The following is a 276259-nucleotide window of genomic DNA, read 5'->3' as shown; positions in this document are numbered from 1 at the left end:
AGACTTCAGTTGTTCTGAAACTATTTCTAGCCATAGTCACCATCATCTACAGAATATATGACCCTATCAAAAATACCTTTTAATTAATCTAAATTCCAAGATCAACTTCTCCCCAAGAGGCCTGTGCCTATTAATAACAAATCATACCATTTCCTGTGGATGAGACATGCTTTCCTTTAACAAACAGATGTCAAAGGAAGGTGTATTGTGTATTTACTTCTTATAATATTAACTGATCAGTTACTTCCTAATGAAGCAATCTCTGTGAGTGGATTTGTAGGGAGTGAGTATAGACAAATATAGATATGCAGCAAATAGGTGGGATGGGGGAGGCCAGTGCAGCCTGGGGATGACTGAATTCACAAGGACCTGGCAGACATGTGGAAGATGCTCTAAGAAAGAATAAGAGAAAACTAAGCAGTTTTCAGTGTGTAAAAGATAAATCTCTACTTCCAAAACTCCCTGGGATCACTTCTGAGTCTTTGGATGTCATTTTTAAATATGTTCTTTAATTCTTTAACAATAGTGTGAAATTAGCTAGCTCTTGGTTATATTTATATTAACCTGAAAAGCCCAGCCAACCCAAAGCCACCTTTGCCAAACTTCACATTGTACTTTTGATATAAGTATGCATAGATTCATGGGAATGCTTATTGACCTTCAGAGCTAGAACATAGAGTTGTAAAAGTACTGTACATAGGAAGTTGAAACCTTTGTTACCTTTGTTATCCTAATTGAGAAGCTGATTTGTTACATTTTCTTTCTTTTAAAAAAAATTTTTTTTAATTTTTTTTTTGTTTGTTTTTGAGACAGAGACAGAGCATGAGCAAGGAAGGGGCAGAGAGAGAGGGACACACAGAATGTGAAGCAGGCTCCAGGCTCTGAGCTGTCAGCACAGAGCCCAATGCGGGGCTCAAACTCAGGAACTGTGAGATCATGACCTGAGCGGAAGTCGGACGCTTAACTGACTAAGCCACCCAGGCATCCCATGTTACATTTTCTTTCAGTTGCTGTTCCTGGCAGTGAATATGACCTTATAAGAGACCACAGTCTGCTATGGGACTATTCCCCAACCTCCCATCCAAATGCATTCTCTTTGGGGCTGTCAAGCACTCTGGTGCATGCATGCACATGCACGTGCTCTGTCTCTGTGTCTCTCTCTCCCTCTCTTTCTCTGTAGGCTGCCCTCATAAAGTGAGTTGCTGCTATGTTGATGTGCTTTAGTTTAGTTCCTCTGGTGTTGACATTTTTATTTCGAGAAGAAACATAATTCATAATAGCAGCAACAGTTTGGAAAAAAAATTAGCTATTAAAATAGTTCTTAAGTGAAATTCCCTTTCAGGTGACTGCAGGGACAAGATTTATTGAACTGTGTCATTTTTAATGTGATATTACATGTTGTTGCTTTTTTTAAGTTTTAGGTTTTCTTTTCTCATTCAATAATCTTTCCTATTTTTCTTATTTATTTAACATCTTTTAATGACATAGACAAGTGATGGTAGTTTTCCTTCTTAAAGTAAATGTGTTAAGCCCTTTCTGACTAAATTAGCTTCACTTTAGTTATTATGATATGAAATTCTCAAATAGAGTACTTTTTCTGTTTTTAGTGGCTTTTTTGTTGCCTTTGATCTCCAAAGACTTTGAAGAAAGTTTGTAACTATGAGGGTTTCATGCAGTAACTTTGACTTGATATTTCCTTTTTAGTCAACCTGTCTACTACAACAGACCTTTCCAGACTAGGTTCCTTTGGTCTACACTAGCCTCTCTCTACTTTGAACTCTTAACACTGGAATTGAAGTCTATGATTTAAGATTTATTCATATTATGGCTTAAATTTCCTTGAATTTTTCTCGTGTGTGCAATATTCTTCATCTCTAATAAGACCATGATATAATTGTGAATAGATATTAATTTCTACTTAGATAACATTTTAAATTCTTAAATGACACATAATAGGAGCTCAATGTATATTGGTTAATGCTTTAGGCAACAGTGAGGGACATTCCTTCCTGTCATTTTCAGGTCTTTATTGGTCTGAAGAAATATTTTCTATTTCATTTCCCCCCAATTATTTTAAGTCAATTTAGCTTTTCATTCATTAAAATATAATTCTATTTTAAATTTTTTTTTCAACGTTTATTTATTTTTGGGACAGAGAGAGACAGAGCATGAACGGGGGAGGGGCAGAGAGAGAGGGAGACACAGAATCGGAAACAGGCTCCAGGCTCCGAGCCATCAGCCCAGAGCCTGACGTGGGGCTCGAACTCACGGACCGCGAGATCGTGACCTGGCTGAAGTCGGACGCTTAACCGACTGCGCCACCCAGGCGCCCCTATATAATTCTATTTTAATGATTACTGACTGGATCAAGCATTTAGATGATAACCTAAATTTTTTTTTTTTTTTTTTTTTTTTTTTTTACTTCTCAGTTTTGGAAGACAGTTTTGGAATGTAGTTTCATTCTGCTTCCAAACCTACTAAACCATGCTTTGAAATATTTCAAAACAAAATATATATTATGGAGATTATTCTTCTATTCATTTTATACTTGGAATCACCCCACTGAGTTTGGTAGAAATTAGTGTTGAGGGGTGTAGATAAGATGTAACTTCCCAAACTGATAAACCATGTACTAAACTTTGTTCTGACTTTTGTTTCTATTTTTTTCTCCCCTTTAGCCCCAAAGAATAAGAAAGTAAAAGATTCCACACCTTTACCAGTGAATAGGTTAAAGATCATTATCAGTGGAGCAGAAATGCCTACAGCTATAACTTTTTAATTAAGTTTTTATTTTAATTTCAGAATACTTAACATACAGTGTTATATTACTTTCAAGTGTACAATGTAGTAATTCAATACTTCCATTTACACCTACTCATCATGACAATTGCCCTCTTTAATCTCCATCACCTACTTGACCCATCCTTTCCCTCTCCTCTGGAAACCATCAGTTTGTCCTATATATAAGAGTCTGTTTCTTGGTTTGTCTCTTTTTTTTCCCTTTTGCTCATTTTTTTGTTTCTTAAATTCCACATATTAGTGAAATCATATGGTTTTCTCTTTCTCTGACTTATTAAGCTTAGCATTATACTCTCTAGTTCTATCCATGTTGTTGCAAATGGCAAGATTTCATTTTTTTATGGCTGAATAATGTGTATCTTCTTTATCCATTCATCTATTGATGGACTCTTGGGTTGGTTCCATAATTTGGCTATTGTAGATAAAGCTGCTATAAACATAGGGGTGTATGTATCCCTTTGAATTAGTCTTTTGTATTTGGAGGGGAAAGTATTTGCAAATGATACATCTGATAAAGGGTTATTATCCAAAATATTATAAAGAATGTATACAACTCAACACCCAAAAAAACAAATAATCCAATTAAAAAATGATCAGGGGTGCCTGGGTGGCTCAGTCAGTTAAGATCTGACTCTTGGTTGAGCTCAGATCATGATCTCATGGTTTTGTGTGTTTGAGCCCTACATCAGGCTCTGCACTGGCAGCATGGAACCTGCTTAGGATTCTCTCACTCCCTCTCTCTCTGCCCCTCCCCCATTCATGCTGATTCTGCCTCTCTCAAAATAAATAAACTTAAAAAAATTGTTTTAATGAGCAGAAGAAATGAACAGGTATTTATCCAAAGAAGACATACAGATGGCCAAACAGACACATGAAAAGATACTCAACATTACTTATCATTAGGGAAATACAAATAAAAACTACAATGGGATATAAAAAAAATCACAAGAAACAGCAAGTGTTGGCAAGGATGTGGAGAAAAGGAAACTTGTGCACTGTTGGTGGGAATACAAACTGTGCAGCCACTGTAGAAAACAGTTTGGAGTTAACTCAAAAACTTAAACATAGAACTATCATTTATTTTGATTGAAAAAAAGAATAATCAGAAATTGTGCCCCAGAACAATCATATTTATCTTCAGAAATATGAAAATTAATTTCAATTTTTTCACAAATCCACATTTTAAGGCATAATATGGATAACAAATTATAATTACATTATATTTGTAGCTTAATAACATTGTGGGTGCTACCTGCAATGGAAGGTTAAATTCACTACTTCAGTTTCATGTGAACAAAACAAAGAGGAACCCACAATTTACCAGCCTCTTTGTTGGCTGAAAACCCCGTCTATCTGTTGGGAGCTCTACCAAATCAATAACATTCTGTGGTTAACCTACATATCAGTGCCTGGTTTCAATGCCTATGTTTATATCCTCTATGAATCCTCTATGACCTTGGGTGAGTCACATGCTCTCCTAAATCTCAGATTATCTATTTGCAAAATGATATGGTGGAACTGATTTGTTTGTTAACATATTTTTCATTGCTGACTCCTCTGAGAAGTTAATGAAAGTAATGGAAAACACATTTATACACAGACACCAAATTATACACAGACTGTTGAGATCTTAAGCTCCCTTAAAGCTTGTCCATGGACCACAGAAAAAGAACCATGGGTCAAATGATCTTTAGAGGTCTATGTAAATCTAATGTGACTGGCTATACTTTTATTTTAAATTAGCTTAAACAGAATATTGAAAGAAAAAAAACAAGAAAATAAGTGTATAATATAAGCAACACAAATCTGGGTATTAACTATGAATTTAGATTGTGGTGTTTGGAATGTGGTGATAATGAATTCGATATGCAGAAACAAAATATATCAGCACTGACACTGCATTTTAACAGTAAAGTTTTAAATAAAAAATTTCTGTTTATTACAAGATGGATTAATTTATACATCCTCTAGAGGTACATTTTCTTATCATTTCATTATCATTTCATTGCGTACAGAGGGGTGCCTGTGTGGCTCAGTCAGTTAAGCATCCAGCTTCAGCTCAGATCATGGTCTTATCTCTTCTGGGTTCAAGCCCTGCATCAGTTTCTGTACTGACAGCTCAGAGCCTGGAACCTGCTTCAAATTCTGTGTCTCCCTCTCTCTCTGCCCCTTCCTCACTTGCATTCTGTCTCCTTCTCTTTCTCAAAAATAAATATTAAAAACCAATTTTTAATTTCATATAGAGAAATATACTGATTCAAAGAACAGATGAAAACATAATGACTTCCAAATTAACATAGAAGACACTATTAATTTGACATACATATTTTGAAGATTTTTAAATGACTAATCTTTACATTTAGCATTCATACTGTTAAAATATTCAGTAGAAATTATTTCACAATTAAGATTGATTTAATCAATAAAATAAACTTCCATATTTATGTTTAAAAAGTTTATCCTTGGGGTGCCTGGATGGCTCAGTAAGTGTCCAACTCTTGATTTCAGCTCAGGTCATGATCCCAGGATTGTGGGATGGAGCCCCATGTCAGGACTCTGTGCTATGAGCATGGAGCCTGCTTGGGATTCTCTCTCTCTCTCTGCTCCTCCCCCACTCACATTCTCTCTAAATAAATAAATAAATAAACTTTTTAAAAAAAGAAAAGTTTATCCTTGAAGTACGATTGGAAGCTGTTTGCTTAATATTTTGAGCAGTTAAAACATATGGTGCCTGGGTGGCTCAGTCAGTTAAGCATTTAACTCTTGATTTCAGCCTAGGTTGTGATCTCAAGGTTCGTGAGTTCAAGCACCTCATCAGTCTCCATGCTGATGGTGTGGAGCCTGCTAGTGATTTTCTCCCTCTCCCTCTTTCTCTGCCCCTCAGCACTCTGTCTTGCTCTCTCAAAATAAATTAACTTAAAAAAATGGGATTATCTGAATATAGCTAAGAATTAAAATGCAAATTAGTATTTTGAATTGTAATGTCATATTCAATCTTAAGAAAGTACAATGGAAAAGATGACTTTTTTTAGAACCAAGGTTTTATTAAAAGGAATGGATAAAGAGGAGATGGAAAGAAAGAAAAAAGAAAAATTGTTTTTGAATATCAAACAAAAACTGCTTTTTATTTTTTTTTTTTTTTTTTTTTTTTTCTCTTTTCATTGTTTTTTTTTTTTATGAAGTTTATTGACAAATTGGTTTCCATACAACACCCAGTGCTCATCCCAAAAGGTGCCCTCCTCAATACCCATCACCCACCCGCCCCTCCCTCCCACCCCCCATCAACCCTCAGTTTGTTCTCAGTTTTTAACAGTCTCTTATGCTTTGGCTCTCTCCCACTCTAACGTCTTTTTTTTTTTTCTCCCTTCCCCTCCCCCATGGGTTCCTGTTGAGTTTCTCAGGATCCACATAAGAGTGAAACCATATGGTATCTGTCTTTCTCTGTATGGCTTATTTCACTTAGCATCACACTCTCCAGTTCCATCCACGTTGCTACAAAAGGCCATATTTCATTTTTTCTCATTGCCACGTAGTATTCCATTGTGTATATAAACCACAATTTCTTTATCCATTCATCAGTTGATGGACATTTAGGCTCTTTCCATAATTTGGCTATTGTTGAGAGTGCTGCTATGAACATTGGGGTACAAGTGCCCCTATGCATCAGTACTCCTGTATCCCTTGGGTAGATTCCTAGCAGTGCTATTGCTGGGTCATAGGGTAGGTCTATTTTTAATTTTCTGAGGAACCTCCACACTGTTTTCCAGAGCGGCTGCACCAATTTGCATTCCCACCAACAGTGCAAGAGGGTTCCCGTTTCTCCACATCCTCTCCAGCATCTATAGTCTCCTGATTTGTTCATTTTGGCCACTCTGACTGGCGTGAGGTGATACCTGAGTGTGGTTTTGATTTGTATTTCCCTGATAAGGAGCGACGCTGAACATCTTTTCATGTGCCTGTTGGCCATCTGGATGTCTTCTTTAGAGAAGTGTCTATTCATGTTTTCTGCCCATTTCTTCACTGGGTTATTTGTTTTTCGGGTGTGGAGTTTGGTGAGCTCTTGATAGATTTTGGATACTAGCCCTTTGTCCGATATGTCATTTGCAAATATCTTTTCCCATTCCGTTGGTTGTCTTTTAGTTTTGTTGGTTGTTTCCTTTGCTGTGCAGAAGCTTTTTATCTTCATAAGGTCCCAGTAATTCACTTTTGCTTTTAATTCCCTTGCCTTTGGGGATGTGTCGAGTAAGAGATTGCTACGGCTGAGGTCAGAGAGGTCTTTTCCTGCTTTCTCCTCTAAGGTTCTGATGGTTTCCTGTCTCACATTTAGGTCCTTTATCCATTTTGAGTTTATTTTTGTAAATGGTGTGAGAAAGTGGTCTAGTTTCAACCTTCTGCATGTTGCTGTCCAGTTCTCCCAGCACCATTTGTTAAAGAGGCTGTCTTTTTTCCATTGGATGTTCTTTCCTGCTTTGTCAAAGATGAGTTGGCCATATGTTTGTGGGTCTAGTTCTGGGGTTTCTATTCTATTCCATTGGTCTGTGTGTCTGTTTTTGTGCCAATACCATGCTGTCTTGATGATGACAGCTTTGTAGTCAATCGATGCAGAAAAGGCCTTTGATAAAATCCAGCACCCTTTCTTAATAAAAACCCTTGAGAAAGTCGGGATAGAAGGAACATACTTAAAGATCATAAAAGCCATTTATGAAAAGCCCACAGCTAACATCATCCTCAACGGGGAAAAACTGAGAGCTTTTTCCCTGAGATCAGGAACACGACAGGGATGCCCACTCTCACCGTTGTTATTTAACATAGTGCTGGAAGTTCTAGCATCAGCAATCAGACAACAAAAGGAAATCAAAGGCATCAAAATTGGCAAAGATGAAGTCAAGCTTTCACTTTTTGCAGATGACATGATATTATACATGGAAAATCCGATAGACTCCACCAAAAGTCTGCTAGAACTGATACATGAATTCAGCAAAGTTGCAGGATACAAAATCAATGTACAGAAATCAGTTGCATTCTTATACACTAACAATGAAGCAACAGAAAGACAAATAAAGAAACTGATCCCATTCACAATTGCACCAAAAAGCATAAAATACCTAGGAATAAATCTAACCAAAGATGTAAAGGATCTGTATGCTGAAAACTATAGAAAGCTTATGAAGGCAATTGAAGAAGATTTAAAGAAATGGAAAGACATTCCCTGCTCATGGATTGGAAAAATAAATATTGTCAAAATGTCAATACTACCCAAAGCTATCTACACATTCAATGCAATCCCAATCAAAATTGCACCAGCATTCTTCTCGAAACTAGAACAAGCAATCCTAAAATTCATATGGAACCACAAAAGGCCCCGAATAGCCAAAGGAATTTTGAAGAAGAAGACCAAAGCAGGAGGCATCACAATCCCAGACTTCAGCCTCTAAAAACTGCTTTTTAAAAGAAAGTTAAACTTTACTGAAAATAGAGTACAGAAAAAAATAGTTTTCATGCAGGAAATATACACTGGATTTTGAAAGTATCACTTTCAAAATCACACAAGCCAAAGTATCACTATTTTAAGATTCATTTGTGTTATATAAAAAATCTATCCAAATTTATACTTAAATGCATAAAATCAAGGTTAAGTCATTTTGTAAAATTTTTGTAAGTACCCAAAATTACTTTAGATTGTTAATAGACACATAAGAAATAAAGAAGCCAAGTGTTTCTTGCATTTTTCAAAAATTAAATGGAAACAAGTTAAACAAAAATAACTATTAAGAATTTATAGAATAAATTAAATAAAAATCTATTAAAATATTGAACCACTCTTGTCCATATTTCCAAAATTTTTGAGATACATATATATCATGTGACCTCATCTTTCAGGTAGGGAAACTCACACCAGCTCAGAAGAAGTGTCAGAGTCATTTAGAACGGAATTTTTTTCCTTCAAGTTTCCAGTCTCTTTCCTCTATATTTTAGCCTGAAAGGATAAATTTTGTTGTCTTTTGTAAAAGGTACTTACGTACATTTTTTTCTAGATTGTGTGCATGAGTTGCACTCATGCATGTGTGCAGAGTTAAGAGTAAACATTTCCTATCCCAGAATAACTTGAGTGTAAGTCCTACTTAAGTAGAGATAACTTGGGACAGCAATAAGTTGAAAGCTCCACATGATGTATGTAATTTAACTCTATGCAAAAAGGTTTCTAAAAATACGAAAATGACGTGATGTATAAATAGCCTCTGAATATGAGTTCAGTATTTTCTTAGTTATTGGAAGAATTATGTTTTGAGGCTTCATAGCAAAAGTGAAATAAATCACCAGGCAAGAATCTAGTGAATTCAACACAGTTTAGATAGCCAAATCAGATGATTTTTAAACAGTAACCTCTTCCTTCTTCCTTGATCACCTCTAGGTAGGCCAGTTTCTTCATTGCAAATATAAGCACTCTATTTACTAAGCTCCTTGTAGAGATTTTTGTAAGTATACATGAACTTTATAAAATGTTTTTATTTTCATAACATTTGCTTTAAAAATGAAGTCCTCTTAAATAATAATGAACATGATTCTCTATTTCAAGGAGGAAAGTGGGGTGCTTCAGTGGCTCAGTTGGTTAAGTGTCTGGCTTTTGATTTCAGTTCAAGTCATGATCTCATGGTTCGTGGAATTGAGCCCCACGTTGGGCTTATAGCATAGGATTCTCTCTCTCCCTTGCTCTTTGCCCCTCTCCTGTTCACGTGTTCTCTCTCTCTCAAAATAAACTTAAAAAAAGTAAAAGGATGAAACTAATAATTCTTGCGAATGTGCAAATAACCATTTGTTGGCATAACTTTTTCCAAAAAGCAGCTCCTCGATGACCATCTCCCATCACAGTGCGTGGGTCTACATAGCAACCTCTCAAGCTGCACAAGAGAATGAGCAGGCTTAACGTCCACAGAGGACCATTACTTAGAATTATATTTGTATAGTGTTTTATAATGTGCAAAGGAATTTTATAGGCATTGTCTCATTTAAACATGAAACCTTTTGCTGAAATATTCTCTGCTTGATAGGTGAAGACACTGAGGTTCAGAGAGTTGAAGATAGATTACTAAGATCACAAAGCATTATTTTAGAGAAGTGAAAGATTTATTCTTTAAAACTGAGTGTAGTAATGCTGTTTGTTTTACTACATGTATTTAGGTGCTATTAACAACCATCTTAAATTGATGTTGAGGCCATCTCTGTTTAAATGATTTGCAGGTATTATGTTTTGGTTCACTACCTGTATATTCTTACTTGCATACCTTAACCTTTTATCAAGCAGGTTATCACTTTTTTATTTTTTAGAAATTCTTAGTGATAATTATCTTTTGGTAAATCAACACTGCAAACACTTCCAACAAAATCAGAAATTCGATTAAGTTAAATATAAATACTCTCTGGCTAAATTGATATAGATATTGCATTATAGTTTTCCCCTCTCTTTGAATTTTGTTCCATAATTTATTGATTTTTACCTTAGTTATTCTATATTTTCTCTAGTTTTGTGGGAATTTACATATATGTTTCTTACTATCCATAATTTCAACTATCCATAATTTCAACAACTAAATTGTCGTTTAGGAACTTGAAAAACTTTATAATAATTTTTTGTTTGTATATCATAAAAAATTTTACAATAAAATCTAACCATTTATTGACATTGATCGAAGTTCTTAAAAAATGTTCTTTTCTGTGGCAAATTGTTCATGACTCTGTAATGTTTCAGTAAGAACATTGCATCTTTGAATCATTGTGATCATCAGGAAAGGTGTAAGATTTGTGAAGATCTAAATAAATCTGACAAGTAAAAACATTTCCTCTGTTCTGTGTATCATCGAGGCTGGTTTGATTCAATTTTTTTTGAGAGACAGCAGGGGAGGGGCAGAGAGAGGTAGAGAGAGAGAATCCCAAGCAGGCTCTGTGCCCATCAGCACAGGTCCTGATGTGGGGCTCAATCTCACAAATGATGAGATCGTGACCTGAGCCAAAATCAACAGTTGGACGCTTAACCAGCTGAGCCACCTAGGTGTCCCAGATTTTAATCTTATTTAAAGGAAACGTTTTATTGTGCAGTTCTGCTAAAAGTGTCTTAATAAATTAAGAATTTCAAAATTTAAATATGAATTGTATGAATAATTCAATTTACACTGATTTTTTTCTTTTTTTCCAGCATATTGCCCCCTTTGTTTTTTCTTTTTAACAGAAATACTTAGTGTCTATATCTGTCTTACCTTTAATAAGGTTTAGATGTTATTTATCTTAACCTCTGGCACACAAGAATTAAAACGTGAAGATAATGGAAGCTTTGAAAGACAATGTATCATTTTAATCAAAACTCTTTAGTAACTATAATGGAAATATTGAGAATATGAATTTATCCCCAACATTCCAACCATTAAAAAATGTTCCTTGCCAAGTCATTTGGAGCTACCTTGAAGTCATATGTCAAATCAGAGAATCTTTGACTTTCAAAGATTCATCATACTTTAACTCCCTAATTTTGAGTAGAACATTAAGGTATATTTTCTTTAAGATGGTATATATTTCAAAAAGCACTGTATTATGGTAACTTTTATAGACCTAGGAACTATCAGTTAACCTTTTATTCAAAAGTGATATCTCTGTGAATGAAGAGACCAATTCAACTACACAGATAATGGCAATTAATTACTTGCATGAAAGTATTCTGTCTCAAAATATGTATATATTTCCAGTAATTAAATGAGATTAAACTCTTAATCATAAATTTAATAGGGGAGGAATTTTCTTTTGATCTTTGATTAATTCCTTATCAGAGGTTGTGATGCTGGGAAATTAGTGCTATTTATATTTTGGTTTCCCCAGAGAATTGACTGTTTTTGTTTTTTTTTTCCCCAGAAGCTTTCTATAGTTGTATTATGAATTCCAGTCCCTGGTACTTCTGGGGAACATGGAGAACCCTAAATTCACCCCATCCCATAGATACAACTAGATAACACTCACATTAGTGCAAATAACCTAGAAAATGACTTGAAGACTGAGAAACAAACTCCATAACTAAATGTAGAGAAGAGGCCACATGGAAAAGGGGAAGAAAGGTAGAGAAGTGGTGGGGAGCTAAACCCTGTGGGTCTGGCCATTGGAGGAAATAAGTATGGGTGTGGAGACGGGAGCCTGGACTGGGAAAATGAATCCCCATAGCATTGGGCTTTGAAAATCAGAGGGGATGGATTTTGTGAGTTCTTAGAATCAGTGGGACTTAAAGCCTGGAACTTTACAAATCAGTGGCACTTAAAGCCTGGAACTCTGGGACACCCTGGAGGGTGAGAGCTGAACCCCTGCCCTTAAAGACACAGAACAACAAACAGCCCTCAGAAATACACCTTAGAAGCAGCTGTTTGAAAAATGCCTGGGGCACATGAGAGGTAAATTTACTTAGAGCTCACTGAGAGACTTCTCCAGGAAAAAAGGAGCTGGAAGGCGCCATTTCTTTCCCTGGCCCCAGCATAATCACTCAGCCATCTGGTAAGGCCAGCATAGCCCCAGCATTCGCTACATAACTCGGTTAGATTGCACCCTTCCCCTTCCAGCTGGGCTTGCCTGAGTACTGGTACCGAGTCCTCTTTCCCAGAAGACATGTGCAAACCTTGCCAACACTGCATCTTCTGACCTTCTCCAGATGAAGTGCACCTTATTAGAACTGCACTCCCAGTCACCTGTGTGCTTTGCAGAGTGGCCCTGGGATGCCTGGTCTCTGCAAGAGCTGTGTATCCCTATTGGCAGAGAAATGCTGCATACACTTTGTGGCACTGTGTGCATGCCTGTGCATGTTTTGCAGAGTTGCCCAGGCCAGCCAGGTCTGAGTGGCTGCTGTGCATCCCCTGTGGAAGAGGACCAGCACAACTTTGTTAAAAGTGCATGCTGAACCCACTAATTTCAAGAGCAAGAGACAAAGCTGACTTTCCTAACACACAAACAGACACAGAAAGTTAAGCAAAATGAGACAGAGGAATATGTCCCAAATGGAAAACAGGCCAAAATCACAGCAAAAGAGCTAAGGAAAACAGAGATAATATGTCTGAAAGGGAATTTAAAGTAATGATCATAAAGATACTCACTGGACTTAAGAAAAAAGTGGAGGACTTCGGTGACACCCTTAACACAGACATAAAAAAGAACTAATCATAGATGAAGAACATAATAGTTCAAATTAAAAATATATTAGATGGTGACACAAGAACAGACACTCAGATCAGTGGAACAGAATAGATAACCCAGAAATGGACCCACAAATGTATGACCAGCTAATCTTTGACAAAGCAGAAAAGAATATCCAATGGAATAAAGACAGTCTCTTCAGCAAGTGGTGCTGGGAAAACTGGACAGCGACATGCAGAAGAATGAACCTGGACCACTTTCTTATACCATACACAAAAATAAACTGAAAAATGGATGAAAGACCTAAACGTAAGACAGGAAGCCATCAAAATCCTTGAGGAGAAAGCAGGCAAAAACCTCTTTGATCTTGGCTGCAGCAACTTCTTAACACGTTTCCGGAGGCAAGGGAAACAAAAGCAAAAATGAACTGCTAGGACCCCATCAAAATAAAAAGCTTCTGCACAGCGAAGGAAACAATCAACAAAACTAAAAGGCAACCAACAGAATGGAAGAAGATATTTGCAAACGACATATCAGATAAAGCTCAATCCCCCCCCAAAATAATAATCCAGTGAAGAAATGGGCAAAAGACATGAATAGACACTTCTCCAAAGAAGATATCCAGATGGCCAACTGACACATGAAAAACTGCTCCACATCACTCATCATCAGGGAAATACAAATCAAAACCACAATGAGATACCACCTTGCACCTGTCAGAATGGCTAACAATAATTCAGGCAACAACAGATGTTGGTGAGGATGTGGAGAAAGAGGATCTCTTTTTCACTGCTGGTGGGAATGCAAGCTGGTGCAGCCACTCTGGAAAACAGTATGGAGGTTCTTCAAAAAACTAAAAATAGAACTACCCTACAACCCAGCAATTGCACTACTAAGCATTTATCCAACGGATACAGGTGTGCTGTTTTTTTAAAATTTTTTTAACGTTTATTTATTTTTGAGACAGAGAGAGACAGAGCATGAACAGGGGAGGGGCAGAGAGAGAGGGACACACAGAATCTGAAACAGGCTCCAGGCTTTGAGCGGTCAGCACAGAGCCCGACGCGGGGCTCAAACTCACGGACTGAGCCGAAGTCGGACGCTTAACCGACCGAGCCACCCAGGCGCCCTGCACAGGTGTGCTGTTTTGAAGGGACACATGCACCCCCATGTTTATAGCAGCACTATCAACAATAGCCAAAGTCTGGAAAGAGCCCAAATGTCCATCGACAGATGAATGGATAAAGAAGATGTGGTGTGTATATATACAATGGAGTATTACTCGGCAATCAAAAAGAATGAAATCTTGCCATTTGCAACTATGTAGATGGAACTGGAGGATATTATGCTAAGTGAAATTAGTCAGTCAGAAAAAGATAAAAATCATATGACTTCTCTCATATGAGGACTTTAAGAGACAAAATGATGAACATAAGGGAAGGGAAACAAAAATAATATAAAAACAGGGAGTGGTACAAAACAGAAGAGACTCATAAATATGGGGAACAAACTGAGGGTTACTAGAGGGGTTGTGGGAGGAGGGATGGGCTAAATGGGTAAGGGGCACTAAGGAATCTACTCCTGAAATCATTGTTGCACTATATGCTAAGTAATTTGGATGTAAATTTTAAAAAATAAAAAATAAGACAAGTTAATAAAAAATATATTAGATGGAATATGTAGCTGGCTATGTGAATCAGTGGAATTAGTGACCTGGAAGACAAAGAAATGGAAAGTAAACTGAGCAAGCGAGAGAAAAAAAGAATTATGCAAAACAAGAATAGATGCAGGAAACTTAGTGACTCCATCAAGCATAACATTCACATTATAGGGATCCTAGAAGGAGAAAAGAGGGAAGGGGGGGGCAGAAAATATATGCGAAAAATAGTTGCTGAAAATTTTCATAATCTGGCGAAGGAAACATATACAGATCCAGGAGGCACAGAGATTCCCCAACAGAATCAACCCAAGGAGGTCCACACCAAGACACATAGTAATTAAAATTTTAAAAGTAGTGATAAAGGAAATGTTTTAAAGGCAGCGATACAAAAATAGACTGTTACATACAAAGCAAACTCCCTAAGGCTAGCAGAAGATTTTTCAGCATAAACTTTACAGGCCAGAAAGGACTGGCATAATATATTCAAAGTGCTGAAAGGGAAACCTCTGCAGCCAAGAATATTCTCTCCAGCAAGGTTATCATTCAGAATAAAAGAAGAGATAAAGAGTTCCTCAGACAAAAACCAAAAGAGTTCATGACCACTAAATCTGCCCTATGAGAAATGTTAAAGGGGACTCTTTGAGTGGAAAGGAAAGACCATAACTGGGAATATGGAAAGTAGGAAACACAAAAGCAGTAAAAATAAGTATATGTGTAAAAATCAGTCAAGGTATTCATAAAACAAGTCTCACCACATACCTAATTGTAGGGGGCGAGGAGTACAGAATGGGTTCAAACTTTAGCGACCCTCAGCTTCATATAGACTGCATTTACAGAAGATGTTATATACAAACCTAAAGGTAACCACAATTCCATAAATAGTAATAGATACACAAAGAATAAAGATAAAAGAATCCAAGTATAATACTAAAAAAAAGCCAGCAAGTCATGAAAGAGAGCAAGAGAAAGACCAGAAAAAAAAACTACAAAAACTATCACAAACCAAGTAACAATATAAAAATAAATATCTATCAATAATTACTTTGAATGTAAATGGACTAAATGCTCCAGTCAAAAGACATAAGGTGTCACAATGGATTTAAAAAAACAAGAGCCATCTATATGCTGTCTACACAAGACTCATTTCAGACCTAAAGAAACCACAGATTGAAAGTGAGGGGATGGAGAAACAAGTATCATGAAAGTGGATGTCAAAAGAAAGCCAGGGTAGCAATACCTATATTGGACAAAATAGACTTTAAAACAATGACTGTCACAAGAGATGAAGAAAGGCATTATACACTGATAAAGGGGACAGTCCATCAACAAAATATAACAATTGTAAATATTTATGTGCCCCAAATGGAAGCACTCAAATACATAAAACATTTAATAATGAACATAAAGGAACTAATTGATAGTAATACAACAAGTCAGGAACATTAACACCCAGTTACATCAATGGATAGATCATCCAAACAGAAAATAAACAAGCAAACAGTGGCTTTGGATGACACACTGGGCCAGATAGATTTAACAGATATATTAAGAACATACCAACCTAAGAGAGTAGAATACACATTCTTTTAAGTGCACATAGAACATTCTCCAGAATAGATCACATTTCAGGTCACAAACAAGTCTCAACAAATTCAAAAAGATTGAAGTTGTACCATGCATCTTTTCTGACCACAGTGCTATGAAAGTAGAAATCACCAAAAGGAAAAATCTGTAAAGAGCACAAATACATGACACTAAACAATGAATGGGTCATCCACGAAATCAAAGAAATTAAAAATTACATGGAGACAAATACAGGAAAGCACAATGATCTAAAATCTTTGGGATGGAGCAAAAGTGAGTCTAAGAAATTTATAGTAATATAGGCCTACTTCAAGAAGCAAAAAAAAAAAAAAATTCAAATAAACAACCAAGGTTACACCTAAAGGATCTAAAAAAAGAACAAACAAAACCCAAAGCCAGTAGAAGGAGGGAACTAATAAAGATTAGACCAGAAATAAGTTTTATATATATATATATATATATATATATATATATATATATATGATATATATATATATCATATATATAATAAAAAAATATATATATATATAAGAGAACAGCTCAATGGAACAGAGTTGGTTCTTTGAAAACATCAACAAAATTGATAAACCTACAACCAGACTCAACAAGAGAGAGAGGGGGAGACAGAGAGAACCAGAAAAACAAAACCAAAAATTAAAGAAGGCAAAGAAATAATTTTAATAATTGTAATTATTACAGAAATATGAATAATTATAAGAGAATATTACGAGAAATTATATTCCGACAAATTGGACTATCTAGAAGAAAAGGATAAATTCCTAGAAATATGTAACTTACCAAAACTGAACCAAGAAGAAATAGAAAATTTGAACAGACCAGTTACTAGCAAATGAAATTGAATCAGTAATCAAAAAACTCCCAACAAACAAAAGTCCAGGACCAGCTGACTTCCCAGGAAAATTCTACCAAACAACCAAACATTTAGAGAGGACTTAGCACCATTCTTCCCAAATTTTCCAAAAAATACAAGAGGAAAACTTCCAAATTAATTCTATGAGGACAGCATTACCCTGATATCAAAGACAGATTAAAGATACAAAAAAGAAAAAGAAAGAAAGAAAGAAAGAAAGAAAGAAAGAAAGAAAGAAAGAAGAAAGAAAGACCAGCCAATATCTCTGATGAACATAGAGGTAATAATCGTCAACAGAATGTTACCAAACTGAATCCAACAATACATTAAAAAAATCATTCGCCATGATCAAGTGGGATTTATTCCCTGGGTACAAGGGTGGTTCAATACTTGCAAATCAATCAATATAATATATCACATCAATAAGAGAAAGGATATGGTCATTTTAATAGATGCAGAAAAAGCATTTGACAAAGTACAATATCTATTCATGATAAAAACTCTCAAAAAGTAGGGTTAGAGGGAACATACATCAGCATAATAATAGCCATTTATGAAAAATCCCCAGTGAACATCATCTTTAATGGGGAAAAACTGAGAAGCTAGGAACAAGACAATGATGTCCATTCTCACCACTTTTATTCAACATAGTACTGGAAGTACTAGCCACAGCAATCCAACAATAAAAATAAATAAAAGGCATCCAAATTGATAATGAAGACATAAAAATTTTACTATTTGTAGATGACATGACACTATACATAGAATATTCTAATAATTCCACCAAAAAAACTACTAGAACTGATAAAGGAATTCAGTAAAGTCACAGAATACAAAATCAATGTAAAGAAGTCTGTGGCATTTCTATACGCAAATAATGAGGCAGCAGAAAAATTAAGAAAATAATCCCATTTATAATTTCACCAAAAAATAATAAGATACCAAGGAATAAACTTAACCAAAGAGGTGAAAGACCTGTACTCCGAAAACTAAAAACACTGATGAAAGAAATTTAAGACACAAAGAAATGGAAAGACACTCCATGGTTATGGATTGGAAGAACAAATATTATTAAAATGTCTATAATACCCAATCTACACATTTAATGCAGTCCCTATCAAAATACCAACAGCATTTTTCACAGAATGAGAATAATCCTAAAATTTGTACGGAGCCACCAAAGACTCAAATAGCCAAAGCAGTCTTGAAAAAGAACAAAGCTGGAGGCATCACAATTCCAGACTTCAAGTTATATTACAAAGTTGTAGCAATAAAAGCAAAATGGTAGTGGCACAAAAATAGACACATAGATCAGTGGAACAGAACAGAAAATCCTGAAGTAAATCCACAATTATATGGTAAATTAATCTTCAACAAAGGAGTAAAGATTTTCCAATGGGAAAAAGACACTCTATTCAGCAAAAGACATTGGGGAAACTGGACAGCAACATGCAAAAGAAAGAAACTAGACCAGGTTTATACCATACACAAAAATAAATTCAAAATGGATTAAAGGCCTAAATGTGAGAGCTGAAACCATAAAAATCCTAGAATAGAGCACAGGCAGTAATTTCTCTGAGACTAACTGTAACAACATCTTTCTAGATATGTCTCCTGAGGCATGGAAACAAAAGCAAAAATAAACTATTGGGATTACCTGAAAATAAAAAGCTTCTGCAGTGCAAAGGAAACAACCAACAAAATTAAAAGACTTCCAATGAAATGGGAGAAGATATTTGCAAATGACATATCTGATAAAGAGTTGGTATCTAAAATATATATAGAATTTATACAATTAAACACCCAAAACCAAATAATCCAATTAAAAAAATGGAGAAGACATGAACAGACATTTCTCCAAATAAGACATATAGATGGCCAACATATACATGAGAAGATGTTCAAAATCACTCATCAAAGGAATGCACAATAAAACTACAATGAATTAGGGTTTTGTTTGTTTTTGGAGGGGGTGGTAAATATCTAGTAAGGTAATTGTTGGATCATATGGTAGTTCTATTTTTAACTTTTTGCGGACCCTCCAAACTGTTTTCCAGAGTGGCTGCACCAGTTTGCATTTCCACCAACAGTGTAGAAGGGTTTTCTCTTTCTCCACATCCTCACCAACACCTGTTGTTTCTTGTATTGTTGATTTTTGCCATTCTGAAAGGTGTGAGGTTTTTATTGCAGCATTATCTAGAATAGCCAAACTATGGAAACAGACCAAGTGTCCATTGATGAATGGATAAAGAAGAGGTAGTATAGATATACAATAGAATATTAGCCATGAAAAACATGAAATCTTGCCATTTGCAGTGACATGGGTGGAGCTACAGAGTATTATGCTAAGTTAAAGCAGTCAGTCAGAAAAAGACAAAAACATGATTTCACTCATATGTGGAATTTAAGAAAAAAAAAGCAAAAGAGCATGGGGGAAAAAAGAGAGGCAAACCAAGAAACATTCTTATCTATAAAGAACAAACTGACAGTTATAAGAAGGAAGGTGGTGGGGGGTGGGAGGGTTAAATAGGGGACGGGGATTAAGGAGTACACTTGTAATGAACACCAAGTGTTGTTAGAAAGTGTGGAAGTATTATGGTGGTGTACACCTGAAACTAATATTACACTGTCAACTAACTGGAATTTAAATAAAAAAATTAAAAGAAAACTTCAATGAGATATCACCCTCACTCCTGTCAGAATGGTTAAAATAAAAAACACAACAAAGCACGTGTTGGCAAGGATGTGGAGAAAAAGGAACCCTCGTGCACTGGGTAGAGCCCACCATGGTTTCTATACCATTAAAGAATACATTTATCATGATGAGCGGTGAGTGACATATAGAATTGTTGAATCACTATATTGTACACCTAAAATTAATATAACACTGTATTTTAACCATACTAGAATTAAAATAAAAAAGTTTTTAATTAAAAAATAAAAAATTCCAAAGATATTCATCTTGATGAGGTTTAAACAGGCAGCACATTTATTAAGTTTCTTCATATATCAAGTAAAACCATTACAAAAGACTTAACGCATATGCCAGGAAAAATAATTTAATTTGTAAAAATATGACAGAAGCTTTTTTCATTTTGCAAGAAATAGATTTTCAAATTTAATGAAGTACTCTGAACCTCTATTTACACCTCTGTAAAATGGACCTCATATTTAGCTTGCAAGGATTACAGTAAGAGTTAGAGATAATATAGGTAAAACTCCCTATTACAAGGCCCGGTGCATAGTAGCTACTCAAATAAGTGACAGCTAAAAAAAAAAATGGTAGTACTTAGTGAATGCATATTGATTACTCATCTATAATAATTGAAGTAGATCACTTGTAAGACAAAATTTGACTTCATCTGATTAGGTAAAATTAACATCCTACCATTTAAATAAAATGTTGCTTTTTAAAAGCAAGTAGAGTGATCTGTATACTCTTTAGTTGTTATAGTAACTCTGACACCAGGGAATAAAGTGTCCCATTGACACCCATGGTCATTTACCATGTTTTCTCTTTATTCATTAAATAGCTAAATGTAAAATTAGAAAAATACCAACTATCAAAATCAGATATCTATAAAAACCAGTGTATTTTTATACACAAATATGAAGTTTTTCATTTAAAACTTTCATTTAAGTTAACTTTCATTTAAATTAGCATTTAACTTTCATTTAAATGTTTTTCATTTTCATTTATAAATCTGAATGTGGAGACATGTTTAATTTAAAAACTGAAAACATAGTGTTAAACAATAATAAATGAATAATATTTTTAATGTTGAAGGAATATTTTCATGGCCAAATAATCCAATAAAACTTCCTGGTTTCTACATTCTATTTCAAATGTGGCTGGTTAAATAAAAAGAAGTATGTTTAAGTTTCAAATTATATCTAGCCTCTTATCACCTGGAACTTAAAAGCAAGAAATCTATTCAACTTTTATTTTTGTGTTTCCAAAGGCCTATCACAATTACTTATACTCTCTAGACACTTAGTTTATTAAATAAGTATATTTGCATATTTCCAATATTATATTAAATTATATTTCTAGTAGTGAAACCAATGCATGATACTAGTTTAAAGTACTTTGTTAGTAACAATCAGATTATATTCCCTTTCAGTTTAATGTTAAGTGTATCAAATTTCATGTGAAAATTCTTAATATTTGTATAATAAGTATCAAACTTTTTACTTTACCAATGTGAGTAGCCAAAATAGTGCATTATCAATTTTACTAGATACCAGCTGAATGTATATTTTGCCATCATGAACTAGTTGGATTCAATTTAATTATCTGAGAATCACTCTTTGCTTCATTAAAATATACACACAGTCATGGGTATTGTCTACATATGCCAAACCATCCATATTAATATCTCACCTTATTCCATGTACACTGTTGAACAAACTGAAATGATTATAAATTTAAAGTGACTGGTAAAGAAGAATGTACTGAAGATTCTTATGCACCTTGTATATAACTTTATATAATTGTATTGAGGTTTTTGGCGCTCTAATTCATCAATAAAGAGATATATAGACACGAGTTATTCTTTATTATCACAGAGAATAGTTAGAATAATAAAAATTAGTTGTAGTTATTTTTAAGAAAACATATTTAAAGATGATTCATTTCAAACTGTCAGCCAATTTAATGTAAGACACTTGTCAAATATCCGTTTTTTCATGTGAATCACAAAATATTTCCTTCAAAATCCACCTGTAGTTAAAATAGAGAGATTAGACTGAAAATAAATATGTGATGATGGTTTTAGGTGTCCACTATCACCTAATTTTTATGCCTTTGCATTTGTCATCCAATCGTTGCTTGGGAACCAGTGCCAGACATACATAGATGGAGAGAGAGTCTCACTTTCTCAGCAAAAGCCTCGGGTGAACTTCCAATGTTAATTTGAAATATTGGCTTCCCCACTCAGAAATGAGGAGCTAAATGTGTGAAACTGGATACAAGAAGTATACAGGAGTTAAATATCCTTAAAAGTATAAGTCTGGTGTATGTGCTTAGTCCCCTACTATTCACTCAAAATAAGGTAGTAACAATGGAACAAAAAGGGGTGTGAGTCATGAGAGAGGGAAATGATGATTCCCTGCATCTCTTGCCAAATATTACACTAGTTTTACTAACAAGGAACAGAGTGGATAACTGAATATTTCATCAATTTCAACATAACAAAATATAAAAAATTCATGTGCAAAGAAGTCTGCTAAATATTTCAGGTGGGTTCTAAGGCATTAGATTGAAAATAAGTGTGTGATGTTTTTATGAGTCTACCATCATGTAATTTTTACGGCTATGCATTTGTCACCAGCCAGTGCCAGAACTGTTAGGCATATCCAGATGGAGAGTCTCACCCTCTTGACAGAAAATCTCATATGATTTTCCAAAGTACCTCTAAAGTTTATATTTATTGAAATATATTAATCTTTGCTTTTTTTTTTCTTTTTGGCATCTGACCTATTTCCTGGCCATTTGGAAGCAGCCATGTTGCTCCAAGAATTAGGATTATTACAGCAGATGCTTAAAGAAAGTCAATGTTGAGCTTCTGATTTCCACAATTATTCTTTGAAAGACAGAGCAAGTCTGGAGAATTGGGTTTCAACCCCCACTAAAGAAAGAGGTTTTCTAAATCTCAAAAGTATCCTTAAGAGGTAGACTCAAACAGGGAGTTACTAGAAATAAGTGAAGAGAACTCAAATGAAGACTCACAGGAAGCCTCTGACAAATAGGAAGAGGAAGTGAGAGGTTTCTGTGATTCAGAAGGAAGAGGTGGGTCAGGGAGGTCAGATGACAATGTCTTACTTTTGAAGAAGGTGGGATGGGCAACAGAACATCCAGACAGGTAAAAGTCCAAGAAAATTGTGAATTTTGTGTATGGGTGTAAAGTCTACAAGCATCTCAGAGAAGCCTGGATTCAGCATGGTGCCAGCTGGGTGGGAGCTGAGCAGGTAGTAGTGAGCTATGACTTTCCTGAAGGGGCAAGGCAACTGCATACAGAGGCCAGATGGGGAAGGCAGCTGGGCCTAAGGATATGTGGAACTAGCAAATGGAAGGTATCAAGTCAGATAAGTCACAGCATCCTGCAGTACTGGGAAGAGAGAGCAGATCAATCTATGAACCATAGACGTGATAGAAGTGGGCTCTATAACCAGGAATGGCAAGGGAGTAGTGAGGCCAGTGAGTACCATGAGAAAAAACAGAAAAACTGAAAAAACCCTTCCCATAACCACTGTTTGCATAAACAAGCTTCTTCTTCTTTCTAGCTGGTTAGTGGAAGTAAAAAGAAAGAACAGCCCTTGATGGAAACCGAATGAGGTAATCCCTATAAGGCTCTTTGAAACTAAGAGATGGATATATTTTCTTAACTGCCAAGTTTGCTCCACATTGTATGTACTCACCAGCCTTCCTTCCTTTACTCCCCACACTTGGTGAAGAAATCATGAATAAATTTTCATAAAGAAGACATCAGACCCCTTACAGAGAATTAAGCATTTTTTGCAGGTGCCTTTTTATAATTATACTGAATAATGACATCTGAAGAAGGATCCATACAAGTGATGTGTTTTTCATTTTAACAGAGCTTAGTTTCCCTTCCCTATTTGCTGAGTCTTGAACTGTTTTAATCTTACCTTTGTGCACAGACCAGGTGATCTTGAAGTTCAATAGACATGCGAAGGTAAGAATATTGGTAGAGGGATGGAGATGTTTGGATAGATAGAATTCTAGAAATTGGTAAGTTAAAGTTCTTAATTTTCATTGTCTTTCTTGATGACAAATTTGAGATTTCAACACAGCAGAATAAATAGACATCTGAACTTGTGTTTGACAATTTATATGGTGTGTTTCACCTACTTTCCCAAAGCTGCCAATGCTTCTAAGTTATGTTTCTTTAAAACCTCTGGAAAATTAGGGAAGAGGTCATGATCATTTCCAACTTTTCATGTTTATGACCACCATTTTTCACCAAAATATTGCAACTTCCTCAAAAATGTTCTCTCTGCCTCCAGGCTAATTATCTATCTCCAATTCTATTCTCCATATTGCAGTAAGAGTGAGTTTTCTTATATGCCAATCTGAATTATGCTGCTCTCCTGCTTACATCAGAATCAAGACTACACAACTGAATACCAAGTACAAGACCACTGATCATCTGGACCTTGTTTTCTTCTTCAGCCTCATCGTCAGCCCCACCTTATACTCTCTCTCATCATCAGGTCTCTGCATATACTGTTATGTCCTATTTGGAATACTTTTCTTTTCCTGCCTGTGGCATCTTCTGACTGCATGCTCAGCTAATTCCTAAGCCACTTTTAGACCAGGGCTTATATCTTCTATCCCAAATGCCTTTGCCCATTCTTAAATCAAACTAGGTGCCCCTCATAGATGCTCCAATAGCTCCCTGTACCTCCTCCATCATTGCACTTACCACGCAGTAACTATCTATTTACCTGGACTCCATCCAACTGTGAGTTCAAAGAAGGTAGGAACTGTGTTTGATGTATTCATTGGTTACCTCCACAGTCTGGCAGAGTTGCACAAACATAGTAAATGCTTCATAACTAGTTATTAAAGAATAAAATGATGCCTAAGGCAAGATTCTTCAACACTGCAAACAAAATCCATTTTTCCCCTTGTGTTTAAGGGCTTTTCTTCTATTAACATAAATAACTTAAAGTTGGATGCTTTATGTTGATATAAACTATTAACAGGAAATTTGTAGTTTCAGAGTTGAAAGGAATAATTTGGTCCTAGCCTTTTCCATTTCTTTGTCTCTTTCTTCCTTCATTTTCACCCTATCCCGACTCCCCACTGCTTTCTTTTTAAGCATTAAGACACCCAACTAATTGAGAGCCAAGCAGTGTTAGAAATCAGTATTTTTTTTTCTACACCTCATTAAAAAATGAAGAACTTAAAAAGCAAGCTTATGGGCATATTTATGTTTTATATACTTGGGATAGCGAGTGATAATTTCCCTAACATTTAGCATTGTTATCCTGTGACATAATCGCCTATGGGATTGTGCCATTAGCATAATGGCTTGCTCAATAAGGAAAAATATTTAAGATATTATTTGGAGGAGTTCTCCATTGCGCTTTTGTAAGACATATTTACTACTTTCAAAGTAAGAAATTTTATATTTTTCTTCTGTTTCTTCCAAATAACAAAAAAGCCTGCCATGTGAAAATCTCTTTCTAGTTATATCAAATATAGGGCTTACCATTTTAAGTAAATCTGAATAGTATCTTTACCCTATGGAGAATATACCTCTTGTGTCTTCATGTTGTAGAGCTGCATATTCTATTTTGGCAAGAATATAGTATGTTTGTAATAAATTTCCATAAACCATTTTGGTCTTGCTCATGAATTTCGAAGCCCTCAGAAGGAGATTTACTTTTGTATAATATATTATGACCTGATATCTTCAGTTCTTAACCTATTTTAGGAAAACTATGATAGATATATCCATTGACTATTTGGCCATTATAAAATTTTTTTTTTTTTATTTACCAAGTTAAAACTGCATCAAATCAGTGTGGACATAATTGTCATGCTGCTCAGCAGCTCAAATTGAGGTCTTTGAATAATAAAACATGAAGAAAACAAAGCAACTATTTCTTAATTGGAATATAGTTTGCTAGAGACGTACTTCAAAAATTTTTTTTCAACGTTTTTTGTTTATTTTTGGGACAGAGAGAGACAGAGCATGAACGGGGGAGGGGCAGAGAGAGAGGGAGACACAGAATCGGAAACAGCTCCAGGCTCTGAGCCATCAGCCCAGAGCCTGACGCAGGGCTAGAACTCACGGACCGCGAGATCGTGACCTGGCTGAAGTCGGACACTTAACCGACTGCGCCACCCAGGCGCCCCTAGAGATGTACTTTAAAATACAAGCTTTTCTAGGAGGTGGACAGTAAAAGGTATCTTTAGTGGCAAAAATTTTAAAACCACTGCTTTCTATAAATTATAACAACAACAAAAAACCCTTCACAGTTAAGTAAATATCATAGAAAAAGAGATGTTAAGTTTTATATGCAACTGACTAAGGAAAAACATTTTTAAGTGGGCTTCATTTAGAGTAATTTCTGTTTGTTAAATTGGATGAGTCAGATTTGATGTAATAAGAGAAATTTCAGAAGATTATAAAACAGGCCTTGACAACTATTTACAATACCATTTAAATATTTTGCTCATATATATCTAAATATTGACCATGATGCTGATGTAACATTGCAAAATACCATGCATCTTCTTTAAAGCAATTATGGGTATGTTTTTTCCTCCCTTAAACAGTAAAATGGAATGGGGTATGCTTTCTTAGTGACTTAATTCAGATATCTCTGAAAGTGCTTTGTCAGATAAAGCTTTCAACTAGCTTAAAAGTAATGCTTTCCCTATTTCTCCGTGAGTGGAAAAAGAGCAAACAAAAGCATGTTTCACGGTAAGGTCAGCATGACATAAAAGCAACAAAAGCCAGTAAATTCAACATGAGCTTGACATTCTGGGACTAATCCAGCAGTTCTGCAACAGTCTTCCAACTACACAGCTGCATAAAGCTGTGGACAAGCCTGGGCGCAGCCTCCAGGCATTTGCCCAGAGCTCAGCCTTGAAATGTGATCAACTTCAAGGAGAACAGATTTGTATTTTTCTTTGGCTACAGGATATTTAGATAAAGTATACGTCATTGCTATTATGAACTGCTTTTTTACGTACCACCAAAACTCCCAAATTCTTAAATTTTCTCCAATGACAGGGAGGATAAAATTTTAAGGCCGCATTGTTTCAGGCCTAACTCTGGAAGTACAGATTCTATTATCCCCAGGTACATGATGGTCTGTAGGGATGTTTTCCTGAGCTTAAATAGGGATGTGATCCAACTTAAATGCAATTACCTAAGGCCCAGTTCATATTATGAATTCATGTTATGGATGTAGACCTATCCAGGTTAGATTTCTATAATACAGGGTGAATCATTTATTTTACTGCTTTTTATTCAACTTTTGGATTTGAGAAAGAGCAGGGAGTGTGGAATACTGGTACGTTAAATAGACGGCAGATTCTAGGTAGAGACAGAAACTGTCCTTTTCACCAAAACTTGACTAAGGAAAATACAGTGAAACTACAGAGGCTGGGTGATATTTTTTTTTTTTCACTAAAATCATTACATGGCTTAGTCTAGTGAGAATAAGCAAGTTAGAACTTGGCAAACTCTTACTAGATTATCTGGTTATGTATTTCCTATAAAATTTAAGAGTTGTAGAAATTCCCCACATCTAATGGCTATTTAAAAGGCATACTTTCGAAAAAAGAAAGTTATGCCCTTCCTTGGGTTGTCTGCTTGTCCATTTTACTTTATCAGTGGAGACATGGTTGTTGAATGCTCTAATACAAAAATGAATTATCTTTTAATTTGAGAAAAAATTTCAAGTTTTAAGTACTTATCCTCAATGTCATGTAGATTGTAAAGATATTTAAAAGGATATATATTCTTCCTAAAATCTGGTGTTTTAAAGACTACATGTAGATTATAGAAATTGCTTAGATATTCAGAACAAAACCTTTAGAAATCTAATAGCCATCTCACCCAAAGGAATGCAAGATATCGGACCAAGGCAGACAAGATCTCTTCGGGCAATTTGTATCTAACCTTCTTAAGGATAGTAATGTTATTTTTGGGGTTGATAATTTCACTATGATTTCTAGACCCCTTCTTCCCTTCTGTGAAATTATTACAATAAAAATTATCTGAGCATATAGTATATCACATAGATATTTGGAGGGTCTGTATTCTAGTCAAGATCTCAATATTTTAGAGATAACTTTAAAAATGACAAAATCAGTACCATTATTCTTAATATTATAATGAAAGGGTGATAGGTTCTTTAAATTTCTAATAATATAGGCCTCAAACTCAAAAGACTTTTTCTTTTTGGGCAAAGAAACTGAATACTTCTAGCTCTAATTTCAAATCAAATCCATCAAATATTTGTGTGTACATGGAGATAGCAATGAAGCAACTGCATTTTCTAGATTCCTTGTTTTCACCATAGAATATGCCAGATGAATTTGATAAAATTCATTGTGTGATAAAATTATAAAATTGTGTGTATAACACAATTATATTGTGTTTAACAAAAACACAATAATAGCAATTACTATTTCTCAACACCTGTATACTTTTTGTTTTCATTTCTATTAATTGCAAAACAACTTGTCAAAGTCAGGTTTAATGAGAGAGGTTAAATGACTTGCTCAATCTCATTCATTTAGTAAAAATGACAGAGAAGGGGCATAGGCCTGGGTCAGTTCTTCCACAGTATCCATCATGAAATATATCACTGTAATGGATAATTTAGAAGTTACAGGTTGATATGCCATGAAAGCCACTGTTTTAGCAGAAAACAACATATTTGCATATAATTTGTGTAACATTTTAATGTTAAATGTAAAAAATTAGAGCACTGCCTAATTAAAAAGTGCAATGTTTTTAATAAAAACAAAAAATTAGCCACATAACAACTGATACTGGAGGTATAATTGATCCAAATTCAAATGGCTTCTCAAACCTTTTTAAGGGAACTATTTTTAACTCAATAATCTATTTCAGCAATCTTAAAGTATTTTCTGATATATGACCTGTCTTATTATGATTAATTTCATTTTAGAGTGAGTAGAAAGAACATGACCTGCAAAACGAAGATAAAGGTTATGATGACTGCATAGGAATGGAAGTAAAGGAAGATTTAGAAACTAGATATCTTCCATTTGGTGATGTTATGTTCTTTTTCAAAAACTTTATTTTTTAAAGTTTAGCCTGAAATTTTAAATCCAGTATTTTGACATCTACACTGTGAATCAGTATCAACATCAAGAACATCAAACATTATTAGGAGGTTGCAAAACAACAATAACCACAACAGCAAAATCCAACCCTTTTGGCCACCACATTTTCACCCCATAGTTGAATGAAATTTTAAAAATTTAAATTATATTAGAAATTAAATATGTGTAGGTAGAAAAGGATTTGTGTCATCCAAATACTGTTTTAAAGTAACAAGAATCAGATAAAATGATCACATCATCAACTGTTCTCTGAGTCTTACTTGAATGTGAAAGGCTAATGACATTTCTTTTTTTTTTTTTTTGGGTACGTCTACATTTTCTTATTTATCAATGTAATACATTCTGAGAGGTACTATTCCCAGTGGCAGATTGCCTTTATTGTGTTGGGGAAAATTTTTAAATGTATTTATTGGGATGACATTTGTGGAGGGAAAACATATTGAAACCTTTTCAACAAATGTACATTCAGATTTAATGCAAATGAATTACTGACACAAATTAAGGGGTTATTTGAAATTTATTTTAGGTTTTATTTTTTTAATTTTATTTTTTGAGAGAGAGAGAGAGAGAGAGGTGGAGGGGCAGAAGGAGAGAGAGAATCTTAAGCAGACTCCACACCTGATGCAGCATGGCCTAAGCTGAAATCAAGAGTCTGATGCTTAACTGAGCCACACAGGTGCTCCTGATATGTATTTTAAAGTTAATATCTTTAGCTGCATTATTTGTCTCAGTGAAGTTATACATAAATAATGCTTTGCACTTATCACATCCAAACTGTATTTTCATTTGTGTACTCAACAAATATTTGAGTGCCTACTATTTACCAGACACTGTGATTTATACCTACTGCTAGGCTTTAACTTTGTTGAGTTATAGTCTTCCTTCAGCTGTAAATTCCCATAATGCTTTTTAGCACATTTTCTTCTGTTAATAACAAGTACTCAATATTTGTTGAGTGAAATCAGAAATGAGAAAAAATTGTATATTGAGTTAGGGCTATATATTGAGTTTGCATTTGTGTAATCTTTCTTAGGAAAGGAAATAATACTCCACTCGTTCAGTTTTGAAATTTAAAACAGGGAGCATGAAGTGTTCATTTTTTTCCCCAAAGTGCAACTTTTTATTTCTGAATTATACAATTACAGCTGTTTTTCACCATATATTCTATATATCCTTAGTTTTCAGGTAAGGAGTAAAATATTTTACTATTAAAATTATATAAGAAATTAAAAAGTCTCTAACAACTTTCCATTTAAAAATAATCTCTTAGAAGCGAATTACGATGTACACTGTCAGAGGCTCGACTTTCAAGTTCATAATTATGGAAATCATTGAAAAGAACTGGTCCTTGGAATTTACTTCAATTATTTCATTGATAAGAACATATCAACCACCTTTATCTCAGGTAATAACTCCATTACTTTTCAGAAGCCAGTCTATTTCATGAAAAAATCTAATATCTCTTCTTACTCATGCCTAAACAAGATATCTATTTAGTCAATTTTTCAGACCAAGAAAAACAAGACTTCCATAGTTCACTCTAAATCTCAAAAATCCCAAACAATTACATCAGATAAATGAGGTCCAAAATTGAGACTTTTCAGGGAGTACTAACAGCCATTTTGCCTCAAAGGTGCCTCTGCTTTTAGAACTAAATTATGCAAACTTCCATAAAACTCTTTGTCACTGGATATTTGTGAGAGTCAGTCAGTGTTTTTAATAAATATAAAACATACTTATATTCTCCTAAGGTATAATCAGTATGAGGAGAGATCTCACAAAGTAGGAAGAAGTGGAAAATTTTTAGAGATGATGAGAAATGCTGAAATGTAGATAAGGAGTATGGGAAGAGAAAGCCATAAAATCATGAATATGGACATATAATGATGTAACAAAAGAATGATACAGATCATGGTGATACCAAAAATGAAAACCTGCCATGCAACTCCCAGTCAAGAGACACTATTGCCCTATCTCAAACTGGCTCCCAGTCTTGTACTACAGTCAGAATTATAGAACACACTACTATAAATCAGATGTGCACAAAATACCTGGTAAACCTTAGGAGGAAGCAAACCACTACCTGGAAGATGCAGGGAAGAACATTACAAAATAATGCTTCGCTGACTCTTGAAAATTGAGATATGAATGTGACTAGTATCAAAGGGGGAAAATTCAGGCAGAAAAATTGATGGTAAAAAGATTTGTATGGCTGGAACATAAGATAAATATAAGATAGTAGAGGACGAAGACAGTAAAGTTATAGAAATTGATGTTTGAACATCATTTCAGAATAACTACTGTGTCACTGAATTAATAAGAGTAAAGCAATTAAAATAAAATCACTGAGGATGGAGCCCAGGCAAAGGTATTTTTAAAAAGCTCACTTTGAGACTGTAACATGAAGCTATAGTTGATAATCACTGTAATGGGTGACCGGAAGTCAATGAACATTTTAAAGTGAGGAAATGGCAAGATTAGATCCTTTTTAGGAAGTTAACTTTGGACTGAAGATAGCAAGAGTATGAGTTTGTGTGTATAAAGATTTTGAAAAACTGAATAGCTATAGTCTATGGTTATACATATGTATTCACAGAAAAAGACATGTAGTTAGACTTACCAAGGAAGAGACTGTTTTTATATTAATGCTAACACTATTTGGAATACTTGGTTTAAACTCTTACTGAATGTTATAACCAAATATTATAAAATTTGTATATTATTGACTATATTTGTCACATAGATGTAATGAACCCAAGCCAAGAGCCTTGGTTGGAGTTTATTTTAATCCCTACTTCAAATGTCTTATGTGAATTCACTATTTATAGACATGCCATAGCTAATTCTTTTTATAAATAGAGAATTAGCTGGTAAAAAACAGTTTTGAAAACACTGTCATGCCAATTTTTTTTCAGATGAAACCACTTTACCTCGTTTGGGGGATCACATTAGTATTCATTAAGAGATGTTATTGTCCCTTGGTAAACTGCAAAAATTTATCAGTTAAAGAGAATGGGTAGCCCAAAATGTATTAAGAAATCAGAGAGGTCAGTAAATGTTTTCTATATTGTTTTCAAAGTTACTTTTTCTTATTAACAACCATTAATTTGCATATGGTGATACATCTTATTTGTAAGATAATGTCCAATTTTTAAAATTTTAGAAAAATAATTTGGCCTACTAGTTACTCTGAGCTGTTAAAATACACACACATACACACACACACACACACACACATATACATATATATGTATATATATATACACACATATATATATAATAGAGATAAAAGAAACAGAAAATAAAGCAATGATTATTTTTATTGAATTTTATCAGTGGTATTAACTTAGTTCTTCCTGTTATTTTTTATATATTTATCTGTATTTACATATACAGATATATACATAGATCTTTAAAAAATAAATGGCTCTCCAGTGACTCATCTCATAAAAATACTCTTGTCCATATTCTAATGCAATATTTTTTAAGTTCATATAACAGTGTGAATTGTGTGTTTTCTAGTTATTATAATTGGTTGTATTATTTTAATCCAGTATCTAGTATTTCTTGAAATACCTATCTTAGAATTGGATCAGAGGCACTCAAAAATTTTCAACCTGTGATTTATCATTATGACTTTCTGAATGAAGAAAGAGAATATTTATTTTTTTCCTCTTCCTTTCCTCCCTCCCCTTCTTTTCTTTTTTGATTAAGAAGTGAATAAGAAGCTTTGACCAAAAGGAACATTTTGCAGGAAATATATTATACCAGTGGTAAGGGTGAGGAAATTGAAAATCAGTAAGGTTAAGTGACTTTCTACCTGCTCCAGATGGTAAGGAGTAGCATTAGGCCACAGACTCTTCAGACTTCCTATTTTGATTCACAAGCCTCATTAAAGGACAAGTCCCAAAAAAGGTTAGTAAAAAACTACAAAACCGCTAATACTGTTGTCATAATGATATGGCTTTCCTTTTCCTTAATAACTTCCTTAGAGTCTGTGTTTCCAATCTGGGAAACAGTCAGAGTCTATATATATGAGCTGTTTTTCCTAATATCAAACCCTCAATCTACTTCAGGGATTTTAAACTCTTTTTCTCTATACTTTTTGCACTAAAAACCCTTTAGAAAACCTGATAAAGGTTATAAATTTCCTCCTCACAAAAATGTATATATATGTTCATGTAGGCAAAATTTTGCATACCATTATTTAAAGGCTCATTTTTGTAAATATAATCAAGGAGACAAAAGGAGCTACCTAGAAGGAACATATACAATAACTTTTTATTTTTATGTGTAAGATTTTTGTCCTTTAAAGTAGAAGATTTGTTAGATGCAAAAGTTAAAAATCTTCACCTAAATGGTATGAAATACTATGAATATGATTAAGTTTATGTTAGCAATCACTTTTAGTACTTTTTCAATCTTGTAAACTCTTAAAGAATATATGGCTACACAAAACACTTTAAAAATTCTAGTTATGCTTTATAAAGAAAAACAATTAAAAGTTCACAATTCTCTCTGAAATTTACACAATATGATACGTTATAAATGTAAGGCTTTGAGAAGAACATTGTAAAAATCAAGACCTCACAATCCAGACTAAAAGAAAAATAGACATACCACAAAATTTAATTTTTAAAGATAAAAATGGAATTCACTTTTTATGAAAGAGCAGAGGTTTCACCATCCCTGCCAAGATCTTGGGTAACTGTGCAGCAATCACTTCAGACATCATTTCTGGAAATTCAACACTCAGTGCTCGGGACTGGATAAATGTATTCAAGCAGTACAGATGAAGCTGTTTGACAAGCTGTTGGTTTCACAAATGGATAAAAAACATGTAAAAAATAATACATTCATATTGGTTGGTTTCACAAATGGATAAAAAACATGTAGAAGAAAAATACATTCATATATTAATCAAACATGGCAACTTATTTTTCTAACAATATAAATACCTATCAAGATGTTTTCTTGATAAAATAACTCCCTTCACTCTCTACAGTAATATGAAAATATTACATACAGTGAAACATTCTGATAGTACAGAAAGATTTAAAGAAATGAAAGTCATTCATAATCCCACAGGATAAGTGATATGAACATTTTGGTGTCTTTCAAATTCTTTTTTCTCTTTATACATGTATACAAACATAGCCAGGTATATACACAATATACACAATGCATATATATTTCCAAAAATGCAATTATTTAATAAAGTCTATTTGTTAATGGACTGGATTTTTCACATAACAATATATTGACTCTGCCTCTGTCAATACAAGTAACCCAGCATAATTTATTTTAATCTAATTTAACTTTTGGCAAAGTAATTAATGTAAGTAATTTTAAAAGTCAGATAGAACCCAGCAGCAACAACAAAATCCAGCAGTTTCCTTATAGAATTCTTCCCATCCTTATTCTAGTTCCCAAGATGCAACCATTTTTAACTTCTTTAGCCCATGTCTCTAAATACTTATCTCTGTATTTCTAACAAATTTTGTTTTTAAAATGTGATGTTATTGATTTTCTATTATGGAAAATGAGACTTAGCTCCCTTATATGAGACACCCCTCCCAACTATGCACACTTTCTTTTCTCCTCATTCTCTGTATAGTTGTATCTCAGTTTTTGACCAAATCAATATCTAGCAATTATATTATAAATATTTGTATTGTTTCCTGCTGGATTAAATTTCCTTTATTATAGGACTTATTTTTATTTTGCTAGAGTTAATAACCTTGTGTTTCTGTTTTGCTTTGTTTCCTGTATATTTATCACAAAGCCACAGTCAAATTCTCTGACACAATTTGTAAAAACTCACCTCAGTATGTTCACACCTACTGGTAATCCCTCAGTTCCATCTTTTTTTCCCCAATACTAGTATTCCGAAACCCTGTGCATTACTGCTTCAAGCTAGGCTAATGATTGCTATGCTAAAATATCCCTTTGCATCTCTCCTGTATTTGATTTTCTACTTCACTGGCTTACCCCAGTGTTTGTTGTTAAAACATCCTGTAGATGTCCTTGAGAAAGGTTATATTTGAGATAAGTTCTCTGAGACCTTGCATGTCTGAAAATACCTTTATGATGCCATCATATTTGTTTGATGGCTGGCCTGGGTATAAAATTCTTTGAATATTTTCCTTTCCTTCAAAATTCCGAAGGCATTGTTTTCTGGGTTCTAATATTGCATTGAGAAGTACAACATCATTCTGAATCCTGATAATTTTTATGTGATTTGTTTCTTTTCTCATTGGTATATTTTAGGATATTCTCTTTATTTCTGGTATTCTAAAATTCTACATTAATGTGCCTTTGTTCAATTGTGCTGTGCTTTGTACACTGGGGCTTTACAGTCAGAAAATTAAGGTCTAGCAACTTTTATTCTATGATTTTTTATAAAATTTTCTCTGCTTGATTTTATTTATTCTTTTATAAATTCCTTTTAATTAAGAATGAACTCCCTGCAATTAATCCCCTAAATTTTCTCTCTCTTCTAATTTTTCATCTTTATCTTTTTTGTTATTTCTATTGAGTTTTCCTGATGTATATATGTCAGCCCTTCTATTAAAATTTAAATTTCTGCTCTTCTATATTAAATTATCCAAAAGTATTTTCTTGCTAAATGTTCCTTTTCAACTATTTTTTATTCTTGTTTCATGGATGCAATATCATACATTTCTAAATATCTTAATTCTTTTTGAATATCTTTTGTGTTCTCTGCTCTGGTGCCTTTTCCTTCATTACTTTCTCTCTGTTTATTTGCTTTCTGCCTTTCATTACAGAGGCTTTACCCATATAGCTAACAATCCTTAGCTATCTGTCCATATTCAGGAATAAGGTTTCAAATTTGACCTGATGAGTAGATTGTCAAATTGTCCACTAGCACTGTTATTAACTTATAATTCCATCCAAAATGATATAAGAGTCTTATTTTCCACACCTATACTTTTGCTTGTCTTGTATATTTAAATTTTCTAACATAAGGCAAAATTATTTTAGAATATGCTCGGGAAGGTGTATAATTCCTATAAATCATTAAATTACTCTCAAATTATACAAATACTAGTAAAAGGATATTTGGATGATCTATAGTGAAAATGAAAAAAAAGCACAACATAAATTCTGAGCAGTGTGATGTAAATACTGTTTTAAGATATAAGAACAAATATGACCTTGAAGAAACCATATAAAGTAAAATGTAGATTTAATATTTACAATATTACAGAAATTCAGAAAACAATCATTTATTTCCTAGGAGACAAAATACTTACATCATGCAAGTTATCAAGAAGTTTTGTAAGTTGGTAGAAACGCTGTGAGCTAGAGACAACTCCTTTTTGCCTCAGACCAATTGCCTTGATGAGCTCTCTAATGTAGCTTGATCTCATCTCTTCAAACTGGTTTTGACTTCTTAGCCCTTCCAAAGGAACTGTAAGAAGATAATTCCAAGTAATAGTTATGCTTAAAAAGATGAATTCTTTGGATAAACAACTTAAAATATGAACACCTTAAATAGGAGTGTTATTGATAGTTTTAGGACATATAAACATAATTGTCTTGAAGAATATGATAAAAAAAACTAAATAAATTAAAGGAAATTTTTAGCTTACTTATTTTAGAGCTGTATCAATGCTTATGCACTTAACTTAGCATTTGCTCATTCCACATCCTTGTCAGGAATGGTTTGATTTAGTTTACAATTACATGTATTCTGGGTCTTTTTTAAAGAAGAGGTATTGTAACAAATACTTGGATCACTCTGTAAAGTTTAAGTCTTATAAATCTGAAGCATTTCTCATTGAGATTATTCATGGATAATTTATTTTTTTTTGTAATTTTAACATTGCTTTATTAAATTTCCTAACTCCTTCCTGCTGATAGGAGAAAGCTATTGATACCACAATACTTCTCTTTGTGATACTCTATTTTTATTTATTTCTTTTAATTTCTATTTTTAATTCAAGTAGTTTTAGTAGATTGTCTTTTTCTTTTCCTTTTTTTTTCTTGGTATACAACAATACTATATTAAAAATATCCTCATTTCCCCCTTCCCAATAGTTGTAGCTCTTGTTTCTGCTTCATGATTCAGTGCATCGTTAGGACATCCAGAACAATATTAAAAAATGGTAACTATGGCAAATATTCCTATTTTGGTGCTTATTTTATTGGGAATGCCTCTTATTCCCATGGTGATGTTAACTGGTAATTCAGACATTTACCTCTGTAATCTTTAATTCTGATCACCAAATTTTAGGCACAGCTTCCTATTCTTATTGCTAGTTCCTCTACATTGTCAATTTACCAACAGCTTTTTTTCCTTAATATTTTAGTTCCTTCTGTTATCACTTATTTGAGATGCCCTGGTTGATATCTTCAGGAAATTATCATCAGAACTCCCAATTTTCTTGTTTTCTTTTTCTTTGGTTGTATTTATCTTACAAACAAATCTTCAAATTTAAGTGAAACAGCTGCCTTTTCTTGCAACTATATCTAGATTGCTGAAAGAAAAACCACATAATCTCTTAGATTACTATAACTCTATGTTAACTGGAATTTAACTAAACACTTAAAAAATAATTTTTCTTCTGATTCTTGAAGTACTATTTTCCTGTTGGGCACTCAAGAATGGAAACTAGTAACCCAGAGCCTTCACTCTATCCATCTAAGTATTTAGAACTGGCACTTGAACCAATTATTCTCTTTAAGAGAAAATCAGGCCTAATCCCAGCTAGCCTCACATACTTTTAGTATCAACCCCTAACAAGTTCTGGGGATATGATAATCTAATCGTTACGCTCTCATCCTATGCTTCTGAGATAGTCTCAATTTTTTTCTCCTCCCCTACTCATTTTCCTACATTTCAGATCTATGTTGAACCAGCTCTCATAAATATTTCTCTTTGCTTTGAGCTCCTTACCTTAATTCATTGTTTCCTTAATTTATTACATCCAGTAATATATGATTGGAGAATTTTCTCTCAGATTCTTGTTGATTCCACAAGTGACTTTTAGGATTTCTTGCAAATATCATAGTGGCAAAATGGGAGAGGGTGAGTCATGGGCAGTTAGCCAGGTGCTATTTTAGATAAGAACACTTTTTTAAAAAAAAGCAAGGATCTTTATTTTTGATTTAGCTAACTTAAAAATACCATAATCATTGGAAAACATTTAGAAAGTACAGAAAATACATATAAAATTACAATTCACCAGATCCTACAATCCGCTATTTTAGGATATTTCCTAACATTATATTGAGAACATTTACTTACATCTCTTAGAATTCTTTAAAAATGAATGTTTTAATTCTCACATATAATTTGACCTCACAAAATTGTAGGAGTACAATTTATTTAATTGTCTTATCATTTGATATTTGAGATATTTTACCAAATGATGTTTACGATAAATTTAATTTTTTTTATTTTTTAAAAGGATATATCCTTAGACATGGAATTATTACAGTAAAAGATATTAACTTTCTTAACACTCATAATATACATTGCTAAACTTCTTAGTATTTAACTGTGACTAGTTTTGAGTATCTTAATTTTAGGTAATCTTTGCTTTTTACATATAAAAATAAAATCTCATTTTCATTTCTTAAATTATTAGTAGGCTGAACAATATTCTTATGCATATTAGTAATTTTTAAAAACTTTTCTATTTTGTACTCATTTATCTATAGGGGCTTAAAATATATTTCAAATGTTTTTTGAAGTTTGTTGCTTAATTTTTAAATATTTTATATATTAGCACAGTTTTGCAACCTTATTAGGGCAAAGAATAGTGCCCAGGCAACCCAACATTTCTCATGCTCAAGAAGCAAATGTGTTTAACTCTTTCAGCTATTCTAACTTTTCCTTCCACAGATTTAAATAGCATCATTGTAGTGTTGACTCCCTTTTTCTTTTTTTTCCACAGAGTATAATTTTTATTGAGATATTATGCACATGCCATAAAATTCACCTTTCCAAAGAATACGGTTCAGTGGTTTTAGTATATTCACAGAGTTGTGCAACCATCACCATTATTTGGTTCCAGAACATTTATTATTACTTTTTAAATTTAAATCCAACTTAGTTAACATATAGTGTAATGATGATTTCAAAAACAGAATTTATTGATTCATCACTTTATATAACACCCAGTGCTCATCCCAACAAGTGTCCTCCTGAATGCCCCTTGCCATTTAGCCTATCCCCCTACCCCAAACCCCACCAGCAACCCTGTTTGTTTTCTGTATTTAAGAGTCTTTTATAATTTGCCTCCCTCGCTGTTTTTATATTATTTTTCCTTTCCTTCCTTTATGTTCATCTGTTTTATGTATTAAATTCCACATATTAGTGAAGTCATGTGATATTTGTCTTTCTCTGACTGACTTATTTCACTTATAATACACTCTAGTTCCATTCACATTGTTACAAATGGCAAGATTTCATTCTTTGTGAATGCCAAGTAATATTCCATTATATGTATATGTGTGTACACACACACACACACACACACCCACACACACACACAAGTACTACATCTTCTTTATCCATTGATGAGTCAATGAACATTTGGGTTCTTTCTATACTTTGGCTATTGTCCATAGAGCTGCTATAAACATTGGGGTGCATGCGCCCTTCAAAACAGCATTCCTGTATCCTTTGGATAAATACCTAGTAGTGCAATTGTTAGGTCATATTGTAGTTCTATTTTTAATTTTTCTGAGGAACCTACATACTGTTTTCCAGAGCAGCTGCACCAATTTGCATTCCCACCAGTAGTGTAAGCAGTGTAAGTCCTTTCTCCATATCTTTGCCAACACCTGTTGCTGCCTGAGTTGTTCATTTTAGCCATTCTGACAGGTGTGAGGTGCTATCTCATTGTGGTTTTGATTTGTATTTCCCTGATGATGATGATGTTGAGAATCTTTTCATGTGTCTGTTAGCCATTTTAATGTCTTCTTTGGAAAAGTGTCTATTCATGCCTTTTTCCCATTCTCTGGATTATTTTTTGGGGGGTGATGAGTTTGATACGTTCCTTTTAGATTTTGGATACTAACCCTTTATCTGATATGTCATTTGCAAATATATTCTCCCATTCTTTTGGTTGCCTTTTAGTTCTGTTGGTTGTTTCCTTTGCTGTGCAGAAGCTTTTTATCTTGATGAGGTCCTAACAGTTCATTTTTGCTTTTGTTTTCCTTGCTTCCAGAGACATGTCAAGTAAGAACTTGCTGTGGCTGAGGTCAAAGAGCTTGCTGCCTGTTTCCTCCTCTTAGAATTTGATAGCTTCCTGTGTTACATTTAGGTCTTTCATCCATTTTGAGTATTTTTGTGAATGGTGTAAGAAAGTGGTCTATGTTCATTCTTCTGCATGTTGCTGTACAATTTTCCCAACACAATTTGCTGAAGAGACTGTCTTTTTTCCATTTGATATTCTTTCCTGCTTTGTCACAGATTAGTTGGCCATATGTTTGTGGGTCCATTTCTGGGTTCTTTATTCTGTTCCATTGATCCATCTGTCTGGTTTTGTGCCAGTACCATATTGTCTTGATGATTACAGCTTTGTAATACATCTTGAAGTCCAGAATTGTGACAACTCCAGCTTTGTTTTTCTTTTTCTTGATTGCTTTAGCTATTTGGGGTCTTTTCTGGTTCCATACAAATTTTAGCATTGTTTTTCTAACTCTGTGAAGAATGCTGGTGTTATTTTCATGGGGATTGAATTGAATATGTAGATTGCTTTGTGTAGTATCGAGATTTTAACATTTGTTCTTCCAATTCATGAGCATGGAATGTTTTTCCATTTTTTTGTGTCTTCTTCAATTTCTTTCATAAGCTCTCTATAGTTTTCAGCATATAGATTTTTCACCTCTTTGGTTAGGTTTGTTCTTATGTATTTTATGGTTTTTGATGCAATTGTAAATGGGATCGATTTCTTGATTTCTTTTTCTGTTGCTTCAATATTGGTGTATAGGAATGAAACCAATTTCTGTTCATTGATTTTATATCCTGTGTCTTTGCTGAATTCATGGATCAGTTCTAGCCATTTTTTGGGGGGAGTCTTTTGAGTTTTCCACATAGAATACCATGTCATCTGCAAAAAGTGAAAGTTTGACTTCCTCCTTGCTGATTTGCATACATTTTATTTGTCTGATAGTTGAGGCTAGGACTTCCAACCCTATATTGACTAACAACGGTGAGAGTGGACATCCTTGTCATGTTCCTGACCTTAAGGAGAAAGCTTAAGGTTTTCCCCATTGAGGATGATAATAGCAGTGGTTCTTTCATATATGACTTTTATATCTTGAGGTATGATCCTTCTATCCCTACCTTCTTGAGGGTTTTTATCAAGAAAGGATGCTATATTTTGTAAAATGCTTTTTCTGCATCTATTGAGAGGATCGTGTGGTTCTTGTCCTTTCTTTTATTAATGTGATGTGTCACATTGATTGATTTGCAGATATTGAACCAGCCCTGCATCCAGGTATAAAACTCACTTGGTTGTGGTGAATAATTCTTTTAATATATTGTTGGATCTGGTTGTTGAGTATCTTGTTGAGAATCTCTGCATCCATGTTCATCAGGGAAACTGGTCTGTAGTTCTTCTTTTCAGTAGGGTCTCTGTCTGGTTTTGGAATCAAGGTAATGCTGGCCTTGTAGAATAGTTTGGAAGTTTTCCTTCCCTTTCTATTTTTTGGAATAGTTTCAAAAGAATAGGTGTGAACTCTTCTTTAAATGGTAGAATTCTCCTGGAAAGCCATCTAGCCATGGACTCTTGTTTTTTGGGAGATTTTTGATTATGGATTCAATTTCTTCTGTTCAAATTTTGTGTTTTTTCTTTTTTTAGTTTTAGAAGTGTATATGTTTCCAGGAATTTGTCCATTTCTTCCAGATTGCCCGTTTTACTGGCATATAATTGCTCATAACATTCTCTTATTATTGTATTTCTGCAGTGTTGGTTGTGATCTCTCCTCTTTTATTCATGATTTTATTTATTTGGATCCTTTCCTTTTTCTTTTTGATCAATCTGGCTGGTGGTTTATCAATTATGTAATTCTTTCAAAGAACCAACTCCTGATTTCATTGAACTGTTCTACTTGTTTTTTTTTTTAATTTGGTATCATTGATTTCTGCTCTAATCTTTATTATTTCTCATCATCTGCTGGTTGTGGGCTTTCTTTGCTATTGTTTTTCCAGCTCTTAGGGTGTAAGGTTAGGTTGTATATGTGAGACATTTCCTCCTTATTTAGGAAGGCCTGGATTGCTATATATTTTCCTCTTATGAGCACCTTTGCTGCATCTCAGAGGTTTTGGGCTGTCATGTTTTCATTTTCACTGGCTTCCATGTACTTTTTAATTTCTCTTTAATTTCTTGGTTAACCCATTCATTGTTTAGTAGGATGTTCTTTAATCTCCAAATATTCATGGTCTTTCCCAACTTTTTCGTGTGGTTGCTTTCAAGTTTCCTAGCATTGTGGTCTGAAACTATGCAATGTAAGATCTTGATCTTGTGTACATGTTGAGGGCTGATTTGTGTCCCAGTATGTGATCTATTCTGGAGAATGCCCCATGTGCACTTGAGAAGAATGTGTATTCTGCTGCTTTAGGATGAAATGTTCTGAATATATTTGTTAAGTCCATCTGGTCCAGTTTGTCATTCAAAACCATTGTTTGCTTCCTGATTTTCTACTCAGATGATCTGTCCATTGCTATAAGTGGGGTGTTGAAGTCTCCTGCTATTATGGTATTATCAAAGGTTTCTTTATGTTTGTAATTAACTGACATACATGTTTGCGTTCTTCCAGGTTGGGGCATAAATATTTAAAATTGTTAGCTCTTTTTGGTGGATAGACCCCTTAATTTTGATATAATGCCCTTCTTCATTTCACTACAGTTTTTATTTTAAAATCTAGTTTGTCTGATATAAGTATGGCTATACCAGCTTTCTTTTGGTGACCATTAGCATGATAGATGGCTCTCCACTCCCTTACTTTTTTTTAATCGGTAGGTGTCTTTAGGTCTAAAATTGGTCTCTTGTCAGCAGCATATAGATGGTTCTTGTTTTCTTATCCATTCTGATACCTTATGTCTTTTGATTGGTGCATTTAATTCATTGACATTTAGAGTGAGTACTGAAATATATGAATTTAGTGCCATTGTGTCATCTACAGAGTTGGAGTTTCTAGTGATTTTCTCTTGTCCTTTCTAGTTTTTGTTGCTTTTAGTATTTTTTGTTTTGTTTCATCTTTTATCCACTCAAAGAGTTCCCCTTAAAATTCTTGCAGGACTGGTTTAGTAGTCATGAACTCCTTTAGGTTTTGTTTGGGAAACTCTATGTCTCCTTCAATTTTGAATGACAGCCTTGCTAGATAAAGAATTTTTGGTTGCCTAATTTTCCAATTCAGCACGTTGACTATATTCTGCACTCCTTTCTGGACTGCCAGGTTTTTGTGGATAGGTCTGTCGCAAACCTCATCTATCTTTCCTTATAGGTTAAGGACTTTTTTCCCTTGCTGCTTTCATAATTCAGTCCTTGACTGTGTATTTAATGAATTTGACTATGATATGTTGTAGTGATGGTCAGTTTTTTTTAAATCTAATGTGAGTTCCCTATGCTTCTTGGATTTTGATGTCTGTGTCTTTTCCCAGATTAGGAAAGCTTTCTGCTATAATTTGCTCACATAAACCTTCTGACCCTTTTTCTCTATCTTCATCTTTGGGGACTACTGTAATTTGGATGTTATTCCTTCTTAATAAATCACTGAGTTCTCTAAGTCTTGTGTTGTGTTCTTTTGCTTTAGTTTCCCTCTTTTTTCTGCTTCATTATTCTCCATATTCTGTCTTCTATATTGCTAATTCACTGCTCTGCTTTGTCCATCCTTGCTGCTGTGGCATCCATTTGAGACTGCATCTAGGTTGTAGCATTTTTAAAATTTTTTTAATGTTAATTTATTATTGAGAGACAGAGAGAGACAGAGCATGAACAGGGGAGGGGCAGAGGGAGAGGAAGACACAGAATCTGAAGCAGATTCCAGGCTCTGAGCTGTCAGCACAGAGCCTGATGCGGGGCTCCAACTTGAAAACTGCGAGATCATGACCTGAGCCAAAGTTGGACGCTTAACCAACTGAGGCACCCAGGCGCCCCTACGTGTTAGCATTTTTAACTTCTCCTGACTATATTTTACTTCTTTGATCTATGCAGAAAGGGATTCTATGCTTTTTCAACTGCGGCTAGCTTCTTATTATTGTGGTTCTAAACTCTAGTTCAGAAATCTTGCTTCTATCTGTGTTTATTATTCTATCCTGGCTGTCATTTCTTACTGTTCTTTCTTTTCTGGTGAATTCCTTTGTTTTGTCATCTTGGAGGAATAACAAAATTAATAAAAAAATAAAAATTAAAAAACAAAAAAATCAAATAAAAGAAGCTAAATCCTAGGTGTGTTTTCATCTGCTTGTTGAAAGAAGCTTGATAGAATAGAGAAAAAAGGGAAATAATGGAAAGAAAAGGAAAAAAGAAAAAATATACTAAAATATTTTAAAATTAAAAAAGAATAGAATAAAGTAGAATACAATGAAATAAAGTGAAATAGAATAAAAAATTAACAATGAAAAACAAATTTAAAATTTTTAAACGAAAATAAAAATAAGTTTTCCTCTTTCTGTGTCCAAGAAAAAAAAAGAAAGAAAAAAAAGCCCAAATTAAACAAAGATAGACTATGAAGCACTCTATATGGTCTGTACACTAAGCAGGCAGAGAGACTTGTGTTGGTCTTCTAGGTGATGTGCTTGAAGGGCTCTGCTGGGCAGGGCTTGGTGTAATGGTTTCATTCTCCACTAGGTGGCGCTGTTTAGTTTACTGGGGTCGATCTGGGTAGTGCTCACGTGCATGTACGTGTATGTGTGTGTGCAGGAGAGGTGGAAATGGCTTCACCCAGCTTCCTAGTCTCTGGCATAGGAACTTTACACTCTCACTGACCCACAATGAAGCACCCCTCCTTTTTCTCAGACTTCCATCCACACCCCACCTCCAGCCTGTGTCCAAGCCATCAGCCTGCCAGGTGGCACCTCCCTCCATAGTTTTATCTGAGATGGACAGTGTTTCAAGGCCCCTCACTTCAGAGAACCCTGTGGCTTGGACCCACACCTAGTCTCTGGGGGAGGGTCTTGCTGAGCAGTGGCCAGGTGCCAGCTTGCCCTAGAAAACATTTGTGCAATTGGGCAGTGGCAGAGGTTCAGAGGCTATGGCAAATCATAACACACAGTTGGTGCCAGGTTTCACCGCTTGGCATCTTTGTCCCAATACCATCAAACGTGGCTGCTCTCTGGGGTCTTCTGGGATCTTTGCTTGTGGGTAAGCCGTATGGCCTCTACCAAATTCTCTCCAATCAGGGGAACTGCTGATTGTCCCTTATGGCACAAGGACCCCTCAGACCCTGCTGCCTGCTCCTGGGGATTTGCCCTCTTTCCTCACCAGAGCACCACCAGGTACTGAGCTCTGGAATTTCCGACTCTGTGCTCCACTGTCTATAGAATCCTAAAGGTATTGAAACCCTCAACTTTCTCCCTATCAGGGGTTTTGGGGAACAGATTTCTTGTCCAGTCCCTTGTGTTTTCACTCTTTCCCTCCAGCTACTTTTGGGGGAGTGCATTTTCTGCACTCCCCTGGTGTGCCACATTCCCCCACCACCACCCTTCTCTGTCTTCTGTCCACAAAAACAGCTCCCTGCCCTCCACAGCTTTTCTCTCCCCCAGTTTACCTCTCTGCAGAGTACCTGCTGAGTTCTGTGGCTCAAGTTATGCAGACTGTTGGGTTAATCCTCAGATCAATGTCCTAGGTATGCAAAATGGTTTGGTGCTGATCTAGCTGCATTTCAAGGATTAAACAAGCTGAGAACTTGCATTCTGCTCCACCATCTTGCCCTGTAGAGTTGATTCTTGATTTTTTATTTTTAACTTTTGATTTTCCACTACAGAAAATGAGGCTGTAACTCTATTTCCATCTTTCAGATCTACCATCATCTCCACATCATTAGCGCATACACACGCGCGCGCACACACACACACACACAACATCCTATTTCTCATCTTCCTAATATCATTTTCGTAATATTAGTCATATAAATATTCAGTATTTATTAGTCATGTAAAATCCTACCACAGTTGAGTCACATAGTATACGTTATGATTTCTAGTAGAACTTTTTGTTTTAGTGACAGTAAATAATCATCTTAATGGGTGTGTGAAGTGGCATCTCACTGTGGTTTTGATTTGTATTTCCCTAATGATGTTGTTCCTTAATTTCTATCTGTATACCTTCACAGGAGAAATGTCTAAGCCTTTGCCCATTAAAATTTTTTAATTGTTAAATTGTAATTTTTTACATATTCTGGATGTTAATACTTTTTCTTTATCAGATACATGATTTCCAATTTTTTTCTCCCATAAAGTGGGTTGCCTTTTTATTCTGTTGATTGTGACCTTTGATGCACCAAAGTTTTAAATTTGATGAAGTCCATTTATCTGTTTTTTCTTTTAATTCCGGTGTTTTGGGTGGCAAATCCAAGAAATCATTGCCAAAGTCAACATCATGAAGCTTTTCCTCTATTTTATTTTTTTTAAGGTTCATTTATTTTTGAGAGAGCGAGAGAGAGCGACCATGAGTGCGGGAGGGGCAGAGAGACAGGAGACAGAGACTCCCAGGCAAGAATTCCTGATGTGGTGCTCAAACTCATGAACCTCAAAATCATGCCCTGAGCCAAAGTCAAGAGTCAGACGTTTAACTGACTGGGCTACCCAGGCACTCCTATGTTTTCTTTTAATAGTTTCATAGTTTTATCTCTTAGATTTGTGTCTTGATATATTTTAAGTTAATAAGAGTCCAGCTTCTTTTATTTTTAAATGAAGTTTTCCAAATACCTTTTGTTGAAAAGACAATTTCCTTTATGATTTCTCCTCCTATGTATTTTCCCGTTCACTCTTTCTAGTCCTCCAACTAAGTGGGTATTGGGCCTCCTTGATTCTGATTTTCTATATTTTTTTGGGTTTTGCTCTACTTTTGAGAGGTTTTCTAACTTTGTCTACCAATGCCTGTACTGTAAATTCTGTTTCCAAATACTTGTTTCTTGGGTGCAATATGTTCTATTATCTTTCTAAAAAGGGATGATTTTTTAATTTTTTTTGAGGTTTTCATCTTCCTACATCACCTCTGTTTTCTCCAAATTTGTTTTTTGTCTGTTTTGTCTTTGTCTTTGATGTCAAGGCCTCCCTCAGATGCCTTGGTTATTTATATTCAAGAGTGCAAAACTAAAAGGCTGATTCATAGTTCTGTTTCAGTGGGTAGCACTTATTGACTGTTAGCTTTAGTTTGGGGCAATATGGCTGAGCAATTTCAAAGAGAAACACCTGCTATTAACAGATTCTGCAGAGAAGAGTCTTTCATTCTCCTGTCTAGAGGATATAAACCTGGAAGACAATGTTCTGAGAGATGGTGGGTAAGAGTATGCAGGAGGACAGTGTCTCAACATTTGGTGTATAATTAATCTGTTGTCATTATAAGACCCCTCACCCTCAACAGTGCCTACAGTTTCATCAGTTCATTTGCCCTCTGTTATATCCTCTTCAGGAGGATAACCTAAGGTCTCTGCCTGAGTTGGAGAGGGAAAATTTTGTGGTTAAATGATTTTTGGACCCAGATTTTAAAAAGAGCTTTGTGTTTTCAACTCTACCTTCACTCTCATCTCAAAAAATCATTGTTGTCACCAACTGAGAACCATGCCAAAGATTTAATATTTCAAATTAAACCTCTTGGTTTTTCTTACTTCTGGCCTAGAATCCAACTTTCTCAGGTATGCTAAATTAGTTCTGTTTGCTGGCTTGTAGAATGTCATAGCTATTGAGCTTCTCATTCTCTTTTACTTTTAGTTCTTAAAAAATCGCTTTGGTAATATTTTAGTGTAGTTTTAGAGTGAACAGTGGTGTGTTCAACTTGCCATACTTCCTTGGGAGATTTTATTTTAATTTTTAGTGGCACATTGGAGGTTTAAATATTTATGTGTCAAATCATTGAACTTTTCTTTTGTCAACTCTCCAAATAAATTGCATTTATTTTTAAAAAGGTATTCCTTATTTGAAATCTCAAAATCATTTGTATTCCTTACAGTGTGTTTTTAACTTTTAAAGTGTGAACATGTAACTCAATTATCTGGTATTTATTTTAGGATATAACTTGAGCTAAATATCCAAACTGAGTTTTCCTCAAACATAAAACTGATTTTTCCTAACAATATTTATTTGCTCCATACTCATTGATTTGTGATGTTTCCACTACAGTATATTAAGTTCTAATATATACAAGTCTGACTTTACTAACAATTCAGTATATCTATTCTCCCATGCTGTGTTAATTAGTGTAGATTTCTAACTCTCGTCTCCACTTCAAAATTTTGGTAATACTTATGTACTTATTTTTTAAGATTTAAATATGACTTCCCGGATTCTGGGAAGATGGCGGCGTAGGAGGACGCTGGGCTCACCGCGCGTCCTGCTGATCACTTAGATTCCACCTACACCTGCCTAAATAACCCAGAAAACCGCCAGAGGATTAGCAGAACAGAGTCACCAGACCCAAGTGCAGACGAGAGGCCCACGGAAGAGGGTAGGAAGGGCGGCAAGGCAGTGCGCGCTCCACGGACTGGCGGGAGGGAGCAGGGGCGGAGGGGCGGCTCGCCAGCCAAGCAGAGCCCCCGAGTCCGGCTTGCAAAAGCGGAGGGGCCTGACGGACTGTGTTCCAACAGCAAGCGCGACTTAGCGTCTGGGAGGTCATAAGTTAACAGCTCTGCTCGGAAAGCGGGAAGGCTGGAGGACAAAGGGAGGGTGAGCTGCGGAGCCCCCGGACGACAGAGCTCAGTTTGGCGGGGAACAAAGGCGCTCGCCAGCGCCATCTCCCCCGCCCATCCCCCAGCCAAAATCCCAAAGGGAACCGGTTCCGGCCAGGGAAATTGCTCGCTCCGCGCGAACACCCAACTCTGTGCTTCTGCGGAGCCAAACCTCCGGCAGCGATCTGACTCCCTCCGGCTGCCACAGGGCCCCTCCTGAAGTGGATCACCTAAGGAGAAGCGAGCTAAGCCTGCCCCCCCTGCCGCCGTGCACCTTGCCTTCCCACCCCAGCTAATACGCCAGATCCCCAGCATCACAAGCCTGGCAGTGTGCAAGTAGCCCAGACGGGCCACGCCACCCCACAGTGAATCCCGCCCCTAGGAGAGGGGAAGAGAAGGCACACACCAGTCTGACTGTGGCCCCAGCGGTGGGCTGGGGGCAGACATCAGGTCGGACTGCGGCCCCGCCCACCAACTCTAGTTATACACCACAGCACACGGGAAGTGCCCTGCAGGCCCTCACCACACCAGGGACTATCCAAAATGACCAAGCGGAAGAATTCCCCTCAGAAGAATCTCCAGGAAATAACAACAGCTAATGAGCTGATCAAAAAGGATTTAAATAATATAACAGAAAGTGAATTTAGAATAATAGTCATAAAATTAATCGCTGGGCTGGAAAACAGCATACAGGACAGCAGAGAATCTCTTGCTACAGACATCAGGGGACTAAGGAACAGTCACGAGGAGCTGAAAAACGCTTTAAAGGAAATGGAAAACAAAATGCAAACCACCACGGCTCGGATGGAAGAGGCAGAGGAGAGAATAGGTGAACTAGAAGATAAAGTTATGGAAAAAGAGGAAGCTGAGAAAAAGAGAGATAAAAAAATCCAGGAGTATGAGGGGAAAATTAGAGAACTAAGTGATACACTAAAAAGAAATAATATACGCATAATTGGTATCCCAGAGGAGGAAGAGAGAGGAAAAGGTGCTGAAGGGGTACTTGAAGAAATAATAGCTGAGAACTTCCCTGAACTGGGGAAGGAAAAAGGCATTGAAATCCAAGAGGCACAGAGAACTCCCTTCAGACGTAACTTGAATCGATCTTCTGCACGACATATCATAGTGAAACTGGCAAAATACAAGGATAAAGAGAAAATTCTGAAAGCAGCAAGGGGTAAACGTGCCCTCACATATAAAGGGAGACCTATAAGACTCGTGACTGATCTCTCTTTTGAAACTTGGCAGGCCAGAAAGAATTGGCACGAGATTTTCAGGGTGCTAGACAGCAAAAATATGCAGCCGAGAATCCTTTATCCAGCAAGTCTGTCATTTAGAATAGAAGGAGAGATAAAGGTCTTCCCAAACAAACAAAAACTGAAGGAATCTGTCACCACTAAACCAGCCCTACAAGAGATCCTAAGGGGGACCCTGTGAGACAAAGTACCAGAGACATCACTACAAGCATAAAACATACAGACATCACAATGACTCTAAACCCGTATCTTTCTATAATAACACTGAATGTAAATGGATTAAATGCGCCAACCAAAAGACATAGGGTATCAGAATGGATAAAAAAACAAGACCCATCTATTTGCTGTCTACAAGAGACTCATTTTAGACCTGAGGACACCTTTAGATTCAGAGTGAGGGGATGGAGAACTATTTATCATGCTACTGGAAGCCAGAAGAAAGCTGGAGTAGCCATACTTATATCAGACAAACTAGACTTTAAATTAAAGGCTGTAACAAGAGATGAAGAAGGACATTATATAATAGTTACAGGGTCTATCCATCAGGAAGAGCTAACAATTATAAATGTCTATGCGCCGAATACCGGAGCCCCCAAATATATAAAACAATTACTCATAAACAGAAGCAACCTTATTGATAAGAATGTGGTAATTGCTGGGGACGTTAACACCCCACTTACAGAAATGGATAGATCATCTAGACACACGGTCAATAAAGAAACAAGGGCCCTGAATGAGACACTGGATCAGATGGGCTTGACAGATCTATTTAGAACTCTGCATCCCAAAGCAACAGAATATACTTTCTTCTCGAGTGCACATGGAACATTCTCCAAGATAGATCATATACTGGGTCACAAAACAGCCCTTCATAAGTTTACAAGAATTGAAATTATACCATGCATACTTTCAGACCACAATGCTATGAAGCTTGAAATCAACCACAGGAAAAAGTCTGGAAAACCTCCAAAAGCATGGAGGTTAAAGAACACCCTACTAACGAATGAGTGGGTCAACCAGGCAATTAGAGAAGAAATCAAAAAATATATGGAAACAAACGAAAATGAAAATACAACAATCCAAACGCTTTGGGACGCAGCGAAGGCAGTCCTGAGAGGAAAATACATTGCAATCCAGGCCTATCTCAAGAAACAAGAAAAATCCCAAATACAAAATCTAACAGCACACCTAAAGGAAATAGAAGCAGAACAGCAAAGGCAGCCTAAACCCAGCAGAAGAAGAGAAATAATAAAGATCAGAGCAGAAATAAACAATATAGAATCTAAAAAAACTGTAGAGCAGATCAACGAAACCAAGAGTTGGTTTTTTGAAAAAATAAACAAAATTGACAAACCTCTAGCCAGGCTTCTCAAAAAGAAAAGGGAGATGACCCAAATAGATAAAATCATGAATGAAAATGGAATTATTACAACCAATCCCTCAGAGATACAAACAATTATCAGGGAATACTATGAAAAATTATATGCCAACAAATTGGACAACCTGGAAGAAATGGACAAATTCCTGAACACCCACACTCTTCCAAAACTCAATCAGGAGGAAATAGAAAGCTTGAACAGACCCATAACCAGCGAAGAAATTGAATCGGTTATCAAAAATCTCCCAACAAATAAGAGTCCAGGACCAGATGGCTTCCCAGGGGAGTTCTACCAGACGTTTAAAGCAGAGATAATACCTATCCTTCTCAAGCTATTCCAAGAAATAGAAAGGGAAGGAAAACTTCCAGACTCATTCTATGAAGCCAGTATTACTTTGATTCCTAAACCAGACAGAGACCCAGTAAAAAAAGAGAACTACAGGCCAATATCCCTGATGAATATGGATGCAAAAATTCTCAATAAGATACTAGCAAATCGAATTCAACAGCATATAAAAAGAATTATTCACCATGATCAAGTGGGATTCATTCCTGGGATGCAGGGCTGGTTCAACATTCGCAAATCAATCAACGTGATACATCACATTAACAAAAAAAAAGAGAAGAACCATATGATCCTGTCAATCGATGCAGAAAAGGCCTTTGACAAAATCCAGCACCCTTTCTTAATAAAAACCCTTGAGAAAGTCGGGATAGAAGGAACATACTTAAAGATCATAAAAGCCATTTATGAAAAGCCCACAGCTAACATCATCCTCAACGGGGAAAAACTGAGAGCTTTTTCCCTGAGATCAGGAACACGACAGGGATGCCCACTCTCACCGCTGTTGTTTAACATAGTGCTGGAAGTTCTAGCATCAGCAATCAGACAACAAAAGGAAATCAAAGGCATCAAAATTGGCAAAGATGAAGTCAAGCTTTCGCTTTTTGCAGATGACATGATATTATACATGGAAAATCCGATAGACTCCACCAAAAGTCTGCTAGAACTGATACATGAATTCAGCAAAGTTGCAGGATACAAAATCAATGTACAGAAATCAGTTGCATTCTTATACACTAACAATGAAGCAACAGAAAGACAAATAAAGAAACTGATCCCATTCACAATTGCACCAAGAAGCATAAAATACCTAGGAATAAATCTAACCAAAGATGTAAAGGATCTGTATGCTGAAAACTATAGAAAGCTTATGAAGGTAATTGAAGAAGATTTAAAGAAATGGAAAGACATTCCCTGCTCATGGATTGGAAGAATAAATATTGTCAAAATGTCAATACTACCCAAAGCTATCTACACATTCAATGCAATCCCAATCAAAATTGCACCAGCATTCTTCTCGAAATTAGAACAAGCAATCCTAAAATTCATATGGAACCACAAAAGGCCCCGAATAGCCAAAGGAATTTTGAAGAAGAAGACCAAAGCAGGAGGCATCACAATCCCAGACTTTAGCCTCTACTACAAAGCTGTCATCATCAAGACAGCATGGTATTGGCACAAAAACAGACACACAGACCAATGGAATAGAATAGAAACCCCAGAACTAGACCCACAAACGTATGGCCAACTCATCTTTGACAAAGCAGGAAAGAACATCCAATGGAAAAAAGACAGCCTCTTTAACAAATGGTGCTGGGAGAACTGGACAGCAACATGCAGAAGGTTGAAACTAGACCACTTTCTCACACCATTTACAAAAATAAACTCAAAATGGATAAAGGACCTAAATGTGAGACAGGAAACCATCAGAACCTTAGAGGAGAAAGCAGGAAAAGACCTCTCTGACCTCAGCCGTAGCAATCTCTTACTCGACACATCCCCAAAGGCAAGGGAATTAAAAGCAAAAGTGAATTACTGGGACCTTATGAAGATAAAAAGCTTCTGCACAGCAAAGGAAACAACCAACAAAACTAAAAGGCAACCAACGGAATGGGAAAAGATATTTGCAAATGACATATCGGACAAAGGGCTAGTATCTAAAATCTATAAAGAGCTCACCAAACTCCACACCCGAAAAACAAATAACGCAGTGAAGAAATGGGCAGAAAACATGAATAGACACTTCTCTAAAGAAGACATCCAGATGGCCAACAGGCACATGAAAAGATGTTCAGCGTCGCTCCTTATCAGGGAAATACAAATCAAAACCACACTCAGGTATCACCTCACGCCAGTCAGAGTGGCCAAAATGAACAAATCAGGAGACTATAGATGCTGGAGAGGATGTGGAGAAACGGGAACCCTCTTGCACTGTTGGTGGGAATGCAAATTGGTGCAGCCGCTCTGGAAAGCAGTGTGGAGGTTCCTCAGAAAATTAAAAATAGACCTACCCTATGACCCAGCAATAGCACTGCTAGGAATTTACCCAAGGGATACAGGAGTACTGATGCATAGGGGCACTTGTACCCCAATGTTCATAGCAGCACTCTCAACAATAGCCAAATGATGGAAAGAGCCTAAATGTCCATCAACTGATGAATGGATAAAGAAATTGTGGTTTATATACACAATGGAATACTACGTGGCAATGAGAAAAAATGAAATATGGCCTTTTGTAGCAACGTGGATGGAACTGGAGAGTGTGATGCTAAGTGAAATAAGCCATACAGAGAAAGACAGATACCATATGGTTTCACTCTTATGTGGATCCTGAGAAACTTAACAGGAACCCATGGGGGAGGGGAAGGAAAAAAAAAAAAAAAAAAAAGGACGTTAGAGTGGGAGAGAGCCAAAGCATAAGAGACTGTTAAAAACTGAGAACAAACTGAGGGTTGATGGGGGGTAGGAGGGAGGGGCGGGTGGGTGATGGGTATTGAGGAGGGCACCTTTTGGGATGAGCACTGGGTGTTGTATGGAAACCAATTTGTCAATAAACTTCATATAAAAAAATAAATAAATAAATAAATAAATAAATAAATGACTTCCCAAAAGCTTTGCCAAGTCTCTCCTCAAAAATCCCATTACGATTTTTATTAGAATTTGTAGAAATCATAAGTACTATTCAGTAAATATTGCTGTTTTTCCCTTTTGTTGAAGCTGCAAGTGGCCAAGAATCTTGCTTTCTATGGTGTGTGAATGGAAGTTATAGGTATGTCACTTCCTTTCCTCACCACTTCCTTCCTTACCAATGCTCTAGCGATTGGAGAAATGCATGTCAAGATATAACTCCCATGTACCTGGGCACCTGAGGGACAACAATGAGCAGAGCCTCCCTGTTGATCTGCATTGGACATATAGTGGGAAAAATATATACTTAACCTTTTTTTTTTGTTGTTAAGCTACTGAGATTTTAGGGCTGTTTGGACCTCCAGCACAATGTAGCCTATCTATAATATGGAATTATGTTAATGATATCAACTAATTTGGGAAATCTAGGATTATCTATAACATAACTGCTATAGGATTCATTACTGTCAAGAAAGGGGTTAAATACTGTAATATTAAGTTTATTTCAGTTGACTCTCTTGGCTAGTTCCATATCAATACTTTAGTCCCCTTTATGATATTTTATCAAATTAGACTTGAAGGCCTCTGCTCAAAATAGTGTTTTCAAGGTAGGGGGATAGGGCTATGGATCCTTAGATCCTGTATTTGTCCTTGTGTTTTCATAGATTTTCATGAGGAAAATTTTCTTTTTAAGGCATTAGTGCTTTTTGTGCCTTTTCTCCTGATGTATACCCCCACCCCTCTACTATTTGAGATTTGTGCTATTAGAAAGAAGTACTTGAAAAGATGCTACTGAGAAAGACCCTTGGCTCACCTTCTACCTAAGGTCTTAGCTCTCAGTGGTTCTCTTTCAAATCACTATGAGTGACAGAAGGATCAGTTCAGAAATTCAAAGGCTGAGCCTACCTGTGCATGTTCCAAGGACACAGAAAAAGGTGGAAAGTGAAAGCAGTTTTTAAAAATTTTCTCACCCAGATCTTTAGGAATCCACTGAGGCAGAGGTATGTGTGTTCTTTCTGTATGAGAGAGTGAGATGGATATTTGCCTGTCCTTCTGGTGACCAATCTATGTTTCATGTTTCTTTGGGGTGTATAGCTAAAGTGCCTTTTCTAGCCTCTCCTACAGTTAATATGGGTCATGGAATGTGGGTAAAAGTGACATATAACACTTTCAGGCCTCACTTCCATATCTTTTACCACTAGGTGCTTACCTTCTATTCAGATCAAATGGAGGACTCCAAGCTGCTATGTAAGAGTGGAGTCCCTAGACGGAAGGAATGTGGGTTTTCTTGCTAACCCACTGGACTGTGAATATGAGTGACAAATAAACTATTGTGTTATGCCACTGATCTTTGTAGATATATAACAGCCTATTCTGATATTAAAAGAATAGTTCCAAACAAAATTGTGTATTTTATAGAGTAAGTCCTTTATGGAGTGGGAGTGGAAGGAAGATTGTTTGTGTTTATGTAATATTATCTAGTTCATAAACCTAATTAGGTGAATATGAAAATGTCATTTAATCATGTTTTATCTGAAAAAATATATATAATTGGCTGAATTGGTGGACTATTTTACTCTCATGTAAAACCTGACAAGTGTGAAGTAAGTTTATTAATGTCTATGACAGTATATTAGGTGGTTCTCCTTTGCAGTCACAATCTAAGATTCATACCTCATGTATAAGGATATGATCATATTGTTATTTGAGACTTTCCCGTTGAATTAAAAATTAAGAAAGTAAATATTTTATAAAAATTGCTTGTAGTCACTCACTTGTATTAAGAAGTAGCAATACTTTCATACACAGGAACTCTTCTTGGCTAACTTGAAGCTTGACAAACTCCTGTGGAATCTGCCACATGGTGAGGCATAGTGAATAGAATGATGATTCCTTCATCCTCTGTCTTATATCACACACAACACACACAAGAGAAAGCAAGAAGGAAAAAACATACACATGGTGTCTTAGCCAGTTTGTGTGATTTACCAGAGAAAATGGCATTTGGTAATTTATATATTATTAAAACTGTCTTTTTGTAAACACACTCAATATTTTGAAGTTTAAGCAAAATAAACAAATAAAGTAAATCATTCACAATGCTGAATTTTTTGAAGTTAAGAAATTTTAAAGTTAGAAAATCATATTAAATACACATGTTGCTTCTCACTTTTATTATTACATTTTAAAAACCTAAGGAGTTGAGAATGTGGAGCTGAGGAAATCATTTATTTATGATTTTTTTTCTGTTAAAAATATATAAAATTTTATATGTAATCCAATGGGAGAATGGATTCAGTTCACAGAAATTGAAGAGTATAGAATAGTTCAGTGTATTCAGTTGAGAGTATTCAGTGTAGAACAGTTATACTGTGAACTATTCTAGGGGAAATGTATGGTGAACTATTCTAGGGGAAATGTATGGTGATCAAGAAAAGAGAACATTACAAAGGATTAAACAATTGACAAGGCCAAACACTAATTCTGAAGGTTGGGGACATTTTTTAAAGGTATTTTCTCAACCATGTGTTCTGCAATATCTACATTAGTCACATGCAGCTAACACAAATAGTGAAAAGAAAACTAGATTTTGACTCAGAAGAACTAACATTAATCCTGCCACTCAGATTCTTTGGCAGGATATGCAATTCCTCTGAGCTTATTTCCTGAACTGTAAAATGTAGGATGCTGATTCCTACCTATTTCAAGGGATTATAGGGCAAAATGGAATTAAAATATATGAAAATTATTCATTACCTATAAAGACTTATACAAGTAACTTATATGCTATAAAATTCTGAGTCAGCATTCATCATTAGAATGGTATAAGTATTTCCACGAAAAGATTCTTACTCAGTTTAAGGTTATACATAGAAAATTAATTATAGTAATTTAAATACAGCCAAGAAAATTGAAATATTTATCTTTTAATTTCTAAAATAAATTATTAGCGATTTTTCCTCTAGAAGGAGAGATAATGTCTTTATTTTTTGAAGGTAAGTCAATACTTTCAAGCAAAATTATTTCTAATTTACATAATTATCTTCATCAGTACAAAGGTATAAAATTTTAATTTGATAAACTAAAAATTTCATTTTATCTTTAAGTATGTTTCTTGACACATTGAAACAAAAGGGGAAATCTCCAAATATCAAATTACTAATATAATGATAACAATTTTATTAATTTTCTTATATCAAGCTATATCCTGAGATAATTCTGATAAAGTTTTCAGGAAAATTCTTTTATTTAGGATACCAATAGTATAATCATCTATTGAAATGTAATTTCTAAGATTATCCTACATATACACTGTAATAATAAGAACAAAAATCAAGTTACTACTTACTCATTTAGTATTAGATCAGGTGCAAAATATAGCATCTGCCCACTGACATGTTTATAAGATCTCCATCCTAGTCCAAACACCATTAAGCTCATCCAAGAATACTGGATGAGAGTTATCTGGTCATCAATATGTAAGTTTCTAAAACCTACAAAACAAATTAAAAAATAAAATGATCCCCCAAATCACTTGTGTTAAAATGCTGAAAATACATAGAAATTTGAAAATAGATGTAAGTAGGGTAATATGTTGTTTTTAATTTTAATATATTTTATGCTACAAATGAGGAAATATTAATAAATAATACCTGAGAAATTAAAAAGGAATAACATTGGAAGTCATTAAAAATGGTCACTATGTTTTAGCATTTCTGGGAATTCACTGATTGATGGTCATCCATCATTGACACATACAATATTCATTTATTGAGAATCACTTGTCTGTTAGGCACTGTGTTAAAATGGCGGGGTTAGGAAAATGGAAGACCCAACCCTTACCCTTAAAAGAAACTCATAAGTTGACAGGAGAGACAAACACATACTTATGTGCACCAGGAATTGGGAAGCAGGTCAGGAAAAACTCCCAAAGAGATCATGCTCAAGCAGAGTATAATCAGTTTGTTAAAGAATCTTGAGTCTTTGGACTTTAAAAAAAAAAACTGGTTTTATTTTGTAAAACCACTGCTTTCAATCGTGCTTTATTTTTATTTAACATCCTTTAATTATGTCTTAGGTAGATTCCATAGTTTATGGTCACTTTTGTTTTTTGGAACTTAACCCAGTCTCACTTTAAACTATCATGTGGTTTAAAAGGCTTAGGGAGAGAAAAAGAGAGAGTGCATCCTTCTCTGGTGTTGGTGGCAGAGGGAAGACAGCAGGGAGAGGGCAAATGCATTGACTTAAGTGGTCAAAACCTTCTTTTCATCTCTTTTCAATTCTTTTTGCCTGCTTTGCAGAAGATCACCAGCCCAGCGCTGATGAACTTAAAGGAGGGAGAGGCAAAGAGGTAAATTTGGAGATGGAGGCTGTGGTCAGATATATCTATTAAGGAGCTACAATAGCCTTATTTGTGTTGTGGAGGCATCCTTGGTAGCCATGTGGAAGACATATTCAAGGGAATAAGTCTGGAGTTACAGAAAAAAGTTGGGAGCTATTGCCAAAGGCCAGATGAGAGATGATAAAAGTCTGAGATAAGCCAACAGGTAGGAATACAGAGCAGGGAGTACATCAGGGAAATATTTAAAGGGTAAAATCCAAGAGATTTGGCAACTGATTGTATATAGGTAGGAGAAAGAAGGAGCCTAGTAGATATTTCAGTATTTTTACAGGAATGGTGGAGGAAAACAGCATTACTGAGACAAAATAGAGAAGAAATAGGCTAGGGACAAAATCGTAAGTTTTGATATGTTGGAGCGACTTTTGAAATGTCTAGATAGCAGTTAAACAAATGAATTAGAAATATAGAGGGGCTTTGGGTGGCTCAGTCAGTTGACCATCTGACTTCAGCTCAGGTCATGATCTTGAGGTTTGTGAGTTTGAGCAAGGCGACAGGCTCTGTACTGACAGCTTGGAGCATGGAGCCTATTTCAGATTCTGTGTCTCCCTCTGTCTCCGCTCCTCTCTCACTTGTGCTCTGTCTCTCTCAAAAAAAACCATTAAAACATTAAAAAAACAAACATTAAAATATTAAAAAAATTAAAAAACATTAATAATAAACAAATTTTAAAAATAAATATGGATAGATGAACTATAAGTATGAACTTGGAAATTCTTTGTTTTTGAGTATGCTGAAACAATGAGAGTAGATGAAATCTTTTATTAAAGGTACATAAAAATCAAGTGTTTTGGTGGGAACATCAACTATTTTCCACAAAGCTACTTTAATAACATCTGTTCTGCCTAAGAATTTGTTGAAATCTACTTACAAATGACCTATTTCAAAAGTAAAACCCAAACAAAACTTGATTCCTTACAGGATAAAACAAATGTATTTCCTGATTCTGTGAATCATCTCAAGGTAGGTAGAAAAGAAGGTTATCTTTTCTCCATACACTCCTGATAGTCCCATCTTCCTGTGAATAGAAGACTGCTATTCCCTTCTTTAAAATCTTAGCCTCACACAACCAAAAACAACTCTCATGCAAATTCATAATTAGGAATGCCACAGTAGACATCTGCCTCTTTTTTCGGGGATGGTGGTGAGGGGTGTCAACTCTTTAGTATCTAACTTTCTGTCTTCCCTCCCTCTGTCTTCCTTTCTTCCTCTAGGTGGATAGAGTTTCCCATTGGTTGTATTTTGGTGAGAGCAAGTGTCCCCAGTGAAACTGGCTAAGGACTCTACTTCCCTGAGCTTGTGATCTGCATTTGACCCACTGAACACGTACTACCTAGACTTTGAATAAAAAAAAAAAAAAGTAAAACAAAGACAAATGTATGGTTAGGCTCTATTCTGGATGGCAGTGGTTGGATGGCAGTGGTACCCAGTGAGGGCAGAATCCAGTGGGGGCATTTGTGATGTTTGTTTTTTTTGTTTCTGCAGGGACAGCTTGGTTTCTGCCTATTTTCCAAACTTATTCCAGTTTCTATTCACTGAATTTCTGGGGTCCTTCTAGGAAATTATTTTTTCTTTGTGTTCTGTTTCTGATAGCCAGAAGTGTTTGCTAAAATTAACAGAGTTGGCTTTTTTTTGCTTACATCCTGATTTATTCAGGTGCAGAAAAACTCCCTAAACAACTAACCAAGAAAAATGTGGCATGCAATTTTCATAATTCTTTATTTTCATATGACATACATGTATCTTCAAGTTCATGTCTATATATTATTTCTCTTTCAAAACATTTAATACAATAGACCTATAGAAACTAAAGAAATGCATAGAAAGAGTGCTTATAAATAATATTTTATAGGCTTTATGAAAATGGGTAATTCTTTTATGAACTTAAAATCATTTCATAAGAGATTAATAAGTTTTCCTAAATTTTTTGCAAAGCAAAACTCTTTAAAGGGACACATATGTAGATCTTCCTATTGCTGGTCTATCTCCTTAAATTAGGAGTTCTGGAGAGAAGGCTCAAGTTCCAGTTTTGGCTCTACCACTTACTGAATGCCAGCTTGTTTAAGTCAGTTAATATTACTATATCTATATTTCTTCATAAGTAAAATCAAAATGATAAAGAAAGTTAGTTCACAGAGTGGCTATGACACTCAAATGGGATAATTATGCATATTTTGGAGCACTAGTAAGATGCTTATTATTATTCTACCAATGGATCCTGTAATAGAATTGCTGATGAAGAAATGGCTTTAAGAAGGCCACCGATCAGTCTGATGGGATATCTCTAATATTAAAACAATAAGATCCAGAAGGCATTTTATATATTAGTAAATATATAAAAATAACTGTATATGTATGTATTCATACTTATTTATTAACATACATAAATTTGCTAATATATTTGTGATATATTACATATTAAGAGATATTTTATTATATATTATAAATTTAATATCTATAAATATATACTTATATATTTTATTTATATATTATGGAACCTATGTGATAACATTAAAGGGTAAATATTATTAATAGCAACAAAATTCAAAGCAAAAGCAAGTGTTCTATCTGGAATATACATTTTCCAGAACACATATTTCATATATGTATTTATTTTTCCAGACTATATATTTTATATATATGTTATTATATATATATATATATATATATATATATATATATATATAACAAATTACATATTTATATATGAAAAATGACAGTCTCATAGAAATTAGGTTCAATTAGTCACATGTATTAAAACATTAACAAATTTTTCACTATCATCTTCAGGAACATATTTTTATTCTTTATTCCTTTCTTAGTTCCATAACTTTTTTAAAAAAGTGTTTAATACTACTTAAATATTTGAGTTACTATGCTACTCTAGGCCTTAGAGATGTTAACCTCTAATTTGAAAATTTTTACATCATAACAGTTAAATAATTTGTTCTTTTTAAAAAACAGATTCCACTTATATTTACAGGTTTATGTCTACTTTATCCTGCCCTTTATTTTGTAGAAGTTGCTTACTTTTCTTTTTGCATTCTGGGATTACTAAGAAGTAAAAATAAATTACTAAGAAGTAAAAATAAAGGAAGATTTTTAGTAGATTTTAATATATAAGGCAAATCTTGCTGAAATAACTTAAAACTTTTGAAATTACCAATATTTATAGCAGAAAGTGTATTATTTCCATTTAACAGGATGAAAAAGAACTCAGAAAACAGCTTTTTAAAATAGCCACCTTTTAGAGGGCTTACCTGTGATAAATGTACACTGTTAAATTGACTTGAACATGCTTGGTACAGAAGTATAACTCCCCCCCCCATTAACTGTAATATCATTCATTACTTTATACTGAAACAAAGAAGGGAACACTGAGATCAAATTCCCATTGATGATAATGATCAGGTAAAGTCAGTACATTTGCAGTGATGATCAAAATAAGAAACTACACATAGAGAAGTGATGGATGATTCTTAATTGTGTTTAACAAGTAGTAAAGTGACTTTCCTTTTAAGTGACTTGACCTGATAGTTTCTGACAAAAGCCCTGTTACAAGCTGTTCAATCTTTAATGATTAAAAAAAAAAAAACCTATGTGGTAACACATGGCATGTATGATCTTCTAAATTCTCCTGTGTTACTTCCAGGGTTTTGATAAAATATATAGATTGTGCTCCTGTAAAAGCTGTCTTGCATTGAAACATTTTATCCACAACAAAGGCAGAGCATTAAATGCCTCAGCACATTCTGACACAAAGTATGAATGAACTTTGAGGAGCATAGAAAAGCTACAGCACTGTAAGTATAATCACCAACAGATATATGATTGTTTTTAATGAATAAGGACTTGATGGCTAATGATTTAAAGTAGCATAGTTCCTTTCATATCAATTCTGTAATTCAAATTTCTATAAATACCCTTTAAGCACCCCTTTGGGATGAAGCTTTATGGTTGCAATTAGGCATAGAGACTAGAAAGACTAATACTTGCAGTCTGGAGACAGAAAAAAAATGAGAACATAATTATAATTCAGAGTGATAGTAGTATGGTTGATAAAAGCAAGAATGATGTGGTAGAGCAAAGTGGCCTTTGGCTCAGTCTGGGAAGGCTCAGGGAACACTTCAAGTGGCAGATGATTAGAATCCTGAGGGCTAGTTAGAGACCAGCACGGGGGAAATGTGGGAAAAGGGAAGAATCTTCAGGTAGAGAAACGATATGTAAGAAGGCAGGATATTAAACAAAGAGCATTGTGGGAACTTTAGAGTTGCTTGAAGAGGAAGAATGAGAGATAACATTGTAAATTCAGGAGCCAAATCACAAAAGATTCTTGAATGTTAAGGCTAATAAGTTTGGACTTTGTTATGGAAAGGAAAAGGAATGATATAATTAATTATAATTGTTTTTAGAAAGATGATTCTGATGGCAGAAAAGGATTGTTTGGGGGCAGGGTGAAACTGGTAATCGGGTTAGTCAAAGAGCTACAACTGAAATCTAGGAAAAAAGGACAAGGACCTAAACTGAATCATGACAGTAGCAGTGGATGTAGCATGTATAATGAATCCTATGTTTAATAAATAGAGTTGACAAAATTTGATAACTAATTGGATAGGAGGTGAAGGAGAAAAGTGAGCTCAGGATACCCAAGATTCTGTCTGAGGCACCATTTCAAGATACAGGTTTTAGGTTTATGGAGTAGAAGGTCATATTGACTTGGAAATGCATCCATGTGGAAATACATAAATAGTTGAAATAGGTGGTCCAATAGTTCATTACAGGGTCTGGGTTTATAGTATGTATTTGGGAGTCATCAGAATATAGTGTTAGTTGAAGACAAGGCTATGAATGCGCTCATCCAGTCTGTGCAGAATGAGAAACTACTGGAGTAGAAGATGGAACTCAGGAAATGCCAAGTTTATGGTGTGAATGGAAGAACAAATCCACAAAGGAAACAAAATTTGTAAAAAACATATCCACCTCAAGGGAAATGATAAATGCCAAAGTACGAGTATCAGCCAGAAATGGTTATTTCATTAGTGTCTCCAGAGGCATGCAAAACATGGTAATGGCTGAAAGTACTCATTAGATTTGATAAAAAAAATTTTATTGACATCAACAATATTAATTTCAGTGGAATAGGATGTTAGAAAAATCATTTTTTGAAAGGCTTTATAACAGTATTCTCAAAACTTGACTTTACTCATAGGCTAATCTCATTTCTTTCCCACCACTTGTGGGGGTGGGGAGTAAGTTGATTTATTTATTTTAATTGAGATGAAAGAAAAAATCCTTTGTCACATATGCAATGGCTGTCCCTGACTCAAAGATATTTTGGCATGCTTCAAGGCAGAAAACAAGGCAAAGACTGTTGCAGTCTTCTGATACTGTTAATTGCAAGTAGTCTGGCCAACTGAGATTAAGGAGCAAGATATGTTTTCAAAAATGCAATATTTAAAAATGTTAAAGCATTAACCCTAATAGATTTTTTCACAAAATAAACAGAAAAATCAGGACAAAATTTCTAAAAAGCCAATATTTTCCCCAAACCCCTCTGTCACATAAAGTCTGCTACAATGTATTGATATATAGGATAAAGAATATTTCAAGGTGAACCTGAATTGGGAAGGAGGACTTATTAATTTAATTTCCAAAGCCTACCCTGACTTTCAAGACCCTCCTTGATCAAATCATAACTATGACTCTAAATTTCCTTCTACTGCTCTCTCCAACGTAAATTTATTGTCAGTGGCTTCTTAATACTTGGGTGATGAGCCCCCCAGGAGGCCAATACTGTAGTAGTGTTTGAAAACCATATATATAATTGTATTTTCTCAATTAGCAGGTATTAAATGTTATCATTACTATGCTGTGGGGGAAGGTATGATAACATTTTTTTGTGTTATGAATAGAAAAGATTGAGAATAATTCACCAAACATACCTCATGCTTTCCTTATTTTACATCATAAGCCACACTATTCCAAAGTCTCACTTCTTCAAGGTACAATGTAACTGACACCTTGACTCTGAAGCCTTTCTCTAGTCCCTGAAGATAAAAATGTCTTCTGTCTCTCTTTTCTTTAATACCACTCTAGTTGTTTGTGTATCTTATTTATTCCACTGGATTGAAAATTCCTTAACAGAAGGAATATGTATTATTCATTAAAAAAATTAACTATAACTAACATACAGTGTTGTATTAGTTTCAGGTGTACAACATAATGATTCAACATTTCTATAAATTACACAGTGCTCATCACTGTAATTACACAGTGCTCATCACTACACTGTTGCAGGTGTAGTCACCACCTGCAACCAAACAATGTTTTACATTATTAATGACTTTACTCTCTACAGTATACTTTTCATTTCCATGACTTATTTCATAACTACAAGTTTGTATCTTTTAGACTCTTGTATCTATTTCATACATCCCCCTCCCCCCCCTCCTCTCTGGCAACCACCAATTTGTTCTCTGTATTTAAGTCTTTTTTTTGGTGTCTTTATTTCTTCCTTTTTTAAAATTCCACATATAAGTGAAATCATATGTTATGTCTTTCTCTGGCTTAATACCTTTTAGGTACACTGGATGAATGGGCTCATCCAGTCTGTGTAGGATGAAAAACTACTGGAGTAGAAGATGGAACTCAGGAAATGCCAAATTTACGGTGTGAATGGAAGAACAAATCCAAAAAGGAAACAAAATGTGTAAATTGAGAGAAACATGTCCACCTGAAGGTTTTGTTTCAAATGGTATGATCTCGGAGATTCTGGGAAGATGGCGGCGTAGGAGGACGCTGGGCTCACCGCGGGTCCTGCTGCTCACTTAGATTCCACCTACACCTGCCTAAATAACCCAGAAAACCGCCAGAGGATTAGCAGAACAGAGTCACCAGACCCAAGTGCAGACGAGAGGCCCACGGAAGAGGGTAGGAAGGGCGGCAAGGCGGTGCGCGCTCCACGGACTGGCGGGAGGGAGCAGGGGCGGAGGGGCGGCTCGCCAGCCAAGCAGAGCCCCCGAGTCCGGCTTGCAAAAGCGGAGGGGCCTGACGGACTGTGTTCCAACAGCAAGCGCGACTTAGCGTCTGGGAGGTCATAAGTTAACAGCTCTGCTCGGAAAGCGGGAAGGCTGGAGGACAAAGGGAGGGTGAGCTGCGGAGCCCCCGGACGACAGAGCTCAGTTTGGCGGGGAACAAAGGCGCTCGCCAGCGCCATCTCCCCCGCCCATCCCCCAGCCAAAATCCCAAAGGGAACCAGCTCCGGCCAGGGAAATTGCTCGCTCCGCGCGAACACCCAACTCTGTGCTTCTGCGGAGCCAAACCTCTGGCAGCGGATCTGACTCCCTCCGGCTGCCACAGGGCCCCTCCTGAAGTGGATCACCTAAGGAGAAGCGAGCTAAGCCTGCCCCCCCTGCCGCCGTGCACCTTGCCTTCCCACCCCAGCTAATACGCCAGATCCCCAGCATCACAAGCCTGGCAGTGTGCAAGTAGCCCAGACGGGCCACGCCACCCCACAGTGAATCCCGCCCTTAGGAGAGGGGAAGAGAAGGCACACACCAGTCTGACTGTGGCCCCAGCGGTGGGCTGTGGGCAGACATCAGGTCGGACTGCGGCCCCGCCCACCAACTCTAGTTATACACCACAGCACACGGGAAGTGCCCTGCAGGCCCTCACCACACCAGGGACTATCCAAAATGACCAAGCGGAAGAATTCCCCTCAGAAGAATCTCCAGGAAATAACAACAGCTAATGAGCTGATCAAAAAGGATTTAAATAATATAACAGAAAGTGAATTTAGAATAATAGTCATAAAATTAATCGCTGGGCTGGAAAACAGCATACAGGACAGCAGAGAATCTCTTGCTACAGAGATCAAGGGACTAAGGAACAGTCACGAGGAGCTGAAAAACGCTTTAAAGGAAATGCAAAACAAAATGCAAACCACCACGGCTCGGATGGAAGAGGCAGAGGAGAGAATAGGTGAACTAGAAGATAAAGTTATGGAAAAAGAGGAAGCTGAGAAAAAGAGAGATAAAAAAATCCAGGAGTATGAGGGGAAAATTAGAGAACTAAGTGATACACTAAAAAGAAATAATATACACATAATTGGTATCCCAGAGGAGGAAGAGAGAGGGAAAGGTGCTGAAGGGGTACTTGAAGAAATTATAGCTGAGAACTTCCCTGAACTGGGGAAGGAAAAAGGCATTGAAATCCAAGAGGCACAGAGAACTCCCTTCAGACGTAACTTGAATCGATCTTCTGCACGACATATCATAGTGAAACTGGCAAAATACAAGGATAAAGAGAAAATTCTGAAAGCAGCAAGGGGTAAACGTGCCCTCACATATAAAGGGAGACCTATAAGACTCGTGACTGATCTCTCTTTTGAAACTTGGCAGGCCAGAAAGAATTGGCACGAGATTTTCAGGGTGCTAGACAGCAAAAATATGCAGCCGAGAATCCTTTATCCAGCAAGTCTGTCATTTAGAATAGAAGGAGAGATAAAGGTCTTCCCAAACAAACAAAAACTGAAGGAATCTGTCACCACTAAACCAGCCCTACAAGAGATCCTAAGGGGGACCCTGTGAGACAAAGTACCAGAGACATCACTACAAGCATAAAACATACAGACATCACAATGACTCTAAACCCGTATCTTTCTATAATAACACTGAATGTAAATGGATTAAATGCGCCAACCAAAAGACATAGGGTATCAGAATGGATAAAAAAACAAGACCCATCTATTTGCTGTCTACAAGAGACTCATTTTAGACCTGAGGACACCTTTAGATTCAGAGTGAGGGGATGGAGAACTATTTACCATGCTACTGGAAGCCAGAAGAAAGCTGGAGTAGCCATACTTATATCAGACAAACTAGACTTTAAATTAAAGGCTGTAACAAGAGATGAAGAAGGACATTATATAATAGTTACAGGGTCTATCCATCAGGAAGAGCTAACAATTATAAATGTCTATGCGCCGAATACCGGAGCCCCCAAATATATAAAACAATTACTCATAAACAGAAGCAACCTTATTGATAAGAATGTGGTAATTGCTGGGGACTTTAACACCCCACTTACAGAAATGGATAGATCATCTAGACACACGGTCAATAAAGAAACAAGGGCCCTGAATGAGACACTGGATCAGATGGACTTGACAGATCTATTTAGAACTCTGCATCCCAAAGCAACAGAATATACTTTCTTCTCGAGTGCACATGGAACATTCTCCAAGATAGATCATATACTGGGTCACAAAACAGCCCTTCATAAGTTTACAAGAATTGAAATTATACCATGCATACTTTCAGACCACAATGCTATGAAGCTTGAAATCAACCACAGGAAAAAGTCTGGAAAACCTCCAAAAGCATGGAAGTTAAAGAACACCCTACTAACGAATGAGTGGGTCAACCAGGCAATTAGAGAAGAAATCAAAAAATATATGGAAACAAACGAAAATGAAAATACAACAATCCAAACGCTTTGGGACGCAGCGAAGGCAGTCCTGAGAGGAAAATACATTGCAATCCAGGCCTATCTCAAGAAACAAGAAAAATCCCAAATACAAAATCTAACAGCACACCTAAAGGAAATAGAAGCAGAACAGCAAAGGCAGCCTAAACCCAGCAGAAGAAGAGAAATAATAAAGATCAGAGCAGAAATAAACAATATAGAATCTAAAAAAACTGTAGAGCAGATCAACGAAACCAAGAGTTGGTTTTTTGAAAAAATAAACAAAATTGACAAACCTCTAGCCAGGCTTCTCAAAAAGAAAAGGGAGATGACCCAAATAGATAAAATCATGAATGAAAATGGAATTATTACAACCAATCCCTCAGAGATACAAACAATTATCAGGGAATACTATGAAAAATTATATGCCAACAAATTGGACAACCTGGAAGAAATGGACAAATTCCTGAACACCCACACTCTTCCAAAACTCAATCAGGAGGAAATAGAAAGCTTGAACAGACCCATAACCAGCGAAGAAATTGAATCGGTTATCAAAAATCTCCCAACAAATAAGAGTCCAGGACCAGATGGCTTCCCAGGGGAGTTCTACCAGACGTTTAAAGCAGAGATAATACCTATCCTTCTCAAGCTATTCCAAGAAATAGAAAGGGAAGGAAAACTTCCAGACTCATTCTATGAAGCCAGCATTACTTTGATTCCTACACCAGACAGAGACCCAGTAAAAAAAGAGAACTACAGGCCAATATCCCTGATGAATATGGATGCAAAAATTGTCAATAAGATACTAGCAAATCGAATTCAACAGCATATAAAAAGAATTATTCACCATGATCAAGTGGGATTCATTCCTGGGATGCAGGGCTGGTTCAACATTCGCAAATCAATCAACGTGATACATCACATTAACAAAAAAAAAGAGAAGAACCATATGATCCTGTCAATCGATGCAGAAAAGGCCTTTGACAAAATCCAGCACCCTTTCTTAATAAAAACCCTTGAGAAAGTCGGGATAGAAGGAACATACTTAAAGATCATAAAAGCCATTTATGAAAAGCCCACAGCTAACATCATCCTCAACGGGGAAAAACTGAGAGCTTTTTCCCTGAGATCAGGAACACGACAGGGATGCCCACTCTCACCGCTGTTGTTTAACATAGTGCTGGAAGTTCTAGCATCAGCAATCAGACAACAAAAGGAAATCAAAGGCATCAAAATTGGCAAAGATGAAGTCAAGCTTTCGCTTTTTGCAGATGACATGATATTATACATGGAAAATCCGATAGACTCCACCAAAAGTCTGCTAGAACTGATACATGAATTCAGCAAAGTTGCAGGATACAAAATCAATGTACAGAAATCAGTTGCATTCTTATACACTAACAATGAAGCAACAGAAAGACAAATAAAGAAACTGATCCCATTCACAATTGCACCAAGAAGCATAAAATACCTAGGAATAAATCTAACCAAAGATGTAAAGGATCTGTATGCTGAAAACTATAGAAAGCTTATGAAGGTAATTGAAGAAGATTTAAAGAAATGGAAAGACATTCCCTGCTCATGGATTGGAAGAATAAATATTGTCAAAATGTCAATACTACCCAAAGCTATCTACACATTCAATGCAATCCCAATCAAAATTGCACCAGCATTCTTCTCGAAATTAGAACAAGCAATCCTAAAATTCATATGGAACCACAAAAGGCCCCGAATAGCCAAAGGAATTTTGAAGAAGAAGACCAAAGCAGGAGGCATCACAATCCCAGACTTTAGCCTCTACTACAAAGCTGTCATCATCAAGACAGCATGGTATTGGCACAAAAACAGACACACAGACCAATGGAATAGAATAGAAACCCCAGAACTAGACCCACAAACGTATGGCCAACTCATCTTTGACAAAGCAGGAAAGAACATCCAATGGAAAAAAGACAGCCTCTTTAACAAATGGTGCTGGGAGAACTGGACAGCAACATGCAGAAGGTTGAAACTAGACCACTTTCTCACACCATTTACAAAAATAAACTCAAAATGGATAAAGGACCTAAATGTGAGACAGGAAACCATCAGAACCTTAGAGGAGAAAGCAGGAAAAGACCTCTCTGACCTCAGCCGTAGCAATCTCTTACTCACCACATCCCCAAAGGCAAGGGAATTAAAAGCAAAAGTGAATTACTGGGACCTTATGAAGATAAAAAGCTTCTGCACAGCAAAGGAAACAACCAACAAAACTAAAAGGCAACCAACGGAATGGGAAAAGATATTTGCAAATGACATATCGGACAAAGGGCTAGTATCTAAAATCTATAAAGAGCTCACCAAACTCCACACCCGAAAAACAAATAACCCAGTGAAGAAATGGGCAGAAAACATGAATAGACACTTCTCTAAAGAAGACATCCAGATGGCCAACAGGCACATGAAAAGATGTTCAGCGTCGCTCCTTATCAGGAAAACACAAATCAAAACCACACTCAGGTATCACCTCACGCCAGTCAGAGTGGCCAAAATGAACAAATCAGGAGACTATAGATGCTGGAGAGGATGTGGAGAAACGGGAACCCTCTTGCACTGTTGGTGGGAATGCAAATTGGTGCAGCCGCTCTGGAAAGCAGTGTGGAGGTTCCTCAGAAAATTAAAAATAGACCTACCCTATGACCCAGCAATAGCACTGCTAGGAATTTACCCAAGGGATACAGGAGTGCTGATGCATAGGGGCACTTGTACCCCAATGTTCATAGCAGCACTCTCAACAATAGCCAAATTATGGAAAGAGCCTAAGTGTCCATCAACTGATGAATGGATAAAGAAATTGTGGTTTAGGGGCGCCTGGGTGGCGCAGTCGGTTAAGCGGCCGACTTCAGCCAGGTCACGATCTCGCGGTCCGTGAGTTCGAGCCCCGCGTCAGGCTCTGGGCTGATGGCTCAGAGCCTGGAGCCTGTTTCCGATTCTGTGTCTCCCTCTCTCTCTGCCCCTCCCCCGTTCATGCTCTGTCTCTCTCTGTCCCAAAAATAAATAAAAAACATTGAAAAAAAAAATTTTAAAAAATAAAAATTAAAAAAAAAAAAGAAATTGTGGTTTATATACACAATGGAATACTACGTGGCAATGAGAAAAAATGAAATATGGCCTTTTGTAGCAACGTGGATGGAACTGGAGAGTGTGATGCTAAGTGAAATAAGCCATACAGAGAAAGACAGATACCATATGGTTTCACTCTTATGTGGATCCTGAGAAACTTAACAGGAACCCATGGGGGAGGGGAAGGAAAAAAAAAAAAAAAAAGGACGTTAGAGTGGGAGAGAGCCAAAGCATAAGAGACTGTTGAAAACTGAGAACAAACTGAGGGTTGATGGGGGGTGGGAGGGAGGGGAGGGTGGGTGATGGGTATTGAGGAGGGCACCTTTTGGGATGAGCACTGGGTGTTGTATGGAAACCAATTTGTCAATAAACTTCATATATAAAAAAAAAATCAAATGGTATGATCTCACTTTTTAAATCACTGGTAATATTCCATTATATATTTATACCACATCTTCTTTATCCATTCATTTATTAATAAGCACTTGGGTTGCTTCCATATCTTTTCCATGAATAATGCTTCAGTAAACACTGGGGTGCATGTATCTTTTCAATTAGTGTTTTCATTTTAAGTTTTATTTTAACTCCAGTAGTGTTCAGCTGTACCATACAGTGATTCAACAATTCCATATGTTACTCAGTGCTCGTCATGAGAAATGTACTCTTTAGTCCCCATCACCTGTTTCACCCATTCCCCTGCCCACCTCCCTGCTGGTAACCATCAGTTTGTTCTCTATAGTGAAAAGTCTGCTTCTTGGTTTGTGTCTTTTTCCCCCCTTTTCTTATTTGTTTTGTTTCTTAACTTCCACATATGAGTGAAATCATATGGTAATTTGTCTTTCTCTGACTGACTTATTTCACTTAGCATAATACTCTCTAGCTCCATCTGTGTTGTTGCAAATAGCAAGATTTCATTCTTTTTTATGGCTGAATAGTATTTCTGTGTGTGTGTGTGTGTGTGAGAGAGAGAGAGAGAGAGAGAGAGAGAGAGAGAGAGAGAACCGTATCTTCTTTATCCATTCATCTATTAATGGACACTTGGACTACTTCTATAATTTGGCTATTATAAATAGTGCTGCAATAAACATATATCCTTTTGACTTGATGTCTTGTATTTTTTGGATAAATGTCCAGAATTTCGATGACTGGATCATATGATATTTCCAACTTTTTGAGGAACTTCCATAAATTGGTGTAATTGCACAAATTTACATGCCCACCAACAGTGCACAAGGGTTCCTTTTCCTCTGTATCTTTGCGAATATTTGTTATTATCTTTTTCATTCTGGCCATTCTGACAGGTGCGAGGTGATATCTCATTGTGGTTTTGATTTACATTTCCTCAAAGATGAGTGATGTTGAGCATCTTTTCATGTGTCTATTGGCTATCTATATGTCTTCTTTGGAGAAATGCCTGTTCATGTCTTCTGTCCATTTTTAAATTAGGCTTTTTTTTTTGGTGTTGAGTTGCATAAGTTCTTTATACACTTTGGACACTAAAACTTTATTAGATATGCCATTTGCAAATATCTTCTCCCATTCAGCAGACTTTGTTTTGTTGGTTGTTTCCTTTGCACTGCAGAAGCTTTTTATTTTGAGGTAGTCTCAATAGTTTATTTTTGCTTTTGTTTCCCATGCCTCAGGAGACATATCTAGGAAGATGTTACAGCTCCTCTCAGAGAAAGTACTGCCTGTGCTCTCTTCTAGGATTTTTATGGTTTCAGGTCTACATTTAGGTCTTTCCTCCATTTTGAATTTATTTTTGTGTATAGTATGAAAACTGATCTAGTTTCTTTCTTTTGCGTGTTGCTATCCAGTTTTCCCAATCCATTTGTTGAAAAGAGTGTCTTTTTCCCATTGGATATTCTTTCCCCTTTGTTGAAGATTAATTGGCCATATAGTTGTGGGTTTACTTCTGGGTTTTCTATTCTGTTCCTTTGATCTATATGTCTGATTCCATGGCAGTACCATACTGTTTAGATTGCTGTAGCAATCAAGTGCTGTGGAAAATGCTGTTGGTATTTTAATAGGGATTGAATTAAATCTGTATATTGCTTTGTGTACTTTGGACATTTTAACAATATCAGTTCTTCCAATCCTTGATCATGGAATATCTTTCCATTTGTTTGTGTTGTCTTCAATTTCCCTCACTGATATTTTATAGTTTTCAGAGTACAGGTCTTTCATATTACTTGGTTAAGTTTACTCAGATATTTTATTGTTTTTGATGCAGTTGTAAATGGTTATGTTTTCTTAATTTCTCTTTCTGCTATTTCATTATAAGTGTATAGAAATACAACTGATTTCCCTTGTATGTAACTGTTTTGTCTTGTGGCTTTAAAATTTTTGCTTTCTCATTACCTTTTGCCATTTTAATTATTATCTATCTTGGTGTGGACCTCCATGTGTTCATCTTCTTAGGGGCTCTCTGTGCTTCCTGGACTTGAATGCTATTTCCTTGTCCGGGAAGGGAAGTTTTCAGCTTTTAATTCTTCAAATAAGTTTCTTTCCTCTTTTCTCTATTTTCTCCTTCTGTACCCCCTATAACATGAATGTTATTATACTTAATGATGTTACTGAGTTCCCTTAACCATGCTTTAATTTTTATGATTCAGTTTTTCTTTTTTAAGTTCATCTTGTTTGCTTTCCATTACTCTGTCATCCAGATGCTGATTTGTTCAGCATTCTCTAATCTGCTGTTAGTTCTCCTGTATACTTTTATTTCAGTAATTGTATTATTCATCTCTGACTGGTTATTTGTTTATTTTATAATTCTTTGTTGAAGGTCTCATTGAGATCCACCACTATTTTTTCAAGTCCAGTGAATATCTTTATGACCATTACTTTGAATTATTTATCAGGCATATTATTTCTATTTCATTTAGATCTTTTACTATGATTTTGTCCAGTTCTTTCATTTGGGACATAGTCCTCTGCCCCATTTTGCCTAACTCTGTTTGTTTATAGGTATTAGGATGGACAGCTATGTCTCCTGGTATTAAAAGTAGTGGTCTTGTGAAGAAGAGGTTTTGTGGTGCCTGGTAGTCAATGTCCCCTGTTCACCAAAACCATGTGCTCCCGGGGTGTCTCCTGGATATTGGCTGTGTGAGCACTGCTGTTGTGGCTAATCCACTAGCTGACTGAACTTTCAGTCCAGTTAGCTGCAATGACTGGATTTACCTGCTGTGGTTTCACAGGACAGGGTTTGGTCCCTGTGCTTTTGTAAGGCATATCTGAGATAACCATGGGTTTCTTGACAGTTGGTGTTGGCAGTCAGGCTAGCTGTCAGTACTCTGTTTTCTGCAACTATGTACACACCAATTGGCAGAGTACTCTCCTTATGTGGCCCCCTGAGTAGCTTTTGTTGGTAGTTGGGGCTGGCAGTCAGATCAAATTTTCCATCTAGGATGGCTGTCACAGCAACAGGCACAGTAAACAGGGGGCTCTCTTTGAGTGGCCAGCTAAAATGCTCAGGTACTGGAAGTGCCCATGTGCTGGTGTTGAGGGTTATTCCCTGCTATCCCCAGGGTAGGAGTGACTTAGGAGTGGCATTGGTCCCTGCTGGGCTGTTTGCACAGTATATAAGGGCAGGAGCTCCTTTTGAGGAATGCCTGCTGAAGTGGAAGAGATGAAGTGGGTCTGCATGGAAACGTGACTTGGGGTGCATGGTGCTGGCAAGATAGCAGGTGTTCCTGCTGATATCCACAAGTGTCCAGCTAGGTTGGGGGAGGGGAAGAGAAATGATGTCTGCCAACACTTCTGTTCCTGAGGAAATTTCCTATTGATGCATGTCCCTCCAGCCCATGTTCTAAGATTAGTCAATAACTCTCCATGTATATTCCAGGCACTATTCAAACTGCGCTATATGTTGTGTTGAGTCAGTAGGGTTACTTATTATGCTAGCTCTTTAAGTAGAGGAGGTCTCAGTTTCCTATGGTCCTTTGGTCTCCCTGAAGCTAAGTCCACTGATTTTCAATGTACCCAGAGTTAGGCCCTCCAGATTTTCAAAGCTTGCCAAGTTAAGCTCCGTTGGTTTTCAAAGTCAGATGTTAGGAGGACTTGTCTTCCCAGTGCACATCCCCAGTGCTGCAGGTGCCTGGTGTAGGGTCTGGTCCTGTTGCTTCACCATGCTACGGTGTCCCTTCCATTTGTGGTTAGTCTTACGGGGCTTTGGTTCCCAACCATGTCCCTGCCCCTTTTCTTCTTTTCAATGTGGTCTCCTCTCCATGATTAATTGTGGAAGGTTTGTTCTGCCAATATTCACATCATTTTCAGAGTTAGTTTCACAGATACAGCTGTTATTTCGGCGTGTCTCTGGGATGAGGTGAGCTCAAGATTCTCCTATTCTTCTATCCTCCTGACCTCTGTCTTGTTCATTTTTCTAAAATTTGCAAATATTGTGTTGCTTCAAATTCCAAATAAGAAAATATTACCTACTGATGTTACGGCTAAATGTCAATGTAAAATCATTCACATAACTGATACAATATGTCAGATGTAATATATCTTAAAAGATATTTTAAATGTGTTATCATGAAGCTAAAGCATCTTGCAAGTCTCCATTACACAGGAGCAATGATATCTCTGAAATATGAGAGAGATGTTGGATAGGATGCAATTACCTTAATGGGTCCAAGATAATAGAAGAGCACAAATAAAGAAAAAATGAGGAAGTCCTGACCAGGCAACAAGCATTCTCTCAGGGACCTGTAGATATACACCATGGAGCCCTTAGACATACTGTTACTTTAGTTGTTGTTGTTGTTGTTGTTGTTTTACATTTGATCTTAATCTGACTTCCAAAATACTCTTTCCTATTGTGAAAGAATCACCTGATCTGCCAACATGTTTTACTAGCAGCATCATTCTTGCACTGTAAATAAGTAAACTGACATCCTGACTTATTAACAGGCCTCATTTAACCAAGTACCATGTGAGTGAATGGATAAAATAAGTTTCTCTCATGAAAAATTGATCACCAAATGCTAGGATATGTTGCATCCAAATGTGTTCACACTATGAGCTCAGACTTTCGGCTTTTCTTTCTAACACTACTGTTTAATTGTTACATCATGCATACAGCATGCTATAGACACTTACTGAGTGAATCAAGTGAATAAAAACTATTCTGGCTAAAAGTCAACTGAAAGGTTTTGAGTAGCTAATGATACCAGATTACTTTATATACATGAGTCCTTTCAAAAAGATCAATATATATGGTTCACTGACCATTTTCATCATTCATACACTATGTAGACCAAGCAAATATAGTTTAAAAGAGCACAATCATTTGCTAATCGAAATTATCAAAAGAGATTATCAAATAAGCTTCCCTTATTGTTACAGGTAATAGAAACAGTACCTGTAATACTGGTAGATGCCATCATTCTTTTTTACTTACATACAAATTACATTTTGGAATTATTAAAAAAGTTGCCACTAAATTCAGTGTAAAAATTTTCTCTCACTGTTTTTGGAAATGTGAGGATGAAATAGCTTCACAGAGAAGTGTTTCAACTTAAAATGTACACTAGCTTTTACCCAAAGTGAATTAATTATATTTTAAGCTATAACTGGTTATTTTCTAAATTTGCCAACTGATAGTAGAATGTTTTTAAATAGTAAAGAACCTCCAAAATGCAAAAAATATAAACTGTATCAATCAAAATCAAAGAAATCGCTTTTCCAAATAACATAAAAACTAAGAAAAGTTAAACACATATTACTCATATTTTTAAACAGAAGTTCAATGCTATTGCAATAATTTAATAGAGATCTATCAAATTTGATAACCACTTTACAGCAAGTTTTAAAAATTCAGAAGTTTTCTAACAGAAAAAAATTACCTGTCCAAGACTTTCAGTAACAATGGAGCTAATAAGAACCTGGTTATTTGGAATTTTCTATAAAATTACTTTATCTCCATTAGAATAGTGAATTTTATTAATTTTTATCAAAGTGTATTTTTTAAAAGATTCAACAAACAGGAACCTATTTTTCTTTCTGTTTCACATAACCTTGAATTTTCAGTAACAAGTATTTCAAACATTTCAGGTAAAATAATAACAAATATATTAAGGCAAATTGAGAAAAAAATTCTTTAAAAAAGGCTGTTGAATTTACTTGTAGACCAAAAGCATATGTTCAATTCTTGATTAGATACTGGTAAAATAAACTGGTCTAAAAAAGCATAAGGATATTTTTGGTGTGAAGAGATTGTAATTTAAAAAACTGCTTTATTTTTACTTATGGGATTAATGCTTCCACAAGTAATGGCTACCCATGTGTTCTCCTGGCTCTGCAGTCTCAGATTTAGCCAAGTGAAAAATGCATCCTTGTAATTCTTTCAACCTCTAGGCTCCTATGGAGCTGTGCTAAGGAAGCAAACTAGTTATTAAATAAAGTGACTTAAATCCCTTCATGATGGTACAATCCAAATTCTGTTATCTGCTTTGTCTGAGTATAAATTAGAGAAAATAGTGACTGGAAGAAATTCATTTCTCTATGTCCAAATTATTTACATATGTTTATCAATTATGTTTCTTAATTAACTTTAAGCACCCCACTGTACTCTGAATACTATTTTGACATATTATATGAATAGAAACATCCAGTTTTATTTTCAACCATTTGAAGTTTGTTAAATTTGGTTAAATTAGCACTTAGAATGGAAGACACACTTTTACACACAATTTGTTTTTCTCTGAACTACTATAACATCTGTGCTTTAACATACAAACTTATGCTCTTCCTTAATTGTTTCAATCACGTAATTCTTGAATCATCAAGACTCAAAGTATTATCTACGACTATTGTATTTCCATAGCACACAGTAGGGTCCTACACAAGCAACATATTATTTAGGATCCTAGATAAGTATTTCACACTGCTGAAATGCATACTATAACATGCTGTTTAGACAATACTTAATTTACTGAACAGGCCTTAACAGTTTTCCTAGTACAACAAATATGGTAAAATTTCCATTTCATGCTATTATATACAAATTATTATTACCTGGCAATGATTTAGACCACTTGACTACTGAAAGAAGTTGTCTCTCGCCTAGATGATTAAGACTTGTCAGCAAAGAACTGGAGGTATCAGGTTTGGTGTTGTCATGTCCTGCATAGATCACATCTGGTTCAATGCTCATTAGCAGGTTAATCAATGGGGGGATCAACTGTATGTCTTGATTTGGTGAAAAAGCGATTCTCTGGCTTAGGGCTTGGCTTTCATTTGGAATGCCCACAGGCTGTGGGAGAGCAACGGCATCCAATGCTCTCATAACTCTGACTTTATTGAACTTTTTAAACTTTCGACCTACACAAAAGAAAAAAAGATCGTATAAATACATATCATCCAAATCTTTCAGCAGACTGTTATTTTTCTTAACAGAAATTAGAATTATAATTCTATAATTAGAATTATAGTTTAGGAGGTTTTAGCATCAATCTAATAAGATGAAATTGAATAAATAAAATGTTAGGTCTCAGATTTGGATTAAAGAATTAATTACACCAGGGGCACCTGGGTGGCTCAGTCAAGCATCCGACCCCTCGTTTTGGATCAGGTCATGATCTCATGGTTTGTGGATTTGAGCCCTGTGTTGGGTGTGTGTTGGCGGCATGAGGCCTGCTTGGGACTTTCTCTTCCTCTCTCTCTGCCCCTACTCCACTTGCATGCTCTCTTTCTCACACACCCTCAAAATAAATAAACTTAAAAAAAATAATTACACCACCATTTGGCAGGTTGGTGTGGTGTGAAATATTTACACCAGTATCCAATGGAGGATTATGAAGTTTTGCAGCAACATGAAAAGACAAATGGCTTTTAGTAAAGACTAAGCTCATTATTGGTAAATATTTTGACAGGATTGCCTTCCAAAAGCTAATGCTACAGCCTACATTACTTAAAACATAATTTTCAGTAAATACCGAATCTTGTTTTGGGTTTCATTCCTTTAGGAATGTGTTGAGAGTAATATAAGATGATGGATGGGTTAGGAGGATCCTGGACTCACTTTGTCCTCCAGACATACCAAGATAACAGCTATATTTATTCAACTAACTCTGAAAATGATCTGAAGACTGGCAGAACAGAACTTCCACAGTTGTTCATGGAGAGGAGGGCACACTGAAAAGTGTAGGAGGGGGGCGCCTGGGTGGCTCAGTCGGTTAAGCGTCCGACTTCGGCTCAGGTCATGATCTCCTGGTCTGTGAGTTCAAGCCCCGCATCGGGATCTGTGCTGACAGCTCAGAGCCTGGAGCCTGCTTCAGATTCTGTGTTTCCCTCTCTCTCTGACCCTCCCCCATTCATGCTCTGTCTCTCTCTATATCAAAAATAAACATTAAAAAAAAAATTAAAAAAATAAAAAGAAAAGTGTAGGAGGAGTGGAAACACAGCTGGGAACTAAATATTTTGTGGTATTGACACAAATGGGAGGGACATCACAAGCATGGAAAAGCAAGAGGATCTGACCCCACACTAGGCACCACCTGCATTGGGCACCTGTGCCAGGAAGATGAGTCCATATAACATTGGGCTTTCAATATCAGCATGGTTTAACATGAAGAGCTTTAAAAATCAGTGGGCTTAAAGCCCATCCTTGTGGGAACTAGTGCAAATATTCTCCATCTACCTTGCTAAAACTGTGTACTCAACTGCTGAGTTTCCCTGTAGAGACTCACTCCACCTAACCCCACCTGCCTCAGTAGGCATCCATCAATCCATGTGGCTCTGGGAAGCAGAAGGAAGATAACTTCATATACCAGCATGTCCACAGTCCTAGCAGCCCAGCCTCTTGGCTACCTGCACAGGAAACAAGCCTTACCCCTTATATACCTGAAACTGTGTCAGAGTGGCTAATTGTAGACATTTGGTCTGACTGCTGGCCCCATCCACTAATAAGCCCATTATGACCTCAGACAAGACCATCAAAGATCGAAGACCGAACCCTGTCCAGTGTGCCCACAGCAGGTCATTGCAGCTGGTTGGGCTGAAAGTAACTGCAAATCATCCACAACAGTAGGGTATACACAGCTCTTACAGGGGCATCCCTGGAGCACTTGGTTTTGGTGACCAGGATGGTTTATACTATAGGGTACCACAGGACCTCTTCTTCACAAGGCCATTACTTAATACCAGAAAACATACATGACCTACCTAATACACATAAACAAACACAGAGAGGCAAAATTACGAGATAGAGAAATATCTTCCAAATGAAGGAACAAGACAAAAGCACAGCAAAACATCTAAATGAAATGAAAATAACCAATATGTCTGATAAATAATTCAATTATTGGCCACAAACATACTCACTGGACTTGAGAAGAGTGTAGATGATTTGTTAGATCTTCAACAAAGAGATGGAAAATACAAAAAGAAACAGTCATAAATAAAGAATTCATAACTGAAATAAAAAATACACTAGAGGGGGCACCTGGGTGGCGCAGTCGGTTAAGCGTCCGACTTCAGCCAGGTCACGATCTTGCGGTCCGTGAGTTCGAGCCCCGCGTCGGGCTCTGGGCTGATGGCTCGGAGCCTGGAGACTGTTTCCGATTCTGTGTCTCCCTCTCTCTCTGCCCCTCCCCCGTTCATGCTCTGTCTCTCTCTGTCCCAAAAATAAATAAAAACGTTGAAAAAAAAAATACACTAGAGGAAATCAACAACAGATTGGAGGATGCAGAATAACACATCAGAGATCTGGAAGACAGTGTAATGGAAAGCAACCAGGCTTAACAAGAAAGGGAAAAAGGAATAAAAAATGAGAAGAGGTTAAGGAAACTCAGTGGCATTATCAAGAGTGATAATATTTGCATTATAATAATCACTAAAGGAAATGAGAAAATAAAAAGGGCAGAAAAGTTACTTCAATAAATAATAGCTGAAAATCACCTTAATCTGAGCAAAAAAATACATCCAAGTCCAGGAAAACAGAGATCCCCTAACAAGATGAACCTAAAGAAGTCCACACCAAGATAGGTAATTATAATGGTAAAAAAGTAATGGTAAAGCAAAATTTTAAAAGCAGAAACAGAAAACAGTTACATGTGAGGGAAACTCCATAAGGCTGTAAGTTGATTTTCAAATAGAAACTTTGCAAGACAGAAGGGAATGACGTGATGTATTCAAAGTAGTGAAAAAAAAAGACCTACTATCAAGAATATTCTACTGGTAGATTATAATTCAGAATTGAAGGAGAGATAAAGTGTTTCACAGACAAACATAAGTCAAAGGAGTTCATCACACAAAACTAACCTTATAAGAAATGCTGAAGGAAATTTTTTGAGTGGAAAGAAAAGGTCAGAGCTATAAGAAAATTATGAAAGAAAAAATTCACAGGTATAAGCAAACATACAGTAAAGGTTATTAATCACTTATAAAACCAATATGAAGACTAAAATACAAAAGTAGTAAAATAACATATCTATAATAATCAGTCAAGGGATACACAAAAATATGTAATATATGGCATCATATACATAAAACATGGATGAGGAAGTATAATTTAGTGCTTGTAGAATGTGTTCAAATTTAAGTGACCATCAACTTAATATAGACTGCTCTAATGTTATATCTGAAACCAATGGTAACCTTACAAATTAAAAAAAAAAAACTATCACAGATATACACAAAAAAGAAAGAAATCCAAGCATTACACTAAAGACAGACATCAAATCATAAGATAAGAAGAAAGGAACAGAAAAGAAATGTAAAAAAAACCTGAAAACAATGAACAAAATGGCAAAAATTACATACCTATCAATAAGTATAAATGGACTAAATGCTCCAATCAAAATACACAGGGTGAATGAATGGATAAAAAAAAACAACACCCAACTCTATTCTGCCTAGAAGAGACTCACATCAGACCTAAAGACACATACCAACTAAACATAAAAGGGAAAAACATGTATCATGCAAAAGGAGTCGGAAAAAAAAGGGAAGCAATATTTATATCAGACAAAATAGACTTCAAAAGAAAAAGAAGGACACTACATTTCAATAAAGGAATCCATTCAGTGAGAAGATACAAAAACTGTAAATATCTATTCACCCAACATAGAAGCACCTAAATATATAAAGCAAATATTAGCAGACTCGAAGAGATTAACAGCAATACAATAACATTAGGGGACATAGTATCCCATTTACATCAATGGATAGATCATTCAGGCATAAAATTAACACAGAAATAGTGATTCTGAATGACACACAGCCCAGATGGACCTAATAGATATACACAGAACAGTCCACCCAAACACAGCAGAATACACATACTTTTCACATACACATGGAATATTCTCCAGAAGAGATCACGTGTTAGACCACAAAACAATTCTCAATAAATTTGAAAAGACTGAAATATCAAGTGTCTTTTATGACCACAATAATGTAGAACTAGAAATCAGTAACAAGATAAAACTGGAAAGAACACAAACACATGGAGGCTAAACAATTTATAGGGCAACCAAAAAAATCACAGAGGAAATAAAAACAATACATGGAGAGAAATGAAAATGAAAACAGAATGACCCAAAATCTTTGGGATGCATGTAAAGCAGTTCTAAGAGGAAAGTTTATAGCAATACAGGCTTACCTCAAGAAACAAGAAAAATTACAAGTAAACAACACAACCTTACAATTGAAGGAACTAGAAAAAGAAGAACAAACAGATCCCTATGCTAGTAGAAGGAAAGAAATAATAAAGATTGTAGCAGAATAAAAAAAATCAGACTAAAAAACAAAACAAACAAGAGTAAAGATCAATGAAACTAAGAGCTTATTTTTAGAAAAGTAAACAAAATTTATAAAACTTTATCCAGAATCATCAAGGAAAAAGAGAGAGGATTTAAATAAATAGAAGCAGAAATAAAAGAGGAGAAGTAACAATTGACACCAAGGAAATACAACAGAGTATAAGACTGCTACAAAAAATTATATGCTAACAAATTGTACAACCTAGTAGAAATCGATAAATATCTGGAAACATAAACAATCTCCCAAACTGAATCAGGAAGAAAAGGAAAGTAGAACAGACATTACTAGCAATGAAACTGAATAAGTGATCTAAAAAGCTCCTAACAAACAAAAGTCCAGGACCAGATGGCCAATGAATTCTATGAAACATTTAAAGAAAATTGAATACCCATTATTTTCAAATTATTCCAAAAAATTAAAGAGGGAGAAAAACTTACAAATTCATTCAATGAGGCCAGCATTAACCTGATACTAAAACCAAAAGAGGTACTACAAGGAAAGAAAACTAAGGGCTATGAACATAGATGCAAAAATTCTTAACAAAATATTAGCAAGCAGAATTCAAGGATACATTAAAAATTATTCACCACAATCAAGTGAGATTTATTCCAGGGATACAAGGGTGGTTCAATATTCACAAATCAATCAAAATGATAACTTCAAATAACCAAGGATAAAAACTATATAATGACCTCAGTGGGTACAGGAAAAGCATCTGACAAAATATACAGCATATATTCATGTTAAAAACTTTCAAAAAAGTGGATTTAGAAGGAATGTACTTCAATATAATAAAGGTCATATATGAAAAACCCACAGCTAACATCATACCCATGAAAAACACAGAACATTTCCTCTATGATCAGGATCAAGACGAGGATGTCCTGTCTCATCAGTGTTATTCAACATAGTACTGGAAATCCTAGCAACAGCAATCAGACAAGAAAAAGAAGCAAAAGGCATCTAAATGGGTAAGGAAGAAGTAAGACTGTCACAAATTTAGATGACATGATACTATTTATAGGAAACCCTCAGGATTCCACTAAAAACTATTAGAAGTAATAAATTAATTCAGTAAAGTTTTAGAATTCATAATTAACATACAGGAATCTATTACATTTTTATATACTGGTAATGAAGTAGCAGGAAGAGAAATGTAGAAAACAATTCCATTTACAATCATATCAAAAAGAATAAAATACCTAGGAAAAAATTTAATGAAACAGATGAAAGACCTGAACTCTGAAATTATACAGCATTGTTCAAAGAAAATGATGACAAAAACAAATAGAAACATAATGCTTATGGATTTGAATAATTAATATTGTTAAAATGTCCAAACAACCTAAAACAACTTACAGATTTGATGCAATCTCTACCAAAATAGCAATAGTATTTTTCACAGAACTAGAACAAATAATCTTATAATTTGTATGGAAACACAAAATGCCCTGAATAGTCAAAGAAATGTTGACGAAGAACAAAGCTAGAGATATATCAATTCCAGATTTCAGGATATACTACAAAGCTAGCCTAATGAAAATATTATGGTACTGGCACATAAATAAACTACACTCATCAATGAAACACAGTAGAGTACAGAAATAAAGCCCCACCTATAGTCAATTAATCTACCATATAGGAGGTAAAAATATACAATGGGGAAAATACAGTCTCTTCAATAAACAGTGCTGGGAAAACTGGACAGCTACATGCAAAGGAACTGGACCACTTATACCATATACAAAAATAAACTCAAAATGGATTAAAGACCTAAATGTGAGACATGAAACCACAAAATTGCTATCAGAAAATATAGATAGTAATCTTATTTAATAAATACAATTTATTGTTTTTCGTTCTAATTCCAAAGTAATATGTGGCTTTCACAGACATTTTAGAGAATCCCAAAGAATTTTTAAAGTAAAATTTTATTTCTTTATTATTATTTTTAAAAATTTAAATCCAAGTTACTTAACATAGTGTAATAATGGTTTCAGGAGTAGAATTTAGTGATTCATCACTTTATATGTATCACCCAGTGCTCATCCCAGCAAGTGCCTTCTTTAATGTCCATCACCCATTTAGCCCATCCCCCCACTTCAAGCCCCTCCAGCATCCCTCAGTTTGTTCTTTGTATTTAGGAGTCTTTTATGATTTGTCTCCCTCTGTTTTTATATTATTTTTCCTTTCCTACACCAATGTTCCTCTGTTTTATTTCTTGAATTCCACATATGAGTGAAATCATGATGTCTTTCTCTGACTTATTTCCCTTAACATAATACATTCTAGTTCCATCCATGCAGTTACAAATGGCAAGATGTCATTCCTTTTGATCACGAAGTAATATTCCATTGTATATATTTTCCACATCTTCTTGATCCATTCAATAGTCAATGGACATTTGGGCTCTTTCCATAATTTGGCTATTGTTGATAGTGCTGCTGTAAACATTGGGGTGCACATTCCCCTTTCAATCAGCACTTTTGCATCCTTTGTATAAATACCTAGTAGTGCACATGGTGGGTCATATGGTAGCTGTATTTTCAGTTTTTTGATGAACCTCCATACTGTTTCCCAGAGTGGCTGCACCAGTTTGCATTCCAAAATCAGTGTAAGAGGGTTCCCCCTTCACATCCTTGCCAACACCTGTTGTTTCTTGTGTTGTTAATTTTAGCCATTCTGACAAGTTTGAGGTGGTATCTCATCATGGTTTTGATTTGTATTGCCCTGCTGATGAGTGATGTTGACTATCTTTTCATGTGTCTATTAGCCATATGGATGTCTTCTTTGGAAAAATGTCTATGTTCATGTCTTCTGCCCATTACTTCACTGGATTATTTGTTTTTTGGGTGTTGAGTTTGATAAGTTCTTCATAGATTTTGGATACTAACCCTTTACCAGATATGTCATTTGCAAATATCTTCTCCCATTACATAGGCTGCCTTTTAGTTTTACTGATTGTTTCCTTTGCTGTGCAGAAGATTTTTATCTTGATGTGGTCCCAATAGTTCATTTTTGCTTTTGTTTCCCTTGCCTCCAGAGCCATGTCTAGTAAGAAGTTGCTGCGGCCGAGATCAAAGAGGTTGCTGCCTCTTTCCTCCTCCAGGATTTTGATTGTTTCCTGTCTTACAGTTTGGTCTTTCAGCCATTTTGAATTTATTTTTATGTATGGTGTAAGAAAGTGGTCCAGTTTCATTCTTCTGCATGTCACCCTCCAGTTTTCTCAACACCATTTGCCTCAAGAAACTGTCTTTTTTCCACTGTATATTCTTTCCTGCTTCATGAATATTAGTTGATCATACATTTGTGGGTCCAGTTGTGGGTTCTCTATTTTGTTCCATTGATCTATGTGTCTGGTTTTGTGCCACTACCATACAGTTTTGATGATTACAGCTTTGTAATACAGTTTGAAGTCTGGAATTGTGATGCCTCCAGCTTTGCTTTTTTTTTTTTTTCAACATTACTTTGGCTATACAGGGTCCTCTGTTGTTCCACACACATTTTAGGATTGTTTGTTCTAGCTCTGTGAAGAATGCTGGTGTTATTTTGATAGGGATTGCATTGAATGTGTAGATTGCTTTGGGTAGTATTGACATTTTAACAATATTTGTTCTTCCCAACCATAAGCATGGAATGTTTTTCCATTTATTTGTGTCTTCTTAAATTTCTTTCATAAGCTTTCTATAGTGTTCCATGTACAGATCTTTTACCTCTTTGGTTAGGTTTATTCCTAGGTATCTTATGGATTTTGGTGAAATTGTAAATGGGATCAATGAATTGATTTCTTTTGGCTGCCTCATTACTGGTGCCTAGAAATGCAACCTACTTCTGTACTTTGATTTTATATCCTGCACCTTTGCTGAATTCATGAATCAGTTCTAGCAGTTTGTGTGTGTGTGTGGTGTGTAGAGTCTTTTGGGTTTTCCACACAAAGTATCACATGTTGTCTGTGAAGAGTGAATGTTTGACTTATTCCCTGCCTATTTGTATGCCTTTTATTTCTTTTTGTTGTCTTATTGCTAAGGCTAGGACTTCCAAGTACTATGTTGAACAATACTGTTGAGAGTGGACATCCCTCTCGTGTCCCTGACCTTAGGGGAAAAGCTCTCAGTTTTCTCCCACTGAGGTTGATTAGCTGTGGGCCTTTCATATATGGCCTTTATGATGCTGAGGTATGTTCCTTCTATCCCTACTTTTTGAGGGTTTTTATCAAGAAAGAATTCTGTGTTTTTAGACAGTAATCACTTGGTCATCAGCCTTAGCATCATATTTAGATATATCCCCTAAAGCAATGGAAAAAAATGAAATTAAACTATTGGGACTACATTAAAATAAAAAAGCTTTTGCACAGTGAAGGAAACTCAACAAACCAAAAAGGCAACCTACTGAGTGGTAGAAGATATTAGAAAATGATATAATCTAGTAAAGGGTTAATATCTAAAAAAAAAAAAGACCATATACAACTCAGCAAAAGAAATAAAAAATCTGATTTAAAAATGGGCAGAGAATCTGAACAGGGAGTTTTTTCAAAGATATACAAATGGCCAACAGAATCATGAAAAGGTGCTCAACATCACTAATCATCAGGGAAAAGCAAATCAAAACCACAAGAAAATGTAATATTACACCTTACACCAGAATAGCTAGAATAAAAAAGACAAGAAGTAAGTGTTAGTGAGGATGTGGAGAAAAGGAAACCCTCATGCATTGTTGGTAGAAATGTAAACTGGTGCAACCATTATGGAAAACAGTATGGAGGGTACTCAAACAATTAGAAACACCATATGATCCAGTAATTCCACTATTGGATATTTACCCAAAGGAAATGAAAACACTAATTTGGAAAGATATATGCACCCCTATGTATATTGAAGCATTATTAATGATAGCCAAGATATGGAAACAAACCAAGTATCCAGTGATAAATGAATGGATAAAGAAGATGTGTGACACACCACACACACACACACACACACACACACACACACACACACAATGGAACAGTACTCAGCCATAAGAAATAATGAGATTTTGCTATTTATGACAACATGGATGGACCTAAAGGATTTGTGCTAAGTGAAAGACTTGTATGATTTCACTTATATGTGAAATCTAACAACAAAAAATAATGAATAAACAAACAAAAAGCAGAAAAAGACCCATAAAAATACACAAATGAGGGGCGCCTGGGTGGCGCAGTCGGTTAAGCATCCGACTTCAGCCAGGTCATGATCTCGCGGTCCGTGAGTTCGAGCCCCGCGTCCGGCTCTGGGCTGATGGCTCAGAGCCTGGAGCCTGTTTCCGATTCTGTGTCTCCCTCTCTCTCTGCCCCTCCCCCGTTCATGCTCTGTCTCTCTCTGTTCCAAAAAAAATAAATAAACGTTGAAAAAAAAAATTTAAAAAAAAATACACAAATGAAATTGATGGTTGCCAGAGGGAAGGTGGATGGGGGGATGGGAAAATGGAAGGAGGAGAGTGGGAAACACAGGGTTGTACTTTTGGAATGAATATTTCACCAGGATAAAAGTTATAGCATATTTATCGTAATCAGTAGTATTGTAACAACACTGTTTGGTGATAGATGTAGCTACACTTGTGAACATAGTATAACGTAATGTGGAATCACTATGTTGTACACCTGAAACTAATGTAACATTGTGTGTCCACTATACTTCAATTAAAAAAAAAAGAATGCAAGAGGTGGGTTGGGGCATGGGCTACATAGGTAGGTATAAACGTTATAAGATAATTAAGTCACACACATTAAAAGTACAGCATAGGGTATTTCGTAAATAATATTGTAATAACTTTCTATGGTGAGAGATGGTGACTACACTTATTGTTATGAGAAGTAAGTAGTGTATAGAATTGTTGAATCACTATGATGCACACCTGAAACTAATATAACATACACAGCTATACTTCAAAAACAAAAATGAAAAAAAATCTATAGAACTTCATATAATTGTACCTCTAGCTTTTCGTTGAGAAAATAATGGCAAAAAGTAGTCAGAATTAAATAACAACATAGAATGCCTTTGTATTAATTACAAAACTATTTATGTACTTTGAAAAATAATAGCATCTGCAGGTTTGGGTAAGCTAAATAGACAATAGTGGTATAGGTACAGTAACGACCTTCCACTGTACTATTTTCCCAACTACTGTGTCTATCTTTAGGAGATGATATGTATGGGAGCTTTCATTGTTTTCCTGGAGGGAGAGAAAACCTGGGATCAGATACTAGGGAGTAGACATGGGAACATAAGAAAAGACAGAAAGAATGACTTAATAGGATCTCTTACTCACCCTGATGAATTTTATTCTGAGGGATGGAATGTGCAAAAGTTTCACAGCTGCACAGTATGTAATAGCCTTCAAAGTGGATACAAATGTCTATCAAAATGAGAATAGGTTAATGATAGTCATAGGATGTAATAATATAGTTCAGTAAAAATGAATAAACCAGAATAATACATATCAGAATAAAGAACTTCACTAATGTTAGGCAAATAATTCAAGTTACAGAAATATATATGCCATATGATATTATTTCTATAAAGTGGGGGAGAAAACCTTCAAAACTAAGGAATATAATGTTGATGGAAATATATATTCAGAAAACTTATAAAATGATACAAGGGAATGATAAACTCAATATTCAAGATAGAGGTTTCCTGGGAAAATGATAGCTTACATGTAGCCTAATAGTAAAAATTCTGAACTGTTTTACAAAAAATTGTAGGGAGTTGAGAGGGCAGAGAAAAAGGTTCTGAACTTATTTAGTATGCATTATTTAAAAAGGTTGGTAAAATGTTATAGGCATACTTATTAATTTTGATACAATTAAAGGGGAATATAGATTTAATTATGACTCATCAGAAGGAGCATGTAAGCACTAGCAAAATGGAAAAACACATTGAAATTAACAAAGGATGACTGAGGATTGAATGGGGAAAAGAAAATGAAGGAAAAATTGACCAACCCAGAAAATTAAGAAAAGGAATATTTAACAAATATACTTAAGTAAACACATAAAATGTATTGGAAGAAATAAAAGCTTATATACTGATTATCCTAACAAATGTCAGTGTCAAAGAAAGGCTGGGTTAAAAAATATCTATTTGTAGTTTACAAGAAAAATAATAAAAACAGGAAAATAAGTTGAAAATTAAAAGATGAAAAGAAGTGAACAAGGCAAATACAATATGTGAAAAGCAGAGGAAGCAATATTAGTAACACATAAAAACAGAATTAAAGTCCAAAGACATTAAAATGAGACAAAGTGAGGATATTAAGGATAAATTGTAGCCTCCTCAAAGAAAACATAAGCATAAGCCTCTATAAAGCAAACACAGCAACCAAACACTGAAAACAGGAAAATCCTTAAAAAAAATACCCAGAGTAGGAATATTCCTATATTTCTTTCATATTTTACACGTCAAATACACAATTAATAATACAGATAGAGAACTTAAAACTGATACAGTACAAGAAATCTTTAATAAATTCTGAAAAAATAAACATTATATCCTTTCATAACATTATTTTATTGAAAATCAAAGTTAACTTGGCACTTGACACATTTTTCTAGTTAAGTAGTCTTTGACCAAAGAGGAAATTTATGTAAAAAAAATTGTTATTACTCTGGACATTAACAACAAAAGACATTTCAAATCAAAGCTCATGAGATATACTTAAATGCAAAAACATATATAGAAAGAATTATATGGTTTTGTTGTGGAAAATGAATGAAAAAATGAGTTAAGCATTCAATTAAGACATTAGTCAAAAAAAAGAAAGTCAAACAATAAAGAAAAGGAGGAAAAATGTATCATATAATGTTTGGTAAAGGAACTTTAAAGACACTAGAAGAATTCCAAGACTTAGAAAATATTAAATGAAACACTCTTAAATAAATTTGATAATTTAGAAAATGGAGAGTTTTACAGAATACAATTTTTTTAAATTTTAATGTTTATTTTTGAGAGAGAGACACACACACACACAGTATCCAAAGCAGGCTCCAGGCTCTGAGCCATCAGCACAGAGCCGGATGCAGGGCTCAAACCCACAAACCAGGAGATCATGACCTGGGACAAAGTGGAATACTCAACCGACTGAGCCACCCAGGTGCCCCTAGTATATAAATTATTAAAATTGACTCTGATAATGTCACACCCTAAGTCTTATCTTCTCTATGGCAGACATTTCTCTTATACTATCTTTTTTTAATTTTTTAAAAATGTTTATTTTTGAGACAATGCGAGAGACAGAGTGCAAGCAGTGGAGGGGCAGACAGAGGGAGACACAGAATCCGAAGCAGGCTCCAGGCTATGAGCTGTCAGCCCAGAGCCTGACACGGGGCTCGAACTCACAAACTGCAAGATCATGACCTGAGCCAAAGTCGACCGCCTAACTGAGCCACTCAGGTGCCCCTATACTATCTTTTTAAAAAATTTTTTAATGTTTATTTATTTTTGAGAGAAAGAGAGACAGAGAGAGAGAGAGAGACAGAGTGTGAACAGGGGAGGAACAGAGAGAGAGGGAGACACAGAACCAAAAGCAGGCCCCAGGTTCCGAGCTGTCGGCACAGAGTCCAACAAGGGGTTTGAACTCACAAACCGGGAGATCATGACCTGAGTGGAAGTCAGATGCTCAACTGACTGGGCCACCCAGGCGCCCCTCTCTTATACTATCTTAAAGAAAAAAGTCAAAACCTTCCCTATACATTTTATAAAGCAAACTTATCCTTAAAAGCATCATCCCAGAAATAAAGATTAAGCTGTCATGATTTTATAGGTAAAATTTTAAAATGAGCTAAAAACTTGAATTCTGCAGAATTAAAAATAGAACACTATACCTTACTCTATTAGAGCTTGTTCTGAGAAGAAAAGGATGGTTCGATCCTGGAAAATCTACCACCAAAATTCATTATATCAGATCAAAGGAGAAAATCACATAATTTTTATCAACAAATGACAAGAGGCTTTGAAAGGCAGAATTGTGGCTCTTTAGAGATGGCAGGAATAAGAGACAATTAAAATTGCAGATAGAATTAAGATTGCTAACCAGCTGACATTAAGAAGAGCAGCTTGGAACACCCAGGTGGACTCAGGACCGTGTGATACTCAAGTTTCTTAAATGGGGGAAAGGGAGACAGCAGAGTCAAAAGAGATGATGTCTTGACAAAAACTAAACTATTGTTCGCTTTAAAGATGAACTGGCACCACAAGTCAAAGAATTGTGCAGCCCTAGAAGCTGAAACATGCAAGGATAGAGATTTTTGACTGGAGTCTACGAATGAAATGCAGTACTGCTAATGCCTTGATTTTAGCCTAGTAAAACCCATTTCAGACTTCTGACCACCAGAAATTTAAGATAATAAATGTGTGTTGTTTTAAATCATTAAATTGTGGTAATTTGTTACAGCAGTAGGAAACTAATGCAAAAGCTTTTTGTTAAGATCCAAGAGCCACTACTAAACTACACAAATAAAAACCTCAAAGTAAAGTACAGGTAGAAAGATATAAACACTATTTACCAAAACCCAACAGCGAAAATATTAATAACTAGTTTATTTGAAGATAATATTATAGCTAGAAAACTCAAGGGATTACAATATAATTCTATAAAAATATTAAGATAATTTAGTTATATGACCAGAAAGAAGATACGTCTATAAAAATCTCTAGATATATCACTTTTAATAATTAGAAGGTAGTAGATTAATCACTTATAAAGCCAGTAATGAGGTTAATACACAAAAGTAGCAAAATAAATTTTATCTACAAAATCAGTCAAGGGAATGACCAAAGAAAAAGATGTAAAATATGATATCATTCATACACATAAAACATTGAGAGGGGAATAAAAATTCAGTCCTTTTAGAATGTGTTTGACTTGAGACCATCAACTTAATATAGACTACTACATACCCAAGATGTTAGATCTGAAACCAGTGCTAACCACAAATCAAAAATCTATAGTAGATACACAAAAAATAAAGAGCAAGGAATCCAAGCATAATGCTAAAGAAAGCCATCAAACCACAGGGGGAAAGAGCATGAGAAGGAAGGAACAGAGAAAAACTACAAAACAATGAGAAAATGATTAACAAAATGGCAAAAAGTATATACTTATCACTAATTACTTTAAGTGTAAATGGACTAAATGCTCCAATCAAAAGACAGGGTGACTGAATTGGGAAAAAAAAAACGAAAAAAAAAAAGACCCATCTATATGCTGCCTAAAAGAAACTCATTTCAGAATTAAAGATATATGCAGATTGAAAGTGAAAGGATAGAAAAATATATACTATGAAAATGGAAGCCGAAAAAAGCTGGGGTAATAATATTTCTTTCAGACAAAATAAACTCTGCAAGGACTGTAGCAAGAGACAAAGAAGGGCACTACATAATGACAAGCAGAAAAACCCAACAAGGGGATACAAGAATTACAAATATTTATGTACCCAGTGTAGAAGCACCTAAATATATAAAGCCAATATTAACAACATAAAGAGAGAAATTAATAGTAATACAACAGTAGGGGTTAACACCCCATTACATTAATGAACAGATCATCCAGACAGAAAATCAACAAGGAAACAGTGGCTTTAAATGACACATTATACCAGATGAATCTAATAGATATATACAAAACATTCTATCCTCAAATAGCAGAATACATATTCTTTTCAAGTGCACAAAACAAGTCTCAATAAATTCAAGAAGGTAGAAATTATACCGTGCATCTTTTCTGAGCACAATGTTATGAAACTAAAAATCAATTATGAGAAAAAATCTGGAAAGAACACAAATATATGGAGGTTAAGCAAATGTTACTAAACAATAAATGGATCAACCAAGAAATCAGAAGAAATGAAAACATACCTTCAGACAAATGAAAATGAAAACACAACATCTCAAGTCTTTCAGAAGATGCAAAAGCAGTTCTTAGAGAAAAGTTAGAGCGATACCTGACAACTTCCAGAGAAAAAGGAAAAATGTCAAATAAACAACCTAACCTTACACCTTAATGGGATAAAAAAAAGAACAAAGCCAGATATAGTAGAAGGAAGGAAATAATAAAGATGAGAGCAAAAATAAATGAGACTGCAACTTAAAAAACAATGGGAAAGATCACTGAAACCAGGAGGTGGTTCTCTGAAAAATGAGCAATTCTGAGACCAGAATTACCCTGATAGCAAAACCAGACAAAGACTCCAAAACTGTAGGCTAATATCTCTGATGAACATAGATGCAAATATCCTCAACAAAGTATTAGCAAACCAAATTCAACAATACTAAAAAAAATTATTTACCACGATCAAGCAGGATTTATTCCAGAGACCAAAGGTGGTTCAATATTTGCAAATCAGTGTTATACATCACATTAATAAGAGAAAGGTTAAAAATCATATGATTATCTCAAAAGATGCAGAAAATCATTTAACAAAATACAACAATTACTCACGTTAAAACCTCTCAACAAACTGGGTTTAGAAGGAACAGGACTCACCATATTAAAAACCATATATGAAAACCCCACAGTTAAAATCATACTCAATGGTGAAAAACTGATTTTCTTGTAAGATTAAGATTAGGAAATAAAGCAAGGATTCTACACTCACCACTTTTATTCAACACAGTACTGAAAGTCCTAACTGCAGCAATTGGACAAGAAAAAGAAATAAAAGGCATCCAAAATGGAGAAGAAGTAAAACAGTTATTATCGCATTGACATGATACTATGCACAGATATTACACTCGATCTTAATGAAAATGCTATGAAGCAATGAAACTATATACAGAAACCTGAAAGACTCCACCAAAACTATTAATTGATAAATGAATTCAGTAAAGTTGAAGGCTACAAAGTTAATATACAGAAATATATCACATTTTTATAAACTAATAACAAAGTAGCAGAAGGAGAAATTAAGAGAACAATACCATTTATAACTACACCAAAAAGAATAAAACACCTAGGAATAAATTTAAACAAGGAGGTAAAAGACATATCCTCTGAAACTATAAAACACTGATAAAAGAAAACAAATGGAAATGTATACCACATTTATGGCTTGGGAGAATTAGTATCATTAAAATGTCCATGTTATCCAAAGAAATCTAGATTCAGTGCAATCCCTACCAAAATACCAACAAAATTTTTCACACAAATAATACAGATTATTGTAAAATTTGTATGAAACAACAAAAGACCTTGAACAGACAAAGCAAACTTGAGGAAGAAAAACAAGCTGGAGATACCATGCCCTGGAATTTCAAACTTTATTACAAAGCTATAGCAATCAAAACAGTATGGTACTGGCACAAAAACAGATATATAGATCAATGTAACAGGATAGAGAGCTCAGAAATAAACCCATACTTATATGGCCAATTAATCTAAAACAAAGAAGGCAATAATATACAATAGGGGAAAAGACAGTCTTTTCAATAAATGGTGTTGACAAAACTAGACAGCTACATGCAAAGAATAAAACTGGACCACTTTATTACATCATATACAAAGATTAAAGGCCTAAATGTGAGACCTGAAACATTAAAACTCCTAGAAGAAAGCACACACAATAATCTCTTTGACATCAGCCATAGAAACATTTTCTAGATATGTCTCATGAGGCATGGGAAACAAAAGCAAAATTAAATTAGGACTACAGCAAAATAAAGTTTTTTCATGGTAAAGGAAACCATCAACAAAACAAAAAGGCAAACTACTGAATTGAAGAAGATATCTGTAAATGATCTATCTGACAAGGGCTTAATATCCAAGATATATAAAGAACTTATGCAACCTAACACAAAACAATTTTGATTAAAAATAGGCAGAGTACCTGAATACACATTTTTTTTCAAAGAAGACACAGACATGTACAACAGACACATGAAAAGATGCTCATCACCAGTCACCAGGGAAACATAAATCAAAGTCACAAGATATCACTTCACACCATTCAAAATGGCTAGAATCAGAAGAATGATAAATAAAAAGTCTTGGCAAGAAAGTGGAGAAATGGGAATCCTTGTGTACTGTTGGTGGGAATGTAAATTGGTGCAACTGCTGTGGAAAACAACATGAATGTTCCTTAAAACATTAAAAATAGATATACCATATGATCCAGTAATTCAACTACTGGGTTTTTACTCAAAGAAAAGAAACACTAATTTGAAAATATATAAGCACCCCTACATTAATAGCATTATTTACTATAGCCAAAATATGGAAACAATACAAGTGTCCATTGATAGATGAATGGATAAAGGTGATGTGATATACACAGACATAGACACACAGGAATATTACCTAGCCATAAAATAACATAAGATCTTGCCATTTGTAATAACATAGATGGACCATTAATATTATGCTAAGTTAAATAAGTCAGACAGAGAAAGACAAATACCATATGATTTCATTTACATGGGAATCTAAAAACAGACTCTTATATATAGAGAACTTTCCAGAGGGAAGGTGGATAAGGGGGTGTGTGAAATAGATAAAGGGAATTAAGAGGTACAAACTTCTAGTTATAAAATAAATAAGTCATGGAGATGAAAAAGATAACATAGGGAATATAATCAATAATATTTTAATACTGTATGGTGACAGATGGTAGCTACACTTATTGTGGTGAGCACTGAGTAATGTATAGAACTGAGGAATAAATATGTTATACACCCAAAACTAATATAATACTTTATGTTAATTAAGCTTAAAAAGATTAAAATTAAAATATAATAACTAAATTTAGGTGCCAGAAAAGAAAAAATCATTATGTTTACCAGTTCTAAAAATTATTGTTTTAAAAATGGAAAAATAATATTCTATCACAACAGAAGTTAAACTTCAGCTGTTGACATTATTACATTTATGTCCCCAACCACTGTTTCCCTGTCTTCCATATCAAACCAAATAGCTAAGATATCAAGTCTTCTGGCTCAAATTATAAAGGTTTAATCAAAACAAGAGAAAGCCAAGGGGAAATCACTAAGTAATTAATTGATACTAAGTCAATTACCAGGCAAATATAGAATTACATAGACTTAACTGTGTAGTAACAGACATATCATATGAAATTTAATAAAAATTAATTTTAGAAATGATAAAAAGAAAATGTAAAAATCAAGAATCAGATGAATACAAATTGGAGGAAGAATTACTGTAGGAAAGGGACTTAAGCAAAACTTTCACTATATTTCAAAAATAAAATGGCATCTAAGTTCCAAGAATCCAAAGAAGAGAAATAAAAGATGAAATAAATTACAAAACAGTAAGTTAAAATGGGAGACGGAAGAGAAAAAAATGAAGAAATAAGGCCATTATTGATGAAAAAAACCTTATTAGGAGAATAAAGGAGGAGACCTGCCAGGGTAAAACAAAAAGTAACCAGAGACATGACATTCAGACCCTGAGATTTTAAGAAAAATCACCAAATAAAGTATAAAATAACTAAAATGAAACTGAGTAGAGAAAGGATTGCAGGTGTGGAAGACAAAGAAAAGAGCTCAGGTACCAATTATTGAGGACTATGAAAAAAAGGAAAGAAAATATGAAACAAAAAGTCTCTGGGGCACTTGGGTGGCTCAGTTGCTTGAGCATCCGACTCTTGATTTCAGCTCAGGTGATGATCTCCAAGACTGTGGGATAGAGTGCTGCATCGGGCTCTGTGCTGAGCATGAAGCCTGCTTGGGATTCTCTCTCCCTCTGTCCCTCACCCCTGCTCATGCAGTCTCTCTTCCTCCCCCCCCCCCACCTCTCTCTCTGAAAAAAAATTTTGGAAGTAATACAGAATACTTTGCTAATATATAAGAAGACTTGAAATTTCAAATCAAAAAGGGCTTATTCTGTTTCAGGAAAAAATAATAGATTAAGATAGAGCTAAATATTGATGAAATTACTGAAATTAAAGGATTAAGAAACAGAGGGAGAAGACACAGGTCATCAACAAAGGAAAAATATAAGAATCTCATTTTCTTTCAATTATATTACATGCCTAAAAACAATGGCAATGTATATATATTTAAGTGAGAAGGGGCCCATTCCATACATTTTCCATGTTTTAATAGAATTTTAGTAAAGATTTGGTTGGCCAAGGGAAGTAGTACACGCAGTAACATCCCACTCACTTCCTTTTCCATCTCACTCCTCCTACTTCCCTCAGTCCCATCCTAAGCAACACAGATTCTCTTTTGCCTTTGGTAGATCAAATTGATGAATATCTTTTGTAACTTCAACATGTTCCTGGAGTCACAGGCTCTATCCCAAACAGTTTTAAAAGCATTTCTAAAAATCAAAACAAGTAGGACATTTTCTACAAAGCTAAAAAAAAAAATTAACTGAGAAATATTTGCAATCATTTAGAAAAATTTCCTACCACATAAAAATATATACATTTTCTTTCAAGATTATGTTTCCATGGGAAAAACATTGTTTGAAAACATAAATAGGTATGACAATATTCAATAACTTTACACTAATTAAATACCCTCTACTATCTATGATTCGGTAAATTAATGCAATTCCAAGATTTTTTAATGGTTCCTACAGATAAATAATTAAAAACTTTTAGAAGATACAATAAATATTCTGCATTAAAGTTAAATATTATTTTAACAATGACAATATTTGCACAAATGACTCCATGATATGAAAGATATTTTAAGCTACTATTTACTAAACTTTTTTATAGGCCAGACGCCATGCTATATGCTTTAGATGTATCATTTCATTTGCCCTCATAATAACTCTCATTATGTAATCTTTTTTTTTTCTAAGTTTTATTTATTTTGAGAGAAAGAGTGTGTGCACGTGCATGGGGGAGGAGCAGAGAGAGAAGGAGACAGAGTCCCAAACGGACTCTGTTAGCATGGAGGAGCCCAATGTGGGCTTGAACTCAGAAACTGTGAGATCATGATCTGAGCCAAAGTCAAGAGTCTGATGTTTAACTGACTGAGCCACCCAAGCACCCACCTCATTATGTGATCTTAATGGGAAAGAAAGCAGAGATGTGTAAAGGTTGCAGTGCGTCCTGCAGCTATTGGTGGGGAAGTTTAAGTCAAACCCTACTTGTGCTGACTGTACATCTTCATACTTGTATAATGCTATACCATCGCCTACAGAGGTGTTTTAAAAATTCTTTTTTACAAACAGAAGACCATGGCAGAAAGGAAGGGGAAAAAAATAGATGCAAACAGAAAGGGAGGGAGGCAAACCCTAAGAGACTCTTAAATACAGAGAACAAACTGAGGGTTGATGGGGGTTGGGAGACAGGGGAAAGTAGGTGATGGGCATTGAGGAGGGCACTTGTTGGGATGAGCACTGGATGTTGTATGTAAGCCAATTTGACAATAAATTATATTCATAAAAAATTCTTTTTTAACCTATTGACAAATTTTAAAATTTTAAAGCAGAATTAATATATTTGATTGAAACTGGCATAAAATTCTATATAAACTCTTCTGGAAATGTAGAAAATTAGGTAGCTTATAAATCCCTTCTCCAGAACACCTAATATGATGGATAAAATATAACTAACATACTTTTAAATGCATAGTTAAACTCACAAAGTCAGCAAAGTATCAAGGAGTCCAAAATGAAGACTATTTCTATCCACTGACAAAGGGGACATGAGAAGACAGCATGTCTGTTTCATCCTTATTAGTTCAGTATAAAACATCTCTCCTTTGATCACTCTTAATCAAAGGCCTTCTTCAGCCAGATCGGCAGCTTGAAATTATTCTACCTGCATGGTATAGGAATCCTAGAGCATTAATGAAATCCTTAAAGTGCCTGGAAGAATAAAACAAGAATTCTTTGGACAGAAACTCCCTCAATTAAGGCCACACAGAATTAAAGAATGAATGAAAGAAAGAAAGAAAGAAAGAAAGAAAGAAAGAAAGAAAGAAAGAAAGAAAATAAAATTAAGCTGTGCCAGACATGAATTTATAATCCAAAATTACAAAAGGCACAATGAGTAAGAAGTAACAGAGATAATAAGCAGGGTGCTGGAACTGGAACTGGCTCATAATGGCCTATGAAAACTTATTAAATATTCAGGAATACTGAGAGCCAGTTTTTAAAACTCTGGTAGCCTGAAATTTGCTATAAAGGAGTATTTATACTACAATCATGGGGGAATTCTGTAAATAATAACGGCTTTTTTTTTAAACCATCATGCTACAGTGGCATAATTAGATTCGGAGTTATGGGACTTTGGAATTAGTAAATACAAATATTTGTGGCAAATTTGTTTACAACCTATTAAAGTTATATGAAAAAAGAATGGAAACACAAAAAAGTAAAAGCTTTTTTATTTTAGTAAAAATAAGACAAATTTATAAAAGAAACAAGTATAATGTTTAAAAAAATACCACCACTAAAGTTAAGAGATGGTAAACTTGAAGATATAACTGACTAAATTTACAGAATATAGCATAGATAACAATATGAGAAATATTATATAGGGTAAGGATATTTGGAAGAGAGAATGTGCTAATATATGTCTAGTAAGTGTTCTAGAGGTAGAAAAAGGCAATGTGGAGGGAAGCAATATTTGAAGAATACTGGGATGGTATTGATCCTCCTAGTATGTACAAAAGACACAAATTTAGAAATCATGATTTACAAGTAGAACAAATGAAGCTAACTTATTACTGGTTGTTACAGTGAATTTGTAGAAAAAGTATAAAAAACATTTTACATAAATATAGATAAAATATTGCCTCAAAGAAACAGCTGTTAGATAAATGGGAGAATTCTCAGAAAAAATGATACTCCCAGAAGGTAGTAGATGAGCATCTTTACAGCGTGGAGAAAAACAAAGTCAACCTAAAATTTTTAAATCACCAAAATCATCTTTTGAAAGTGAAGGGTAAAGAAAGATATTTTAAATGGATAAATGAAATTATCATTAATAATTTCCCACATAAAGAACTTACAAAAATTTTATCTCAAAAACAAGTAAACTGAATGAAGGACTGAGTTGGAAAAAAAACCAAATAGGTAAACATACACATAAATCTTTCAGACTGAATAAAGTAATATAGATTACTAATTATGGACTAAGTTCTGAAGTGAATGTTTACTTTGCCATGGCCTCTCTATTTGTTTTTATTTCTGGCCAAAAAATGTTATATTTTTTATTTTGTGGATGACACAAGGTGTTCATGTGATAATGCTGGGCACGTTGCATAGAGGCAGAATATTATATTGGATATTAAAATGTAAATTTTATGGAAGCTGGAAAGCTTTCTGGGAATTGGATGAGAAAATAGAGGGTAAAGATCAGCAGACAGGGAATAGTGCAAATCCGTTGATATTATGAGGGTCATAATAAGCTTTGCTCTTGTTTAGTTGGATTTATAGGCAATTATCCCAATAGTAGCTGTGAGAAATCATGTCTAGATCTGTGTTTTACTTCAAATTATCAAAAGGATGATGTTGCTGGGATCAGTACATTGGGACTATGCTCTAACAACCTCTTTTGGCACAGATTTAGCTTGCTTTTCTACTTCCCAGATTAAAACAACATGCCTGCATTTATACTTAAAAAAATACAAATGCTAGATAACAGGAAATATAAAATTAAAATGAATATTTTCAAAAAGAACCCCAAACTATATTAGAATTGTTTTAAATAGTAAATGTCTCAATTATCCAAATAAAGTTAGACTACAAATGGAGGAGAATCTTTATATCCCTCAATCCTAACTTTTTAAGGGGGTCTAAAAATAGTAAATACTGCTAGATGCTCTTGAACAGTTTTAGCTGGCAGCCATAAAAGCAGTCCCTAATTGAAAACAAACAAACAAACAAACAAAAAACCAAACCACCAAAAAACACCCCCAAAACAAACAAAAAACACAAAGAAATGAGAATGAATATTCTAAGGAATATCCTTATCCCGTATGTGTGAAAGGGGGTTTAGGGTGAACAATCAGGAAGTGGCCAGAAGACACTATTTGGCTGTAGGTTTCATTCAATTTAGTGAACTGAGGAAATAGTGTGAGAAGTATTATCTTGGTATGGGGGTTGCTCATTCAAAGACCAGGGTTTGGGTAGAAAAGGAAATGCTCATAAGAGGAAGATAGTCCAAAGAGGTAGCTGGCAGGCATCACCCAAAGCAATTCCTGCATCAAAGAGAAGACAGATGCTTTCAGTTTTTATAGTAATTGAAGGCACAGACTAAGTTTCTATACTTCCAAAGAAGGTACTGTTCAGAAATTCTTAAAAAAAAAAAAAAAAAAAAAGAGGCTTTCTAGCCAGAAAGTATAGGAGGAGAAAAAAACAACAACACTTTACTACACAACCCATATTCTGTAGCCCAGAAAGTTATTCTCTTTGCCAAGAGACATGGGGGGTGAATATAAGGGCAGAAGGGGGTAGGAAAGAAACTAGCTTTCTAGCATAACCCTTTAAAATCTGAAGAAAAGGCTTTCTACCAAAATAAGTAAATAAATAAATAACAACCCTATAAAAATAGTCTCCAGCTTTAAAAACATTTCAGCTAACATTAACTATGTATTTAATCATTCCTTTATGTAGAAAGTTACTTATATTTGTAAGAGCTAATTACCTTTATAATAATTCATCATTTTTACCACAAATGCAAAACACAGAGCTGTATTCATTTTAGAATTTTTTTGTGAGTCATTACACAAAAATGTTTTCCAAAGGAAAGAAGTTGGAAGCAGAACACCTAAATTAGAAGATATATTACCATAGTTCAGCATGTAACTATCTTTCCTACTCAGTACTGTATAGCAATAACAAAATGCAAGAGTTTATTGTGACCTGGTGAAGGCAAGGAAAGTGGTTTATTAAAAATAAGACTTATATGCAACTAAGAGACCCAATAACTCAAACACAATTCTTATAATCAGCACACAGCCACTAAAGCTGGTATTACAACCTGCAATATCTATGTCATGACCTGTGAAAACATTAATATTTCTGGCTTCTGAAATTCTTGCATATATTTTATTAAATCTTTAAAAAATTTTCAAGGTTTACTCTTTGTTTCATCTTTTGTTATTTAAATGGTCTCTATATCAGAAATGAGAAACCTCAAAGAGTGGTAAACACGTAGGAAGGAAGGAAAGGATGTATCTCCATTTTTAGTAGTATGTATGCTATTATTACTTAAGTGAAACTCTTCTAATTATGAAAGAATCCAACTAGAAGCAACCCTGATTATCATTCAAAAGGAAGCTCTCACATTCTCAGTAGAATACAAGTACACTTACCCTTACTCCAGAAATTTAATACAGGACTAGCAGTTAGAATCTGATCCAGAAATTGCATACCTTTCTGATTTATAAGAACTGGACTGTTGACTCCACAGACTTCTGCTATTAACTCTGCCAGGCAGACCAATACCAGGACTATGACATATCAGAGTGTGGTGCCACTTCTTTCTAATAAACCTCTGTGCAGATCTACTTATGAGATATTTAAATGCACAAACCATATTTCTCAGTTTGCGATACTGACCACAAGATAACATTAGAATTCAATCTTTCCTTCAAATATGCCTGAAATACAGTAAGGTTTTCCTTCTTCTTTCTTTTTTTTATATCCCAGATATCCCTCAGAATCAAAGATACTGCATTATATATTAGTCCTATGAGCCATCTAACACTATGAAACTCCCTAAATTATTTTGAATGACAATATGGTGTTTGGGGAAGACAAATTAACTTGAAATAACTTCAGGGGTAGTTTGGAAGGTTTGTAGAGACTACCTGATTTTAAAAAAAGAGAGACAAGGAAATTTTATAAGAAACTAATCTAATGAGTTTAGGGAAAGAACATATCAAAAGCTTTAAAATATCTGTTAATATATTATTCCTTAGAATGAAGAATATATGAAAAATGATCATATCAATTAAAAATTGAGTGACAGATATATAGGTATTTACTTGTTTATTTTTATTAATTTGGTAGGCTTAATATATTTTATAATTACATAATACAGCAAGTTGTTATATTATGGAGAATCATTAAAAAAACTCTAATGGGAAAAATATTAAAATGGCTATATTATGTGAATGACTATTTTTGGCTTGGGACAGATTTTCAATTATAGATTCTAATGAGATAACCATCTCACACCTGTCAGAATAGCTAAAATTAACCAATCAGGAAACAACAGATGTTGCTGACGATGCAGAGAAAGGAGAACCCTTTTGCACTGTTGTTAGGAATGCAAACTGGTGCAGCCACTCTGCAAAACAGTGTTTTTGTTCCTGAAAAAAATTAAAAATAGAGCTACCTTATAACCCAGCAATTGCACTACTAGGTATTTATCCAAAGGATACAAAAGTGCTGATTCGAAGGGGCACATGTACCCCAATGTTTATAGTAGCAATATCAACAATAGCAAAATTATGGAAAGAGCCCAAATGTCCATTGACTAACAAATGGATAAAGAAGATATGGTATGTATGTACACACACACACACACACAGACACACACACACACACACACTGAAATATTACTCGGCAATCAAAAAGAATGGAATCTTGCCATTTGCAACAACATGGATGGAACTACAGCATATTATGCTAAGCGAAATAAGTCAGCCAGAGACAGATAAATATCATATGACTTCATTCATATGTGGAATTTAAGGAACAAAACAGATGAATAGGAGAAGGGAAAGAAAAATAAGATAAAAACAGAGGAAGCAAACCATAAGAGACTCTTAAATACAAAGAACAAACTTAGGGTTGCTGGAGGGGAGGTGTGTGGGGTGATAGACTACATGGGTGAAGGGCATTAAGGAGGGCACTTGTTGGGATGAGCACTAGGTGCTATATGTAAGTGATAAATGACTAAAATCTACTCCTGGAACCAATATTACACTATATGCTAACTAACTTGGATTTAAATAAAATATTAAAAAAAACTATAAGACATTAACAAAACAAATTGAAGAGGACACAAATGCAAATACGTATAGCAGGTTCATGGATTGGAAGTTCAGTATCATTGAAATGTCCATGCTATCCAAAGCAATCTACAGATTCAGATCAAAATATCAATAGCATTTGTCATAGAATAGAAAAAGTAATACTAAAATTTGTATGGAACTACAAAAGACCTCAAATAGCCAAAGCAATCTTGAGAAAGAAGAACAAAGCTGGAGGTATAACAATTCCAGATTTCAAGATATACTACAAAGCTGTAGTAATAAAAACACCATGTACTGGCACCAACACAGACACAGATCAATGTAATAGGATAGAGAGCCCAGTAATAAACTAATGCTTTTATGATCAATTAATCTATGACAACAATATGCAGGGGGGAAAAGACAGTCTCTTTAATGGTGCTGGGAAAACTGGACAGCATTAGGCAAAAGAATGATATTGGATCACTTACTTAAACTATATACAAAAATAAACTCAAAATGGATTAAACACCTAAATGTGAAACTGGAAACCATAAAACTCCTAGAAGAAAACACATGCAATAATATCTTGCCATTGTTCTTAGCAACATTTTTCTAGATATGTCTCTTCAGGCAAGATAAATAAAAGCAAAATTAAACTATTGGGACCAAACCAAAATAAAAAGCCTCTGTACAGTGAAGGAAATCATCATCAAAACAAAAAGGCAACTTACTGAATGGAAGATTTTTGCAAATGATATATCTGACAAGGCATTAATATCCAAAATTTATAAATAACTTATATGACTCAACACCAAAAAAAAATCTGATTAAAAATTGGCAGAGGGGCTCCTGGGTGGCTCCTGGTCAGGTTGGTTGTGTCCAACTTCAGCTCAGGTCATGATCTCCAGGTTTGGGAGCTTGAGCTCTGTGTCAGGCTCTGTGCTGACAGCTCAGAGCCTGGAGCCTGCTTTGCATTCTGTGTCTCCCTCTCTCTCTGTCCCTCCTCTGCTCATACCTTCTGTCTCTGTCTCTCAAAAATAAGCAAACATTAAAAAAAAATTTAATGGCCAGTGGACCTGAATAGACATTTTTCCAAAGAAGACATACATGGCCAACCAGCATATGAAAGATGGTCAAACTCACTAAACATCGGGGAAATGCAAGCCAAAATTACAGTGAGGTATTACCTTATCCCTGTCAGAATAGCTAGAATTGAAAAGACAATAAATAACAAGTGCTGAAAAGGATATGAAGAAAAAGGAAGCCTTGTGCACTGCTGGTGGGAATGAAAATTGTTGTAGCTACTATGGAAAACAGTATGGAGGTTCCTCAAAAAGTTAAAAATAGAAATACCACATGATTCAGTAATTAAACTACAGGGTCTCAAAGAAAACAAAAACACTAATTCAAAAAGATATTTGGACCCCTATGTTTATTGCAGCATTATAAACAACAACCAAATTAGGGAAGCAACCCAAGTGTCCATAAGTAGATAGATGGATAAAGAAGATGTGATATATATGTGCAATTGACTTAGTCATGAAAAAGCATGAGATCTTGCCATTTGCAACAACATACATAGTCTTAGGGGCTATTATGCTAAGTGAAATACATCAAAGACAAATAACATATGATTTCACTTACACGTGAAATCTAAAGAAACAAACAGAAAAGCAGAAATAGACCCATAAATGCAGAGACCAAACATGGTCGCCAGAGTGGAGGGAGCTGGGGGGATTGGCAAAATAGGTGAAAGAGAGTGAGAGGTACAGGTTATCCACTCATGGAATGTACCAGTCATGGAGATGAAAGCTACAGCATAGGGAATTAAATCATTGGTATTGTAATAGCATTGTATGAAGACAGAAGGTAGCAAAACTTGTGGTGAGCACAGCACATAGACCTGTCAAATCACTGTTTTACACCTGAAACTAAGGTAACTTTTAGGTTAACTATATCTCTATAATATATAGAGATATATATAATATATACATATATATATATACACTACAAAAAGGTTATGAGTTCATTTTAATGTATTTTAGAAAAATTATAACCATTACATCAAACTCATGATGCCGGAGATATTGCTTAAGAAATGGTTAACTGATGGAAGCATCACAATTCTCAACTTCAAGTCATATTACAAAGCTGTAATGAACAAGACAGTATGTTACTGGTGCAAAAACAGACACATCAGTGGAACAGAACAGAAAACTCAGAAATGAACCCACAACTATATATGGTCAATTAATCTTCAAGAGACTAGGAAAGACTATACAATGGAAAAAAAGACAGTCTTTTCAACAAGCGTGTCAGGAAAACTGGATAGCAACATGCAAAAGAATGAAACTGAACCACTTTATTATACCATAAACAAAAATAAATTCAAATTGGATAAAAGACTTAAATGTGAAACAGGAAAACATTAAAATCATAGAGAAGAACACAGGCAGTAACCTCTTTGACATTGGCCATAGCAAATTCTTACTAGATATATCTCCTGAGGCAAGGGAGATAAAAGCAAAAATAAACTGTTGGGACTTTATCAAAGTAAAACCATCTGTACAGCGAAGGAAACAATCAACAAAACTGAAAGGGAACTGAGGGAATGGGAGAAGATATGTGCAAATGATGTCAGATAAAGGTTTAGTATCCAAAATATACAAAGAACTTATAAAACTCAACACCTGAAAAACAAATAATCCATTTTAAAAAATGGGCAGAAGACAGGAATAGACAATTTTCCAAAGAAGACATCCAGATGGCCAACAGACACATGAAAAGATCACTCATCATCAGGGAAATACAAATCAAAACCACATTGAGATACCACCTCACATGGGTCAGAGTAGGTAAAATTAACAACTCAGAAAACCACAGATGATGGCAAGGATATGAAGAAATGGGAACCCTTCTGTACTGTCGGTGGGAATGTAAACTGACACAGCCACTCTGGAAAACAGTATGGATGTTGCTCAAAAGTTAAAAATAGAGATACCCTATGAGCCAGCAACTGCACTACTAGGTATTTACCCAAAGGAAACAAAAATACTAATTTGAAAGAGATACATGCACCCTGATGTTTATAGAGGCATTATCAACAATAGCCAAATTATGGAAAGAACCCAAATGTCCATGGACTGATAAATGGATAAAGAAGAAGTGGTATGTATACACGATGGGATATTACTCAGCCTTAAAAAAAATGAACTATTGCCATTTGCAATGACGTGGATGGAGCTAGAGAGTATTATGCTAAGTGAAGTAAGTCAGAGAAAGACAAATACCATATGAGTTTACTCATATGTGGAATTTAAGAACAAAACAAATGAAAATAGAGGGGGATAAAAAGAGAGAAGCAAAACCAAGAAACAGACTCTTAACTATAGTGAACAAACAATGGTTACCAGAGGGGAGGTGGGTAGGGGGATGGGAGAAGTAGATGGTGGTTATCTTGGAGGGAACTTGTTGTGATGAGCACTGGGTGTTGTATGTAAGCAATGAATCACTCAATTCTATACTTGAAATTAATATACTATATGTTAACTAACTGTAATTTAAATAAAAACTTGGAACCATAAAAAATAAAATTTGAAAAACAATAAATAAAAACTTAAAGAGGGAAAAAGAAAATATACTTAGAAGGGGGAAGAAAAAGAAATGGCCAAGTGAAATGAAAATATTAATTAAAGGATTCAGAAGTGACTCCTCTCCCTGATACTTCCTATTAATTCATCCGGCTTAATATTTTTGATAACACTTATAATAATTTGACATACATACTTATTGTTCCTCTACCCAAAATGTAAGCTCCATTAGGGTAGAGATTTGTTTCTGTTTCTGTTTTGTGTGTGTGTGTGTGTGTGTGTGTGTGTGTGTGTGTGTGTGCTGCTATACCCCCAGAATTTAGAAGAGTACCTGGTAAGTGGTAAGGGCTCCATATATAGTTACTTAAAGAGAATGAGGAAGGGAAGTAGGGTGGGAGGGGATTGATGGAGAGAGAGAGGGAGATGGATAAAGACCAATGTACTTGACCAATTCACAGAATCAATTTTTGATTCTGAAAAGAACCTCAGTACTCTCATTTTACAAATAAGGAGACTGATGCCCAGAAGGAGTTAGTGACTTATCCAAGGCTACCCAGACAGTGAGTGGCAGAGACTAGATCCAACCTATGTCACTTAATAAGAGGCTGGTGAACTTCTCATAGCATCTCCGTACAGGCAATATAGACAAATGAAGGCTTATTACTTTTCATAACATACCTAAAAAAGATGAGAATCTATAGTTAATGTGATATTAATGGTTGCTTCATTCAGACACCAATAATCATGACAGGAAAAGCAAAACAAGAACAAAGATGAATAAGAAAACTAGGATTTCCTGGCCCACGGTTTTAGAGTGTAAATATTCAACAGCATATTACTGATGAAAACATCAGTATTACCTCCAAGGACCATGCCAGCCTGGCAACACTTTCTAAGGCGACATGCGGGGCAGTTTTTTCTGCGGATTTTATCAACAATGCAATCATTTCTTCCAGCACATAAATAATTATGCTGCCCTAGAAAACGAAACAAAAACAAAAGTTACATATGATATCTAAAGACCTTTGGAAATTTTATGCATAGAAAAACAACAACAACAACAACAACAACAAATGCACATCAGCAAGTGCATTACTGTCTCTCTCCGCCTCTTGCCTGGCATAAGTGAATGTTGGGGATGCTCCACACCCTGTTTAATAGTTTGCCCGTGTCTTCATGAGCCTTAATGAGGTGCACACAGCATATAAATTAATTTTATGACTCCTTTAAAAATGTTTTGTATAATATTTCTGTTCATCTTCTTAATGGTGTCAGTATCAGATTGCCCTTAGCCCTTTCTCATTTCAAGGTTATCTACATGTTGTTGATAAGCTTTAGTTATGTAAGATAGTCAAACTATAGTAAAACTTTTTTTTCTTTCTGACATCTAAACCTTCAAGAAACAGACTAAAGAACTAAAAAAGTCTCTGAAATAGACATTTTATAAAATCTATACACTTAATTCTATTGGAAATTCCTGGAGCTATCTTACTTACAGGGTCAAATAATTGTGAATAGCACATTAAAAAAAAAAGATGTCACTGATTGTGCTGACTTTACTGCCTAGGTTATTTTGGCTGCAAATTAGAAAACACAATAAATAGAAATAATGATAAATGAGAAATATTTAAAACACTGAGAAGTACTGAATGAAGGAAAAGACAGAAGAATTGTAGAAGAAATGCAGATACTATGTGTGACCATGGGATCATTTGTGGAGTTTCCTTCAAAAGGTCTGGGATATGAATTTAATATTCAACCATGATGATTTTATTTTATTTATTTTATTTTTAATATAATTTATTGTCAAATTGGCTTCCATGCAACACCCAGTGCTCATCCCAAGTTCCCCCCTCAATGCCCATCACCCACTTTCCCCTCTCTCCCACCCCCCATCAACCCTCAGTTTGCCTTCTATATTTAAGAGTCTCTTATGGTTTGCCTCCCTTCCTCTTTGTTTGTAACTTTTTTTTTCCCCTTCACTTCCCCCATGGTCTTAAGTTTCTCAAGATACACGTATGAATGAAAACGTAACAACCATGATCCTTTTAAACCACAAACGTGTTCCATTTAATAAAGCATGGAACAATCTAACTTAATTAGATTGAATTTTAAAAATTCAGCTTTGGGGCGCCTGGGTGGTGCAGTCGGTTAAGCGTCCGACTTCAGCCAGGTCACGATCTCACGGTCCGGGAGTTCGAGCCCCGCGTCAGGCTCTGGGCTGATGGCTCAGAGCCTGGAGCCTGTTTCCGATTCTGTGTCTCCCTCTCTCTTTGCCCCTCCCCCGTTCATGCTCTGTCTCTCTCTGTCCCAAAAATAAATAAACGTTGAAAAAAAAAAATTAAAAAAAAAAATTCAGCTTAAACATGGAAACATTAATTAACTGAAAAATTTACTTTTTGGCACTCATTTTCCAATAAATTCCTGTAACACAGACTGAGTCTTTTTAACCTCTTCAGCTTACTTATATTTTGGAAGTATGAAAAGTAATTTTAAAGGATTATGGAATTTCCTTTAATATTTTATATTAGCATTAAAATCAGATTCACTCTTCTGGCCAAAGTTTGTGGTAAAGGAACACAGAGGTACCTTAAACATTTGCTTTATCAAACAGGGGCAAGTATGTGAACAAAGCACAAAGGGAAAAAAGGCCAGGTCTGTCAGACAGCTAGCAACAAAACGGTCTTGGCCTGGGGCATTTTGGGATAAGCACAGATGGTCTTTTCTTAAATATATATTCCTCCACAAACTTATATCCATGTACTCTCTCCTACTAATGTTCATTCTCTTGTTTAGGAGTCTTAGGCATAGACTTAGGGCTTTCCTCCTAACAAAGGATGGTTATGAAGTTTCACACTCATGTCCATCAGATTAGTAGAGTGTACACTACATGCTACTTTTTTATTTGACTCCGCTCATTTTTTTACCACAAGTTATATTTGCAGGCTATAGGAGTGACTGTGGGAATAAAGTATGTGTAAATCAATCAGTCAATTAACCTATCCATCCGTCATTCATCTGGACCCTACACTGATTTCTCACAAGAAGAGAGAACAGGAAGTAGGGAGCAAGATTTTCCATCCTATACAGAGAAAAAACTTAAACAGTGCACATGGATGTAATTGTTTTTTTGAAGGGAGGCTCTCCTGCCTTCTACCCCTAGGTCACAAATATTTAGGAAAAACCAAAAGCCCAAAAAAAACACCAGCATCTGGGATACTGCTGATTATAGTATTTCAATTTCTTAAATGATTTACGATGGCACCTTCTCTTTCAGTGCTCAGAGGGAGTTCTTCTTACCAAGGTTCTCAGTCTATGCTCTTGTAACCATTGTTTCCTACCTGCTTTCAAATCTTGCCCTTTCTCTCCTAAAATCTTTAGACTCTTCCTCTCCAATGATATTCTCCTTTCACAAGTGTTTCCATGCCAAAAATTCTAGCAGCAATAAGGGAAAAATAAAAGGAATTCTGTCTCACTCTAAATTCTTCCAGGATCCATCCCTTGGTCATCTAACTTGTTGAAAAAATCATCTACATTTTCAGTCTCTAACTACCCAACTTCCTTTACTCCTCAGCATACTATAATATGGCTTATATATATTCACTGTTCTTATAAAATGGCTTAACAAAGATTTCTTCATTCCTAAATACTGTGGATTCTTTCTTGACCTTCTGTATAATTTGCCACTGATAATTTCTCTCCCCACCTGTCTCCTGCTTTGTTTTGGGGGGCATGTCTCTTCTGACTCTTCATGTGTCTTTCTAATGGTTCCTTTAAGTTCCATTTGCCAACACCTTGTCCTTTGCCTATTTCTTATATGTTTTACTCCACTGTACACACCATATGGGTAGTTTCATTATCTTTTCATGGCTCCAAAACCTCACTCTGAGCTCTGCCCTTCCAACCACTTATTTGTAGTTACTTCAAACTCACTCAACATATATAAAAAATAATGTAGTGATTATCTGGTCAAATTGTTAATTTTATAAATTGTATTATTCGCGAAATTGTGGAACAAATTAAGGAAATTCAAAAGAAAAAAATCATCTACAATTTCATTATCATGCCCTATCATTTTTGTGTTTCATTCTAGTTGGCCTATACAGACCTAGAGGATACTTAATACTTGTTAATATTCATTAAGTGACTGCATATACACTCTTATAAAACCCTCATACATTCAACAAGCATTTATTGCTTATCATGTATGTCCCAATACTGTTTGAATAATCACTTGTCCCCACTAAATGTAAATGCCTAATTTCCATGCCTAATTTCCACCTAACTTTTGATACTATACTATAGTGTTAAACAGCAGAGTTACTTGAAATAAGATTGATTATTCAAAGTTTGGATCTGGATCTTACTATCTATAAGGTAATAACAACAGCAGCAGGCCACTGTCAAGTATTTACTATCTGCTAGGCACTGTTATAAACTATTTGCATGTATCAACTCATTTATCATCATAGCATCCTTATTATTAACATCAGTCCCATTTTATAGAGTTAACTGAAGCACAGAGAAGTAACATTTCTAAAGTCACACAGCTAGACATTTGAGCTTAATTAACCTGAAAGGTAGTATAGAAATTTATTATTATTAACCTGAAATTTATTATTATTAACCTGAAAGGTAGTATAGAAAATTAAGAGTGTGGACTTTGGTTTTTTTCGTTGTTGTCATGATTTTTTGTTTAGAGAGAGAGAGAGAGAGAGACAGAGAGAGAGAGAGAGGTGAGGAGGGGAAGAGAGAGAGGGAGAGAGAGAATCTTAAGCAGGCGCCACGTCCAGCACAGAACCCAATGGCGAGATCATGACCTGAGCCGAAATCAAGAGTCTGACGCTTAACCAACTGAGCCAGCCAGGTGCCCCAAGAGTAAGGATTTTGGAGCATTACTGCGTAAGTTCAAATTTCAAACTCCTTACTTAGTAGCTAGATGACTTTGACAAGTAAAATGAAATAATTTTAGTACCCAGAATTGGATCTAAGGATTAAACAATCTCATGTAAGAGTCTGTCAAATAGCAAGTAATTAATGAATGTCTGCTACAACTATGATTATTGTCACATCTCTAAATACCAAATACAGTACTGGATCTGTTCTAGATCTAGCCCAAAAATTCTATACTTAGTGAAGTTCTTCGGTTTGAAAGGCAATTGAAAGACATTCTCAGATATGCATAAAATCAGGAAATGAGAGCCCAGTACACACTCTAAAGAGATTCCTAAAGATATAACTTAACCAATAATGGATGAGTTACAATAGAGAATGCACGAGGAGGGAAATCTGGCATGAAAGATTGTTGATGAGTACTAAATAAAGTTAAACATAGATTTAAGTATAAATGAGAAAATTATAGTTATCAAATAGAATGCAATTCTTATAACTCTTGGTGGTGGGGGGGGAGAGCTAAGCATTCCAAGATTTGATGTTTGAAAAGGAGGAAAATTTCTGATAATAAAGGCTATTGGCATGAAGGGACCATCTTGAGGGGTAGGCATGATTCATATCATCATGGGCTGCCTGTAACAAAATGGAAAGGCTTAAAGAAATCTGAAAGTTACGCTATGGTCAACTTTAACACTAATGTTAGGCTATCAAAACTGCAATGCTGGTATAGCATCATGCAAGCAGAATTTAGGGGGTAAAATTAGAGGTTAACCTTTTCCAGGAGACCTTTTGGCTTAAGAAATGTTTTACCCAACCAGTTCCAACTAGAGCTAAGATAATTTGGCATGGGGCCCAGGCACTGCCTCTGCAACCAGAAAGCTTGGCCAGGACTCAGAGCCACCGAGAAGGCAAGGAATACAGAAAGGACCACTCTGTCATATGTGTCACTCCATCAGGTACCTGGCTGTACATGCAAGTGAAGAAAGTTCATGCCCGATGCATTGGCTCTGTCAAAACTTTATCTAGGACATCTTCAAAACATTGAATTGTGGGGGTTGTGAATCCAGCATAGTGTGTAGTGCTACCACTTTTCTTTAGACAATTTACATTCTGGTTTTGAAAAACAGATCCACTTGCTCATTCCTCATAAATCACAGATTTAGGCTCAATTGTTGCTGCTCCTCAGTCCAACACAACATTGTCACTCTAAAACAATTTACAAAAAGTCAGTCTTCAAATTACTTAGTACGTTCTAATATCCTTGCTATCTACCCATACCTTCACCACCAGGAGTTACAAGACATCCAGGAGTATTTAGAAGCTATGGGCCACCACAAACAGAATGAATGGCACAATGTTAAATAACAGGAGAATTCACCCAAACAGGAGATACTGTCTAAATCTCCCCTTTTAATATATACATCATCTGCCCCTTCTGAAACCTGGGGCAATGTTACCAAAAGTCTGTAATAGAACACCACATTTTCTCTTTCTCTTTAGAAAATCTCATATATTTCAGGGTGGGAAGAGCAAGGGGTAATTACTATTACATCTTTTCTTTTGAATTTCATATTCTGTTTTATGTTCTAGTTGTACTAACATCCTTACATTTCCCCAAAGTCTCTCATACCTTTATGACTCTCCTCCCTTTTCTAAGTTTACCTGTTGAACAAACTCTTAACTGGTCTAACTGATCCGACAAAGGCCTAGACATTTCTTCTACGTAACCAACTAAATATTCAATATGTATCTACTATAAATACTGTTTGCCTGCCTTCCCTAGGTTTTGTGAAGGTAAAAACTAGGTCTTTTGTAAGTTTTGTGTTAAATAAGACTGCAATAAATATTTGTTGAATATATGTACACATAACTATATTTTTTGTTTCACTTATAGCCATAACTATGGTGTACTCAATGATATAGGCTCTACAGTAGTATTTCACTTATTGTCATATATGGTAAATTTTAAAAATGTCTTGCTCCAGATTTGTATTTAACATCTTTCAACATTTTTATACACAATGCCTATTATTTCAATGAATTTCCTGCCTTTTTATATTAATAGACCATGAGTTATAAGTAGAGCCTTAACAAGCTTATTTTTATAGTTTTTTTTAAATTTTTAAATTTCAATATAATTAACAGTGTTAGTTTCAGGTGTACAATGTAGTAAATCAACAATTCTATACACCACTCAGTGCTCATCACGATACTCTTAACCCTTCTATTTCACCTAACCCCCCTCCCATCTCCCCTCTGATAACCACCAGTTTTTCCTCTATACTTAAGCATCTGTTTATATCTTTTTTTCTTTGTTCATTTATTACAAACTTATTTTTAACATCTACCTTTGGAAAGACATAAGTTTTTATTATTTCTGAAATTTTTATATTTATCTGAAAAAACAGATTATTGAATGGCTATATTTATGTTACTTCTAACTGCTCCCTATCTATATATCTATACTTATTTATAAATAAATATATGATATATATTATAATACATCATAATTATATATATAACATATTATATATACTTATTTAATATATATTTATATAACTAATTTAATATATTATATTTATATAACTTTAATTTAATATATTAATATAACTTTAAGTGTTACTATCATTAAAAGGATCATATTCTGTGAAAATAAAGGCATTATTAAAATGTGACTAGATCATTTTATATGCCTAATGGCATAAGAATTTCGGATACATGATAAAATTCCATTTTGATTGAAATGAAATCTATTATAAGCTAAAAAGAGATTTACCTTTAAAATAAGACTTCTGTATTATTTTTGTTGCCTTATAAGCAAAAGTGAACGCATTTCCCTTTGATTTGAGAGAAGTCACAACTTTTTCACGTCTTCCTTTGAAAAGGAGGGGGAAATATGCAGTAAAATGGCAGGAAGAATGAATATATATATTTAACAGATAAAGAACAAAGAAGAGGAAGTTGGTATTGTATCACTTGTGAAGCATAGGGTTGAGACAACATGACCTGGTACTTATGGGGGCATTCCTTCCACCACAAACACAAAAATGCTGAATAAAACGTCATGGAAATAATGTTGTTTAATTATAGTCTAGAACAAAAAACGAGGGTATCCCAATAAGCCAGAAATTAAAAAAGATAAGCAGAGGGGAAACTGGAATGTTCAAAAAAAGTTTTAGGTGTAGATATAGGACCTAGGAGCCAAGAACTGGAGTTTAACAGTCACAAGGGGCCAGGATTTGTGGCCTCAGGCCCACCAGAAGAAGAGCATGGGAACTGAACCCTGCATAAAATGGAGAATCTGAAGGCTGTCTTATCCATGAAAATAGGGCTAGAAAACACTACACAGACTATGCTGATGAAGCCAGGAATCTGCCCAAAACTTTGGGTGGGGAGAGGAGTCACCCCTAACTAACAATAAAACATACAAAAATCTTGGCCTTTACAAGAGGTGATTTTCACTACCACATGATGTATGAACCTGTGCCAAGGAACAAATACTGGTCTAAGACCAGTAAAACTCCTAGAGTCCTGGGAAAGCCAGGACTTTGCAAAACTCATCTGTAAAAGCAGGTATGCATATTTGCCAAAAAAAAAGAGAGATCTGTACGAGAATATTTATAGAAGTAGTGTTTATAATTAGTCCCAAACTGAAAACCCAAATGATCATCTACAGCATAATGTATAAACAAACTCTGTTTTACTTATTCAATACATTATTATACAGCAATGAAAAAAAAATATCTAGCCTGTGCAGAAATGTGGATGAATTCCATAAGTATAATGCGTAAAATAAGTAGACACAGAAAAATGCTCTATGATTCCATTAATATAAAGTTCTCAGACAGTCAAAACCATATATAATGTTAAAAGTTGAGAGGTGGTTACCTGTGGAGAGTGACTGGAAGGGGTGTAAGAAGGCTTCTGGGAAGCTAATGATTTGTAAGTGGTTTAATTTGGGTGATGACATCCTAGTTTCATTTACTTAATAATAAATCATTAAGCTCTACACCTTTAATTTGAGCACTTTTCTAAAATTATTCATGCCAATAAAAAGTTTGTACTTTCTTTTTAAAAATAGTTCCACCTAAGAGGACAGACTAGAGGATACTGTGATCCAACACAGAGGGAGTCTGTGTAAGGCCAACCATTTGAAGTCCAGAGACTGAGGATAGAAGGAGTGTCCAGAGAGAAAAGAGGTATCACCTACATTACAGGATTATAGCTGAAGTTTCCGGTGAAATATCCCAACAATCCCACCAAGTATCCTGCTAGAGAAACAGTTATAATCATCCACCAAACAGAGAACTCCACTGATAGTCATATATGTACGTGCCAAGTACAACTGTGCCCCTCCTTTTAACCCCTCTCTTCCTATGCCTTTTACATTGAAAGGTGAAAATCAGCTGTTAAGGGGTCTTAGGAATGTGAACATGGTAAACAGAAAAAGGTGATCTTGTTGATTCTTCTATGCAACTTCAGGCCCCAAGCATTGCTAAACTTTGGCAAAGGAGAAACCTTAAATTAGGTGAGAGTTTGGAATTTTTATGATTTTAGTATCATGCTGACCTGTGCATTGTGGTTATTAAAATGAGACTGTTCTTTTGATTAAAAACTATGGGAATGGACCAAGATTTCATAATTTCATAGAGAAGATGGAACAACAAGCCCATAGAGGTCATGTTGATGTTGGCATTGTGAAATATGTATACACACACACACACACACACACACACACACACACACACACAAATACATAAACATATGGATAAAATAATAGAATTATTTTAATATTGCTATAAATAAAATTGCAAAACAGTGCTTCTCAGCTAGAGGTATTTTTGCCCCCTTCTCTAATCTACCTCTGGGACATTTTGCAATGCCTTGGGACAATTTTGGTTCAGACAACTGACGAAGCAGGTGCTACTAAGGACAGGCCAGGGATACTGTTAAACCTCCTACAATGCACAGGACATCCCCACAACAAAGAATTAGCTGACCCCAATGTCAACAGTGCCCTCTGAGAAACTTTAGAATAAACTCATTATTGCCGCACTTTTTAAAAGATGTTTTTCTAGGTCAGTCCACTAAAAATGCCTATAAGCAAACACAACTGTAGCAGCAATAAACACTGGGATCCAGATTGCTGTATCTAATATCATTTTTATCTGAAAGAAACCAGAGATCCTTGGAGAAATGGCTGATCTAGGTTGTGGCTGGAAATGTACAAGTTGAGCCTGTGGTGCTTTGTTGTGACAGAGTTTGATGTTATTGAGGGTTAATGAAACTCTGTCAAAGCCACACAGACCAAAGACAATTTGAACATCAGAAGGAATCTAGTTCAAGTGATTAAAATATATTGACTGCATAAAAAGTCATTACTACATGATGACATGTAAGAAAAGAAAGAAGAAGAGAAATAAACAAAATATACTCACTGGAAACTACTGGAGGATGCTAAGGTACAAATTGATTACTTTGAAAATTGATAATTAAAGGGAAATAACTGAGCATCTACTAGGCCTTCCAGTATTTTAAGATTACTAATTTATACAAAGAAATATAAAAAAAGATTTATAACTGATAAAATAAGAAAGAATAATAGAAGCAGAAAATAATCCTTTTGCAATCCCTAAGGAAATGACGACCACTTGTCAAGTCTGAGAGGACAGTTAAAATACTCCTCTGTTTTTCAACTATGTGTCTGTGTGATGCCACATTTTCTTCATATGCTTCAATCAAAACAACATGTTGCAACAGGCTGAATGTAGGCACAGATATGAGATGCAGCTGCATTTCATTAAGGCAGACATTAAAATGACTTGTAAAAATGTAAAACAATGTCAAGTTTTTTCATTAAAATTTTAGGTCTGGAAAATTAATATCAAATGGGTTTGCTATTTCTCAAATGAGCTAATAAGTTAAAAAATATTTTAAATTTATAATATGATAAATATTGCTTTAATCCACATAAACAAAAACTCTGGGTTCTCAATAATTTTCAAGCATATAAAAGAAAGGGCCATACAACCCTGGCCTGCATATGATTTTTGTCAAAACGTTTAACCTGAATCTAATCATGTGGGGAAAAGAAACCAAACAAATCCAGATTGTGGGAATTTCTACAAAACAGCTGGCCTGGACTCCTCAAAAGTGTCAATGTCCTGAAAGACAAAAAGAGGTAGGTGGATCCTTTTAGATTAAAGGAGATGAGAGAGATTTGTTAACCAAATGAAGTACATAGTTCTTGATTAGATCCTACATGAAAAAAAAACAACCTATACAGCACATTTTGGGAATAGTTTGGGAAATCTGAACATTGATTATATATTATATACAATTATTATATCAGTATTAAATTTTCCATTGTGATAATATCAAGGTTACATTGAAGAATGTTCTTGTCCTTAGAAGATATGCTCTAAAATCTTGAGAGGTGAAATATGATATCTGCAACTTACTTTCAAATAGTTATATATAGATATTCCTCATACTATTCTTTCAAATTTTCTGGATGTTTTCTAGAAGCCAAAGTTTTCTGAAGACACAGCAGAGTGAGATAAAGGCTTGGATTAGTTTTTCACATTAGCCAATCTGGGGATGCGTATGTAAAACTGGAAAGGAGAGAGAGGGAACAATGACTATTTGACTGAGTGTGAAAGGGAGCCAGACAATAATGAAGTAGTAAGTTTAAAAGTATCTTCATATAAGATCCAAAGTGGTTTGTTTGTTTGTTTGTTTGTTTGTTTGTTTATTAAAGTGAAGGAAAAGGTGTGTGGGGAGGGAAAGAAGGAAGAAAACAAAATTTTATTGAGCATATTATGTGCCAATATATTAGGAACTTAACTGGCTTATTCCATGTAATCCTTACAACAAAATAGATACTACATAGGTATTTAATTTTCCCAAGGGGAAAATGACTATTCAGGTAATGAAACTACCTAAAAATAAATTAGACATAAAGAGTCTTGGGCTGAGAACAAAGAGGGCACAAAATATGTCTGTCAAGAACAGAGATGTGGGCACTGGGCATCAGACATGAGCATGTGACACATTAAAGAGGGCTGCTTGAGAGTTACATCACACTGGCAGGTATCAAGGGCATAGAGAATGGCACCTTCCATCTCTTACACAAGAATGCTGTTAAGCTTCATCCTGAACCAGAGGCCACCTTAAGAATCCAATTTCTCTCAAGTATCAGGAAAACATGTACTTCAGTAGAAGTTGGGCATATTCTTAAGCTATTACACATAAGTGAGAATATGTGTTACATTCATCTAAGAATAACAACTTATTCTGATAGAATTATTTGCAGTACAGTTTTTATTTAACTTTTAAATTTACTTCTGTTTTCCAAATTCTACCAACTATTATTAGACCTTGAATAAATCATTTAACTTCTTGGTGCTTCATTTTCCTTATAATAAGAGTTGAAATAAGAGTTCAAAAGTTGTTTGAGAGTTAAATAAAATAATGTGTTAAAATAGGTAGCACTATTACATAGAATAATAATAACAGGTAATAATAATAGGCAATAATTAATAATTAACAGCTAGCAGCTAGGACAGTTCAATAAACAAACATTTATTGAATATCTTCCATGTCCTGACATTGTTCTAGGTGCTGATGATAAGATCCCAGGAGCTTACTTTCCATAATTAGTTAATACTTTTGCTTAAGTTGTTTTTTAGTTTATTCTTCAGAAACACTGATTATGTGTTGAATATATGTTCTCTATTAATCATATCTCTTATTCAACAGCACAGTTGTAAGACCAAATGTTTTATAGTAAAATAGACTCTGACTCAAATTCTAGTCCTACCACTAGTACCTTGAGAAAATTATCTTAGTTTTCCCATTTATAAAATGGAAATGAAGATAAACACTATCTAAGGCTGTTATATGGATTAAATGAATTAGTTAGAGAAATTACTTAGCACACTGGTACATAGTAAACATAAAAAATCATAGCTTAAAATTTTCATCAATATGTCCTTTTCCTTCATTGTGAAGTAATGCCTTAAATATGAACTCTACACAACTTATTTTATTCTCTTCGTAGTTTCTAATATAGATTTTAACTCTCCTATAACATTTTTGGATCTTACCTCATCCAGCTATATTTTAATCTTATAATTCTTTCCTATGATCCTCATTCTTATTTCACAGATTGCCATCAATTTTTGTCTTAAGACTATAAAGCCAATTCTTACCCAAATATTTCTTCCTTTTCTTTTAGCAAATCAGTTATAAGTATGCCTTTCCCTAAAATCAGATCTACTTATTAATGATACAGTGGTCAATCAAACAACTTGACAAGACTCTACTGGGAGAATGTAACTGTTCAGTGGGAGACTGGCAGTCACCAAAGTTTGGTACGTTTAGGACATTCACATAGGCTGTACATTAGAACGAGCTGGATGAATAAGGAATGTCAGGAAATGGAATTAGAAAGAAAAGAGCCAATTGCCAAGACCCTGAGAGATGGTCTGGATTGCCAGGGAACTAGTGAAATCAGTAACCAGAGGGCTAATAGGACTAATAAGTACAACTGCAACTTTTTACCCAAATACATCTGCTCTTGGAATGTAGCCTGTCACCATGCTTCTATAGATAACATTCTTGCTTGACACCATGATACCAAAATGTTGATATAATTCTTTTACAGAGACTCAAGTCTTCAACAAGAAACTGCCAGAGCTGATCGGGACCACTGACCTCTTTGAGCATGTACAAGTGTCCAATGGACAAACTTTTAGCATAGAAGGGCCCTAAAACTCCATGCTTGGATCATGCTAAGGATGTCATTTTATGGTCATGAGTCATAGGAAGATTGTATTTAGAAGATCTGTGCAGGTACAGACAACAAAATGACTTAAACCCATCCCTATTTTGAAGTTCCTTTCTCCTGTACCCAGATCCTTTCCCATTTGCCATTAAATATCTCTTACTCTCCCTTCAGGGAGACAGATTTGAGACAGACTCCTGTCTCCTCATTTGGCTGCTTACTGAAAAAACAAAACAAAACAAAACAAAAACAAAAACAAAAACAAAAACAAAAAAACCTTCCTTGCTGCATACTCGATGTCTCAGTGATTGGCTTTGTTGCACATCTGGCATATGAACTTGGGTTCGGTTATGCTAGTAATGTTAGAGCTGACTGAGCCAGAGGGAATGGTAGTGGAAAGGAAGGTCAGACTATAACAGGGCAAGACTCAATAGGGCCTTGGAGATCACTGTAAGAATTTTAATTTTTCTCTGAAGGAAATAAAATGCTATTGCAGAGTTTAAAGCAGAGAGGAGTGACATAATCTGGCTTATATTTTAACAGCATCATTTTGGTTTCTAATTGAAGTATAGATTCTAGGAGGGCAAGTGTATAAATGAGAACAGTTAAGAGTCTATCATAATAAATCCAAAGGAGAATAATCATGGTGATTAAGAGGTCATATTCTAGATATATTCTAAAGGAGGAATCAAGTAGGATACAGAATGTTACAGGTGACATTCCAATATTTAACTTTCTTAAGTCCTCAATGTTACTATTCAAAAATTTTTCCTCTTATTTCTTCTCTTTATTTCCTTTTACTTTCTTTCTGACTGTAGACCAGTTGCTCCTTCCTGAGGCTAGTCTTACTCCTCTCTTTATAAACGAAACAATGCCGCTGGATCTCTTCTGATCTCTTTCCTAATTATCTACACATCTCTTAACTTTTAAAACAACGAATTGTATGTATTATCTATCTAGTTACACCTGATACTTTCAGTTATTTATTTAGCTAACCAGTAGGCATTTAGGGAAGAAACTGCACACAGACTTTAAAAACCCACACAACCATATTACCTTAAGAAAAGTTCACATACTACTGAGAGATGAAGTATTTAAGATATCTAAAAAATAATCAGAAAAAAATTACAAAATTATATGTCAACAAGGTTGTTTAAATCATTGTGGTACTCTGATGCGAGACTATGGTACTCTGATTCAACATTATGACCTTTTTAAAATTCTGTTTATTTATTTTGAGAGAAAGATCGTGCATGTACACTAGTGGGGCCGGGGGCGGTGGGGGTGGGGGGCGGGGGCGGCTAGACTCCCAAGCAGTCTCTGTGTTGTCAGCACAGAGCCCAAAGTGGGTCTCAGTCTCAAGAACTGTGAGATCATGACCTGAGCCAAAATCAAGAGTAGGATGCTTAACCAAATGAGCCACCCAGGCACCCCAAGCTTATGACTTTTTACACATATATAAACTGTTCTTTCTCTCATATCTATGAATTTATTTTTCCTTTTGAGATTGCAATGTCAATTGAATTTATCAACATTTAACTTCCTTATTTTCTTCAAACTTCTGCTTTAGAACACCAGGTGACTTAAGATTCTGTTATAATTCTCTAGAGGCACTCTGGCTTCACCTGAAATTGGCTTTGCAAAAAAACAGAATTCTATGACCAAAAAATTAGCATTTTCCGACCCATTATTTAGGTCTAGTCTCCCAAATATATAAGATTATACTATCATCATATTTGTAAGCCTTTTATGATAAATTTCTTTTAAAAAAATAATTTTTTAATGTTTATTTATTTTTGACAGAGAGAGAGAGAGAGAGGGAGAGAGAGAGAATGAGCAGGGGAGGGGCAGAGAGAGAGGGAGACACAGAATCGAAAGCAGGCTCCAGGCTCTGAGTTGTCAGCACAGAGGCTGACGAGGGGCTTGAACTCACAGATCGTGAGATCATGACCTGAGCCGAAGTCGGATGCTCAACCGACTGAGCCACCCAGGCACCCCGATAAATTTCTTAAACAATTGTTATTATTATGTTTAATTCTTTTTTTAAATATGAAATTTATTGTCAAATTGTTTTCCATACAACACCCAGTGATCATCCCAACAGGTGCCTTCCTCAATGCCCATCACCCACTTTCCTCTCCCTCCCACCCCCCATCAATCCTTAGTTTATTCTCAGTTTTTAAGAGTCTATTATGGTTTGGCTCCCTCCCTCTCTAAGTTTTTTTCCCTTCCCCTGCCCCATGCACTTCTGTTAAGTTTCTCAGGATCCCATAAGAGTGAAAACATATGGTATCTGTCTTTCTCTGTATGGCTTATTTCACTTAGCATCACACTCTCCAGTTCCATCCATGTTGCTACAAAGGGCCATATTTCATTCTTTCTCATTGCCACGTAGAATCCCAATGTGTACATAAACCACAATTTCTTTATCCATTCATTGGTTATTGGACTTTAGGCTCTTCCATAAATTGGCTATTGTTGAATATGCTGCTATAAACATTGGGGTACAAGTGCCCCTATGCATCAGCACTCCTGTATCCCTTGGGTAAATTCCTAGCAGTGCTACTGCTTGGACATAGGGTAGATCTATTTTTAATTTTTTGAGAAACCTCCACACTGTTTTCCAGAGTGGCTGCACCAGTTTGCATTCCCACCAACAGTGCAAGAGGGTTCCATCTCTCCACATCCTCTCCAGCATCTATAGTCTCCTGATATGTTCATTTTAGCCACTCTGACCAGCGTGAGGTGGTATCTCAGTGTGGTTTTGATTTGTATTTCCCTGATGAGGAGTAACATTGAGCATCTTTCCATGTACCTGTTGGCCATCTGGATGTCTTCTTTGGAAAAGTATCAATTCATGTCTTCTGGCCATTTCTTCCCTGGATTATTTGTTTTTTGGGTGAGGAGTCGGTGAGTTCTTTATAGATTTTGGATATTAGCCCTTTATCCCATGTCATTTGAAAAAATCTTTTCCCATTCCATCAGTTGCCTTTTAGTTTTGTTGATTGTATCCTTTGCAGTGCAGAAGCTTTTTATCTTCATGAAGTCCCAATAGTTCATTTTTGCTTTTAATTCCCTTGCCTTTGGAGATGTGTCAAGTAAGAAATTGCTGCAGCTGAGGTCAGAGAGGTTTTTTCCTGCTTTCTCCTCTAGGGTTTTGATGGTTTCCTGTCTCACATTCAGGTTCTTTATCCATTTTGAGTTTATTATTGTGAATGGTGTTAAGAAAGTGGTCTAGTTTCATTCTTCTGCATGTTGCTGTCCAGTTCTCCCAGGACCATTTGTTAAAGAGACTGTCTTTTTTCCATTGAATATTCTTTCCTGCTTTGTCAAAGATTAGTTGGCCATACTTTTGTGGGTCCAATTCTGGAGGCTCTATTCTATTCCATGGTCTATGTGTCTGTTTTTGTGCCAATAATATGCTGTCTTGATGATTACAGCTTTGTAGTAGAGGCTAAAGTCTGGGATTGTGATGCTTCATGCTTTGGTCTTCTTCTTCAATATTACTTTGGCTATTCGGGGTCTCTTGTGGTTCCATACAAATTTTAGGATTGCTTGTTCTAGCTTCGAGAAGAATGCTGGTGCAATTTTGATTGTGATTGCATTGAATGTGTAGATTGCTTTGGGTAGTATTGACATTTTAACCATATTTATTCTTCTAATCCATGAGCCTGGAATGTTTTTCCATTACTTTCCATTTTTTTCAATTTCATTCATAAGCTTTCTGTAGTTTTCAGCATACAGATCTTTTACATCTTTGGTTACGTTTATTCCTAGGTATTTTATGGTTCTTGGTGCAATTGTGAATGGGATCCGTTTCTTTATCTGTCTTTCTGTTGCTTCATTATTAGTGTATAAGAATGCAACTGATTTCTGTACATTAATTTTGTATCCTGTGACTCTGCTGAATTCATGTATCAGTTCTAGCAGATTTGGTGGAGTCTATCGTGTTTTTCACGTATACTATCCTGTCATCTGCAAAAAGTGAAAGCTTAACTTCATCTTTGCCAATTTTGATGTCTTTGATTTCCTTTTGTTGTCTGATTGCTGATGCTAGCACTTCCAACACTATGTTAAACAACAGCGGTGAGAGTGGACATCCCTGTCATGTTCCAGATCTCAGGAGGGAAAGCTCTCAGTTTTTCGCCATTGAGGATGATGTTAGCTGTGAGGGTGTTTATAAATGGCTTTTATGATGTTTAAGTGTGTTCCTTCTATCCCGACCCTCTCAAGGGTTTTTATTAAGAAAGGATGCTGAATTTTGTCAAATGCTTTTTCTGCATCAATTGACAGGATCATATGGTTCTTATCTTTTCTTTTATTAATGTGATGTATCACATTGGTTGATTTGTGGACATTGAACCAGCCCTGCAGCCCAGGAATGAATCCCACTTGATCATGGTGAATAATTCTTTTTATATGCTGTTGAATTCGATTTGTTAGTATCTTGTTGAGAATTTCTGCATCCATATTCATCAGAGATATTGGCCTATAGTTCATCTTTTTTTTAAGGGTCTCTGTCTGGTATGGGAATCAAAGTAATGCTGGCTTCAAAGAATGAGTCTGGAAGTTTTCCTTCCCTTCCTATTTTCTGGAATAGTTTGAGAAGGATAGGTATTATTTCTGCTTTAAATATCTGGTAGAATTCCCCAGGGAAGCCATCTGGTCCTGGCCTCTTATTTGTTGGGAGATGTTTGATAACTGATTCCATTTCTTTGCTGATTATGGGCCTGTTCAAGTTTTCTATTTCTTCCTGTTTGAGTTTTGGAAGTGTGTGGGTGCTTAGGAATTTTTCCATTTCTTCCAGGTAGTCCAGTTTGTTGGCATATAATTTTTCATAGTATTCCCTGATAATTGCTTGTAATTTGGAAGTATTGGTTGTAATAATTCCATTTTCATTCATGATTTTGTCTATTTTGGTCCTCTCCCTTTTCTTTTTGAGAAGCCTGGTCAGAGGTTTATCAATTTTGTTTATTTTTTCAAGAAACCAACTCTTGGTTTCAATGATCTGCTCTACAGTTTTTTTAGATTGTATACTGTTTACTTCTGCTCTGATCTTTATTATTTCTCTTCTTCTGCTGGGTTTGGGGTGCTGTGCTTTCTGCTGTGCTTTCTGCTTCTAGTTCCTTTAGGTGTGCTGTTAGATTTTGTATTTGGGGTTTTTCTTGTTCCTTGAGATACGCCTGGATTGCAATGTATTTTCCTCTCAGGACTCCCTTCACTGCATCCCAAAGCATTTGGATTGTTGTATTTTCATTTTCATTTGTTCCCATATAGTTTTCAATTTCATCTCTAATTGCTTGGTTGATGCATTCATTCTTTAGTAAGGTGTTCTTTCATCTCCATGCTTTTGAGGTTTTCCAGACTTTTTCCTGTGGTTGATTTCAAGTTTCATAGCATTGTGATATGAAAGTGTGCATGGTATGATCTCAATTCTTTTATACTTATTAAGGGCTGTGTTGTGATCCAGTATGTGATCTATCTTGGAGAATGTTCCATGTGCACTTGGGAAGAAAGTATATTCTGTTGCTTTGGGATGCAGAGTTCTAAATAGATCTGTCAAGTCCATGTGATCCAATGTATCATTCAGGGCCCTTGTTTCTTTATTGATCCTGTGTCTAGATGATCTATCCATTGTTGTAAGTGGGGTATTAAACTCCCCTGCAATTACCACATTCTTATCAATAAGGTTGCTTATGTTTTGATTGTTTTATATATTTGGGGGCTCCCGTATTCATTGCATAGACATTTATAACTGTTAGCTCTTTCTGATGGATAGACCCTGTCATTATTCTCTTGTTAGAACCTTTAATTCATCTATTATCTCGTTACAACCTTTAATTAAAGTCTAGTGTGTCTGATATAAGTATGGCTACTCCAGCTTTCTTTTGACTTCCAGTAGCATGATAGATAGTTCTCCATCCCCTCACTTTCAATCTGAAGGTGTCCTCAGGGCTAAAATGAGTCTCTTGTAGACAGCAAATAGATGGGTCCTGTTTTTTATCCATTTTGATACTCTGTGTCTTTTGGTTAGAGCATTTAGTCCATTACATTCAGTGTTATTATTGAAAGATATGGGTTTAGAGTCATTGTGATGTCTGTAGGTTTCATGCTTGTAGGATGTCTCTGGTACTTTGTGGTCCTTGCAACATTTCATGCACAGAATCCCCCTTAGGATCTCTCGTAGGGCTGGTTTAGTGGTGATGAATTCCTTCAGTTTTTGTTTATTTGGGAAAGCCTTTATTTCTCCTTCTATTCTGAATGACAGACTTGCTGGATAAAGGATTCTCAGCTGCATATTTCTCTGTTCATCACATTGAAGATTTCCTGCCATTCCTTTCTGGCCTGCCACGTTTCAGTAGATAGGTCTGCTACTACCCTTATGTGTCTACCTTTGTATGTTAAGGCCCATTTATCCCTTGCTGCTTTCAGAATTCTCTCTTTATCCTTGTATTTTGCCAGTTTCACTATATGTTGTGCAGAAGATTGATTCAAGTTATGTCTGAAGGGAGTTCTCTGTGCCTCTTGAATTTCAATGCCTTCTTCCTTCCCCAGATCAGGGGATTTCTCAGCTATGATTTGTTCAAGTACACCTTCAGCCCCTTTCTCTCTCTTCTTCTTCTCCTTCTTCTGGAATTCCTATGATACAGATATTGTTCCGTTTGATTGCATCACTTAGTTCTCTAATTCTCCCCTCATACTCCTGGATATTTTTTATCTTTTTCTCAGCTTCCTCTTTTTCATAATTTTATCTTCTAATTCACGTATTCTCTCCTGTGCCTCTTCAATCTGTGCTATGGCCACCTCCGTTTTATTTTGCACCTCATTTATAGCATATTTTAGCTCCTCCTCATGACTATTTCTTAGTCCCTTGATGTCTGTAGCAATAGATTCTCTTCTGTCCTCTATGCTTTTTTCAAGCTCAGCATTTAATTTTATGACTATTATTCTAAATTCTTGTTCTGTTATATTGCTGAAATAGTTTTTGATCAATTCTTTAGCTGTCGCTATGTCCTGGAATTTCTTTTGAGGATAATTCTTCTGTTTCATCATTTTGGCTAGTCTCTGCAGTAGCTCCAAAGTGCAAGGCACTTCCCTGTGCTGTCCAGAGTAATTTGTGTTTGTGGATGGGGCTGCAATGAGACCTGTTGTCTGTCCCCAGCTCACCACTGGAGCCACAGTCAGACTGGGTGTACCTTACCTTCCCCTTTCCCAGGGACAGGAATCACTGTGGAGAGATGTGGCCCCTGTCTGGGCTACTTGCACACTGCCAGGCTTATGGTGCTGCTTAGATGGGATCTGGCCAAGGATGTATTAGCCAGGGTGGATCTGTAAGGTGGGCGGGAGGGGCAGGCTTAGCTAGCTTTGCTGATGGTGGTCCCCTGGGGAAGGGGCCCTGCAGCACCGGGAGGGAGGGAAGCCTGTTGGAGGGATGGATCCACAGAAACACAGTGTTGGGTGTTTGCACAGTGCAAGCAAGTTCGGTGACAGGTACTGTTTCCCTTTGGAATTTCAGCTGGGGGATGGGAGAGGGAGATGGTGCTTCCCAGCACCTTGTTCCCCCACCGAGCTCAGCTCTGTCTTCCAGGGCTCAACAACCCTCCTTCCTGGTATCCTTTAGCCCTCCCAGCTCTCCAAGAGCAGAGCTGTTGACTTTTAACATTCCAGATGTTAAGTCCTGCTGGCTGTCAGAACTCATGGAGTCCGGCTCCTCCGCTTTTGCAAACCAGACTTTGGAGGCTCTGCCTTGCCCTGTAGGCTGCCCCTCCACCACCCTGGCTCCCTCCCGCAATTCTGTGTAGTGCGCACCACCTCTCTGCCCTTTCTACCCTCTTCCGTGGGCCTCTTGTCTACACTTGGCTCCAGAGAGTCCGTTCTGCTAGTCTTAAGGTGTTTTTCTGGGTTATTTAGGCAGATATGGGTGGAATCTAAGTGATCAGGACAATGTGAGCCCAGCATCCTCCTACACCTCCATCTTCCCAGGTCCTACCATGTTTTATTTCAAACACAGTGCTAAATGGTATGGTACAATAAAAGTAGTTTAGTCTTTGGAGTCTGGAAGAACTGGGTTTGATTACCAACTCCACCACTAACTGGCTGTGTGACCTTAGGCAAGTTACCTTCTCTCCCTGTCAATTCTTACACTTGCAGAAAGAGAATGGTAATAACTTCTCCAGCAACTCCTGAGAATTAAAGGATATAATGAATAGAGCACCATGTGTCTACCATGGTACCTGGTATATAATAAAAACACAAAAAACAGAGTCTCCATCCTCCCTCCCTATGCTGTCACATTTTTTAGAATTCTCTCTGGAAAAGGGAGCATTCTTAGTAGGGGCAACTGCCTAGTATATGCTTCCTACAATTTAACTTCACTGTTTTCAGGAGTTAAAAGTAGCTTCTCAGCAAAGGACCAAAGGCCCGTAATCTAGATCAAATAATATTTTAAATAATCTTAAAACTGGCTCCCTAGCATCATCTTCTGTCCATCTTATTTACTGTTTTAAATCAAAGCTTCTCAAAAACACAGCTGACCATGTCACCTCCCAGTTTAAAGACTCTGGCTCCCCTATGAGTAAAGCAGTACTTCATTATGCATAAGAAACAGCTGAATAGGTATTGAAATGCAGTAGAATAGGAGCTAACTTTTGGACTTGTTAGTTTGAGATATTCAGTAGTTATCTATGAAGATCTCAAGTCAGCAGTTAGATATATAAGTCTGGAATTCAGGGGAGAAATATAGAATTCAGGGGAGAGGTCTGGGCTAGAGATAGAAATTTGAGAGAGATCAGGATGGTTTTCTAAAATCATGAGACTAGATTACATATCCAAGGAAATATATAAACAATATCTAAGGTGTCAAAATACTGAGCACTGGGCCCTCTAAAGTTAAAAGCTAAAGAAGAGGAGACTGAAGAGGAACCAAGAGGGGAAAAAATCAAGAGAGTGTTGTGTCCTGAAAGCCAAGAGGAAAAAAAAAAGTATTTTCAGGAAGCTGGAGCAATCAACTGTCAAATGCTACTGATAGATCAAGTAAGATGGGACTGAGAATTACCCATCAGATTTTTGCCATCTGGTAACCTTGACAAGAGAAATTTTGGTGGAGTGATTGGCTGAGACAAAAGACTGGCTGGATTAGGTTTACAAGAGAATGGGGGAAGAAAATTCATTGGAGGAGTTTAGCTGCAAAAGGAATAGAGAAATAGTAGACAGAAGAATAAAGCCAACAGAAATATTTTGGCTTTAATATGGGAGAAATAATAGCAAGTTTACATGCTGATATACCAGAAAGGGGGAAATTATGATTTAAGCAGAGAGGGGGAAAGCTTTTGGGAGGCTGCTCTTGGGTCAACAGCAGGAGACTGAACCTGGTACACAAAGGGAGAAGGCTGGTCTTGACGAGCAATGCAGATCTTTAGTAACAAGAGGAAAAGTTGATTATAGGTTAGATGCTACATGAATATATGTGGTAGTAGCATTTTCAGAAAGTTTTTTCAGAAAATTATGAAGCAACATCATCAGTTGAAAGTGAAGGTGGGAGTGTTGGAAGGCTAAGAGGAAGGTGGGAGGTAGCCATCCAGAAGACATGGACAGTGAATGGGACTATTTGCAGGACTGAATATTTAGTGATTATACTCATTTTTTCAATCCCACCTATTAATTATGCAAAGTTTATTTTCCTCTGAAATTCAGCTAGAAAATTTCTGCCCTCCCTGAAGTAAATCAGTTTTCATTACAAATAATTAGGACAAAGAGACAATAGATAATGGATAAGATATAATGGATAAGAGAGAAAGTTCACTGGGTTCCAATCTCTGCTCTATTTGCTATTTACCTGTGCAAGTGATTTAACTTTTTTGTGCTCATGTAATACATAGAGCCAAGTTCCCAGCATGTAATAAATGTTACATAAATACCACTCTTATTATTAAACATATTCAGAACCTACCCATTGAAACCCTCTAGATTTTTTAAGTTAGAAAATTCTATTTCCAAGTGTTTAAGTATGTAGTTGTAAAATTTTTTACTTGTAATTATTTATAATGCCTGCACAACAAAATCAAATAACAACAATTATCTGCACATAACTGTTTTTCAAAATGCTCTTTACATCACAAAGGGATGTCTTGCAAAAGGGAGTTACATTGCTTTTCTAACATCACTTTCTGCTTGAAAAGGCAGATGAAGTGTCCTTCTGCTAAACATCTTTTTTTAAAAATACAATTTGTTGTCAACATAGCTAACATTCAGTGTATACAGTGTGCTCTTGGCTTCAGGAGTAAATTCATCGCTTATATACAACACCAGTGCTCATCACAATTACTCATTCACAATTTCAATATACAAAGACATGCTAACAAAAGTTTTGCTGTAGTTATTTGTCAATGGTACTTTATTTGACCTGACTTCATTTGGCAGCTGAACCTGGCCCAAACTCACATTTTATAGGCTTCATTCATACATTTTGCTGCATAAATATTAATGTGTTTCATTATGAAGTTTTGTTCTAGATAATTTTTTAAAAATCTATATAATTCTGAATTCTGAAACATATCTAGCCCAAAAGATTTTAGCTTAGAGATTCTGGACATGTATTAAGAAATAAACTTATTGATTATACTGAACATGATGCTGCTGTAGTTTTGCAATGTAGCAGCCCTGAAAATTACAATAAATATTTAGGAAACAATTATTGTTATTTGTCCTTCCTGTACATTTACTACCATGTTGGGTTCTGTAGAAGATTACAGAAGATAAATAAGCTATAATGTCTAAATTCATGGAGTTTTAAATTCCATCAGGGAGATAACCATAAATACAACATAGGTAATAAACTAAATGTGGTTTGGATCTTGAGGGTAAAAAAAAATCATATTAATTAGGGAGACCAAAAAAAAATAATAATGTTTTTGTGGGGAACGGAGCATGTTAGATGGACTGTTGAGAATACATGATTTTAACATAAAGAGTTGTAATAATGGCTGTTCTAAACAGAAAGAATGGAATGAGCACAAGTACAACTTAGCTAAAGCATGGGACATGGTCCAGGATCCCAGAATACCTTATAGTTATATATAACATTTTCATGTGCTTTTCTGGAGTGATTGCTCTTAAGACATTTTCAAAGGAATTCAGTCTTGGTCCATACTTACCACTTGTTTATTCAATCTCATAAATCACTTTATCACAGAAGAGAAAATAACATTGAAATTACTTTTTTCTGAAGAAATGATACGATTGAGTATTATGCTTCAAAAACATTATAATTTATTAAAATTTTATATAAAGTACATAACACGAAAGGCTATAGCAGCAGTAGAGAACCAAACACCTAAGTTTATTACATTAAAAAAATTGAGCATGAAAATTTACTTCTTTACTTTGTAGGAGTTAACATAAAAAGGAAAACACAATAGGCTGATAAATTATGTGAATCATGCACTATGTAGTTTATTATATGAGGGTCATTCAGCAATAAGAAGGATATTGTGTTTATCTACCCTTATACAAATTAGGCAGATATGGAAGATCTATAGAGTATGTGGCTTTCGAATATTCTAAATGAAGATAAAGTTTAAAAATCCAGGGAAGTAAATCATTAGAGTCACTGTCTTAAGTATCAATTATTTCAATCTGTCCTTTAAAAAAGTGATTGATAAAAGATTCCCTGGAGTTACTTTGTTTTGCTGATAAAGACAGAGCTCTATAACTCATATGTGATTTTCAGATGATAACGTTGATATTCTGTTCAAATACTAAATAGTTGGATTTGAAATCTTGACCAAACATTCACCCTACCTTTGCAGAGATGTCAAAAAAGGCATCAGCAAATAAAGTCAAGGAACCGTTTAGGATTCATTCAAGTACCTGAATAAACATTTGTTCGAGGCCTAAGGGTTTCCTGTCATGATGAAATGGTATGTAAAAGAAAAAGTTGGCAAAAAATCCTTTGTTCAAATAAAATCTTAAGTGGAAGAATAAAGCAAATAAACAGACAAAAGCAGAGTTGTTCTAGTTTGAAAAACGAATGGGACCGAGTTAAGGAGCACAATTTGAAAACCAATCCTCTGGAAGAAATCATGTTTTTTTCTGAAAAATTATAAAGTAATTAATATTTATTCAAATACAAAACATTGTGGAGAAATAGCAGAGAGGCACACAAACACAGAAGTTGGAGTCAGATGTCCTGGGTTTGAATCTTGACCCTTATACCTTGTAGTGAGCTACTCATCTGTGATGTCTCCACCTGATAGACTCTTAGAAGGATTACATGATGCTCAAGCATAGTTAAGTATAAATGAATAAGCCTCTTACACAACATCAGGATATGTTAGTGGAACAAAATGCAATTCTTCTCAATTTGTCTAATTGAATACTATGGTGTGTCACCATGGCATAATTCAAGTCAAAGTATTATTCTCGTGTTCACTAATTGTACAGAAGGTTTTTTTTGTTTTGTTTTTCTTCTTCTTTCTGGCTTTGTACATGTCAAAGATAGGGACTATGTACACTTTCATCTTTCTAGTTCTAGCATAAGCAACTTTTAAATGTAGTATGTAAAAAAATTAATGGCTCAAACCACTTTAGCAGCATGAAGGAAGCTAATCATATAGTTTATTTAGAGCTGTATCAAAATAATTATGTTCTGGAAAGAGTAACAAGGCATGTACTCAAGAAGACACAAAAAAGTTTACTCAAGTAACGGTGTGATAGTGATGCCTTAATAAAATAATTTTTATACTATGAACTATTATACAATAGTTAAAAGAACAAGCTAGGACTATAAATAAATATACGGAGCTTCAAGTCACTGTTGTATGAAAACATGATGAAGGATAATACACAAATTATATATAGGATATCATTTATATATGAACATATCATACACACATTAAAAACTAAGATAGAGGTAGGGAATTATGGTAGGGAAGGGCATTAGAAGTATTGATCAAAGAGGACTTAAGCCTTACTGGTAATACTTTACCTTTTTAAAGGAGAATGTATTATTGTGTTACTTGACTAATTAAGGTATATCTCAAAGGCTGAAGCAGAAGCACTAGCTGTTAGCATTAACAGGTAGGTCTTAATACCAATGCCTTGCCTTCAGATTCTTGCAGGATCAAGCCCCACATTTGGGCTCTGCACCGAGCGTGGAGCCTACTTGGGATTCTCTCTCCTTCTTTCTCTCTTTCTCTCTCCCCACCCCCTGCCTCCACCCCTCCCCATTTGCACATGCACATGCTCTCTTTCTCTTACAAAAAAAAAAAAAAGCCCAATCCATTGCATTACTACATGTTTATTTTTAAGATAACAGAAAAACTGTCACAGGGTAGACTGCACCAGAGAGAAAATTAAATAAGATTATTGGCAAATTACCTTCTCAAGAGCCCCAATTAAAAACACTTTAAGTTTATTCATTTTATTTATTTTAAAAGAGAGAGAACATGCACGCACATGAATGGAAGAGAGACAGAGAGGTTGAAAGGGAGAGGGAGAGGGAGAGGGAGAGGGAGAGGGAGAGGGAGAGGGAGAGAGAGAGAGAGAGAGAGAGAGAGAGAGAATCCTAAGCATGCTCTGCACTGTCAGCACAAAGCACAATATGAAGCTGGATATCATGAACAGGGAGATCATGACCTGAGCTGAAATCAAGAGTCCTACACTTAACCAATTGAGCCACCTAGTACCCCAAGAGCCCAAATTTTAATCAAAGAAATTATGGTGGAAGCGACTGTTGGATAATTTTATGGACTACAAAATATAGAGAAAGCACTATAGAGCTCTAAAGACAGGGAAAATAATTCATGAGTTGGCCAATGAAAATTTGAACGTATAATTAGAGTAGACTTCAAAACAAGGAAACTTATTGGGGGTAAAGAGGTATATAACATAATGATAAAGGAGTTGATTTTCCAAGAAGACATAACAATCATTAATTAATGTGCATGCATCTACCAGTTGAGCATTAATTTTTTGTATGGCAAAAGCTGATAGAACTACAAAGAGAAAGAGATGAATCCACTACTATAGTTGGACAACTCAACACCTCTCTAACAGAAATGGACAGATCTACCAGAAAAAAAATTAATGAGGACCCAGTTAAACTCAACAACATCATTCAGCTGGTTATAATTGACATCTATAGACTATTTCATTCAGCAGCAGCAGAATGCACATTCTCAAGCTCACTAGGAACATTCATCAAGATAAAACACACCTTAACAAATCTGAAGAATAGAAAAATAGAAATTATAAAATGTCTGCTCTTAGACCACAATGGGATTAAGCCTTCAACAGAACACACCTGAAAATTAAAAAACACATGTAGATTTTACAACATACTTTTAATTATCACATGATTCAAAGAAAAAAAAATCTTGAGCAATTTAAAAGTATTCTGAAGTAAAAATGAAAGCACAAATTACCAAAATCTGTGGCATACATATAGCAAAAGCAGTGCTTATAGGGAAATTTATAGCATTAACTAGATATTTTAGAAAAGAAGATCCAAAATTTACAATCATCAAAGCTTTCTCCTTAGCAAACTAGAAGAAGAGCAAAGTAAGCCATTTAAAGAAAAAAAAAAGAAATAATAAAAATTAGGTCAGAAATCAATGAAACTAGAAACAGCAAATCAGTAAAGAAAAAAACAACCAAAGCTAGTTCTTTGAAAAGATCAATAAAATCAGTATAAGCCTCTAACAAACCTAATTAAGAAGAGAGAACACAAATTACTAATATCAAAAATGAAAGAGGGGGATATCACTATAGATCCTATATACATTAAAAAGATAATAAAGGAATACTATGAACAACTCTATGCCCACAAATCTAAATGAAAGGAACCTAAATGAAATGGACCAATGTCTTGAGATACACAATCTGCCAAAACTCACACAAAAAGAAATAGACAATCTGAACAGGCCTATATCTATTAATGAAATTGAATCAGCAATTAATAACTTTCCAAAACAGGAAGCACCATGCCCAAAGGAGTTCACTGATAAATTCTGCCAAACATTTAAGGAAGAGATTATCCCAATTCACCACTATCTCTTAGAAAATGAGGGAATGCTTCCTAACTCAATCTATGAGCAAGTATTATGCTAATATAAAATCAAAGACAGAGCATGGGGAAGATGGTGGCGTAGGAGGACGCTGGGCTCACCGCGCATCCTGCTGATCACTTAGATTCCACCTACACCTGCCTAAATAACCCAGAAAACCGCCAGAGGATTAGCAGAACAGAGTCACCAGACCCAAGTGCAGACGAGAGGCCCACGGAAGAGGGTAGGAAGGGCGGCAAGGCGGTGCGCGCTCCACGGACTGGCGGGAGGGAGCCGGGGCGGAGGGGCGGCTCGCCGGCCAAGCAGAGCCCCCGAGTCCGGCTTGCAAAAGCGGAGGGGCCTGACGGACTGTGTTCCGACAGCAAGCGCGACTTAGCGTCTGGGAGGTCATAAGTTAACAGCTCTGCTCGGAAAGCGGGAAGGCTGGAGGACAAAGGGAGGGTGAGCTGCGGAGCCCCCGGACGACAGAGCTCAGTTTGGCGGGGAACAAAGGCGCTCGCCAGCGCCATCTCCCCCGCCCATCCCCCAGCCAAAATCCCAAAGGGAACCGGCTCCGGCCAGAGAAATTGCTCGCTCCGCGCGAACACCCAACTCTGTGCTTCTGCGGAGCCAAACCTCCGGCAGCGGATCTGACTCCCTCCGGCTGCCACAGGGCCCCTCCTGAAGTGGATCACCTAAGGAGAAGCGAGCTAAGCCTGCCCCCCCTGCCGCCGTGCACCTTGCCTTCCCACCCCAGCTAATACGCCAGATCCCCAGCATCACAAGCCTGGCAGTGTGCAAGTAGCCCAGACGGGCCACGCCACCCCACAGTGAATCCCGCCCTTAGGAGAGGGGAAGAGAAGGCACACACCAGTCTGACTGTGGCCCCAGCGGTGGGCTGGGGGCAGACATCAGGTCGGACTGCGGCCCCGCCCACCAACTCCAGTTATACACCACAGCACAGGGGAAGTGCCCTGCAGGTCCGCACCACTCCAGGGACTATCCAAAATGACCAAGCGGAAGAATTCCCCTCAGAAGAATCTCCAGGAAATAACAACAGCTAATGAGCTGATCAAAAAGGATTTAAATAATATAACAGAAAGTGAATTTAGAATAATAGTCATAAAATTAATCGCTGGGCTGGAAAACAGCATACAGGACAGCAGAGAATCTCTTGCTACAGAGATCAAGGGACTAAGGAACAGTCACGAGGAGCTGAAAAACGCTTTAAAGGAAATGGAAAACAAAATGCAAACCACCACGGCTCGGATGGAAGAGGCAGAGGAGAGAATAGGTGAACTAGAAGATAAAGTTATGGAAAAAAAGGAAGCTGAGAAAAAGAGAGATAAAAAAATCCAGGAGTATGAGGGGAAAATTAGAGAACTAAGTGATACACTAAAAAGAAATAATATACGCATAATTGGTATCCCAGAGGAGGAAGAGAGAGGGAAAGGTGCTGAAGGGGTACTTGAAGAAATTATAGCTGAGAACTTCCCTGAACTGGGGAAGGAAAAAGGCATTGAAATCCAAGAGGCACAGAGAACTCCCTTCAGACATAACTTGAATCGATCTTCTGCACGACATATCATAGTGAAACTGGCAAAATACAAGGATAAAGAGAAAATTCTGAAAGCAGCAAGGGGTAAACGTGCCCTCACATATAAAGGGAGACCTATAAGACTCGTGACTGATCTCTCTTTTGAAACTTGGCAGGCCAGAAAGAATTGGCACGAGATTTTCAGGGTGCTAGACAGCAAAAATATGCAGCCAAGAATCCTTTATCCAGCAAGTCTGTCATTTAGAATAGAAGGAGAGATAAAGGTCTTCCCAAACAAACAAAAACTGAAGGAATTTGTCACCACTAAACCAGCCCTACAAGAGATCCTAAGGGGGACCCTGTGAGACAAAGTACCAGAGACATCACTACAAGCATAAAACATACAGACATCACAATGACTCTAAACCCGTATCTTTCTATAATAACACTGAATGTAAATGGATTAAATGCGCCAACCAAAAGACATAGGGTATCAGAATGGATAAAAAAACAAGACCCATCTATTTGCTGTCTACAAGAGACTCATTTTAGACCTGAGGACACCTTTAGATTCAGAGTGAGGGGATGGAGAACTATTTACCATGCTACTGGAAGCCAGAAAAAAGCTGGAGTAGCCATACTTATATCAGACAAACTAGACTTTAAATTAAAGGCTGTAACAAGAGATGAAGAAGGACATTATATAATAGTTACAGGGTCTATCCATCAGGAAGAGCTAACAATTATAAATGTCTATGCGCCGAATACCGGAGCCCCCAAATATATAAAACAATTACTCATAAACAGAAGCAACCTTATTGATAAGAATGTGGTAATTGCTGGGGACGTTAACACCCCACTTACAGAAATGGATAGATCATCTAGACACACGGTCAATAAAGAAACAAGGGCCCTGAATGAGACACTGGATCAGATGGGCTTGACAGATCTATTTAGAACTCTGCATCCCAAAGCAACAGAATATACTTTCTTCTCGAGTGCACATGGAACATTCTCCAAGATAGATCATATACTGGGTCACAAAACAGCCCTTCATAAGTTTACAAGAATTGAAATTATACCATGCATACTTTCAGACCACAATGCTATGAAGCTTGAAATCAACCACAGGAAAAAGTCTGGAAAACCTCCAAAAGCATGGAGGTTAAAGAACACCCTACTAACGAATGAGTGGGTCAACCAGGCAATTAGAGAAGAAATCAAAAAATATATGGAAACAAACGAAAATGAAAATACAACAATCCAAACGCTTTGGGACGCAGCGAAGGCAGTCCTGAGAGGAAAATACATTGCAATCCAGGCCTATCTCAAGAAACAAGAAAAATCCCAAATACAAAATCTAACAGCACACCTAAAGGAAATAGAAGCAGAACAGCAAAGGCAGCCTAAACCCAGCAGAAGAAGAGAAATAATAAAGATCAGAGCAGAAATAAACAATATAGAATCTAAAAAAACTGTAGAGCAGATCAACGAAACCAAGAGTTGGTTTTTTGAAAAAATAAACAAAATTGACAAACCTCTAGCCAGGCTTCTCAAAAAGAAAAGGGAGATGACCCAAATAGATAAAATCATGAATGAAAATGGAATTATTACAACCAATCCCTCAGAGATACAAACAATTATCAGGGAATACTATGAAAAATTATATGCCAACAAATTGGACAACCTGGAAGAAATGGACAAATTCCTGAACACCCACACTCTTCCAAAACTCAATCAGGAGGAAATAGAAAGCTTGAACAGACCCATAACCAGCGAAGAAATTGAATCGGTTATCAAAAATCTCCCAACAAATAAGAGTCCAGGACCAGATGGCTTCCCAGGGGAGTTCTACCAGACGTTTAAAGCAGAGATAATACCTATCCTTCTCAAGCTATTCCAAGAAATAGAAAGGGAAGGAAAACTTCCAGACTCATTCTATGAAGCCAGCATTACTTTGATTCCTAAACCAGACAGAGACCCAGTAAAAAAAGAGAACTACAGGCCAATATCCCTGATGAATATGGATGCAAAAATTCTCAATAAGATACTAGCAAATCGAATTCAACAGCATATAAAAAGAATTATTCACCATGATCAAGTGGGATTCATTCCTGGGATGCAGGGCTGGTTCAACATTCGCAAATCAATCAACGTGATACATCACATTAACAAAAAAAAAAGAGAAGAACCATATGATCCTGTCAATCGATGCAGAAAAGGCCTTTGACAAAATCCAGCACCCTTTCTTAATAAAAACCCTTGAGAAAGTCGGGATAGAAGGAACATACTTAAAGATCATAAAAGCCATTTATGAAAAGCCCACAGCTAACATCATCCTCAACGGGGAAAAACTGAGAGCTTTTTCCCTGAGATCAGGAACACGACAGGGATGCCCACTCTCACCGCTGTTGTTTAACATAGTGCTGGAAGTTCTAACATCAGCAATCAGACAACAAAAGGAAATCAAAGGCATCAAAATTGGCAAAGATGAAGTCAAGCTTTCGCTTTTTGCAGATGACATGATATTATACATGGAAAATCCGATAGACTCCACCAAAAGTCTGCTAGAACTGATACATGAATTCAGCAAAGTTGCAGGATACAAAATCAATGTACAGAAATCAGTTGCATTCTTATACACTAACAATGAAGCAACAGAAAGACAAATAAAGAAACTGATCCCATTCACAATTGCGCCAAGAAGCATAAAATACCTAGGAATAAATCTAACCAAAGATGTAAAGGATCTGTATGCTGAAAACTATAGAAAGCTTATGAAGGTAATTGAAGAAGATTTAAAGAAATGGAAAGACATTCCCTGCTCATGGATTGGAAAAATAAATATTGTCAAAATGTCAATACTACCCAAAGCTATCTACACATTCAATGCAATCCCAATCAAAATTGCACCAGCATTCTTCTCAAAACTAGAACAAGCAATCCTAAAATTCATATGGAACCACAGAAGACCCCGAATAGCCAAAGGAATTTTGAAGAAGAAGACCAAAGCAGGAGGCATCACAATCCCAGACTTTAGCCTCTACTACAAAGCTGTCATCATCAAGACAGCATGGTATTGGCACAAAAACAGACACACAGACCAATGGAATAGAATAGAAACCCCAGAACTAGACCCACAAACGTATGGCCAACTCATCTTTGACAAAGCAGGAAAGAACATCCAATGGAAAAAAGACAGCCTCTTTAACAAATGGTGCTGGGAGAACTGGACAGCAACATGCAGAAGGTTGAAACTAGACCACTTTCTCACACCATTTACAAAAATAAACTCAAAATGGATAAAGGACCTAAATGTGAGACAGGAAACCATCAAAACCTTAGAGGAGAAAGCAGGAAAAGACCTCTCTGACCTCAGCCGTAGCAATCTCTTACTCGACACATCCCCAAAGGCAAGGGAATTAAAAGCAAAAGTGAATTACTAGGACCTTATGAAGATAAAAAGCTTCTGCACAGCAAAGGAAACAACCAACAAAACTAAAAGGCAACCAACGGAATGGGAAAAGATATTTGCAAATGACATATCGGACAAAGGGCTAGTATCTAAAATCTATAAAGAGCTCACCAAACTCCACACACGAAAAACAAATAACCCAGTGAAGAAATGGGCAGAAAACATGAATAGACACTTCTCTAAAGAAGACATCCAGATGGCCAACAGACACATGAAAAGATGTTCAGCGTCCCTCCTTATCAGGGAAATACAAATCAAAACCACACTCAGGTATCACCTCACGCCAGTCAGAGTGGCCAAAATGAACAAATCAGGAGACTATAGATGCTGGAGAGGATGTGGAGAAACGGGAACCCTCTTGCACTGTTGGTGGGAATGCAAATTGGTGCAGCCGCTCTGGAAAGCAGTGTGGAGGTTCCTCAGAAAATTAAAAATAGACCTACCCTATGACCCAGCAATAGCACTGCTAGGAATTTACCCAAGGGATACAGGAGTACTGATGCATAGGGGCACTTGTACCCCAATGTTCATAGCAGCACTCTCAACAATAGCCAAATGATGGAAAGAGCCTAAATGTCCATCAACTGATGAATGGATAAAGAAATTGTGGTTTATATACACAATGGAATACTACGTGGCAATGAGAAAAAATGAAATATGGCCTTTTGTAGCAACGTGGATGGAACTGGAGAGTGTGATGCTAAGTGAAATAAGCCATACAGAGAAAGACAGATACCATATGGTTTCACTCTTATGTGGATCCTGAGAAACTTAACAGGAACCCATGGGGGAGGGGAAGGAAAAAAAAAGGACGTTAGAGTGGGAGAGAGCCAAAGCATAAGAGACTGTTAAAAACTGAGAACAAACTGAGGGTTGATGGGGGGTGGGAGGGAGGGGCGGGTGGGTGATGGGTATTGAGGAGGGCACCTTTTGGGATGAGCACTGGGTGTTGTATGGAAACCAATTTGTCAATAAACTTCATATATAAAAAAAAAAACAAAAAAAAAAAACAAAGACAGTACCAGAAAACTACAGACTGATATCTCTCATGAACATAGATGCAAAAATCCTCAAGAAAAACCTTAGCAAACTGAATTAAAAAAATTTAATAAGAAGTCTACAACACGACTAAATGGGATTTATCCTAGGTATGTAAGAATGGTTCAACATTTGAAAATTAATGTATTCTATCACATCAACAAACTAAAAAGACAATATCACATGATCATATCAATAGATGCAGAAAAAGCACTTGAAAAGATCCAGCACTCATTCATGAAATAGCAATAGAAGTGAATGTCCTCAACTTTATAAAAAATATCTACAAAAAACCCTACAAATGATGTCCTACTTACTAGTAAGAAACTAGAAGCTTTCCCATTAGACTAGGAACAAAACAAGGGTATCTCCTCTCACCACTCATCTTCAACACTGTACTGGAAGTCCTACTAATGCAATAAGACAAAAAGAGGAAATAAAAGGTATACTCATTAGGAAGAAAGAAATAAAACTGTCTTTGTTTGCAGGTGACATGATCTTATTATGTGGAAAATAAATTTGTAAAAAACCTGACAAAACAACTCCTAGAACTAATAAGCACCTATAGGAAAGTGGCAGGATGCAAGGCTAATATATAAATGTCATTTTCTTAAATCTAGCAATGAACAAGTGGCATTTGAAATTTAAAACACAATGTCATTTACATTAGCACCCAAAAATGAAGTACTCAACATAAATGTAACCAAATATGTACAAGACCTATAGGAGGAAAATTGCAAAACTCAAATTAAATAAAAGAAGTAAATAAATGGAACGTTCATGGATAGGAAGATTCAATATTGTCAAGATGTAAGGTCTTCCCACTATGATCTACAGATTCAATGCAATCTCACTAAAACCCCAGAAAATTACTTCATGGTTACTAACAAACTGATTTATAGTTAATAAGCAGAGGTCAAAGACCCAGACAGACTATCAACACATTATTGAAGTTGGAGGATTGACACTACCTGACTTCAAGACTTACTATAAATATACAGTAATCAAAACAGTGGTGAAAAGTGGTATTGGTGAAAGAACAGACAAATAGATCAATGTAACAGAACAGAAAACCTAGAAATAGACCCAAATAAATATAGTCAACTGATATCTGACATAATAATAAAGGGGTTGCAGTGGAACAAAACTATCTCTTCAACAAATAGTGTGGAACAACTGAGCATCTACATGGAAAAAAAGTTAAATTAGACACAGACCTTACACTCTTCATAAAAATTAATTCAAAACAGATCACGGACCTAAATGTAAAACACAAAATTATAAAAGTCCTAAAAGATAACATAGGAGCAAATCCATATGACCTTGAATTTGGTAATGACTCTTTAGATACAACATTAAAGTCATGATCCATAAAAGAAAGAACTGAGAAACTGGATTTCATTAAAAGTAAAATTTTCTGCTATGCAAAGGGTATTTCCAATAGAGTAAAAAGACAGAGTAGGAGGAAATATCTGCAAAAGACACATCTAATAAAGAACTATTATCCAAAATATACAAGAGCTGTTGAGGCTCAACAATAAGAAAATAAGCTGATTAAAAAACAAGCCAAGAACCTTAAAAGGCATCTCACCAAAGATACATGGATGAAAAATAAGCATATGAAAACATGCTACATATCATATGTCATCAGGGAAATGCAAATTAAAACAATGAGATACCACTATACACCTATTAGAATGGCTAAAATCCAGAACATAGACAATACCAAATGCTACCAAAGATGGAGAGCAGCAAGAATTTTTATTCATTGATGATGGGAATGCAAAATAGCATAGCCATTTTAGAAGACAGTTTGGAGGTCTCTTATAAAACTAAACATCCATACAATGTAGCAATTGCACTCCTTGGTATTTACCCAAAGAAATAAAAAACATATGTCCATACAAAAACCTACTCATGGATCATTACAATAGTTTTCTTCATAATTTCCCAAACTTGGAAGCAACCAAAATACCCTTCAGCAGGTGAATGGATAAACTGTGCTACATCTAGACAATGGAATATTATTCAGCACTAAAAGGAAATGAGATATCAAGCCATGAAAAGACATGGAGAAAACACATGCATATCAGTAAGTGAAACTGTATGGCATTCTGGAAAAGGCAAAACTATAGAGACAATAAAAAGATCAGTGGTTTCCAAGGATAAGGGGGCAGAGAATGAATAAATGGAACATAGAATTTTTAGGGCAGTGAAACTACTCTGTATGATACCATAATTATGGACATATTTTATGGTACATTTATCCAAACCCACAGGTACAATATCAAAAGCAAACCCTACTGCAAACTATGGATTTGGGGTGATTATGATATGTCTATGTAGGTTCATCAATTGTACCAAATGTTCCTCTCTAGTGGATGATGTCAGTAATAGGGGAGGCTATGCCAGGGGAAGAAGTATATGGAAAATCTATGTCCTCCCTCTTGATTTTTCTCTTAAAAATAATAAAATCTTTAAATGAATTTGAGTGTTATTTCTCTTTTGAAAGCCATAGCAGAGAGAATGTATCACCAAATCAGTTTCATTTTTAGTCTCTGATACCAATTATATTCAACTTTCGAAAGAAATGCATTAGTTATAAAAATATTTCACTTCTGTTCAGTTTCCTCTGTGGTCTGATGGTGTCTCTCCAAATCTAAAAGGCATTTTCCATCATCCCCAGCTTCTGACAGAGGGGTCAATTCTCTAGTTTTCCAGATATTGCTTAAACTATTCAACTCAGTACATCTATAATTCATTATATAAATGCTAATTGGTTGAATGTTTCCTGCCTCCACTACAGTACAAACCACGAGGGCTGCAGCGACCCAGGTCTGCCCTGTTTTACTATTTTTTCAGCTAGCACCTAGCATAGTGCCTGGCACATGGCAGGTGCTCAATAAATATTTGGTTATTAATACATGAACAAAATAAATAGTTAAATCTTGAGGACATTATGCATGAAATAACCAGAGAGAGAAAGACAAATGCCACATGGTATCATTTACACATGGAATAAAAAAATCAAATTCATAGAAAGAGTAGAAAAATGGTTGCCAGGGGCTGGGAAATGGAAGTAAGGAGAGGTTGGTAAAAGCATACAAACGTTAAAGATGAATAAAGTCTGAGGATGTAATGTGTAACATGGTGACTAGTTGAGAACATTGTATTATATAATCAAAATTTGCTAAGAGAGTATAACTTAAATGTTCTTGCCAAAAAGAAAAAAATATATATGTGAGGGGATGGAAGTGTTCCTTAACTTGACAGGGAGAATCTTTTCACCATATATATTAAATCATCATATTGTACACTTTAAATATCTTACAATTTTATTTGTCAATTATACCTCAATATAACTAGCATAAAAATGAGGCTAATACTGTAGTACAATTAAAAATCCATCATTACCTACATAACTAGTGTCTTCTAAATAATATTTTACTGTATTACAATATTTGTTTACCCATATTACATCAAATTTATTCACTACAAATACTGTCACAGTAAAAAGTATCCAAAGAATAAGAGGTTGGCATCATCAGTTATGATGACTGGTTCATTTAGAACAAAATTTACTGAATATCTAACGTATTCCTAACACTGAGTTAGTCACAGTACATACAGAGGTAAGCCAATGAGAAATTATCTTTTCCTTCTTAATACAAAATCACAGACCTGCATTTATAGAACTGGTGGGTCATTATGACTTCATCTCCTTGAAAGGTATTAGAGCAATTCCCGACAACTTTCTGGTCGATTCCAACCTTTAGTAAAGGAATGCAATGAGCTATTCAACCAATTGCTTTTGGCTAATTCATTTTCTTAGGGTAAGAGAGGTCATCTCTTCCGATCCCTGTGTATCCACTTCCTAAGTGATTTTTTTCCCTGCCTCTTCTCTCTTCTGTCTTATACCAAGAGAAACCCAGTTTTCCCGGGTGACTTCTTTACAGGCTTTATTGTCTCTCGCTCCCAACTTGGAAGAGAGGTAGGGAAACTGGTTCTTGGTGAAATTAGTATCATCCATCCATTTATATCACACACTTTTAATCACCCTTCATCTTGCAATCTCCTTTACTTCCACTTTTACCTTCCTAGATGTTTTATCATTTGGCTCACATTTTTTCTTACAATGCTCTATTGTTTTTCTTTGAAATTTAAACAGAATTTCCTATTAAGAGAAATGTAGTGTAGTTGGTAGAGAGCACGGATTCTGGAGTCACACTACTTGGGTTTGAATCCTGAGTCTACCACTTCCTAATTGTGATTAAGGCAATTTAACACCTTTGGGTTTTAGTTACCTTTTTGGAAACTAAAAATAATAAATAATATGTATATTATAAGGATTAAATGAATTAAAACACCCATAAAACACTTAAATAGTCACTGCTGCATAGAAAGCGCTCTAAAATGCTGTTATTATTATTCCTGGTAACAATATCTATTTTTTGACCACTGACTTTCAACTTCTGGACATACTGGCATACTGACATACATAGTCTACCTTGAACTAGCTGATCACACAGCCCTACTTTAAGATTTCACATTGGCTATACCTCTACAATTATTAAATCCTTTTACTCATCTTTTTACTTATGAAAATTCCCAGAAACTTCTATTATCTTGCCTTAAACCACTGATTTTCTCCAAATTCATCTAAACACCAGCACTTAAACTTCCCATCCTTTAATTTTAATGATTTCCTCATATAACTCTTCAAGTCTTAGTCTAATCTTAATCTCTTTACTCCTCTTTGAACATATACACTTAAAAGCACTACTCAATGTCCAGAGATCAATAATCTTACTTGTCCTTTAATAATCAAGTGAAGTTCATATTTTCCATTAAATCTTCTCCCATCATTATACAACATGTACATTCCATCCTACAACTAACTTCCCCCTGACCAAACACACCAACTCACAAACCACACAAATCTTAACCATTTTACAGATTTGCTTATCTGCACATTTAGTCAATCTCTATTTTACATGCAAAAAGGACTTACATGCATATATGTTACCTCTTAAATTCTATTATAAACTTCTTGACTACAGAAGCTGTAGTCCAATTGAAACTGACAATATCCTAGACATTTATTTCAATACTTTGCATGTATATACCCATTTAATCTTCATAACAACACTGAGGAGTAGCTACTGTTATCTTCATTTTATATGTAAGGCAGGGAGAGGTGAAGTCAGGGGAAGAATATCTAAAGCACAGATCTAAATATAAGAGGTATAAAATAACTGCTGAATGAACTTACTCATATAGTTTTGTAATCTTGTTCTAGTTTCATGAATGATTTATAAACATATACCTTGAATTTTTTTTCATAAACATTGCCAAATAAAGGTGCTTCATTTTTACTACTCAGGACTAAAAGAGGACCATGTCAATAATAGTTGTTCAACAAATGCTTTCTAAGAGTAAATCTGGAAAGACATTTTATGTGGTTTTAGATGCTATTATAATATTATAAAAGAATTTGTATTTAAGTTAGGGTGCTTTTGGTTCTATATGCACATTCTGAAGTAACTTCTGAAAATTAAGTAACATTTGTCATATACCTTCTTGTGCACACCATCTCTGATTTATAAGCATTGCAATGAAAGAGTATCTAACCTATGGTAACCAACAATTAGTTACTAACTAGTTGTACGATCCTTGGAAACTGAAATTTATGTCTTTGGGACCTGCTTCTCTATAAAGAGATGGAGCTGGGCTAGAAAAAACTGGTCTTCAGGGGATTCTATGGGAGTCATTCACTTACAAAATTAGACTACTCTACGGAGACAGTAAGAATGAAGGAAATCATATTAATGTTGAAAGAAGCATTCAAGAAATTAACCAAAGTCCGATGAGAGTAGTAACTCCAATTATGCACTGGAGAATCAACTCATTCATACAAAGAAATTCAACTTGTAACTATGACTAAATAATGTCCAAAGGAAACTTAAGGCCACTCTCAGTTGTGTCCATTTTCTCGTGTAGCCTCTTTTCACACAGTGCTTCAATTAATTTAAAATGCAATTAAAACCCCCTGAAGCTGAATACGTATGTTCAGTAACAGTTAAATATATTCATCTTTTGTGGAAAAAAAATCATATTCTAGATATATACAAAGCAAATATTCTTTAAGAAGAATTAATTTAAGTAGAATTATTACAAATACTACTAATAAATAGTTGGGAATCATTTTTATAAAAAAAGGCTTAATAGTTGTAAAGAATCATCTGTTAGGCATCTACAAAAATAGTGAATTTAAAATGCCTTTTAGATTTTATTCTCTTGGTGCATATTAAATATACATATCAAACTCCTTTGAAAGTTCCCTTAAGGTAAAAATTTCCCATTCCCTCCTTTCCTATTTATAAGTAGAAAACTCTTGAAATCAGAAAACTCACAAACAGGAAGCAAAAAAGCAAGCATTCAGATCGTTGGTTCCTTGTCTAGGTGTGATCTCAGCACTCCAGAGGGAACTTTAAACTCATTTCGGCTCCTTATAATATATACTGATTGTTAGAATTTAAATGTGAAATGATCTTTAAGTGTATTTTTATCTTCAAATAGAAATGTATTTGCTTAGAATTTAGTGTTGATAGAGAAATTTAAAAATATTTTCTATTAGAGCTCAAATCCAAAATACATTATGTAGGTCAATCCAAAATCATTAGATAAATATGTAATTTAGACAATTTTAAAAACATGAAAGTCTTGTTGCAAAGTAACAGAAATTGTTACTTCGGTGTCCACAATTTTCTTTTGCTTTAAACTGTTTACTCCTATCCCCTTATATACTTATTTATAAAGATATGCCAAACAAAATGAGAATTTTTAAAAATTTGTTTAGAATTACCATTATATAAGTATTAATAAATATGCATGTAGAGAAAAGACAAAATCATGTAGAAAATTTGTAACTGCATTATATATATATACAAATACACATAGTACATATACATAATTTTGATGATTTTTACCATTTTTCTTTTGATCAAAATTTTAAGCTTAGTACATATTTCATATAATATATAATAGAAATATGAAAATACAATTACATCCAAGCTATTTCTTTAAAGCTAAATGGGTAATGAACAATAGCAGCACTGTCCCCAAGATTAGTATAACTTGAGTCTAATATCGAAAGCGTTAGTCAAGAGTATGGAATGTTCAAATCACATTCAATTTTGAGTATTATAAATAAAAACATACTGTTAAAACACAGTCATATATTTTAAATTATATGGAAATATCACCATTTCTTAGAAGGGACAATTAAAATATAAAAAATATCAGATTTACAATCTAATAAATCTTGGTCTACAATTAAACCAAAAATAAAGAGCCTACCTTCCATTGCCCTTTTAAAGAAGACCTTACAGCTCCCACAGGTGAGGACGCCATAATGACAGCCTGATGCTTCATCCCCACAGATTAAGCAAATCTTCTGAGGCAAGGACTCGAAGCTGTACTGTGGGCTCTGGCTGGCATCTGAATCGGGCCTTGAAATGCAAAACAAAGTACTCCACTTATTTTTGGGTGCACCACTGTCTAATACTAAAGTTTTCTTAAGAAAATTGACAGAGTGAAAGAGGATTTTAATAGAGCACCATATGTATACACACCCTTGAAAGGCATGCAAACTAGGTGTACCGTTACAGGATCCATCGCATTTGTAAATTATTAGTCATTCATCAGCAGCACCAACTTAAAAGAATAATATATGATTTAATGTTCAGAAAAGCTAAGGTCCATTGTTTTTTTTTAATTCTTTCTACAAAACTCCTTGTATAGAATAATCAACTTATTCTTTGAAAATGAAATGTTATGCCCTTCCTGTACACATCGTAACAGTAAACGTGTTTTTGTTTTAGTTCAATCGTACTCAACACTGCTTTTGTTTTCAGTTTTTAAAACACCCCGTAATGACTGTTTACTTAAACGAGTATGTGTTTGCCATTTTAAAGAATTGTTCAATATACTGACACTGTTTTACCTTTCACAACACAGAAGAGTCTAAACCGAACATTATGGGATTTTAAAATCCCACTCCTTCGGTATGTAAATTGAAATGTTTTTGAAAACCTGTGTGGAAAAAGTTGTAGCGAATCCGAAACAATATTAGAATACAGTGCACTGGAGAGATTGATGTTTAAATCCATAATGTAACTATATTACACATAACTGGAGTCTTGAAATTTGTATGATAATACAGCCACTGAAGGTCCAAAACCCGTCAGGTTCTGCTTTCGGTTCTGGCTAGCTACCATACATTAAGTACCACCCCTCCCGGAGGAACTGTGCCTTAAAGTCTCTACTAAAGACATTCCCAGTAAACATCCTTCAAAGAAAAGAACCATTTTGTAAAGCCCCCAACTCGCCGCATCCCCTCCCCCCCCCCCCCCCCCCCCCCCCGGCTCCACTGGATTACTGCGCACCTATAGTGACGCTGCACATTTTAAATTAGGGTTGATCTCGCCTCGAAATCTCGCAGATTTGTAAAATTCAGAAGATATTTTCGAGGAGGCACGCTCCAAAAACGGCATATTATGCGCCCCCCCTTGTGTCCCCAAAATAGTGAGGAGAGGAGGGAAGAAAAAGGAAACCAAACTACCCTTGTGCCCCGCCCCGGCCACCCACCCCCTTGCGGCCACTTGGGTGAGCAGGGCCCTGGGACCTGGAGCGAGCGGCGACGAAGGCGCCGGGCTGCTACTCGCGGGATGCTTACGGCACTCCGCGCCCCGCCCGGGACCCTCACCTCAGGTAGTTGAGATAGGGCTGGTAGACCTGCGGCAGGCCCTCTTTGAGCACTGCGGCCTGGTAGCCGAGCTGCGGGAGCCCGTTGAGACTGAGCTGCGGGTAGAGCGCAGGGGCCGCCCCGGCGGAAGCAACAGAAGCTGAGGTGGAGGCACCGTCCCGCGGCAGCATGCAGGCGCCTGCGCCCGGCGCCTTGCAAGGCGGCGGAGCAAACGGGCCTTGCTGGGGCGGCGCGCCCTCCGCTTTGTACAGGATGCACTCCAGGGTCGACCCAGACGAGGACGTGGACGAGACTGTGGCACTGGCGGGTGCGGCGGACGCCCCCGCTGCCTCCCCGGGTCTGGACGACGGCGCTCGCGGAGGGAGCGGAGGCAGAGCCAGCTGCAAATCCGGAAAGACTGCGGGGTTGGGACCAGCCACCAGGTACGGCCGCGGGGAGCGGGCAGCGGCTTCGGTGCCTTCCTCCTCCTCCTTGATCTTCAGGGCTGGCGGCTGGAAGTCGCCGTAGAGCGGGAACGCATCATCCTTGGGCTCGGCGTCGGGCAGGTACGCACAGTCGAAGTCGCCTGCAGCGACCTGGGTGGAAGAAGCCGAGGGTGAGCCCCGCGGCGGGGCAAAGGCGCTGACAACCGCGGCCCCGCCGTCATAATTCTCCCCTTCCAGCAGTTGACGGGTGCGGGCGGCCAGGAAGGCCGAGTTGAGGGGCAGAATGGGCACGTGGATAAAATCCATCATCGTGGTGGCCAGCGGGGAGCACCCGGGCGCCGCTGGCGCGTCCTGCTCCTCCAGGGCGACCTTGGGCGCCAAGAAACGGGAATCTTCTTTGGGGACCAGGGTGACGCTTCCTGCGGCCACCCCAGGAGCGGTGGCTGCAGCTCCTCCTCCAGCTGCCGTGCCTCCCAGAGGCCGGGATTTGCCCTTCAGGAGTGGACCCACGGAGCCTTCGGACTCCAAGCCATCGTCCTGCTCTACGTCTACCACAGCAGGCTGCGGAGCTGGTTTCACTGAGGCCCCAGACCAATGGTGGCTCCCAGAGGTCAGGGGCAGCAGCTGTCGGGGCGGTGACAGACCCCTGGGCAGCACTTTGTGGGCAGTTGCCGTTCCGGAGCTGTCGCTAGCCTTGCCCTCTGGCCGGCTCATGAGCGAAGACAACCCCCCCTGGGTGGTGGGGGCAACCCGGGGGTCTTCAGGAAGCTCAGAGCCAAACAGGCACCAAGGGCTGGCGGCCTCACAGGCAGGAGAGCTGGCGTGGGTCTGCCCGGAAGCTGAAGGCTCCAGTAGCGTGTCCAAGACACTGTGCAGCAGCCCTCTGTCCTTTTCTGGGGGTCTAGAGCTGCCAGCTCCTGCACTGCTTGTGGCTTCAACTCTGGGATACGCCCCCTCCACGTCTGACAGCGGCTGCTGGTCCTGTGTCTTCGGGTCCGGGTCTTGTCCCTGGCAAGGCCTAGGGAAGAGCAACGGGTCCAGAGAGATAGGTATAGCTGAGACTACAGGCGAGGAGTTCGAGGTCTGACTCTTCTGGAAAGGGCCAGCGTCCCGGAGTCCCAGCAGAGGCGCTCGGAGCAGTGTGGAGGAGGGCGCGGCGCCCGCCACGTGGGGAGCCTGGGGTTCCTTTGCCTTCAGCTCTGTCATGACGACCTGGACTCCCCTTATCTCCTCCCCTGTTTGTAAGGAGGAGGGATAGGGGAAGGAGGTGGGGGTGTAGGGAATATAGGAGCAGCGGGAGGAGAAAATTAATGTTGAATTTGGCTGGACCCGGCGGGGCGGGGTGGGGAGATCCCCACCTCCCGGGTCGGAAGGAGGCGGTGCTGGTCAGCTACTGCTTTTGCCCCCCCATCTGGTAGGCAGAGGAAGGGTGGCAGTTGTTCTGTCCCTTAGTCTGGTGGGGAGAGCAAAAGAAGGTAGTTGTGCAGGATCTCGTCGCCTAGCTGGGAGAGTTCTCCGACTTCAGTCCGAGGATGGGAGGCGCAGAGTACTTACAAGTCCGGCACTCGAGTGGCTGCGGCTTCGAAAGCAATTACAGGCGCAGCTCTATCTTCCGACTTTTTCTCTGGCTTCAACCCAGTGCGTGCCTTGTAGCTCCCAATCCCTGACGCCGTCCTACTTTCCTTCTCATTAAAACCCTGGGACTACTTGATTTTTCGGCAGTCTAGGAGGACGAAACGCCATTGGTTTACCTATTTCATTCAAATGCCAAGTGAAACTAGTACGTACTGAGAATGCTGCTTACGCTCCAGAACTTCGAACACTCAAATATTATAAAGCTTAACTCGAGTAGTGACAGCTGTAGACTGGCCCCACAGGTTTCTAATGACGTCTCCTCCCTATCGAGATGCCCCGCCCAAAGCCTCTCCTACACCAATTACAGGCCTGATCTGAAATTCTGGAGTTGTTATTCCCAACCGCTAGTCTGATTCCACTCTGAATGGCAGGTGCTGTGGGATGGAACTTCATACACATATTAGATGTTTTAGTACCAATTAAGAATCATGCCCAATCTAACTGGAAAAGCGAATGGATTCTTTCAGGATTTCAGTTTTGTAAAGATTTAACATCGAGGAAGATATTTGGCTTTATTATGTTTTAGAGTGAATGCATCAAGGATGATCCTAAATAATACAAAAGAGATCCTCTCTCTTATGACTTCCGTGAAAGCGAGTACTTTCAAATTTCTCTCAATACATCCAAGGTGTCTTGCTTCTCTCAAACAGTCCTCAATGTGGCAGAGAAATTTGGGAGTGGAAGATAGTTGATAATACCTTTTGACCTGTTCTGGAAGTTTAGATGTTGGGTACCATAGTTTGACTTGTCCTAAGGAATTCATTCCAACTTCTAATAGTATTTTAGGAAAGTTTTCCTTAGGTTATATTCTTATATTCTTATATTCAGTGCTACATCATAAGTTCTTCAATAGAGTTCCTCAACATACTTACTCTTAAAAATAATTATCTTTGAGGTTTATTTTTTAAGTAGATCACTTCTTACTTCATAAGATATGGTAGACAGAGGGGAGAGTATTGCAATATATTTGAGATACAGAGTTATAAAGTAACAATCTGCTGAACCCATGGCCATTGGGTATCTTGATGTCATCCTAAATACCATATTCAAAGCTGAATCAATCATTTGGAAAGTTCCTCAATATCCTGTCTGTGCTGATGCCCCACAGATTCTTTCAGATATAGAGAATACAGTGGAAGACTCCAAGACTCCAGGAGGGGCAAAACCCATTTAGGGATCTTGGATCCCTGAATCACCTGAGGCAAAACCCATTTAGGGATCTTGGATCCCTAAATCACCTGGGGCAGGTCTACATGAATGAGAAACCTGTAGGCCACTGGATTTTGGAATTGGTTGTTCTAGCAATTAGCTTATTCTAACAAATTTTGGATATAAAGGAGTTAGGGAGGTAGAGGAGGGGTAAAGTGAATTCCAGGAAGCAGAGAGAGTATGTTCATGGAACATCAAATAGGAAGACATAATATGGGAACTGCCAGGAGGCCATCCATTATGGATTAATCTTAGAATAAATATGAGAATGGAAGAAAATGAGACTAGAGAGGTGAACCAGTTTATTATTATTAATACTTTCATTGTTGCTTTCAGACTTTTCTCTTTTGAATCTATTTTAAACCACTTCACATGCTTTATTGAGATATAATTTATATACCATATATTTCACCCATTATAAAGCATACTATCTCATGTTTTTTAAGCATATTCAGTTGAGTAGCTATCACCACTATCAATTTTAGAACATTTACATTACCCCCAAAATAAACCTCATTCCCATTAGTAATCACACCTCATTCTCCCCACCCCAAATCTCCCAGCAGTCACAATCTACTTTCCTTCGCTGTGAATTTGCCTTTTCTGGACATTTCATATCATATAAATGGAATCATGCTGTATGTGGTGTTTTTAGCCTGGCTTCTTAAACTTAGCATAATGTTTTAAAAATTCAGCCATGTTGTAGTATGTATCAATACTTAAATTCCTTTCCAAATAATATTTAATTTGTGTGGATGTACCACACTTTATTTATCCATTTATCACTTGTTGGACATTTGGGTTGTTTCCACTTTTAAGTTATTATGAATAATGTCGCTATGAACATTTGTGTACAAATTTTTGTGCCAACATATATTTTCATTTACATTTTATGCCATAGAATCTGTAGAATTTGTACACTCTGTATAGAACTGCCAGGTAGCCTTCTAAGACCTTTACATGTGTTAATGTATTTTATCCTTTAACAATCATGTAAAGTGGATACTATTATCTCCATTTCATAGTTGAGAAAACTGAGGCATAGAGTAACCCAACATTATAAAGGTAGTAGTAGCCTAGTTAGATTTAAACCCAGGTAATCAAAATGGCAACCTTCTTTGGGGTGTAATTTTTAAATAGCAGATGGTTTGGAATTTGGTTTTCATATTGCTATAGCCATAGAATTGGTGCTGGGTTTCATTTTAAATGACAAACTATATTTGGCTCGATTTTGATTGGTTATAAAAATTCCCTCAAGCCAGCCAGACTGACTACTTTGTTTCTATAAGATTTAAAATTTTGAAGTGGGAAAACAGTAATAAAGAAGCCCAGCATGTCCTAAATCACCATGACGCCATGAAATTTAATGCTGGGTGATTAGCATTGTTGGCATGGGAATTCCCAAATATATGAATCTTTGAGTGAAACAAAATTTACTATCAAATTCAGATGTGACAGGACTAACTCCAAATATTCTTGAAGACTATTTTTGGGGAAGAGAATTCAAGTTTGGAAGTCAGTTTGTTTATACTTTGAAAAGAAAAGCTTTATTAAGGTATAGCTGCCATACAATAAGCTGCATATATTTAAAATGTATGTTTCATGAAGTTTTGACATATCTGCGTATCTATGACACCATCTCCATAAACAAGATGATAAATATACCCTTTTGCACCAAAAGTTTATTCACACCGCTTTTCAATCCTTTCCTACTGCTCTTTCTTATCTCCTCCTATCCCTGCCATTTCCCACCTGTCCCTAGGCAACCTGTTTTCTGTCACTATACATTAGTTTTTCTTTTTAATTCATATCTGATTTATTAAACATGTTAAATTATACACCTACATATATGCTTTGGGACTGTCTCCTTCAGTTTTTTTACTGGTAGCCTTTACTGTTTGTTTGTTTGTTTGTTTGTTTGTTTGTTTGTTTTAGAGAGGGAGCGAGGGAGTGGGTCAGAGGGAGAGAGAGAATCTTAAGCAGAATCCATGCTCAGTGTGATCCCGACGCTGGGACCATGACCTGAGACGAAATCAAGAGTTGCACCCTCAACCAATTGAGCCACCCAGGCACCCCAAAGCTTTACCTTTTTAGAACAGTGTTAGATTTACAGAGAAATTAAGCAGATAATACAGAGTTCCCCTATATCCTTTGTATACAATTTCTCCAATTAACATCTTATGTTAATATGGTATATTTGTTGCAATTATGGGATGAATATTGATACATTACTATTAACTAACACACATAGTTTATTCAGATTTCCTTAGTTTCTACCTAATGTTCTTTTATTTCCAGGGTTTTTTTCTAGGACACTATATTACATTGTTGTCATGTCTCCTTAGGCTCCTCTTGGTTGTGACAGTTTCTGAGACTTTCCCTATTTTGATGATGTTAACAGTCCTAAGGAGTCTGGTAGGCATATTGCAGGATGCCCTTTTATTGGAGTGTTATGTTGTTCTCATGATTATACTGGGTTTATGGGTTTTGAGGAGGAAAATCACAGCAGTAAAATACCATATTGGTCACATCGTACATACTGTCAATCAGACCTAACACTCTTGATGTTAACCTTAATCAACTGGATGAAGTAGTATTTGTCAGGTTTCTCCATTGCACAGTTACTCTTTTTTCCCTCTTTCCATGCTGTGAACTTTAGAGGGAAGTCACTATGAGAAGCCCCACTTAAGGGAGTATGGGGGAATAGGGTGTTCTGTTCTTCCTTCTTTAGGGTGGAGTGTCTACATAATTTATTTGGAATTCTTCTGCATAGGAGATTTACCCCCTTCTTCCCCATTTACTAATTTCTTTAATCTTGTATTTATATCAGTATGAGCTCATGGATATTTATTTTATACTTTGGGTTATAATTCAATACTATTTTATTTTGTTGCTCAAGTTGTTCCAGCTTTGGGCATTGGAAGAGTTTGTGTTGTGGTGTGTGTGTGTGTGTGTGTGTGTGTGTGTGTGTGTGTGTGTGTTTTAGCACTTTCTTACTTTCTGTCATTAAAAGATGCTCCAGACTCATCTTGTCTATTTCCTCCCCAGTCCTAGAATCAGTAATTTACTGGAAAGTCATATTAGCAATGAAGGATCTAGATGCAAATGTGTTCTACATTCATTTTTATTTCTTAGAATTTAGTATAATGCAGTATATGCTTTTTTTCATCTACCCTCTTTTACTCGGCATAATTATTTTAAGATTCATCTATATTGTGATATGTATCATTAGTTCGTTCTTTTTATTGATGAGTAGTAATTCATTGTGTGGATATACCATAGTTTGTTTATCCATTTACCTGTTGATGAACATTTTGATTGTTTCCAGTGTTTTGGTATTACGAATAAAACTACTATGAAATATGTGCACAAGTCTTTGTATGGATATATGTTTTACCTTCTCCTGGGTATATATATATACCTAGAAATGAATGGTTACCTAGGAATAGTTACATTCCAACCAGAAATATATTACAGTCCTAATTCTTCCCTATCCTAGACAAAAATTGGTATGGTCAGTATTTTTAATTTTAACCATTCTGATAGATACATAGGTGGCATCTCATTGTGGCTTTATTGCATTTCCCTAATCACATGATATTACTCATCTTTCACATACTTATTTGCCATCTGTGTATCTTCTTTGGTGTGTCTGTTCAAATGCTTTGCTTTTTAAAAATTGCATTAATTTCCGTATTACGAATTTTGAGAGTTCTTTATGAATTCTCATGCATGTCCACTGTCATATATGTGATTTGAAAATATTTTCTCCTAGTCTGTGCCTTATCTTTAAGTTCTCTTAACTGTCCTTTGAAGAGCAGATGTTTTTAAAATTGGTAAAGTGTAGTTCATCAATTTATACTTTTATGAATTATGCTTTAAATGATGTTGCAAAAAACCCAAGGTCACAAAAGTCTACTCTTGTGATTCTTCAGTTTTTATAGTTTTTGTGTTTACATTTATATCTATGACTCATTTTAAGCTACTTTTTAATATGGCATGAAGTATAGATCAAAGTTTTTATTTGTTTTGAATATGGATATCCAGTTGTTCCAGCACCACTTGCTGAAAAGAATATGCTTTCTTAGTTGCCTTTGCACCATTGTTGAAAATGTTATTCATATATGTAGGGGTCTATTTCTGGACTCTCCATTTTGTTTCACTGTGCTATTTGGCAATCTTTAGGTCAGTATTATAGTGTCTTGATTGCTGTAGCTGTATAGTAGTTCTTTGGTACTTGAAGTGTTACTGCTCCTATTTTATTATTCATTAAAAATTTTGTTATTCTAGATCTTTTGCATTTCATATAAATTTTAGAATCAGCTTATTTCTCAAAATAAGACTGCTTTGATAATAATTGGGAATGAATCAAAACAGATAAATTTGGAGAGGAATTGATGACTCATCAACATTAATTCTCCATCTTTCTGTGAAGAAGACATGTATCACTATTTCTGTAGGCCTAATTTCTCTCAGCAATGTTTTGAAGATTTCACTGTATAGGTCTTTCACATATTTTGTCATATTTATCGCCAATTATTTCATATGTTTTGATACTATTGTAAATGGTATCTGTGTAAGTGTTCTATTGCTTATAAATAAATCACCACAAAATTAGTGGCTCAAACACCACCCAGTTATTATCCGTTTCCATGGGTCAGGAAATTGGGCATGTTGGTTGCATCCACTGCTTAGGGCTCTTAATGGCTACAATATATGGATCAGCCAGGACTGCATTCTCATCTGAGGCTCCGGGTGTTCTTCCAGGTTTATTCAGGTTGGTGGCAGAATTCAGTTCCTTGCACCTTTTGAACTCATGGATGTTTCTGTCTTTGAGGTCAGCAGGAGAAATTTACTCACGCTTTTTAAGGGCTTCTGCCAAATTAGGTCAGGCCAACCCAGAAACCCTCATTTTGATTAATTCAAAATAATCTGATTTGGGATCTTAATTACATCTGCAAATTTCCTTTTGCCATAAATGTTACATAATCATGGAAGTAAAATATATTGCTATCATTTTGACAGTCTCATCCACATTCAAGGAGACGAAATTATACAAATCATGTATACTGTGGGGAAGAAATTTTGAAGGCCATCTTATAATTATGCCTAATTTTTGTTTTATATTGTACATTTCTAGTGATTATAAATAGAATTGATTTTTTAATTGGAATGATAAGAGTAGGGGTCCTTGGTGGTTCCCTGATTTTAGGATGGAAAACATTCAATCTTTTATTAATAAGTATGATATTAGCTGCACATTTTTTCATAGGTTCTCCTAATCAGATTGAGGAAGTACCCTTCTATTCCTAGTTTGCTGAGAGGTTTATTAGGAGTAGATGTGGGTTTTTGTCAAATAATATTTCTGTACCTTTTGAAGTTATCATATGGTGTTTCCTTTTAGTTTGTTAATATGAGTTTCATGAATTAGTTAATATTAAGCCAACCTTGTATTCCTGGAATAAATCTACTTAAATATGATGTAACATTTAATATATTACATTTGATTTGTTAAGTACTTGTTTAGAATTTTTAAATCTCCAATATTGTTCTGTTCTCAACTAAGTGGGGGGATAGAGGGAACATACCACAACATAATAAAGGTGATATATGAAAAACCCACAGCTAGTCATCCTAAATGGGCAAAAACTAAGAGCTTTTCCCCTAAGGTTAGGAACGAGACAGTCTCACTACTCTCTCTCACTACTTTAATTCAACAAGTCCTGGCCTCAGCAATCAGGCAACATAAAGAAATAAAAGGTATCAAAATTGGCAAGGAAGAAGTCAAATTTTCACTATTTGCAGGTGACATGATACTCTATATAGAAAACCCAAAAGACTCCATGAAAAAAATTGCTAGAACCAATACACAAATTCAGTAAAGTTGCAGGATATAAAATCAACATACATAAATCTGTTGCATTTCTATACACCAATAATGAAGAAGCAGAAAGAGAAATCAAGGAATTGATCCCATTTACAATTGCACCAAAAATAGTAAAATACCTAGGAATAAATCTAGCCAAAGAGGTAAGAGATCTGTACTCTGAAAACCAGAGAACACTGATGAAAGAAATTGAAGATGACACAAAGACATGGAAAAATATTCCATGCTCATTAATTGGAAGAATAGATGAAAAATCCTCGTTTATACTGATTATCAAAATAATCTCTACAATTTACATGGTGATGGACTGAAACAAAGTAACTTATTTAAATATAAAATGAGGGTGCCAGTGTGGCTCACTCAGTTAAGCGTCTGACTTTGGCCTGTGTCAAGATCTTGGCTCCTGGGTTTGGGCCCCATGTCAGGCTCTGTGCTGACAGCTCAGAGCCTGGAGCTTGCTTCAGATTTTGTGTCTTTCTCTGTCTCTGCCCCTTCCCTGTTCTCTCTCTCAAAAATAAATATTAAAAAAAATAATAAAGTGAACACATTAATTTCCTGTAACAAAAATTATCCTATACCTACTCTGTCATTGAAAGTTACAATATGTGAACTTTTAATTTATCTAGAAATATTCTTTCTAGAATGCTAAATAAATGAATATTTCAAAAAGTTCCAGTTTTCCTCTTACCAATTAACAAACAAAAATATGATAATCATAGCTAATACAGTTCTCTTTATATTTAACTTTACTCTTTGCTTCTTAAGACAAAGAGCCAGTCTGGAGTTAAATAAAATAAGACCTTTTTAAAAAAATTTTTTAATGTTTATTTATTTTTGAGACAGAGAGAGACAGAGCACAAGTGGGGGAGGGGCAGAGAAAGAGGGAGACAGAATCTGAAACAGGCTCCATACTCTGAGCTATAACCACAGAACCCAGTGCAGGGCTTGAACCTATGAACTGCGAGATCATGACCTAAGTCAAAGTCAGTTGCTCAACCCACTGAGCCACCCAGTGCCCCAAAATAAGACCTTTCTTTGACTCTCTCATCCATCTATTCTTTGTGATTCTTTGGTCACTCTAAAGTAACCCTAAATTTCTTTCAATCCCCATACCTTTCTCTGAAGTCTTTCATTTTTGCCTATATGTCATTAGAAATTTAATTCTCAAAGTGTTTTATAGAATTTGTTTTAATTCTGATAAGTATTTATATATCACTTCTTATTTATTTCTTACGGGCTGTTGTGGCCACCTATTGGAGCAAGGGAAGAAGGTTGAGAGGGTTGTCAAGAAGACAGAGCTCAGTTGAGTGAGGGCTGATAAAGGCAGGGAACTTTAACCATATCTGTTATGCCCTTTTTTTTTTTTTTAATTTCACTTTTCAACTGTTTCATGCTAGTATATAAAATTAGTTAATTACTACATAACAACTTTATATCTAGAAATTTTGCTAAATTTACTTACAAGTGCTAGTTCCTGTTTCATGGATTATGTAGGATTTTGTAAGCAAACCATTGACATCTATAAAGTTTTTCTTCTTCTAAAAAAAGGAAGAACAGGGGCGCCTGGGTGGCGCAGTCAGTTAAACGTCCGACTTCAGCCAGGTCACGATCTCACGGTCCGTGAGTTCGAGCCCCGCGTCGGGCTCTGGGCTGATGGCTCAGAGGCTGGAGCCTGTTTCCGATTCTGTGTCTCCCTCTCTCTCTGCCCCTCCCCCGTTCATGCTCTGTCTCTCTCTGTCCCAAAAATAAATAAACGTTGAAAGAAAAAAAAATTTTAAAAAAAAGGAAGAACAAATGTTGTTAATATGTCTATGCTACCCAAAGCAATCTACACATTCAATGCAATCCCTATCAAAATACCAACAGCATTTTTCACAGAGCTAGAACAAACAATCCTAAAATTTGTATGCAACCACAAGAAACCCTGAATAGCCAAAGCAATCTTGAAAAAGAAAAGCATCACAATTCCAAACTTCAAGTTATATTACAAAGCTGTAGATCAAGCAGTATGGTACTGGCACAAAAACAGACACTTGGATCAATAAAACAGAAAACCCTTGGGGCGCCTGGGTGGCGCAGTCGGTTAAGCGTCCGACTTCAGCCAGGTCATGATCTCGCGGTCCGGGAGTTCGAGCCCCGCGTCAGGCTCTGGGCTGATGGCTCAGAGCCTGGAGCCTGTTTCCGATTCTGTGTCTCCCTCTCTCTCTGCCCCTCCCCTGTTCATGCTCTGTCTCTCTCTGTCCCAAAAATAAATAAACGTTGAAAAAAAAAATTAAAAAAAAAAAAAACAGAAAACCCAGAAATGGACCCATAACTATAAGGTCAAGTAACCTTTGGCAAAGCAAAAAAGAATAGCCAATGGAAAAAAAAGGCAGTCTCTTCAACAAATGGTGTTGGGAATGACAGCAAGATGCTAAAGAATGAAACTAGCCCACTTTTTTACACCATACACAAAAATAAATTTAAAATGGATGAATGACCTAAATGTAAGACAGGAAACAGTCAAAATCCCAGAGAAGAACACAGACAGTAATCTCTTTGATACTGGCTGTAGCAATTTCTCACTAGATATGTTCCCTGAGGCCAGGGGAACAAAACCAAAAGTGAACTATGGAGACTTATTCAAAATAAAAAGCTTCTGGACAGTGAAGGAAAAAAAAATCAACAAAACTAAAAGGCAATTTTCAGAATGGAAGAAGATATTTGCAAATGACATATCTGATTAAGGGTTCGAATCTAAAATCTATAAAGAACAATCAAACTCAACACCCCCCCCAAAAAAATTATCCAGTTAAAAAATGGGCAGAAGACATGAATAGACATTTTTCCAAAGGAGACATCCAGATGTTTTATAGACAAGTGAAAAGATGATCAACATCACTCATCAGCAGGGAACTACAAATCAAAACTACAATGAGATATCACCTCACATCTGTAAGAATGAATAAAATTAACAACACAGGAAATAACCGATGTTGGCAAGGATGCAGAGAAAGGGGAACCCTCTTACACTGTTGGTGGGAATGCAAACTGGTGCAACCACTCTGGAAAACAGTATGGACGTTCCTCAGAAAGTTAAAAATAGAACTCCTTTACCATCCAGCAATTGCACTACTAGGCATTCTCTTTTCTTGTAATGATTTTGTCTGGCTTTTGTATCATGAATTACAAGAAATAAATGACATATTTTTATATTAATAAAATAAAATAAAAATTACAATTTAGGGTCTTCATAAATACATGTATTTTGGCATGAGCTGTTCTTTGGTGTTGCCTCTCTATCTTGGCAGTGGACATCACATGAAAAGAAACCCGTAAAGTTGCCTTAAACTTGAAAAGGTGATTAACTTTTGTCAAGTCTATCCAGTTTTACAGTGAATAAAGGAAACTTTCTCTCATTTTACAAACATCTACCTACAGTATGTCACTAAATAATTTGCTTTGCATGTTATTTTACAATAGATAAAACATTTTTTATATTATCACATATAATGCTCATAAAAATTCATGATATAAGTATTATCTCAATTTCACAAATGAGAAAAGTGAAGCTTAAAGTCTTAGACCTAATAATTAGTAGAGCCAGAACTCACTACTAAGGTTTCTGGTTTCAATAAAGAGCTATTTTCACTTTACACATTGTGTTGCTCTATTTTTTACAATTCAAAATGTTTGGTAGTTGTCAAGGTGTATATGGAATAGTGTAGAAACATTTACTTGATCTGAGACCCTTTTCAGAAAGGCATGTTGGGCCATCCTGACCTATGATTTGGTTACTTTGGATTTTTCTTTATTATTTATACAACTTTGAGAGCTGGAAGTCTTCTGTATTTACAAAGTGATGATTGTAAGTGAGAGCTGGCATTTGATGTGAATATACAAAGGTCGCTCTCTGACCTGCTTGAACATACTCCCATGGGTTCTGAATACAGTACCCCACATAACTTTTGGATTATTATCCACAGATGCACTGACCACCCATAATGAATACTGCTTTTTTCAAGTTTCAATTTAAATTCCAATTAGTTAACATACAGTATAATATTAGCTTCACGTATATGGTATAATGATTCAACAATTCTATACAACACCTGGTGCTTATCAAAACAAGTGCACTCCTTAATCCCCATCACCTATTTAACCTATCCTCTACCAATCTCCCTCTGGTAAACATCACTTTGTTCTCTGTAGTGAGCAGTCTGCTTCTTGGTCTACCTCTTTTTTTCCCTCCCCTTTTCTCATTTGTTTTGTTTATTAAATTCCACCTATGAGTGAAATCATATGGTATTTGTGTTTCTCTGATGGACTTACTTTGCTTAGCATAATACTTTTTGGCTCCATTCATGTCATTGCAAATGGCAAGATTTCATTCTTTTTTCTGGTGAAAAATATTCATATATATGTCACTTCTTTATCAATTTATCTATCGATGGACATTTGGGCTTCCATATTTTGGCTATTATAAATAATGCTGCCATAAGAATGCATGCTTCCCTTTGAATTAGTGTTTTGTATTTTTTCAGTATATACACAGTAGTGAGATTACTGGATAATAGGATAGTTCTTTTTTTTTTTAAGTTTACTCATTTATTTTGAGACAGAGAGAGAGAGAGAGATTGAGAATACAAATGGGGGAGGAGAAGAGAGAGAGAAGACGTTCCATTCACATCAGTGCAAATGGCAAGATTTCATCTTTTTATGGCTGAGTAATATTCGTGTGGGGGGTGAGGGGGGGTATGTGTGTGATCTTTTTGTTTTTTCTCAAATCTAATGTTAGGGTTAGGGTTAGGGCTAGGGTGAGGGTATGTACCTGGCAGCCTGCAGTTCAGAGACCTATCCAGAGAATAAAACCCCAGACTTCTGCTGGGATGAGAACAGACATGACAGCATCTACTGAGCTGAGGCAAGGATGGGGTTTGGATCTATAAATATTCTTTAAAAAATTGTTCAATTGTTCCTTTTGTTTTTATCTCTACTTTCACATCCATTTTTAGAAATGTTACCAATATTTAAATGTTTGAGGTCTTCTACAGAATAAATAGGCTGCTTCTCAGGTTTTTGTTTTTTTTTTTTAATCATGTGTTCATGAACCTGCTTTTTTGGATCCAGGTATAGGTTTAGAATTAGAGTTAGGGTTAGGGTTAAGGTGATGGTGTGTGCCCAGTATCCTGCAGTTCAAAGAGCTCTCCAGAGGGTTAGGTTTGGGGTAAGGGTTAGGGTTAGGAGTTAGGGATTAAAGTTTAGTGGTAGGGTTAGGGTTAGGGTATGTGCCTGGCCATATGCTGTTTTTTTTGAAGTTTATTTATTTATTTTGAAAGAGAGACAGAGAGAGTGAGCAGGGGAAGGACAGAGAGAGAGAGGGAGAGAAAGAATCTCAAGCAGGCTCCAGGCTGTCAGCATGGAGCCCAATGCAGGGCTCAAACCCACAAACCATGAAATCATGACCTGAGCCGAAAACAAGAGTCAGATGTTTCACCGTGACTGAGCCACCCAGGTGCCCCATATACTGCTTTTTATAGCCATATCAGGTAGAGTGTATTTTGGCTCCACGTAACAGGGTCCACAAAACAGGGTCATTGAGCAAATGTGACATATAACAGATGTTATCTCACATAACAAATTCTAGAGGAACGTAGTTCTAGGGTTGGTTAATCAGTGGCTCAGTAATATCTTCTAGGTCCCAAACTCCCCATCTTGCCAGTCATCTAGTGTCATAGGCTTAGGTTTTGTCCTCTTCTTGTCCCCTGGTGTCCAAAGATGGCTATTGAAGCTGCAGGTATCAGAGTCTCACATAACTGCATCCAAAGTTAATACAGTGTTTCTACTGGCATGTTTTTCCTTTTCTCCTCCTCTCCTTCCCCCTCCCCCTTCTCTTTCTCATTTTCCTCCTTTTCTTCTTCCTCTTCTTTTTCCTCTTCTTCCTCCTCCTCCTTTCTCCTCCTCCCCGTTCCTCTTTTTTTTTTTTTTTTGATCCAGAAAGAAACCTTATCCAAAAGCTGACCCTGTAGACATCCTATCAAGACTTATTGGCTACAACTGGGTAATCTGCCCACCACTAAACCAGATACTCAAAGGGAAATTTGATTAGGTTAATTGTGATTCCTCCACTCTCTGAGTACTTTGCTACCAAAATGTGAACAAAATTGGGGTTCTGTTAGAAAGGAATAGAAGTAGGGAGATGGATGATTGGAATTCAAGAAATTGTATCTGACATTTTTCCAAAGTCTCATTTCCTGCAGAATCCTAAATGACAATCTAAATAAAAAAAATTAAATTCACACTAATGTATGAATGAATTCAATAGCCTGTGTAATTTTATAAATCTTTAAAATGTTCCTTAAAGATAATTACTTTTCATACATACTTAATATGTACTTGTGATTCTCTTTAATGTAGCGTTTTAAAATGACTGTCGACTTAAAATATCCTTTTATGTGCCTTGAATTATTCTTCAACGTTATGTACTAATTACTAATTTCAACTTTGTGCACTAATTATGGCTATAGTTCTCATTTCTTTGGCTCTTCAATTTAGCATATAATTATCCAAAGCTTACACATTTTGCATTTGTTACTTTTTTTTGTTCTTAGGGCTTCATACACTTAAATAGATGGCTTTTATTTAGTTTTGAAAAATCTCATTTTTAATTCTATAGTCTGGCATTCTCTCCTTAATGTAATGTGATTTTTAGGAATTTTTCCAAATTATTATTAAAAGTCTATATTTACGTGAAGTATTATAGAATTAGGAAAGATTGGCAAATAACAGTAGTAAAAATAAAGACCTGTCACAGTTAATCTATAGTTGACACTGTTTAATATGAGTCATTCATTATTTGTGCTATTAAGAAAACACTACTATGATATTGGGAAGGATAATCAAAATCAAGAATCAGAAGGTAGTTATTTTACTACATTCTGCAATCAGATCTTTTGGAGCAGGGGTCATAAGCACCAGCTATTTATCTTAAAATTTTTAATTATATAAATTTCAAATTTATCTATCTAGGAAGGGGAATAGGAGTATATATGCTATATAAAATAGTAGCTATGTCTCTGCTAGGTTAAACACCAGGAATAATACTTTCCTGGTGAAGTTGATAAGATCAGTAGTAATTGTATACTTGAGCTTAAAATAAGGAACTATGATAATTTTAAGTTTAAAGTTATAATACAGGAAACAAAACTTTTGTGGTTATACTATTAGTTTTGTAGTTATACTCCATGCATTGGAGTGGATCCTCCCAAAATATATTCATATAATCCATATAATCCTTATAACTTGCAAAATATACAGCAAAAAAATAAAACTTATAAGGTGCAAAATTGTGTGCAGAAATAAAAAATTCCTACTTGACGACAGACCATATCTTGAACTGCAGACATTTTTTTTCAGTTATAAGCCAAAGTCATTCCTCACAAACTTCATTAGTCCATTATTTTGACTTCTTAAAAAAACTAACCAATTCATTGAAAATGAGGAAATCCGGGCTTAGAGGAAGCCATTATCTTTTCACAGCACCAATTATTGTGAAAACACAAGATAAATGGCATAGCTAAATTTAGAAAATAGAAAACACAGTAATATTCCTCATCATAAATAGCTACCCAAATGTACCAATTTTAGTAAATGGAAATTAAAGAGAAGAAAAGTCTCAAACAAGAACAGTCATTTATTTTGTATTGCTATGAGGAATCCTACTCCTGCTCTTTTACTTTCTCTGCCCCTGTGCTGCTTCTCAACCTGGTGTCTGCAGTTTTGTTGTTCTTCATCAAGGCAATCTTCTATTCTACTCTCCTTGGTAGTTATCTCCAAAGAAAACTTTGGCCCTCTGCCAGTTTTCATTCTTCTGCATGTTCTTCTTATCTCTTCCCCAAATTTTTATTCTTGTCCATGAAGAAATGAAAGAAATGATGTTTATTAGTAAATACCATACTTATAAAAAAATGACATGAGACAGGCTTTAAAATAAATTTTAGTAATAAAAAATTTTTAAGAATTAAAAATACTGTAACCATGGATTTAGCCACAGAGTTTCTCTGTGAGGAAATGGGGATAAAAGTACTTAAAAGTAATTTTAATTTTAGAATTCAAATAATACATCATTTCAAGATAGTTGTATCTTCTTTTTCTGTCTCCCCTTTTCTCTACAACTCAATTTAATCAATAGTGTTACCTTCTCTAATATTTCCCATATTTTTTAATATGCTTGTACTTTTATTTGATTTTTGATTTTATATTCTTTGACTTCCACTTATACAAATGAATCAATCACAAGGCATTTTCTACTTTGTCCCTTTTCTCCCCATTCTCTTTTTATTTTAAATTTATATCATTCATAAATACTATATTCTATCTCTTTTCCCAATGTTTGTTTTCATTTTAGATTTTCATTGGTTAAAAATATCTATCACTCACTTAAGATTCCACAGCCATATCCTTGTTTCTTTAGTAGTTTCCAAAAGAACTTAATGAAGTTCCTATATGTTCAAATTTGTTGGTTTTCTCTCTTTTTGAAGGAGTGCTTAGGTGAATGCAAAATCCTGGGTACTTACTCTTCTTGTGTATCTTATAAATGTTTCTACTCTATTTCCTGACTGTAGAGATGTTTGATTCCATTGTCTTTAACTTTTGTTATATGATGTGCTGTTTCCATATGTAGATTCAGTTTATTTTATGATGTGCTGTTTCCATATGTAGATTCAGTTTATTTTATGAAAATATTTTCTATTTTGAATTATAGTTTAAAATATTTATTCTGTTCCATTTTTATTTTCCTCTTTGGAGACTTCATTCATGTAAGAATTGGTTCTCTTTTGCCTGCTTTATATATTTATTTTCTTTCTAATTCTTTTCTTTCTTTTTTATTTTTGGTATATATCTTCTATAGCCCTAGTATTTTTCATGATATATTAATTTCCTAGGGCTGCTGTAACAAATTTTGTGTCTCAAAACCACAAATTTATTCTCTCACAGTTCTGAAGTCTACAAGTCTGAAATCAAGGTGTCAACAAGATTATGCTCCATCTGAAGGCTCTAGGATAGAATCCTTCCTTGCCTCTTCCTAGTTTCTGGTAGCACCCAGAAATCCTTGGTACTCCTTGCCTTTTATCTGTATCACTCCAATATCTGCCTCTGTTTTCATGTGTCCTTTTTCTCTGTGTGTCTCTGTATTCTCTCCTTTTCTTATAAGGATACCAGGCATTAGATTTAGGGCCCACCCTAATCCTTGTGATTTCATCTCAAGATCTTTATCTAATTACTTTTGCAAGGACCTTATTTCTGAATGAGGTCATCTTTACATGTACCAGAGGCTAGGACTTGAACATGTCTTTTGGAGGGACACAATTCAACCTACTATATCTGGTGTCTATGTTCTTTGTTCTCCTCCAATGAAAAAGAAAACCTTCTTATTTGAAAATAATTTCAAATGTAGAGAAAAATTTTAGTTGGTATACAGTAAACTCCCATGATTTTGTTTAGTTGGTCAAGATATTGTTCAGTTTATTCGTCATGTAATTTCTCCTTTCTCTTTCCAATCTTTATTATTATAGTTGAATTTTTTTTTATTTTCCTGCTCCAATTTTCCCTCTACCTTTATCAGTCAGCATACTTCTGCAAGGAAAAGTTCTACCTCATGTATGTATGTATGTATGTATGTATGTATTTACCCAGTCATTAACAAAATGGATTCATGGATTTCAGTCTTTTAAGTTCAAAATGTTTATTTTTCAATACTATTTTTATCCCAGTACTCAAATTGAACTAGTTCTGCCAATGGGAGTTCCTGTACACTGGGTTCTTTGTCCTTTTAACATGCTCTAATCACTTGTTCTTAACACTTTCTTATTTTTTGACTTAATATATTCTAGGATCATTTTGCATCCTGTCCCAGCCATTGAATCATTCTTTTTTGTTGTTGTTGTTCTGAGGAAACGTTCATTTTAGTGAAAAATATAATTAGAAACCCATACCCAGGCAGTCAATGTGCTCATTGGAGTATCATCTCTGTTTCTAGCCCCTTTCAGTAGACAGAGCTAAGAAATGTGTGCATGTGTGTATGTGCACCTATAATCTATTATACGTATATAATCTGTATAACATGTATGTATAACTTCTGTAATCTAATTATCTATGAAGATACTAGATGTCATTAGTTCTTTATTGATACCTTCAAATAAAATCATCTCCATAGTTTGCATTGCCTTCCCCCCCATTCTGTTTGTATTTTCCTCTTCCACAGTGAGAACACTGGCTCCTCACATTGAAACATTCAAAAGCACTTATTTTATTTCCTCAATTCAACAGTATACCTAAATAACTCCAGAATTGTTTCACGCATATTACTATTAAAAAATACCTATAAAAAATTAAACTTTTGGGGCGCCTGGGTGGCGCAGTGGGTTAAGCGTCCGACTTCAGCCAGGTCACGATCTCGCGGTCCGTGAGTTCGAGCCCCGCGTCAGGCTCTGGGCTGATGGCTCGGAGCCTGGAGCCTGTTTCCGATTCTGTGTCTCCCTCTCTCTCTGCCCCTCCCCCGTTCATGCTCTGTCTCTCTCTGTCCCAAAAATAAATAAAAAACGTTGAAAAAAAATTTAAAAAAAAATTAAACTTTTTTTCTGTTCTTTTTCATTTCTCCACCCCAACTGAAGAGATATAGGTAAATAGCATGTTAGGGTTTTTTTTTAGCTTTGTATTTTTATTTTATTTCCACTATTGTTATTCATGTAAAATAGAGTTGTATACATTTGTTTCAGTTTCTTTTCAATATTTTTGTTCCTTTACCTCCTGGTGATTTGTTTTTATTTCTATAATATATAGAACATGCTTCTAGAAGTGGTAGCTACAAAAAATTATACTTTCTCAGAGAAATTTCATGCCTTCCTCTTTCCCTTTCATCTTTACCCCAACCCCCGTGGGTGATCAGTTTTGTTGTTTTCTGGTTTATTCTTCCTGTGTTCCTTTTGTATAAACAGATAAGTTTGCTTTTCTTTTTCTACTTATTTACCATATAAAAAGTAGCTCTCTTCATTTAATACATCTTGGAAATTATTTCATGTGAGTCCATACAGATCTTTCTCATTAATATTTATAGCTGCATAGTACTGCATTATGTGCATATAAACTATAGTTTACTCAGACAATATCCTATTGATTGATACATGAATGACTTTGAATTTTCTCAAAGGGTTTTTCAGTATCTGTTGTCCTTCAAATTAAATCTTTATTTCTGAAAAAAAATCCCCACCCCCCATTTTTGCTTGGTTTTTCCAAGTTCTTGATTTATCCACTGTTGTCACCTCATAACCTACTGTTTTCTGGCCATTTCTTACCCGAATATTTGTACTTTTGCTTTGTGGTCTTCCTTCAGAATAGCAATTGCTTCAAGAGGTAGGAAGATGGTGGTGGAGTAAAAGGACCCTACGCTTGCCTCATCCCACAAACACAACTAGATGACTAGCAAATCATCCTAAATAACCAAGAATTGATCTGAAGACTGGAAGAAACACACCACAACTAAAGGTAGAGAAGAGGCCACATTGAAGAAGGTACAAAGTGTGGACATGTGGTTTGGGAGATAAATGGATTATGGCCACCAAGGTGGGGTGGAAGACACAGTCGTGAAGAAGGGCAGGAGACAGACTATCACACAGGGCAGCATGTAGGGGAAATGAATCACCATAGCAATTTTCTTGGAAAGTGAGGAGGCCCAAATTTTTTAAGTTCTTGCAACCAGCAGGGATTAAAGCTTGGAGTTTTAAAGTTCAGTGGGCTTGGGCTTAGACCCTGGAGGACATTGGACTGCTTTTGCAGAAAAGGCAGGCAAACAACTCACAGACATAGAGCATGGAGACATGATCTGAAGAGTACCTGGGACAAAAGAGGGGAGGTCACTTGCTCATCATGCAGTGTGTCCCAGGGAGACAGTGTTCGACAAGCGACACTTCTGGGAACAAAGAGACTGGCCGACACAATTTCCATTCCCTTTCCCTTAGCATAAGCACAGGGTCATCTGTGGGAACTAGCTCAGTGCTGATACTTGCTACATAACTTGCTTACAACAAGCTCTGCTCCTCCCCACCTACCCATGCTCCAGTGGAACCACCCCTTCCAGTCGTGCATGCCTCCATCCCAGCTTAGTGGGTGCCTTCCTCCAGACCAGCCCAAACCCCTGTTCACTGACCATCCCATCTCCTGATTCAGGAGTTTTTCAGAGTCTTGGTTCTGGCAGTGGTGGCAACAGATCTCATTTCATAAACAGACCAGAGCACTCCTAATTAAAACTCACCACATTCATGCTAGGGACCAAACACTGCCCACAACAGGCAAAGAAAGCCTCTTCAGACAACTGCCCTGAAGGATAAAGCAGACAGGATAAAACATCAGAGCACACACAGCACACATTAGAGACACTCCTGGAAGCACTGGGCTGTGGGGAACAGGAGGCACTACATGTAGGCCACTATTGGATTGCTTCTTCATAAGGCCATTACTCTCATGAATAGGAGACATAGCTGACTCTCTTAACACAGAGAAACAGGCACAGAGATGTAGACAAAATGAGAAGACAGAGAAATTTATCCCAAATAAAAGAACAGGAAAAGGACATGGCCAGAAATCTAAGTGAAACAGCTATAGGTAACATGGCTGATAATGTAAAGCAGTAATCATAAGGGTATTCACTGGACTTGAGAAAATAATGGAAGACATGAGTGAGACCCTTAACACAAAGGTAAGGAATAACATAAAGAGTTCAGTAAACAAAAGAGAAACACAGTTGTTAGAATGAACATCAGACTAGGAGAAGAGGAACAAATTAATGACGTGGAAGAGTAATGGAAAGTAATCAAGAAAAGAAAATGATTATGCAAAATGAGAATAGACTTAGGGAATTCAGTGGCTCCATCAAATGTAATAACATCTTTGACATCTGTAATATAGGAGTCCCAAAAGAAGATAGAGAAAAGGGGACAAAATTTATCTGAAGAAACAATAGCTGAAAACCTCCCTAATCTGGGAAAGGAAGTAGATATCCAGACCCAGGAGGTACAGAGAACTTCCGTCAAAATCAACAAAGCAGAGCCTCACCAAGACATACTGTAATTAAATTGGCAAAATATATTGATAAATAAAACAATTTTAAAGCAGAAAGACAAGAGAGTAACTTCAAGGGAAAATCCATAAGACTTGCAGGGAATTTTTCAGCAGAAACTTTCGAAGCCAGAAGGGAATGGCATGATATATTCAAAGAGCTGAATAGGAAACACCCTGCAGGAAAGAATATCTAGTCTGTCCTTCAGAATAGAAGGAGAGGTAGAGTTTCCCAGACAAACAAAAACTGAAGGAACTTATGACCACTAAACCAACCCTGTAAGAGATACAAAGGGGGTATCTTTGAATGGAGAGGAGAAACCAAAAATGATGGTATGAAAGTAGGAAACACAAAAGGAGTTAAGAATGAATATTTCTGTTAAAAAAGAGTAATGAAAGTCATGAAATAAAGTGATATAAAATATAACAACATAAACCTAAAACATAGGAAGGAGAGGAGTAAAGAATGGGTACAAAAATAAATGACCATCAACTTAATGTAGACTGCTACATGCAAAAGAGGTTGTATAGAAACCTAAGGGTAACCATATATCAAAAAACACTGATTAGTAGGCAAAGAATAATGAGAAAGAAATCCAAATATATTACTAAAGAAAATCAGCACACCATGGAAGAGAGAAAGACAAGAAAGGATCAGAGAAAATCTTCAAAACCAACCACAAAACAGGGCACCTGGGTGGCTTAGTCAGTTAAGTGTCTGACTTTGGCTTGCGGTTTGTGAGTTCAGCAAATACATATTCAGCAAAATACATATTTTTTTCAAGTGCACATGGAACATTCTCCTGAATAGATGACATATTAGGCCACACACACACACACACACACAAACCCTCAACAAATTCAAGATTGAAGTAATACCATCCATCTTTTCTAACCACAAAGCCATGAATATAGAGGTCAACTATAAGAAAAATCTGGAAAGGCCACAAATATATGGCAGTTAAATAACATGCTACTAAATGATGAATGGGTCAACCAGGAAATGAAAAATGAAGTAAAGAAGTACATGGAAACAAATGAAAATGAAAACACAACAGTCCAAAATCTTTGGGTGCAGCAAAACCTCTTCTAAGAGGGAATTTTATAGCAATACAGGTTTACCTCAAGAAGCAAGAAAAATTTAAATAACTCTACACCTAATGGAGCTGGAAAAAGAACAACAAACAAAACGCCAAACTAGTAGAAGGAAGGTAATAATAAAAATTAGAGAGGAAATAAATGATATAGAAATAAAAAAAATAGAAGAAAACAATGAAACCAGGAGCTGGTTATTTGAAAAATAATCAATAAAATTGAAAACCTGTAGCCCAACTTATCAAGAAAAAAAGAGGAAGGACCCAAATAAATAAAATCACAAATGTGAGAGGAGAAATCACAACAAACACCACAGAAATACATATATATATATAATAAAATATATCATATAAATACAATATATATTATAAGAGAATGCCATGAAAAACTATATGCCCAAAAGCTGGACAACTAGAAGACATGGGTAATTTCCTACAAACATATATACTACCAAAACTGAAATAGGAAAAAATAGAAAATTTGAATAGACCAATTATCAGCAAGGAGATCGAATCAGTAATCAAAAAATTCCCAACAAACAAATGTCCGGGACCAGATTGCTTCACAGGTGAATTCTACCAAACATTTAAAGAAGAGTTATGCCTATTTTACTCAACCTTTGCAAAAACATAGAAGAGGAAGGAAAACTTCCACATTGATTCTGTGAGTTCAGAATTACCCTGATACCAAAACCAGATAAAGTCACCACTAAAAAGAGAACTACAGGCCAATATCCCTTATGAATATACATGCAAAAAATTCCTCAACAAAATACTAGCAAACAGAACACAACAATAAACTAAAAATTATTCATCACGGTCAAGTGGAATTTATTCCTGCACTGCAAGGGTGGTTCAACATTCACAGATCAATCAACATGATATACCACAGCAATAAGAGTAAAGTTAAGAACCATATCATCATTTCAAGAGATACAGGAAAAGCACTTGACAAAGTACAATATCCATTCATGATAAAAAACCCTCAACAAAGTAGGTTTGGAGGGAACATCATAAAAGCCATATACCAAAAACCCACAGTGACATCATCCTTAATGCAAAAAAATTAAGAGCTTTTCCTGTAAAGTCAAGAACAAGACAAGGGTGTCCACCCTCACCACATTTATTCAATATAGTACTGGAAGTCCTAGCCATAGTAAGCAGACACAAAAGAAATAAAAGGAATCCAAATGGGCAAGGAAGAGGTGAAACTCACTATTTGCAGACGACATGATACTGTGTATATAAAACCCTTAGGTCTCCACAAAAAAAAAAAAAAAATATTTCTAGTAGTGATACATGAGTTTGGTAACTTTGTAGGATACAAAATCAATATACAAAAATCTGTTGCATCTCTATACACCAATAATGATGCCACAGAAAGAGAAATTAAGAAAATAATCTCCTTACAACTAAACCAAAAATAATAAGATACCTAGGAATAAACCTAACCAAATAGGTGAAAGACCTTTACTCTAAAAATTATAAAACACTGATTAAAGAAATTAAAGACAACACAAAGAAATGGAAAGACATTCCATACTCATGTGTTGGAAGTACAAATATTGTGAAAATGTCTATACTACTCAAAGCAGTCTTCACATTCAATGCAATCCCTATCAAAATACCAACAGCATTTTTCACAGAACTAGAACAAATAATCCTAAAATTCGTATGGAACCAAAAAGGTTCTGATTAGCTAAAGCAATCTTAAAAAGAAGAGCAAAGCTAGGGAAGATGGCGGCGGAAGAGGACGCTGGGCTCGCCGCGCGTCCTGCTGAGATTCCACCTACACCTGCCTAAATATCCCAGAAAACCACCAGAAGACTAGCAGAACGGAGTCTCCGGAGCCAAGTGCAGATGAGAGGCCCACGGAAGAGGGTAGGAAGGGCAGCAAGGCGGTGCACGCTACACGGACTGGCGGGAGGGAGCCAGGGCGGAGGGGCGGCCTGCTGGCCAATTAGAGCCCCTGAGTCTGGCTTGCAAAAGCGGAGGGGCCGGACAAAGTGTGTTCGGACAGCAGGTGGGACTTGACATCAGGAAGGTTATAAGCTAACAGCTTGGCTGGGAAAGCGGGAAGGCTGGAGGACAACGGCAAGGAGAGTTGCTGAGCCCCGGGACGACAGAGCTCAGTTTGGCGGGGAACAAAGGTGCTTGCCAGCGCCATCCCCTTGCCAGGGCATACACTCTCGCCCATCCCCCAGCCATAATCCCAAAGGGAACCAGTTCCTGCCAGGGAACTTCCTTGCTCCCCACAAACACCCAATGCTGTGCTTCTGCAGAGGCACCCCTACAGCAGTGGGTCTGACTCCCTCCCGCTGCCACAGGGCCTCTCCTGAAGTGGATCACTGAAGGAGAAGTGAGCTAAGCCTGCCCCTCCTGCCCCCTTGCACTTTGCCTACCCACCCCAGCTAATACACCAGATCCCCACACCACAAGCCTGGCAGTGTGCAAGTAGCCCAGATGGGCCACGACACCCCACAGTGAATCCCACCCCTAGGAGAGGGGAAGAGAAGGCACACACCAGTCTGACTGTGGCCCCAGCGGTGGGCTGGGGGCAGACATAAGGTCTGACTGCAGCCCCACCCACCAACTCCAGTTGTACACCACAGCACAGGGGAAGTGCCCTGCAGGTCCGCACCACTCCAGGGACTATCCAAAATGACCAAACGGAAGAATTTCCCTCAAAAGAATCTCCAGGAAATAACAACAGCTAATGAACTGATCAAAAAGCATTTAAATAATATAACAGAAAGTGAATTCAGAATAATAGTCATAAAATTAATCGCTGGGCTTGAAAACAGTATAGAGGACAGCAGAGAATCTATTACTACAGAGATCAAGGGACTAAGGAATAGTCAGGAGGAGCTGAAAAACACTTTAAACGAGATGCAAAGTAAAATGGAAACGACCACGGCTCAGATTGAAGACGAGGAGGAGAGAATAGGTGAACTAGAAGATAAAATTATGGAAAAAGAGGAAGCTGAGAAAAAGAGAGATAAAAAAATCCAGGAGTATGAGGGGAAAATTAGAGAACTAAGTGATACACTAAAAAGAAATAATATACGCATAATTGGTATCCCAGAGGAGGAAGAGAGGGAAAGGTGCTGAAGGGGTACTTGAAGAAATAATAGCTGAGAACTTCCCTGATCTCAGGAAGGAAAAAGGCATTGAAATCCAAGAGGCACAGAGAACTCCCTTCAGACATAACTTGAATCGATCTTCTGCATGACATATCAGAGTGAAACTGGCAAATACAAGGATAAAGAGAAAATTCTGAAAGCAGCAAGGGATAAACGTGCCCTAACATATAAAGGGAGACCTATAAGACTCGTGACGGATCTCTCTATTGAAACTTGGCAGGCTAGAGAGGATTGGCAGGAGATCTTCAATGTGGTGAATAGAAAAAATATGCAGCCAAGAATGCTTTATCCAGCAAGTCTGCCATTTAGAATAGAAGGAGAGATAAAGGTCTTCCCAAACAAACAAAAACTGAAGGAATTTGTCACCACCAAACCAGCTCTACAAGAGATCCTAAGGGGGATCCTGTGAGACAAAGTACCAGAGACATCGCTACAAGCATAAAACATACAGACATCACAATGACTCTAAACCCATAATTTCTATAATAACACTGAATGTAAATGGACTAAATGCGCCAACCAAAAGACATAGGGTATCAGAATGGATAAAAAAACAAGACCCATCTATTTGCTGTCTGACTACAAGAGACTCATTTTAGACCTGAGGACACCTTCAGATTGAGAGTGAGGGGATGGAGAACTATTTATCATGCTACTGGAAGCCAAAAGAAAGCTGGAGTAGCCATACTTATATCAGACAAACTAGACTTTAAGTTAAAGGCTGTAACAAGAGATGAAGAAGGGCATTATATAATAATTACAGGGTCTATCCATCAGGAAGAGCTAACAATTATAAATGTCTATGTGCCAAATACAGGAGCCCCCAAATATATAAAACAATTACTCATAAACATAAGCAACCTTATTGATAAGAATGTGGTAATTGCAGGGGACTTTAACACCCCACTTACAGAAATGGATAGATCATCTAGACACACGGTCAATAAAGAAACAAGGGCCCTGAATGACACATTGGATCAGATGGACTTGACAGATCTATTTAGAACTCTGCATCCCAAAGCAACAGAATATACTTTCTTCTCGAGTGCACATGGAACATTCTCCAAGATAGATCACACACTGGGTCACAAAACAGCCCTTCATAAGTATACAAGAATTGAAATTATGCATACTTTCAGACCATTATGCATACCATGCATACTTTCAGACCACAATGCTATGAAGCTTGAAATCAACCACAGGAAAAAGGCTGGAAAACCTCCAAAAGCATGGAGGTTAAAGAACACCCTACTAACGAATGAGTGGGTCAACCAGGCAATTAGAGAAGAAATTAAAAAATATATGGAAACAAACGAAAATGAAAATACAACAATCCAAACGCTTTGGGATGCAGCGAAGGCAGTCCTGAGAGGAAAATACATTGCAATCCAGGCCTATCTCAAGACACAAGAAAAATCCCAAATACAAAATCTAACAGCACACCTAAAGGAACTAGAAGCAGAACAGCAAAGGCAGCCTAAACCCAGCAGAAGAAGAGAAATAATAAAGATCAGAGCAGAAATAAACAATATAGAATCTAAAAAAACTGTAGAGCAGATCAACGAAACCAAGAGTTGGTTTTCTGAAAAAATAAACAAAATTGATAAACCTCTAGCCAGGCTTCTCAAAAAGAAAAGGGAGATGGCCCAAATAGACAAAATCATGAATGAAAATGGAATTATTACAACCAATCCCTCAGAGATACAAACAATTATCAGGGAATACTGTGAAAAATTATATGCCAACAAATTGGACAACCTGGAAGAAATGGACAAATTCCTAAACACCCACACGCTTCCAAAACTCAATCAGGAGGAAATAGAAAGCTTGAGCAGACCCATAACCAGCGAAGAAATTGAATCAGTTATCAAAAATCTCCCAACAAGTAAGAGTCCAGGACCAGATGGCTTCCCAAGGGAGTTCTACCAGACGTTTAAAGCAGAGATAATACCTATCCTTCTCAAGCTATTCCAAGAAATAGAAAGGGAAGGAAAACTTCCAGACTCATTCTATGAAGCCAGTATTACTTTGATTCCTAAATCAGAGACCCAGTAAAAAAAGAGAACTACAGGCCAATATCCCTGATGAATATGGATGCAAAAATTCTCAATAAGATACTAGCAAATCGAATTCAACAGCATATAAAAAGAATTATTCACCATGATCAAGTGGGATTCAGTCCTGGGATGCAGGGCTGGTTCAACATTCACAAATCAATCAACGTGATACATCACATTAATAAAAGAAAAGAGAAGAACCATATGATCCTGTTAATCGATGCAGAAAAGGCCTTTGACAAAATTCAGCACATTTTCTTAATAAAAACCCTTCAGAACGTCAGGATAGAAGGAACATACTTAAACATCATAAAAGCCGTTTGTGAAAAGCCCACAGCTAACATCATCCTCAACGGGGAAAAACTGAGAGCTTTTTACCCTGAGATCAGGAACACGACAGGGATGCCCACTCTCACCACTGTTGTTTAACATAGTGTTAAAAGTGCCAGAATCAGCAATCAGACAACAAAAGGAAATCAAAGGCATCAAAAATGGCAAAGATGAGGTCAAGCTTTCACTTTTTGCAGATGACATGATACTATATATGGAAAATCCAATAGACTCCACCAAAAGTCTGCTGAACTGATACATGAATTCAGCAAAGTTGCAGGATACAAAATCAATGTACAGAAATCAGTGCATTCTTATACACTAACAATGAAGCAACAGAAAGTCAAATAAAGAATCTGATCCCATTCACAATTGCACCAAGAAGCATAAAATACCTAGGAATAAATCTAACCAAAGATGTAAAAGATCTGTATGCTGAAAACTGTAGAAAGCTTATGAAGGTAATTGAAGAAGATTTAAAGAAATGGAAAGACATTCCCTGCTCATGGATTGGAAGAATAAATATTGTCAAAATGTCAATACTACCCAAAGCTATCTACACATTCAGTGCAATACCAATCAAAATTGCACCAGCATCCTTCTCAAAGCTGGAACAAACAATCTTAAAATTCATATGGAACCACAGAAGACCCCGAATAGCCAAAGTAATTTTGAAGAAGAAGTCCAAAGCAGGAGGCATCACAATCCCAGACTTTAGCCTCTACTACAAAGCTGTCATCATCAAGACAGCATTGTATGGGCACAAAAACAGACACATAGACCAATGGAATAGAATAGAAACCCCAGAACTAGACCCACAAACGTATGGCCAACTCATCTTTGACAAAGCAGGAAAGAACATCTAATGGGAAAAAGACAGTCTCTTTAACAAATGGTGCTGGGAGAACTGGACAGCAACATGCAGAAGGTTGAAACTAGACCACTTTCTCACACCATTCACAAAAATAAACTCAAAATGGATAAAGAACCTGAATGTGAGACAGGAAACCATCAAAACCCTAGAGGAGAAAGCAGGAAAAGACCTCTCTGACCTCAGCCGTAGCAATCTCTTACTCGACACATCCCCAAAGGCAAGGGAATTAAAAGCAAAAGTGAATTACTGGGACCTTATGAAGATAAAAAGCTTCTGCACAGCAAAGGAAACAACCAACAAAACTAAAAGGCAACCAACGGAATGGGAAAAGATATTTGCAAATGACATATCGGACAAAGGGCTAGTATCCAAAATCTATAAAGAGCTCACCAAACTCCACACCCGAAAAACAAATAACCCAGTGAAGAAATGGGCAGAAAATATGAATAGACACTTCTCTAAAGAAGACATCTGGATGGCCAACAGGCACATGAAAAGATGCTCAACGTCGCTCCTCATCAGGGAAATACAAATCAAAACCACATTCAGATATCACCTCACTCCCGTCAGAGTGGCCAAAATGAACAAATCAGGAGACTATAGATGCTGGAGAGGATGTGGAGAAATGGGCGCCCTCTTGCACTGTTGGTGGGAATGCAAATTGGTGCAGCCACTCTGGAAAACAGTGTGGAGGTTCCTCAGAAAATTAAAAATAGACCCACCCTATGACCCAGCAATAGCACTGCTAGGAATTTACCCAAGGGATACAGGAGTGCTGATGCATAGGGGCACTTGTACCCCAATGTTCATAGCGGCACTCTCAACAATAGCCAAATTATGGAAAGAGCCTAAATGTCCATCAACTGATGAATGGATAAAGAAATTGTGGTTTATATACACAATGGAGTACTACATGGCAATGAGAAAGAACGAAATATGGCCATTTGTAGCAACGTGGATGGAACTGGAGAGTGTAATGCTAAGTGAAATAAGCCATACAGAGAAAGACAGATACCATATGTTTTCACTCCTATGTGGACCCTGAGAAACTTAACAGAAACCCATGGGGGAGGGGCAGGAAAAAAAAAAGAGGTTAGAGTGGGAGAGAGCCAAAGCATAGGAGACTCTTAAAAACTGAGAACAAACTGAGGGTTGATGGGGGGTGGGAGGGAGGGGAGGGTGGATGATGGGTATTGAGGAGGGCACCTTTTGGGATGAGCACTGGGTGTTGTATGGAAACCAATTTGACAATAAATTTCATATATCGAAAAAAATAAAAGAAGAGCAAAGCTGGAGGCATCACAATTCTGGACCTCACCTTATATTGGACAACTATGGGAATCAAAACAATATGGTATTGACACAAAAATAGATACATAGATCAATAGAACAGAATAAAAAACTCAGAAATAAACCCACCAGTATATGGTCAACTAATTTTTGACAAAGCAGGAAAAAATATCCAATGGGTAAAGAATGTCTCCTCAACAAATGGTGTTGGGAAAACTGGACCACTTTCGTATACACAAAAATAAATTCAAAATGGATTAAAGACATTTGTGAAAACTCAAACCATAAAAATCCTAGAAGAGAACACAGGCAGGAACTTCTTTGACATTAGCCACACCAACTTTTCTCTAGATATATCTCCTGAGACAAGGGAAACAAAAAACAAAAACTATTGGGACTACATAAAAATAAAAAGCTTCTGCACAGCAGAGGAAACATTGAGCAAAACTAAAAAGCAACCTTCAGAATGGGAGAAGATATTTGCAAATGACATACCTGCTGAAGGGTTAAAACCCAAAATATATAAAGAACTTACACAACTCAACACCCAAAACCCAGCTAATGCAATTTAAAAATGGGAAGAACACATGAAAAGACATTCTCCAAAGAAGACATCCAGATGGCCAACAGACACATGAAAAGATGCTCAACATTACTTATCATCAGGGAAGTATGATAATATGTTCTGTTGATTTTTTTTCTGGAATGTTTTGTTACTCTTTTCCATTTTAAAAACATGGTGTTGTGTGGATACTGTATCTGTTTCTCATACTTAAGTTTTATTTTTATCAGCCAGCTATTTTTGAGAAGCTCATGTTGGGGAAGGAGAAAGACTAGGGTAATCTGGCACTTTTACAACTCAAAGGCTGCCACCTCTGTTATAGCCTTGGAGCTCTGTGAAACCATCAGATGCCCTCTACCTTTTGAACCTGACCTGGATCAGGGATATTCCTATTGCTATAGCTAAACTTCTATAGGTTCTTTCTACTCTGCCCTTGCCACCAAAGGACAGCACTTGTCTCTTCAGGGACTCCCTTAAATTCAGAAGATTTTTTTAATGATTTTCTGATCTTTCACTGGGTAACTGCTGAATCCTCTCCCTTTCTCCCTCTTCCCATGCTCCCCAACCATGCTTATAGCAGTTTCCACTCAGAGTGGGTCCCTCTTCAGAGTTTATATGTGGATGTCTTTTGAGATCTGCTAGTTTATTTTCTCACTGCTCTCCCTACTTTTTCCCTTTGACTTTTATCATACCCCATCACAGTTTTCTTTTTTTTTATGTTTATTTACTTTTGAGAGAGAGAGAGAGAGAGAGACATAGTGTGAGCGAGGGATGGGCAGAGAGAGAGGGAGACACAGAATCCAAGCAGGTTCCAGACTCTTTCCTGTCAGCACAGAGACTGACACGGTGTTTGAACTCATGAACCATGAGATCATGACCTCAGCCAAAGTTAGACGCTTAACTGGCTGAGCTACCCAGGTGCCCCATTTGCCCTCCCATCACAGTTTTCTGCAAGGTTCTGCTACTAGTTCTGTGTTGGGCAGCATTTATATGCAAATTTAATTTGGAGGTGTTTCTTCTGTCTTCTACTTTTGTTGAAAATGGAATTTGCTTTTTTCTTAGTGTCCTTATTTCCTTATGACCTGCTGGAGAAGTGGAATGATTTGTAAGTAAGCTGCCAACAAAGTTTTGCTGGAAGTTGCAAACTATTTTATATTTTTCCATTTTACTTGTCATATGACTCCTTATCAGTTCTTTAAATTCTTTGCACAGCTGGGGTGCCTGGGTGGCTCAGTCGGTTGACCATCCGACTTTGGCTCAGGTCATGATCTCACGGTTTGTCGGTTAGAGCCCCGCGTCCGGCTCTGTGCTGACAGCTCAAAGCCTGGAGCCTGCTTCGGATTCTGTGTCTCCTCCTCTCTCTGTCCCTCCCATGCTCATGCTTTGTCTCTCTCTGTCTCTCATTAATAAATAAACAAAAAATAAAAATAAAAATAAATAAATTCTTTGCACAGTTGTCTCATCTTCAAAGTGAATTAGATAATACCTAGTAAGATTCATGTAGGAATACATTGAGATACTAAAGTTGGTATAAAATATGGTATGTGGTAAATGCTTATAAGATTGTAAGTGATGACGATGGTGGTGATGATGATCCTGGAAGTACAAGTCTGTAGATACTGATAGAGGAATGGAAGGCCTGGTTTGAATTAATATGGAGATTTTAGAAACATTATGAACTTTCTGCTCTGCTATTTCCTTTCATTAAATAGATCTAGAAATACTTGGTTTGATTGGGTAAAATTAATGCTATAAATCATCACACATATAACTATTTAATATTTGTGGCTAATTAGCATGAAGAAATATAACAGATAAGTATATTATTAGTTAAGTGTTCTTAATTTCATTATATACTTGATTGTAGTTCTAAACTTGACCTGTTTATGTCCCCTCATTTGGCTCAACTCCAATTATATTTGCCTTTTTAAAAAATTTTTTTAAATTTTTATTTATTTTGAGAGACAGAGAGAAAGCGAGCATGCATGGGGGAGGGGCAGAGATAGAATCCCAAGCAGACTCCACACTGTCAACATGGAACCCAGTGCAGGGTTCGAACTCATTAACTGTGAGATTGTGACGTGAGCCCAAACCAAGAGTTGGGTGCTTAACTGACTGAGCCACTCAGGCGCCCTGATATTTGCCTTTTTATAATTAAGTGCGAAAACAATGAGATTTCTGTGGCTACCTTTATTACAACTTTTTTTTTAATCTCCGGTTCATAATGATTTGGATACCTGAACGAAGAAAATTGCTTTCTTTCCTACTAAGATGACTGCTAATCTCTTCCACCAAAACATTCACCAAAACTTCAAAGTCACCAGCTTATTTTCATTCTTTTTTTAAAGCGGAGATATTTATTTATTTTAATTTATATTTAGTTAGTTAATATATAGTGCAATATTGGTTTCAGAAGTAGAATTCAGTGATGCATCACTTACATACAACACCCAGTGCTCATTACAATAAGTGCCCTTCTTAATATCCATCACTTATCTAGCCCATTTCCTACCCACTTACCTCCATCAACCCTCAGTCTGTTCTCTATCATTAAGAGTCTCTAGTGGTTTGTTTCCATCTCTTCTCTTTTCCCCTCCTTTCCATATGCTCATCTCTTTTGTTTCTTAAATTCCACATATGAGTGAAATCATATATTTGTCTTTCTCTGACTTATTTCAGTTAGTTAATACATTGTAGCCCCATCCACATAGTTGCAAAAGGCAAGATTTCATTATTTTTGATGGATGAGTGGTATTCCATTACACACACATGCACACACACCATATCTTCTTTATCCATTCATCAGTCAATGGGAATTTTGGGCTCTTTCCATAGTTTGGCTACTGTTGATAATGCTGCTATAAACATTGGGGTGCGTGTACCTCTTCAAATCTGTATTTTTGTATGCTTTGGGTAAATACCTAAGTGCAATTGCTGGATCATTTGGTAGTTCTATTTTTAGTTTTTTGAGGAACTTCCATACTTTTCTGCAAAGTGGCTGCACTAGTTTACATTCCCACCAACAGTGCAAGAGGTTTCCCCTCTTTGCATCCTCGCCAACACCTGTTGTTTCTTGTGTTGTTAATTTTAGCCATTCTGACAGGTATGTATCTCATTGCGGCTTTGATATGTATATGATGAGTGATGTTGAGCATCTTTTCATGTGTCTATACTACCCAAATAATCTACACATTCAATGCAATCCCTATCAAAATAACACCAGCATTATTCACAGAGCTAGAGCAAACAATCTTAAAGCCCACAAATAGTCAAAGTAATGTTGAAAAAGAAAAGAAAAGCTGGAGGCATCACAATTCTGGACTTCAAGTTGTATTACAAAGCTATAATCCTTAATACAGAATAGTACTGGCACAAAACAGACACATAGATCAATGGAAAAGAATAGAGAACCCAGAAATGGACCCACAAATGTATGGCCATCTAATCTGACAAAGCAGGAAAGAGTATCCAATGGAAAAAAGACAGTCTCCTCAGCAAATGGCGCTGACAGAACTGGATAGCAGCATGCAGAAGAATGAAAATGGACCACTTTCTTACACCATACACAAAAATAAATTCAAAATAGATAAAACATCTAAATGTGAAACAGGAAGCCATTAAAATCCTAGAGGAGAAAACAGGAACAACCTCTTTGACCTTGGCTGCACCAGCTTGTTACTAGACATGTGTCTGGAGGAAAGGGAAATAAAAACAAAAATGAACTATTGGGACCTCATCAAGATAAAAGCTTCTAGGCAGTGAAGGGGAAAAAAATTTTTAAAAAAGGCAACAATGGAATGGGAGAAAATATTCATAAATGACATATTGGATAAAGGGTTGGTATCCAAAATCTACAAAGAACTTACCAAGCTCAACACCCAAAAAATAAATTATCCAGTGAAGAAATGGTCAGAAGACATGAATAGACATTTTTCCAAAGAATACATCCAGATGGCTAGCAGACACCTGCAAAGATCACTTATCAGCGGGGAAATACAAATCAAAATCACAATGAGATAACCACCTCACACTTGTCAGAATGGCTAAAATTAACAACTCAGGCAACAACAGATGTTGGCGAGGATGTAGAGAAAGGCAAACAATTTTGCACTCTTGGTGGGAATGCAACCTGGTGCAGCCACTCTGGAAAACAGTATGGAAGTTCCTCAAAAAGTTAAAAATAGACCTATCCTACAACCCAGAAATTGCACTACTAGGTATTATCCAAAGGATACAAAAATGCTGATTCAAAGGGGCGCATGTATCCCAAAGTTTAGAGCAGCACTATCAACAATAGCCAAATTATGGAAGGAGCCCAAATGTCTATCAACTGATGAATGGATAAGGAAGATGTGGTAAATATATAGAATAGAATATTACCTGGTGATCAAAAAGAATGAAATCTTGCCATCTACAACAATATAGATGGAACTAGAGTGTGTTATGCTAAGCAAAATGAGTCAGTCATAGAAAGATAGATATCATATGTTTTCATCCATATGTGGAATTTAAGGAACAAAACAGATGAACATAGGGGAAGGGAAGGAAACATAAGATAAAAACAGAGAGGGAGGCAAATCATAAGAGACTCTTAAATACAGAGAATAACCTGTGTGTTGTTGGAGGGGAGGTGGGTGGGAGGATGGATTAAATGGGTTATAGACATTAAAGAGGACACTTGTTTGAAAGAGCATTGAGTATTATATGTAAGTGATGAATCACTGGGTTCTAGTCCTAAAGCCAATACTACATTGTATGTTAACTAACTTGAATTTAAATAAATAAATGAAAAAGAATCATTAAATGATGTTTTTGGAAATTGTGTTCACAAGAGCCTATTTATTCTAGCCAAAAGCTCAACACAGCCTGTTGTCTGATGAAAAACTGAAGTTTAACTTGATACAATATTAGTTAGTAAGAATTTACTAATTTATATAACAGCATGATTGACTATCTAAAATATTATGCATAAAAGAAGTCCTATACATAAGAATACATGTAGTATGATTCCATTTATATAAAAGTCTATAACAGGCAAAACTAATCTGGGGAGGGGGGGAGTCAAAATTGGTACTTTGTGCAGTTCTTGTATATAAGCTTAGAACAAAAAATAAGAATTGTATTCAAATACTGAACTCTAATTAATGATATACATGTGGAAAAACTTAGGGGAAAGTATATTGATGTCTGTCATTTACTTTGAAATGTATCAAAAAATGAGATGTTTCAGAGATGGATAAAGAAATTGGTAAGTGGATAGTATTTGATCAAGCAAATATAGTAAAATTTTAGTACTTGAACATAGGCAGTAAATATATGGATCTTTACTGTATAAGTCTTTCATTTTGGAGTTTATCTGTAAATATTATCATGAAATGTTGGAAAATATGTTTATATTTTTTCAGGTAAATACTTTCTAAATGTTCATGTTATACTATTTATTTAAAAATCAAATTCTAATATAATGTTCATATTGATCCTACTTTCATAAAAATTGAAAATAACCATATATACATATATGTGTTATGGTTTTTTTTTACATATGAAATTTATTGTCAAATTGGTTTCCATACAACACCCAGTGCTCATCCCAAAAGGTGCCCTCCTCAATACCCATCACCCACCCCCCATCAACCCTCAGTTTGTTCTCAGTTTTTAAGAGTCTCTTATGTTTTGGCTCCCTCCCTCTCTAACCTTTTTGGTTTTTTCCTTCCCCTCCCCCATGGTCTTCTGTTAAGTTTCTCAGGATCCACATAAGAGTGAAAACATATGATATCTGTCTTTCTCTGTATGACTTATTTCACTTAGCATAACACTCTCCAGTTCCATCCACGTTGCTACAAAGGGCCATATTTCATTCTTTCTCATTGCCATGTAGTATTCCATTGTGTATATAAACCACAATTTCTTTATCCATTCATCAGTTGATGGACATTTAGGCTCTTTCCATAATTTGGCTATTGTTGAAAGTGCTTCTACAAACATGTTATATGTTAAATGAACACAGAATGATGGAATGATGTTAATTTAGGTTATGATAATGATGTTAGGTTAGGTTACTCAAGGGGTCAGAGTGGCATGGTGGTGGAAAGGATTATAAATTTTTCTTCATACAAATCTGATTTTTTTTTGTATTATTTTCAGGAACACGCATTACTTTTGTGACTTTCAAAAAAATCTGATACAATATACTGTAGAGGTAAAAAAAAAAAACTTGTTAAGAGGGAGGTGATCTAAAAGAGTTGGGTAGGAAGACCTTGAACTCACCTCCTCCCAGGAAACATTGAAAATATACCTACATAGATTAAACATAGGGCTGATTAAACAGCTTCTCTGCAATAAATGATAGAAGAATCAGTAGAGAAGAGTAGGAGAGACAGAGACATAGTAATGAACCCCACCCCTGACACTACAACTAACTATAACATGCAGACTTTGCCTATCGTGGGGTCCAGAAAAAAAAAAAGCCATTTAAAGTTCTAGACTATAAGTGAAGGGAATCAACATTAACCCTGGGGCATCCACTAAATGGATGGGAGATTACTGGAATACTCTCTGTGGTTGGCACTGGTAAGTGCTATTTTTTTATGTTTCCATTCCACGTTGATAGTATGGATGGGAGCAATGCCTACTAGGGCTGCCCTGTACACTTCAGACCCCTGTGCCAGTTCCAACCAACCCCCAAAATGGTCCTGGTGGAGTATACTCTAGGACACCTCTGACTCATACCCACTCCGGCCCTCTTGCCAAGGCAAACCTGGCTTGGTGAACCCTGGGAACCCATAGCCTATGCCCACTTTAACTCCAGCCATCCTGCCAAAGCATCCCCCCATGTACAGCATTTCAGGGTTCTCTGGACTGCATCAACTCCAGCTCCAACTGTCCCAGAGTGACCCTGGAGCACTGTGCCTTGGAACCCTTCAGACCATGCCTATACCAGCTCCTGTCCACCCACCAAGGTGGCCCTGGTGCAGTGAGACTCAGGACTTCTGTCCATGCCTACACCATCTTCAGAGACTGAACAACATGCTGCTAAACCACTGATGGGTCAATGAGGAAATTTAAAAAGAAATAAAAAATACCTTGGAACAAATAAAGATGGAAACACAACTTTCCAAAATCTATGGGACATAGCAAAAGTAGTTCTAAGAGGTAAATTCATAGTGATACAGACCTAACTCAAGAAATAAGAAAAATTCCAAATAAACAATGTAACTTTACATCTAAAGAAGCTAGAAAAAGAACAAAGCCCAAAGTTAGTAGAGGAAGGAAATAATAAAGATCAGAGTGGAAATAAATGACATACAGACTAAAAACAATAGAAAAGATTAATGAGACTGAGCCAGTTTTTTGGAAACATAAAATTGATAAACCTCTAGTCATACCCATCACGAAAAAAAGAGGGAGGCCCTGAATAAATAAAATCCAAAATGAAAAAGGAGTTACAACTAACACCACAGAAATACAAAGGCTCGTTAGAGACTACTATGAACAAACTGGAAAACCTAGAAGAAATGGATAAATACCTAGAAACACACAACCTTTCAAGACTGAATGATGAAGAAGTAGAAAATCTAAATAGACTTATAGCAAATAATGTAATTGAATCAGTAATTTAAAAACTCCCTCCCCCCCCCCCAAAAAAAGTCTAGGACCACATAGCTTCACAAGTGAATTCTACCAAAGACTCAAAGCAGAGTCAGTAACTATTGTTTTCAAATTATCCCCCCCACCACAAAACAAAAACAAAAACAAAAACAAAAAACACAAAGAGGAAGAAACACTTCCAGACTCATTTTAGGAAGCCAACATAACCTTGATACCAAAACCAGGCAAACACCACCAAAAAAATAAATAAACAAAAATTAAAGGCCAATATCCCTGATGAATATAATTGCTGAAATACTCAACAAAATATTAGGAGACTAAATTTAACACTACATTAAAAGGATCTTACACTGTGATCAAATGAGATTTATCTCAGGGAGGCAAGGATGGTTCAACACTTGCTAATCAATCAATGTGATAAAGCCCAAAAAAAAACAAAGGATAAAAATCATATGATCATCTCAATAAACAAAAGGTATTTGACAAAATTCAACAGCCATTTATAATAAAAACTCTCAACAAGGGGGTATAGGAGTGTATGTATTTTAAAAAGCAGTTTGGGTGGGTATATACTTAATTGTGAGAAGCTGAAAACCTTTTGTCTAAGGTTAGGAACAAGGCAAGGATGCCCGCTCTCACTCCTTTCGTTCAAGTTAGGACTGGAAGTCCTAGCCACAGCAATCAGACAAAGAAAAGAAACAAAAGACATCAGGGGTACCTGAGTGGGTCAGTCAATGAGCATCCAACTCTTGATTTCGGCTCATGTCATGATCTCACAGTGGTGGGATTGATCCCTGAATTGGGCTCTGTACTGACAGCATGGAGACTGCTTGGGATTCCCAATCTCTCTGTCTGTCTGTCTGTCTCTCTGTCTCAAAATAAATAAACTTAAAAAGATAAATAAGAGGCATCCAAATTGGAAAGGAAGAAATAAAACTGTCACTATTTGCAGATGACATTGTACTATATATAGAAAACACTAAAGATTCTACCAAAAACTATTAGAAGTAAAAAATGAATTCATTAAAGTGGCAGGATTAAAAATTAACATACAGAAATCTGTTGCATTTCTGTACACTCGATGAGCTATCAGAGAAATTAAGAAAACAATGCCATTAACAATTGCATAAAAATACCTAGAAATAATTTTAACTGTTAGATCTGTACTCTGAAAACTATAAGCCATTGATGAAAGAAATTGAAGACATTAGAAAACAAAGCAAAGATATACTGTGTTTATGGACTGGATGAATTTAAATTGTTAAAATGTCTATACAATCCAAATTAATCTACAGTTTTAATGCAATCTCCATCTAAATACCAATGGCATTTTTCGTAGAACTGGAACAAAGAATCCTGAAATATGTATGGAACTACAAAAGACCATAAATAACCAAAGCAGTCCTGAGAAGAAAGAACTAAGGTGTTGAGGTATCATGATCTCAGATTTCAAACTATACTATAAAGCTGTAGTAATCAAAACAGTATGGTACCGGCATGAAAACAGACACACAGATCAATGAAATAGAATATAGAGTATATAAATAAACCATTCATATATAGTCAATTAATACAAAAGAATGAAACTGGATTACTAACTTACACCATATACAAAAATAAACTCAAGGACACATGCACCCAATGTTTATAGCAGCACTATTGACAATAGCCAAAGTTTGGAAATAGCCCAAATGTCCTTCAACAGATCAATGGATAAAGGAGATGTGGCATATATATACAATGGATTATTGCTCAGCATTCAAAAAGAATGAAATCTTGCCATTTGCAACAATGTGGATGAAACTAGAGTATATTATGCTAGGCAAAATGAATCAGAGAAAGACAAATATCATATGACTTCACTCATATGTAGGATTTAAGATACAAAACAGATGAACATAAGAGAAGGGAAGCAAAAATGATTAAAAAAACAGGGAGGGGACAAAACATAAGAGACTCTTAAATATAGAGAACAAACTGAAGGTTGCTGGAGGGGTTGTGTGTGGAGGGATGGGCTAAATGGGCAAGGGGCATTAAGGAAGACACTTGTTGGGATGCGCACTCAGTGTTATACATAGAGGATGAATCACTGGATTCTACTTCTGAAATCATTTTTGCACTATATGCTAACTAACTTGGATGTAAATTAAACAGATAATTAATTAATCAGTTAATTAAAAAATAAGCTCAAAAGGGATTAAAGACTTGAATGTAAGACATTAAACCATAAAACTAAAAGAAAATATAGATAGTAAGCTCTTGGACATTGGTTTTAGCAATATTTTTCAGAACTTTCTCAGGCAAGAGCAACACAGACAAAAATAAACAAATGGAATTACATTAAACTTTTAAAAAGCTTTTGCACAGTAAAGAAAACCATCAACAAAACAAAATGGCAAATTACTGAATGGGAGAAGATATTTGCAAATGATGTATCTGATAAGAGTTTAATATCCAAAACATATAAAGAACTTACAGAACTTAATATCAGGAAACGAAACGACCCAATTAAAAAATACGCAGGAGCACCTGAGTGGCTTAGTCAGTCAAACGTCTGACTTTTCCTCAGGTAATGAACTCATGGTTTGTGAGTTCAAGCCTTGCCTTGGGCTCTGTGATGACAGCTCAGAGCCTGGAGCCTGCTTCATATTCTGTGTCTCCCTCTCTCTCTCTGCCCCTCCCCAGTTCATTCTCTGTCTCTCTCTCAAAAAAGAAATAAAACATTTTTAAATGTTCTAAAAGAAAATATTTTAAAAGAAATATGAAAAAAATTAATGGGCAGAGTTTCTCAGACCTTGAGTTTGAAGTTCGCTCTTGTCCAGCAAGAGAGTGGACACACAATTAAATGTGAGAGAGGCTAATGTTTGGGAGGAGGCAAGAGACCTGAGTAAGTGTTCTTGCTCCATTTTTATTACAATCAGAAGTCTTACAAACGTGATGGATGTGCAGAAAGAGACAATCAAACAGTGGCCTTTAACTCATGTGTATGAGAGAAAGATATGCAGTGTAAGGGGTTTTGGTCAATACAAAACAAAATCTCAGTGCTGAGCAGATGGTTGTTTACTATAGGCACCAGGCGCCCAAGTCTGTTTACCTTAACTTACCTAGGGGATAAGACAGATAGAGCAGTCTACCTCAGGGTCAACAAGGCACCTTTCTTTTGCTAATTAGCTCCACTCCAGGAAATTTCACCCTGCTGTAGAGGTCTATAGCCCAGTTTACCTGTTTACCTATTCTGGACCTTCTGTCCTGTGAAAGCAGCTTTCTGCTTTTGTACTATGCTGGGGGTGCTTCCTCCCTGTTTACTTAATCTTGGATGCTTTCATCCCCTGGCTTCCCATTCCTATGCTTTTGTATTATGCTAGAGGCATTTTCGCCCTGTTTACCTAATCTTGGATGCTTTCATCCTAAACCTTGTTAACTCATTGGTGCAAACTCAGGAATTCCTAAACTTATTCCCCACAGCAGAGGATTTGAATAGACATTTTTTCCAAAGATGGATGGCCAGCAGGTACATGAAAAGATGCTCAACATCACTAATCATCAGGGAAAGGCAAATCAAAACCACAATGAAATATCAACTCACACCTGTCAGATTGGTTATTATCACAAAGATAATAACAATTTATAGGATGTAGGAAAAAAGGAAACCTTTGTACACTGTCTGTGGGAATGTAAACTGATGCACCCATTATGAAAAGAGTGTGGTGTTCCCTTAAAAATAAAAATAGAACCACTGCATGATCTAGCAATCCCACTTCTAGATATTTATCTGAAGAAAATGAAAATATCAATTCAAAATGATATATGAACCCCTATGTTCATAGCAACATTGTTTACAATAGCCAAGATACAGGAGCAAGCTAAGTGTCCATCAATAGACAAATATATAAAGATGTGGTATATGTATACAATGGAATATTACTCAACCATAAAAAGAATGGAATCTTGCCATTTGTGACAACATGAATGGAACTAGAGGGTATTATGTTAAGTGAAATAAGACAAAAAAACAAATGCCATATGATTTTGGTTATATGCGAAATCTAAAACAAAACAAAATATAAGCGAGGTTATAGATATAGGAAACAAACTGTTGGTTATTAGAGAGGGGAGAGGTTGAGGAGACAGGTAAAATAGGTGAAGGGGAGTAAGAGGTATAAACTTCTTAGGTGCCTGTGTGGCTCTGTTGGTTAAGTGTCTGACTCTGGATTTTGGCTCAGGTCATGATTTCACAGCTTGTGAGATAGAGCCCTGCATCAGGCTCTGCACTGACAGCATGGAGCCTTCTCTCTCTGCCTCTCTCTGCTCCTCTTCCACTCTCCCTTTACTCTCAAAATAAATAAACATTTTTTAAAAAAGGTACAATCTTCCGGTTATAAATAAATCATAGGGACATAATGTACAGCATAAGGAATGTAATCAATAATATCATAATTACTTTGTATGAGGACAGATAGCAACTAGAATTATCATGGTGATAATTTCATAACATATAAAAGTATCAAATCACTATGATGTATAGTTGAAACAAATGGGATATTTTGTGTCAATTTTACTTCAAAAGTTATTAAAATAATAACATTTTTATATGAGCAAAAAATACTTGGATAAACTGATTTGAATCACTACTTGAATTTTAAAATTATATTTTAAATATATTTAAATTTTTTATTTTAATATTTAATTTATTTAATTCAAATATTTAAATTTAATTAATTAATTATTATATTATAATAATACATTATATTATATTTGTAATATATAATATAATAAATAATAAATTTATTATTAATTTAATTATTCTTTATATATATGAAACTTAGAATTATTATGCTTATATATGTTAGCCTTTCATACCTTCAAGGTTTTTCTTTTCTCTCCTGAGACAATAAGTAATTAAAATCTAATCATACTTTATAACCTAATGCATCATTATTGAGAATTGTGTTTGGTACATATTTTAGTCTCTATCCCCATTTCCACTTGCCCCAGCATTTAACAAAGTCCTGAACACACATTAAGTTCAGTAAATGCATTAATTGAGCTTTGAGTGATGATTTCATTGTCTGCTTTATTTAACCTTAGCAATATATATCTCTTTTGACCAAAGCCCATCTTTTCACCTATTGAATCTCTTGGGTGACCTGTTTGTTGTCCTTTATTTCTCCCAATGTAGATGTTAAATGCTTATGCTGTGTTTGGCCATGTGCTAAGAGCTGATAATACAGCACAGTAACTTCTCTCATGAAGCCTTTCTTCTAGCAGGGAAGATGAGAACAATTAAATAAGAAATAAAAATTAAGTGCATGACAAGGGAGATACAAAGAACTATGGGAAAACATTTCCTCACCTACCATTGATTCATCAACTCACTGTTATTAGGACCTTGTCCCTTTAATTTTATGAAATCAGCAAAGTCACATAATTTCTTCTAAATAAGAAGTTCAGTGAAGAATTTTCAACACTTAGAACATTTATCTGATGCTATTAACTTGTGAGCACCTATAAAAGTTGATTTATATCAATTACATAAATTTAGAAACTAACACAACATTGTGTTTGAAGACTTTCTTTGAGAGATATACATAGATATAAATTTATAAAGATATAGATAACATGTTTTATATATTTATCTAATTATATACACACACATATATATACACATATATGTATACAAATATTACCTATCTATATAACCTATCTATATATCTATCATCTATGGTTCTATCATTTATCTTATCACAGCCAAACACATTGTAGGCATTTAACATCTACTCTGGAAGAAAGAAAGGAAGGATAAGCAGATCACTCAAGAATTTTGATTGCAAAGGGAAGAAAGCAGTTAAAAACACAAGATAAAAGAAAGATTTCATTTTACTTTTCTTGTAAGACGAGAGAAACTTTAAATGTGTATAGGATGAGGGGAAGGAGCCATTGAAATTGGAGAGATTGAAAATATAGGGAGAAGAGGGAGTATGATCCTGGAGAATACAGGAAGAAGATAGAATTGAAATCATAGGTGGACAGATGTCTTTGATCACTTTTTTCTGTGTACACACTCCATTCCAGTCATTTTTGTTTTCTCCTTGGCCTTTCAAGTCATTAAACAAATGGAATAGAGAATCTATATTATCTTTTTAAACTTTGTATATTATGACTCTCAGCCAGCTTCTCTGGTGATAATATTTGTTATTAGGAAATTTGTTAGATGGTTTCAACTATGAGTACTAGAAATTGTGTCTGAAACTAATAGAGAATGTTGTATGATTACCCCCACTTGCTTTATCATTTGCACTCTAGGTTTCTTTTTCTCAACCATTTGAGAAAAAATTACATGCATTATGTATCTTTATTCTGAAATATTTTAATGAGGGTTTCTTAAGAATAAAGATATTCCTTAATGCAGTCCCTATCAAAATACTAACATTTTTCACAGTAGTAGAACAAACAATCCTAAAATTTGTATGGAACCACAAAAGGAAAAAAACCAAATAACCAAAGCAATCTTGTAAAAGAAAAAAACTGGAGGTATCACAATTCTAGACTTGATATTATACTACAAAACTATAGTTATCAAAACAGTATCGTAGTGGCACAAAAACAAGCACATAGGTCAATTGAACAGATGACCCAGAAATAAATCCACAAGTATATGGTCAAGCAATTTTTGACAAAGCAGAAATAATATCCAAGGGGAAAAGGCAGTCTCTCTTCTGTTGAGAAAACTGGACATGCTAAAGAATGAAACTGGAACACTTTCTTACACCATACACAAAAACAAACAAAATAGATTAAGGACCTAAATGTGAGACCTGAAATCATAAAAAGCCTATATGAGAACACAGGCAGTAATTTCTGTGACACTGGCCATAGCAACTTCTTTCGAGATTTATCTCTTGAGACAAGGGAAACAAATGCAAAAATAAACTCTTGGGACTACATCAAAATAGAAATTTTCTACACAGTGAAGGAAACATTCAAAACAACTAAAAGACAACTTACTGAATGGGAGAATATATTTGCAAATGACATACACTAAAGGGTTAGTATCCAAAATACTTAAAGAACTGATAACAACTCAACACCAAAAAATAATCCAATTAAAAAATGGGCAGAAGACATGAATAGACATTTCTCCAAAGAAGACATCCAGATGGCCAATAGACACATGAAGAAATATTCAATATCACTGACAATCAAGGAAATGCAAGTCAAACTACAATTAAATATCACCTCATAACTACCAGAATAGCTAAAATAAAAAACACAAGAAGCAATAACTATTGTCATGGATGTGGAGAAAAAAGAACTCTCATGAGCTGTTGCTGGGAATACAAACTGGTGCAGCAACTGTGGAAAACAGTATGGAAGTTCCTCAAAAACTTAAAGGTATAACTAACTACCTTACAATCCAGCTATCACACCACTGGATATTTATCCAAAGAATGCAGAAACACTAACTTGAAGAGATATATGCACCCCTATGTTTACTCCAGCATTATTATTTTTTTCTTTTTTAATGAAATTTATTGTCAAATTGGTTTCCATGCAACACCCAGGGCTCATCCCAACAGGTGCCCTCCCCAACGCCCATCACCCACTTCCCTTCCCACTCATCCTCCATCAAACTGCAGCATTATTTATAGTAGCCAAACTATGGAAGGATCCCAAGTGTCCATCGATAGATGAATGGAATGAATGGATAAAGAAGATATATATGTGTGTGTGTGTGTGTGTGTGTGTGTGTGTACATTTAAATAAATCTAGAGAAACATGACAAATAAACACAATACCTGATAGTGGACTGTATAGGGTACCGAAGGAGAGAGAGATGCTCTAAAGGACATTTTGGGTCAACTTGCAAAATTGACTATGTATGATATATTAGCTAAAAGTGCTAAATATATTTTAAACTTATTGAAGTTAGTAACTTTACTGTGGTCACAAAAGGGACTATCCTTATTTATGTATGTGTACTCTTTAATTCCTATCACCTATTTCACCCAACCCCCTACCCACCTCCCTTCTGGTAACCATCAGTTTGTTATCTATAGTTAACAGTTTGTTTCTTGGTTTCTCTCTCTCTCTCTCTCTTTTCTCATTTGTTTTGTTTCTTAAATTCTACATATGAGTGAAATCATATGGTATTCGTCTTTCTCTGACTGACTTATTTTGCTTAGAATTATACTTTCCAGCTCTATCCATGTTGTTGCAAATGGCAAATTTCATTCTTTTTAATGGCTGAATAGATTCCATTGTGTAAATTCCAGGACATCTCTTGTTATTTAGATATATTCTCCCTTTTTATCTCTTCTCTCCTCTAGGCTGGTTACTCTGGTTGTTGATTTGTTTAAGCAGACATATTTAATCCATTCTCTTGATACATGTTCTGCACCTCCTTCATTACTTTCCTTTCTCTCTCTCTGGAATAATCAAGCCATATAGTTTCTCTGTCTGGGTAACTTTATCTTCCTTGCTTTTCCCCCACCTCCTTCTTTATTTTCCTTTCTCTCTCTTTGGATTAAACCCTTTAGTCTCTCTGCCTGGTCAATGTTTATTTTTTCTTTTTCCCCGCCCCTGTCATTTTTCTCTTTGTATGTGCTCTTCCATCAGCACCGCATCCACCCTGATCTTCACTTGTAGCTGGTGTTTCTGGTTTTTTGCTTTTGGATTTTTGTTTGTTTGGTTGGTTGTGTGTGTGTTTTTGTTTTCTGTTTGTTTTTCTGTTTGTTTTCTTTTCCAGGGCTATTTCAAGGAACAAATCAAATCACACCTGGTGGAGGGTACAAAACATCACTACGAGTAGGGAAATAAAATAACTAAAGTCACAACAACAGAGAGCAAGTAACACTCTCCAAAAAACACCTCCTGAAGGGCCAGGCCCTGGAGACTATATGACCCCCATTTAATATAGCAGTGCTAACATGTGCAGAGCACTAACAAGCTTTTAAAACTCATCAGGGACAGAAAACTAGACAAAATGATGAAACGGAAGAGTTCTCCTCAAAAGAAATTCCAGGAAGAAGTGACAGTTAAAGAATTGATCAAAACAGATATTAACAATATAGCTGAGCAAGAATGTAGAATAATAGTCATAAGGTTAATCGCTATGCTTGAAAAAAAGCATAGAAGACAGCAGAGAATCTATTGCTGTAGAGATCAAGGAACTAAAAAATAGTCATGATGAATTAAAAAATGCTATAAGTGAGGTGCACAATAAAATGGAGGCAGCCATAGCACAGATTGAAGAGGCAGAAGGGAGAATAGGTGAATTAGAAAAAAATTATGGAAAAAGAGGAAGCTGAGAAATAAACAAAAAAAAAATCCAGGATCACCAGGGGAGAATTAGAGAACTAAGTGATGCAATCAAACAGAACAATATCTGTATCATAGGAATTCGAGAAGAAGAGAGAAAGGGGCTGAAGGTGTACTTGAACAAATTGTAGCTGAGAAGTTCCCCAATCTGGGGAAGGAAACAGACATTGATATCCAAGAGGCACAGAGAACTCCCTTCAGACATAACTTAAATTGATGACATGACACATCTTTTATCCAGCAAGCCTGTCTTTCAGAATAGGAGTGATAAAATTTTTACCAAATAAACAAAAACTGGAGGAATTCATCACCACTAAACCAGCCCTACAGGAGATCCTAAGGGGGACTCTGTGTGAGAAATGTGGCAAGAACCACAAAGTACCAGAGACATGACTAAACCTATGAAACCTACAGATAACACAGTGACTGTAAACCCATATTTTTCAATAATAACACCGAATGAAAATGGGCTAAATGCTCCAATCAAAAGACATAGGGTATCAGAATGGATAAAAAAATAAGATCCATCTATTTGCTGTCTAAAAGAAACCCATTTTAGACGTGAGGACATCTTCAGAATGAAAGTGAGAGGATGGAGAAATATCTATCATGCTACTGGAAGTCAAAAGAAAGCTGGAGTAGCCATACTTATATCAGACAAACTAGACTTTAAATTAAAGGCTGTAACAAGGGGAGGGAGCCAAGATGGTGGAACAGCATACAAGTTTTTTGTGTGTCTCACATCCATGAAATACAGCCAGACCAACACTAAACCATCCTGCACACCTAGAAAACTGATCTGAGGATTAACACAACAATCTGCACAATCTGAACCACAGAATTCAGCAGGTACGCGGCACGGAGAGGTGAACTTGGGGAAAGAGAAGCTGCGGAGGGCAGGGAGGTGTGAAGAGAGAACAGAGACAGTGGGGAGAATACAGGAAAAGCAGCCCTCCCCAAAAGCAGCTGAGGGAAAGTGGAAAATTGGAAACAGGTGTAGGAACTGAACTAAAAAAGGGAGAATGGAGAAAGGAGAGGGTTTAAATTCCATTAAGACTGTAAACAGGGGGAGCACAGAGTCTGCAACTCTGCAGCTCGCTATCTGGTGGTGCTCTGGTGGGAAGGGTGAATCCCCAGGAGCACAGTGGGGTCTGGGAGGTTCTTGGGCCACACAGGGAGAAGTGGTTCCACTGCTGGAAGCACATTTGGTAGAGGCTGTGAGGCAACCTGGGGCATTCACTGGTCCTGGAACAAGGTCACTAGGATGAAGCCTGGTGCCAGATGTGTATTGTGATTTTTCATAATTCCTGAAACGCTGCTGCTACACTGTCTCATGAACTTTTTCTGGGGCAGGCTGGCACCTGGCCACAATATCAGGCTTTGGCAGCAGCACAATCCCACAAACATTCCTGGGTGCAGGTGGCACTCGGCTATTGCTCGGTGAGACCCTCCACAGAGGGGCAGAATAGTCAAAGCAGCAGTCCCTCAGAAGTAAGGGGCCAGGGAAAACAGCCGCATCTGAGACAAAACTAGGAAGAGAGGTACTACCTGGGGCTTGGTCACGGACAGTGTAAAAGAGGGAAATGGAGGAAAGCTGAAGACAGAGGACAGATGCGCGATTGCTGATTGGGGAGAACAGAGTTCCGATACTAGAGACTGGGTAGCTGGGTGATCTCATTTTCACCACTCCCATGCATGCACATACACACCCACAAGAGCCACAACAATCCACCCCAATAGGCTAGCAGCACCATCTAGTAGAGAACAGAGCCGTTACACTATCCCCACACAACTAGGCCAGCCTTGCTCTTCAAGAACTGAAGTCTCACCTCCTGCTTAGTTAATGGACAATAAAGCACTTCATAGTCACACTTCTAGGGGAAAACAAAGTAATTTCAGTGATGTTTCAGTCTGTAAGCAGGTCCATCTATTGAATTTTCTTTCTTTTTTTTCTTTTTTCATTTTTTCTCTTTTTTATTTCTTTACTTTTTCTTGAATACAGAAATAGAAAAAATTCATTTTTATTTTCAATTTTTATTAAAAAAATTTTCATTATATTTTTTCTATATTGTTTACTTTTGTGTAAATTTGTTCAAATTCTATTTTACTTCTATCATTTTATTTTATTATACTTTAGTGTATTCACTTTTTCAAATTTTCAAACGATTTAGGTTTTTTCTTTTTCTTATTTCTCTTTTTTGTTTCTTTTCTTTTTCTTGAATACAGGAGAAAAATTCATTTTATTTTCAATTTTTACTAAAGATGTTTTTCTTTAAAAAATTTTACTGTATTATTTACTCTATGTAAATTTTTAAAATTCTATTTTACTTTCACCATTTTATTTTAGTCTACTACAGTGTATTCACTTTATCAAATTTTTAAACGGTTTCCTTTTTAAAATTTTCCTTTTTCATTTCTTTTCTTTTTCTTGAATACAGAAAGAGAAAAAAATCAGTTTTATTTTTAATTTTTACTAAAACTTTTTTCTTTAATTTTTTTCTACTATATTCTTTACTTTTGTATAATTTTCTCAAATTCTATTTTACTTCCAACATTTCATTTTAGTCTGCTTCACTGTATTCATTTTTTCAAATTTTAAAATGATTTCCATTTTTCCCCTTTTTTTCTCTAATCAATCAAGCCACTTTCAACACCCAGACCAAAACACACCTAGGATATAGCATCAATTTATTCTATTTTGTGTGTGTGTATGTTTTTAATTTTTTTTAATTTTAATATTCTTTAATCTTAATTTTTTTCTACCTCATTAAATCCTTTTCTCCCTTCAAAATGAAGAAATGAAGGAATTCACCCCAAAAGAAAGAGCAGGAAGAAACGACAGCCAGAGATTTAACCAACACAGATAAAAGCAAGATGTCTGAACCAGAATTTAGAATAACGATAAGAATACTAGCTGGAGTCCAAAATAGATTAAAATCCATTTCTGCAGAGATAAAAGAGGTAAAAACTAGTCAGGATGAAATAAAAAATGCTATAACTGAGCTGCAATCACGGATGGATGCCATGGCAGGAAAGATGGATGAGGCAGAGCAGAGAATCAGTGATATAGAGGACACACTTATGAAGAATAATGAAGCAGAAAAGAAGAGGAAGATTAAGGCAAAAGAGCACGATTTAAGAATTAGAGAAATCAGTGTCTCAATAAAAAGGAACAACAACAGAATGATAGGGGTTCCAGAAGATGGAGAGAGAGAAAAGGGGTAGAAGAGTTATGTGAGCAAATCGTAGCAGAAAACTTTCCTCACCTGGGGAAAGACACAGACATCAAAATCCAGGAAGTGCAGAGGACTCCCTTCAGAGTCAACAAAAACCGACCATCAACAAGGCATATCATAATCAAATTCACAAAATACTCAGGCAAGCAGAGAATCATGAAAGCAGCAAGGGGAAAAAAGTCCTTTACCTACAAGGGAGAACAAATCAGGTTTGCAGTAGACCTATCCACAGAAACCTGGAAGGCCAGAAAGGAGTGGCAAGATATATTTAGTGTGCTGAATCAGAAAAATATGCAGTCAAGAATTCTTTATCCAGCAAGGCTGTCATTCAAAATAGAAGGAGAGATAAAAAGTTTCCCAGACAAACAAAAATTAAAAAGTTTGTGACCACTAAACCGGCCCTACAAGAAATTTTAAGGGGGACTCTGAGGGGAGAAAAGGTGAAAATATAAAAAAATAAATAAACAAATGAAGACCCAAAGCAACAAAAATTAGAAAGGAACAGAGAACACCACCAGAAACTCCAACTCTACAAGCAACATGATGGCAATAAATTTCTATCTTTCAGTACTCACTCTAAACGTCAATGGACTCAATGCTCCAATCAAAAGACATAGGGTAACAGAATGGATATGAGAAGAAGATCCGTCTACATGCTGTTTACAATCTGATACCTTCAGATTGAAAATAAGGGGATGGAGAACCATCTATCATGCTAAAGGTCCACCAAAGAAAGCCGGAGTAGTCATACTTATATCAGACAATCTAGACTTTAAAATGAAGACTGTATCAAGAAATGCAGAAGGGCATTGTATCATAATCAAGTGGTCTATCCACCAAGAAGACCTAACAATTGTAAACATTTATGTGCCAGATGTGGGAGCACCCAGAGATATAAATCAATTAATCACAAACAAACTCATCAATAGTAATATCATAATAGTAGAAGACTTCAACACCCCACTCACACCAATGGACAGATCATCTAATCAAAAAATCAACAAAGAAACAATGGCTTTGAATGACACACTGGACCAGATGGACTTAACAGATATATTCAGAACATGTCATCCCAAATCAGCAGAATATACATTCTTCTCCAGTGCACATGGAATAGTCCCCAGAATAGACCACATACTGGGACACAATTCAGCCCTAAGCAAGTACAAAAAGATCGAGATAATACCATGCATACTTTCAGACCACAACACTATGAAACTTGAAATCAACCACAAGAAAAAATTTGGAAATCAACCACAAGAAAGAATGAATGGGCTAACCAAGAAGTTAAAGAGGAAATTAAAAAGTATATGGAAGCCAATGAAAATGATAATACCACAACCCAAAACCTCTGGGACACAGCAAAGGCGGTCATAAGAGGAAAGTATATAGCAATCCAGGCCTTCCTAAAGAATGAAGAAAGATCTCAGATGCACAACCTAACCTTACGCCTTAAAGAGCTGCAAAAGGACAGCAAATAAAACCCCAAAACAGCAGAAGACAGGAAATAATAAAGATTAGAGCAGAAATTAATGCTATTGAACCCCCCCCCAAAAAAAAAACAGATCAATGAAACCAGAAGCTGGTTCTTTGAAAATATTAACAAAACTGATAAACCACTAGCCAGTTTGATCAAGAAGAAAAAGGAAAGGACCCAAATAAATGAAATCAAGAATTAAAGAGGAGAGATCACAACCAACACAGTAGAAATAAAAACAAAAATAAGAGAATATTATGAGCAATTATATGCCAATGAAATGGGCAATCTGGAAGAAATGGACAAATTCCTAGAAACATGTACACTACCAAAACTGAAATAAGAAAAAGCAGATAATTAGAACAGACCCATAACCAGTAAGGAAATCAAATTAGTAATCAAAAATCTCTCCAGAAAGAAGGGTCCAGGCCAGATGGCTTTTCAGGGGAATTCTACAAAACATTTAAGGACGAGTTAACACCTAGTTAAAGCAAAATAGAAAGCTGTTAAAGCAAAATAGAAATAGAAGGAAAACTTCCAATGTCTTTCTGGGAAGCCAGCATTACCTTGATTCTAAAACCAGACAGAGACCCCACTAAAAAGGAGAACTATAGACAAATTTCCCTGATGAACATGGATGCAAAAATCCTCAACAAGAGATTAGCCAACCAGATCCAACAATACATTAAAAAAATTCTTCACCACGACCAAGTGGGCTTTATACTTGGGATGCAGGGCTTGTTCAATATCCACAAAACAACGTGATTCATCACATCAATAAAAGAAAGGACAAGAACCATATGGTCCTCTCAATAGATGCAGAGAAAGCATTTGACAAAACACAGTATCCTTTTTTGACAAAAACCCTCAAGAAAGTAGGGGTAGAGGATCATACCTCAAGATCATAAAAGCCATATATGAATGACACAACACTAATATCTTCCTCAATAAGGTAAAACTGAGAGCTTTCTCCCTACGATCAGGAACAAGACAGGGATGTCCACTCTCACCACTGTTATTCAACATAGTATTGGAAGTCTTAGCCTTTTCAATCAGACAACACAAAGAAATAAAAGGCATCTAAATCGGCCAGGAGGTCAAACTTTCACTCTTTGCAGATGACATGATACTCATATGGAAAACCCAAAAGATTCCACAAAAAACTGCTAGAATTGAATCATGAATTCAGCAAAGTTTCAGGATATAAAATCAATGCACAGAAATCGGTTGCATTCCTATACACCAACAGTGAAGCAACAGAAAGACAAATAAGGGAATCAATCCCATGTACCGTTGCACCAAAAACCATAACATACCTAGGAATAAATGTAACCAAAGAGGTGAAAAACCTATACAATTAAAACTATAGAAAGCTTATGAAAGAAATTAAAAAATACACACAAAAAAAGGGGAAAATATTCCATGTTCCTGGATAGGAAGAACAAATATTGTTAAAATGGCGATACTACCCAATGCAATCTACATATTCAATGTAATCCCTATCAAAATAACACCAGCATTCTTCACGGAGCTAGAACAAATAATCCGAAAATTTGTATGGAACCAGAAAAGACCCCGGATAGCCAAAGCAATCTTGAAAAAAGAAAACCAAAGCAGGAGGCATCACAATCCCGGACTTCAAGCTGTCTTACAAAGCTGTAATCATCAAGACAGTATGGTACTGGCACAAGAACAGACACTCAGATCAATGGAATAGAATAGAGAACCCAGAAATGGACCCACAAACATATGGCCAACTAATCTTTGACAAAGCAGGAAAGAATATCCAATGGAATACAGTCTTTTCAGCAAGTGGTGCTGGGAAAACTGGATAGCTACATACAGAAGAATGAACCTGGACCACTTTCTTATACTATACACAAAAATAAAGTCAAAATGGATGAAAGACCTAAAGGTAAGACAGGAAGCCATCAAAATCCTCGAGGAGAAAGCAGGAAAAAACCTCTTTGATCTTGTCTGCAGCAACTTCTTACTCAACATGTCTCCAGAGACAAGGGAAACAAAAGCAAAAATGAACTATTGTGACCTCATCAAAATAAAAATCTTCTGCACAGCGAAGGAGACAATCAGCAAAACTAAAAGGCAACTGATGGAATGGGGGAAGATATTTGCAAACGACATATCAGTTAAAGGGTTAGTATCCCAAATCTATAGACAGCTTATCAAACTAACACCCAAAAACAAATAATCCACTGAAGAAATGGGCAAAAGACATGAATAGATGCTTCTCCAAAGAAGACATCCAGATGGCCAACTGACACATGAAAAAATGCTCAACATCACTCATCATCAGGGAAATACAAATCAAAACCACAATGAGATACCACCTTACACCTGTTAGAATGGCTAACATTAACAACTCAGGCAACAGATATTGGCAAGGATGCAGAGAAAGAGGACCTCTTTTGCACTGCTTGTGGGAATGCAAACTGGTGCAGCCACTCTGGAAAACAGTACGGAAGTTCCTCAAAAAACTAAAAATAGAACTACCCTACAACCCAGCAATTGCACTATTAGGTATTTATCCAAGGGGTTACAGGTATGCTGTTTCGAAGGGAAGGGACACAGGCACCCCAGTGTTTATAGCACCGTTATCGACAATAGCCAAAGTATGGAAAGAGCCCAAATGTCCATCTACAGATAAATGGGTAAAGAAGATGTAGTATTATATATATATATATATATATATATATATATATATATATACACACACACACACACAAACACACACACACACACACACACAATGGAGTATTACTTAGCAATCAGAAAGAATTAAATCTTGCCATTTGCAATTACATAGATGGAACTAGAGGGTATTAGGCTAAGCAAAATTAGGCAGTCAAAGAAAGACAAATATCATATGACTTCACTCATCTGAGAACTTTAAGACACAGAACAGATGAACACAAGGGAAGGGAAGAAAAAAATAATATAAAAACAGGAAGGGGGACAAAACAAGAGACTCCTAAATATGGAGAACAAACAGAGGGTTACTGGAGGGGTTGTGAGAGAGGGTATGGGCTAAATGGGTAAGGGGCATTAAGGAATCTACTCCTGAAATCATTGTTGCAGTATATGCTAACTTGAATGTAAATTTTAAAAAAAGAAAAGAAAAGAAAAAGAGAAGAGGTTGGCTAAGTTAAGAGACAGAAGGCTTCAGAGAAGGAACAGCATGAACAAAGAAGCAGAAAAACCAGAACAATTTCCATGAAGCTGGCAAAAATTGTAGTTAAGGGGGAGTGGCAGTAAAGGTGTCCAGAGAAGTAAGCAGAGAACCAGCCAGAAATGAAGGATTTGTATACTCTTGAAATGCCCAGGAAATGGCCTTCTACTTTTTCCTAGGGCAATGGGAAATCATTGCCAGATTTTTATTAGAGAGATTGATGATTGATTGTATTTGATTTTGAAAAAAATTATTCTGGCTGCATTGTAGGTTACAGAAGAAGCAAGAGGAAAGGTATTGAGGAGGCTGTGAAAATTATCCATGTATTAGTGGTTTGTATTTTGGAGCAGGGGAGCTTTGGGGGCATAGCAAGAAGTGTACAACTTGGGAAAGCAATAAAGATAGTACTAGGGGGAATGGTAGGATGTGACATTGAGGCAAAAGAGGGATATGAGTGCTGTACTCAGTTCTGCAGGTCCTTGCACAAGAGTCCTTGCACAAGAGTGACAGCCTAGGAGATGAGTGGATGTTGAAGACTAATATGAGCCCAGCTCACCTGATTATGTGCTTGACATGGCCTGTGTCTGCCAGGAGGAAGGAGGAGCTTTCCTAAATCACACAGGGTGCCATATGGACTATCAGTTGCCCTGAGTAATAATCAACCATAATGTCACAGTTTCCAGTTTGGATAATTAGATTATGTGTGGCACCATTTGCTGATACTGGGAACAGAGATGGCAGTGCAGAGGAAATAGTGAATGCAAAAATCCATATTTTAAAGACGTTAAGAAGTAATAATAAGCTCATTTTGTAAAAGCAGAAATTGAGTCTGAGGGTAAATGTTTTCCCTGAAGATATATAGTTAGTAAATGGTGAAGTTGGGATTCAGATCTTTATACTATATTTTTTTCATTCCCCCAAATTTTCCAAAAAATAGGAAAGACAAAAATAACATTAACATATTCTGGGGACTATTCTATTATGAAAATAGATGTGATTTCATTTGAAAAATGTACCTGAATAATTATGAAATGATTTATATATTTAAAATTTTTAATAATTATAAAACTATTAATTTTAATAAACATCTGCCTCTAAGCTTTCTTTTTAGTGTTGCTCTCTTCATACTTGCTGTTCCATTAATTTCCTTTCTCTTCTCTAAACCCTTTTCTTTTCTCTGTCTTTCAAGCTTCAACTGCAGCTTCACTTCCTCCAGGAAATGATTCTGAATATCCTGCTTGATATGAATGTTTCTCTCATGAGTTCCCTGGCATCTGGTGTATACCTCTTTTATATAAATCATTACAATTGCTCTAATAGTAAATTATTGCAACTGTCCTTTTATTTTTATATTCCTAGCACCTGGCAAATAACTACTATTAAGTGAATAATACTTGGTAGACTATTGTGTGAGTGAATTGCTACTCAAGGCCCACCTCTTCTAATGAGCTTTAATTGGTTTATTCAGTCAGGTCTCTAGTCCTGTGACTGCCAGACATGGCTGAACATAAAAATAAACTGGGGATTAAAAAAAATACAGATTGCTATGCCCTACTCCAGACCTACTGAATCTTAGGACCAAGTTGTCTGGCTTTTTAAAATGTTCCCAAATGGCCATACAGTCAGTCCAGCTGTGACATTTGTTACAATTTTAATATAATTATCCATATCTAAACTTTTTGATATAATTCCAGATACTCAGCAGGGTGCTTATTACATGTTTCTCCATAGTCACTGGATAGTATTTTTCTATCTGACCTCTTGAGTTTATTAATTTACTTGGAGTTCTTTAATTGTAAATAAACTACATGCTACACTTTGAATATTAAATTAAATCTATATAAGCATACATGTGAAGTGGGTATTTTTCTACTTGATGATACAATAAATATTTTTATATGATCATATTTCTACTCTAAAAATATGAAAAACATCCTTATCTTGCCATATGTTATGCACTGTATAAATCTGGCCAACACAGAACCCATCTGTCCTGAGGCCAATAGAGCTGTTTCACTTCAGCGTTGCTTGTATTAACAGCATAGCTAATATCAATATGGCTTTATTTACTCTTGTTCTAAAAAAGTTGACCAGAATTCATATAGATACCTTATAAGTCATCTACACTTTCTTCTGCACCATTGAAAAAGATAAAACTTTTGGAAAAGGAGTTTTTCAGACTACAATCAATCTAACATTGAGTGCCCAGGCCCTATTTAAGTCGACATTATATATTTTTCTAAAATTCTATTTGCCAGACGACCATTTTTTCTTCATCAAGCATAGTTGAATTAAATGGGAAACTTGGCTTAACCTCATAAACTTTAGTGTCTTGACATTTTGCCATTGAAGTATGTTGTCATTTATAGGGTATGTTTTGTGCTTTTGTTCCTACTTCCGCCATTAGTAATCTGGAAAACCTGGCATTTCTTCATGCAATCAGTGACTATGTCAATAATGTAATCATGGTTTTCTGATTCCTCAAATTCCTAAGTGCAATTTCCCAAAATACTTACTAATCTCTTTCAGTATTTCAGTTCCTGTGCAATGCTTGCTGCATTGCAATTTTAGTGAAATATTTTTATGTTTTTAATTTATTCATCTGGAAAATACGTGAAGTCTTTAACACTTTTTGTCCATTTTATGCATGGGGAAATTAAGTTTATATAGAAACATCACTATATAACAACAAATAAAAAGTATGGGTGATCTATATTTTGTTAGGGTAAAACTAGCAGTAAGAGGGGGATGTAAACATGAGAGGAGAAAGGTGAAATAGAACATATACATGTTCTCAGATAGGTATCAGGCATATAAAAAGTGACAGATTGTTTACTGAATATCAGGAAAGAAAAGAATTTCAGAAACTGGAGAATCAAATCCAGAGCCAGGTATGTAACCATGGTTACTAAGGTCACTAAATGTTACTTTAACCAAGAAAAAGGAAGGCACCAGGAATCTAGTCACAACTAGGACTTATATGTTATTTTAAAAATAGTATGTGTATTCATATTCATATTCATATTCATATTCATATGTATTTTATATTTATATTTATATTTATGTTTATATTTATATATTGAACCTGGTTAGAAAGTAATAGAATGATGGCTTAGATAATGAGAGACAATTAAAATTATAGGAAAGTGAATATTCTATCATTAACACCACTACTACTACCATAACCACCACTTCAACCCTTTTTTGGAAATATACACATTGAAATGCCTAGATTTTAATGTAGGTATTCAATTAACTTACTTTACATGTCAGAAGCACTCATCAGGCCTAGGTACCTACCTCTGTAATAAAGCTGTCTCAATATTTTCTTTGAACTCAGAATCCTTTAAAGTGCTATTTTTCTTGTTGTTTTTATTTTCAGTTTTTTAATGTTTATTTATTTTTGAGAGAGAAACAGAGTGCAAGCAGGGGAGGAGCAGAGACAGAGGGAGACACAGAATCTGAAGCAGGCTCCAGGCTCTGATCTGTCAGCACAGAGCCCAATGCGGGACTTGAACTCACGAACTGTGAGATCATGACCTGAGCCGAAGTGGGACACTCAATTGACTGAGCCACCTAGGCCCCCCTTTCTTGTTTTTTCTTTGTTTGTTTTGCTTTGTTTATTTGTTTGTTTGTTTGTTTTATAATTAGTTAGGATGAAGTAAAATCTACTTGATCCAGAAAGGTTTCAACATACTTAGATTGATATAGAAGGAAGAATGGATGAGTTTGAGAGAGATTTTAAAACTTAGTTTGTTGGTAAAGCACATGATATTTGTAATTGGGTTTAGCTGATTTTCCAAAGAAATGTAGTAATGATCACATCTTGTCTATTATAAATCTGTCATTGATATCAAAGAGCTATTGTATTTATAGATGATTTGAACCTTGTAGAGTGTTGATCAGCTTCATATATTCATGCTAAAGAAATAATGTGAGGAAAACTAGAAGAAAGAGCCAGAAGAATGGTTCTGGAGAGAATCTGTATGTACTGGGTTAAGTGGATCAAATGTGCTATCCAGTAAGGTTTTTTTAGGTGAAGGGAAGCAAGCCAGTGACATAGACTTAGAAAAGCAAAAGATTACATCTAAGAAGAACCACCAAGGCAATGAGGATGAATATACACAGATAAGAGACTCCTAGTTCTGCCAAGGTTGAGCTACCACAAGAGTCTAAGGTAGATAACTGGAAGAAATAGAAATTCTTACAGGCCCAGGTGAAGGTCTAGCCAAGAGTAGAAAATGAATCTTAAAACTGAGTATAGGAAAATGAAAGTTAAGAGACAGGAGTCAGGGAGAGGCTACTTAACACAGGAAATAACGCATGCTATTCCAATGGAAATAGAAGCAAAGAAATAGATTCAAGTGACATGATTACTATTGGATAATCATGGATTATGGAGGAGCAAATAACACAGAAGTATTAAGCCTTGTGATTCTGGTTATGGTTATGGAAAGAAGAGTTAGTGCAGCCAAAAGATTAAATCAGTTTAGGACCAATTTAACAAGGAAGATGGATTAAGGGTAGATCTATTACAGCCTTAAAAGTTCCAAACCCAGGTTTGTGTATTTTATTTGCAGGAAGATTTTCATTTCAGGCAATGAGGAACCAATGAAGGACGCTGAGCATGAGAATAATGTGTGCAGGGCATTGTTTTGGAAGATTCATCAAGACAAATTGTAGAAGGAAGTGCAAACAGGTAGAAAGGTGATTTATAAGGCTATTGCAATACTCTATATTGCATATATTATATATCACACTTATATAATACTATTAATAGTGTATATAAAAACTTCACAAAGTTAGTTATCCTTAATTTCCTTTCTCCCTTCTTTCATTTTTGCTGTATCTTCTTCCAGAAAGAATTAAAAATGCATGTATCCTGTTATCTAACTTCCATATTATTCATTCCTCCCCAAATTTTGCCCTGTTTGACATTTAACACATTAGGAAGACAAACTAATACTGTCCTTGAAAAAATAAATTAATTTGCATGTATTTGTTTGACTATTTTCAGAATATCCTTTTATTTGAGCTAATTACAATTTTGAAGGATTATTCATCATGTACCTGAGTTTGAAGGTTAAGATTTTTAGGCTGTGATTGGGAACTTGGACAGGATTAGGATCCAAGTTTTAAAATTAAGGTTTGGATTTTTCTCATGGAACTTAATGTCTGCACGTAAATTAGTGAAAATCTTGTATAGGGAAATGGCAATGAAAAAGGAGAACAAGTTGTATATTGGAGAGGAAGCTTTGACTACACTTGTGGACAAAGTGGATTTTAGAAAATACAGGAAAGTAATGATTACTTTTGAACCTGGAGGATTAGAAAAATGGTGTCTATGTAAAAAAAAAAAGAAAGAAAGAAAGAAAGAAAGAAAGAAAGAAAGAAAGAAAAGGTGGGGGGGGGAATGAGGGAAGATAGCTTTGCATAGAAGTATTAGTGTTTCTGATAAATAGAATTTGGTTTGGCAGTGGACAGAGTGGCAATATCCAAGCAACAGACCTTGAGCTTAAGGAGGAGATTAATGGTGGCCATGTAGATTGGAGAATCATTATACAGAAATCACAAATTTTCTAAGATTAGAGAGAATTAAAAGACAGCATATCTTGAAGGAAATGTTCCTTACCATTTCCAAATCTGTAGCAAAAATTTCCCCAGGTGTTTGAATTTTTACGCTGAGTCATACTGATAATGGTGGAATTTGTATAATAGTTTTTCATGTGAAAGCTGACACTAAGATAAGCAGTTGCATACACCATGCATCATAGCCATTCTAATGACACATATCTGTCCAGAAAACCCAGGATTTGGAAACAATAATGAAATTGTTCAGTGTGTGTCATATGATTCTGTGGCTGCTTTTTTTTTTTTTTTTTTTTTTTTTACAAATGAGGTCACTATGAGTGCAATTAGATTAGCTCACTCCAATATACTTATCTCACTATAACACAAAATATAGATTCAGGAAGATCAACTACTATTATTCATTAAACATCAAATCCAGTTGCGTAATTTTTGTAGGTATGCTTCAAAATAATGGGAAAACAATATGCAAAATTATTTTTTAATGTACACATAAATGTCAGATAACAAAAACATCCTTGATTCACTATGATACAATTTACAAATTACTGTTTGATATATTTGTTTGTATTTCATTATAACTTAAATAGTAAGATACCTATTTTTTCAAAAATATAAATCTATTGAAATCTATTACTGTATAAATAGTTTATCCTTTAAAGCACATTTTAGTGATATTATTTATCATATTTAACTAATTTAGGATATGAGCACTTTAATGTAAGCACATTTTTATTTTTTTTATTTTTTTTAACGTTTTTATTTATTTTTGAGGCAGAGAGAGACAGAGCATGAGCAGGGGAGGGGCAGAGAGAGGGGGAAGACACAGATTCTGAAGCAGGCTCCAGGCTCTGAGCTGTCAGCACAGAGCCCGACGCGGGGCTCGAACTCAGAGTGTGAGATCATGACCTGAGCTGAAGTTGGACACTTAACCGACTGAGAAACCCAGGCACCCCAATGTAAGCATATTTTTAAACAGAATTTTGGCTTTTAAGAGAAAAATTAGGAAGTTTTCTGATAAGGCTCATTTTTTTACATATCTCAATTAAATGTACAAAAGAGCATTTGTCCATTTTAAAAAGTGAATCGCTACATAGCTACAGTTAAGTGTAACTTAAAATTATCACATTATCAATATGTATAGTTTAGAAATTAGACTCAATAGTAGGGATAAGATTTTACTCTGTTAATATTTAAGAAAAACAGATAATGTATTATTAAGAGTGATCCTAATCCAAATTTCAAGAGTACTATATAATTTCTTGGTGCTCTGTCTTGTACCAGAGAAGTCTTTCTGTCTAACCTTGATTTAATTGTGCATTAAAGTAATCTCATTTGTGCATAAGCAGTAACCTCATTTGGGTCATAAATGTGAATCAATAGAGTAGAAAATACCACATTTGACCTTGCCATAATGGCAAAACCTTTGATATTTAATATTGTATTGCTTATTGAATGTGTTAATTTCATTTGGAGATAACATAACCATCTACATCTTTAAAAACACAAATGAGTAATGAATTATTCCTCAAACCAGCATTTGAATCATCTTTGAGATTTTAGTGACTTTAAGATTGAATTACATAGAGGTGATGTGAGTAAATTACACTGACATAGAGTACATTTATGGTGCAGATTTAACTACATTCTGTTACAAATTGTGCCTGGAGAGTTTTATAGTTTTGTTTTCAAGGAGGAAGGAATTGAATCAGGAATACCAAGCACTATGAGCTTGAGGAATCTCAAGTGACTGTCATGACTCTATTCTCTACCACCTAGCAATGATCAGAGAATCAAGTAAAGAATCTATTAAGAACTAAGAAATACAGTTAATGGAATTTAACATGAACCAACAATAAGAAGGAGTTCCTCGAATTGTTAATGTCCCTTCAGTTACACAAAAAACATTTTTTAACAAAGAATATGTTTAAAAAAAGAGAGTTAACTAACAATTGTCTTGAACTGTGATGTGACCCAACCCACATCTATATTGCATTTAGTCCTCAGAGCTAGGTTCAGAGCAGGACTGATGAGCTTGAATATTTCTATTGGAAGGCAAATAGGAAAGCAATGCATCAAAAAATGACCTCAAGTAGCAGCTAAGGAAGGAGAAAAGTGTTGGAACCAATAGAAAAGCTACCAGGAAGCAGCTATGTTTAATTCAATGTTATCCCTGCCTTGAAAACAAAGGCAGCCTTTTGGAAGTCAGCAACTGAAAATCTTTAAGCGAAGCTGAGTGAATTCATTTCAAGAAAGTTGTATATCAGATTTTGCATTAAGCAGAGAATTCAGCTTTATGACATATAAATCACATGTAATCCAAGGTTTCTATAATTATTTGGAAATTATACACACACACACACACACACACACACACACAATGACCATGTATATATTAAATTCTGTTTTTTGTTTTTTTAAAAAGCAGGCTCCATGCCAACATGGGCCTTGAACTTACAACCCTGAGATCAAGGGTAACACAGCTCTATGGACTGAGCCAGGCAGGCATCTCTTAAGTTCTGTTTTAAAATGTAAAATCAACTATAAGCCCTATTTCATCTAATTTAATAGCTGCACTTTTCTAGTACACCCATTATATCTTAGGAATTTGACCTGAGTCATTATGATCCAATAGTCTTATAAAATATGAATTATTCCATTTTACATATGAGAGCCTCACAGATACTAACCAAGGTCTCATAGCTATTATATAACAAATGTGGGACATGATAAAGTCCATCAGTTTCACCAGAAAGACTGTTTCCTTTCCACCTCTTTTGTTTCCCTCACAGTGTATATATTAGAGTAATAGTTTAATATATTTTCCTTTAAATTTTTTTTGGCATTAGAGAGTTATTTCCTGCTTAAGTACAACATACCTAATTTTATGGTACATAGAATTAACAATTACAAACTCAAAGAACTTCAGGGTTTTTATATGACATGCAATTGTAACCTATAGATCCACCTAACACTGTCATATGCATTGAATGAGGATTCAAAAAAATTTCCTGAGTTGAGAACCTTTGGCTGTGATTTAGCAGCACTACTTATGACCATATCAAAATGATTCTTCCACTTTTAATGATAATTTTTTGATCAGATGCCAAATTTCATACTGATTTCCATGCTCTACTGTTGTGCCAGAGGGAAGCATTGTGAATTTGGTTTCATAATTATGGGAAATATGTATGTCTAGTGAGCAAGAATCTGTGAAGCTTCAAAACAGCTTTCTTGCCTCCATTGTCAGCTTAAGAAAAATAGGATTTTATTTCCAGAAAACATCACCAACTTAATTACATTAAGGTATATTCAGTGAGCAGTGCTAGCTCTCACTCAGTGTGAGAAATCACCTTACAATTTTCCCCTACTCTATCCTTTTGAAAGAATAGAAGTAAAATGAGAAAATATTGCTTTACTTTTCTCTGCGCTATATCATGATGGCAGGGGTTGTAAAAAGAAGCATTAGAAAATGTTAGTCTTAAAATAGGGTCCCATTTTTCCCTAGTCATGAACTTACTCAGAATTCATATTTGCAACCAATAACATCTTATGGTTTCCTGGACTACATGTGCTCTTGGGACACTTAGAAGCTCTTTCTTAGTGTGTGACATATAAAAATTGTATGCCATAGTTGTTCCTTACTATGAACTCAGATAATAATTGCATATTTATTAGCCTATTTTGAAAGTGTATTGCAAAGTGGAAAATTAAATTGATTCTAAGAATTTACTTTAATGTAAACCTAAGACATATACTCTTTTACAGATATAAATATCATACCAATTACCTTTAATCAGAATAAGAATTTTCAAATAATAGATGGCTATTATGGAACAAACCAATATTTCTTGAAAGATATCTCTCAAAGTAATATGAGACTGCTGAATATTTTCTCACAATGATACCTATTTCTGAATGAGTGTATATCTATCTATCTATATGTAGAGATAAATAGATAATCTATAACTGGAAAGTTACAAGTAAAGATGTACTGATAGATACACATATATACATATATACAATGTTCTGAGAGAGAAACATGGATATATGGAAACAGTCTAGATTATAAGTGTATGCTTTATATTAGTCAATATTAGCTATTGGAAGAATTTTCGAGAATGAATAACAGTAAATACAAGCAAATTAAAAAATCAGCTCACCTGTATTCATAAAAAAAATGACATTGTAAATTTAGTCTCCTAATTGGGTCTTTCTGACCTAATTATCAAACATTGATCCTCTTGGATGCTAGTACGCTTTTGTGTGTGTTCCTGTGTGAAATAAAAGAGAGAGATAAGAGCCATTATTAGGTACGTTTTTTAAAGAGCTTTATTGAGATATAATTCACATAGTATAAAATTCACTCATTGAAAGTGTTGAATTAAGTGATTTTTTGCATATTTACACTTATGTAACCATCACCACTATCTAATTCTATTTTTTGTCTTTTTTATTAAAGTATAACTAACATAGTGTTGTATTAGTTTCAGGTATGCAATATTATGGTCTAACAATTCTATGCATTACTCAGCACTCATCAAAATAAGTGTACTCTTTTTTTTTTTTAATTTTTTTTTCAACGTTTATTTATTTTTGGGACAGAGAGAGACAGAGCATGAACGGGGGAGGGGCAGAGAGAGAGGGAGACACAGAATGGGAAACAGGCTCCAGGCTCTGAGCCATCAGCCCAGAGCCTGACGCGGGGCTAGAACTCACGGACCGCGAGATCGTGACCTGGCTGAAGTCGGACGCTTAACTGACTGCGCCACCCAGGCGCCCCAAAATAAGTGTACTCTTAAACCCCTTTCTATTTCATCCATTCCATAACCAACCCTCCCTCTGGTAAACACCAGTTTGTTCTCTGTATTTAAGGTTATGGGTTTTTTGTTTGTCTCTTTTTATCATTATTGTTTTGCTTCTTAAATTCCACATATAAGTGAAAACATATGGTATTTGTCTTTCTCTGACTGACTTATTTTGCTTTGCATTATACTCTCTAGCTTCATCCACGTTATTGCAAATGGCAAGATTTCATTCTTTTTTTCTGGTTAAAATATTCCATTATATATACATATATATCTATATCTATCTATATATACATATATATCTATATCTATCCATACATATATATCTATATCTATCTATATCTAGATATCTAGATATCTAGATATCTATATCTCTATCTCTAGATATACATATACATATACATACATAAATATCTAGATAGATCACTTCTTTATCAATTCATTTATCAGTGGACACTTGGGCTGCTTCCATATTTTGACTATTGTAAATAATGCTACTATAAACATAAGAATGCATGCTTCCCTTTGAATTAGTGTTTTTGTATTTTTACAGTACATACCCCATAGTAAGATTACTGGATCACAGGATAGTTCTTTTTTCTAAAGTTTATTCATTTATTTTGAGGGGGGGACACAAATGTGGGAGGAGCAGAGAGAGAGTAGGAGAGGGAGGGAGAGAGAAAGAGAGAGAGAGAGAGAGAGAGAGAGAGAGAGAGAGAGAGAGAATCCCAAGCAGGTCCCGTGCTGTCAGCATAGAGCCAGAAGTGGGGCTCAATCTCACAAGCCATAAATCATGAGATCATGACCTGAACCAAAATCAAGAGTCAGGTGTTTAACCTACTGAGCCACCCAGGTGCCCCAGGATAGTTCTATTTTTAACTTTTTGAGAAACCTCCACACTGTTTTCCACAGTGGCTGCAAGAGTTTGCATTCCCACCAACAGTGCACAAAGATTCCTTTTCCTCCACATCCTTACCAACACTCATTTCTTGTGTTTTTGATTTTAGCCATTCTGGCAGGTATGAGGTGATGATTTTCCTGATGATTTGTGATGTTGAATATCTTTTCATGTGTTTGTTGGTTATCTGTATGTCTTCTTTGGAAAAATATCTATTCATGTCTTCTGCAAATTTTTTATTTGGATTATTATTTTTTTGGTGTTTTATGAGTTATTTATATGCTTGAGATACTAACCCTTTATTGGATATGTCATTTGTAAAATATCTTCTCCTATTCCACAGGTTGCAAAATATCTTCTCCCATTCCATAGGTTGCCTATTTTGGGACTATTAGTTTCTGGTGCTTCTTTTTACAACCTCACTCTTTTATAGTAATATTGATATATATTGTATTTATTGCTTTTTAGTTTTGTTGATTGTTTCCTTCACTGTACAAAAGATTTTTATTTTAATAGTGTATTTTTGATTTTGGTTCTCTTGTCTTAGGAGACATATCTAGAAAATGTTGCTATGGCCAATGTCAGAGAGATTACTGCCTGTGCTTTCTTCAAGGATTTTTATGGTTTCAGGTTTCACATTTAGGTCTTTAGTTCATTTTGACTTTATTTTGCATATAGTGAAAGAAAGTGGTCTAATTTTATTCTTTTGCATGTTGTCCAGTTTTCCCAATGCCATCTGTTGAAGAAAATAGCTTTTTCCCACTTATATTCATTCCTTCTTTGTTGAAGATTAATTGTTAATTGTGGGTTTATTTTTGAGTTTTCTATTCTGTTCTACAGATCTATGTGTCTATTTTTGTGCCAGTACCATGATGTTTTCATGATTACAGATTTATAATATAACTGAAGTCTGCAATTGGGATAATTCCAGCTTTTCTTTTCTTTTTCACAAATACTTTGCCATTCAGGGTCTTCTGTGGTTCTGTATATATACATATTTTAGGATTTTGTCTTCTAATTCTATGAAAAATGCTATTGATATTTTGATAGGGATTGCATTAAATGTGTAGATTGCTTTGGGTAGTATGGACATTTTAATACTATCTATTCTTCCATTCCATAAACATGGAGCATCTTTCCATTTGTTTGTGGCCTCTTCAATTTTTTCTTGAATATTTTATAGTTTTCAAAGTACAGGTCTTTGGCTTCTTTGGTTGGGTTCAGTCCTAGGTATCTTATTATTTTTGGTGCAATTTTAAAGGGGATTGTTTTCTTGGTTTCTCTTTCTGCTGCTTCATTATTAGTGTATCAAAATACAACAGATTTATGTACATTGGTTTTGTTTCCTGTGGCTTTACTGAATTTATCAGTTCTAGTAGTTTTTTGATGGTCTTTAGGGTTTTCTATATAGAATATCATGTCATCTGTAAATAGTGAGCATTTTTCTTCTCCTTACCAATTTGGATGCCTTTTATTTCTTTTTGTTGTCTAATTGTTATGGCCAGGACTTCCAGTATTATATTGAATAAAAGTTTTGAGAGCAGACATCCTTATTTCATTCCTGACCTTAGGGGGAAAGTTCTCAGTTTTACCCACTGAGTATGATGTTTATTGTGGGTTTTTCATATATGGCCTTTATTATGTTGAGATATGTTTCCTCTAAAACTTTGTTATGGACTTTTGTCATGAATGGATGGTTGTACTTCGTCAAATGTTTGTTCTGCATCTATTGGGATCATCATGTGGTTTTTTAGCCTTTCTCTTATTTATGTGATATATCATGTTGATTGATTTGTGATATTGAACCACCCTTAAATTCAGTGAATAAATCTCACTTTATTATGCTGAAAGATTTTTTTAATGTATTGTTGGATTCTGTTTGCTAGTGTTTTTTTTTTTTTAGTATTTATGCATCTATATTCATCGGAAATATGGGCCTGTAATTCTCTTTTTTTTGTGGTGTCTTTATCTGTTTTTGGTATCACGGTGATACCTCATAGAATGAACTTGGAAGTTTTCCTTCTTATGCTATTTTTTAGAGTAGTTTGAATGGAATAGGTATTAACTCTTTTTTAAATGCCTGGTAGAATTCACCTATGAAACCAACTGGTCCTGGACTTTTGTTTCTCGGGAGTTTATAAATTATTGACTAAATCTCTCTGCTGATAATTTGTCTGTTCAGGTTTTCTAATTCTTCCTCATTCAGTTTTGGTAGATTATATGTTTCTAGCAATTTACCCACTTTCTTTTAGGTTGTCTATTTGTTGAAATTTTACATAATATTTTCTTATATTGTTTGTATTTCTGTGGTGTCGGTTATTTACCTTCTTTCACTTGTGATTTCATTTATTTGAGTTCTTTCTCTACTTTTTTTGGATGAGTTTGCCTAGAGTTTATCAATTTAGTTGATCTTTTCAAAGAACCAGCTCCTGGTTTCATTGATTTCTTCTACTGTGTTTTTAATTTCTGTATCATTTATTTCTGCTCTAATCTTTATTATTTCATTCCTTCTGCTAGTTTTTGGTTTACTTTGTTGTTCTTTTTCTAACCCTGTTAGGTGTAAGATTAGGTTGTTTACTTGAGATTTTTCTTGCTTCTTGAGGTAGGCCTGTAATGCTATAAATGTCCCTCTTGGAAGAGGTTTTCCTGAACCCAAAGTATTTGGACTGTTATGTTTTAATTTTCATTTGTTTCCATGTACTTTTTTTAAAATATGAAATTTATTGGCATATTGGTTTCCGTACAACACCCAGTGCTCATCCCAACAGGTGCCCTCCTCAATGCCCATCACCCACTTCCCCCACCACCTGCCTTCAACCCCTAGTTTATTCTCAGTATTTAAGAGTCTCTTATGGTTTGCCTCCTTCCCTCTGTATAACTTTTTCCCCCTTCCCCTCCCCCATGGTCTTCTGTTAAGTTTTTCAAGATCCACATTAGAGTGAAAACATATGGTATCTATCTTTCTCTGTATGACTTATTTCACTTAGCATAACACTCTCCAGTTACATACATGTTGCTACAAAAAGTCATATTTTATTCTTTCTCATTGCCAAGTAGTAGTCTATTGTATACATAAACCATAACTTCTTTATCCTTTCATCACTTGATGGACACTTAGGCTCCTTCCATAATTTGGCTATTGTTGAAAGTGCTGCTATAAACATTGGGGTACAAGGGCCCCTATGCATCAGCACTCCTGTATCCCTTGGGTAAATTCCTAGCAGTGCTATTCCTGGGTCATAGGGAAGATCTATTTTTAATTTTTTGAGGAAAATCCACACTGTTTTCCAGAGTGGCTGCACCAGTTTGCATTCCCACCAAAGGTGCAAGAGGGTTCCCATTTCTCCACATCCTTGCCAGCATCTATAATCTCCTGATTTGTTCATTTTAGCCACTGTAACTGGCGTGAGGTGGTATATCAGTGTAGTTTGGATTTGTATTTCCCTGAGGAGGACCGATGTTGAGCATCTTTTCAAGTGCCTGTTGGCCATCTGGATGTCTTCTTTAGAGAAGTGTCTATTCGTGTCTTCTGCCCATTTCTTCACCGGATTATTTGTTTTTCAGTTGTGGAGTTTGGTGAGTTCTTTATAGATTTTGGATACGAGACCTTTGTCCAATATGTCATGTACAAATATCTTTTCCCATTCTGTCGGTTACCTTTTAGTTTTGTTGATTGTTTCCTTTGCAGTGCAGAAGCTTTTTATCTTCATTAGGTCCCGTAGTTCATTTTTGCTTTCAATCCCCTTGCCTTTGGGCATGTATCAAGTAAGAAATTGCTGCGGCTGAGGTCAGAGAGGTTTTTTCCTGCTTTCTCCTCTAGGGTTTTGATGGTTTCCTGTCTCACATTCAGGTTCTTTATCCATTTTGAGTTTGTTTTTGTGAATGGTGTAAGAAAGTGGTCTAGTTTCATTCTTCTGCATGTTGCTGTCTAGTTCCCCCAGGACCATTTGTTAAAGAGACTGTCTTTTTTCCATTGGATATTCTTTCCTGCTTTGTCAAAGATTAGTTGGCCATACTTTTGTGGGTCCAATTCTGGAGGCTCTATTCTATTCCATGGTCTATGTGTCTGTTTTTGTGCCAATAATATGCTGTCTTGATGATTACAGCTTTGTAGTAGAGGCTAAAGTCTGGGATTATGATGCTTCATGCTTTAAAAGCTTGTGTGCTCTGCACCTGCAAGCACTGCTATATTAAAGGAAAGTCATACACTGTCCAGGGCCTAGCCCTTCAGGAGGTGTTTTTTTCAGGTATTGTTACTTGCTCTCTGTTGTGGCTTTGGTTATTTTATTACCCTACTTGTAGTAATATTTTGTACCCTCTACCAGGTGTGCTTTGATTTGTTCCTTGGAGTAGCCCTGTAAAGGAAAACAGACAAACAGGAGACAAAAACATGCAAACACACAAACAAATAACACAAACAAACAAATAAACAAAAACAAAAACCTGAAGACTAAAAGCAAAAAACCCAAAAACACCGACTACAAGTAAAGAAGAGGGTGGATGTGGTGCTGATGGAAGAGCATATACAAGGAGAGAAATGACAGGAGTGGGGAGTAGGTGGGGGGTGGGAATGAACATTGATTAGGCAGAGTGACTAAAAGGCTTAGTCCAGAGAAAGAGAAAGGAAAATAAAGGAGGCGGGGAAAATGAAACAAAGATAAAATTACCCAGACAGAGAAACTATATGGTGATTATTCCAGAGAGAGAGAAAGGAGTGTAAAGACGGAGGTGTAGAGCATGTATCAAGACAATGGATTAAATATGCCTGTTTAGACAGACAATAACCAGAGTAACCAGCCTAGGGGTGGGAAGAGATAAGGAGGAGAAATGGGGTGGGGAATATATCTATATATCCATAATTGACCTATAGTTAATCCAGGCAATGATGCATCGCTTGTTAGGAGGAGCTGTCCACAGGGTCTGTGGCGCTGGGTTGGATACGCATTTACCCAGTGCAAGGGGGCGTGATTTGGCGTATTCTGAACCCGCCTCCACTATTGGCCTGGGAGTGATCCATGAGGACCCGCCTTGGTGAGAGGGGGAGGGGTGGATGGTGATCTCCCAGTCTCTTCTCCATGGAGCCAGACCCAGTGGACTCCATTTGAGTCATCCTCCCTGTGCCCTGGGTGCAGACAGGGCAGTTCTTGCTCCACCTACTCCCCTGATCCTGTGCTTGGCTAGGATTCAAATCCCAGCTCCGTGCACTCTGGCACTGAGGAAGCGCCTCTCAGTGTGGTGATATGTGGTCTTGTCAGGCTTTGTCTGTGCTGCGGCACTTCAGGGAGGACCGACTTCTCCTATTGCGGACTGAGAGCCGCTGCCCTTGCCAGGAGCCCCTGGGGTGGCAGATGCAGGCAAGCTTTGTCTTTTCCCACAGCACTCCCGGGAAATGGCTGCCTTATCCTCCTGCATACTGAGCTCTCAGCCTAGCCACTGTGCCCAGGGGTGGTGGATGCAGGCAGATTCTGTGCTATCATGCAGCCCTCCAGGGAGGGAACCACTTTCTCCAGCTGTGGACTGAACATCTGACCTACCACCGCACCCAGGGCTGGCTCCCTCCTCCCTAGGTGCTCGAACAGGGAGCTGGCCCCAGTCCAAAGAAAGCCCCGCAGTTAGACATCGGATCTCTCTCAGTCTCAGTCTGAGATCTTTCTCCTGTCCAGCTACAGTCCTGCACTTCCCTAGCCACTCTTTCTCTTCCTTTTGTCTCTCCACAGAAGGGGGTCCCTCCCCTCCATGCCCACTTGGACTTTTTTTTTATCTCCCCCAGTTCACAGTTACCCACCTATCTTTTTTCCAGCTTTCCCATTTTCTTCCTAGTAGATTCAGTCTCTTTTTCTCCAAGGCTCTTGTGTTCAAAGTCCTTTGGCTTCTACATTTCTTTGTTTGAGAGATGCAGGACATATGGATCCCCCTACTTCTCTTCCATGTTGGCCCTCTCCATACCGTGTACTTTTTTTATTTCTTCTTTGAGTCCTTGGTTGATCCGTTTGTTCTTTAGTAGCATGTTATTTAACATCCATGCATTTGTGGTCTTTTTACATTTTTTCTTGTGGTTGGTTTCTAATTTCACAACATTGTGGTCAGAAAAGATGCATGATATAACTTCTATCTTTTTTAATCTGTTGAGGTTTGTTTTGTGGCCTAATATGTCATCTACTATGGATAATGTTTTATATGAACTTGAAAATAATGTATATTCTGCTGTTTTAGGATGGAATGTTCTGAATATATCTGTTAAATCCATCTGGTCCAGTATGTCATTCAAAGTCATTGTTTTTTATTTTCTTCTTAGATAATCTGTCCATTGCTGTAAGTGGGGTGTTTAAATCCCCTACAAGGTTGTATTACTATTGATATGTTCCTATTGTTACGGAACCAGGCTGGAACGCTGGCAGAAAAACCAAGCGGCACTCAGAGATCTTGGTCGACTGGAGATTTATTTTACACTGGCAGGCTCAGAGGAGACTGTCTCTCCAAAGGTCTGAGCCTGGAATGCAAGTGGAGAGGGTAATTTATAGCCGACTGCCTCCATATCTGTGGGGGATTTTGCGCTCACAGCAAACAAAAGAAGAAGAAACCAGAGGAGGAATCTCTAAGCTAGAGACCAGAGTTTGTTTTAGTCCAATCAGCCATCTTTGGCATACTTTATCCACTTCTCCAACATTCCCCCCTTTGATGCCTTAAAAAAAAAAAAAAACTTTTAGTAGGCATCATCTTTCAGTTTTATAGGTTGGTACTCTCGGAAGGTTAAGATATGTGCAGTAGTTTGGCAAGCAACAGTGTTTTCAATAAAACATACCATAGCATTCAGTATACAGGGGCGAATGGATACAAGTAAAATTATGGAGAGGAGGGGCCCCACCAGGGCATGAAGGCAGGATGCCCAATCTGTGAGATCCCATCCTTTTCGTTGATTGATATTTTCCTGCTATGTTGAATTGTTTCCTTGAGTTCCTTAACCTTAGTTGTAATTATTCCTGACTGGTTTACGAAATAGCAACATTCATCCCCCAGAAAGATGCAAGTCCCTCCTTTCTCTGAAGTGAGGAGGTTGAGGGCTCACCTATTTTGGAAGGTCACTGCTGCCAGAGAGTTTATTTGGCTTTGTAAATTTATCAGAGAATCTGCCACCTGTTCCATGCCTTCATTTAGCTCTTGAGATAGTCTATGGTATAGTCTTATGGATGAACCTATGCCTCCTATTCCAGTTCCTATTCCTGTTGCAATTCATGCTCCTATCAGAATGGGTAGCAGGATTGCCCATTTAGCCCAAGAGGTGGGTCTAAAGGTTGTTAGTAGCTGATCTTCAGTGTATACAGATATCTCTTGGGTTAGGAAGATGGAATAACATATCTGAGTCCAGTTGGCCTCTAAGCATTGGTAGGCCAAATTAGAACATAGATAGGACACCCGAGGGGTGGAACATAGGGTTGTACTCCTCTTTAAGATTATATTTCTTCTGTATAGAGAGGTAGCATTTATACCTTCTGGGCCTGTACAGATTAGATTGTTGGCATTTGTGAGACAGATCCCAGTGGCCAGGGGTCCAATTAGGACAGAGGTGTTGGTTTTGGGATTTTCAGGAGGTTCCCAGTCAAAGGGAGGGGAGTGGCTAAGTAAGCCCTCTGGCTGAGGGGCAAGCACATCCAGCAGGTCTGGGTGTGATTATCTATTTTATGGAGGACTTGTAGTGTTGGCCCAACACTGGAGTGGGGAATTGGTAAGCATCTGATTTAGAGCTGAAAGGTTCAAACCCTGGTAGGCTGCTAGGGGAGTGGTGAACTTTATGATTTGTATTACCCTGTCCTGGGTATCCTTTATAACCTTTTGAAGGGCCCTGTCTTGCATCCCTCCCCCATCCAAGATCCCCCGAGATCCCCCATTGAGGAATGTAAGTGTAGCAAGCCCTCTGAAGGCCCTTTTGTGACATGGGTTCCTAACATTTGGGGTTATCTCTACAGTCCAATACTTAGTCCTTGGGGCACCAGGTGACTGACAGAGAGTGGGTGTTTTTCCGTTGTAGCACTCTTTGTGGAGGGAAGTGAAGGCACTGAATGCCCTTGACCTCCGCTTATTGTCATGTAACAATCCTGGGGACAAAGTGGGTAAGCAGCAGTTGTGAGGGTGAGAGAGGTTATCATAATATACAGGCAATACTTAGTAATCCTCCAATCCAGAGGAGGTATGTGAGACCTGGCATGCATCTTTTGTCCCATGCCCAGCTTGTTGGTGCAGTCTCTATCAGCCCAATAGCAAGAAGTAAGATCAGGCTATGACACCAGTAAGGGACAAAGGCTGGCAGAGTTGCATCCAAACTCCTGGGCTCAGTCCATGTGTTGATTCCTCAAGCTTCTGCCATGTGCAGGCCAGCCAGCTTCCGGGGTGTGGCTGGAGCAAGGCTGGAGATCTCAGGGACCAGTGTCTTTTTGAGGGTCAGTTTAAGCAGTTTGACTGGGTCTGGATCACTTCACCAGTTTGAGGCTTCCTCTGAGTTGGCCTTCTTAGCTCTGGAGTGATGGACCCATGGGGTGATACCTGAAACTGAATCCTCTCTTTGGCTGTATGTCTGTAAAGTCCACCTCCAAGTCTTTGAAAGGGGCAGGTTTCTGATAACTGTCAGATCAGGTTTACGGAAGATATGGTTTGCATATTTAGAGATCCATCCTGTTTTTCAGTTGTTTAATAATCATATGTCCATGGGTCTTATTATTATCCCCATAGAATAACAAGCATAGAAGATTGCGTATACATGAAATACTGTGACGATATTCTGAAGTTTACCTCAAGTTGTCCAGTTTAGGCAAACAACAAACATTTAAAGGCAATCATAACTAGAATTTAACATCCATAACGGTGCATTGTTGAAACATAGTTGTTCTCTCTAAACCCCCCCCCCACCTTTCCAGAGATAGCCAAATTGAGACCAATGCATTTGTAGAACAAATCCAGTCTTCAGAAATCTGGCCTAATTATTTACATAAACTCATCAAGAATAACGATTGATCATGAGGATTTTTTAAAGTTTGCTTTGTTGGAACATTTTATAAGGAATCTCCAGGTTGAATTGTTAGTAGCCTCTCCAGACCAGAAGCCAAGCCAAATACTTGCCATCAGACAAGCCTGCAACACCTGTAGAATTGGGTGACTTCCTCTTCATGAGGTCCCCAAGATATCCTGAGGTTCCTGCACTTGCCAGGAAGTGGCCTTCTTTATTTATCTGGTGAGGCTGCTGGGAACTCTGTAAGCAAGGCACCAGGCAGGATTTCCAAGGGGCTTTATGGCTCCATGTTTTATAAAGCCAACCCTAATTCCTTAAAGTTGTCTGGTCATATCTGAGTCTATGAATGTCATCTTCAAATATGACATTCCAGTCAAAGCCTTGGTAAAATAACCAGTATTTCCAAATGGTGACCTGTTATAAGATGAACAGATTCTTATTGAACTTATGCAAATGATTGTAATTGCCATGAAAGAAAGAATACTCATTGAGAGTTTTGAATTTCAGGGGAATTATGTAGAGAGAAAAGATAAATGCTTCAGTTTACATATGCATGCTTTATGACATTTTTGTATATTATAGATATCTTAAGAGAAAGTTTCCTTAATATGGAAGATGAAACATTAGAGAACCAGCAATGTTTTCAACAAGAATCACAAAACTATAAGCTTCCTCAGTTCATTTAATCCCATGTTCTTCTTGTTCAATTTGAATGCAGCTTTTTAGTTCTGGAAATTTTTACCCATTTTAGTATTAATCTTAAAGATGTCAAATACCTGTATTTATCCCCAAAGTCCTTTTTATAAATCTCCTTGAAGAAGAAACACATTTTGTGAGAGAATAAGAACAATCATAAATGACAAAATCTCAGAAATAGACATCATTAAAGATGATGAGAGTTCGTTATGATGCAATTGACAAAGATATTCGGTTATTTCTGTGACACATAACATCTCAAGTAATCAGAATATTAAGTGATGACCTTATATCAAAACATTAAAATTTTAGGAATTGCATATATTCAGGCAGTTACAGCATTCACCTGTGCAATACAATCTAAGGTTTACCATTCTGTGACAGAGCTTTTCCAAGTAACTTAACATCCCAAATAAAAGGACCTAATTGGTCAAGAAGACTTCATTTACCATTTAAATCCTGAGAAGTTTGTTAAAACCCCAGAAGTCATAAGTTCATCCTAAATAGGATTACAGATCATTACAAATCTTACAATTTTATATATTCAACTAAAGTGGCAATAAAAAATCCCGAAGGTGAATGTATAGCATTATAGAGTTATCAAAACCTAGCTCCTTTAACATTCAGAAGTTTTAACTAAGTTATCAAAGACCTGATAGAGATGAGACCTAAAACTTTGATTCTCCTGGAGGATAAACCTTTGTTTGCATTATATTATCAAGAGCAGATCAACAGTTCAAGAAAACTTTGTCATTTGAGCCGAGAGAAAAGCAGGATTTCAACCTTATACTAGTGTACTTTTAAGATTCCATTCATCTAAACCTTTTATAACTTTCTTTTGCTTCTAAATTTTGTCCCAAAGCCATTTCTATCCAAATAACCAGTCTCATTTAGGACAAAATTACTTTCTTCTACCTACAATGAAACTGTATTTCTATTCTTTATATCTTTCTTATATACCTCCTATTTTCCTACATACAGAGTTACTTTCTTTATTTTCATCAGTCTTAAGTACATTTAGCAGAATTTTAACTCTTAGGAAACCTTAGTCTCCAATTGAGGACTTAGTAACCAATTGAGAGGTGCTTACATCAGAATTTTTTTGGATGGTAAATTCATGAACGAATTAAGTACAAAGCATGTTTTCCAATAGGTCCGAATAGCCTTAATTTCTCAGCAATAAGAAGTTAAAAACATAAACCTATGTTCAATAGTCAAAGCTTTAGCATTCCATCCTATTGGAAAAGTTTCAGGTTACCAAGGACCTTGAAACTTAACAATTACCCATGAAAACTTTGAGACAGACAAAATTAACTATCATTAACAAATTGCAACAGAAATAACATGAGCTTATTTGACCTTTGCTGATAACTTTAAGACAGTTCCAATAAACTTAAATTAGTTTAAACTTCGAATATGTTTCACCTGCATCCACCTAAAAATCAATCAATTTTTTTCCCAGTGTCAATTTTCATTTGGGGCACCAGTGGAGATATCTGAAATGGGTGGTCCAAGGAGGGTGCACTTTGCTCCTTGACTTGGAGGGTGGAAGGAGGAACCAATGGTGCCTGAGACACTGAGGATGGTATAGGACCACACCCAAGTTGGTGCAGAAACATGAGGGGGAGGGGAAGGCAGAAGCAGCAACTTCTTGGGAATATTCCTTAATTTCCCTGTCCTGAGGTAGACTAACCAAAGTTGGCTCCAATTATAGCTGTTAACCTGAAAAATGAGAGAGAATCCCTCACATCAGTTAAGCAGAGGAACAGGGAGAGAGAGTCAGTGTCCCCTTTTAGTCTGGTTCTATCTCGGCTAGACCAATAAGGTCCTCTTCTCGAGGTTCCTCCTGATTTCCACTAGGTTTCTGGGACTTTCCCTGGTTGGGACATTTATTCTTTTTAATGTCTTTTCCCCTTGCAGCTGGGCATATTTATGGCCTTCTCAGCCCCCTGCTCTGATCCCCCTGAGGGCCTCTTGAAATCAGCAGATGTGGACTGGCATCTGTAGAGTTCCTGTGCCTGGCGGAGGGCGCAATCTGGCTGGGGGGAGCCTTGTGGGGGAGGGTTTTCTGGCCTGGAAGGGGAGGAGAAATGGGCGGCTGCCCCAGCAGCATCTTGGCTGCGAGGCTGGTGACAGCATCAGCGGTGGCAGCAGTGAGTCCAACAGGGGAGGGGTTTCAAGCTCAGGGGAGAGGTGAGGGAGTCTAAAGAGTCATGAAAAGGGGAACATTAGGGGAGCGGTGGGTGGCTTCTTTGACTCCCTGCGTGAGTCTCTGGATGAAGTGACTAAAACCTTTGCCTGGCTCTCGTGGCTCCATACTGACCCGACAATGCTCCCATGAGGTGGAGTCACAAAGACAGAGGGACAGGGGCACCCCTTCCCAATGAGGACACCAGCCAGATGCCTGCCTGGCAGTGTCCTGAAGGAACTCAGGTGAGGATCAGCCCCACAGGTACCAGCCCTGCGACCCATGATCAGAAACATTCTGATATTGCCACAGACCGAGCGCCATCAATCATGGAATCACAGATGGGCCCACTCAGACTCCGTGGACCCCTGGGGACCCCAAGGGTCCTGCTTGTGGAGCCACAGAACCGAACTCGGCAGGCAAGCTAGACTGAGTCACACATTCACATTCACATACACACCAGAGGTTATTATATTCCTTACCATAGAATCCCTACCTGTGAGAGGTCTGAAGTCCTGGGGAGTGATCAGGTCCCCTCTCCACTCTTGCGAGTGGGCCTGACTAGATTGGGCTGCAGCCTTACCGGTTCCAACGTCAGGTTCAGGTCCTCACCTGCCAAGTCTCCTCGAGTCCAGCGGGAACAGCAGAGCTGGGCTGGACTGAAGGGGACAGAGAAGGAGACTGCCAAAATTTAGGCAGGGTGCACACTCTCCCTTGTGATCCTTCATTCCATCACCGCCTCGCTGTTCTCCCAAACCAGTGGCAACAATGGGCCAGCACAGTTGGGTTTCCTGGTCAGGAAACCAAGTATGTTACGGAACCAGGCTGGAACACTGGTGGAAAAACCAAGCAGCACTTGGATATCTTGGTGAACTGGAGACTTATTTTACACTGGCAGACTCAGAGGAGACTGTTTCTCCAAAGGTGTGAGCCCGGAATGCAAGTGGGGAGGGTAATTTATAGCCGACAGCCTCCATATCTGTGGAGGTTTTCACCCACACAGCAAACAAAGGAAGAAGAAACCGGAGGAGGGGTATCTAAGCTAGAGACCAGAGTTTGTTTTAGTCCAATCAGCCATCTTTGGCATACTTTATCCACTTCTCCAACACTATATGTTTATTATTAAATGTTTTATGTATTCAGGTGCTTGTTGGGTGCGTATATATTTACAATTGTTATATCTTCTTGTTGGGTTGTCCCATTTATTATTTTGTAGTATCCTTTGTCTCTCTTTACAAACCTTGTTTTAAAGTCTATTTTTTTTTAATATAAGTATTTCTACTGCTTTCTTTTGACATCCATTTGCCTGATAAATATCCCATCCCCTCACCTTCCATCTGCAGGTGTCTTTAGGTCTGAAATGAGTCTTGTGTAAGCAGCATACAGATGGCTCTTCATTTTTCATCCACTCTGTTACCCTACATCTTTTTATTGGAGCATTCAGCCCATTTTCATTCAAAGTAATTATTGATAGTTATGTATTTATTGCCATTTTGTTACTTGTTTCGTGGTTGTTTTCATAATTTTTCTCTGATTCTTTCCTGTCTCTCTTTCATTGTTTCCTGGTTTTCTTTAGTGATATACTTAGGTTCCTTACTTTATTGTTTGTATATTTATTATTTGTTTTTGATTTGTGATTACCCTTAGGTTCAAATATAACATCTTCTGCATATAGCATTCTGTATTAAGCTGTCACTTAATTTTAAATTCATTGGTATTATTTTGTACATCCTTTTATTTTGTACTTCTCTTGACTGATTTTACAGGTATACCTTTCTTTTGGTTTTGTGCTATTTTTCCTACTCTTACTTATAGATTTTGTTTTCTGCTCACATTGTCGCCATTGACATTTCTTGGAGGGTTGGTTTAGTGGTCATGTATTCTTTTAACTTTATTTGTCTGGGAAACTCCTTATCTCTCCTTCTATTCTGAACGATAACCTTGCTGGGTAAAGTATTCTTGGCTTCAGAGTTTTCCTTTCCAATACTTTGAATACATAAAGCCACTCCCTTGTGGCCTGAAAGTTTTTGCTGAAAGATAAGCTCATAATCTTAGGGGATTTCCTTTGTATGTAAGTGTCTTCTTTCCTCTTGCAATTTTTAAAATTCTTTCTTTATCTCCACTTTTTGCCATTTTAATTATGTGTTGGTATGGAACTCCTTGGGTTGAATTTGTTGGGAGATCTTTGTGCCTCCTGAATCTGGATCTGTTTTCCTCCACACGTTCAGGAAGTTTTCAGCTATTATTTCTTCAAGTGCATTTTCTGCTCCCCCCTCTCTCTCTTCTCCTTCTGAACTCTCTATAATGCAATTGTCCTTATGTTTGATGGAGTCACTGAGTTCTCTAAGTCTATTCTCATTACGCAGTATTTATTTATCTCTCATTTGTTCAGCTTGATTCATTTCCATTACTCTGTCTTCCAGGTCACTGATATATTCCTCTGTTTCCTGTAGCCTGTTTATTTTGTCTATTGTATTTTTAATTTCATTTGTTGAGTGCTTCATCTCTGATATAATTTTTTATCTCTTTTTTCAGAGTCTAACTGATGTCCTCTACACTTTTCTGAAGTCCAGTGAGTATCTTTATATTCATTCCTTTAAATTCTCTGCCAGGCATATTATTTATTTCTCTTCCACTTAGATCTCTTGTTGTGATTTTGTCTTATTTTTTCATTTGGGACATAATTCTCTGTCTCTTTTTTGTTTGTTTGTTTACCTCTCTGTGTCTGTTTCTGTATGTTAGGAAAGTCAGCTATGTTTTCTGCTCTTGAAAGTAGTGGTTTTATCCAGACAAGGTCCTTTAGCACCCACAGAGCAGTGTCCCCTATTCACCAGAACCTGGCATTTCAGGGAAATCTCCTATTTGTGTTGCTTAACTCCTGCTATTATATCTGAGTTGCCTTTCCTTTTAGTCCAGATGTCTAGATTGACTCTTTGCCTATTGTGGGCTCTCCTTGCTTTCTGTGATGTTAGTGAAACCCAGACAGGGTGGTTCCGAATGGGTGAGATCCATTCAGAGTAATGGGAGTAATTGTGGGTGTGGGATCAGAGTTAGCAAAATTTGCACTGAGCAGCTAGTCCTAGGCTGATCCCTGGAAGTGCAGCAACAGCCAGAAGTGTGGCACATAGCAGTGGCAGTAGCTAGGCATGTTCAGTGTCTGTGCATAGGGCAGGGTGTCTGTGTATTCAACAGCTCTGTGTGGAACATTGTGGCTGGAGTGTGAGATGTCTGTGCATGCAGCAGCTGGTCTGGGCATATGTGGTGTTAGGGAAATTTGTGCTGAGTCACTAGTCCCAAGCCAGATCCCTTGAAATGAGGCGTCTACTGTGGAAAGGTGCACAGAGACAGCAGCTGGGCAGGACATGCATAGAGTTAACAAAATTTGTGCTTAGCCCAGGGTCAAGGCCAGCAGGCTTGGAGTAGGTGAATCTTCAGGAGAACTTGTGTACAGGACACACTGCTAGCAGATTAGGTATCATGTGTCTGTACAGTGCTGCCTCCTCAGTACCACAAAGCTCTGTGTTTATGCTGGGGGTCAGGGGAGGAAAATGGCACCTGCCAGCTCTTTTGTTCTCAGAAAAGTCCCCCCAAAAAATAAGTATAAATGGATTACCCTTCCGTTGTGTAAGCTGTCACTTTTATATTGCATCTTTTCATGCTGTTGTCTCTTTAAGGGTGGGGATCTGGCTATCAGTGGCCCTCCTGTGCTCCCAGCTTGCCCAGGGCTAAGTTAGCTGACTCAGCTGACTTAAAGCTCCAGGCTCCAAGTTCTGCTGATATACAAACTCATAGAATTCAGGCCCGATGGTTTTCAAAGACAGAAATTATGGGGATTCCATATCCCCATGAAGGCTTCCTGGTGTGGACCCCCTTGGGTTGATTTTGATGGAGGGTGTCTGTGCTTCCTGGATGTAGATGTCTGTTTCCTACTCCCAATTAAGGCAGTTTTCAGCTATTATTTCTTTAAAAACATTTTCTTCCCTCTTTTCTCTTTGTTCTTCTAGTATCCCTATAATGCAATTATTATTTGATGATGTTGATCAGTTCCCTTAACCTCTTCTCAATTTTTATAATTTTTTTTTCTTTTTCCTGTTCCATATGGGGCTTTCCCCTCTCTTCAACTGGAGATTCTTCCTTCCTGTGTGCAGCGCCAGACCACCTATTTCTGCCCTTTCTAATATCTTTGATGTGACTTCTTCTCTACATTTATTAGTGGAGTTTCCTCTGCCAGTATTTGGATTACTCTCTGTTTTATTTATTTTTTTTTTTACACAGATATGAGTGATACATAGTTGTAAATGTGGGAAGGGTGAACTTAGGATCTGCAAAACATGTGTGGGTAGGGCACACAGTTTGAACAAGGTGTATGCTGGTTCTTCCTTAGAGGGGTTCCACCATCACCACCACTGGGACCAAGGTCCCACAAAGCAGGTGGGTCAGGAGATGTGGTGTTGGCAAGGTATGCCCTGTCTTCCAGGAGAGGGACCCAACAGCACTGGGACTGAGGTAAGTGTGACTGGAAAGGGAAAATCCACCAAAGTCTCGGGGGGAGAGACTGGGCTTGGTACAAGCAAGTTAGATAATTAATGTCAGCACCACGCTGGTTCCCGTAGATGGTCCTGTGTTTAAGCTGAAGCGTGGGGTAGAGAAATGGCACCTACCAGCTCTTTTGTTTCTGGAGGAGTCTCCCAGGGATCTCGGTCTATCCTGGACACATTCTGAAATTGTTAAATAACTCTTCTGCATGCCCAAGACATTTTTCATACTGCTACTTCTAAGCTGTTTGCTCATAGGCTGTTTGCTGTGTTATCTCTTTAAAGGAGGAAGGACTCAGTTTCCTATTGTCCTCCAGACTCTCCCCAAACTGAGCCCACTGATTTAAGTCCTGCTGGTTGTAAGAACTCAGGAAACTTGAAACTCAGCTCCTCTAGTTTTCAAAGCCAATTGTTATGGGAATTTGTCTTCCCAATGCAAGATCCTTGGTGTGATAGTCTGGTTTTCTCCATTCTCTGTGCCTGCCAGTCCCTTCCTCCAGCAGAGAGCCCTGTGATCTATTTACCTTTCCACTGCTTCCTTACACTCCCTACCTTCTTTGATGTGACTTCTATATATTTAGTTGTGGAGTTTGTTCTGCCAGTCTTTGGGTTGTTTGCTGAGTTACTGATACTGATGTGAGTGTTATCAAGTTGTACCCTTGGGATGAGGTGAGCCTAGGGTCCTCCTCCTCTGCTATCATCCCATCCTTCTTTTTCCCTGTATTAATTCTAATTCTATTCTATTCTATTCTGTTCTATTCTATTCTATTCTATTTATTATTTGAGAGAGAGAGAGAGAGAGAGAGAGAGAGAGAGAATGGGAGCAGGGCAAAGGGAGAGAGAGAGAGAATCTTAAGCGGGGCTTAATCAATCTCACAACCCTGGGATCGTGATCTGAGCTGAGTCAGACGCTCAACCGAATGAGCCACCCAGGTGCCCCTGTATTAACTCTTTTTTAAATGTTTAGTAGAATTTGCCTTGAAGCCATCTTGTCCTGGACCTTTTTTGGGGGCGTGGGTAGTTTTTTTGTTTGTTTGTTTGTTTGTTTTTATGACTGATTTAACTTCATTGCTAGTAATTGTTCAAAATTTCTATTTCTTCCTGGTTCACTTTGGAAGGTTATGTGTTTCTAAGAATTTATTCATTTCATTTAGGTTGATCGTTTTGTGGGCATATAGTTTTTCATAATATTCTCCTGTAATTCTTTGTATTACTGTGGTGTTGGTTGTTATTTCTCTTCTTTCAGTTCTGATTTAATTTATTTGACTTTTGTCTCTATTTTTCTTTATGAGTTTGGCTAAAGGTTTATTCATTTTATTGATATTTTCAAAGAACAAGCTCCTGGCTACATTGATCTGTTGTATAGGGGCTTTTTAAGTCGCTATTTCATTTAGTTCTGCTCTAATCTTTATTATTTCCTTCCATCTACTAGATTTGGGCTTTGTTCTTTTTCTAGCTCCTTTAGGTGTAAGATTAGGTTGTTTATTTGAAATTTGTGTTTGTTTATTGAGGTAAGCATGTATTGCTATAAACTTCCCTCTTTGAACTGTCTTTTTTGCATCCCAAAGATTTCAGGCAGTTGTGTTTTCGTTTTCATTTGTCTCATGTATTTTTTTATTTCCTATTTGATTTTTTGGTTGACTTTGATATTTTTGAATCTGTTGAGGCTTATTTTGTGGAGTAATGTGTGATCTATTCTGGAAAATGTTCCATGTCCACATGAAAAGAATGTGTATTTTTCTGTGTTGTTTTTTTCCCTTTTCTCTTTATATTTATTTTAAATTATTAAGATGCTGACTTTTCACATGATCTTATAACAGGAGTGTTTTTCATACAGTTAATTATGAGCATTTTCACAATTTTTTAAAGGTTCAAGGGCCTGAAAATATTTTTATTGAAATCACTATAAAGCTAATGTGAAAACAAGAAACCAAAAAGTTCTCCCCACTCAGCTTTAGATATAAACTAACTCATCAACAAACAAAATTTGCACATTGATGTGGCTACATCTGTATCAGGGGTCTTCAGAAAACAACTCCAAAGAATAACTATTTTTGTATTTTGTTTCAAGTTTTTATTTAAATTCTATTTAGTTACAGTATAATACTAGTTTCAATAACAGAATTTAGTGATTCGTCACTTACCTACAACACCCAGTGCTCATCACATGTGCCCTCATAAATACTCATCACCCATTTAGGCCATCCCCCTGCCCACTTCCCTCCAGTAACCCTCAGTTTGTTCTCTATTGTTGAGAGTCTGTTTTATGGTTTGTCTGTGTCTTTTATTTTCTTTCCCCTATGTTTATAAGTTTTGTCTCTTAAATTCCACATATAAGTGAAATCATATGGTGTTTATATTTCTCTGACTGACATTTTGCTTAGCATAATACACTCCACCTCCAACCATGTTCTTGAAAATGGCAATATTTCATTCTTTTTGTTATGGCGGGGTAATATTCTATTGTGTGTGTATATATACCAAATCTTATTTATACAGTCATTAGTCAGTGGATATTTGGTCTCTTTCCATAATTTAGATATTGTTGATAATGCTGCTATAAACATAGAGGTGCATATATCCCTTCAAATCACTGTTTTTTTAAATTATTTGGGTAAATACCTAGTAATGCAATTGCTAGATCATAGGATAGTTCTATTTTTAACATTTTGAGGATCCTCCATACTGTTTTCCACAGTGGCGGCACAAGTTTGCATTCTCACCAACAGTGTGTTTCTCTGCACCCTCCAACATCTGTTCTTCCTTGTGTTGTTAATTTTAGACCCTCTGATTTGTGAGGTGGTATCTCATCGTAGTTTTAATTTATATTTCCCTGAGATGACTGATATTGAGCATTTTTTCACGTGTCTCTTAGCCATTTGTATGCATTCTTTGGAAAAACACCTAATCATGTCTTCTGCCCATTTCTTAACTGGATTATTTGTTTTTGGGTATTGAGTTGCATCAGTTCTTTATATATTTTGGATACTAACTCTTTATCAGATATGCCGTTTGCAAATATCTTCTCCTTTTCTGAAGGTTGTATTTTAGTTTTGTTGATTGTTCCCTTCACGATTGCAGAAGCTTTTTCTCTTGATGAAGTCTCAAAGTTTATTTTTGCTTTTGTTTCCCTTGCCTCAGGGGATGTGCCTGCCAATAAGTTGTTATAGCCAATGTCAAAGTGTTTACTGCCTTTTTTCTCCTCCAGGATTTTGGTGGTTCTCTGTATCACATTTAGGTCTTTCATTCATTTTGAATATATTTTTGTGTATGGTGTAAGAAAGTTGTCCAGTTTCATTCTTCTACATTCTGAATGTATTTTTGTGTATGGTGTAAGAAAGTTGTACGGTTTCATTCTTCTGCATTTTGTTGTCCAGTTTTCCAAACACTATTTGTTGAAGAGACTGTCTTTTTTCCATTGGATATTCTTTCCTGCATTTTCAAAGAAGAGTTGGCCTTATAGGTCCATTTGTGTTTTTTCATTAATGTTTATTTATTTTGAAAGGAGTGAAAGAGTACTGGGAAGGGGCAGAGAGAGAGGTAGAGAGAAAATCCCAAGCAGGCTCTGAGCTGTCTGGGCTTGATCTCATGAATGACCTGGGCTGAAATCAAGAATCAAACCCTTAACTGACAGTCACCCAGGCACCTTTCTGTGTTTTCTATTCTGTTCCATTGGTCTATGTCTGTGTTTGTGCTTGATGACTACAGCTTTTGTAATATAGCTTAAAATCCAGAATTGTGATACCTCCAGCTTTGCCTTTCTTTTTTAAGATTGCTTTCACTATTCAGACTCTTTTGTGGTTCCATGTAAATTTTAGGATTGTTTGTATAGCTCTGTTAAAAATACTTGTAGTATTTTTGCAGGGATTGCATTGAATGTGTAGATTGCTTTGGATAGTATAGACATTCTAACAGTGTTTGTTCTTCTAACCCATGAACATGATTTTTTAAAAAATTTCTTTGTGTCTTCTTCAATTTCTCTCATAAGCATTCTATAGTTTTCAGAGTACAGATCTTTTACTTCTTTAGTTAGGTTTATTCCTAGGTATCTTATGGGTTTTGGTACAATAGTAACTGGGAGTGATTCCTATATTTCTCTTTCTGCCACTTCAATATTGTATCGAAATGGACAGATTTCTGTATGTTGATTTTGTATCCTGTTACTTTACTGAATTTCTGTATCAGTTCTAGAGATTTTGTGTTGTGTGTGTGTGTGTGTGTGTGTGTAGTCATTCAGGTTCTATGTAGGATATCACGTCATCTATGAAGAGTGAAAGTTTGACTTCTTGCTAATTTGGATGACTTTTATTTCTTTTTGTTTTCTGATTGCTGAGGTTAGGGCTTCAAGTACTATATTGAATGACAATGGTGAGAGTGGATATCCCTGTCGTGTTTCTGACTGTAGAGAAAAAGCTTTCAGTTTGTCCCCACTGAGGATGAAAGTAGCTATGGGTTTTTCATATGTCCTTTATGATTTTGAGGTATGTTCCTTCTATCCCTACTTTGTTGAGGGTTTTTATTAAGAATTGATGCAGTACTTTGTCACTTTTTCTACATCTATTGACAGATCATCGTTTTATTAATGTGGTGTATCACATTGACTGATTTGAAAATATTGAACCACTCCTGCAGCCCAGGAATAAATCCCACTAGACTGTGGTGAATGATTCTTTTAATGTATTGTTGGATTCAATTTGCTAGTATTTTGCTGAGAAATTTGTCATCCATGTTCATTTGGGATATTGGTCTGTAATTTTTCCCTTTTAGCCGGGGGTCTTTTTTTTTTTTTTTTGGTGTTGGAATCAAGATAATTTTGGCCTTGTCAAATGAGTTTGGAAGTTTTCCTTCCATTTATATTTTTTGGAAAAGTTTGAGAAGAATAGGTATTAAGTTTTCTCTAAATGTTTAGTAGAATTCCCTGGGAAGTCATCTGGCCTTGGACTTTTGTTTTTTGGGAGATTTTTCATTATTGATTCAACTTCTTTTCTGTTTATCAGTCTGTTCAAATTTTATATTTCTTCATGTTTCAGTTTTGGGAGCTTATATGTTCCTAGGAATTTATCCATTTCTTCCAGATTGCCCAATTTGTTGACATAATTTTTCATAATATTCTTTTATAATTTTTTCCTGTGATGTAGATTGTGATATCTCCCCTTTCATTTTTTATTTTATTTATTTGGATTCTTTCTCTTTTATTTTTGATAAGTCCAGCTAGGGGTTTATAAAGTTTTTAATTCTTTCAATAAACCAGCTCCTAGTTTCATTGGTCTGTTCTACTGTTTTTGTTTGTTTGTTTCTCTATCATTTGTTTCTGCTCTAATCTTTATTATTTTCCTTCTTCTGGCTTTAGGTTTCATTTACTATTCTTTTTCTTGCTCCTTTAAGTTTAAGGTTACATTGTGTTTGAGAGTTTTGAGATCTTTCTACCTTTTTGAGGTAGACCTATATTCTATATACTTCCCTCTTATGACTGCTTTTGCTGTACCCCAAAGGTTTTGGACCATACTGTTTCATATGTTTCTATGTCATAAACATTTTTTAAAAATATTTATTTATTTTTGAGAGAGGAAGACAGAGGGTGTAAGAGGCAGAGAGAAAGAGGGACAGAGAATCTGAAGCAGGATCAGGCTCTGAGATGTCAGCACAGAGCCCGACGTGGGGCCTGAGCCCACAGTTTTCAAATTCATGACCTGAGCTAAAGTCGGACACTTAACTGACTGAGCCACCCAGATGCCCCTCTTTCTTTCTGTGTATTTTTAAATATTTCATATGTTTCTATGTATTTTTTAATTTATTCTTTAATTTCCTGGTTAACCCACCCATTCTGTTGTAGGATGGTTTTTAACCTCCATGTATTTGTGGTATTTCCAAATTTTTTCTTCTGGTTGACTTCAAGTTTCACAGCATTGTGGTCATCAAATATGCATGATATGATCTTAATCTTTTTGTACTTGTTGAGGCTTGATTTGTGACTTATTGTCAAATATTGTGATATGTGATCTATTCTGGAGAAAGTCCCATGTGTACTTCAAAAGAATGTGTATTCTGTTAATTTAGGATGAAATGTTCTAAATATAGCTTTTAAGTCCATCTAGTCCAGTGTGTCATTCAAAGCCATTGTTTCCTTTTTGATTTTATTCTTAGATGATCTGTCCATTGTTGTAAGTGTGGTGTTAAATCCCCTGCTATTATTGTGTTATTATCAATGAGTTCCTTTATGGTTTTTATTAATCGTTTTATATATTTGGGTATTTTCCATTTGGGGGCATAAATGTTTACAAATGTGAGATCTTGTTGGATAGATGCCTTTATTATGATATATTATGATATAGTGCCCTTATTCATCTTTTGTTACAGTCTTTGTTTTAAAGTCTAGTTTGTTTGATATAAGTATGGCTACTCTGGTGTTCTTTTGATGTCCATTAGTGTGATAATTGCTTCTCCATCCCCTCACTTTCAATCTGTAGGTGTCTTTACATCTAAGATGAGTCTCTTGTAGGTGCATATAGATTAGTCTTGATTTTTTTGAATCCATTCTGATATCCTATGTATTTTGATGGAGCATTTAGTCCATTTACATTCAGAGTGATTATAGATAGCTATGATCTTGGTGCCTTTGTATTACCTTTAAGTTGTAGTTTCTCGAAATTTTCTCTGTTCCTTTCTAGTCTTTGTCATTTTCGGTCTTTCTTTCCCACTCAAATAGTCCTCTTTAATATTTCCCGTAGGGCTGTATTAGTGGCCATGAACTCCTTTAGTATTTGTTTGTCTGAGAAACTCTTTATCTATCCTTCTATTCTGAGTGTCAGCCTTGCTAGTTATTGTATTCTTGGCAACATGTTTTCCCATTCAGCATGTTGAATATATCATGTCACTCCCTTTAGGCTTGCCAAATTTCTGATAGAGGTCTACTTCTAACTTTATTTGTCTTCCCTTGTAGGTTAGGGAATTCCTTTCCCTTGTTGTTTTTAGGATTTTTTTCCTTATCTCTGTATTTTTTCAAATTTTACTGTGATATGTCTTGGTGTTGGTCTGTTCTGGTTAATTTTGATAGGAGTTCTCTCTGCCTCTGAGATTTGAATGTCTGCTTCTTCCCCTTGATTAGGAATATTTTCAGCTATACTTTGTTCATATAAACCTTCTGCCCCCTTTCCCTTTGTTTTTCTTCTGGGACTCCTATGATGTGAATGTTATTATGGTTTATGGAGTTGCTGAATCATCTGAGTCTACATTCATGATCCATGATTTTTTCTTTCCCTCTCTCTATTCGGTTTCCCTATTTTCCATAATTTTATCTTCTATATCACTTATTCACTCCTTTGTTTCTTCCATCCTTGTGGTCATTACAGCAAGTGGCTTTTGCATCTTGGTTATAGCATTTTTTATTTAGGTCTGACTAGATTTTAGGTCTTTTATCTCTGCATTAAGGGACTCCTTGGTGTCTTTTATGCTTTTCTTAAGTCCAGCAAGTATCCTTCTGACTGTTTTAAATTCTGGATTAGGCATATTGCTTATATGTTTACATTAGATCCCTGGCCATGACCTTTTCTTATTCTCTCTTTTAGGATGAATTCTTTCATCTTAGCCTTTTGTTTATGTCTCTGTCTTCTTCTCTGTGTTATGAAAGCGTATTATGTTTTCTGCTACTGAGAGTAATGGTTTTATGGAGAAGAGGTCATATACTGTCCAGGGCCTGGCACTTCAGGAGTGTCTCTTTTGTATGCTGTGTGCACTCTGCTACTGTGTTTTGGCTGCTCTTTCCTTCACATCAGTCCTCTTCAGAGTTTCTCCTTGGCTGAAGTGGAAAGTGTTTGAACCTTGTCCATAGTGTGGCAAGTTTTAACTAGGTGTTATCTGGTCTGCTTGCTAAAAGAGGTCTGATATTATTTCCATTAGAGCTGAAGCTTTTCAGCACTTTATGGTTAGTAAAGTTGGTATGTGCAGGGAGGTTTGTGTTGGTCTTCTGTGGAATGGCCTTGATGGTCTGGTACTCAGGCATATTTGTTCTAGTTAAAAAGCACCTGAGAAGTGCAGAAGGGTGGGGCTTGTTGTACGTGGCTCCACTGTTGTTGATGTTCTACTCACTGAACTCAGTCCGTACTGAGTGAGGCATCAGGTCTCTCTGTCACCCCCAGAGATGAGAGTTCACACCTGCCAGTGTCTAGGAAACCCTCACAGAAGAGCAAACAATATCTCCACGTGTGTCTCCAGTATCCCTCTGATCCCTGCCTTCACCTTGTCTGTGTTGGGGCTGTCTGCCTACCTGGCCATTCAGTGTACCTGTCTTTTAACTCAGTCACACCAGCTGACTTTCAAAACTCTGAACTTTAGATAACCAGCATGGCATGGGCCTGTGCTGGTCCTCTAGGGTAGGGTCTCACTGCACTATGGCTGGTTTGTCCAAGAAGGGCAGTCACACCAATGCATAGGATCTTGGATTTTAGAGTAAGGCACAGCAACAAGCAGGTATCTCTATACCTGTGCTTAATGAGTGAGGGAGTGCAATGGTACCCACCGGGTATTTTGTCCTCTGAGAAGCAATGATCCCCCCTCTCTGATGCACTCCAACACGGAGGAAACACCTCTCTCAGTGTGTCCCAGGGGATCCTCAGATCACACCATCTTCTCCCAGGCCACTGCCCTCCTTCTCCACAGGAACAGCACCACACATGCCAGGCTCTACACTGGCCACAGACTGGATTCCTAAATCTCCAGTCTCTGAGCTCTGCTAGTTGTAAAAACTCATAATAATGAGCCCCTCTTTTGGAGGAACCAAGATGGTGGAACAACATGGAAGTGGTTTTTTTTTTTTTGCATCTCTCATCCCTGAAATTCAGCTAGATCAACACTAAACCATCTTGCACAGCTAGAAAACTGATTTGAGGATTAACACAACAATCTACACAACATGAATCACAGAACTCGACAGGTACATTGTTCAGAGAGGTGAACTGGGGGAGAGAGAAGCCACGATGGGTAGGGAGCTGTTTTTGCTTGTGGAGAGAGGATGGCTACAGGGGGAGAGGGTGGGAAAACCTCCCCCCCAAAAGCGGCAGGAGAGAAAAGAAAGAGTTCACAAAGGACTGAACAAAAAAGTAAGAAAGGAGAAAGGAGAGGGTTTAAATTCCATTAAGATTCTATAAACAGTGAAAGCACAGAGTCTGAAACTCTGCAGCTCAATACCTGGCAGTACTCTGGTGGGAAGGGCAAATCACCAAGAGCAGAGAGCAAGGTCTGAAGGGTCCTTGGGCCACACAGGGAAGACAGTTCCCCTGCTGGGAGGACATTTGGTAGAGGCTGTGTGGCCACCCCACAGGCAAAGTCCCAGCAGAGCCTGGAGAACAACCGCATTCACTGGTGCTGGAACAAGGACATTAAGGGGGAAGCCTGGTGCCAGATGTGTGTTGTGATTTACCTTAATCCCTGAAACACTGCTGCTACATGATTCCATGAATTTTTCTGGAGCAGGCTGACACCTAGCTGCAGTCTCTGGACATTGCAAGCAGTGTGGGCTCACAAATGTTCTGGGGGCAGGCAGGCACTCAGCCATTGCTCTGTGAGACCTTCCCTCAGAGGGACAGAATGAGTCAAAGCCACATGTGGGAACACAGCCACATCTGGGATGAACTCAGGAGAGAGGTGCCACCTAGCAGCCTGATGGCCTGGTCACAGACAGTGTAAAAGTGGGGAGTGGATGGAAGCCACAAACAAAAGAGGGTGACCAATTGCTGGTGGGAGAGCACAGAGTTCTGATACTAGAGACTGCATAGCTGGGTGATGCTATTTTCACCCTTTCTGCACATGCTCATACACAGCTACATACACCACAAAATCCACCCCAGTAAACTAAGCAGGGCCATCTAGTGGATAATGGAGCCATTACACTAAACTCCACCCAACTGGGCCAACCTCGTTCTTCAGGAACACAAGTCTCTCTGCCCGCTTAGTTTGTGGACTATAGAGTGCTTCGTAGTTTGACTTCTAGGGGAAAATGGATGTAATTTCATCATATTTCATTCTGTTCGCCGGTCCATTTACTCACTTTTTTCTTTTATTTTCTTACTCTTAAATGCAGAAAGATAAAATATGTATTTTTATTTTCTATTTTTGGTAAAAAAGTTTTCTTTAATTTTGTTTCCACTATATTTTTACTTTTTTGTAAATAATCATAATTCTGTTTTACTTCTGCCATTTCATTTTATTTTATTTTAGTGTATTCATTTTTTTCAAATTTTCAAACGTTTTCCTTCTTTTTTCTTTTTTTTCTTTTCGTATCTTTCCCTTTTTTCTATAATCTTCAAGTTCCTTTCAGCAACCAGAATAAAACACACCTAGGAACTAGCATCCTTTATTTGATTTTGTTGTGTTGTTTTTAATTTTTATTTTTTTTACCTTATTAGCTTCTTTTCTTCCTTCAAAATGATGAAACAAAGGAATTCACCCCAAAAGAAAGAACAGGAAGAAATGATAGCCAGGATTTAATCGACACAGATACAAGATGATGCCTGAACCAGAATTTAGAATCATGGTAACAAGAATACTAGCTGGGGTTGAAATAGATTAGAATCCCTTTCTGTGGAGACAAAAGAAGTAAAAGCTAGTAAGGATAAAATAAAAAATGCTATAACTGAGCTGCAATCTCAAATGGATGCCACGGCGGCAAGGATGGATGAAGCAGAGCAGCGAATCATTGAGATAGAGGACAAACTTATGGAGAACAGTGAAGCAGAAATAAAAGGGACATAAGGCAAAACAGCATGATTTAAGAACTAGAGAACTTAGTGACTCATTAAAAAGGAACAACATCAGAATCATAAGGGTCCCAGAAGAGGAAGAGAGAGAAAAAGGGGGAGAAGGGTACTGTGAGCAACCCATACCAGAAAATTTTCCTAATCTGGGCAAAGACACAGACATCAAAATCCAGGAAACACAGAGGACTCCAATTAGATTCAACAAAAACCGACCATGAACAAGATGTATAAGAGTCAAATTCACAAAATACTCAGGTAAGGAAAGAATCATGAAAGCAGCAAGGGAAAAAAACTCCTTAACCTCCAATGGAAGACAGATCAGGATCACAGCACACCTATGCACAGAAACTTGGCAGGCCAGAAAGGAGTGGCAGGATTGTTTCAATGTGCTGAATCAGAAAAATATGCACACAAGAATTCTTCATCCAGCAAACCTGTCATTCAAAATAGAAGGGGAGATAAAAAGTTTCCCTGACAAAAAAAATTAAAGAAGTTCATGACCACTAAGCCAGTCCGGAAGAAACATTTAGGGGGACTCTCTGAGGAGGGAAAAGACGAAAACAAACAAACCAACAAGAAAACAAACAAAAAGACCAAAAGCAGCAAGAAATAGAAAGGACCAGAAAACACCACCAGAAACTCCAACTTTACAAGCAACATAATGGCAATAAATTCATATCTTTCAGTACTCACTCTAAACATCATGGATTAAATACTCCAATCAAAAGACAGGGTAACAGAATGGAAAAGAAAACAAGATCCATCTATATGCTGTTTACAAGAGACCCATTTAGACCTAAAGACACCTTCAGATGGAAGGAGGATGGAGAACCATCTATCATGTTAATGGTCGACAAAAGAAAGCTGTAGTAGCCATACTTATATCAGATAATCTAGACTTTAAAATAAAGACTGTAACAAGTGGTGAAGAAGGGCATTATATCATAATTAAGGGGTCTATCCACCAAGAACTCCTAACAATTGTGAACATTTATGCTCCAAATATGGAAGTACACAAATATATAAATCAATTAATCACAAACATAAAGAAACTCATTGATAATACTACCATAATGGTAGGGGACATCAACACCCCACTTACAGCAATGGACAGATCATCTAATCAGAAAATCAAAAAGAAAACAATGTGACACACTGGAACAGATAAACTAAATAGATGTATTCAGAACATTTCATCCTAAAGCAGCAGAATACACATTCTTCTACAGTAGACATAGAATGGTCTCCAGAATAGATCACATGCTGGGACATAAATCAGCCCTCAAGAGTACAAAAATATTGAGATCATACCTTACATATTTTCAGACCACAATGCTATGCAACTCAAAGTCAACCACAAGAAAATATTTGGAAAGATAAAAAAATACCTGGAAACTAAAGAACATCCTACTAAAGAAGGAAGGGGTTAACCAAGAAGTTAAAGAGGCAATTAAGAGGTATATGGAAACCAATGAAAATGATAACACCACAGCCCCAAATATCTGTAATTCAGCAAAGGCGGTCATAAGAGGGAAATATATAGCAATACAGGCCTTCCTAAAGACGGAAGAAAGGTCTCAGATACTCAAACTAACTTTATACCTTAAATAGCTGAAAAAGAACAGCAAATAAAACCCAAAACCAGTAGAAGACAGGAAATAATAAAGATTAGAGCAGAAATTAATGATATCAAAACAAAACAAAACAAAAAACCAGTAGAACAAATCAATGAAGCCATAAACTGTTTCTTTAAAAGAATTAACAAAATTGATAAGCCCAGCCAGATTGATCAAAAAAAAAAAGGAAAGGACCCAAGTTAATGAAATCAAGAATGAAACATGAGAGGCCACAACCAACACAGCAGAAATACAAACAATAATAAGAGAATATTACAAGAAATTATACGCCAATAAAATGGGAAATCTGGAAGAAATGGACAAGTTCTTAGAAACATATACACTACCACAACTGAAAAGGGAAAATGGAAAATTTGAACAGACCCATAACCAATAAAGAAATCAAATTAGTAATTTAAAAACTCCCAAAAAACAAGAGTCCAGGGCCAGATGGCTTTCAAGGGGAATCCTACAAAACATTTAAAGAGGTAACACCTATTCTCTTGAAGTTGCTCCAAAAAATAGAAATGGAAAGAAAACTTCCAAAGTCTTTCTAGGAACCCAGCATTACCTTGATTCCAAAACCAGACAAACACCCCACTAAAAAGGAGAACTATAGACCAATTTCCCTGATGAACATGGATGCAAAAATCCTCAACAAGTTATTAGCCAACTGGATCCAACAATACATTAAAAAAAATATTCACCGGGGCGCCTGGGTGGCGCAGTCGGTTGAGCGTCCGACTTCAGCCAGGTCACGATCTCGCGGTCCGTGAGTTCGAGCCCCGCGTCGGGCTCTGGGCTGATGGCTCAGAGCCTGGAGCCTGTTTCCCATTCTGTGTCTCCCTCTCTCTCTGGCCCTCCCCCGTTCATGCTCTGTCTCTCTCTGTCCCAAAAATAAATAAACGTTGAAAAAAAATTAAAAAAAAAAAAAAAAAAATATTCACCACGACCAAGTGGGACTTATACCTGGGATGCAGGGCTGGTTCAATATTCATAAAACAATCAGTGTGATATGTTACATCAGTAAAAAAAAGGACAAGAACCACATGATCTTCTGAATAGATGCAGAGAAAGCATTTGACAAAACACAGCATTCTTTCTTGATAAAAACCCTCAAGAAAGTATGGATAGAAAGATCATACCTCAAGATCATAAAGGCCATAAATGTAAGACCCACCAATAATATCATCCTCAATGGGGAAAAACTGAGCACTTTCCCCCTAAGGTCAGGAACGAGACAGGGATGTCCACTTTCACCACTGTTATCCAACATAGTATTGGAAGTCTTAGCCTCAGCAGTGAGACAGCACAAAGGAATAAAAGACATCCAAATCAGGAGGAAGTCAAAATTTCACTCTTCACAGATGACATGATACTTTATATGGAAAACCCAGAAGATTCCACCAAAAAACTGCTAGAACTGATTCATGAATTCAGGAAAGTTGCAGGATAAAAGTCAATGCACAGAAATCGGTTGCATTCCTATACACCAACAGTGCAGCAACAGAAAGAGAAATCAAGAATAGATCCCATTTTCAATTGCACCAAAAACCATAAAATACCTAGGAATAAATCTAACCAAAGAAGTGAAAAATCTATACACTGAAAACTATAGAAACCTTGTGAAAGAAATTGAAAAATACACACAAAAAAAGGGGAAAATATTCCATGTTCCTGGATAGGAAGAACAAATATTGTTAAAATGGCAATACTACCCAAAGCAATCTACATATTCAAGGAAATCCCTATCAAAATAACACCAGCATTCTTCACGGAGCTAGAACAAATAATCCTAAAATCTGTATGGAACCAGAAAAGACCCTGAATAGCCAAAGCAATCTTGAGAAAGAAAACCAAAGCTGGAAGGCATTACAATCCCGCACTTCAAGCTGTTTTACAAAACTGTAATCATCAAGAAAGTATGGTACTGTCACAAGAACAAACACTCAGATCAACAGAACAGAATAGAGAACCCAGAAATGGACACACAAACATATGGCCAACTAGTCTTTGACAAAGCAGGAAAGAATACCCAATGGAATAAAGATAGTCTCTTCAGCCAATGGTGCTGGACAGCAACATGCAAAAAAAATGAACCTGGACCACTTTATTTTAAGGTTTATTCATTTTTGAGAGACAGATAGAGTGTGAGTGGGGGAGGGGCAAAAAACGAGGAAGACAGAATCTGAAGTAGGCTCCAAGCTGTCAGCACAGAACCTGACCTGGGGCTCAATTCAAGAAGTGAGATTATGACCTGAGCCGAAATCAGATGCTCAACCGACTGAGCCATCCATGTGCCTACAAACCTGGACTACTTTATTACACCATATGCAAAAATAAATTCAAAATGGATGAAAGATCTAAATGTAAGACAGTAAGCCATCAAATCCTAGAGGAGAAAGCAGGTAAAAACCTCTTTGACCTCAGCCACAGCAACTTCTTTCTCAACATATTTCTGGAGGCAAGGGAACAAAAGCCAGAATGAACTACTGGGATCTCATCAAAATAAAAAGTTTCTGCACAGTGAAGGAAATAATCAGCAAACCTAAAGGCAACCAATGGAATTGAAGAAGATATTTGCAAATGACGTATCAGATGAAGGGTTAGTATCCAAAATCTATAGATAACTTATCAAAATCAACACCCAAAAAACAAATAATCCAGTGATGAAATGGGCAAAAGACATGAATAGACACTTCTCCAAAGAAGACATACAGATGGCCAACTGACACATGAAAAAATGCTCAACATCACTCATCATCAGGGAAATACAAATCAAAACCACAATGAGATGCCACTTTACACCTGTCAGAATGGCTAACATTAACAGCCCAGGAAACAACAGATGTTGGCAAGAATGCAGAGAAAGAGGATCTCTTTTGCACTGCTGGTAGGAATGCAAGCTGTTGCAGTCACTCTGTAAAACAGTATGGAGGTTCCTCAAAAAATTAAAAATAGAACTACCCTATGACCCAACAATTGCACTACTAGGGATTCAGGTGTGCTGTTTTGAAGGGGCACATGTACCCCAATGTTTATAGCAGTACTATTGACAATAGCCAAAGTATGGAAAGAACCCAAATGTCCATTGATGGGTGGATGGATAAAGAAGATGTGGTACATATACAGTGGAGCATTACTCAGCGATCAAAAAGAATGAAATCTTGCCATTTACAACTACATGGATGGAACTAGAGGGTATTATGCTAAGTGAAATTAGTCAGTCAGAGAAAGACAAATATCATATGGCTTCACTAATGTGAGGAATTTAAGACACAAAACAGATGAACATAAAAGAAGGGAAGCAAAAATAACATAAAAACAGGAAGGGGGACAAAACATTAGAGACTCTTAAATATAGAGAGCAAACAGAGGGTTACTGGAGGGGTTGTGGGAGGGGAATTGGCTAAATGGGTAAGGGGCATTAAGGAATCTACTCCTGAAATCATTGTTTCACTATATGCTAACTAACTTGGATATAAATTAAAAAAATAAAAAAATAAAATAAAATAATGAGACCCTCTTATTTTCCCAGTCAATATTTTTGGTGAAATCTTTCACTTCCGTGATCGCCTGTGGGTTTCTCTGTCTCTGTGTGTGTGTCTCTCTCTCCACTCTCTGTGATCAGGGTTCCCTGCCCTCCATAGCACCCATGATCCTTTCCTTCTCCAAATCACATCTCTACTCCTCCTACCTTTCATGATATGGCTTCTCCTCTCCCTCTAGTTGTTCTGTTTGTTTTCTCAGTCTTGAGATCTATTTGTTGGGTGTTCAGAATGATTTGATATTTATATAGCTGTATTCAAGGCATGAGGCAAGCATAGGGTCCTACTTGTACTCCACTATTTTAACTTTCCCATCTATTTTTGGATGAAATTTTCTGTATATATCTGTCAGGTCCATCTCATCCAATGTGTCACTCAAAGCCACTGTTTCTTGATTTTCTGTCTGAATTATCTGTCCATTGATGTAAATGTGGTGTTAAGGTCCCTATTACTGTTATGTTACTGTCAGTTTTTTTCTTTAGGACTGTTAATAGTAACTTTATGTATTTAGATGCCACCATATTGGGTGTGTAAATATTTGCAATTGTTACATCTTCCTGTTGGATTGTTCCTTCATGATTACATAGTGTCCTTCAGTGTCACTTGTTAAAGTCTTTGTTTTAAAGTCTATTTTGTCTGACATAAGTTGTTGGTACCCAGCTTTCTTTTGACATTTGCATGGTAAGTGATTTTTTGTCCCTTCTTTTTTAATCTGCATGTCTTTTTAGGTATGGAGTGAGTTTGTTGTAGGTAGCATGAAAGTGGGTCTTACTTTTTTATCCATTCAGTCTCCCTATGTCTTTTGATTATTTAGCACATTCACATTTAAAGTAATTATTGAGATGTATGTAGTTATTGTCATTTGTGAGTTATTTTCTGGTTGTGTTTGCAGTTCTTTATTCCTTTCTTCTCTTGGCTCCTTCCTTTGTGGTTTGACGGTTTTCTTTAGTGTTATGCTGGATTCCTTCTCTTTATTTTTTTGTGTATCTGTTTTGATTTGTGGTTATCATTAGGTTCAAATTACATCCTATGAATATAGCAGTCTACATAAATTGATGGTCACCTAAGTTTAGACCCATTCTAAAAGCACTAAATTAGCTATTATAGCCCCTACATATTATGTTTTGATGTCATACTTTACATGCTTTTATTTTGTAAACCTTTGACCAATTTTTATAGATATAATTGATTTTACTGCCTTTGTGCTTTTCCTCCATACTAGCTTTATAAGTGATTTATCTACTACTTAGTATATGTTTGTATTTACTTGTCAAATTTTTTTCCTTTTATAATTTTCTTATTCCTCTTCATGGCCTTTTCTTTCTGCTCAAAGAATTCCCTTTAATGGTTCTTATAAGACTGACTTGGTGGTGATGAACTCCTCAGCTTTTGTTTTTCTGGTTAACTCTATCTCTTCCCATATACTGAATGGTAAGTGTTCCAGGTAGAGTATTCTTGGTTGCAGGATTTTTCCTTTGAATTCTTTGAGTATATCATGTCATTCCCTTCTGGTCTGTAGTGTTTCTGCTGAAAAAATTCTGCTGATACCCTAATGTGGTTACTTTTGTAAGTGAATGTTTTCTTTTTTCTTGCTGCTTTTGTTTATTTAAAATTTTTTTAAAAATATTTATTTATTTTTGAAAGAGCACATGAGAGAACAGAGACAAGCAGAGAGAGTGAGAGAAGGGGAGGAACAGAGAGAGAGGGAGATGCAGAGTCCAAAGCAGGCTCCAGGCCCTGAACTGTAAGCACAGAGCCCGACACGGGGTTCGAGCCCACAGTGAGTTCTTGATCTCAGCTGAAGTCAGATGCTTAACCAACTGAGCCACCCAGGCACCCTGTATCTTGCTGCTTTTAAAATTCTCTCTTTATCACTACTTTTTGCCACTTTTATTATTATGTTTCTTGGTGTGGACCTCCTTGGGTTGATTTTGTTGGAGGCTCCATGTGCTTCCTGAATCTAGACATCTGTTTCCTACCCCCAGTTAGGGCAGTTTTTAGCTATCATTTCTTTAATTTTTATTTCCTCTTATCTCATTGTTCTCCTTCTAGGATCTGTATAATGCAAATGTTATTTAGGTTGATGATGTTGTTGAATTCCCTTAACCTATTCTCATATTTTTATTATTCTTTTTTTTTTTCTTTTTCCTGTTCCATTTGGTTGCTTTCCATTACCCTGTCTTCCAGGTTGCTGAATCATTTTCTGCCTTCTCTAATTTCCTGTTGATTTTTTATAGTGTATTTTTTATTTCAGTTGTTGATCTTTATCTCTGACTGGTTCCTTTTTATATTTTTAATCTCTATGTTGAGGATCTCACTGAGATCATCCACTCTTTTCATAAGTCCAGTGATCATCTTTATGGCCATTGCTTTATTTTTTTTATGAGGCATACTGCTTATCTCCATTTAATTTAGTCTTTGTTTTTTCCTTGGTTTTTCATTTGAGACATATTTCTGTATTTTTATTTTGTCTCACTCGGTGTTTGTTTCTATGTACTGGGAAAATCAGTTATATCTCCTGATCTTGAAAGTAGTGGCCTTATGAAGAAGAGATACTATGGTGCCCTGTAGCACAATGCTCCCTGTTCACCAGAACCAGGTGCTTCAGGGGTGTCTCCCATGTGGGTTGTTTGTGTCCTACTGTTGTGGCTGAGCTGTGTTTGCCTTAAGTCCAGTCAGCTGCAGTGGCCCATTTTAGCCCAGACAGGGTTGGATTCCTGTGCTGTTAAGAGGTCAGTCTTGGGTTGCCTCAGGCTTATAGTTGGGCACTGTCAGCAAGCAGACCAGATGCCTGCCCTCAGCTCTTTTTCCAGGGCTGCAGTTGCTCCAAAATGTAGGGTGCTCTACTTACCTTGTCCCATGAGAGAATTTTGTTTGTTGGCACAATCAGAATTCTGACCAGATGCCTGCTGGGCTGCAGATGCACTAATGGGCAGTGCTTGCTATAAGGGTCACTTGCTAGGATTGTGGACACACAGGTGCATGTGGTTATCTCCCGTTATTCCCAGGGCAGAGTTCACTTTTGAATGGTGTATGTCCTTGCCCAGGATGCTTTCAGGATGTCAGGCCAGGGCCTGCTTTGGGGGAATACCTGCTAAGTGACAGGGGTGGATGGAATGGATCCACAGGAGAATGTGTGGGTGGAGCAGGCTGTGTTAGCAGGTTAGAATGGAAGTGTTCACAGTGGTTCCTTCAAGTGTTTGACTACCTAGGCTGGAAGGTTGAGAGGAGAAAGATACCTGCCAACTCTATTTTTCTTACAGAAGTCTCCTAAAGATCTCTCCCCCTCCAGCACACATTCTGAGATTAGTAAATAAATCTTCATGTATACCCCGGCACTTTTCAAACTGTTGCTGCTATGCTTATGTGGTGAGGTTATTTATTATGCTGGCTCTTTAAGGGCAGGGAATCAGTTACCTGTTGCCCTCTGCTTCTCCCAGAGCTAAGCCTCCTAATTTCTAAACTACCTAGCCTTATGTCCCAAGCCCAACCACTTTTTAAAGTCAGATGTTATGGGGACTCATCTTCCCAGTACAGTCCCTTGTGCCTGGCATGACTGGTAGACTTTTCCCTTCTCCGTGATTTGGTATTTCTCCTGTTTGTGGTTAACCTCATTGGTTCCCAACTATGTCTCTGCCATTCCTATCCTTTTCAATGCGGCTTCATTTTTACTATTAACTGTGGAATGCCTGCTCTGCCAGTCTTTGGGTTGTTTTTAGAGATAGTTGGCACTGATGTGGCTGTTATCTCAGTATATCTGTGGGATAAAGTGAGCCCAGGATCCTCCTACCCTGCCATCTTCCCAGAAGTCTCTAATTAGATATGGTTTTATTTTTTTTTTATTTATTTTTGGGACAGAGCGAGACAGAGCATGAACGGGGGAGGGGCAGAGAGAGAGGGAGACACAGAATCAGAAACAGGCTCCAGGCCCTGGGCCATCAGCCCAGAGCCCGACGCGGGGCTCGAACCCACGGACCGTGAGATCGTGACCTGGCTGAAGTCGGACGCTTAACCGACTGCGCCACCCAGGCGCCCCGTAGATATGGTTTTAAATTTATCCTTAACTTCATATTTTGCTTAGATCCTTAACGTGATGAAGTGCATCATTAGTATCCAGAGCTGTGTTCAAGGTTTTGTCCTGACACTTAAAAACTATGCAGTCTTGGTAGTCAGTTAATCTCCACAAAATTCAATGAAATAGGGATTTAAAACAGGGATAAAATTAACACTTACTTGAATGGTTATTGTTTGGGCTAGAAATAATACATGTAAATTGTTTTACACAGTGCCTACATGTTTTTGTAAATTCATTATCAAGCCAGAACAAGTAACTGAAAAAGAAACCCTTATTTTCTACATTAAACAAGAAACAGATCTATCCACAAAATTCATTAATCAATTCTATTTGAGAGTATGATAAACATAGAGTAAAAAAAATTTTTTTTGAGACAGAGATAAAGCGTGAACAGGGGAGGGGCAGAGAGAGAGGGAAACACAGAATGTGAAACAGGCTCCAGGTTCTGAGCTGTCAGCACAGAGCCCGACATGGGGCTCAAACCCACGAACTGTGAGATCATAACCTGAGCCAAAGTCAAACGTTCAACCGACTGAGCCACCCAGGCTCCCTGATGTAGTAAAAAATGTTAAAGCTTACTTCAAAATATGCTTTCAGAAATCTATTCAACCCATAATCTCTTATATGTTGGTTTACGGTCTTGCATTTAGCTTACAAATATAGTATAATTTGTAAAAATATATAGCAAATCTTATTAACCCATAGCTATGCTGAAATCCTAGCATATTATCATGTATTGGAATATTGTTATTGCATACTAGAAAAAGGCCTTGTATTTCCCACAAGTAACAACTAATTTCTGATAGAATCTGTAGTTTTATATTTATTATGAATTTAAGTTTGATGACCTTAAAACCTTGCTTATTAAAACAGAGCACTTTGTCTAACTTTTTTCCTTTTATATTTCCTCTTATACCTCTTTAGGTGGAATATTTTGATGATAAAATTTCTCCTTCCTTTCCCCCAAGGATTCACTATTTTTATTGGTTATGAGAATCATACTTCACTTCTACTCTTTTTCTTTGCTTTGTCACTGTCCCCTATTCTATCACTTCCTTGTGTCCTTTCATGCTTAGTTTTCTATACTGTTTTCTTTTGTTTCTATACCAAAACAGACATTTTATAGGACTTTTTAAATCAATTTATCTACTTTTGCCCTTTAGCATTGCATTATTTTCCTTAAAAATTTCCTTAAAATTAAAAAAAGTTACACAAATGTATTGTCATTATTCAAACTGTCCTTCTAGACTGAAATCACCCAAAACCAGATGTTTCCATTTTCAAAATTTGTCTGTACTCTGTTTTTATAGTTAACCTCTGAGCTTTAATTTCTCACTACACTGTGGCTACCTGCACCCTCTCCCTTAACCATTCCAGCTACACTAAGGCCCAATTTGATATTCTTATTCATCTTTCTAATTTCTCCTTAAGATGTTGTGCATCATTCCTTCTTAAGGCACAGTCCAAAGGCCCTGCTCTTCAAGAAATTTTGGCTTCTTCAACTCTGACAGTATGAAATTTGGTCTGCATTTTGCATTCAGTGTAATTTTATATTCCAGCAATTACCTATTTCTGACATCCACCATCTCTTACTGCTTCCTCTCCCTACCTCAATCTATCAATTTATTTCTTCTGCATGAAATGTCATTTCTGTCTCCATCTAAGACTAATCTCATGTGATTCTGGATCTTGAAGTAGTTTTAAAACATGTCTGCAAATGTTTTGATATTCCTCCTACAAAGATTCCCTTCTCCTTGAATTTGGGCACTCTTTGTGATTCACTTCTAATATGTTAGGTGAGAAGCAGAATAACTTCTAAAGCTAGGTTAGAAAAGGCAATTCAGCTTCTGCCTATTTCCCTTTCTTGAGACACAGGTGTTGGAGGCTCTGAATTGACATATGAGAAGCCTGACTACATGAAGTTTCTGGATAGAGAGTATATAGCAGTCACAGAGATGGAGATGCCCAAGAAGCTCCAGCTGTTTTCAGCCTCCAATAGTTTGAATCTTTCCAGTGTCAACCACCAGGCATGTAAGTGAACAAAATCTTCAGATGATTCCAACAAGTAGCTTTTGACCTCCCCCAATGACTGAGTGGAGTGGAAATTAGATATCTACACTGAGTTCTGCTCACATTGCAGATTTGTGAGCAAAGTAATATACCCTGTTAATTCCAACTACTTAATTACTCTGAACTTCAGTCTCTACGTCTCAGCTCAGAGATCATACTGGTCTGTTTGGCTTAACCTCCAAATGCCATATTGTGAATATACCTTCATAGAGAATGTGTGGGCAAATATGGTGCTGCCATGTGCCTCTTTTTTTTTTTTTCTCACAAATCAAAACCCTGCATTTTTTAGAGTTGTGTACAGCAGGAATATGAGTTCACTATTTGTTATTCCACTATGACAGGAAGTGGGGCTTTTATGAAAACAAATTCATAAAGCATTCATTTACTTTAATGAAGATAAAATTCAAAGGCATAAAACACCTTCTGGGAGAAAAATAGTTATTCCATGGAGTCTTTTTAATTATTACAGGAGACTGTAAGAAATAGTTGTTGGTAATTTTAATCACATAAAAAATTTTTTTCATCTTGCTTCACTCTTGAAAAGTTGCAATATATAGAATGTGGAAATTAATTTTTCCCCTTAAGAGATATGAAAAACTGTATTTTGAGAGTTTACTAACAAATGAAGTTCATCTTGACATTTTTGTGAGCTACTTAACAATTTGTGATCTTTTCATGTAAAATTTCAATATATAGTTTTTTATCTCTGTGGCTAAAGAAGGATGAAAAAATTATAGATAAGTGTCACTTTTCTACAAAATATTTAGAAACATTTGCTTGGAACCCTTTTCATTTTATATACAACTCAATTAAAGTTATTGCTTAGCTTTCTTTGGAATGGCTCTCTGAATTTAATTGCTACTAAACTAATTTTGCTTTTTGGAACTGGTTTGCTGTCATAATTGTAACCTAGTTATATCCTAAACAACCAAGGTGGCACACAGCCACTCTAAATTCTGTACAATTTTGCTAGTTGGAAATTGTAGCTCAGAAAGATGAGCCATTAAATAAAAATTTAGTTATAATTAAAATCTGAGTCAAAAGTAACCATTTTATTCAATGTGTCCATGAAATTTTCAGATTGAGAAGACCAGGCAAAGAGTGTAAAATGTTTTTAGTTTATCATCATGACATACAACTTGAATAAAATATCTCTTTAGTAATTATTACTAGCATACTGATGCATTTTAAAAAATACTACTAAATGCCCTAAAAATGAAAGAAAAAGCAAATAAAAGAGTCAAGAGATAACCAGTCACATAAAACTAAAAATAATACTTTTTAAAAGAAATATAATAGAAAATGCAAAGAATGGAGTCTGGAAGACCTACATAATGAATCTCCTATTTCTGCTTAAATGTTAGAGGACTACTTCTATGATGTATACGTGGATGAGGCAATTGCTTCTGGGGTGCTAGTTGTGAGACACATCTGGCCTATGTGCCTGAAAACCTCTCCAGTGAATGGGGCTGGAATTCTAATCATTAAACACCTGCTTCTAGGAGTAAGGTAAATTCTGAAGGCCCATCCACTACAAACCAACTATATCTTAAATAAAAAAATACTTTTCTAATGAATTGCTTGACTTAAAGGAGTTATCGAAAATCTTCAAGAATCATTTTCTAAATAGACAAATATTTATTTATTTATTTACTTATTTTTTATATGAAACTTATTGTCAAATTGGTTTCCATACAGCACCCTGTGCTCATCCCAACAGGTGCCCTCCTCAATACCCCTCATCCACCTTCCCCTCCCTACCACTCCCCATCAACCTTCAGTCTGTTCTCAGTTTTTGAGTTTCTTATGTTTTGGCTCCCTCCTTCTCTAACCTTTTTTTTTCCCTTCCCCTCCCCCATGGTCTTCTGTTAAGTTTTTCAGAATCCACATACAAGTGAAAACATATGTATCTGTCTCTCTCTGTATGACTTATTTCACTTAGCATAACACTCTCCAGCTCCATCCATGTTGCTACAAAATGTCATATTTCATCCTTTCTCATTGCCACATATTATTCCATTGTGTATATAAACCACAATTTCTTTATCCATTCACCAGTGGATGGACATTTAGGCTCTTTCCATAATTTGGCTATTGTTGAGAGTGCTGCTATAAACATTGGGGTACAAGGGCCCCTATGCATCAGCACTCCTGTATCCCTTGGGTAAATTCCTAGCAGTGTTACTGCTTGGACATAGGGTAGATCTATTTTTAATTTTTTGAGAAACCTCCACACTGTTTTCCAGAGTGGCTGCACCAGTTTGCATTCCCACCAACAGTGCAAGAGGGTTCCTGTTTCTCCACATCCTCGCCAGCATCTGTAATCTCCTGATTTGTTCATTTTAGTCACTCTGACTGGCGTGAGGTGGTAACTCACTGTGGTTTTGATTTGTATTTCCCTGATGAGGAGCGACGTTGAGTGTCTTTTCATGTACCAGTTGGCCATCTGGATGTCTTCTTTAAAGAAGTGTCTATTCATGTTTTCTGCCCATTCTTCACTGGGCTATTTGTTTTTCAGTTGTGGAGTTTGGTGAGTTCTTATAGATTTTGGATACTAGCTCTTTGTCTGATATGTCATGGGCAAATATCTTTTCCCATTCTGTTGGTTGCCTTTTAGTTTTATTGATTGTTTCCTTAGCAGTGCAGAAGCTTTTTATCTTCATAAGGTCCCAGTAATTCATTTTTGCTTTTAATTCCCTTGCCTTTGGGGATGTGTCGAGTAAGAGATTGCTACGGCTGAGGTCAGAGAGGTCTTTTCCTGCTTTCTCCTCTAGGGTTTTGATGGTTTCCTGTCTCACATTCAGGTCCTTCATCCATTTTGAGTTTATTTTTGTGAATGGTGTAACAAAGTGTTCTAGTTTCATTCTTGTGCATGTTGCTGTCCAGCTCTTCCAGCACAATTGTTAAAGACTGTCTTTTTTCCATTGGATATTCTTTCCTGCTTTGTCAAAGACTAGTCGGCCGTACTTTTTTGGGTCTGGTTCTGGGGTTTCTATCCTATTGCATTGGTCTATGTGTCTGTTTTTGTGCCAATACCATGCTGTCTTGATCATTACAGTTTTGTAGTAGAGGCTAAGGCCTGGGATTGTGATGCCTCCCACTTTGGTCTTCTTCAAAATTACTTTGGCTATTTGGGGCCTTTTGTGGTTCCATACAAATTTTAGGATTGCTTGTTCTAGCTTCAAGAAGAATGCTGGTGCAATTTTGATTGGGATTGCATTGAATGTGTAGATAGCTTTGGGTAGTATTGACATTTTGACAATATTTATTCTTCCAATCCATGAGCATGGGATGTTTTTCCATTTCTTCATATCTTCTTCAATTTCCTTCAAAGCTTTCTATAGTTTTCAGCATACAGATCTTTTACAACATTGGTTAGGTTTGTTCCTAGGTATTTTATGCTTCTTGGTGCAATTGTGAATGGGATCAGTTTCTTTATTTGTCTTTCTGTTGCTTCATTGTTAGTGTATAAGAATGCAACTGATTTCTGTACATTGATTTTGTATCCTGAAACTTTGCTGAATTCATGTATCAGTTCAGCAGACTTTTGGTGGAGTCTATAGGGTTTTCCATGTATAATATCATGTCATCTGCAAAAAGCGAAAGCTTGACTTCATCTTTCCAATTTTGATGCCTTTGATTTCCTTTTGTTGTCTGATTGCTGATGCTAGCACTTCCAACACTATGTTAAACAACAGCAGTGAGAGTGGACATCATGTCGTGTTTCTGATCTCAGGGAGAAAACGCTCAGTTTTTCCCCATTGAGGATGATATTAGCTGTGGGCTTTTCATAAATGGCTTTTATGATGTTTAAGAATGTTCCTTCGATCCCAACTTTCTCGAGGGTTTTTATTAAGAAAGAATGCTGGAGGGATTCTGGGAAGATGGCGGCGTAGGAGGACGCTGGGCTCACCGCGCGTCCTGCTGATCACTTAGATTCCACCTACACCTGCCTAAATAACCCAGACAACCGCCAGAGGATTAGCAGAACAGAGTCACCGGACCCAAGTGCAGACGAGAGGCCCACGGAAGAGGGTAGGAAGGGCGGCGAGGCGGTGCGCGCTCCACGGACTGGCGGGAGGGAGCCGGGGCGGAGGGGCGGCCCGCCGGCCAAGCAGAGCCCCCGAGTCCGGCTTGCAAAAGTGGAGGGGCCTGACAGACTGTGTTCCGACAGCAAGCGCGACTTAGCGTCTGGGAGGTCATAAGTTAACAGCTCTGCTCGGAAAGCGGGAAGGCTGGAGGACAAAGGGAGGGTGAGCTGCGGAGCCCCCGGACGACAGAGCTCAGTTTGGCGGGGAACAAAGGCGCTAGCCAGCGCCATCTCCCCCGCCCATCCCCCAGCCAAAATCCCAAAGGGAACCAGCTCCGGCCAGGGAAATTGCTCGCTCCGCGCGAACACCCAACTCTGTGCTTCTGCGGAGCCAAACCTCTGGCAGCGATCTGACTCCCTCCGGCTGCCACAGGGCCCCTCCTGAAGTGGATCACCTAAGGAGAAGCGAGCTAAGCCTGCCCCCCCTGCCGCCGTGCACCTTGCCTTCCCACCCCAGCTAATACGCCAGATCCCCAGCATCACAAGCCTGGCAGTGTGCAAGTAGCCCAGACGGGCCACGCCACCCCACAGTGAATCCCGCCCTTAGGAGAGGGGAAACAAACGAAAATGAAAATACAACAATCCAAACGCTTTGGGACGCAGCGAAGGCAGTCCTGAGAGGAAAATACATTGCAATCCAGGCCTATCTCCAGAAACAAGAAAAATCCCAAATACAAAATCTAACAGCACACCTAAAGGAAATAGAAGCAGAACAGCAAAGGCAGCCTAAACCCAGCAGAAGAAGAGAAATAATAAAGATCAGAGCAGAAATAAACAATATAGAATCTAAAAAAACTGTAGAGCAGATCAACGAAACCAAGAGTTGGTTTTTTGAAAAAATAAACAAAATTGACAAACCTCTAGCCAGGCTTCTCAAAAAGAAAAGGGAGATGACCCAAATAGATAAAATCATGAATGAAAATGGAATTATTACAACCAATCCCTCAGAGATACAAACAATTATCAGGGAATACTATGAAAAATTATATGCCAACAAATTGGACAACCTGGAAGAAATGGACAAATTCCTGAACACCCACACTCTTCCAAAACTCAATCAGGAGGAAATAGAAAGCTTGAACAGACCCATAACCAGCGAAGAAATTGAATCGGTTATCAAAAATCTCCCAACAAATAAGAGTCCAGGACCAGATGGCTTCCCAGGGGAGTTCTACCAGACGTTTAAAGCAGAGATAATACCTATCCTTCTCAAGCTATTCCAAGAAATAGAAAGGGAAGGAAAACTTCCAGACTCATTCTATGAAGCCAGTATTACTTTGATTCCTAAACCAGACAGAGACCCAGTAAAAAAAGAGAACTACAGGCCAATATCCCTGATGAATATGGATGCCAAAATTCTCAATAAGATACTAGCAAATCGAATTCAACAGCATATAAAAAGAATTATTCACCATGATCAAGTGGGATTCATTCCTGGGATGCAGGGCTGGTTCAACATTCGCAAATCAATCAACGTGATACATCACATTAACAAAAAAAAAGAGAAGAACCATATGATCCTGTCAATCGATGCAGAAAAGGCCTTTGACAAAATCCAGCACCCTTTCTTAATAAAAACCCTTGAGAAAGTCGGGATAGAAGGAACATACTTAAAGATCATAAAAGCCATTTATGAAAAGCCCACAGCTAACATCATCCTCAACGGGGAAAAACTGAGAGCTTTTTCCCTGAGATCAGGAACACGACAGGGATGCCCACTCTCACCGTTGTTGTTTAACATAGTGCTGGAAGTTCTAGCATCAGCAATCAGACAACAAAAGGAAATCAAAGGCATCAAAATTGGCAAAGATGAAGTCAAGCTTTCGCTTTTTGCAGATGACATGATATTATACATGGAAAATCCGATAGACTCCACCAAAAGTCTGCTAGAACTGATACATGAATTCAGCAAAGTTGCAGGATACAAAATCAATGTACAGAAATCAGTTGCATTCTTATACACTAACAATGAAGCAACAGAAAGACAAATAAAGAAACTGATCCCATTCACAATTGCACCAAGAAGCATAAAATACCTAGGAATAAATCTAACCAAAGATGTAAAGGATCTGTATGCTGAAAACTATAGAAAGCTTATGAAGGTAATTGAAGAAGATTTAAAGAAATGGAAAGACATTCCCTGCTCATGGATTGGAAAAATAAATATTGTCAAAATGTCAATACTACCCAAAGCTATCTACACATTCAATGCAATCCCAATCAAAATTGCACCAGCATTCTTCTCGAAACTAGAACAAGCAATCCTAAAATTCATATGGAACCACAAAAGGCCCCGAATAGCCAAAGGAATTTTGAAGAAGAAGACCAAAGCAGGAGGCATCACAATCCCAGACTTTAGCCTCTACTACAAAGCTGTCATCATCAAGACAGCATGGTATTGGCACAAAAACAGACACACAGACCAATGGAATAGAATAGAAACCCCAGAACTAGACCCACAAACGTATGGCCAGCTCATCTTTGACAAAGCAGGAAAGAACACCCAATGGAAAAAAGACAGCCTCTTTAACAAATGGTGCTGGGAGAACTGGACAGCAACATGCAGAAGGTTGAAACTAGACCACTTTCTCACACCATTTACAAAAATAAACTCAAAATGGATAAAGGACCTAAATGTGAGACAGGAAACCATCAGAACCTTAGAGGAGAAAGCAGGGAAAGACCTCTCTGACCTCAGCCGTAGCAATCTCTTACTCGACACATCCCCAAAGGCAAGGGAATTAAAAGCAAAAGTGAATTACTGGGACCTTATGAAGATAAAAAGCTTCTGCACAGCAAAGGAAACAACCAACAAAACTAAAAGGCAACCAACGGAATGGGAAAAGATATTTGCAAATGACATATCGGACAAAGGGCTAGTATCTAAAATCTATAAAGAGCTCACCAAACTCCACACCCGAAAAACAAATAACGCAGTGAAGAAATGGGCAGAAAACATGAATAGACACTTCTCTAAAGAAGACATCCAGATGGCCAACAGGCACATGAAAAGATGTTCAGCGTCGCTCCTTATCAGGGAAATACAAATCAAAACCACACTCAGGTATCACCTCACGCCAGTCAGAGTGGCCAAAATGAACAAATCAGGAGACTATAGATGCTGGAGAGGATGTGGAGAAACGGGAACCCTCTTGCACTGTTGGTGGGAATGCAAATTGGTGCAGCCGCTCTGGAAAGCAGTGTGGAGGTTCCTCAGAAAATTAAAAATAGACCTACCCTATGACCCAGCAATAGCACTGCTAGGAATCTACCCAAGGGATACAGGAGTACTGATGCATAGGGGCACTTGTACCCCAATGTTCATAGCAGCACTCTCAACAATAGCCAAATTATGGAAAGAGCCTAAATGTCCATCAACTGATGAATGGATAAAGAAATTGTGGTTTATATACACAATGGAATACTACGTGGCAATGAGAAAAAATGAAATATGGCCTTTTGTAGCAACGTGGATGGAACTGGAGAGTGTGATGCTAAGTGAAATAAGCCATACAGAGAAAGACAGATACCATATGGTTTCACTCTTATGTGGATCCTGAGAAACTTAACAGGAACCCATGGGGGAGGGGAAGAAAAAAAAAAAAAAAAAAAAAAAAAGGACGTTAGAGTGGGAGAGAGCCAAAGCATAAGAGACTCTTAAAAACTGAGAACAAACTGAGGGTTGATGGGGGGTGGGAGGGAGGGGCGGGTGGGTGGTGGGTAGTGAGGAGGGCACCTTTTGGGATGAGCACTGGGTATTGTATGGAAACCAATTTGTCAATAAACTTCATATTAAAAAAAAAATAAATAAGAAAGAATGCTGAATTTTGTCATATGCTTTTTCTGCATAGATTGACAGGATCTTATGATTCTTTTCTTGTTTTCGATTAATTTGATATATCACACTGATTGATTTGTGAATATTGAACCAGCCCTGCATCCCAGGAATGAATCCCACTTGATCATGGTGAATAATTCTTTTTATATGCTGTTGAATTCGATTTGCTAGTATCTTATTGAGAATTTTTGCATCCATATTCATCAGGGATATTGGCCTGTAGTTCTCTTTTATTACTGGGTCTCTGTCTGGTTTGGGAATCAAAGTAATGCTGGCTTCATAGAATGAGTCTGGAAGTTTTCCTTCCCTTTCTATTTTTTGGAATAGCTTGAGAAGGATAGGTATTATCTCTGCTTTAAATATCTGGTAGAATTCCCCAGGGAAAATATGTAGTCCTGGTCTCTTATTTGTTGGGAGATTTTTGATAACTGATTTCATTTCTTTGCTGGTTATGGGTCTGTTCAAGTTTTCTATTTCTTCCTGTTTGAGTTTTGGAAGTGTGTGGGTGCTTAGGAATTTTTCCATTTCTTCCAGGTAGTCCAGTTTGTTGGCATATAATCTTTCATAGTGTTCCCTGATAATTGCTTATATTTCTGAGGGATTGGTTGTAAGAATTCCATTTTCATTCATGATTTTATGTATTTGAGTCATCTCCCTTTTCTTTTTGAGAAGCCTGGATAGAGGTTTATCAATTTTGTTTATTTTTTCAAGAAACCAACTCTTGGTTTCATTGATCTGCTCTACAGTTTTTTTAGATTGTATATTGTTTACTTCTGCTCTGGTCTTTATTATTTCTCTTCTTCTGCTGGGTTTGGGGTGTCTGTGCTGTTCTGCTTCTATTTCCTTTAGGTGTGCTGTTAGATTTTGTATTTGGGATTTTTCTTGTTTCTGGAGATAGGCCTGGATTGCAATGTATTTTCCTCTCAGGACTGTCTTTGTTGCATCCCAAAGCGTTTGGATTGGTGTATTTTCATCTTCATTTGTTTCCATATATTTTTAAATTTCTTCTCTAATTGCCTGGTTGAACCATTCATTCTTTAGTAGGGTGTTCTTTTGTTTTTTTAAAATGTTTATTTATTTTTGAAGGAGAGAGAGACCGAGTGTGAGTGGGGGAGGGGCAGAGAGAGAGGGAGACACAAAATCCGAAGCGGGCTCCAGGTTCCGAGCTGTCAGCACAGAGCCCAATGAGGGGATCTAACCCACGATCTGTGAGATCACTACATGAGCCAAAGTCAGACGCCCAACCGACTGTGCCACTCAGGCGTCCCTAGTAGGGTGTTCTTTAACCTCCATGCTTTTGGAGGTTTTCCAGACTTTTTCTGTGGTTGATTTCAAGTTTCATAGCATTATGGTCTGAAAGTGTGCATGGTATGATTTCAATTCTTGTATACTTATGAAGGGCTGTTTTGTGACTCAGTAAGTGATCTATCTTGGAGAATGTTCCTTGTGCACTCAAGAAGAAAGTATATTATGTTGCTTTGGAATGCAGAGTTCTAAATATATCTGTCAAGTCCAGCTGATCCAATGTATCATTCAGGGCACTTGTTTCTTTATTGATCCTGTGTCTAGATGATCTATCCAATGTTGTAAGTGGAGTATTAAAGTCCCCTGCAATTACCCCATTCTTATCAATAAGGTTGCTTATGTTTGTGATTAATTGTTTTATATATTTGGGGCCTTCCATATTCGGTGCATAGACATTTATAATTGTTACCTCTTCGTGATGGATAGACCCTGTAATGATTATATAATGCCCTTCTTCATCCCTGTTGCAGCCTTTAATTTAAAGTCTAGTTTGTCTGATATAAGTATGGCTACTCCAGCTTTCTTTTGAGTTCCAGAAGCATGATAGATAGTTCTCCATCCCCTCACTTTCAATCTGAAGGTGTCCTCAGGTCTAAAATGAGTCTCTTATAAGAGACAGCAAATAGATGGGTCTTGTTTTTTTATCCATTCTGATACCCTATGTCTTTTGGTTGGAGCATTTAGTGCATTTACCTTCAGTGTTATTATAGAAAGATATCGGTTTAGAGTCATTGTGATGTCTGTAGGTTTCATGCTTGTAGTGATGTCTCTGGTACTTTGTGGTCCTTGAAACATTTCAGTCACAGAATCTCCCTTAGGAGCTCTTGTAGGGCTGGTTTAGTGGTGATAAATTCCTTCAGTTTTTGTTTGTTTGGGAAGTCCTTTATCTCTCCTATTCTGAATGGCAGACTTGCTGGATAAAGGATTCTCAGCTGCACTTTTTTTCTGTTCATCACATCAAAGATTTCCTGCCATTCCTTTCTGGCCTGCCACGTTTCAGTAGATAGATCTGCCACTAATCTTATGCGTCTCCCTTTATAAGTTAGAGCCTGTTTATCCCTAGCTGCTTTCAGATTTTTCTCTTTACTGCTGTATTTTTCCAGTTTTACTATGATATGTCATGCAGAAGATCAAGTTAAGTTACATCTGAAGGGAGTTCTCTGTGCCTCTTGGATTTCAATGCCTTTTCCTTCCCCAGATCAGGGAAGTTCTCAGCTATGATTTGTTCAAGTACACTTTCAGCCCCTTTCTCTCTCTCTTCCTCTTCTGTAATTCCTATGATACGGATATTGTTCCATTTGATTGCATCACTTAATTCTCTAATTCTCCCCTCATACTCCTGGATTTTTTTATGCCTTTTTTTTTCAGCTTCCTCTTTTTCCATAATTATATATTCTAATGCACCTATTCTCTCCTCTGCTTCTTTAATCCGAGCTGTGGTCGCCTCCATTTTATTTTGCATCTCATTTATAGCACTTTTTAGCTCCTCATGACTATTTCCTAGTCTCTTGATCTCTGTGGCAATACATTCTCTGCTGTCCTCTATACCTTTTTCAATCCCAGAAATTAATTTTATGACTATTATTCTAAATTCTTGTTCGATTATATTGCTTAAATCATTTTTGATCAATTCGTTAGCTGTTGCTACTTCCTGGAGTTTATTTTGAGGAGAGTTCTTCCATTTTATCATTTTGGGTTGTCTTTGGGGTGGCGTGGAACTGCAGAGCACTTTCCCTAGACAGACAAATATTTTAATGAAATTTTGAGTTTATGCTGAAGTAGCAGCAGTGAGCAGTAACTGGAGAACAAATTGGAAAAGGAGGTTGGTTTGAAAGAAAATGCTTATTTTAGTTAAGCAATAAGGAGTTAAATTATCTGTCCATTGCAAGATGGAAAATCTTATATTCACTCATTAGAATCTTTATCATTAACTCTATTGATTCCGGGTTGACATCAAACCTTGGCTTTTGTTAGAAACTGATGTAAATCCTCTCTGAAATATAGCAACTTCTGTTAAGACTGCAGGATTTTTTAGATTACACTCAAGCCTTCGTGACCGAAATTTAGCAAAACCACAGAGAGATTTCCCCAAGGATGTCAGATATTGAAATTGTCAATATAACTATAAACGAAATATTTAAATATATTTTAAAAGAGTAAAAAACACAAAAGCACAGAGAAATTTCAAAAATTACCAGCAATATTTGAATAAGAAATCAAATATAATTGTAGGTATATCATACACCTGAAACTACTATTACACTGAATGTTAACTAATGAGTTTAAATGAAAGCTTTTAAAAAATAGAACAAAACAGAGAAAGGAATATAATTGTTAATTTTTTAAAATCAGTGTGTAGTTTAAAGAGCATGTCAGACACCATTGAAGAAATAATTAGTGAACTGAAATAAATTATTCAGAATGTAGTACAGAGAAAGACAAAAAGATGGAACTATAAAAGAAAGTTTTAGAAATATGGAGGACAGAATAAGGTGTAATATAAGTTAAAGGAACTGCCAAAAAATGAGAAGAGATAAAATGGAAAGAGGCAATACAGCTGACTCTTGAACAACATAGGTGTTAAGAGTTACAACCCCTATGTGTGTAACTTTTGATTTCCCCAAAAACTTATCTACTATATAGCCTAGTGTTGACAGAAGCCTTACTGATAACATAGTCACTTAACACATATTTTTTATATGTATCACATACTGTATTCTTACAATAAAGTAAGCTAGAGAAAATAAAAACATTATTAAACTTATAAGAGAAAAATACATTTACAGCACTGTATTTATTTAAAAAATCCAAATATAAGTGGACCTGTGCAGCTCAAACTCATGTTGTCTAAGTGGTCACTGTATATGCAGAGACAATGGCTGAAAATAATTTCATTAAATATGGGCATCCACACTTAAGAGGAACAAAGTAAATACCAAACAAGATAAATTAGAAAAAAATCTACATCTGCACATTTTGAGTGTGATGAAACAGCATAAAACTGAAGAGAAGTTCTTCAAAGCATCCACAAAAACAAGGTGCATCATCTACAAAGAAAGGACAACAAAGGAAGCCATAAGATAAAGAAAAGATAAAGCCATAAAGATAATGCTAAAGGGAAGAAGGAAAGAAATGACCCTAGACAGAAGGTAGGAAATTGAAAAAGAAATGGCACTTAAGTTGTAGACATGTAGATAAACATTGCCTGTATGAAATAATAAAAAATAGTACTGTTTTATTCATAGGTTAAAAAAGGAACAGAACAAAAGAATAGTTGGGAAGAGTATTATTAAAGTGTTCTAGAGCAGTGCTTCAAGCTTTATTTATCTGAGGGTAGTTAAAAATAAGTATATTCTCATTTAGTGGAGGTTGTAGTCACTCTGAAGTAGATTATACTTTCACCAAAAATTTGGTGGAGACATTGAGATCATGATGCCACACACCACCAAGAGGGTATGGGAAGGCCTATTATTTATATAATGAGGCTTTCTGGAAAGAGCAGGACAGCTGCCAAGCATTCCAAAAATGACTTGAGAGAGCCAGAAAAGGAAACTAGCTTAGAGTTTTTAGGTTGGTTATGGGTAGCATAGATGAGGTTTCTTATGCATGATTTTGAACTTCTTGCAGGTGGCACAGGAAGAAGTACCTGGGCTTTCTTATTCTGTTGTTCAGATGTATGGCAGAAGGGGAAAAGAGTGGAGCGAGGCTTAAAAGCTATCGGCAGCAAAATGTAAAAAAAAAAAAAAATAGAGTCAGAATCTTTATTACAATTCACCCCAGTCATTGTATGACTAATTACTGAAATGTGCCATGTTTCATTTAATTGATTTTTAACTGAAGTGAGCCATTATAATGCTATGTGTGCCTGGTAAGGGAGTTTCCATTGAAAGCCTTATTCAAGAGAGTAGCATTGTCTGTTTTGTGTAAAATGAGTGTATTGGTCACTGTCAGTGAACTCTGGAACTCTGAACAGAATAAGGAACTGTCTTGTTGATGCCTTGTATTGTGTTTCTAGTATGTGCAGAGACATATGTAATGTTAATTTATATTTTAGATATCTAAGGCAAGAGATTCCCAGGATTCTTTACCTAAAAGGGTAAAACCTTGTATAAGGAATTGTTGATTCTGCAATTTCTTGGTCCAGACAGCCAAACCATTGACAATGGCAGAATCTGTAAAAATGTGCAACTGGAGCTAATTGTTGTTCAGGTCATTTGGTGCCAAGATAACTGCCTGAAGTTTGACCAATCGTGCTGACATCCCAGCTGATATATGAAAAGCAGTAACTCTCCATTGAACTCTAAATATGTTACGTATAAAGATGGACTCCTGGGGCGCCTGGGTGGCGCAGTCGGTTAAGCGGCCGACTTCAGCCAGGTCACGATCTCGCGGTCTGTGAGTTCGAGCCCCGCGTCAGGCTCTGGGCTGATGGCTCGGAGCCTGGAGCCTGTTTCCGATTCTGTGTCTCCCTCTCTCTCTGCCCCTCCCCCGTTCATGCTCTGTCTCTCTCTGTCCCAAAAATAAATAAACGTTGAAAAAAAAAAAAAAAGATGGACTCCCTTTGCTGTTCACTCAGTTAAGACCAAAGGGCTCCCTAGGTAGCCAAGGGATTTGTGAGACAAGTCATCTCCTCTAGCACCATGACAAGAGACTGAGTATAGGGGAGGTGACCTCACAAGTGGGATATTCCAGGAGACCCAAGTTTGACTCCATACTCTAGCAAGGCAGCTTCAGTGGCCTTGTTAAGTTTATAGGGTGCTGCTTTTGTAACCCAGGAAACTACCTATAGTTCATGGGGGTCATGGACCCAGGGCCTGTGAAAGTCTGTATTTTCAGGAAAGCCCAGAATGTAGCCAGCAGTTGCCACTCTAATGATATAGAAGAGAGCTGGAGAGGGCAGTTTCTTGCACCAGAAGTACATGGGAAACTTAAGGTCATTATGGGTGGCCAGAGTCTCTAGGAGGCATGAATAGAAGTTTCTAAAGCCTTTACAATGAGGGAGTCTCTGGAAAGCACTATTGGGAATGCCCATTATATTGCAATTTGAACAAATTATGGAGCCTTTTGTTGGAGGGGTCTCATTATAGATAGGTCAATTTGCAACTTAAATAAATACTGGCATATAAAGAATGTGTTGCCTTCAAAACCCCAAAAGACCTCAAACATGTTGGCTTGTTTACTATCGTGGTTGCTAAGAAAGTAAATAGCTGTTTCTTGACAGTGCCGGGGATGGAGCTTCTCACAGATTACCAAACAATTTTCCAGAATTTAAGTGAAGTGGTGGGACAATGGTTCTTCACCTTTTTGTAGCTACTTTGTATGCATTTGTGTCTTTAATGAATGTGTCAAATAAATCTCTTAGAGGAGGATGGCATCACTGTCATTTCATATCTGTGTTCCAGGAGAAAGTTACATGCCAGTAAGATCTTACCTGCAAATACTGTGTACAAGGAAAGGTTATTGAAAAATTCAGTAAAAGTGTTGCGTTAGTCTGCTAGCACTACCATAACAAAAGACTGATTGGCTTAAACAACAGAAATGTACTTTCTCACAGTTCTGAAGGCTAGAATTCCAAGGTCAAGTTGTCAATATGTTTGGTTTCTTCTTTATTTTTAAGTTTATTTATTTTTGAGACAGAGAGGGAGAGGCAGAAAACATGCACCTGCATGCGATGAGGGGAGGGGCAGAGAGAGAAAGAGACAGAGAATTCCAAGTAGGCTCCAAGCTGTCAGCACAGAGCCCAATATGGGGCTTGAACCCACAAACTGCAAAATCATGACCTGAACCTAGATCAAGAGTCAGATGTTCAACCAACTGAGCCACCCAGGGGCCTCAGGTTTGGATTCTTCTGAGGGCTTTCTCCTTGCCTTGTAGATGGCTGCCTCTTTGCTGTGTCCTCATGTTGTCACCCCTTTGTGTATTGTCCATGTCCTAACCTCTTCTTGTAAGGACACTGGTCATATTGGATTAGGACCCATCCACATGGCCTTTTTTAAACCTTAATTACCTATTTATTTATTTAGAGAGAGTGAGCATGAGCAGGGTAAGGGCAGAGAGAGAGAAAATCCCAAGAAGGCTCAATGCTGCCAGCACAGAGCCCCCACGTGCTGCTCAATCCCATGAACCATGAGACCTTGACCTGAGCCAAAACCAAGAGTTGGATGCTCAACTGACTGAGCCACCCAGGCAACCCTTTAATTACGTCTTTAAAGGTCTTATCTCCAAATATAGTCAAATGCTAAGTACTAAGGGGTATAAGACTTCAATATATGAATTTTAGAGGGACACAGTTTAGACCATAAGAGACTTTGAGGGTAAAGGCAAACTGTAGTGAGAGGCTGTTGAAATAGTCACTGAATAGAACATACAAGCCAAATCTATAATAGCAAAATATATGCCAATGGCTGATGAGATGGAATCAGTAACTTCAGTTATATTTGTTATGAGGGCATTAATGCATGGGACTACAGCATTAAATTTGTGCTAAAACATTATGACACACCATTCATTTTTTCCAAGTTTTAGAAAGGCCAACTATAGCTGTTAAAAGGAGAAGCAGTGGAGATAATTACTTCTTCTCCAAATAAGTCTTATATAATGGGTTTTAATTCTTGAAGGCTCTGTGTTTTTAAAAAATTTATTTATTTATTTTGAGAGAGAGAGAGAGAAAGCATGAGTGAAGGAAGGGCAGAGAGGAGAGAGAGAGAATCCAAAGCAGGCTCCACACTGTCAGTGTAGAGCCTGATGTGGGGCTTGAATTCACGAACTGTGAGATCATGACCTGAGCCAAAGTCGGAGGTTCAACTGACTGAGCCACCCAGGAGTGCCTTGAAGGTTCTGTTTTAAATTATTAGGCACTATTAATTATTTTAACTAGGGAAGGATTGTCCCCGGGGTCCCATTTTGTCAACCTCATTTGTAACAGTGAAAGATTTAATTTAATTTTAATTTATTATTCGTTATTAATTATTTAATTTATTACTCATTGAGCATTCATGCCTACTATAGGATATTTTAAGGCAATGGGTGCTTATGTCCATGGGAAATTTAGACAAGGCAATAGTTTTAATGATTAAAATAGGCATATTTCTTTGTTCTCTATTTTATTCTCCTAAGATTACAGGGGATACCTTGTTTAAATCTAGTGGAACCCCGATATAAGTGTAATTTGGGCCACAGTATTAATTAAGGCCTTAAATGTTTGCTAATTGTGCATGTCAGCAGATATTAAAATTAATTTAGAACCCATGTTATCAAAGTGCAGAAACCTATCAGTGCTCTATTATCTTCTTATTTTATATATATATTCTTATAGTAAATATTTGGTATCTAATTGTGTCAAATTGTGTATCTGTTTCAGTTTTTTGTTGCTGTTGTTGTCCACCTCCTCCCCCAGTATACAGGTTTCTTTACTTATTTTTCTTTTTCTTTCTTCCTCTCAACTCCCCTCCCTTCCTTCCCTCGCTTTCTTTCTTCCTTTCTTTTTTCTTTTCTTTGGCTAATGGCTTAGTTTGGGGGTCAGGGGTTCTCTTTATTTTGCTCATATAGTCTTTGTCTTTTTTTTTTTTTTACAATTCAATGGTTTTATTTTACTGTTTTACAATTATCACTACAATCAACTTTAGAACATTTTCATCACCCCCAAAAGAAACCGATATCCATTTAGCAGTCACTCATTTCCCCTCAGACTTCCCCAGTCCTAGGCAACCACTAATTTACTTTCTCTATGGATTTTCCTATTCTGCCAAAAATCATTATCTTTTACAGATAATCTTAGGTATTTATGAGTAAAATGATATGGAATTTGCTTCAAAACAATCCAGTGGAGGCTGGGAGTAAGTGGGGATGAATTTAAAAAAACAGAATGAGGTGGGTAAATGAAGTTGAGTAAATGCATGGAGGGAAGAGTGGGTTTTCATCACACTATTCACCTTACTCTTATATGTTTGAAGTTTTCCATAATAAAAACAAACAAGGTCGTTTATAAGGAAAAGTCCCAAGATGGGCACAGGCAATATTAGTTGATTCGGTAACTCTGGTTCTTTAGATCTTTCTGCTCTGCCATTCTCAGCATGTTGACTTTGCCCCTTGGGCTGGTCTCTTCAAGGTGCTGGCATGGCAGTACTGTTCTACACATTATGTGCAGACAACACTGTTCAGAGACAATAAAAGGAGACACACTAGGGTCTATGTCAATTACTGAGAGGGAAACTTCCCCAGAAGCGCCCTGCAGACCTGTCATTTCTCCTTGGCCAGAAGGCTTTTGTCTAATTCAGTAACACAGCAAGAGGCACGAGCCAATTCCATCAAGACTCTCCTTTTGGAAGTCAGATTCCAGACTTCCTGGAAGAATCTACAAATTGCAGGGTCATGTTAACAAGTATGAAATACACAAGTAAGAAGATGATGGCTGTTGGGTAAAGCAACCAATGAGGTTAGCCCTAGAAGAGTCCAAGCAAGGACAGCTGGTCACAGAAGTACCCCCAGACACGAGGGAACAATTCAGACACGAGGGAACAATTCAGACACGAGGGAACAATTCAGGAGCTTTTGACATTCGAGCAGGGCCAGAGTGGCTCTCACCAGCAGGCCGGCCTGGGAAGGTTCCTGTGGTAGGTCAGC

At 36.6% G+C, this 276259-nt stretch overlaps 1 protein-coding gene across 2 annotated transcripts; it reads right to left on the bottom strand.

Moving 5' to 3' along the window:
• Window positions 1–33589: 33589 nt before the first annotated feature.
• On the bottom strand, window positions 33590–153836 carry PGR (progesterone receptor). 2 transcript variants are annotated; one of them, XM_047071487.1, is made up of 8 exons: window positions 152206–153836; window positions 150798–150949; window positions 109524–109640; window positions 78396–78701; window positions 57759–57903; window positions 56185–56315; window positions 36213–36370; window positions 33590–33745 (listed from the first exon to the last, which is right to left on the bottom strand). In XM_047071487.1, exons 1-8 carry the CDS (start codon window positions 153834–153836, stop codon window positions 33590–33592), a joined length of 2796 nt encoding a protein of 931 aa, XP_046927443.1. The 2 variants fall into 2 exon arrangements, with proteins under 2 accessions (XP_046927443.1, XP_046927444.1); XM_047071488.1 differs by lacking the exon at window positions 78396–78701.
• Between the last annotated feature and the right edge of the window lie 122423 nt (window positions 153837–276259).

This window comes from Lynx rufus, unplaced genomic scaffold (genome assembly GCF_022079265.1).
Source record: "Lynx rufus isolate CCGP_SWC_20201006 ecotype Redwood Valley unplaced genomic scaffold, mLynRuf1.p SCAF_9, whole genome shotgun sequence".
Classification (NCBI taxonomy): domain Eukaryota; kingdom Metazoa; phylum Chordata; class Mammalia; order Carnivora; family Felidae; genus Lynx; species Lynx rufus.
Note: the sequence above shows the minus strand (reverse complement) of the source record. Positions and strands in the feature narration are given on the sequence as shown.

Bases quoted from the DNA above. Each gene is read 5' to 3' on its own strand.
- PGR (XM_047071487.1), bottom strand. From the start codon at position 153,836: ATGACAGAGCTGAAGGCAAAGGAACCCCAGGCTCCCCACGTGGCGGGC. The intron at 150,950-152,205 runs GTGAGGGTCCCG...TTGCATTTCAAG, and splicing joins CCCTATCTCAACTACCTGAG to GCCCGATTCAGATGCCAGCC. The intron at 36,371-56,184 runs GTGAGTGACTAC...ATCTTCTTACAG, and splicing joins ATTGCTACTTCTTAATACAA to TTCCTTTGGAAGGGCTAAGA.